At 42.4% G+C, this 229286-nt stretch overlaps 2 protein-coding genes and 1 long non-coding RNA gene across 13 annotated transcripts; 2 read left to right on the top strand and 1 right to left on the bottom strand.

Moving 5' to 3' along the window:
• The first annotated feature begins 1374 nt into the window (after positions 1–1374).
• Positions 1375–4975, top strand: TMEM151A (transmembrane protein 151A). Its single transcript, XM_039481952.1, has 2 exons — positions 1375–1431; positions 2983–4975. Exons 1-2 carry the CDS (start codon positions 1375–1377, stop codon positions 4300–4302), a joined length of 1377 nt encoding a protein of 458 aa, XP_039337886.1. The 3' UTR covers positions 4303–4975.
• Positions 4976–18239: 13264 nt separating this feature from the next.
• On the bottom strand, positions 18240–183877 carry WNK2 (WNK lysine deficient protein kinase 2). Of its 11 annotated transcripts, XM_039547227.1 has the most exons (31): positions 183361–183872; positions 181869–182633; positions 126335–126507; positions 125071–125291; positions 118627–118784; positions 103363–103451; positions 102248–102467; positions 99959–100247; positions 92560–92756; positions 89489–89641; positions 82405–82593; positions 79247–79786; positions 73198–73503; positions 69193–69242; positions 67296–67461; positions 67095–67211; positions 65121–65288; positions 64870–64915; positions 63454–63567; positions 61040–62256; positions 57020–57071; positions 51583–51635; positions 50821–51503; positions 47763–47977; positions 44323–44538; positions 43320–43418; positions 36165–36209; positions 34542–34801; positions 22524–22635; positions 21328–21360; positions 20431–20617 (listed from the first exon to the last, which is right to left on the bottom strand). In XM_039547227.1, exons 2-30 carry the CDS (start codon positions 182541–182543, stop codon positions 21335–21337), a joined length of 6849 nt encoding a protein of 2282 aa, XP_039403161.1. In that variant the 5' UTR covers positions 182544–182633; positions 183361–183872; the 3' UTR covers positions 20431–20617; positions 21328–21334. The 11 variants fall into 11 exon arrangements, with proteins under 11 accessions (XP_039403163.1, XP_039403160.1, XP_039403166.1 ...); XM_039547226.1 differs by lacking the exons at positions 20431–20617; positions 21328–21360 and adding an exon at positions 18311–18480 and having other exon boundaries at positions 183361–183870; XM_039547228.1 differs by lacking the exon at positions 21328–21360 and having other exon boundaries at positions 183361–183871.
• Positions 25218–34546, top strand: LOC120409343. The gene is made up of 4 exons (XR_005601261.1): positions 25218–25343; positions 27723–27854; positions 30691–30791; positions 33696–34546. It is a non-coding gene; the product is annotated as an uncharacterized LOC120409343 (long non-coding RNA).
• Positions 183878–229286: the final 45409 nt, after the last annotated feature.

The following is a 229286-nucleotide window of genomic DNA, read 5'->3' on the forward strand; positions in this document are numbered from 1 at the left end:
AAAGAGCAGTCGACTAAAGGGTAACGTATTCTGGGCAGGGTAAGGTTTTAAAGTACAAAAGTCTGGGTGCATGCAGAGTAAGGTAACAGAGTAAAGAAGTCTGGGTTGCTCGAGCTGATTTAATCTCAAATTGTACTGACATTACAGTATTAAGAATGGTAGTGTTGAAATAATTTAATCTCAGGTTATATCAGTGCTGCAGTATTAAAAATAGTAGTAAGTACCTGGTGCATAATATTTCTTGTACTTGTGCTTGTCTTCAGTATAATTTGCTGTTTATATTAATCCTTATTCAATGCTGGTCTTTAACTTTTCTTTTCCTATTCTGTCCTTGTTGCATTTATAGCCATAAGTCATTAAAAACCTTTCTTGAGGAATAATCAGTAGTTTTAATTTCTTTATGCGGACACCACTTAACCTCACTACATCTGTGTTGGATGGTGGGAAGTGGTGATCACCCAGGGCCCCCTTGGGGGCCCTGATGCGTGTCCCCCTCTTCCATAATTGCCACAGTGAGGCTTGGGGGTTCAGGGGGCACATGCAGGTAGGATGTGCGGGTAGCACTGGGACACAGGGGGTGCAGTGCAGGGACAGGAGGTGTGGGTCACACGGTGGGGGTGAGGAGTGAGGTTCAGGGGGCACATGCAGGTAGGATGTGCAGGTAGCACTGGGGCACAGGGCACAGGGAGTGCAGTGCAGGGACAGGAGGGGGTTAGGCGGTGGGACAGGGTGGCCCTGGGGTTGCAGGGGCCCTGGGGTGGGTGATAGCGGGGGATGAAGGTGGGGCCGACGGAGCGGGGGGATCACAGGAGCGGGGATGTCAGGAGGCATAAGGGTGCCCAGGGCACTGGTGACTGAGAGCAGGGTGTGCCTGTGTGTGTGTGTGGAGGGAGCACATGGGCTCTGGGGCACAGGGATGCAGGGTAGGGTGGGTGGCACCAGGGGATGGGGCAGAGGGAGGAAGGGGGCAGGGTTGGGAGGGGTGGTGGCACAGGAGACCCCTGGGGTGCAGGGGACAGCAGGGCCCTCGGTTGGGTGGCAGGGGAGGTGGGGGCGCTGGAGCGGCTCTGGCTGGGTGGAAGAGGTGGGGCGCCCAGGAGTAGGGGTGCGGAACCGGGGGCGAGGCTGTAGCCGGGGCGCAGTGCTGGGCAGGGGGCGCTGGGCACCGGGGCAGGAGGGAGGCTTCGGGAGGCGGCCCCGGCGCCGCGGGCAGGGCCCCGCCGGGGGAGGCGGAGCAGGCGCACGGAGCAATCGGAGCGGGGCGCAGAAGATGCACCAGGCAGGGAGGCGGCTCCGCGCTCGGGCCGGGGGGCGCTGGGTCTGACCCCGCCATGGTGCCCGCGATCCCGGCTGCCGCAGCCCCCAGCGACAGCCATGCTCGGCGAGGGGGCGCTGCCCGGCCCGCCCCGCGGGGACCCGCACCGGGAGGAGGTGAGCGCTGGGCCCGATCCTGGGCCCCCCATGCGCAAGGGGTGGGGTGCTCCCCCCCAGGGGCTGGTTGGGGGGGCGCGCTGCTCTCCCCTGTCGCGTTTGCCCCGCCCCCCCCCCCGACAGTCGGGCAGGGCGGGGGGGTTTGTGTGTGAGTTGGGGGGTGCGTGGGGGATCGGCAGTGTTGGGGGGATGGGAGGTGCGGGCTGGGGGCTAGGCGGGGCTGGGGGTACGGGGAGACAGGCGGGGTTGGGGGGTAAGGGGCGTTTGACGTGGGGGTCACGGCGATTCCCCCGCTCCGTCCCCCCGGCATTTCGGTAACTCCCGTTACAATGTGGAGGGACGACGCACCGGAATCACCGGCGCTGGATCGGGACTGGGGGGCCCCGTTGGCCCGGGGGGGGGGCTGTTTGCCGTCGCGGAGAGGCGGGTCGGGTGCCGGGCTCTGCATTGCAGCAGAGCGGCTGGGGCTGGGTGTGTGTGTGGGAGGGACCGTGAGGGGCTCGATCGGGACAAAGGCGGGGGGGGGGGGCTTGCTGGGGCTGGAATCCCCCAGGGTGGGGTGGGGAGCGCTTGTTTTCTCCGTGCCCCTCTCCCCGGTGCTGCAGGGAACACGCCTGGGGGTGGGGCCGGGGGGTATCACAGAGGCAGGCGGAGGCGTGCGGGGCAGTCCTGCTTTGGCTGGTTCTGCGCAATTTCGATCCCTGACCCTCCCCCCATCACGTCCGGGGGGGCCCACCCCTCCATTCCCAGCTCTGGGAGGTTGTGGGGTCCAGTGGCAGGGAATAGGGGCAGGGGTGTTGGCAGCCCCCTGGGTTCTGTTCTCAACTCCAGGAGAGGCCCGGGGTCTAAAGCAGGAGGCAGCAGGAACCAGGACTCCTGGGTTCTCTCCATGGGCCTGGGAGGCAGGTGGGGTCTAGGCAGTTGGAGGTGAGAAGGGGTCCAGGACTCCTGGGCTCTAGTCCCAGGTCAGGGTGGGATCTAATGGGTCATAGCAGTGGGGGCAGGAGCCAGGACTCAGGGTTCTATACCCAGCTGGGGGACAGGGGGTAAGGTCTGGTGGTTAATTTGTCCCTGAGCCTTCCCATCCCCCAGTGAGCTCATTGGTGCTGATGCATCTGCATCCCTAGCCCTGCCCCGCGTCCGGGAGTCCATTTGTTGTTGGCGCTTTGCCTGGTGCCCACGAGAGGCTGTTGAGCGGGAAGGAGGGTGGGGGCAGATTAGATACTGGCTGCAGGTACAGCTGGGACTTGTGCCGGAGGGGCCAGCTTTCCAGGCACTAGCCTGCTCACGTGCGTTCTGATTGGCTACTGCTGCCTGGCCTGGGCCAGCCATTTGATAGGGAGTTTGGAGGGCAGGGTATGGGACATGGGGCCTTTCCTCTCCGGGGGGCAGCAGCTCTGATCTGCCTCAGGGGACGGGCAGGCTTGGGAGGAAAGGAAATGGGACCTTTCCCCTTTGTGGGGCATTGGCTGTGATCCAGCCTCAGGGCAAGGGGACAGGGAAAGGGACACAGGGTCTTTCCCCACTAACTGTGTTTCTCTCTCCCTGGAGCAGCAGCGCCCCCTCAAGCAGTCGCTGAGCAGCTCTCTGTGGCGGGAGTCACACTGGCGGTGCCTACTGCTCACCTTGCTGATGTATGGTTGCTTTGGTGCTGTGGCCTGGTGCCACCTCTCCACCGTCACCCGCCTGGCCTTTGATGGGGCAGCCCGGGGAACCTCCACTATCTATCACGCCAGCCCCTGCTCAGACGGCTATCTCTACATCCCGCTGGCCTTCCTGGCCATGCTCTACCTGCTGTACCTGGTAGAGTGCTGGCATCGCTTTGCCCAGGCCCGGCGCCAGCCCCGGGCCAGCACTGCCAGCGTGCACCAGCTGGTGCAGCACATGCAGCAGGCAGCGCCTTGCGTGTGGTGGAAGGCGGTGAGCTACCACTACATCCGGCGGACGCGCCAGGTGACCCGCTATCGCAATGGCGATGCCTACACCACCACCCAGGTGTACCACGAGCGGGTCAACACCCACGTGGCTGAGAGCCACTTTGACTACACGGCCCACGGCGTGCGTGACGTCTCCAAGGAGCTGCTGGGCCTGGCTGAGCATCCGGCCACGCGCCTGCGCTTCACCAAGTGCTTCAGCTTTGCCAGCGCTCGGGCCGAGGCTGCCTACCTGGCGCAGCGGGCACGCTTCTTCGGCCAGAACGAGGGGCTGGACGACTACCTGGAGGCACGAGAGGGCATGCGGCTGCAGGATGTCAACTTCCAGGAGCAGCTGATGGTCTTCCCTGAGCCAGGGCACCCTCCCTGGTTTGCCCGGCGCTGGGCCTTCTGGGCAGCCTCGCTGGCGCTTCTGTCCTGGCCGCTGCGGGTGCTAGCTGGGTATCGCACAGCCAACGTGCACTACCACGTGGAGAAGCTCTTTGGTACTGAGGATGGGCCCGGCTCCCTGGAGCCCTCTGGCTATGGGAGCCCCATCCCACGGGTGGCCACGGTGGACATGACAGAGCTGGAGTGGCACATCTGCTCCAACCGCCAGCTGGTGCCCAGCTACTCAGAGGCGGTGCTGATGGATGCTGCATTGGCAGGCCGTGCCTACCTGCGGGGCTGGCAGCGCTGCCGTCGTACACTGAGCAGCAACTCGCTCCCCTCTTGCAGCACCCGGGCCCTCTACGCCCGCCTGCCCTTCAGCCGCAGCCGCTTCTCGCTGGGCCGGAGCATCTTCCGCAGCCTGAGCGGGGGCGGGGCAGAGAGGCAGCCCCTGGGGAATCCACCCTGCTACCACGACGCCCTCTACTTTCCGGTGATCATCATGCGCAGTGGGGAGACGTGCCCCCCACAGGGCACCCCGGGCACAGCGGCTGGGACGCCTCTCTGAACTCAGAGCACGGCCAGGAGCATGGATGGATGCCCAGAGACAGGAAAAAAACAACTAAGCTACCCCCGGGGAACAACTGAATCCCCCTCCCCTGCCGCAGGGACCCCAGTGCTTGTGGCACACAGGCCCTGGCTGAGTTAGAACAAGGGGAGCCACTTCACAGCAAAACCAGTGTGTGCTCTCAGCTCCCCAGCTGCAGATCCAGTCACCCACTAAGGGCTACGGGGTCAGGGCTGGATTCTGATCTCAGCTCCTGTGGGTGGAATTGGATTCCAGAGGTTAGACTGAGCCCAGGACTGGGATGGGGACATTGACAGACTTGTGCAAAGGTGGAGCCGAGGGCAGGGGACAGCCTTCCCCAGGTGTGCCAGATGTGCAGGAGGGGGTGGGGCTTCCCTTGGAGGTGACTGGGGCTGCCCTAAATCCCTGATAGTTGGAGGACATTGATACTGTGGGTTCGGTGCCTCACCCCTCTCTCCCCAAGGTTGGGACCCCCATGGCAGAGTGCAGCTGGGGGATAATTTAATTTCCTCTCAAACCTCCCCCCAACGTATCTATTCTGCCCTGGCACCCCTCTCTCCCTGAGGCTGTGCCAAGGGGCTGGTGGTTAAATGGTGCATGCCCGGGCAGGCCTGGCTGGAGTGAGCGTGACAGTGAATAAAGTGACACAAACCCACAGCAGAGTCTGGGTGTGTGGCTGTGCTGCCTGCTTCTGGAGGGGATGAGCCAGGCCATCTGTCTGTCCCCACTGCTGCCCCCTGTTGGAGAGGATGAGCCTGGCTCTGTGTGTGGGTGTGGTGGTGTTCCCTGCTGGAGAAGCTAAGTCCAGACCAAGGTGCGGTGGGTGTGGCTCTGGTCATGGCATGAGCTGTGCTGTGTGTGCACGCAGGTATCCCCCCGCTGCATCTCAGCACCCCCCATGCCCCACCCCAGAGGTAGCTGGCCCTCAGCACTGCCCAGGACCCTCAGAGACTCTACTGCAGACCCTAATGGGACAGGGCCCTTTAAGAGTGAGTGACCACTCATGAGCCACTCTGGCAGGAGCAGATGGGCTCAACTGCTCAAGGGCCTTGCCTCTGGGTGCTGGAGCCATGAGCTGATCCGCTCTAGGGTATGGAGCGAGCAGTACAGGGCAACCAGGGAAATGGAGCCAACGGATAGGGCAGCCCTGCTGATGCCCCTCACTGCCAGCTTGCAGTCCCTGCTATCCCAGCCCCCTGGACTCAGACTTTGGGGCCAGCACTGACTGCAAGGGGCACGTGTCCCCTACTGAGCCCCTGTCCTGCTCCCTACAGCACCCCCTAGGACGGGGTCAGCCCTCCAGGCCTGTGCCTTAAGAGTGACAGACACAGCTGCTGATGGAAGCAGTAGGGTTTATTGAGTGACTGAAGGATGCAGCTGCATCTTGAGCTTCCGCACTGAGGCCCTGGCTGAGTCAGAACAAGGGGAGCCACTTCACAGCAAAACCATGGGGCCCAGGGCCTGCTGTCCAAGTGCAGGTCAAACAGGGTGCAGGGATGGTGCAGAACAGGCAGGGTAGAGCCTGTCATCAAGCCCCAGCTGAGCCTTATCAAGGCCCAGGGCTTCCCCATCCCTGCCCAGACACTGCATGGCCCCAAGTAGCCCAGACCACTGTCCTGCTGGCTTCAGCCTCTCTGGGAACATGAACATGAGCCCCCGTAGAAGGATGGAGCACTAGAGAGAGGAAACAACTCACTCATGCCAGGGGCAAAGCCAGAAATCGAACCCAGGAGTCCTGATGCCCAGCCCCCATTCTTACCTGCTAGACCCCACTTCCCTCGGGGGCAAAAACCCAAGAGTCCGTGCTCTCAACCCCCAGAGGGGGAACAGCACCGTGTTCTCGGATGGAGGGGGTGTTTTATACCCCTAAAATCTGCAGGAGATTCACCCTGGAGTCTGATTCGTGGGGGAGCCCTGAAGAGCCCCCCTGACGTGCTCTCCCTGCCCCTGCACCTCTTATTCACCCACAAGGGGGTCTGTTCGGCCGCCTAGCCTCAGTGCTGGCGATGCCGGCGAGGGGCGGATTAGTGCCCACGGGCAGGGCTGTGTGTTTGTCCTTTGGAGAACTGGGCTGAGACCCTGCAAACGTGCCTTAGACAGGGTGGATCCAGACCAGAACTGGCATCCCCAAGAGGGGAAAGGCCCCATGTCTCATTCCCAGACCACCTGCCCCATGGCTGGATTGGAACCAGCCCCCCTAGCATGGAAAGGTTCCAAGTTAAATCTGCTTAACTGCCCTGTTGCCCCGATGCCGACCCTGGGGCTTATGTGCCGAGGCTGCAGCTCTAGCTGCTTTTTGCACAAAGCAGTGAGGTGGGGGCAGATTTACCTGGTGCATGTGTTGGGATGGGGGTTTAGAGAGTTTCTCAGCCCCCTGAGCTGTCCATCTTATCCCCAAATGCCCATGACCTGTTGGTCTTTGCTGCAAACCTGGCACCCCCAGGGCCCTGGCTCCTGGCCCTGCCACCCAAGGGGCATTATTCCTGCCCTGGCAGCTCTAGGAGCACTGTCCCGCTGCTGCCCCAGATACCCCCATTCTGGGAGCTCCTGGAGCCAGAGGAGTGCAGGGCTGTGGGCTATGCTGCTCCCCAGTGCATGCTGGGACAGGACTGCAGGGTCTATGGGCACCACCACGATGCATACCAGCACTGCTGTCTGTACCCCACCCAGCTCCCACATGAGGGCGGGAATCATCTCTCAGTCAGTCAGGGACCCCTCCTCCTGTGGCTGCTGGCTGGATCCCTCTCTGAATCACGTTCTTCCACATCACTCCGGGAATCCAGGACTCCTGCCTGCCCCCAGCCAGTTCCTGGTCTCTGCTGTTCAGTAGCTGCTGGCACGACCACTGATGGCTGCGGTAGGCTCCTTCGGCTTGCTGGGAGGGGGGACTGAACTGACCTCCACAGGGAGGGGGCATCACTTGAGCCCATGGTGGCCTGGCACTCAGCCGGGGGACGCAGGGTGGCCATGCTAGGCTGGGGTGAAGACTGCTTCTAGAGCCTAGGAGGGAAAATCATAAGTGAGCCAGAGAAATTAAAGCCCCATTAATGGCAGAGGCCATAATAGAACCCAGGCATCCGGAGCCAGCACCTGATCTTCCAGACACCCAAGAGTTCCTGTGCCACCCTCAGATCCAGGCAGCCTTTATTCCTCACGCGCCCCGGTATTGAACTCAAGTCAGATCACTCCAAAACCTCAGCTGTGTTTGGCGGAACAAGGAAACCACAGCGAGAACCATCACAGTGGGATTCAATTGGTATTTCGGCCCCCCACCAAGCCCCTGCCCTGCAGCCCAATGTCCCTTCCAAGACCCCTGTGTGTCTCAGGGACATCTTCCATCCCCCCATGCTGAAGGCTGGGGCAGGATCCCATGTCGGACCCCAAGGTGGGCTTGTCCCCTCACCTGTTCTTGGTTGAGGTGGCCTAGTCCTGCTGCTGGTGGTTCCTGAACCAGTTTCTCAAGGTGGGCGGTGAGGCCAGTGGCCTGGGGCAGGTGGCATTTGCCAGGCAGGCTGGAGTCCTGAAGCAGGTTCTGTGTCAGCTCCTGGGGACAAATGGGGATGGGTGTCAGTGCAGGAATGAGGCAGTGGGGAGTCCCCTGTGCCCCACCTTGATGAACACCCCTCCCCCCCATGCAACTCATGGTCCCCTACAGAGTATTCCCCATCCTAGGTGGGCTCATCTCCTACAGTCTATTCTCTCTCTGGCAGGGGGCGGGCAGGATCATCCCCTACTGTGATGGACAAAGCACATGTAAGTGCCTTCAGCACAGGTTTGCACTAGAAGGGCACTTGTAGTTTTACTGTTAATCAGACAAGCTTCCTTTGAACTGGGCAAGGATAGTCGAGACTAATTTGTACAGTAATTAACTTGATTCTTATTGCACTTTTCCTCTATCAGTTGCAAATAACTCGAAGGAGGAGTGGACGAGCCCACCCCCGCAAGGGAGGAACAGGCTGTAGAGAGGATGAGCCCACAGGATAAACATGCCCATTTTACAGATTGGGATCGATGTACAGAGGTGTTATGTGATCTGCCCAAGGTCACATAGTGAGTCAGTGGCAGAGTTGAGACTAAAACCCAGGTTTCCTGACTGAGGCCCTGTGTACTTAGGAGCAAAACATCATTGGGAACATGAGTGAAAATATGAATTAGGACTGACTGCGCCAATAAAACCACTAGGCCTTAACAATGGTGACAACAATGGGGCTCTCTCGCCCCCTCTCCTGGCGAGTACTCAGAGATTTGAGTCAGCTATAGTGCTTGAGCTCACTGTATTTAGATTGAGCACCAGAGGCTCATACTTCTAGAGCCAGTTCACTTGCTCTGCTGCTGTCCCCAGCCAGGGGCATCATGATACATGTGCATCAAACAGCTGGGTAAGGAATACATGTGCAAGACAAACACTGACTCCCGGCCAATACATCCTAATATGGACCAGATGCTCATGTACAACCGAAAGAAGCAGCCTCCTAGTCAGGGTGTGTGTGCGCAAAGGTAGCTTGAAGTGCTGCTGGGCTGGACTGCTTGCTCCTGGGGCTGCTTTGCACACACCTTTGGATCCAGGTGACAGAAGCCCGGCTGTCCGTTCGGGTCAAACATGGCAGAACTCCCTTAACAGCTGCCATTTTTGCATGATTTTGACCCAACATGGCAAAAGTTTCACACCCGCTATGCAAGCGTGCTAGGCCATGAAACGTGGCCTCAGCCTCGTGCCCTGGTTGAGCCTCAGAGCCAGCTGGCGAATGCTAGCCTAAGCCAGAACTCTCTGCCGCAGCCCAGCCATAGCTCTGCTTCATACCGCTGTCACGTGTTGCTTAACAGGGCTTGCCTGTATTTAGTGGCGCCTCGTCTTCCACCCTTCTCCCCTGTGGTTCTCCTGGGGAGCCCCCTTCCATCCCAGGGGTTAGGAAAATGCTGGGTTCCAGGCTCTCCCAAGCTCCTCTCATCCCAGTGCATTAGTACAACGTAAAACCCAACCTCATGGCACATGCACACGAATGAGGGCCCCAGCACTACATTCTGAGTGGGGCCTTAGGGGCCCAGTCTCTCAGGGAGCATCGTGACAACTACTTTAGAAAGAAAAGGGCCCATCCGTTCTTGGGCGTCTCACTCACTTTTAAGGCCAGGGGTTGCTCGGGCCCAGAGTAGACCAAAGCACTCAGGTACCCAGCATGCCAGGTGTAGCGCCACTCGGAGGCATGCGCCGTAGGTGTCCAGCTAGGTCTGGTAGGTGCTATCTCCACTGGGTTCTAATAATCACTGAGCCCCATGGCTGAGTGAAAGGATATTTTACTAGGGCTGGCAGGAAAGGGCAGAGGTTGCACCCCCCCTCGGCATAGAGGCTTAACCAGTTACATTTCAAAATGAGCAATAATGGGTTTTCTTTGGGACCTGGGGGCAGTCCAATTGAGAGTCAGGGCTCTTCAGGGCCGGGGCCTGGGGTTCCCTCTCCAGTTCTGTCTCTATTCAAAGAAATAGAAGCTTGTGGGTTTCCAGGCCAGTGTCTCTCATTGGGCCCCTCTGCACTGGCTCCCTGTCCAGCTGCTGCTTGCCATGCAGCCACTGGCCCTGCCTCCCACCAGATCCTATCCACTTGCTGGTTCAGGTCATTTCCCCCTACCTGTTCAGGAGACAGGGAAGTGCAGTGGAGAGGGGGCTGATGGGAGTTATGGTCCCCTACTTACCAGCTCCATCACACGTTCTTTCAAGGTGAGCGCCTTCCATATCTTCCTCAAGCAAAGGGAAGTTCTCTCACTCATGAGTGATGTTGTTTCTCCCCGTCAGCGAGGAAATAGTCATAACAAATCAGCTGGCATGTGTTACACTTTTATATTGCTATGCTGGAGGCTGGGTGAAACCTTGTCGTCACTTGTCGACAGCTGCCTTTCTAAAAAGCAATTAAGCTCCTTGTGGCAGAAGATAGCTGAACCAATAGGAGCCACTCCCCACAACACAGGTAACATGCCAGGCCAGTCAGGCGCTGAGCTAGGAGGGCAGAGAGGTTTCACGGGGGGGCTGAATGCAAACAGAGGGCTGGGTAACGTTTTGGTGAGCTGCATGTGAGAAAACAGGGACAGTGGCAACACCACAGAAACACACAGAGAAGGCAGTAGAAAGCCAAAGACAGCCAGAGATGTACTTGTCACGTGACCCTGAAAGAAAGCTGAGAGGGGGCTTTTGGGGCAGACTGCTGGCTGGAAAAACAGGCTTGCCTGACTGAGCAAGGAAACCGTTTCCTAGTTGATTCCTACTGTGTTCAGAGAACCAGCACTTTGGGTGCATTCTTTATGCATAAACAGGATTGCCCCAAAGAAATACCTTATCCAGCATCAATTTCTCCTCTTCACAGAAACAACCCACAAGGCCCTGCATGTTGGCTAACCACTTGGGTCAAAAGGGGTAACGCTTTACAACTCCTGCTGCTGAGAACTGACATGGTTGTTAAGAACATAAGAATGGCCATACTGGGTCAGAGCAATGCTGGATCTAACCCAGAAACTATGGAAAACAAAGGCCTTGGCTTGGAGGTGCTCTTGTCTCATCTCTGCTGAACAAGCAGCAAAGATTACTGTGCTCTCTGTAATTTACAGGAATGTAAAGTGGGCCCCCAGATTCCTTCCCCTGCTTCTACCCTCAAAACATGGCTTAATGTGATGGTATCTGGATTGGGTGACCAGAGAGCAAGTGTGAAAAATCAGGACAGGGGGTGGGGGGTAATAGGAGCCTATACAAGAAAAAGACCCCAAAATCGGGACTGTCTCTATAAAATCAGGACATCTGGTCACCCTATATCTGGATAGAGCCAAGCTGCAGGTCGACAGAGCATGACTAATGCCAAAGCACAGGGCAAATACATTTGTGGCATTTAGATATGGGTAGTTTACTCTGTGGAAACAGAAAGCCGTTCTTGAGAAGGCAGCGTGCCTGAGTGAAGAAGTGAAGAATCAGGAACCAGGAAGGCCCAGCTCCTCAAAGCTGCTGAAGCACCTAACTCCCCTTTTATTTCAATGAGAATTGAGTGCCGAAATACCTTTGAGGATATGGGCCAAAGTTCCTTAGTATTATCTGAGAATCTGACTCATTTTCTTGATTTTGAGCAGTTAACTTCTACATGCTTTAGTCATCTCAGTTCAAACAGGGCCTCACTGAAAAACACATGTAGTGAACAATTTCCCTGGGTTAATACATGTCAAATTACAGCACCATTAGAAAGTAGCGGTGACAGAAAGGGGAACCAGTTCAGATGGGCCCTTGGGACACGCCAGTCAATCACTGGAGTTTTCCTGTATTTTTTTCCCCCCTTGTCTCTTCTTCGTGTTTCCAAATCCACGTGGAAATCAAGGATTATTTCCTGTGAATCGATTCTGAGTCAGATGGGCAAATCTTTTAGTGGTTTTACATGTCACCTTTTTGCTGTGTGGGGGTCATTTAATTATTGATAGCGGATTGGGCAAGTGTCTTTTACACACATGCTATGTGTTTCTATGAATGAGCTATTTTAAAATTAGTTACTGTGATCTTAAAATTTCAGGGAACAATTTCTTCCCATCAGATTGTGAGGAAGCAGACTAGTTCCGACTGGTACATTAAGAAATTGTACAAAGACATCACACCACTAGGGTTTTGTCATCCTTCCAAGCTAGTTTTTGGAGTCACAGAACTATTTAGAGTTCACAAATCCCATTTCCTTGTAACAGAACCATAGAAATCAGAAATGAAACAGATCGACTGCATGCAGTCTACTTCCTTGGTAATGTAGGAGTGAACCTCAAATACTCAGGCTTACTTCCATGTTCAATTCAGCTTTTAAAACTCTCCTAGCTAACGTGACGCCTGCATTACTATGGTATGCCAGCTGTATGCCACACTGGGGGGGAGCCCTAGCCTAATAAACAAGGTTATCACAGATGCTCTATGCCATTATGCCAAAGATAATATTTTTGCTTTGGAATTTCTTTTCCACTGCTTCTCAGCTCACTCTTTCACAACATTCAAGACAATAGAATTTTCAGGCCCAATTCTCAGGTGGGTTCAAAATTCGTTAAAATCAGTTCCAGCCTCCTTAAATATCAGCAGGGCGTATTCTGAGAGGCTGCAGAACCTGTTGGTGCAGGATATTCTAGAATGGGACGGGCTTCCGCACAAAGAAATCAAGAGAGATTTCTATACACTCACTCCTCCACCGCCTCCCGCCAGCACCCACAGGAATTTGTTATTATTTTAAGAGCTGAGTGAAAGTCGGAATTTCTGACATGTCTCAGATTTGTTTTCGTCTCAGATTGGGACAAAAAGTTGAAATTTTTAATGCTTTTGAGGAACCAGCATTCTGAAAATTTTCAATTCAGAAACATCCAGTGTTTCATTACAACTTTTTTGATTGAAAAGAAACAATCTGACATTCCTAAAATGGAAATATTTAATTTTGGTTTATTGAACTGACCCAGAATGCTTAGTTTTGAATCAATTAAATATTAAATAGAATTTTTCCATAATGTCATATTGCCTTATGGGAGTTGTAGTTCAGAAGTCTCCCCCTCCACTCACTGTTACAACAAACCCCAGTATATTCATGCGAAAATGATGGGTTCCTCTTCTTGCCCATAGTCCCCTAGGTCAGCTCCAAGATCTACGGATGCAACTGACTTTTTTTAAATGGACACATTTTCAGACATATTAAAAAGGCTAACAAATGCAGGTTGCATAGTCAAATAAGCTCCAAACTTGGAAAATTAAGGCTTCAAAGCCCCATTGGATTTGCAGAGTTTTTCTATACATTTATTTTCAAAAGAATCCACCATTTCAGCCACCATAAATAGTGCAAAAACTGCATTATATTTCACATACTGAAATTATGTGTCTTGATAGTCTAGACACTGGCACACAATTTGCACAAACATTTGAGGATTACTCTGCTATCCTCGATACTTCTAAAACGGATTTGACAACCCCATTTCATGTGTGTGCGCGCCAACAACCCATGTAGTAATTGTTAAAACATCTAACTTTCCTTATAACCGCCCCCAGGAAATTCACCCCTTTCCTCAGGCAATTTCTTCTGCTGAGATTGCTAGAGTACCTGGAAACAGTCCTGGGAAGAACGGAGGAAAGAAACAGCATTTGGCCGTTCCGTTTTGGCACAATAGCCCCGATTCAGCAAAAGACTTAAGCACATGCTTATATCTCTCAGAAACTATACAAATCCAAAAAGGGTTTGAAGCCTTTATTTTGCCAAGGTTTGGGTACATTTTTTCTTTAAGTCAACATATGCACCTCCTTGCTCAAGTGCTTTGCTGAACCAGGGCCTTGTGGCAGGAGGCTCGCTTGTGGGTATTAAGGTTTTAAAATATCATCTCCTCTTAACTGTCACCAAAACTCAATTTGCTGTCAAATGAATGGATTGGTTCTTTCCCACTACAGTGCGCTACTGCCTCTCTGGAATTACACACACTGCTCTTGCTGACTGTTTCAGCAATGAACAAACCACAACATTCCAAAAAGAGATGGGCGGGAAAAGCCTTTTAAATAACAAAGTACCATTTTAAAAGATGGTAAGTATAGACCTTTCTATAAAAGTGTGTGTCCAATAGAGCCCTACACATTCCCACTTTTCCTTGTAACCTCCATTGAAATCCAAGGGTCATCCTTCCATTTGAAAGCTTCCTATGAAACACATCAGCAGTTGTATCTTTGCTTTCGATCAGTGATGGCTGCAATATTCTTGAGCCAGCTCACGTACCAATGGGGATTGGAAACCAAGGCCAGGAAAGACTGGGATGTCCTGCAAAGCAATGCAGCCAAGCATCAGCAACAAGCCACTTGGTGCATTTACATATTAAACGGCTTCCCTCTAGATCACCGTATTAGACTTAGCGATGGAGCCTTTAGGGCCTGATTTTCGCAAGTGCACATGCAATCAGACAGCATGTTTGAGCTTCCTATTAGTAGCTTACATGTGCAAACACCTTCTGTGTGCAAATTAGACATGCAGTTATGAAAGCTGGCGCTGCTGAAGCTTTTGATTTTATGATGAGTTGACAAAAGTAGATCAGGTGGGTAGATATACCGAGGAAACAATAAGTCCTTCTTTCATTATATCCCTAGATCCATCCCTCTGCTTTGCAAGGTACTGCATGAAAGGCCCGAATCAGTGCCCTGGAAGCCAATAGAAGACATTTTCCATGCAGCCAATTGACGTTAACTCTTCCCTTAAAAATCACTAATACTCTCTGCTGCTTCCGCTATCTTTAGTATAAATCTGATCATGACTGAAACAGCGACACACAGGAGGCTGTGGCTGAAGCCAAAGCAGCTCTTACCTATTATTCTTCTCCGTAGTATTTAGGTATTTACTGTACGTACTCTGAGTACATTTCCCCTTGGTCACACCCCCTCTCCCTACCCCTACCCTTCATGGTGGAACCTGGGTGTGTTTTGGCAGTTTCCTCCTCCGAACAAATCCTATTGTCCTTGTGTCCCCCCTTTTAAAGCCCACCTGTATGGAACATTCCAAATCTGCCCCTACAAGTCTTTGCCCAGAGGCAACTTGTTTTTGCTGCTAACAAGTGAGACATCTTGGTCTGACAGACAGCAGTCAATTTTGCACCCACGCTGACTAGACGACTCCGGTTGTTCAAATGCTGGATCCAAAGCAGCACAGTATTCGAGAAGAGGTTACCTGGAGAAACCACAGTTTTAGAGTTAGGAATTCCAGACCAAGAGTGCATTGGAAAGACTATATAGGCCAGATATCGAGGGGTGGTTCTCCAGGCACAGGAGGTTGCAAAGCCATTGGGGAGACCACCCATTAAAACTATAAAGAGTAAAAATACCCAGTCAGGTTACCGTGCAGTGGTGTGTTGCCATGCTCACTGGAAAGCTGAGACATGACAGGAAGATCATGTCTGTGAGATGCATACTTGTCCTGTGCGGAGTGTGCTGGCTACTGCCTCAGCTACTCAATGGAACTGCATAGGAAGAAGTTTCTTATTCGCTGTGCTTGATGGAAGTGAAGAGAAAACCAGCTAGAGGCCAAAAATCAGAAGGGAGCCATACGAATGTGTGTCAGACCCTTTAGTCTCCAATGAAACTCTTACAGAATTATTTACACCACCCACTCACATGCAAGAGAGTCAAAGCTGATTTAGCTTACATGCAGAGAAGCCAGCAGCAGGTAAGAACGCGCAATTTAGAAGCAGCCCCCGCCATCTTACAGCTTCTTGGTGTGCACCTCAGATCAGCTTTGATTCCTTTACACCTGGGCAGAATAGCTAAGTATTAGGATCACATACCCAGGCCATTTTGGAGCTACTTTTTAATTCCAGCATAGCCTACAAAGTGGTTTCTTGCGACCTTGCTTCTGTTGAGACTTTTATCCCGTATGGCTTTAATGGTTTATTGTGCCAGGGTATCTAGATCAGGTTGATTTAAATGAATGGTTTGTACCCTCTGTATCCCCAGACTGTCCCCTATTCCACAGAGATTCTTTTGCCTCCCGCAGATGTAATGCCTTGCGACTTGGATTTCAGGGATGTAATGGCTTAGAGAATGATGCAGCAAAGGATTTTATTGTTGAGAACTGAAGTTTGGAAAAGACAGGGCAGGCGAACACCATCCCACATGCCCAGATGCGACCGTGTGAGAGGAGATGACAGGGAGTGCAAGGCATGTGGAAAATTGGGACTGCATGCTTCCATGGTGTGACACATGGCCAGAAAGGGTTAAGCATCCTGCAGGATAAATGACCCAAATTCAATCTTTAGGGACATATTGGTAGATTATGTTTGTGTTTTTGTGCATTTACATATATATTGTTAGAGGTTAACAATGTAATCGAACAGTTCCTGTCTAATACTGTATTCATCTCTCCTTGAAATGTACAGAAAATCACCTGTGAATGGTGGAAAACAGGCAACCGCCTTATGTTAATCCCTGTAGCTAATTACCGGTGATGCTTAGGAAACAGTCTCCATGATTGCCTATTGTTCACCTAACGACTCTGAGCTGTCAAAAGACCACCTGGAACTGCATAAAGATGTCTTGGGTCCTGAACCTTTTTATCTCAGATCTGCTTGATGCTTCATGCAGGGGAAGCTTAAGTCATAAAACTATGATCTCCAGTCCCATCTGGATAACCCTGAATATGAATATTGGACTATAATCAATGGACTAATTCTGAAAGAACTCTTTGCAACTACAAAGCTCACCACCTCTACTATGAATCTGATCTCAGAACTGTGCTCAGGTCTGTTTGTATATTTTAACCAATACTCTCTCCCCTTTCTTTTTCAATAAATTTTAGTTTAGTTAATAAGGATTGGCTGTAAGAGGGCATTTGGATAAGATCTGACATATTCATTAACCTAAGAGGTAGTATGTCCGATCCTTTGCGATTGGTAGAACTTTCTTCTATGAATAACAAGATTTTCAGTAATCCTCCTCATATTTGACTTGGGTGTCTGGGTGGAGGCCTGAGACTGGGTTGCTTTAAGGGAACTGTGTTGTTGGCTTCTGGGTGCCCAGTAAGATAGCACAGAAGCTGTTTTGTGCTGGCTTGGTAAATCTAAGTATTGAAATATCCACCAGCTTTGGGGATTGTTTGCCCAATTCTTTGCAGTTGACCCTAACTGAGTAACTTCAGTTAGGCTCCCTGGGGCCTCAGTCACACATGGTATCAGAGAAGGGGAGGTGAAAGGTCAGGGATTCTAGTTAGAATCCGGACAGGAAGCAAGTGCATAACAGCTGGAGTGTGGGGCTCAGATATAGCGGCCATACCAGCACTCCAGCCTTTCCCAGTGAGAGAACTAGAACGTCAGCCAACTGCCAAGCACTTCAATGGCTATCTGCAATCTCATGAGATAATTGCTACAAACTCATTTCTACATCACCTCCACCCAGGGGATAGTCAGAAGCTGTCTTCAGTGACTCAAGAAAGAGAAATCACCCACCACATAATTTTAGTGTGTTCTCTGTTGAAGGCACTTTTAAAGTAGTTTATGAATTGCTCCAGTTACTGGCGCTCTCTCGGAACATTTTGAGATTTAAAAGTAGAAGAGACCTGACAACTGTATTTAACTCTGTCAAGAAAATGCAGCTAGTCTAAAAAGCCAAGTAACAAGCTTATTCTCCAGCAAAGTTCACTGTAGATTTCTCTTACTGGATTTCACCAGTTTTAAAAAAAGAATATTACCTGTATGAATTTCTCTTTGTGATGGGGAGAAATAGAAATGGAACTGGTTCTCATCCTAGTAGAATTGGAATAAATATGCCTATTTTTTTTAAACTATTCAATTAACTATTCAATTAGCTGTAGGAAGCAAAACGAATGTGAAAGTCAGGGCTAGGTGCCTCCGTGGGGGTGTGCCAGGCATTTGTTGCCCCCTGTTGGAGCCCTGCCATCTTGGCCAACCCCACCCAAAGGTGTCCTTTTGGGGAAAAGGAGCAGTGAGTTTAGACCTCCAAGAGCTGGCTAGGGAGGCCAGCCAGGATCAGCTGTGGGCAGAACTCTGGGAGAATTGGTCTTCCAGCAGACAGAAGGGCTGGGAGGAGACAGAAGCTAATCAGGGCCCACCAGGCAAGGTCAAAAGGGCTGGTGCAGCTTCCTCCAAGTCACTTGGACTAAGTGAGCAGTTCTGGGTGAAACAGGAACAGGCAGGCAACCAAAAAGTCCCCAGCCTGGTCGGGGCCTAGCTCTGAGTGCACCTTTCTGACTGAGTCAGCAAAAGGCTGCCTGTTTACACTGTGGAATGTAAAACCCAGGTGGCCTCGAGTTGAATACCAATCTGAGTGCTGTAAAGTGACAAAGAGCTAGCTTGTGAGATGCTCGGCTGGTGCAGGGGCCTCACCCCTTCTCCTCTGCAGGCTGCTCCTAAGAACTCAGATCTGAAGTCACAAGAGAAGGGAACCAAATCCTTTTCCCCCAAAATATTTTTCCTTTATTTTTGCATAACGTTTGTGTTTCCAGCTATAAATAGAAAATGCTTAGAAAGACGTTACAAAATTGTGCAGAGTGGACCAGAGCAGTACAGAACTTCTCACGTTACATCATTTCACATCCTCCTCTTTGTCCTCCGTAGCTGACGTAGGCCCTTGTGCTTGGCACTGCAGTTGAGCTGGTCCTGCGTCAATCGGTGGCAGTGGCAGTCTCATTTTCAGAATCTAAAAAACAAAACCACCACATTAGAGTACAGACCCAGCGTGTAAGGAATAAATCTTCATTAGAAGGTGCCTGTCTGCTGTGGGCATTTTAGGTACCTTATGGAAGCAGAAGTCAATCACCTAAGAGAAGAATGACAACATCCACTGTGGCATGCTGAAAGCTCTCTCAAATACCAGGATATTTTAAAGCTCCTGTATAGAGGGCTGTTCAAGCACATCTAAGCCATTCAATTGGGACCCAAGGTTCAGGGTGCAACCTTTTCCCTAACTTCTATATCACAATGGCTGGGAGCGTTCCAATCCCTCAGGAGGTGGCAATGGGGAAAACCAGAGAATGTGTCCAGAACTGGTGTGTCAGTGGATGGAAGAACACTAGATGGAGATTTCTTATTGTACTAGGGAAGTGAGGGGGAATCTGGTAAGTGCCCCATGCTAAAATGGTTGTTTGTTCTGAGTTATCACCACAGAGATCTCTGTCAGCTCAAAGCAGCATGAACCATGCCCCACATGTTATTGCAGCACAATTTGGAAATGGCGCATTTGCATTGGTGGGACTACCCATGAACAAGGGGCTTCCTGCACCTGCAGGTTTGGCAGCATCGTCTGAACTGGCCCTAAAGAAAAAACGCCAAGTCCATGGCCCCACGAAGACCTGGACTGCAGAGAAAGGGATAAACCAGGATGGCAGAACACCAGGTCTGAACAGCACCCTACAGGCCCTCCTACCTTCACCAGTGCAAGAGGGCGGGTAGGATACAATCAGTTCAGTAGGGCCCTGGAACCAAGTTCACGGAGCTTTAAAATGTCAGCTTCAAAACAAACTCAAATCATGCACCTCCAGGCGAGCACAGAGCAACACACAAGCAGAGACACCTTTTCCCCTCGTCGTGGTTCCACATATTCTGCATTCGCTACAGTCGCAGATCAGCCTTTTTTGGTAGCCCGCAGCGAGGTGCACTTAAGTCCTCCCGTCTACATCACAGAGGCAGGCACAGTGGTTATCAGAGCTGCAAGCCTGATTGATTTATACAAGGCACAAAGTTTGCCAGGCTCTTTCAGTATAAAATAAGACTGATTGCTCTCTCTAAGACTGTAGGCTCTTCAGAGCAAGGCAAAGATGAAGGAGAAGGGGGTACCATACCAGCAGAGTGATTCTATTGATGTTTGGTACAGGTCTCGTTGGTTCCCATGGTGTTTTATATTAAATCCAATCTCTCCTTTCGCCCTCCCATCACTTCAGCTGCTCTGACCTGCCTGCACATGTGTCACTAACCCACTCTGAAAGGTAGTAAAAGCTGCCTTGACTGAGATTGACAGTCATTCTTCCACCTGCTTCTGATCAACGTCAAATTCTGCCTGGACTTGGCTCCACCACAATACTTTAGAATCTGATCTCCTGGAACAGAAGAGGAGTTATTTATTGGCCTCTGCCCATGAAGCTGTTGACAAAACAAAGCTGATCAAGAAGTAGCCAATGAGATAATTTCTCACACCAGACCTCATCTACACAGCCTCCAAAATTTCACATCTAAGCTCATCAGGAGTCAGTCTCAAGAGTCTAGGCTGGGAAGTCATTTTAGCTGCCTCAGATCCATTCAGAAGCAACACCACAGAAGCCCCAGAATAGCCAAGGCCCTTGTAGTTCTCGAGAGAGCCGTACAACGGAGCACCAGAAAAATTGAGGCAAGAGATGGCAAATAACATGACTGAAGAGGTGTGTGCTGTGCCTGTACCGACTCCTTCAGCTCTGTCTCACTTCCACTGCTGCATACCCTGGGACAGTGGCCGTTACAGGCGGCAGCCAAGACCTGGGAAAGGCAGCATTTGCCCCTTGAAAGGAACGGATGGCCTGGCTGGGAGGTGGAGGCCAGCTGTCAAGTGCAGTTAGAGAACAATCTGCTTCAAAGTTTTAGGAAAACACTAAGTTTGTCACACAGTTTTCAAGCACAAAATGTTTATTTTTCTTCTTTTTAATATATACAATCTCTTGGGGGTTTTAGTGTCACTGACTCTGTCAGTATACAAGGGGTGGACTATACATCAGGCAATAGCAACAAACTAAGATCCAGTGCAAGCTGAAGGAGAAATGATGTGAGAACATTTTCCATGTTTGCTCAGGTAGCATACAGGCATGAATCTAAAGAAATAAATTAAAGATACATGTTACAGAGAACAGAAATCTCCTACTACAGTAAGTATTTTGCCCAGGCAGAAGACTCTGCATAACTGTCTATAAAATTCAATTCTAACTCAATGGATGGAATAATATATTTAAAGGGTACAAACAAAATAATTTAGACAGTTAAAATGCTCAAAGTACAACAGAACTATACAATTCACAGCTTGGCAGCACAAGACATCTCCACCCTTCAGCAGGTAATATAAAATGTCGTTGCAGTAAAGAATCTAGAGCAGTGTGCCTTCAAATCTGACCATTTAATGTTTTGCTACCAGTGCCCATAATGATTTCCCTTAGTGTGTTCTAGTAAAATGAAACTTATCAGTAAATCAGTTTTAGTGGTTACCTTGTGCCTTTTGACTGAGAGGTGAAGATGCAGATTCTATGCATAGTAATGTGGACAAAAAGCAACTATCAAACAGAAGAGGTGTCCTTGCTACCTACAGTGCAAACTTAATTAACATTGAAAAAAAAATTAAAAAATTCAAACAAACCGTGGTCAAACACCAAAACCAAAGGATTCACTGTTCACACAGGAAAAATAAGAGCTTCACATTTAATTCCCTTTCCGTGCGAGTACTGTTAGCACTTCAGTGACAACAAATACCATTCTTAACCAATACTGCTGACAGAATTGAAGGGAGAGTACATGCAAGTACTATACTTACATACTTCTTACAGTAACCTGGAGATCGGTTCTCCTATAATCAAGATTTCATTTAGATTGTTCAGTGATGAAACATGCACGGATTTGTAATTTAACTGAATTAAACAAGCCCACTGGGGGAAATAAAATGTAATCAATTTGCTGCTGAACTAAAAGAAAGCAGTATTTGCCTGCCTGCTCCCTGTAACAAAAATAAGTTGTCATCTGCAACAAATATACCAACAACGGCATAACGGAAGGAAATGCACGGCCCAAAGCGATTCCCTATACTTATGTACAACGTACCTTCATCGCTCTCGTAAATGCTTCTATTTTAAAATGCATATATTTCACTACTCATTGTACAAATGCAAATGGATTTAGATCAGCGTCTCAGTCAAACCAATCTTACCTTGCAAACTTCTGAAAAGCCTTAAAAATTTAAATTCAACCCACTAATTAAAATAAAAGCATTTACAGTAGAAAATGGAACGAAACTAATCAAGAGCATCAATTGTAAACCTTCAGTATTTTTGCAAATAAAAAAAATAAAAATTGAAACTCACAAGCAGATTGTAAATAAAATACACCTTTTAAATATTTTTACATCTCTTTCCAGCTGGGACTGAAAAGCTTAAATTCAAGGCACTGTACTCCTGCAAGGGTTAATACAATTTTGTAACCTTCAATTCAAGTATATTAACTTTAAAGATTGCAAGTGTAGAACACGGGAACACAAGAGAATAAAGTGTCTTTAGCAATGAAATTTAAGCAGATATTGCCATAACAAACAAACTTTCTTTCGTGAAAACATTTCACAGTGATTGCTTGATGCAGTGTATGGCTGTGTGTGCTATTAGGCCTGAACTGGGTGCCAGCAGTAGAACCATACCTCTTCAAACACATATGGCGTCTATAGGCTCAAAACACTCAGCATTCCAATTTTGAAATCATCATTATCTATCCAAAGGCAACAAAGCTATGTTATTTTCATGTTAGGGCCGGGTGGATTGACAGCAGGCTGCTGCAGTGACACTGGAAACATCTGCAAGCCAGTTTTGCCAAGAGCTGGAAACTGTGCAATGCTCTGAGCTCCTACAATCCCAGGTTGTGCTGTTGTGCCCGACCACTGTACTCCATAAACTGGCGTAGGGAAAACTCCTCCATATTGACAAAGAGGCATCACATAAGGTGTTACTGTGCCAGAAAGGGTAGTACCTGGCATAGGCACTGGCATGGCTGGCGAAACTCCAGGAGCTAACGCAGCTGACATAGGACAAGACACTGGAACAATGCACTTTTTCCCCACGCCTGTTCTTACTGAATTAACCTACAGAAAGACAAATAAAAAAAGCGAAGCTATTAAGCTGATCTTCTCCTCACTGACCAATGCAGCATTATATTTTCTGAACTATAAAAGTTGTGTAGAATTGGTCATTTTCAGCTCAGCGGTGGCAAGTGATTCAGCTCTTACGTTAGACTCGCTCCCTCAAGTGGCAAAGGCTTTGAATGACAGGGTGCACACCACCACACTCCACTGACCCTTTCTAACAGAACCCCCCTCTGAGCGAGACATAGATGGGAAAGGAATGCAAAGAATAACTTTGCACCAAGTTCCCTGGCCTCTCCACTATTAAACAGCTACCATTAGACTCTTCCGGGAGCCTCTGAAATAGTAAACTTTGCTCTCTCTCAGCTCGTGCAAGAACCAGGTGGATTCTATTCACCCTCCAAAGGACAGGGTCAGTTTGGGAAATAAATTAATTTTTGATGTGGGAAAAAATGCAGATGCCTGTATACATAATAGCTGTGTCAACTCCCTAGCCTAAAGGGGGCCGGCAGGCCAGGGTGTGCCACTGAACCGGGGGGAGAACTCAACACAAAGCCACAAAAGCAATTTTTTGTAAAAGCTGATCTGTAAGATCCCCCAACTCCAGCTGGCACTTATGCCTGCCCGAGGAACAAAACCGGAGCCCAATCTCATGTTAAACTTCCTCAGTTCTTTAAAATCCCAGCACAACTTTTCAAAGGAGGGGGGGTTTAGCCCTTAGCAGTTCACCCTCATTGCTCACTGAAACAACGGTATTTGGAGTTTGCATGGTGGGGTGACAGAAAGGCTGTCTTTTCTGGGAATTATAAGATTAACAATAGAGCAAATATCACAGGAATGACTATGGTGCAAGACAATCTGGTCTCCCTATGGACTCAGTTAGTTTTAATTTCATACAACTTCCTGCAGTGTTTGTGCCAAATCAGCACCTATTCCTGAAACACAAATACCGGTGTTTCTTTTAATTTGGAAATCTCAATATGGAACAGGTCAAATGGGTAAGATTGGCTCAAGTGGGGAATTTTTAAGGATAAAAAAGCAAGTATGAGTAAGATAGAAAGGTGTGTTTGGGGGTGGTGGGTTAGTTTTTTATATTTTATTTTATTTTAAAAGTATCAGTGATGTCATCGAGCGACTTTTTGCTTTTGGGGCTGGAACATCTGATTTGTAACCAGTGCAGAAATATTTAATGGCTTTTTGTTTGCTTAACTTCATCTCAAGTGAAGTTTGAGTCTGACTGTGTTATCATCAATATATTAAAATATATATGACACCTGTATGGTGGGTTTTAAAATCAGTGATGCAGCAAACTCGCCCACTAAAAATAATGGCATGAACCAGGGTTCTTTTAACCTTTTTGATTCTTTTACATTGTTAATTTTGTCAAAACTATTGGTATAATCTATAGCAGTCAAAATATAGCCAATTGAAAAGCAACAACAAAACAACATGAACTGAGAACATATCTATAGGACAGGATGATTTAAATTTTTTTTTATTTAAACCCATATTTTAAGATACTAAAAATGGTGTTTTCAAGCAAACTAGATTGTTCTAAGTAACTGACAACAGATTTACTGCGTACATGCTTCACTCCAACTTACAATTGATTATACTGCCCTAGTAAGCAATAGACTATATAACATTACTGGAAGTCACTAAATGGCACTATTGCAGAGGGTTCTGCTACCTCTGCTTACCTGAATGTATAAGAATCAGAACTTAAAGAAATGCTTATTGTCAGCTGCGATACAGTTCTTTTTAGATACTGAGAAGTATGGTTATACCTTGGTGTGTGTATGTTTCTTGCTCTCTCTCAACTACATCACTCTTGGTCACAGCTGCTTCTTATAGATTATACCCAGGGAGGTGGACATAACATTCTTGTGCCCAAAAAATAAACCCCACACATGCAGACTATGTCTTGTAAAGTCATGACAGATTCATGTTAACATTTCGAGGACTTCTCTACTACTTAGTGCAGGGGTAGGCAACCTATGGCATGTGTGCTGAAGGCGGCACTCGAGCTGATTTTCAGTGACACTCACATTGCCCGGGTCCTGGCCACCGGTCCGGGGGACTCTGCATTTTAATTTAATTTTAAATGAAGCTTCTTAAACATTTTAAAAACCTTATTTACTTTACATACAACAATAGTTCAGTTATATATTATAGACTTATAGAAAGAGACCTTCTAAAAATGTTAAAATGTATTACCGGCATGCGAAACCTTAAATTAGAGTGAATAAATTAAGACTCGGCGCACCGCTTCTGAAAGGTTGCCAACCCCTGACTTCGTGCATCCTGCCAGAAAATGACCAAATGAACACTTTATTATGGCTGCACTCCAGCTATTGCCTCTTTCTCCATGTATAGGAGGTTGACTGTCAAACTATTTTTCAGCAACCTTTTTTGTGATTCTCCAGCTGAACCTTGAAAGAATATCTTCATCGATAATCCTCAAATGTTTTCAGCAGTACTCTTGCATCTCTCAGCATCTTCTGAGTGTGATGTCACAACCCACACCCCTGCCAGGGCCTTCAGAACCATGCTGTGGAGTGGAGCAAGTGATTCTAGAATCAGTGAAGCCATGGACTTTCATTCTCTGCGCTCACTTAGTGCATAAAGTTCAAGGCAAAACCTGGCCAAATCTGAAATTCTTGTCCAAATACTGACCAGCAGCTTGAATATCTGTGTCATGAGGAAAGGTAAGGCTGTAAACAGGTCAGCTGGGTATTTCATGCAGTCTGAGGATCAGCTGGGTATTTCATTAAATCTGTCTGAGGACCAGGCAGGTATTCCCACTGATGCTATGTCTTGAGCCTCAAGTGTGCAAGGCACTGCTGGGGTTTTATCAGGTAAGCCACCCAGTGAACTGTAAACATACACCAATAGTTCCAAATAAGAGTTGGAGGACCCCATAACTTATCGTTCCAGTGTCAATTTCAGAGTTGGATTCACAGCTGAGGCTGAATTATGTCACTATTTCTCCCCTCACCTCCTGAGATGGCCAACTCCATGCTGATAGAAGCCATTTTCAAATCATTAGATACTTGCTGGACCAGATGTCCTATTCTGTTGGCTAATTTATTGTCAGCAAAGCTGGCTACATCCATTAGTGCCAGTTACTCATTTGGATGGAAGTTCTGATGCAGGCTCATTTTTACCGTGTCCTGATGACTCCTGGATATGCATTGCTCAGCAATGATGAGTGTGTGATGCTAAAACAGAAGGCACTGTGTAATTACAGGGAGTCTTTTTATTTGTAATAGCATTTCCTGATACGAGCATCTGAAACATACCTTGAAATACTTCTGGTTGGCATGGATCACATATTTTATACTGAAGTTGTCTTGGGAGGCGTAGGACTATCAGATGCTGGTGTCCTGGTGCAAATGGTACAAATACAAGAACTTTGTGTTTCATTCATTCGGTTAAGAAGTGTGAGAATGTGTGAGTGAGAACCATAACAGTCTTTGAAGAATATTTTTGAGTTTTGCCTCCTAGCTCATTGACAATGTTTCCGAAAAAGCTAGGTTCTCTGGGATGAGAAAGAAGTAGAGCTGTATCTTTACTTTCTGTCTGATTCTTATACACCGTACCATGACAAGTGGTCAGTGGTACAGAATCACATGGCTAATCCTATTCTGAACGGATTTTACATAATTCACAGTGTTTCCCTATCGGCTTCATTTTATGTTTCTTTCTGCTTTTTGTTCTAGACATTTTGATTATTAAGCTAGTCTGGGCATAACCATGCTGGATATACAAACACATAGTTCTCACAATGAATGGCTCCACCAGATGCGTTGCAAAATTGCATCTAAAGTCACATGTGATACAAATAACTTCCCTGGCAGAGAAATTTAGAAAGAAGTGAATTATGCTAAACTGAATTAAGGACACTTCAATTCCGAACAAGAATGTCCACACAGGGGTTTAATGCAGTTTAATTAATTCACTTTAAATTCACACCTTTAGTTGGCTAAGATTAATTTTCCTGAGTGGCTCATATAGACAAGCCCTTAATGAAGTTTTTAGACATGCTAAAAAGCATTTATGAATAAAATGTGATTGAGAGGGAAGGAGGTGAGCAAGTCATTTTTCTTTCTTCCTCCCTTGATAATCCTTCCCCATCACATACACTGTACTTATCTTACTTTAACCACATTCATAACTACGCAAACAATGCATAATGAAACAGAATTAACACAGACGACATGTCTATATGATACATAAAGCTACCTGACATGCAGTAGCTGAAGTGAACATAGCACAAACCTTAAGAAACCCACACGGCCAATGCAACCAAGCCGTAGAGAACAGAGGGAAAAAACTGATGCAGGCTTCCATCCAAAGTCCACCCATTCTGCTGGAACATGGCATGCCCTGGTTCTCTCAAATGGAGTAATGGAAGCTCCTCCTCTCGCCATCTTCCCCACCACTCACAACTGCAATCCACTCACAACGCTACAGCTAAACAGATCTTCCTTTCCTGGTGTGTCGGCTCTGCCAGCATCCCACTGCTCTAATCCCCTCAATCACTTCCTGTCTAGCTACACCTCAAGGCTGTGTACAGCTCCACTCCTGCCACATCTCAACCCTTCCTTCCACATACCCCCTCCCCCTTTGTGTACTACACCTTCCCAACTCTTCTGACCTTTATAAACCTCTGGTCTCTCCGGTGGTGTGGGAACTGGGGTGTTGCCACACTCCCTGGCTTGAAGTAGTAACACAAACACCAAATACATGGTTTCCATCATCAGCCCCCCCGGCCCAGAACCCCTAGGTCTCTCCCGTGGCTTTTCCACACTCCCGCTTACACCAGGAAGAACAGTCACACTCCTGAGCACCGCGGTGATCACCTCCTTCCCCTTCAGATCCTTCCTTGGCCTTTTACTGCCATCCTTCCTCTTCTCCACTGCTCTCCTCTCCTGTGCCCGGTATACTCCTAAACATTAACTTACCAAGTACATCAACACACGAACAACAGTAAAACAAACAAAATGGAGACAAGTGGCGGGAAGCAGGAAACCGTTGTCTTTTTTTCTGCCCCACCTCTTTTGCCTCTTGTCTTTTCTTGCCAGGCTAGGTCTAATGCGTCAGTCACACCTAGTGTGTGAGAGATTGGTGTATATACCCTATTTGAGAGAGATTAAGTCTGGTCAGTTCTCTCAGTGCAGCCCGAGAAGATTTTTACTTCAACCAAACTTGGTGGGGTGAGTATGATTGCGGTCATATGTAGATATACTACTAACTGTAATAATCTAGTATAACCACCACCAAACAGGATATGGCTAGTGCTGGTGGCTAAGATGAGTAGAACTGGGATGTCACTCCACACACAGACTCCTCTTTCCTCCTGTTATTAGACAAGAGATCAAAATACCAAGGGGTATGAAACAATTGAGGACTGGCATCAGATGGTCCTGTCAATGCCCACTTACTTGGCATCTAGACAAGTGAGATGTAGGGAAAGCCAGTCGGACAGACGGGGGAGGATAGTGAGTAGTGGATTCTGTTCAAGCACAGATTTAATTACAGTTCCATTATTCTTCCAAGCCAACCGATACAGAACACAGCAAAACAAATGCTGACAATCTCCCTTCCCTGTCCTTGCCCCTATGCCTACTTCAGAATTCTTGCTTCCTAGACAGTCAACTAGCTAAAACAAAGCTCAAACAGATGTAGGAAGTTTTGGTAACAGACAAGCTTTATGACACATCACATGCCAGTGACAGAAATGAGGCTGCACCTTTTATAGAGCAATCACATCACCGACATTTTTTTCTGCTCACAGCTTTCCTTTGTGGGTGTTTCTTTTATAAGCATTTAGAGCTCACGTAGTGGCAGGAAGGAAAGCCCCTAGTTAATGAATCCCTTGGTCCCCTGTCATCTTCAGGTAATACAGTTATCCAAAGAACATTCAATGGACTTTATACATAAGGCAGTTTTTACGTTACTTGCTGCATTTCCTATGTTTTTCTTACCTACAAGAGATGGTTATTTCAGTACTTGTCCAGCATGGATTAGCAGTAGTAAAAATTTTCTTATTAGATGGTTTGACATCAATACCTACTGATTATCTCCCTTTACATTTCTACATATACTGTTGAATGATCAGTTTTCATGCACATTTCCTGTCTGAAAGGGAGTAAGTCACATGAAAGCTCAGATGAAGACACTCTACCAGTGTTTGAGTGTTCCATACCACTACTGAAAACTGGAAGGTGTTTTTCTAAAAAAAAGGGTAAAGGGTAGTGACTATATTTCATAGCAGACTCAAAGTGCCAGGCAACATGGTGTGGTTTACTGTAGGAATTTTCATTTTAATAGGAACAAAACAGAAAGCTATTCCTTTTCCCCCTGGAAGGGAAAGTTAAAGTCCTCCTTTGCCAGCCCAGTCTCATGTATTGTCTACTATGCTTCCAACTATGGAGAGAGGGAAATTAAGAATGAGAAAAACACTGTACATCTGTATGCAATTTGTCAAGCACATCCACCAACATTTCAAAGAGCTGTTAGTTGACTTCCCCTTAAAAGAGCAGCTCTCGCTTTAAAAAGTTACCTGTAATATCTTGTACTCACACAGCAAACCATTTGCCTATGGCAATAAAAGGACCTTCAGGGCAACAGAAATGTTCTCTCAGGAAAAAATACAGAGTTTGCTGACCATGTTATAGGCTGAGCTCTGGCTTCATGTGTGCAACTCCTATTAACATTAATGGAGGTTCTGAACAGAAAACAGGCACAATGAAGATGTACAGATTTAGATGGAAGAGACTTTCTAGCCCATCTAGTCTATCCTCTGCCAATGCAAGTTTGTCCCAATGTTACATCATGATTGCTTTGCCCAGTTAAATAAATACTAGACTGACTCCGGTGGTAGGACTGCCACAGATGTCTTTAGAACCTAAAAATGGCCATACTGGGCCAGACCAATAGCTCATCTAGCCCAGTATCCTGTCTCTGACGGTGATCAGTGCCAGATGCTTCAGAGGGAATGAACAGGCAATAATCAAGAGATCCACCTCCTGTTGTCCAGTCTCAGCATCTGGCAGTCAGAGGGTTAGGGACACCCCTGTAATGGGGTTGTGTCTCTGACCATCTTGGCTAATAGCCACTGATGGACCTATCTTCCATAAATATATATATATTTCTTTTTTGAACCCAGTTATATTTTTGGCCTTCACATTGCCTGGCAATGAGTTCCACAGGTTGACTGTGTGTTGTGTGAAGTACTTCCTTTTGCTTGTTTTAAACATGCTGCCTATTAAGTTCATTGGGTGACCACGGGATCTTGTGTTATGTGAAGGAGTAAATAACACTTCCTTATTCATTTTTTCCACACTATTCATGATTTTATAGACCTTAATCCTATAGACCCTTAGTCATCTCTTTTCCAAGCAGAACAGTCCCAGTTTTTTTAATCTCTCCTCATATGGAAGTTGTTTCATATCCTTAATCATTTGTGTGGCCCTTCTGTTTACTGTTTATAATGTATCTTTTTTGAGATGAGATGGCCAGAATTGCATGCAGTATTCAAGGTGTGGGTGTACTATGGTTTTATATTGTAACATTTTGATATTTTCTCTTATCCGTTTCCTATTGCTTCCTAACATTCTGTTAGCGTTTTTGACTGCTGCTGCACATTGAACAGATGTTTCCAGAGAACTATCCAGTGACTCCAATATCTCTTTCTTGAGTGGTAACAGCTAATTTAGACCCCATCATTTTTATGTATAGTTGGGATTATGTTTTCCAATGTGCATTTCTTTGCATTTATCAACATTGGGCAACAAAATGGCAGATGAAATTCAATCACCCAGTTTTGTGAGATTTTTTTGTAGTTCTTCAGTCTACTATCTTGAGTAATTTTGCATCATCTGCAAACTTTGCCACCTCACTGTTTACACCTTTTTTTCAGATCATTTATGAATATGTTGAACAGTGCTGGTCCCAGTACAGATCCTTGGGGGACACCGCTACATACCTCTCTTCAATGTGAAAACTGACCATTTACTCCTACTCTTTGTTTCCTGTTTTTTTAACTAGGTCTGGATCCATGAGAGGACCTTCCCCCTTATCATATGACTGCTTAGTTTGCTTAACAGCCTTTGGTGAGGAGTCTTACCAAAGGCTTTCTGAAAGTCCAGGTACACTATATCCACTGTATCACCCTTGATCATGTGTTTGTTGACCCCCTCAAAGAATTTTAATAGATTGGTGAGACAAGATTTCCCTTTACAAATGCTGTGTTGACTTCCCTAACTAATCGTGTTCATTTATGTGTCTTATAATTCTGTTCTTCACTATAGTTTCAACCAATTTGCCTGGTAATAAAGTTACACTTACCGGCCTGTAGTTGCCAGAATTCCCTCTGGAACCTTTTTAAAAAAATTGGTATCACATTAGGTATCCTCCAGTCATCTGGTACAGAGGCTGATTTAAGTGATAGGTTACATACCACAGCTAGCAGTTCTGCAATTTCATATTTGAGTTCTTCAGAACTCTTGGGTGAATACCATCTGGTCCTGGTGACTTATTACTGTTTAATGTATCAATTTGTTCCCAAATCTCCTCTATGGACACTTCAATCTGGGACCGTTCCTCAGATTTGCCACCTAAAAAGAATGGCTCAGGGGTGGGAATCTCACTGATGTCCTCTGCATCGATGACTGATGCACAGAATTCATCTAGCTTCTCTGCAATGGCCTGGTCTTCCTTGTAGGATTTGAGTTCCAATTTTTAAAAGATGTCTTTTTGCTTCCAACAGCCTCTTTTACTCTGTTTAGCCAAGGTGGCTATTTTTTTTTTTTGGTCCTCTTTTTTTTTTCCCTGTAAGAGATTTGATTGGATCATCTAGTCAATCTCCTGTATATCACAGGCTAGGGAATTTCACCCATTTATCCATGCATTGAGCCAAATGGACTTGTGTTTGACTAAAGCAAGAAAGGCATTCAGTCTTGAACGGAGGATGTCAAGAGATGTAGAATCCACATCCGTTCCTTGGGAGTTTGTTCCAATGGTTAATAATCCTCACTCTTCAAAACATGAGCCTCCTTCTAATATGAATTTATCTGGATTGAACTCCCAGCCCGGGGTTCTTGTTATACTTTTCTCTGCTAGGTTAAAGATCCATTTAGCACTTTATATTTTCTCCCAGTGAAGGTACTTAGCCACTGGAATCAAGTCAACACTCAATCTTCGTTTTGGTAAGCTAAACAGATAGCATTTTTAAATCTCTCCCTATACAACATTTTCTCTACCAGCCCTCATAATTTTTGTGGCTCTTTTCTGCTTTCTCTCCAATTTCCCAGCATCTTTTTTAAAATACTGACAGCAGGTCTGGACACACTATTCCAGGATTAGACTCCCCAGTGCCATACACAGAAGTGTAATCAACTTCCTGCTCCCACTTACTACTGTGACATCAGTGGGCCATTTTTCCTGTTGTCCAAGTTAAGTGTTTCTTGGCTCAGCTTCAGCTCGTTTCTTCTGGTTATTCCTCTCTGATCATCATAAACCATTTTGGTCTCTCTTAATTTCAAATCCATCCAAACATCTGTAGACCCAGGGAAGATTTTAACGCCCAGCGCCACTGGAAATCTCCCCCTTAAATCACATCGGTCACCCTGGTTCGGCCAGCGAGGGCTGGAGTTCTGAGTTGTGCCTCTGCGTGGCATAGGGCAGAACCAAGGGCAAGAGTGGGTAAGGTGACTGTGAACTACCTTTGCACCCGCAGGATTCAAGGCTGCTCTAGAAGCCAGTGTGGGCTCCAGTGTAAATCAGAGTGATCAAAGGATGCTCTAGTTAATGATAGTGTCCCAGGGCTGCCTGTGGCCCACTCTGCCAGTGCAACATCCAGAAATCCCTGTAGTGCTGTGGGGACTCGCCACCTGCCCTGGCCCTGCCTCCAGCAGGGTCCCTGCCAGGCTGAGCACATAGGGCTGCTCACACTGGAGAAATAATCCTGGTCCTCAGCAGTGGAGCTTTTACAGCTCCTGTGTATCAGTACAGTGGCATATGGGGTCCTGGGTGTTTGGATTTTAACCTTTCCTTGTAAGTCGTTTCTTCTAAAAACTCAACCATCTCTGTTACTTCCTGGGACAACAACCTTACTGTAGGGTGAAATATATCCCCAGACACATTGCAGAGTATACGTGGAATATCTCCCTCCATCTCCCCTCCCCCACAAAATTCTGCCACACCCGGGATGGAATATGGGAGCTCTTAAGCACTGCATACGTCACTGAACAGTTTAGGATAGGAAATAAAGACGACTGGCTCAATGGCTATTTATAAAGGGAGTTAGGCAAAATCCACTGTCATTACCCAAACTGGAACTTGGGCAGGACACCTGGACTAACCGCTCTCACTTGTGCTGAAGTCTTAGCAAAGGCGGCTTTCCAACTGCCAACCCCGTGTCGTGGTGCGTAGGTCAGGAATGGGCAGAATGACAGCTACTGTATCCCCCAAATCACCTTCTGAAGCACCTTTGGGGATCTCCCATCCAAGAACTGACCAAGCAAAAGTACGGTTAGCTTGCAATAACTGACAGGATCTACAGACAGATATGGTATTGTTGTGAAACAATGTGCTCATTTATTACGACTCTGGGCAACAAAACTGCATCATCACTATGTAGAGAGGGGTTATCCCCCCCGTGAAGCTCTGGCCACTCAATAGAAAAGTTATGTTTTAAACAGCTTCACTGTACTGTATGTTTGTTTTCCCCATTAAATCTGCCGTCATGTTGCAGTGACACCCATTTTCACTGTGTCCCAGGAAGGGAAGTCAGCAAGCTCCTAAGCATGTGTTTGCAGCACCTAATTCAATGGGGGTGACTCTCTCACCATGACTGCAATGCTCATTTTTTTTAAATAGGGTTTTTCTAGGTGGTTTTTTTATTGTTTGTTTGCTTGGTTATTTGTTTATGTTAAAAAACGCCACGTTTCCCCATCAACGTTTAGTTATTTCGATTGGAAAAGATCATTGTACAATTGCCACAGTGTTTTTTCCACCCCCCATCATCTTTATTGCTATTTTATTTCTTCTAGACTCAATTTTCAGCCTCCTGAAAAATGAAACAAGGCAAAAAAAAGGCTGGGCAAGGAGTCATTAAGTCCAGAAGACGACACTGTCGGCCAGGAAGAATTGTGGGCTTATGTGAGGTGTAACTGGGATTCATTGTTTGTCTCTCTCCTTCATTTTTGTGCCTGCAGAGATTTAGCATAAGCTCTTATTCTCAACACTGTCAGCTCAGCCATGAAGTCAAGTGTGTGTGCGTGCACACAGATGCATGCACATCTCAGGATATTCAGCCGTGCCACTGAACAGAGGATTAGTGGGTAGGAGATGCTAGTGCTTCCACTCCTCACTGTATTCAGGGTCACCTTAGTGACGTTTTAAAAGTGTCTGTAACGTAGATGTGACTAGTACGGCACTGCTCAACCAGTAAGGGCAAGCTAACTACCCAGCTGACACCCATCGCCTCCTCAAGACAGAGTATTCACAAAGCATCTGGCAGAACAAGAGCCCGCAACATACTACCTCCAAGCCACTAGTCCAGCAACCATTCTATCTGAGGAAGATTAACATTAAAAAAGGAGAGGGATCTTAGCAAAAGTAAAACCTTGTTTAAGTCAAGCAATGTATGGATCACCAGTCAGCGTGTTGCTGTTTATCAACTATTAATTAGCAGTTCTTAATTTTAAAAATATATATTGGCCCATAGGTTGCCAAAATTAACTCCAGAAGACCTAAAACCGTAAACTATTTTAGTACTTAGTGACGTGAAATGGACATTGCAGTATATTTTAATTTATGTCCTCCTCCTCATATGAGTTCTGCAATGGCTGTCAGATACATGGCAAAATGTATGTTCTTCAAGGAGCGCCACTTACTCCACATGTCTCATTCTGTGCCTGCATGGGATTAGCCTTTGGCTCCATGTCTTGCCTTTTTTGGTTCTGCTTCAGTTGGTTTAAAGAAGGTTTTGACTGTGCCGCGCCAACAGTTTTGCTTGTCCACTGATCCACCAGTTTGTGAAGATCATCTGTGAATGTTCCTTTCTTGTTGTTACTGTTGTTCGCTTGCACCTGGACCTGCAGAGTTGGTGGTGGTAGAGGCTCAGGACACGTTACAAGACTGTTTGTAGATGATCCTAGAAAGTCACACACAAAGAAAGGTCAGCTACGTCATTGTTAGTGCACCACTTTGCTGCTTGATTTATGTTTCTCCTGCACTAGGATTCAAAAGTTGGTATTTTTTGTCCTTTAATGTCCTCACCCCTTTCTAAAAGAACATCTTTGCTTCAAAAAATGGTCGCTGTACCCACATTGATAGTTATGTTACTGTGCATCATCCATGCCCCAGCAGTACCTTTCCCCTGGACGAAGTTATTTAGTGGTGTTGATGTAACACCACTTATAAAAGTATCTCCACAGATCATTACCGCTGGAATACAATTTGATGCAGCTACTATTAGCTTCTATGAATCAGGATTTTACTAGATCAAAATGAAATGCACAGATGATATGCACTTCTGTTAATATTTATGCGAGTTCACACAAGAAAAATAAGCTTAAAAGTATAATGCAGGTTTCTAGTGTTAAGAGAGGACACTGTTGAGTTGGTGATGCTTCAAAGGCTACAGAAGCTTTCACTCTCTATTTCCCTCTCACACAGAGTTATGGAAATATTTGTCCCATGTCTGTGCTGGAGCTCCACTTCCTGGCAATTTAGTACTATGCCAAAATTAGCACCGAACGGGAAGTGACGAAAGGTGCGGATTTCAATTTCCAGGGAAAAGATTAAGTGAAACAGTTTTAACAAATACACTTGGATATATTCAAAATAAAATTTGAAGCAAAGACCATCTCTTCAAGCAAAAAGTTCAGTGAATTGGAGTGAAATTATTTATTTATAAACAACATCAACACAGAGTCTTCTTTTTCTGCTAACATGAATTTTCCAGCCAATAAAGTACATTGGGAGTAAACCTACTAATGTTCCTCTAGTCACATAAAATACCTGCATCCTCTTTTAAATGACCATGCATTCAACCTCTGGTGTGGCTTCTATGTGACTCCTGCTCTCATTCTTTTGCGAAAGGGACCAGTGAGAAGATGCGTATTTTGAGGATAAAGCTCTTCAAATAGTGTTCAATATTTCATGCATCTTAACAGGAATGAGGTCGCATCAAGCTATAGGTTCAGCCAGCAGCAAAATGGCAGTTTTATAAAAACTGTACATAGAAGGTTAGACACAAGCACTGTACTCAGTTCTCTCTCACATCACACACATAGAAAAATCACAATTATCTTGCAGCATGCATGCTTCCCAAAGCATCACAGGACATGCACTGTAACTAAAGAGATACCTGCTCACAATTCATATGCAGCCTAATTTAAAGTCAGCAAAGGCACAACAGCTGCTATTAAGTAAACAACTAGATTTTAGTCAAAAATAAATAAAACATCCCATGCTATGAAGGAAATACTGAGAAACAAAAATGGGATAGTTACTACTACTGTGATCTTTGCCTAGACATAGTCGTTTCAGGGTGGACCCTACAAGGTAGAACAATATAAAGACACACAGAGTTAGGCAAGACTAAACACAACAGGTCTGATGGACAAACTTCTGTACTTTTAGGCAGTCAAAAAGTAGTCACTATGCAAGGAGGAGCAGACAGAAAGTCAGCAGTTCAGGTGAGTAAAGGAAATCTAAATAATTGGGCAGCCCAAACCTACGTTTATGTGCAACCATACAAAAGCTTCAAAGGATATAACTGTGTGCCAAGAATAAGATTCAGTGAACTTGAAGATTTTTTTAAAAATCACCTTGGCTTCCAAATAGGGCTTTTTTTTTATTCCTACTCTATTGCTGCAGGAAATGATGTTAATTCAGTTCACGATAGGATGCCAAAAATGATTTGTAAAGCTAGTCTGGCTGCAAAGACTAACTGTAAACCAACCCCAAAAGTCTTGTTTTACCAGTCCAAAAAGATACATTGTTCTGCAGGTCTGAGGCCAATTTTTTTAACTGCTTCTGTAATAGGATGTGTGTCTAAATGCAAAATTCTCAACTAAAAAAAGCCACAAACTAGTTTCCCTTTCATGTCTTTTCAAGGTGCACAAAGACAGTCCAGACACCAACAACAGAGGTCTCATTTTCAACCATACGGTGTATTTTTCAGTATTGCCTTATTGTTACATTCTCCATCATCATTTTACAAGTTCAGCAGAATATATGCTCTTATGATGCCAGGCGTCCAGATTACCCTGTTTGAGTGTAAGGTCTTGCCAGGCAGGACGATCATTCCCTATGAGAATATCAAAATTTTCGGAAAGATATTTTGGACTTTGGTGAGAAGAAAGTCTCATGATGGTATGCCAGGGGTGCATATCTAGGCAGGGGTGTCTAGGTGCACTTCAACATATGAGCAAATCAGAGGGCACAGCAGAACCCAAGCGAGTGTGGTTCCTCTGCCTAGCAGCATGGCACCAACACACTATGGTACTATGGAAGAGAGCCAGGTTTAAGCTCAGAGGTCTTGGTTCCAAGTTTAATGGGGACTCTGAATGAGTCTTAGAAGCAGAGAGAAGGGAGACAATTCAGAGTTAGAACGAGAGGAAAAAGAAAAAAGAGAAACTGTTTTGGTGTGGGTAGGACAAGGGAAAAAGGGATCCGAAAGAGATTATTTTTATTCTCTACACACAGCTGAGTGATGCTGTTCACCCTGTAAATAAACAGAAGGACATTACTGAGGTAGTGTCATGCTTGATTTGTACGTAAGCAAATCCCAGTATTTTAGTACTCAGCTCTTTACATTTAAAAAGCAGATACAAGGACACACAATAATAACTGAAACTGAGTTTGGGTTACATTTGATTTTTTTTGTCCTTTTGCTCTTCAACACCTGCGACATACCTTACCCTGCCTTTCCCCACCCTACAGTCACAGCCCTTATTACAAATGTCTCAGTGGGACTAAAAGTAGGTTGTCATTTTGCTAACTACCTTGCAATACTGCAGAATGCACATAAGAGCATTTGGCTCCATCAGCTAATGTACACAGTGAAAAGAACTTTTGTATTAGTGCCTGGAAAATATAAAAGCAGGCAGCAGATTACTGCACACGCTCAGATCACTAAGTTTAAAAACACCCTGCAAAACAAACACACAGACTTGTGCACCGTGTCAACTAGGACCCCCTAGCTATAAGCACTTCAGCCTATGAGTGGCTAGGCAGATGCGTAGGCTCACTGAATTCAACGGTCTGATTAGTGTGTAAAGTTACTCCGCCACGTAAGGGTCTATAAGAAAGGAGACTATTAAACAAAAATATTAGGCAAGCGAATCACCAAAAATAGGGCTAACTTTTTCAAACAATACCTCTGCAGAACATTGCTTGGAAGACAGGAAATATGATCTTGACTGAGATAACACCTGAAGCAGAGCATTGAAACAGTCTGATATGTTTATTTTTAAAATACCTTCAGGTAATATCTAGAGTTGCTGAACTTAAATTCAGGCACTTTATTTAGAAAGGTAAATCCTATTTCAGATTTCAGAAGTGACAAAATAAACGCAAAGGAGTGTAGGAGATGGAAAGCTATGAACAGGATGCAACTAATTAAGATTTGAAGTCTGACCTGCCCTAGGGTGGTAACAGTAAAGTGGAAGGGAGTTCCTCAGATTTTAGATATCATCACTGAAAAATTAGGCAGCTATCATATTTTCCAGGACCCACAAAGTCTACTGTCCTATTCGTTCATCAACAGTTACCAAGAAGCTTGTAAGCTTAAAATAAATAAATAAATAAATAATAATAATAAAAAAATCAAACTTCTCAAATTTTTATAAACTGTTGGACCATTTTCCATCAGATGCTCAAGTATTTTACATTTTGGGGGGAATTCATAAACGTGCCAAATTTAAGAGCACATGCTCCAATGGCGCTTTTGAAAACCCTCCCCAAAGTCTATGGAAGATCTTTCATTGAATGTCTGATTCTCGTGGTACATAAGTAGGCTTGGCAGAATTGGATTTTTTAAAAAATAATTTTACAAATAACATCAATGGTTATTTTCAACAATTTAAAATTTTGCAGCTGTGGGAAATTACGGAGAGTCAAAAACTCAGGGGCGGCACGGTCAGACAATTATTTAATGACAGTAGATGTTGAGATTCAAAAAGTTAAAGCTTTATAACCATTAAAACATAAGTTGTCAACATCGTATGTAAAAATAAAACAAATAGCCTTAAACCAAACGCTAATCAGTTAAAAAGCAATGCTTGTCTTCCTTTGCCCATCTGTAAATTTTGATCATCATTGATGGAAATATTTTCTCATCAGTTTGCATATGTACAGTGAAAATCGACATGAACTGACATTTACCGATAAAAATGGAATCCTTCCAAGCGTATATATAACCACCAGGGGGAGCACAGGTTAACAAAAATTCTGGAACTGCTCTGACATTGATTATGCCAAAAACATCCCATTCTATTAGAAATGCAAAGAAAGATCCAACACTGAACAAAGTTAACAGATCAAAAAGCTGCCTGGGAAAGACACTGTGGAAGTGTTCAGGCTTTGGGGTCATGTAAACAGTGGAGGAGGGAGAAAAATGGGAGGAAATAATTAGCCACAATTTTCAAAAGCAGCCCTTGATTTTGGGTGCTCCCGTTGAGACACTTGGTACCGGATTTTCAGAACTGTTGAGCTCCCAGAACTGCTTCTGGCCCCAACTGAAGTTATGGATTCTCAGCATTTCTGAAAATCTGGCCCAAGTTTCCTCAGAAGTTAGAGATCCAAAAATGAAGGTACCGAAAATAAGTGGCCATTTGGCCATACTGGTCAATTGTCTTGAATTATCATTGTCTATCGTTAAATAGGAAGGACAGGGAGTTACATTCTAATTGGCCTTGATCCAGCAATTTACATTATGGAAGCAGACTGCTATGTCTGCACAGAACCCCATTAACTTCAATGGGAGCTCTGTGAGGGTACAGACCTCCACCCATATGTAAGTTGCAGGATTGGGGGCTGAATTTGTAGATCTGAAGTATAAGTAGTAACAACTCTAAGTGCTGGTCTACACTAAGGGAGGGGGGGAAATCAAAGTTACGCAACTTCAGCTATGTCGACGTACTTAGATCTACTTACCGCGGTATCTTCACTGCGGTATGTCGACGGGAGATGCTCTCCCGTCGATTCCCCTTGTGCTTCTCATTGAGGTGGAGTACCTGAGTCAAGACTAGAGTGACAGGCAGTCGATTTATTGCATCTATACTAGACATGATAAATCGACCCCCGCTGGATCGATCGCTGCCCGTTGATCTGGCCGGTAGTGTAGACAAGCCCTTAGCATAGACACAGTGGTGACAAATGCTTAGCTAATTGAATCCACAGAACAAGCCCGCGCATAAGGGCTTGTTTGTAGAAGAAAGTTGCACTGACATAATCTAAGGGCATGATCCTGCAAGGTGCTTAGAGCTCCAAACTCTTAATTAAGTCAATGGGAGGGTGTGTTCAATATTGTGCAACAAGCACTCAGAGCTTTGCAGAACAGGGCTCTCAATTAGCTGTCTGCCTGGTGAAGTAAGATGGAAATTCCTTTTGACCTTTTGTGGTTATTTTGTCTATTGGGATGGGCCAAAGTTGTTTTAAAGTGTCCTGATTATGACAGATTTTAACTAGTGCTATAAAAATATAAATTCTTAACATGTGACTTTTCTTTTTAGTATAAACAATTAAGGTATGCTATATACTGGTAGTGACACATAAATGGTTTAATAAACCACAAAGCATGAACTCAGTTAACATTAGCCTTTTGATGAAGTACAGTTGCTAAGTAGATTCCTTTCTAATGTGTAACGCTACTACTTTCTCCAGCTGAAATAATCTTTTCTTATACACAGACCATCTATGTTACTCAATTATTTAGCAATTATGAGTGAAGAGTGGGAATCTTACAAGTGTTTCATACCTAAACACTAGCAGGCAAGGGTCAATGTACCAATTTCTAACCTGGAGGGAAAATGTTGAAGAGTTAATTATGTCAGGGTACTCACAGCAGTTTCCTGACATACATGTCTGTTCTTGTCAGTAAATGCTAAAACCAAAAGGTGTGTACTAGGAAATTGGTTAAAGGGGTTATATATTTCCAGTAAAGATTGCTTCTGCATATCAATGGAATCCTGGCGTGAGTTTACTTTTGTTTAAAAAAGATGGGGTCTGAACTGTAAGATTTACACCCAAAAGCTGCAGCAAATTGTTTCCAGATTCAAAGGCCAGATTCTGATCTCACTATCCTCCCACAAGCATACAACAGAGATGCATACGTACAGCACATTTAGAATTCGGCCCAAACCTTTGTAATTTGTCTACTGGACCAACTCAAACTGAAAGGCCTGAAAGTGTCTTTTAGACCAAGAGGAGGCAGTTTCCTTGTCATGGGAATAAGGACTATATGGAGCCACTAGAGAAACGTCCTTTCCTCTCATGGATTGAGTGCAGAGCAATCTCCCCTCCTGCCGGCAGTTCAGGACTAGATCCAAATTGATCTCCCACACCATAACAACACGGTTTTCTGCTACTGCCCTGCTAGCCCCACCAGAAGAATGATTCAAAAGAAAAGAAACTGAAAAATTCAGGGCAGCAGAAAGTTTAGACAGCTTCAATTGTGGGAGTCTGTGGAGCAGCTCAAGCGAGAGATCATTTCTAAAATTTCAAAAGAAAAAGTCTGTTTTCTGAACTGGAATGGTTCTGGATGGATGTATTTGTGCTAAGTGTTTGGAACGCTGCCCTCACTCAGTACGATTCAGAGACGGGGTAGTACGGCTCATCTCAATACACTTCATACAAATGAGACACAGAAGAGACCATGTGAACTGAGAAACAGAAGGTTCATCCACCCAAGCAATTCATTATTTAGGCATTGGGAAACTTAAAATAATTAAGTACTGACGTGTTTTCTCTATCAACTTGAGCCATGGCTGCCATATGCCCAACAAAATTAAAAACAAGATTGTTTTTCTTTGGTTTAGGTAGAAAGTCTCCCCACTATTTTTGCAGCATATTGAATAGTAAACCTATGATAGAAGAATTAAACCATTTCTGGGAATTACTCGTGCAGATAAGGCTACAGTCATGTCCATTATACTACTGATGGCTGGGAAAATCAGTATACAGAGAATTCCTCAGGTTCTTAGGATAAAAGTCCCTCTAATCAGAGTATCTTGGAACATCAGTGATTGTTAAAACCTTGCATACCATAGGCTGAGAGGTAAACATCACTTTTCACCAACTTGGATGTGTAGAGTTCTGGGGATCTCAAAATAAATGAAAAAATATCTATTTGAAAAATACGGTTTACTTAGAAAATTGGAAAAATGTATTTGAGTGGTCTTGTGCCTTTGATCTGCATTACCTGGATAATGATGATCAATGTATAACTACAATGGGGAAAGTTCGATATCAATGCAAATGAACATTGAGTTGACTGAATATTTCTTGAAGAACATTAGCCTTATTAACATTATGTGTTAGTGGCCTATAGTACCTGATCAGTACAACATATCTTTATCGTACAAGCAAAATCTGTTTGTCCAAAAAGCAGCATATTTGTTTGGTGAAAAAAGATTGTATTTTAAATGAAAAAGGTCTATTAAGTTTTGCTGAACTGCCGATTACTTTAGAGACCATGCAAATAAAAGACGTGTTTCATTTGAGCTGGCGCACAGTTATTTGAAATAAAAAAAGTACTGGATCCTCACAATCCATTTGAAAGTATCATAAGAAAGTCTGATAAAGCTTTTTTACTTAATGGTGCTTTGATGAACTGCTAATTGACTTCATCTCTGAGGTCACATAAGGTCAGGAGAAAATAAACTGAGTAAAGTGCTCCAGCCAGATTAGTTTATACAAAAAGGTAAATGGAACTCTTATTTGGAGTAACCAGATCTTTCCACTACTAATGATTATATTAACAAGAGCTCACTTAAACTAATTAAAAGCTCTTAATGTGGAAAAACACACCATCGAGAAAACACACTTTGAAAGAACTAGCTGGAGCACTGTCATCTCAGCATTTCCACATGCAAGGAGCAGGGGAAAAAAAGAGTGGATATAAACAGTACTGTATATTGTTTTAATACAGCCCTTGTATGGAAGTTATACCCTTCAGTGACCTTCTAGTATTGTATCAGCTTGCTACATGCATGTCTTCGTAGTCCAAACATGTGTGAAAGAGACCATTCGTCTACAGAAGGTAGGATTTCTTTTTGTTGTCGCTGGAACTGGGACAGCAGACATGTATATTTGCCACATTGCAAATAAAAATATTACTTCAAAATAAATCACATAAAGGACAAAAGCTTTGATACGTCCAGGGTAAAATTTACCATAAGGCTATAGAATAAATGATGAGATCTTCCACACATGCTTTTGGTACCCAGGGATGAGCCAAAAGCAGTGCACAAAAGCCTTCATATGAAAAATGAAAATAAACTAAGGAGTGCCAATGATGATGACTTAAAAGAAAGAAAGAAAATATGGCGTAGAAGGAAAGGCATCCTGCCAAACATATTAGAGATATAAAGGATGAGCTTGGAAAAAGGGGGACAAAAGAAAGATGGGTTGTGATAAAATACAAAAGAACAAATACAAACAGATGGACAAAGACACAGGTCCACTGAGGAATCTGGTACGAGGTTTGCTACTAGATTTATAGGTCACTCTCTCAGACGTTTGGTGGAAAACCGTCCAGCCTGCAAATGAATATAAAGGGAAGAAAACAAAGACACTTATAAAGTACAAATAACTGTGATCAGATGTCCTATACCATCAGTCAAATCAGCTTTGTTAGTTAATCATCCACATCTCCATTTTAGCCTTGCCAAGGAGGAGTAAGTTAATTGACCATATGCAAAAGGATGCAATAACAGCAGAAGAGAATAGATATTCTGTAGATTAGTTTGGCAGGATGTGCAATGTTGAGCAAGGTATTTTAATCAGTATAACTTTCAATACATATGGCAACACATTCAGTCAAAGTCTAGGGAGCTGTGCACAGCTATAGGGCTGTCGGAACTCAGGACTGGATAATAATGCAGCCTTGACTGACACCTCTATACCTTAGACATGATGCCAAAATCATGCAAGAATTAACCCCTCTGATGCTGGTAGCTTAGCTTCCCCCACATCATTATATTTGTATTGACGCAGATGAATTAGTACTTCATAATGGGAAGCTTTGGGCCCACCAGTATCAAGGAGTTAAGAGAAAATAGTATGAACCAGGGGAAACAAAGTTAGTCTTCTGTCTATTGTCATTTTTTTCCCAGATCTCAATAAGTCAGATTCCACAAAAGGTTAAATTTGGATAAGTCACTGCTCATAAAAGAAAAGGCATATTGTTCCTTAAGAACAAGGGATTCTTCTGCAGTATTGATTTATTTTATGCTTTGGGAAGTCTCCTATTTATTTTTGCTCACCTAACCTTCTGCTATGTCTAATTTTTGAAAGGTAAGTCAGTAACTTGCATTTATAAGGCTTGCATGCCTACATTATTAGTAAAGTAAAGTTCCTCCTAAATCATTTAAATTTTAAATGGTATGTACTAATATTGGCACGTGCTGGAAGACATGCTGAACTGTAGGTACATAAAATCACCTTGGCCAGAACTTCCATGCGCATTGCCTCCTTCGGTGGCTAAGCCGGAGCAGATGTCAGAAGACAAAGAAGCCTTGACTGAGCAGGGTTGCTGTGTCTGAACTGAATTTCCAAATGTGGCTGATGTGGAGGAAGTTACTGCTGTTGCTTCAGTTGAACCAGCATGAGTTTTAGTTGTTTCTTTGGGGAGAGACTCTTTGCAGTCAGACAGATTACCTAAAGAAACAAACAAAATTGCAAATGCCACCATAAGGGAACTACTACAGAAAAATCAACCTTGTGTTAACTGGTAGTTTGCCACTGAGAGGAGCAGCAACATAAAATTCTAAAGAACTGGTAGAAACATACATCTTTATGGATAAAACTGCATCTGAAAAGAATTTACCTACCTCCCCCCCATACCTGCCCAGCATCTACAAGATGAAAAGCCAGCCCATCCAATAGGGTTAATTTTTATGCGATGTACTTAGTGCACTTTTCAGAGACGATTGTGAACTCAAGAAAAGCATTGTTCTAAAAGGTGAGAGATGCAGAAGTGCCTCAATAGGAGACGGAAGACGTTCTAGAAAGATGGCGCGGGATTAGTGAGACCCTACACTCAACTATGGAATGTGAAAGGGAGTGGACAAAAGTGGAGAACGAGTGAGTGAGAAGCAAAGGGAGATGAAAGTTACAAAGGCAGGACTGAGAAAAACTATCAGGTTTTAAAACCAGAAGAATGTTGAAATTCACTTGGGAGATGGAATGGAAGCTAGCAAAGGTGACTGAGGGTGGGAGTGATATAATCAGAGTACATCAGTAGTAATATTAGAGACCTCCTGAAGCTGCAAAAGGATTTAAGAGGGCCAAAGAAGCAGCAATTTCAATAGTCATGAAGGAGAGGGATTAAAGCACGAATAAAGGATTTATTCAAAGTCAGGGAAGCTGGTCAGCTTCCTACAGCTTAGCAGGAAAAGGGAAAATGACTAGACAGGGAGAGGCATCAGGGAAAGTGTGCAGCAGAGAAGCTTAAAGATGAGTGATAGTGGAGACAGAATTACGTGACAAGACATTTTAGGCAGAAAGAAGCTCTGACTTTCTGAAACATTCAGGTAGCGAGGAGGCGGTATGCTGATGGGAGGCGGTATGCTGATGGGAGCCAAATTAAGGGAGAGGTCAGAGTGGGCCAAGACAGAGAGAGGGGTGTTGTCTGCACAGAAGAAAGGGGAAAGGGTAGCGGCAGCCAGGAGATGGCCTACACACCAAAAACAGATGGACAGAAGGGTTAGATACCATCCCAGGGAACTCTATATTGGAAGGAAGGAGGAGGTAAGGCGTCCACCAGAAATAAGCAAAGGAGTCGCTAGAATGGGAAGGTTTAAAACAGAAGAGGAGTTTGCTGGAGACACTGACTGATATAACGTGGATTGTGGCGCGTCAGTCTTAACTCTGAATGTCCTTGCTTTTGCTATCTTAATTTAGATTCTGTTTTTTTGTAAAAGAAAAAAAAAGTCTGTAATTAAAACTGACATAATGCCATTCGCATTGGTACAGAACTGCAGTCAATGGAAAGAACATCTATAGGATTTGAAGTATGCCACTAAGAGAAGAAGAGCTCGTCTGCCATCACACACTTCAAATGAACAAAGTTCAGCAGGAATAACTCGCATTCTGCAGCGGGAGAATTGGGCACTGCCTATCTAAGTTCCCCTACTCAATTACTATTTTATTACTTTTCCAAACAGATAGTGCCAAAGCCTGACTGCTGTTGGTCATGCCATCCTGATCACAGATTTCACATCCATATTAATGAGTATTACAAAACCTCTCAACACCTATCCGAAGTGCAAGGCATCACTCACAGCTTTAAATGCTTTTTTGGCAAGTCCAATCCAATCTTATAGAGCATCTTTTACAAAAGAAAAGATCACAAAATGCTATACACTCAATGCAGACTAACAGTCTCTAAACGGTGAATACAAACCTGGATAAATTACCATAGGGAGAAAGACGGGAAAACAAATGGATTTAGGTTCTATCCTAAACTAAAACTGAATTGTGACATTGTTATTTTATTTGTCAAGCACTGACAGCGTGCTCGATACCTACTGTGATAGACCCAGGCCAGTTGGATACAACAAAGTAGTAGAAGGCAGATCTACTGGCCACTGGATTAGCAATTTTCTGTTCCCTGACTGACCAGAGCAGGGGCTGCTCCAGACTAATGAGAACACCTGACTCCAATTAACCTGCAAAGAGTCAGGTGAGGCCATTAAGGTAATGTGAACATCTGACTCTAATTAAGGCCCTATAAAAGGGCTCACTCCAGTCAGGCTGGGAAGAGCCAGGGAGAGGAAGTACAGCTGAAGGGCTGGTTAATGAAGACACCCTCAGGCCATCGGTAAGGGAGCCCTACGGTAAGGATGAAGAAGGGAGAAGCAGGAGAGCTGTGGGGAAGTGGCCCAGGGAAATGTAGCAACTCTGGCAGTGAAAGGTTGGCTGCCAACAGCTGCTACCATTAGGGTCCCTGGGCCGGAACCTGGAGTAGAGGGCGAGCCTGAGTTCTTCCCCACCCCAACCCAACCCCAACCTGCCACTACAGAAACGCCTCCTGGGAAGGGAAGTCAGGCCCTGTCAGGACAGGAGGCTAAACTGTTGTGAAATAAGCCCCCAGGGACAACAGAGACTGTGGGAGTTCTCTCACCAACCTCCTTGCTGGCTTATGATTAAAAGGGCTCAGTAGACTGTAACCCTGGCCCTAGAGAGAGAAGGGCTACGTGGAGGGTCGCAGTGAGCCACTGAGGCTAGCATAAACCACCTAGAAACGTGGGACCCACGGGGACAAGATCAGAGCTCTGCCACACTACACACAAAATACTAACTGCTTCAGAGGAATAAAATCTGCACTAGGTAGTTACGGAACAGCTCGTGAATAGGGAAAACTTTTCTTTCCAAACCTGAGTCAGAGGTCAGCTTATGCCCTGAAGCATGAGGGTTTATATCACCTCAAAATCTCTTGATTATTTTTTCTTTGTTTGTTTTCAATTCTGCCTATTTTAATGCTGGGCGTTTTTTTCTACCCATATAAATGTACAATGCTTTTTTTGGAATTCTGCGGGGGTGGTGGTGGATTATATCCAAGTAACCACACATTACCGCTATTTTGTTTTCTTCTTATCGCATTACTGCTGGCAGAATATTAATGTAACCAAGCACTAGTTAATGCAGGGAAGCCAGGGGATCAGAAAGGGCAGCTGCAGTAAGAGGAGATCACAGAAAGATCTCTTAAAAGTTGTCTGCGGTATGATGTTTCAATCACCGTAATAAATGTATTATTATTTAACCTTTCATTGCCTTCACCTGAATTCAGTATAATTACCTAGCAGGTCAAGGACAGAAAATAAAATAAAGGCACTCCTTATATTTAATGGGATACAAAGTTTTAAACCAGTGGGACCTACTTGTGTTGGAAGGTGCAATTTGGAGCTGCTGAACCAGAGGATTCAATAGTTTCCCAGCTTTTAATTTATTTTTGTTGGTTCTTCGCCGGCGGCCACTTGGTGGGGCTGAGTGCAGAAAACCCACGTTGGGTGGCAATGGTTTGCCCAGCCGGACGAACAAAGCCTCTATCTCATTCTTCTGTTGAGTCTGCAGTTCAGCAATTTCTTTCATGTGCCTAATAAAAAAATAAAATAAAATAAAAGGACCTCATGCTAGCTACTTGTCTGAGAAAATGCCAGACCCAGATTTCATTTACGGTTACAAAGAAAATCCCAACATGCTATACAGCAAGCTATTCCTCATCCAAGAGCGTGTACGTGTGTAAACACGCTACATATGAAATGATATCTAATCCTGTATACACAGACATGAAGAAAATGAGTTTCAATCCTCTGCTCTAAATTTGCTCTTCAAGTATTAGGTTATACAGAGACTCCTGTAGAAAGAGGATTTTTAGAATCCAAAGTGAACATGATTGGTTTGGAGACAAGATCTGAATTTAACTCAAATGTTTCCAGTATTTCTGTCCCTTCAAACCAGTGCCCCAAAAAAGTTCTCTAGAAGTATAGTTAATTTAACTGGGAGAAGCGCTGCAGGAAAAAAAAGCAAAAGTAAGTGTTTAAATTAACAGTGACACAAGAACCTGGATGGCCACGGTCTTTATAACGCAGGATGGATTGTATCTAAATACCCTTTGAACACACATTGACTTGTTTTCTATAACACCCTTATATTCCAAGTTAAATTCTAACTTCACAGTAAGATTGGGAACCACTGCTCCCATTTTTCCTCCCATCACATGCTTAGAGAAAAAGAATCATGAGTAAATGGACCGGTCTGAGCACTAGTCATGTGACAGAGTTTCATTTCAGGCTCACCACTTCACACCTAGGGCAGTAGTTGGGCTGTTAACATTTGACTGCTCAGGGGTCGAGTGTGAGATGAGCTGGATGTCTCCATCTAGCTCCTATTGGATAGGTATCTACTTAATGAGTCCAAAGGCAATAGTTGAATTGAAATTAAGCCTGAACTAGCCTGTAACCCCAAAGATTACCCAGGGCCGAGGCACTCTGGAAAGGGTATGTGGGGAAAGAGCTGCACTACTACTATCTATCCCATACCAGGAGAATTCATTCTTTAGGGTTTTCAATCCAGCACCTTTAGGGATTATTGCATTTACTTTTAAAAGAGAACAATGCCACTGAGAGGGAAATGGCACCCATTTTGCACAGCACAGCAGGTATGAAGCACTTCTCCACCTTGAATAAACTGAAAGGTGCTAGAAAGATGTGTTTAGTAATAACTGGCTTTCTGGAGTCTACTGCTCATGCAATCACCTCACTGAAGAGGTCATGTTATCTGTGACATGCTATCATGTTCTATAGTGTGGGCATTACTTTTGGGAGACAGCACCATGCTAAGAGATGCTAATTGTAATTTAATTTACTATTCCAGATGCATTTTGATAGCAAGAAGTACTTTATACAAGGATACATCAAACTGCTTGGATGAGGAGAGTGAATTTAGATGTAAGCTGCAAAGATGACAATTTTTTATAACCCCCTGTGCTTATGATATACACAACCCTAACACTTGGCCCCACCCCCCCACAAGCAGGTCGTCTTCTGCTTGTGTTTACATTAGAAAAATCAGGTCTTGTTTACTGTGGTTTTGATAGAGGGCCCTGCAGACCACTGTATATCTAGTAGGTTTATGACACCACAAGAGACTGTCGTCTTAGCACGTGAGTACAGGAGGGTTGGTTTTTTTTTTTGGTTACACTTGTTTAAAACTGGGTGGTCTGTTTTGTTAACACATATTTCATTAAAAAAAGCTTTTCAGGTCTTAATATTTCATAAAGCAGCAAAAAAGGATACAAAAGCCACTTTCCCCGGACCCATTTTGCAGGTGACATTCAAAGCTAGTTAGAAAAGAAAACAAGCAGAGATAATTAAGGAAAACTAAAAAAGGAGGATCTGGTTATTGGTGACTCTGACTGAAGAAGAAGGTGCCTGACAAAAAGAAAAACATTTTGCTTAGGGAGAGACCCAAATCCAAACCTGGCTACAGACACTGCCAAAATGTAGGTAAATTTGAATCCAGATCTGAACTCTGCAGCTCAGAAACACTCCTCCCTCCTCTATGACAGGATCATGAATATTTCTCTCAATTAAATCAGAAGTTGTAGTTATTATAAAAACAAACTTTTTTAGTAAATGGGCTTTAGCAACAAAAAATATCTGCTTTTCGTATGGGGAAATCTCAAAAAGGTCCAGCTAAGTAACCAGATTATTCCTGATTATCTTCTATTTGCATTGAAGTAACATCTAGAGCTCTCAGATTGGGGCCTCATTGGGCTGGGTGCTGAACAAACATAGGGACATTTCCTGCCCTGAAGTTAACTGAGTTCTTTGATTAGGAAATTGGGGCTGGACCCCTCAGTGAATTGGTTCTGTCTGGCTCAGAACACACATGTATAGGCTTTTGAGGTATTTTGGTATTTTCACGTCTAACTGGAACTAAGGCCATATCTATGGTGCTGCAGCTCTGCCGCTACAGTATAGACACTTCCTACATCATCAGCATGGGGTTTTCCATCAATGTAGTTAACTCATCTCTCCAAGAGGCAGTCGCTAGGTCAACAGAAGAATTCTTCTGCCAACCTAGCCGTGTCTACACCGGGGCTAGGCAAACCTAACTATGGTGCTCAGGGCACAACTTTTTTCACAGCCCTGACGTGTGCAGAAAGGCCAATCTATTTTTTTAAGTGTAGACCAGGCCTAAGAAATGCAAAGGTGAATAAAAAGAAATGAATGATTAAGAAACGTTTGGGTTCTGTAACTGCCACCGTGTGATTTGGGTTCAGTATGAATTTTGCAGGAAGGGGTGGTATTTTTTCCTGAATGAATTTACTCATTGGATGCTGTACACACACAGCTGTTTACTATGTGTGGAGATGATTTTTAGGTAGTCTAAACACATGTCAAGTATCCAGAATTGTTTTAAAATCCAACATACTTTTCTCTCAGGTTCTGCAGTTCTTTCTTCATATCTGCATCTTCAAATTCCGAGTCATTGTCGCTGCTCATGTAGGATGACTGCGAGTGGAAGGATGTTATATTGATAGTGGGGATTTTTGTTCCCTGACCATTAGGCGAATCAGGGCCTGGTGAACTAGTCTTTCCAGATCTTTGCAGAAGAGAAGCTGGCTTTTTTGTGATGTCATTGGCTGCAGTACTGCTCTGCGGGGACAGCTGAGCAGCAACAGACTTCCTTTGGAGAGACTCATCACCAGAATCACTGGAACCATGGTCAGAAAGGACATCAAGAAAAGATGCCGTTTGCACTCGCCGTACTGATGTTTTCAGGTCTGGGCTTGAGGGAAGCTCATCCAAATAAACATCTGGTGGAGCAGAGTACCTTAAGCAATGTGGCGATGTTAAAGTTAATTCATCGTGGGTACTGATCACTGAAAACCTGCCAATAGTTTTGGCTGGTGTAGTATTATCATGCACTTCAGACTGTTTTCCATAGGAACCAGGGTCTACAAAGTCATTCCTTTGAAGGTTATTTATCTCCCTATCTATTGTAGAAGTCTGTATTAAGTTCTCTGTAAGTGCAGATGAAATTTTGATCTTTGCCTCCTTATTCCTTTTAGAAGTTTCCATTTGTTCAGGTACGGTTGATGATGCAGGAGCAACCTGGAAAAAGAATGAGGGAGATTAATTTTGAGTGTAAGTGTAGCAGACAGGCATACAACTATTTATAGTTTCACATTACCTGAAGACCTTTTGTTGTAACAGCAGAAGTCGAAGAAATGTTTGCAGCTGAACCTGTTTCATAAATTGGAAAAAAAAATTACTGATTACATGTCTGGATGGAAAGGTTTTAGCCTAAAAAAGGGAAAGCAACACTAGGTTCAATATCCATTGTTAAATAAACTTTGCATTGGAACAATGCATAAGTCAACAGCAAATCTATATAATTTAGACCATAATTAGGATATCAAACGCAAGATTTACTAAAGATATTTTAAAAGCCATACTGCAGGTACTATAAAATATCCCTTAGTAGAAATTCAGACTCAATGGAATGATCTGGGCAGTCCAGATAAGGATAGGTCTGAAAAAGTTCTGAAGACAAAAATCGGATGGAGATTTAATTGTGTACTGTATGCAGAGCTCAAGTTACAAAGGTACTTTTGAGGTCTGCAACAGAGAAATAGATGTCTGAACATGTCATTGAGCAGTGTGCATAAGGCAAGCAGGATTGGACCATAACCGGAGAGTCTTTTTTCATATCCTTCACTCGGATCAAATTTGAACAACATGTTGAAGGTGGTAACTACAGACTCAAATAATGGTCATTTGGACCACAATAGCACTATATGAGAAGAAAAATATTTTCCTGATGACATACAAAAGAGAATTTAACCTCCAGGCCATTATGCTTTTTCAAAGTTAAACCAATGAATGGAAATCTTTCAAGAATGCAGAGTGAACATAAGGTAAGAATGTCATTTCGCAGTTCTGAAATCATGAAATATATGCATCTCTTTATGGCATATTGAAATTCATATTAACACCTAGGGCAAAATTCCCCTCTCCTCCTGGTTTTAGACTGGGGCAACTCCAGTGACTTGAATTAAATTTCCAATGATTGACAGCATTCTAAGAATAGCATCAGGCCTCCTTAATATTTAAGTTAGGAAGGGATACTTACCCTACAGTGATGGGGGGTTCTTTGAGATGCGTTAGTCAGGGTAAATCCACTGAAGGTGCACACATGCCTCCTGCATGTGAAATTGAAGTTTTTTTTTGTTAAAAATGGCAGTGTCTGTCAGGGCCATGCATGTGCCCTGTGCCTCCTTGTGCAAGGGCATAGACCCTTCCTCAGCTCCCTCACAATTCAAGGGCTGTGTTACCACGAGGACTCTGAAAAACTAAGATGAAGGCTGCATTGTGGGAGTCACAGATCCATAGTGACAACATTTCAAGGAACCATGGCTACTGTAAGGTAAGTAACCAGTCTTTCTTTGCGTACGTCAGTGTGGAACCCTCTGTGGGCCACTGGTGAGCAGAATCCCCCCGGACTGTGGGAACAAGGAATTATAGCTGCATCAGTCAAACAGCAATTGAAGAAGAACATCAGACTCGCCTGGCACCTGAAGGGTAAATGTTTCACAAGAGTCAGTGGGTTACTCCATGTTGAATGATCTCAGAGGCTGGAACATTCCTGAAGTGGATGGAAGATGCTGCTTGTGTGCCAATGGAGAGGCTCACCAGCCAACTGAGGGCATTTGGAGATGTTCGTGGTGAGATGGTTTGCTATTTCAATGGGCTGGATATAGTTACAAAGAGGCAGTGACACTGCCTAAAGAGCTTGGTCTTGTTAAAGTAACAGAACAAAGCTCTAGACACATCTAAAGCATGCAGCTTCTTTCTCCAGCCAGCAAGGTGATTCATTGGTTTAGGTGGAATTTGGAAACCACCTTAGGGATGAACATGCAGTGTGGTCTCAATATCACCTTGTTCCTGTGGAAGGATGTGTAAAGAGCTACAAGGGCATGGAGCTCACTAACGGTCTGTGCCAAGGTGGTAGCAACCAGAAAATCCATCTTGATGGTAAGGAGGTGTACTGAACAGGCTGACAGTGGTTCAAAAGGAGGCTCTGTGAGTGTTAGGAGGACAGTGTTGAGGTACCACATGGGAGTCGGGTCACTAACCAAAGGGCAAATATGAAGAAATTTTGATATCATTAGATGAGAGAAGACAGAGTATGATTGTACTGGAGCATGGCACACTTACATTGCCACAAGGCAGACCTGGAGAGAGCTAAATGCCAATCCAGCCTGTTTCAGCTACAGCATATAGTCTAGGCTCTTTGGTATCAGAATGTCTACCGGTTCTAGATCTCACTGGGCTACCTGTATTGAGAACCTCTTCCTTTCTGAAGGGGAGATCATCCGAGTGGATGACTTCCTGCTCTGTATAAGAATTTCCTGAATCTGTAGGGAGCAGTCTCTGTCAGCAGTGTTCAGCCAGCCAACCCCCAAGCTGTCAGGTGCAACAACCAGGCACAGTATCTGAGCTTGGCTCTGAAATACTACATCTGCGCAGATTGGGAGGTGTATAGGAGACTGCCTGGATATCTGCAATAGGTCTGACAGCCAAACTCTCTCTGCCAGGAAAGGACTAATAGTGTGATTATAGACTCATCTTGCCTGATCTAGGAATCGATGGAAAGGCATATAGCAGTGCTCGAGACCAATGGAGGAGAAAGGCATCTGGTAACAAGCCCAGGTTCATGCACTCTCTGAAACAGACGTTTGAACATTTGGTGTGGTCCTCTGTGGCAAACAAGTCCATTATGTGAGTTCCCCATTGACTGAATATGATGGACTTCCAGAGTGAAAACTCATGTCTGGTTATCGGGTGTTGGCTCAAGAAGTCTGACAGGTTGTTGCTGACCCCTGGTAGGTGAAGTTCCTACACGGTTATCCCTGAGAGGTGGGAGGGTCCCAGAGCTCAGGCTGTGGCCTGAGCCTCTACATAGCAATTCAACAGCCCCTTAGCCAGGGCCCCTTAGCCCCAGTCAACTGGTATTAGCCATTGTGGGTGTTTAATTGCAGTGTAGACATACCTAAGGAGTCCTAGTTGAAAGAACAGGGACAGGATGTATTCTAAGGCTGTTACAGTCTCCTATCAGTGAGTTATCCAGGTATGAGTAATTGTGGATTCCATGCCTCCATAAATGCACTGCCACTACTGCTAGGCATCTTGGTGCTGTGGAGAGTCCGAAGGACAGAACATTGCATTGTTAATAGTTGGGCCCCAGTGCGAATCTTAGGTACTTTTTGTAGGCTGGACAAATAGCTACATCTCTACCCCGATATAACGCTGTCCTCAGGAGCCAAAAAATCTTACCCACATTATAGGTGAAACCGCTTTCTATCGAACTTGCTTTGATCGGCCAGCCCCGCCTCTCTAGAGCACTGCTTTACCGCGTTATATCTGAATTCGTGTTATATCGGGTCACATCATATCGGGGCAGAGGTGTATATGGAAGTACATATCCTGCAAGTCAAAAGCCAAGAACCAGAATTGTACTTGGAGAAATGGCGTATGTATTAAATGAGTCTCTTCAGGTCTAGGATAGGATGAAGGCACCATTTCTTTTTCAGAATGAGAAAATACCAGGATTACAGCAATGCTATATTCATGAACATGCAGACTTCAGCATTAAAGAAACCCCAACTAGTTCAGAATGCTGAAGCACCTCTTACCTCAGCAACACAGGCTACCACGACCATGTCAAAGGACTCTCCACTGACCGCAGGGGAGAGGATTCTCTGCTTGAAGATAGGGAAAATGTATGTCCCAGTGATAGTGAGAAGGAATATGCCTCCTCCAGATGTGGTGCTGAGGAATATGGGTTCTCTCAGTATCAGGATCTATTCTGGTACCATAAGGTGCTTCAGCACCAAAGAGTCTTGGCTTTGCCAGAGATGCCTCCTCTGAAGTAGGGGTCAACACTGAGAGGTGCATCACTGGAGCTGGGTGCCGGAGGACTCCATGTCATAGGCTGCTCTGTATCACCAGCTCTCAACAACAAGCAGAAGCTTTACATGGTCTGTCCTTGTGGGAGGACACTGAGTTCTGCTTGGAGTTACCCCTCTTGGTTCTGGAGGTGTTGGTATTGGTGCCAGGTCTTTTCTCTGCACTGTCTTCTCCACAGCGGTCTTTGGTGTGACAAGTCTGCTAGACAGGGTGCTGGATGACACTGGCTCGTTGCTAGCCCAACTCTGGAGCTGGTCTCCTCAGGTTCTGAGGAGACCCTCATGGACTGCTCCAGGAGATGAAGCTTAAACCTGATGTCTCATGACTTACGCATCCTAGTGGAGGATGCAAGGCACACTGAACATCTGCTCAGTATAGTGAACTCACCTGAACAGCAGGCACACCAGCTGTGTCCATCTTTCAAGGTAATTAGTCCAACAGGGCTTGGAGCCTGTAGGTTTTGAGGCCACCATGTCAAACAGCTCTGTTTGCGTGTTCTTGCAAGGGGACTGTACAGGAGGAATCTAACTAACTGTCAGTGCTCAGTCCAGACAGGTTGATATATATCATAGAATATCAGGGTTGGAAGGAACCTCAGGAAGTCACCTAGTCCAACCCCCTGCTCAAGGCAGTTGTATGTCAGAGTCAGAAGAGTTGTGAAGATCTGTGGTAAGTTTTTGTAGAAAATGTAGCCAAAGCCAAGAATTGGTGGGGTCAAACACTTCACTGGTTCCATGTTGCTGCCACGGGTGGTAAGAAGGTACTGAGGGAGGGTTGTGGTCACCCCACCCTTTACACCCTCATAGAGGAGCATGAGAAAGCACAGGGTGCATATGTGGCCCCAAAGGACACTAACTAAAAAATCCTCTAGTCTCACATGCATGAGGAACATGTGCACCTACAGGGGAATCCACACTGACACATACTTGAAGAACTGTGTGTTACTCTAACAGCAGCAGGAAATGTGGAACTGAGCTAAAAATCTCCAGAATGCTCCATCCTTAAAGGGGACAAAATCTTCCTGGACAGGTAAATCAGATTAGTTACACATTCTGAACAATTTTAGTATGGACTGCTGTGAAAAGTGCCATGGAATCTATCAACAGCTTAGTTGGAATGGAGTATGCCTGCCTTGATAGGCCTTCACAGTCATCCTCAATGATTCCTCGAGAACCCTATGGACCGACTCTTCTCTGCAGAGCCCACCCAAAATCCTGCTATCTTTAAGAACTCCATCCAGTGGGATAAAGGAGATCTGGCTGGCTTTCTGCTCAGCCTGTGAACTGCGAACTTCAAAACACTGTGGGAAAAGTACAGCTTCTCACAGGAAGGCCTCTGTACATCACCCGCTTGGAAAGACCTGCATTGCTTATTTACAGTATTATGTTTAATTCTGTCCATGAGACTGTTTGCTTTTTGTAAGTTTGACAAAAGTGGTGGCAAAACCAGGTTTACTTTTTGTTTTGTGACAGCACCCAGCAGCCCAAGCCAGGTTCAGGTCCCCATTGTGCTGGATGTGGTTGTGAAGGTTTCCCAAGGAGAGTTAGTAAAAAGCGTGCGTGAGCAAAGATGCACACAGGATAGTAAAGAAATAGCATTGATGTTAACAATTCAAACTAGCTGTCACCGGTAACTACCTTTTCTGCTCATTTACCCACCTCTCACTTCTGAGGAGCTGACACCAATGCTAGTCGTTTCGGACTTTTCCAACTTTAAGCAAAAGGAAACAAAATATAAAAGTGAATTTCAGTTTAACCACCCACCAAACAGGGATATACAGTCTCTGGAACTTGCTTCATATTTACAGCATATCTTAGCACAGAGTCATTTGATATAGGAATAAGTATTTTACATTCCTAGCGAAATTTGCCACCCATCTTCTTTTTCAGCCACACCTGGGAGGGTGATCGAGGAGGAAGAAGGTTTTAGGAGAAGACTGCAACATATACTAGTATGGAACATTTGTAAATATGCACCAAGTTCAGCTATTCAAGTACACACTTATGAATGAGTATCTTGTGCTTTTTCAACCAGATTACATCCTAATATATATGAAATTTCTATGAAAAGTTAAGTAAATTACAATACAAATGTGTTATGTATCTTTTATTCTATGGCACACAATCTAATTGGGAGCACTCAATACTGTAACGTCATTTATAATCCTTTCTATAGCGAATGAGCCTTCAGTACTTTAGAAAACTGGTTTAGTAACATACACAGCATACAAGGAAACACTTTCATCAGTTGCTTAACTGCTGCCACCTCTCTGTTGAAACGTGGCATGGTTTTAATACTTTGTACAGTGAATCCAATTGAAACTACATGGGGGGCAGCTTTATATTTGGTTGGGGGGATATAACTAACTCCAGAGTACTGCTTTCCAGCTAGGTTAAACATCTCTGACCTAGGAGAAAGTGCTAGGGAATTGGTAGTGATTCTAGAGCAGTGTTTTTCAACCTTTTTTCATTTGCGGACCCCTAAAAAATTTCAAATGGAGCTGCGGACCCCTTTGGAAATCTTAGCCATAGTCTGCGGACCCCAGGTTGAAAACCACTGTCCTAGAGAGTTCATGGCCTCAGCGTCTCATCTGAATGAATGCATCTCATTTTGCTCAGGGTCCTTTGTCGGGACACTGAATCATTAATAATTCAGACTGCCTATGGAAGGAATCATCAGCACCTTGCAGCACTGAGGCTTTTCCACAGCAGTCTGCCAACAAAGTGGTGACATAGCCTTCTCCTGCTGAGCTTATGAAAGGAGGCAAGATCCCATCTGGAAGAGGTATAAGCTTTATGCTATAGAGTATCCAGCACTAGCTGGAGTGTTTGAGCAAAGTAAATGCCCACAATATGTTTAAATAGGGTTTTAAATTAAGACTGGTTTAAGAAGGTAGCTACGATGCTCTGCACAAATGTCCCCACTTTGAATGAAAGTTGCACAACTGGCAGGCAAGCAAGCATACAAATCTTGTGTTCTGTGCCCTGGAGGCAACTCACTTTTAAAGTGATGGGACTATAGACCATGTCTAGGACCCAAAGTACTTTAGCAGTCTGCTAGAAATCATGGAATTAGTCACTGGGGCATAATGGAAGACAAGAAAAGACGTTTATCCTAGCTAGTAGCATGATAATGAATACTAAGCACATTTATATTTATGGGACACAATAACTTACCTGACTTTAGTTAAGTTATACATAGCTTTTCGGTTCCAGTTCACCTATTAAACTGACATTTCTGTTACAATCATATTGCTAGTATCTACATTCGCTGAAAAAGAAGTGTGCAGAAGTGATGGAGGGCAGGTAGTCAATTTAAATAAATACTTGCAAAATGATCTTGACAAATTGGAGAATTGGTCTGAATTCGACATGATCAAATTCAGTACAGACAAGTGCAAAGTACTGCATTGTGAATTGGATTTTTCCTTCCCAACTACAAAATGGGGAAGAACTGTTGAGGTGGCACTAAAGAATCTGGGGGTTATCGTGGGCCAAAAAATTGAATATGAGTCAGCAATGTGATGCAGCTTCATAAAAGGCTAATAAGATTTGGGGCTGTACTAACAGGAGAGTCGTATGTAAGGGTATGGCTACACTTGCAGCTGTACAGCGCTGGGAGTTAAACCTGTCTTCGTACAGCTGAGTAGGGAAAGCGCTGCAGTCTGTCCACACTGATAGCTACCAGCGCACTGTCGTGGCCACATTTGCAGCGGCACTGGGAGCGGTGCATTATGGACAGCTATCCCAGCGTTCAAGTGGCTGCAACGTGCTTTTCAAAAGGGAGGAGTGGGGTGGAGTGTGACAGGGAGCGTGGGGGAGAGAGAGAGTGGATTTTTGGAGCCGACACTGTGTCAGCAGCTGCCTTGCAAGTTCCGACCCCCTCCCCTCCCTCTCTCACTCACTGAAAGCAAACAGCAAACAGATAAGCAGCTGCTCCGAAACGGACCCCCCCCCCCGCCTGCCACGCTGCTTCTCTCCTCAAGCAAACACTAGCTGTGGGCGTTCCAAAGGGAGCCCCCTGCCTCTGCTCATTCACAGCAAACAGTGGCTGTGTTTGTTTTTTTGATAAGCAGCTCCGGAGCCCTGAGTTCACAACAAAACAAAGAGAGGCATCACAACAAAACAGAGTAATCTTCACTTAAAAGGATTATGGGAAGCTTCCAGAGGTCAGTCACAGCGTACTAAGATTATTCCCTGTTTACACTGGTGCCCCAGCGCTGAAGCAGCAGCGCTATTCTCTTTATTCCTCTTGTGGAGGTGTAGTACAAGCAGCGCTGTAGCCACGGAGATACAGCGCTGTATGTGCCTTGCCAGTGTGGACAGGGAGTGAGTTACAGCGCTATAAAGCCACTAACAGCGCTGTAACTCTCAAGTGTAGCCAAGGCCTAAGACACAGGAGGTAACTGTCCCTCTCTATTTGGCACTGGTGAGGCCCCGCCAGGAGCACTGTGTCCAATTCTGGGCACCACAATTTAGGAAGGATGTGGACAAATGGAAAAGAGTTCAGAGGAGATCAACAAAAATGACAAAAGGTTTAGCAAACCTGTCCTATGAGGAAAAGTTGAAAAAACTGGGCACGTTTAGTCTTGAGAAAAGAAGACTGCAGGGCAACCTAATAGTCTTCTAATATGCTACAGGCAGTTATAAATTGTTCTCCATGTCCACTGAAGGTAGGACAAGTAGTAATGGGTTTAATCTGCAGCAAGGGAGATCTAGGTTAGATATTAGGAAAAACTTGCTAACTATAAGGTAGTTAAGCTCTGGAACAGGCTTCCAAGGGAGGTTGTGGCATTCCCATCATTGGAAACTTTTAAAAACAAGTTGGACAAACCCCTGTCAGGGATGGCCTAGGTTTACTTGGGGCTGGTCCACACTAAAAAGCAGGGTCGAACTAGGGTACGCAAATTCAGCTACGTGAATAGCGTAGCTGAATTCGAAGTACCCTAGTTCGAACTACTCACCCGTCCAGACGCCGCGGAATCGAAGTCCGCGGCTCCAAGGTCGACTCCACCACCGCCGTTTGCAGTGGTGGAGTACCGGAGTCGACCGCGGCGCTTCCGGAGTTCGAACTATCGCGTCCAGATTAGACGCGATAGTTCGAACTCCGAGAAGTCGAACTCACCGCGTTGACCCGGCTGGTAAGTGTAGACTAGCCCTTGGTCCTACCACAGTGCAGACGGCTGGGCTTGATTTCTTGAGGTCCCTTCCAGCCTGACATTTCTATGATTCTATGCATGAATTAGGAACAGAGAATAATATACAGAGGCCAAATAGGCAGACATCACCCTCTTTCCCCTATCAAGGCTTAGATAAATGCTCAAAAAGGAGTAACCTAAGTTATCAACATCACTATGAATATATTTAACATTCTTAACCCACCATGACTTATCACCTTTCTCAGCTCTCTCACTTTAGAAACAGGATGTAAAAAAAGAGAGAAGGAAAAGACTGAACTGAAGAATTATACCAATTTTTGAACCCAAGAGCAAAGTTTAGTTTTTTCTAATGAATGGCTAGTGAAACACTTGTGTGAGTCAGAATACATGTGACAAATTGAAAATAAAAGCAGTGCTGCACTATGGAAAGCAGTAAACAGAGAACCCAGACAGAAAGTAAGCTACCAGGGCAACAAGCAATATAGAAATGCTTATAGATAGAAGTATCTGCATATCCTACCATTGGCTCTTGGATTCTGAACTCTGTTCTGCTGTGGCCAGTGGCTGTAGCATCGTTCAGCATGGCAGATGTTTCCATGGCTGCTGGATTTATGGGTATAAAAGGCACAGTCATAGCCTGACTAGCCAATACAGGGTAAGGTGGCATTGCAGAAGGTACAAGTGACACACATTGATCCTGAGCAGCATTAGCTTCCTGGCAGGTGTCGGGGACATTAAGGCCTGGTTCTCTTAAATCCAATACAAGTGTGGGAATTAGTTCTTCATTCAAAGGCGGTAAGCTAGCCAACTCGCTCTCACCCTGCTCTAAGGGTACAAAGCTGTCTGGTGTCCCTGCTGATGCAGCAGACGTAGGAACACACTCTTGGTACAGTAAATTGCGCAACTTTTCATCAAGGCTTTTTATTGTGTCGTCAGCAAAATCAACTCTGGGTGGCCCTTCTCCATCTGACTCTACTGCACAAGGTGGCTGCAGCGGACCGACACCAAGGCCAGCGCAGGTGACAGGCTGGGACTGGGTCAGCATTGTATGTTGCTGGGACACAGCTACCGGTAGCTGGGGAGGACTTTGAAGCTGAGAGCCTGTCAGACTTAGAGGATCAGACACAACACCCCCAGGAAGCAGCTGGTTGACAAAGGAATGCTGCATTACACCAGGCTGACTGGCCTCTGACACCTGGGGGATCTGTGGCGCAGGCTGGAGTTCCAAGACGACGACATCAGAGAGAACAGGAACGGGACAGAATTCAGCTCCTTGTGCAGGAACTGTTAGAATCGAGCTGGGTGGCCTGACAGTACAGCATGAGATCTCCAGATCGGGAACACAAGCGTCTTCATCCATCTCCTGCAGCGTTTGCAGGGAGGATTTTGGAGCAAGCTGAGCATCAGAAGGCCCCTCTAGTGAAGCTGCATTGTGGGCAGAAGCATCAGGCTGACTGGGCATTACCAGGTGTAGTGGAGGATATTCTGGTTGACCTACATTAGCAACCAACTGTTCTGGGACATATGGAGCAGTTCCCGGTAGTGGTGCAGCTAAAATTTCTGCCTTGGTCTGTAAAACAGCTGAAGACACTGCAGCAGGAACTTGTGCCAAAGGAGCAGGTGTTCCACAGTGGCTGTCGAATACACTTGTTTGACTAGGAAGCTGGTGACAAAAGAAGACACTAGGTGTGTCTGTCACTGCAGAGCCCATTTGCTGATCATCGGACTGTTCTGGATCTATAAGGAGTAAAAACACCAGTTTCACCTTTTACAGGCTATACAAAGTGAACCATATAAAGTAACCGCAAAATTTCTTAGTCAAGTTTAAATACAGCAGGCCCTGGACTGCTAAATGTTTTCTGTTAGAAAACTACTAACCCAATATTCAAATAAAGATCTCAAATTGCAGACTACAGAAAATATTTCTGTAAAAAGGATGCAGCCTATGATAAACAGCTATGAATAGAACTTAAATTACATGCCGAACTTTTATCAGAGTTTAAGAACACTGGGACTTTCCTCTAAATAATCAAAAGACTGTCTATCTTTTAGTTTAAAACTATAAGCTCACATAAAACGTGTGATCCTACAGAAAAACTCTTCATGCTGGATATGATATATCCATTTTGAATGGGTATTGTGTATTGCACTCCATTGGCTATTAATAGCAATAATACACTATTTATGAACTACCTTGTTTCAGTAGCATGGTGAATTGAAGTTACTAAAAAGGTCCATATCCTACATGACTTTTTAGACTGCAAATTATGCGGCTGATACTGCAGGCTCATTTTTCACTTGTACAAAGTTCTTAAAGTTCAAGCACCTTTTGGGGCAAGGCTCCCATGCTATTCTGGACTGCAGTGGTGCTCCCCAACTTGCTCCCCCCAAAATCCATGGCTGATGAACAACTGAGGTAAGTGTTGCCCTAAGCTGAGGAAGACACACTCTTGAATGATCCCCTCTTTGTCTGTGGCAAAGATCAAAACCAGAAGCAAGCATCATTTTTGCTGATTATTTTGGCGCCATGTGTAATTTATGAATAACTTTTAGAAGAAGAAACTTATTGTAGGCATTTGTTTGGCCACACAGCTTTGCTAACAACTAAAATCAAGCCACTGTACTTCCTCTGGTTACGCACACACAGGCGTTGTGGACTGCAGCAGTTTGAGGTGCAGGGAAGTAATTCAAGGAGAACTAACAGTGCCAGTGTTAGCATTTTTGGCATCCTTTACTGTCAGCTTGTGAAGCAACAACTAACACAATACTTTTCATCCTCTGCCTCCCACCATTTTGCAGCTAAAAGAAAACAATCATGATGAAAGCATGGAAGGATATAGGAAGAACTGACAGAGCTGCCTCTAAGAAGACAAGGTTGATGGTCCACACCCCCTGTTCCCTGAGATAAATGAAAGCTTTAAAGTTCATAAATACCTGGACCTTCTGCCTGTTTACTCTGAGGAACTGCTGGGGAGAATTCTGGTACCTCCTCAGTAGGGTTTTCCACAACAGGGCATATAATAAACCACCTTTTTCCAGTATGTAAAACTAATTGTGAAGAGCAAAATAAAGGGTTAACATTGTATTTATTTTGGAGCTATACAGTACTTTAAGAAGCTGATAGGATCCAAATCACACTTATTCTTGACGTGAAACTCCAACATTTTAGAAAGAGACACGAGTCTCTACAGTATTCATGGAGATTAAAAATAATGGCTCTTACTGGACTCCCATAGCAAAAAAGTGATCTTCTTGGGATGGAAAGAGTCCTCTGCCTTTCAAGTGACTGTACTAGAGTGGGACTCAAAGCCAGATCCAAAGCTCACTGAAGTTGCTGGAACGACTCTCTTTGATTTAAATTATGTTTGGCTTAGGCTTAAAGTGAACTAATTGTACTGTAAAGAAGGTTTTTGTAATAAAGTAAGTTGCATAAAACAGTTTTTCTATCTATTTTCCTACATAGATGGTGTTGTTTTACTTCTGCTCTCCTACATTCATCTTCAACTTTTACTCCCTCATTTACATGTATCAAATTACAGAGTTGTCAAAATTCTATTTACAAACCAATAAACGCACACAGTAAACTTTAAGAGTGGCCAGCAAGTGTGAACTACCCAAGAGGAGCCAGGCAGACTGCATACACCATTGTTTGGGAGGGACACCATTGTTTTCAGTCACCGAAGCATGTCATGTGGCCCCAAAGAGGTTTTACACACACATAAAAACTCAGAGAAGTGCCTGGCAAATAGAGGTGTGTGCAACACATGACCAAATGCAGATTGGAAATGAGGTTTAAATAGGATATGGTTTTATTCCCTTCTCCAGTTTATAGAGGGAATGAAAGCTGACACTGATACCTTCCCTTTCTCTGGGAAAAAAGATAATATACCAAACATATCCAAAAGAATAAGACTTCTCACTGGTAAGATAGAGTTGGCTGAAACTTCCTGGTTGCCAAATTCAATTGCATCTGCAAACATTAAGGCTGGAAGAGCCAATCTCTGTTAAACTTCCTTTTGCAAGCGTAGTTATTATTGAGTACATTTATGAAAGCCTCGTCTCTTCCTGCTCAACCCCACTTCCAGTTTAGACAGTGGGGATCATCGTCAGTTTGTAAAATTTGTACATTCCTGATGCACCCAAACGCTGGTTTAATCTATTTTAGCCTTGGCACTTCAAGGCTGCTAGTGGCAACTGTGTTTTTTTTACCAGGCCTATATTTTCAGGACATATTCCAGTCACCTGTGACCGGTGGAGTTATTTGAGACTGCTAAACTTCTGGACAGTCTAATATTTCCTATACATTGCCTGATAGTTCGCGATTCAATTTGTATTCAAAAGCACTTTTACCATTCTGCTGATACATGGGTGTCTTCACTTGAGATTGCCGATTCTCCTGTTTAAAACAAAAAAATATGTTTTTAATCAAGCACTAATGCAGGGACATTTTTCTAAGGAATGTTTATGTTGCAAATCTTAGTTGAGCAGAGGCTGTAAAACAAACTTAAAATACAGTAACTAGATTAAGAAAAAAAAATCAGATTTGATATCAAGAAACCCCCATTTTTTAAAAAAAAGGACCCGACACACAAGATTCTTACTTCATTCATTTCTAGTCTAGAGGCATCTTGCTGGGGACTTGTTCCCTGATCAGAACTTCGTTCTCCTTCTGTATCTTCACTGAGCATATCTTCTGCTTTATCTATAATATCTTTCATTTGTTCAATGAATGTCTCTTTCTCAGTCTGCAATATGAATTCCTTCTCTACCTGTAAAGAGCACATTAAGATAAACCACTAATGGCTGTAGGTCAGTACTCATTGTATGGACTTAACTAGCTGGAAGTTTGCATCTGTGTACGGAGAGCACGTGTATCATTCTCCATGGGAACTAGACCCTAAAGAGACAGTATTCTTATTTGGCTGAATCCCCCCCTCACAAAAAATTAGTCATTCTCTGGGCCTGGTGGGTTTGATACAAGTGATCACCTTGCTTGTGTGTGTAACACGCATCATCTTGTTTCTCATCCCTCCCCAGAGAAAGACTTTGTTACAGTAAATAGACATAAAAAAGCCGCCCAGAGCCCCACACCTACAAAACACAGAGCTTGGCTTGCAGGTGTGCTTAATGCCCAAAGCTCCCATGGATTTCATTTGGGACTCTGGAAGCTCAGCCCTCTCTGAAAAATCAGGCTCACTGCACCTGAGATCACCTTCCTCTCAGTGGCCCAGGGACTGGGCGGGTAGGTTTGGTTGCAAAATTTTGTTGCAAGCTGTTAGGAACCCAGTGCAGGTAATTGCTCAACAGGGGTCTGGTCCCTTGATAAGCCAGAACTGGAAGAGGATTAGGAGAAAGCATCTCCTAAAAAAGCCGGGGCTCCTAATCTTTGGTACAGCAAGGGGACAACCCTCTTCCCCACACCCTTAATCCTCCTACAATGAGAGGGCGCTGGGGTTCCAGCAGTGGTTCCGGGACAGGTGAACAAGGGGAGGGGCTGATCTCAGCCCCCCCACCCCCGCAGGTGACCTGGATTAAAGTAGGAAGGAGATCCTGCGCTGGACGAGTTATTGTCTGATAGTTCCCAGATGTGTTACTAAGGAAAGTTGTGACCTGTATAAATTGCATTTCTGGGGTCTTGTCCTTCTTCCTGTGGTGTCCTGGCCAATCAAGGTCATGCTTACTTTTCAGATGCTAAGCAGGGCTGGTGGCACCACCCGTTAAGGTTGCCTGACACTTCCTTTATAAGACCCTGCTTTGAGAGTGTTTATAGCTTTTCCAAACTAACTAACTGATTGGGCTGAATTTTCCAAGCTGGGTGTCTTTTGGAAAATTTTAGCCAAAATGGTCAATGGTTTCTGGACAAGGAGACTGGGATTTGGATGAGGAGCCAGGTTTGGAGAATGGCCAGGATTGGGACAAGGTCAGATTGGAGAGGATTCAAGGCAGAAAAGTCTGTGCCCATTAGAGCACACTCCCTTTGAGAGTCTGGACTAGAACCCAAGATTCCTGAGTCCCAGCCTTCTTCTGCTGCTAGCAAATATCTGTGAAACCCACAGGCAAAATGTCTCTCTCATACCTCTCTAGTGCTGAGCCACAGAGAGGGATGACGATCTACTACTGCTATCAGTTACTCTAGTAGCTCAAGTGGCAAAGGTCTGTGTGGTTGATCTAAAGGTGTAAACCCTACTGAAGACCCATGTGGGTGTCAATATGATGCTATGTGACAGAACTGGTTTTTTTCAGTTTGCACTTTTTAAAACCTAGGAAATTACACAAACTATATTAAAAGAACGTTATCAAAGTTGCAAAGTCAAAGCCTCAGCAGTTAGGAAATGCCAGAATTAAGGCTGCCTGTGCCACATGCATAATGCATTAGGACACAGGCTTTAATTACATGATCTCATATTTTTTTCATAGCAATCTTAATTTTGGCATTCCTGAGCTTTAGAATGCTTGACTTTGCAACCTCAATAATGTTCTTTTAACACATTGTGTATGTGTGTAATATACATATAGTTTATGCAACTCAAAATTTTAAGTGTCTTTTGAAAGTTCCTTCGCAAATAAGGTCTTACCATGTAAGTAGCAATTTCTTCTGGCGCATCACCATCTAAATCAAATTTAAAAGTCACCATTTTGTGATTGTGTGTTTCCAGCTGACATTCCACCATCTTATCCCCTGTGTTACACACCTATAAGAAAAGAGTAACATTGATCATTATTTCTGGCATGTCCAAGAACAGAAGTTCAGCCCAGGACAAAGAGGTTGTACTTGCATTTAGAATGGTCAGCTTTGGTCTGCTCGACTTCTCCTGGCGTGATCGAATGCGTGTAGATTTCTTATGTTTCTTTGAAGGCTTCCCTTCTTGCTTTCCACTTCCAACCACTCCTTCAAAGCTGTCACTCATCTCTTTACCTGAAGCAACATCGGGACTCATGTAGCTTTATAACAGGGAAGGAAAAAATACCCACATGGGATGTGGATGTGGAAAGAGGAGAAGAAAAACAGTGACTACAGGAAAACAGGGGATCTGCTTTGTAGTACACTTTTGAGAGCAGCATGGATGGCCCCAATTCAGCACAGTCCTTAAGCATGTGCATAAGACAACACATGATGTCCCTTGCACAATGAAATCAGGGCCTTAATTTCTACTGAGAATAGCCCCTTTTCTTCAGGGGCCCTTATAGTCTGTCTTTGAACTGCAAGGGTCCCCCAAACTTATTTTCTTACCCTTCTTCAGGTTCTACTCTCTAGTGGCGAAGGTACACGTGTGGCCTTCTCTAGAAACCATCACCTTATGTCAGTCAAAGATGCAGGGAAAGGGTCACACAGGAGAGTGACATGAGATACAGAATACAACTTCTGCAGCTGCAGGGCATTTTACTACCAGGCACTTGTTCTTAGTCTGTGAAGGTACAACAAAATTCTAATGTGGAGAGAGGACCTGAGGGTATTGCCCTTGGATGTGTTCTGATGCAAGCAGCTTTTAATGTTGCCATGGCTAGGAAAATTAGTTTTTCAAGTATCATAGCTAACGAGGCAAAACAAAATTCGAGAGAGATTAATCACAAAATATTTGGCGCCCTTTCCTATAAGAGACTGTAGAATAGCATACTCACTAGGGATGAGTGAACTCACTTTGCCTAATTCAATCATACCCAAGAATTATAGGTCTGAAAGTTACTGGAGCCTGGAAAAGGTAAATTCCACCTTCCATGAAACACAGAAAAGAATGGATAGCACCATAAAAACACCAGACACAGAGTTAGTGTCCTGAAGCCTTAAAAACGCTACTTTTCCTGCATGAAGGGACGAATGAGTTTATTTTCCTTCCCTAGGGCCTTCATGGTTTTTCCAATGGCATTTAGGGTAAAGCAGAAAACTTCTTGCAAGTCAGATGCAGTGTTATACCTCTCAGCCTGTATCTACTTGTGTCAACCAACAAACGTCATCCCCACTAGTTTGGGTCCTCCCTTAGGCTCACAGACATAAAAGATTGGATATTAAAACATTAATTAAGGCAGTCAGCCAAACAGCAGTAGTATTATGGTAGTACCTTAAGGCTCTAACCTGGATTGTGCTAACCATGCTAAAGACAGAGCTGGCCTGGTCTATACATTAAATGGATAGAATTTTTGCCATACTGGTATAGGTAAAGCAGGACAGCCCACCCCCTAGCATGAACGCAGTTATATCAGTATAGAGGAGCCTGACACTGGTATTAGCTCTTGCTGGGTGGAAACGGGAATAACCTCTAGAGGTGTAAGGCACCTTTATACTAGTATAGCTGCACCCACACTAGGGATTGTGCCACTTTACCTATTTTGATAGAGAAAAAAAAAATCACACATCTAACCAAAATCGTTAAGGAGCACCTCAGTTGTGCGTAGACCAGGCCTAAGACAGAGCCCCTGATTCAAGGAACTTATGGTCTGTTCAGATAAGATAGACCAACCCAAATAGCTAAACTTCATGTATGTAACTTGTTACTTTCCCCAGACCTATCACTTACTACCTCCAATCTGTCCATGTGCTACCAACCTAACACTCCCACCCTACATCCTGCCCCAGCCCATTATAGAGGCAGAGCTTCAGGCTCAGGCTTGTGAAGGGAGGGAAAGAAAAAGTGTCCAGAAATAAAAAAATTCACAGTAGAGAGATTGTAAGGATACCTTTCACAGCTCAGTGTTAGTGTCTGCTGGTTTTCCTGTATTGCATGCTCCTAAAATATAAAACAAAGTAATTCAAATAGAGACATCAGACAGCTAATATATTGTATTTGCATATGAAGAAACAGGACATTATGTAGATCAAGATTTTTGGTAGAGCAGTTTTGGGGGCATTTAGAAGGATATTTTCTGAAAATAAGATTTTAATCCCACACCATTTTGTTTAACTCATTCTCCGAACTTGGAATGCCACTAAATTGTTCTTTTCTATCTACAGTTGCTTTTGTCGTCAGCATTTCTTTTGAAACACAAGCCAACATGGCTGTTTGTACACAAGTCCTGATATTAAAGCCCACTTTTGGAATCGAGTTAGTTAATAATTTAGTTCTCCCATTGCTCACTCGGCAGCAGAAGAGCAGAAAACAGAGAAGATCTTACATAAATCAGCAGTTTAAGAAGAGCTCACGGCATAGAACAGTGTTAGTAAATTTGGAATCCATATGTCATTACCTACCTGATATTATTTAATGGATCCAAAATTTGACCTAACCGGGTTATTGTTTTGCAGTATCCTACAGTAAAGAAATGCATACAGCAGCAACATGTAATATTTCCAGTATGTTTTGCTTATTCTTGAAAAGTGCATGATGAATTTGGAATAAAGGAGAAAAGAAATACTGACATACTGGGCTGCCTACCACCCTCTTCTGCCTTCTCCACAACGGACAGATATTCCTTTAAAAACAGTTTCCCACTGTTGCTATCACTGCTTCAGCTCCACAGTGGCAGTGCTAGTAAAGACACCATGCCACCTGTCACCAAGGCTCTATGTATGATGTGCTATAGGCCTATTCTGAGCAGAGTTAGAGGAGATGATGCTTAAAGCACCAATGGTTGCTGGAGCCTTCTGGCACTCCCACCAATGGAGATAAACTGGTGGTAGCAACAGCAAGACATTTTAACCAAAAATCCCAGTGTAGCCACATGTTCAGGAATCAAGTCAAACCAGATGATCCAGTTGTCCCTTTTGGGTTTAAACTCTATGATTCTAAGGGTATGTACACACAGACAGTAAGCCTGGATCTGTGGAACCCAGGCTTGCAGACTTGGTGTTTCCAAGTCTGTGTTGAGCATCCACAGTGCATTGAAAACCTGGTTTATAATTGCTGGACCTGGGCCTCATAGTCGGGTTAACACATCCATATGGCACTATGCAGACTTTCTGACTTGGGTCTGCGACCACAGTGCAAAATGATAGGGCTTGGACTCAAGTCACAGCAGGACTTGGGCTCTGATCCACCTCCTTCACAGGGTCCTATGATCCAGGTCATGAGTGCTTGCTGACCTGAGTCAGATTGATGTGTGTGTGGACAGAATGGGGCTTGGGCTCAGAGCAGACATATCCAAGTTCCCTGAATCCTTTATGACTGCCCTCTAATGGAAAGAGAATCTGCAGAGCGAAGTTAAAATCCGTAAGCCTCTAAAGGATACGAAGCTCATGTTGGCTATTGCTCATGGGTCTATACGCCAGTTGTGCCAAACCTGACTGCTTTCTCAACAAAATGAATGAACAATGAGATCACGGACACAACGTATTTAGATTTTAGTAATGCACCCGATCAAGTGTTTTACAAAAATCTTACTTGCCTGATCAAATCAAAATGGCCAGGGATCTGAGTGCTGTCACACAGATTCAAACAAAAGATAACGCCAGAGGGAAGTGTTATAGCAAAATGATAATGAAATGAATTGTTTTGAATTACAATATGTGAGTCTGATATGAAACTCTCCTTCCAAAGGGTTATACTAAGAAACCCGTCACAAATGTATTTCACAGCATCTGACATCAGCACAGTCATCAAGGGGTACTTGGATCAATTTGACCCTTATGTGGATGGGGACACTCAAACAATCCAGCTCCAGTGGACAATGGTTATAGTTCAACCTAGATGAGGAGTTCCTTTGTCTTGCAGAGCAGATGGACAACAAGGGCTAGCACACAGGCTCATGGAACAACCCTGTGCCCTGCATGGAGAAAAGTGGAGCCATGTGATAAGGGCAGGTATGGCTTTAGGATGGGGATTTCCCAGTTGAGAGTACAGGGCAGGGAGGGTTCAAGCAAATCTGGGGTCCTTTACAGTCACTCAATTGGGTCTCCAAGCCTCAAGAATCAATGTGCAAATCTTTCCTCCAAACCGATCTTCTCTGTCATGTGGGGAACGGAAGGCCAAGGGAGCTGATCCCATGAAGTGAGAATGGGAACAGGGAGTTTATCCAGAGCTGCTGTGTGTAGATGGAGTTGGGGGAATAGTGGATGGGGGTTTCCAAGGACATGATAAAAAAGTGAAGAGATATCCTTGTGCCTCAGGGCCTCTAGTTGCCATTTCAGTTCTCTCAGAGAAGCTTGTACTTCACATCATGTTACACTACAGCAATACACATCACAGCCATATTTCATAGCTCCAAGAGTGGTATAGGACCCCCCAACAAAGACTGCAGGTGTAGCAGCACTGTCTATACTGGTTCTGGGTGTATGCAGGACCCAGAGTGGGCAGGAGGAGAAACACCCAGAATCTGGGAGGTGTTGGATACAGCTGGGATTTTAGATGGGCTTTTTGCAGGTGAAATTCCATGTGCACAGATTTGCTGATTTTGCGCCAATGTTTGAGATCCAGGACTTGTATGAAAGCACTGGGTTGGAGAAAATACCACAAGTTGCTAATTTCTCTAACAAGAAACACATACACTTCAAATCCTTAAGGTCTTCCACTGCTTGAAGGGAAAATGGAAATTTATCAAAAATGGGCGGTGGTCTCCAAGGGGGTGCCATAAAGTTTGGCTGTACATTCAGTCTTATTTAAGATCTGCACTGATGATCTGGAAAAGGGGCTTAACTGTACCTTAATGAAATTCTCAGACTGTTCAGTGCCCAACTGGGAAGAAGCTGCAAATACCAGTGAGGATAGAAATACCAATTGGCAGCTAAAGAGTTTAGAAGCATGGGCAGAGAGAGAGATTGAGCCTGGAAAGATAAAAGCTATTGCTTCAGGGGAAGAGATACACCAAACCAGAAATGCTCCATGCAGGAGAGAAACCTGGAAAGCAATGGTGCTGAGGGAGATTTCAGGTTGGGAGTGGACAGTAAGTCAGACATTGGTTTGCAATCTGATATAACAGCCAAAAGGCCAATGCAACTTTGCTTTGCATATGAATCTGCATTACAACACTGAAGGGAGGGCAATATACCTCTATAAAACTGTGTCAAACCTCAAAGTTAAATAACTGAGTGAGGTCATTCAAAGAAAAGCCAAAATAGTGATTAGCAGGCAGGAAAAAGTAATTGTGTTACAAAGAAAGACCAAAAGAGCAAAATATAACTTGGCTACATGACTGCTAAGAAGGGACATAGTAATATTTACCAATTTTTGAAGAATCTAAACCATCAGGAATGGAGTGAAATTCAGGGCAGTACAGAAAGATATACTAAAAAGTAACAGGATGGGGAAAAAAAGATTTAGGCTGAACATAATGAAGAACTTTTAGACAGTGAGATATTAGACTATGGAATAGTTTCTCAAGGCAAATTGTGGAAGCCCCATTAACGAGACATTTAAAACAAGACTGGACAACACACTGGATGGAGCTGTATGGAACACTCCTGAGCTAGCCCTGGGGCGATGACCTAATGATCTATAAGTGTAATATCCATACAAATTCTACGCTACCTTTGCATTCCCGTTAAACTGAGGATGAAGGGAGTACTTGAGAGTTGAGTTGTCCAGGTGGCTTATTAGTGCAATAAATGACTTTAAGGAGACATTTCCCAGGTTAACAAGTATAGCATATAATCTCCCGCTACATATGAAATAGTTGCTAAGATGATGGTTCAGCCAATAAAATATAACCTAAGATAAGTGGCTCCATAGAATGGCTCTTGTGAAACAATTTTATATCTATAAAGGAGATTAGTGACAAGCGTGGTAAATCATTTAGGAAAAAATGTTCTACCTCTTGAGTTGACTCTGTAACCGACTGGATAGCAGAACATGGAGCCTGCTTCCCCAGAGGCTGGGAAAGATCTGGTTGAAGCTGCAGAAGACCAGTAGGCTGAAGAGGCAGACAATGATCTATCGGCACTGTTGCACTAGCTGCAGCAAGGTTGCCATGAAGTTGTGAAAGACTTTCTGGCCCAAGGCATGGAGGCAATATTTCAGGTTGCAACTGCAAAGGTGGTGGCATAACTATCGAAGGCTGCATTGGTATTACAGGCATCTGGGCTCCAATTTCCAAACCATATTGAGGATGTCCAATGATCTGTTGTAATACAATAGAGACCTATTAAAAAACCCTTTGTTTAGAGTGTTCATGACTCATTCAAGTCAAGGTGCAAAAGTTGTTTTTGCTAATTAAACAAACCTTTATAAACCTACGCTGAGAACATATCTGTATGTTTTTTGTTTACGGGACATGAAAAGAAGAGAGCCATAAAGACTTGCTTTCAAAATAATCAGAGTTAAAATAAAATGAGAGGCTGCTACTTATATAATTTCTGAAGGGAGGGATAGGATAGCTCAGTGTTTTGAGCATTGGCCTGCTAAACCCAGAGTTGAGAGTTCAATCCTTGAGGGGACCATTTAGGGATCTGGGGCAAAAATCGGTACTTGGTCCTGCTAGTGAAGGCAGGGGACTGGACTTGATGACCTTTCAAGGTCCCTTCCAGTTCTATGAGATACGTATCTCTCCATATATTAACAAAAAGCATGCATGCCTGAGCATTTATATACTACATGGGCGATTACTACTTTCTTAACGATATTTGTCAGAATCATGCAAAACTAAGCTGGATCCTGCTTAGAATTTCAAAACTCTGCTTATATCCCATTTCCTTGAACACTTGGCTCTTTTTCCATAAGCTTAGAGTGTGTATGTGGAGAAAAAGATGACAATACTTAACAGAGTAAACAATATTCAAGTTGGCAGGGTCTGATGACATTCATCCGAGGGTACTTAAAGAACTAGCTGAAGCAACCTCAGAACCGTTAACAATAATCTTAGAGAACACCTGGAGGATGGGGGATGTCCCAGAAGACTAGAGAAGGGCAAACATACTACCTGTTTTAAAAAGGGGAACAAAGAGGACCGGGGGAATTATAGACAGTCAGTCTAACTTCAATACCTGGAAAGATACTGGAACAAATGATTAAACAATCAATTTATAAGCATGTGGAGAGTAACTGGATTTTAAGGACTAGCCAGCATATATTTGTCAAAAACAAATCATGCTAAAGAACCTAATTTCCTTCTTTAATAGGGTTACTGGCCCAGTGGATGGGGTGTGGGGGGGGAGCTGTACACATGATTTATCTTGATTTTAGTAAAGCTTTTGTCACAGTCCCAGTGACATTCTCATAAGCAAACTAAGGAAATGTGGTCTAGATGAGATGACTAGAAGGTGACTGCACAACTAGTTGTAAGACCATACTCAGAGTAGCAATCAATGGTTCGCTGTCAAACTGGGAGAGCGTATCTAGTGCGGTCCTGCAGGGGTCAGTCCTGGGTCTGATACTATTCAATATTTTCATTAATGCCTTGGATCACTTGATAATTGCCCCGTTCTGTTCATTCACCTCCGCTCCTCGTTTTGGATAGGTCCTGGGCATGCAGCAAGAAGGGCTGAAACCATTGGGACCTGCTGTGGGCGGAACGGTTTGGTTTTTGCTGCTGGTGTATAAATCCCCAGAGATTTAAGGGTCACCCTGGAATCTTTAATCTGTCTTATTCGAAAAACGTGAGGGGCCTTCAAATGGGAGGTCTCAAACGGTTTGTTGCACCTCTGGGGGAAGACTTGATGACTGCAGCCAAGATGAATGCCACATAGTGATGGCGGAAGCCATAGCTTGAGCTGCAGAGCCCGCTGCATCCAGGCTCACTTGCAATGCTGTTTTGGTGAGGGATTTGCCCTCCATCATAGCAGCGAACTCCTGCTTTGACCAATCAGGAAGCTTGTCTTTGAACTTCAGGATATTATCCACTAGGCTGAAACTGTAGCGACCCAGCAGAGCCTGCTGGTTCACAACCCCAAGGTGTAACCCTACTGTGGAATGAGGCTTCCTGCCAAACAGGTGTAGCTTTTTTGCTTCTCTTCCTTTCGGGGTAGAAGCCTGGTGTCCTCATCTCTCTCTTTTGTCGACAGCAGCGACTCCCAGGGAGCCTGGAAGAAGGTGGCTATAGAAGTGCTCAAATCCCTGTGATGGCACATAGTATCTTCGGTCCTCCCTTTTAGCAGTGGGAGGCAGGAAAGACGGGGTTTGCCATAAAACCTTGATAGGTTCCAGGATAGTCTCTTTAATACGGAGAGCTACCCTAGAGGGTACTGAAGAGGCTAAAATGCCCACCAGCCCGTGTGACCTTTCCTGTACCTCTTCTGGTTGGATATCCAGAGCTGCAGCCTCACCAAGTCTTGATGAGCTCTGAAATCATCTGGGTGGGGTGGGGAGAGGTAGACTCAGTCACTACTGCCTCCTTAGGCAGTGAAGAAGAGGCTAAAGGTTGTTGAGGAGGCCCCGCCTCTAATTCCTCCACAGGAGAGTCCTGATCATGTAGTTCCCCCTACACGATACCAGTCCCGGTCCCAGGGGAGGAAGACATTGACCTTGCTGCAGATGCTCCCAATGCCTAGCCAATGTAGAAGGGCGAGAAGAGAGGCTCTAGAATGTGAAGGGAAGCCCCAAGGAGTCCAAAAGAGCAGCTGATATGGAAATGGGACCCAGATATGTGCAGGCCATTGGTCTTTAGGGTGCTGAGGCTGTGGCTAGTACCCACGGTGGACAGGCATCTCACCTCAGTCTGACGGGAAGTCTGCTTCCTCAGACCATGGTGGAGCTGACCCGGTTGCGACCAGGAAGACCAGCTCAGAGTCTGGAGATGGGGGAACTGGCGAGATCATCACTGGTTTCCTTCTAGATAGAACTCTATGGAGAGAGTAGCTGAAGGACTATAGAAGTCACCTGTGCTCTGGGGCTGGAGCTGTGACCATGCACTTCCAATCCCCATACTAGGTGAGATTCCGAACTAGCAGGGGAAGCTGGCACTGACAGGTTAAGCATCTCTGTGGTTGTCTTGAAGCCTTGGGTGTAGATGGAACCAGAAAGGGCTCCTGCCTGCAGTACTGAAAGGTGCACCAGTCCTTCAGGATCAGTTTCAATGGACCCTTCCTGGGAGCTCCACAGGTTGACCATGCAGTGTTTGAAGTATAACTTCCTTTTTGTTTGTTTTAAATCTGCTGCCTATTGATTGCATCAGGTGACCCTTAGTTCTTGGACAGGGTAAACAACACTTCCTATTCACTTTTTCCACCCCATTCATGAATTTATTGATCTCTATCATTCCCCCCTTCGTTATCTCTTTTCTAATCTGAACAGTTCCCATCTGTTTAATCTCTCCACATATGGAAGCTGTTCCATACCCCCTAATCATTTTTATTACCCACCCCGTAACTTTCCCAAATCTAACATTTTTTTTTTAGATGGGGTGACCAGAGCTTCACACAACATTCAAATTGTGGGCATACCATGATTTATATAGTGGCATTATGATTTTTTTTGTTTTATTACCTATCCCTTAGCTAACGATTCCTAGCATTTTGTTTGCTTTTTTGACTGCCGTTGCACACTGAACATTTTTTTCCCCAGAGAAATATCCATGACTCTTTTTTGAGTGGTAACAGTCAATCTAATTTAATTTGCAGACAGAAATGAAGGCACGGCATCCTTATCTCATGAAACATGGTTACAGAGGAGTCTATCATGGAGGTTATCTGGATAACAGTTTGGTGTGCGTTGCTGGAAGGGAGTAGAATGTTGCTTTAGTGCAGAGATAGTCACTTAAAAACGTACAGTAAATTATAGCAGAATAATTTTCAAATCATATGTTTGACCCAGGAGATAGCGAGCAAGCAAATATTAGCCATCAACATCAGTGAGACAGTGACCCTATTGTATGCTTAGTTATTCATAGAAATACCTCTCCCTTAAAAACACTTTAAAGACAGAACAATGTGTTTCTGAATATTCTATTGCCTAGGTTTAGTCTTCCATTTCATTTCAATTAGCTATTATTTGTCCTAATGAACAATTTCAGGACTCTACCACAGATGTGTCAGATAAATGATGCCTTTGTGTCACAAGCGGGAATATCAATTCAAGGTTTTTGCCATGCATACTATGCATAGAGGGCCAGATTCAACACTCTTTGAAGCCAATGGAAATATTACCATTTATTAGTTCAACAGAAATTGTATCAGGCCCAAAATGAGCTAGAATTCTTCACAAACAATATTTTGGTACCAAATATATGGCTGAAGACTGAAATTTAGATATGATGTAGTAAATTGGAGATACCATGGTACAGTAGATTGAAATGGGATATTATGAATTTCAATCCACATGCAAACAGATGTAATCCACATGCAAACAGATGTAATAGAACACTTTCTTGTCCAACCTTCATTTTTGAAGTAAGCCATTCTTAACAGATTTGACCCTTCCTATTATCTCCTTGGGTCCTGCTGTATTATGTTGTCATATTATAAAGGTGACAACAGTATCATTTGCAGATTCGTTAGTAACTCATGAACCACTTATCTTGCAAATGGTGCTAATATTAGAAGCCATATTTTATGCTTCATTGGTTTTAACAAAAAAGGACCTGCAGCTGGTATTTATTTCTTTTTTGTAGATATCCTCCAACCAGCCTTCCAGAAGTATTCTCCAACAATCCTTTCCCTTCAATTTAAACACACACTGTTTATAAACAGTTCTACATCAATAGAACTGACACAGTATATGCATATTCCGACATGCGTACATATCGACAGTTCACACAGGATCATGCATGTACAGTACTATAGATATTAAAATCAGTGGTACGGTATCCCTTTATATCTGACTGTTATGGACTGCTTTTCTCCCTTGTAACTGAAATCTGGATGGTCATCCTTTTGGTGTGGCCATTTTGCCTTCTAGCTGGGACAAGGAGAGAAGGAACAGGGTGCTCAAGAAGTGATCCTAATCCTTCCTTCTACAAACCCGTTAGACAATTATATAAGTACACGACACTGGGTCAAGACTTTGAGCAACAAATTCAACTGCTTAATCCTAGTTCAACCAATAGCTACCTCATACTTAGGGCCCCACCAAGTTCATGGCCATGCAAAACACATCATGGACTCTGAAATCTATACCCTATACTATTCAGATTTCTCGGAGGGGGAGGGGCAGCATTTCTCAAATCGGGGGCCCTGACCCAAAAGGGAGTTGCGGGGGGGGGGGGTGTCACAAGGTTATTTTAGGGGGGTTGTGGTATTTCCACCCTTACTTCTGTGCTGACTTAAGAGCTGGGCCGCCAGAGAGGTGCAGCTGTTAGCCGGGCGCCTAGCTCTGAAGGCAGTGCCCCACTAGCAGCAGCAGCAGTGCAGAAGTAAGGGTAGCAGTACTGCAAGCCCCCCCCCCCCATAACCCTGCAATCTCCCCCCCACTCCTTTTTAGGTTAGGACCCCATCAATTACAACACTGTGAAATTTCAGATTTAAATAGATGAAATCATGAAATCTATGATTTTTAAACACCTATGACCATCAAATTGACCAAAGTATCAGAGGGGTAGCCGTGTTAGTCTGGATCTGTAAAAGCAGCAAAGAATCCTGTGGCACCTTATAGACTAACAGACGTTTTGCAGCATGAGCTTTTGTGGGTGAATACCCACTTTGTCAGATCTTGCATCCGACGAAGTGGGTATTCACCCACGAAAGCTCATGCTGTAAAACGTCTGTTAGTCTATAAGGTGCCACAGGATTCTTTGCTGCTTTTACAAATTGACCAAAGTGGACCGTGAATTTGGTAGGGCCCTACTAATACTGCATTACTGGGCAGACATCAATATGCACAAGTAAAACATCTGAAGTGCAAGGAACAAAAACCTCAGCTGCATGTTTATAATGGAACAAGGTATAAGTTCTACTACCTTTAGTACTGATACAGTCCAACATCAAAAGGATTACCTGGTTACCAACTCCAGATGCAGACATAGTCTGTTCTGAAGGATGAATTATGCTTGGCTGCAGTGACTGAGGAAGTGGAGGCAGCTGCTGCTGCGAAACTGCTTGCATGTTCTGAGTGTGATGGGGTGAGGGAGCATCACTCTGAATTATCTGCTGGAAGGTAGGCTGGTACATCTGTTGCTGGGAGAGATGGGATATTGCGTGATGTGTTGGCAAAGCCGACACTCCCGGTGGAGCCACAGCAAGTAATGGTATCGTAGCAGCCGACATATTTGGCACTATTGTTTGGCAGGGCAAGACCAAAGAAGCCACGGTAGTGTGAGGAAGGTTGACTGCCTGCATGGATAGGGCAGGGGGATTGGATGCCAGAGGCAGAGCAGGGTTCATGGGAAGGCTTGGTATAATCACAGTTGGAGTGAAATACTGGGAAGGAGCGGGTATGGGGGGCGCATTTGCAGCAGGTAAGTCAGAGAGGCTTGGAGGAAGATTATCAAGTCCTGCCAGAGGAGTAACTGCAGGAATGACAGGAAGCTGAGGAATCTGAAAAAAATATAATATCACATAAATTGCAAATGTTTTCATTGATGGTACAAATTAGTTTCACCTGCCATCTATTAACTTATTGGTGCCATGCTAATTATGTCCATTTATTAGTCACTTCCTTCCATGTCCAAGGTTTTATAAATAGCAACACTTGGATAAATTGATTTATTGAATACAAAAGGAGAATTTTAAAGTTTCTGGCCACTTTTAAGGCCAAAGAATTCACAACGGTTTCCAAAACTATTTAGCAGCCATATAGCAACCTAATAATAAAAAAATAATCATTACTTTGATTTTGAAACAAATTAAAAATCATACTAGGTAGAGGCTTCAAAAAGTCATCGCTGTGCATGCCAAATGAGTTGAGACAATTTTAATAATTCATACCGCAAACATGCAGGATAGAAAAAAATTGGCGGAACAGTTTTTAGACACACAAACTCCCAGTGATATGATAGACCATAACTACCCTGTTCTGTCAGTCTGCAGTTTAACATTTCCCTCGAATGCCGAAAACAGAACATGCCTCGAGGCCTTCTGACATGCCAACAGGGATCTTATATACTAAGGCCCTGCTCCTGCAAATATGGAAATATGTGACCAGTCCCCCTTTTCCCAGGCATATGTACAACTCTATGCACAAGTATTTGTAAGCTCAGGGCCTACATTTAAAATTCCTGTAATCTCAGTTTCCTTTTTAACACATGCACAAAGGAATTGCAGGGTAAGTTCTCATGAAGTCAGTGGCAGTGTTGACTGAAAAAGTGGATCACAATACACACTTTTACTAAAGAACATTTTATCTTGCATAAAAATCCAAAAGAAAAAGTGTAAAAACTGGATACTTCGGTAATTTTATAGATAACCTGATACATTATTTTAGCATGGCTAACAAGTAGCAGGAATATATTGCGTTTAAGTCACTAGACTTTTTTTTTTTTTTTTTTTTTTTTTAAAACAGTAAATGCACTTTTAATCTTCAGAGGAAATTTAGGCAGATACTTGGCTTTTGGAAGTGAAAGGATTTTATTTTGAGGTTGGACAATTTTTTAGAAGCAGATGTTGAGAATTTTCTTCACTGACTCCCACTATCTGCTTTGGTACAGACTTCAGAAGAGGAATACATTACAGAAGCAGCTTGCTCTTTTCCCCTTCGTTTAAGCTGCTTCACATCTTAAAAACCCTCACCAGCCAATCTACCAAATAGCGCTAATAAGAGCATTACTACTACAGGCCAAAGAAAAGGTTCCATCTCTGCTACTGCTAATGGAAAGGGGCCAGAGATCTGGAAAGGGAGATGGGCGGGGGAAGGCATTGGGGTGGAAGGTGAAGATAAGAGCACAAGAACATTAAAGTGAGCAACTGCTCATGCTCTTAAGCCTGGGATGGGAAGAGGGTCTACCATGAAGGGGGAAAAAAATGTAGAATTACAGTTATTGCACTTCAGTGACTAGCATTAACAGGATTAACTAGGCAAAACCCAGGATTATTCACACAGGATTTTTTTTTAGCTCACCAAAACCAAAAATTAATTAAAACAATCTAGAGAGCATTTAACAGTTACATTCTTATGAACTAAAATACACTGGTGTGCATTCCCAGCAGCCCAGTGAAAACTTCAGGGCACATGACACGGTGTGGACTGCACCCTCAGCAAGTTTGCAGATGACACTAAACTGGAGGGTAGATATGCTGGAGGGTAGGGATAGGCTACAGAGGGACCTAGACAAATTAGAGGATTGGGCCAAAAGATATCTGATGAGGTTCAACAACGACAAGTGCAGAGTCCTGCACTTAGAACGGATGAATCCCATGCACTGCTACAGACTAGGGACCAAATGGCTAGGCAGCAGTTCTGCAGAAAAGGACCTATAGAAGATACGAGTCAACAGTGTGCCCTTGTTGCCAAGAAGGCTAACAGCATTTTGGGCTGTATAAGTAGGGGCATTGCCAGCAGATCGAGGGATGTGATAATTCCCCTCTCTTCGACATTGGTGAGGCCTCATCTGGAGTACTGTGTCCAGTTTGGGGCCCCACACTACAAGAAGGATGTGGAAAAATTGGAAAGAGAGTCCAGTGGAGGGCAACAAAAATGATTAGGGGGATGGAGCACATGACTTATGAGGAGAGGCTGAGGGAACTGGGATTGTTTAGGCTGCAAAAGAGAAGAATGATGGGGGATTTGATAGCTACTTTCAACTACTTGAAAGGGGGGATCCAAAGAGGATGGATCTAGACTGTTCTCAGTGGTAGCAGATCACAGAACAAGGAGAAATGGTCTCAAGCTGCAGTGGGGGAGGGTTTAGGTTGGATATTAGGACAAACTTTTTCACTAGGAGGGTGGTGAAGCACTGGAATGGGTTACCTAGGGAGGTGGTGGAATCTCCTTCCTTAGAGGTTTTTAAGGTCAGGCTTGACAAAGCCCTGGCTGGGATGATTTAGTTGGGGATTGGTCCTGCTTTGAGCAGGGGGTTGGACTAGATGACTTCCTGAGGTCCCTTCCAACCCTGATAGTCTATGATTCTATGACATTGATCATGGGCCAGAAAATGTTACTTGAATGGACGTGCCTTTAAAATGATTTAAAACACCACTGAATTCTCAGAACACTTTACCTGGGAGGGTGGGACATGAGGAAGTTGCTGCACAGTGGAAATCTGTAGTGGTGTTAGCTGTGTACTGGTAGCTGCCACCTGAGAAGTCTGGGTTTGATATTGGGGCAGCAGATGGGCAGCGGGCTGCAATGGACAAACTGGCTGGCTGGCTAGAACCTGCTGCAGAGGAGCTTGCTGTGGTATGGGTTGCTGATAGAGAATAAAAGAAATTGCATATTAAGAAAGAATCAGTTCACTGGACACCAGTCTTGTTTTCTTCCCAATTAAAGCTGCATGCTCAAAACAGAACTGTCACTCATATTGAGCAGCATTGGTAAAAAAAGACTGACACTTCCAGTTCAAACATTGTACAAGAGCCTAGACTGAAGTCTTATTTAAATAAAACCTACATTACCACAAAAGGCAGATTCGAGCTGTTTGGAGAGGATATTTTTAATGAATCATGCAGGCTCTTTAAAGCTTGGCAAAGGACAAAAGAACCTCTATTTTCTAGCCAGCCCTGCAAAATCTTCCAACTATGGACCCCAAATATTGCTATATGTAGAGCAAGCCAAGGCAATATTGTCATTCAAAAATTCCCTCTATAAAAGAGCCTAGACACTCAAATGTACTGCAAATTTATAATGCGTCTCTCTGGCCAATCAAGGAATATACCATTCTTACTGCAATAAAGCTACAAAAGCTAGATTCTAAGAGTATTTCCTTCTATCCTGGCAGATCTGAGTGTAAGCAAAGGCTAAGGAACTGACAGCATAAGAAACTCATGTCTTAGGCTGATCACCCCATAACTCTTTAATATCTGAAAGTGAACTACAAAGCAAAGGCAACCCTCTCCCCCACGTTTATGATTTTTGTGATATATAAAGACACTTCTCAGAATTGAACAGTGATGTCAAAAGAGTATGTGACCAGAGCTGGCTCTCTCACTGCTTCCAAATGAAGTGAATGGGATTCCAATTAATTATAAGTGAATATTCAGCATCCCTTCTCTGTTGGTCAGGAGGTGGGATAGCAAAAAGCTCACAAACTCAGGTAACATCACGATTCACATTCTCCAGTAACCTTGCCAAGAGAGGAAAGTAAAGACCTGACTTCTTATATAAAAAGCAGCACTTTAAAAGACCCTTTGAGAATGTTTTAAATAATCATTGAAGGGCAAAAGAAAGTTTTTTTGTTTTGTAATCCTGTTCTAAACATGCAGGGAAGCTTTTACCGAGTGACAACTCATCTTTATGAATGATCTCAACTCTCGCCTGCAGGGATCACACTCTAGAGTTGAAAGTTTAGTTGTGACAAGAGTTTTCTTTGGATAGAGGAAATAGACAATTACACCATCTTCCCATATGAAATGCCTCTTGCCCCCACCTTTTTTGGCTGTAATTTTCACTATAGCATATCCAAAAAAAATGACAGTTTCTAAATTATAACCTAATTCTGTAAACATTCAAGTATAAGACAATAATTTAACAGCAAAATGTGACTAAACGTTGAGCCTCTTTCAGTTTAGCTGAACTCTGCCCAGTTCCTTTCATTACGTTTTACACAGTTACCATTTTGTTCAATTGGAGAGCAGCTCGTGAGCAAACAGACTGGCACAAATCTAACATTACTGCACCCTTCCCAGTAGGTAATTTTGGATCTCGCAAGAGATTCTATAGCAACAGCCCCAAGAACCAAGCTCTGGGTTCGCAGGCACAGGGGAGGCACAGCTACATTGGCCTGCCATACTACTGAAAATTTGATTCGAATGAGATAACTGTTCCATGGCTGACTTAATAAGCACGTTTTCACCTCTACCCATCTGTCCTGCTTCAGGGGTCTCAGTGAATTTAAGAGGTAATATGCTTGATGTTAAAACCGTAAAGATAAAAATAGGGAAATGTAAGTATTGCTTTTCATCTTTGCTGCTTCTGAGGAATGACAGCTCTACACTGTTTGATCTTGTGTGTTTTCAGTGACAGAATGCTTCAACAAGAACTTTTATTTCCCTTTTTAAAATATATAAACACAAGAACAGGGATGAAATGGATTAAGGAATCAAGTGGGCTTGCCCATCTAGAAACAATTAAGACTGAAGCAGCTTGGTGGCTTCCAAACACGGTGAACAGATGTGTGTTTGGCTACTTGCATCTGGTAGCACGTCTCAAAGTAACAAGTAGGGTTGTCAAGCAATTAAAAAAAATTAATTGCAATTAATCACACTGTTACACAACAACAGAATACCATTTATTTAAATATTTTTGGATGTTTTCTACATTTTCAAATATACTGATTAGGTCTGTTGATTAATCACAGTTAACTCAGATGATTAACTCAAAAAATTAATTGCGATTAATCGCAGTTAAACAATAGAATACCAATTGAAATTTTTAAAATATTTTGGATGTTTTTCTATATTTTCAAATATATTGATTTCAATTACAACACAGAATACAAAGTCGACAGTGCTCGCTTTATATTATTTTTGATAACAAATATTTGCACTGTAAAAATTATAAACAAAAGGAGTAGTATTTTTCAATTCACCTCATACAAGTATTGAGTACAATCTTTATCATGGAAGTGCAACTTACAAATTTGTTACATAACTGCACACAAAAAGAAAACTAAGTAAAACTTTAGCGCCTACAAGTTAACTCAGTCCTACTTCTTGTTCAGCCAATCGCTAAGAGAAACTAGTTTGTTTACATTTACGGGAGATAATGCTGCCAGCTTCTTATTTACGTCACCTGAAAGTGAGAACAGGCGTTCGCATGGCACTGTTGTAGCTGACGTTGCAAGATATTTACGTGCCAAATGCACTAAAAGATTCATATGCCTCTTCATGCTTTGGCCATCGTTCCAAAGGACATGCTTCCATGCTGATGGTGCTCATTAAAAAGATAATGCAGTAATTAAATTTGTGACTGAACTCTTGGGGTGGGGGGCGGGGGAATTGTATGTCTCCTGCTCTATTTTACATGCATTCTACCATGTATTTCATGTTATAGCAGTCCCGGATGATGACCCAGCACATGTTCATTTTAAGAACACTTTCACTGCAAATTTGACAAAATGCAAAGAAGATACCAATATGAAATTTCTAAAGATAGCTACAGCACTTGACCCAAGGTTTAAGAATCTGAAGTGCCTTCTTCAGGGACGAGGTGTGGAGCATGCTTTCAGAAGTCCTAAAAGAGCAACACTTCGATGCGGAAACTATGGAACCTGAACCACCAAAAGAGAAAGTCAACCTTCTGCTGGTGGCATCCGACTTCAGATAATGAAAATGAACATGCATCGGTCCACACTGCTTTGGATTGTTATGGAGCAGAACCCATCATCAGCATGGACGCATGTCCTCTGGAATGGTGGTTGACGCATAAAGAGACATATGAAGCTTCAGTGCATCTTGTGCGTAAATATCTTGCAACGCTGGCTACAAAAGTGCCATAAGAATGCCTGTTCTCACTTTCAGGTGACATTGTAAACAAGAAGCAGGTAGCGTTACCTCCTGCAAATGTAAACAAACTTGTTTGAGCGATTGGCTGAACAAGTAGGAGGACTTAGTGGACTTGCAGGCTCTAAAATTTTAGATTGTTTTATTTTTGAATGCAGTTTTTTTTGTATATAAGTCTACATTTGTAAGTTCACCTTCCATGATAAAGAGATTGCACTACAGTACTTGTATTAGTTGAATTGAAAAATACTATTTCTTTTGCTTTTTTACAGTGCAAATATTTGTAGTAAAAAAATCAATATAAATTGAGCACTATACACTTTGTATTCTGTTGTATTTGAAATCAATATATTTGAAAATGTAGAAAGCATCAAAATATTTAAATAAATGGTATTCATTATTGTTTAATCTCGTGATTAATTGCGTGACTTAAAAAATTAATCACGATTACTTTTTTTAATCGCTTGACAGCCTTAATATTGATTTCATGTATTCATGTCTATTCATGTACCTGTAGCAGTTGCTCTGAAATAGACAAGATGAGTGCTTTTCAATCTGGTCTAAATGACTTTGAGGCACACGTCCCATTGACTTTCGATGAGACTTGCTCTCTCAAGTGACTTAGGTGCTTTTGAAAATTCCACTCAAATAGCTTTTAGCACTCTAACCCTAAACATGACAGGTATCTCATTTAGCGTGCAGCTTGCTGGCAATGTAGGTCCTGATTCAGCAAAGAACGTAAGCCCATGTAAAACATATGCTTAATTGCTTTAATGATTTGCAGGCTTAAAGAGCAAGTCTTGGGTCTACTGTCATACATTTGGAACCATTATTCACATCACTTATCTAATTCATATTATGAACTGTATAGAAGGCTATTGAACAGAGGGAATCAGGACAAAGACACTTAAGTGTTCCTATAATTGGTAAATTGCAATTACATAATGCTAAACAGCCATTAAACTGAATCCTCCATCTGCCTGGTGAGAAGGTCTAGTGTTTCTACAGCGAAAGCTACAAACCATCTACCTCACCTTCACATGGCACTGCTTAGCCGAGCTAGGTTTCTGAGTTTCAAAAATAGGTTTTTACAAGTGTAACTTTGACCTGGAATTGCATTATTTGGTCCAAATCCAGGCCTGGAGCAGTTCATTTGAGTGAACAAATGTCCCTGCCATGGATTTTACCCTATACATCTAGAGTACATGCTACAATAGTATGTTGTACCCTAAAATAATATGCAAAATGAATTGCTGATGCACCTACAGACATGAAGAGAAGTAAATTGTGTTTGATTAATCAGAAAAACAAATATTGACTATGTTTTAGTCTCATGCTCCACCTGTGACACTAGTATTTCAAACAACAGCCATACCTCCATGAGAGGAGGAGAAAGAGAAGGCAAAGGAGCTAGGAAGTGAAAAAAAGACCCTAATCCAGAAGAGTAAAAGCAGCATTTGGCACATGCAAAAATCTGCAAATTTTGATGTGTCAGCAGAAAGCCCATGAGGCCAATATAGTTTCCTGCAATTGGAGCTTGTCCTAATTCTGTCCAAGAGGCAGTAACATTTCTGGCTGAATGAGAGAACATGAGACTATTTTGCCCATTAGAAAAATGGGGATATGAGACAATAGTTCAAGACATCATAGGTTTTAAACAGGCAGATCAAATTATGCTGTTTCTATGAGAGTGCTTTCGGAAAGAAGAGAATACTTCACCCAATAACACAACTTGAGCTATTCCAGCACTGAATATTACTAAGACTAAAGAGATTTTGAAATTCATCTTGATAGCTCTAAGTTCAAGAGAAAAATAAGCATCCATCTATGCCAACTATGCTAGTGTTAGAAATATGGCATATTTTGACAGCCTAAATGGTGGGAGGGAGCTGGTGAGACAAAAAGACATCTGTTAGTAAGGCAGTACATTCCTCTGCCCTGTGCACAGAGAGCATAAACACTCCTCAGCCCATTTAAACCATAGCTTGCGTTCACAGAAGCTGAGTTTTTGGTAGAAACACAGAATCAGGACAGGTCTTTATGACATTTGTGTTGGCCTGAGATAAATTTTTTACTACCAGTTAGTACAGGATTGTTGTCCAAGTAATGAAGCATTGAGACTCTCTCAACTTTCCAGCATACAATAGATGCTTTGTAAATACCTTTACTATGCATGAGATTTCAGAGAATTATCTGAGCATCCTAGACAGACATTGGAGGAATCAGCATTTTGGAGACTGTCTAGAGACAGCCAGATTCTTCCTTTAGAAGAGTGTTACTTGGTGGATCAAGAACACACTGTACTATGTTTTTAAAAAACTATATATTATTCCTAAATTCAAAGTGGGCCTCTGACCCTCATGCTCCCTTGGAAAAAATGCTCTAAAATCCTCCTGAGGATCTGAGCGCAGTTTAGAATAGACAAAAGTTTGTTTTCCCGACATTAATTTATTAGCGAGTCATGCACATCTCAAGTGCTAACAATAAAATGAAAACAAGAAAACAAAAGTCGTTCACTCACTTAGCTTTTTTCAAACTTATGCTTTGCTCAGACCTGCATCCCCCTGTAGGTGTCAGAGCAGGGATCAGAACACCTAGCAGGTTAATAAGTGGTGGTAGAGAAACTGTACAACAGGCTATTGCAGGGCCTCAAACTATAGGGCTAGGACTCTCTGACTGAGTCAAGCTATTTTTATTTATTTATTTATTTGCTGTTTTGAAAATCAAATAATACAAATGGCTTTCTGGGCTTTCCCTTGGGTTTCCTGCGTGCCTACTTCATCTCCAGTTCGACTCTCCCACAGCGACCCAGGCTGCAGAGGCTGAGCAGAGTTTCCCCATAAGCAACCCTTCCAGATTACAGGGGCCTGCTGGGATGCTGACACAGATTGTCTCTCTTCCTCTGCCCAACAACCCTTCTGCTAGTGCTCAGCCAGCCCAGAGCTGCCTGGGAGGAGAGAACAGGGGAGATGGATAGCAACCACCAATTGCCTCAGAGCCTCCTGGTAAGGAGGTGAAGAGGACAAGGACTCTAAGCCCGGCACCTGGGAACAAGCTCATCTACCTCAATGAACTATATTCACAAAAAGGCAGTTATAATTGTAGATGTTTTCTACAGTATTTCATTAATGTGAATGTTGTCTCTAGCACATGTGAAAGTGGGGCTTGGGATCATTTGCTCTGAGCAACATGGGGTTGAAATGATGAAAAGGTTGAGAGTCACCAGCATCAAGGAAGAGTGATCAGCTTTTCTATTTAGCAAGCCAAACTACCGTGTGATTGAAGAGCAAATATTAAACTGGGATTCTCTCCATTACTCTGGATAAAGAGTTTATGTCCAAGTTCTGTCTACTCTGAAAAGCATCCAACCACTAAGTCACTGATGAGCCAGGGAAAGAAAGTGGAAACACTGGTGTATAATATTCATAAATGTAACTTCTTTCCGAATATTATGACGTGATCAAAAGCAAGGTTTCAAAACTAACTAATGCATTTAAAGGGTGGTTTAACAGGTTCTCAGTACAGTAGTTCTATTCAATAAGCAGACCTGATCTCTTAGAAGTCCTCGAACTGACATCGGACAGTGGTTTTGCTTTACAAGAAAAGAGAAGAGAAGAGATGGGGTCAGATAGTTTAGCTTCTCACCTGCTGGCTGGCTAAAACAGGCTGAGATTGCCCCATCTGCGATGAAGCAACTGTGATTGGCTGTATGACTGGGAACGTCATTGCTGGCTCTTGGTAATGTTGCGGTCGCTGAGAGAGAACAGCAGGTGGAGCCTGAGCCACTGTTAGTCCAGGCTGGAGGAGAGGAAAATAAAATTACTTTAAAAGAAACATCAGTAAAAAGTCGTCTACCACTGATTTTTAAGAACATGCTTGATACTAAATATTCAATGCAAAACAAGGAAAGAGAAATGAAAAACACAAGGAAAGGAAGGTAACATCTCCAGGAAGAGAGCTCTCCCAGGGGAGATAAAAAAACAAACAAACTGTATTGCATTTCTCTTTATTGGACATGGACCATATAAGCTCCATCCTCTGTCACTGAATTGCTCTCTCTCTCTTCCTCCCCCCACCCTCTCTCACACATACAAAATATATTAAAAAACAACAATTAGCTGGGTAAACTCCAGTTGATAACTTAAAACCAAACAACTTCTATTGCCAGGTGATTTACTTAAATTGGAGGCCAGGAGATTGATACAGGATTTAAAAAAACAACAACCCAGCAACAGAGAATGGAAGTAAAATAAAATAAGGTTCTTAATAAGCAAAGTCTCAAACTCCTGTTCAAGAAAAAGGATAGGTACGTAGATTAAAGAAATAGACTTAAAACCCTATTTACCTACAAGGAACACCAATTACTCCTCTTACTGTATGATGCTATACTACTGCAGTAATATATTTAGTAATTTCCTACTTAAATACGTCAGGAAGTATTCATTGCTTAAAAATCAACTGTTCTTTTTAAGCTTAAAAGGTAATAATTGGAGATATACCAATCTCCTAGAACTGGAAGGGACCTTGAAAGGTCATTGAGTCCAGCCCCCTGCCTTCACTAGCAAGCAGGACCAATTTTTGCCCCAGATCCCTAAGTGGCCCCTCAAGGATTGAACTCACAACCCTGGGCTTAGCAGGCCAATGCTCAAACCACTGAGCTATCCCTCCCCCTTGCAACAGTTTATACCTATGTTAATTTTTTACAGCATTTTCATCTAAGTTGACATGAAATATCGAGGAAAAAAATATTGCTTATGACAAAATACAAAACCAAGTGAAATACTTTCTGCTGTTTTACCCTTCACAGCCCCCAATCAAAAAAAAAAACAAACCAAAAAAACCAGATCACATTTAAGTCCAGTTACTGAGACCGTACCAATGAAACCAATAAAAAGAGTGCATCTGCTCTAAGGCACTATGCTGCACTGCTCAATTTTATGTCTTCTGCAGAAGAGGTATTACTTCACTCAATCATAGTTATTTCTTCATGTGAAAAATACAGGAGAAAGGATGCAACCAACACCACTACATTCAAAGGGCAGATGGTTTCAACAACTGAGGGAATTTGTTACAGAGACCCAAGTTAAACAGGATGGTGATTCAAGCCATTCACAGGATCATTCAAATTAAATACACTTTACATTCTGTCGCAGGCATTTTGGAAAACAAGGGGGAAACAGGGTAAGTGTGGCATTTCTGAAGCATCTGGGGAAATTTTGGATCAAAAAGGAGACACTTGTCATTCTTGGATTTGGTTTTTCGTTCTTCTAAACCAACTAGGGATGAAACAAGGGATTCAACCTACCACATCACTGGTGGTCTTTTTACTAGCTAGGCTGTTTCTACTGCTCTGCACAGATGGAGTCACTGGATTGGTCTTCTCTGTTAGTGATGCTTTGCCAGCGCAAACTTTATAGAAGGGCGGAGGTCGTCCAGGCATGTTGGCTTCCTCATAATTGAAGGACTGAGAATGCAGGACTTTTTCTGTGACTCTTGCAGTTCTCACAGGAGTAGAGCTGGTCTTTTGGCTAATTATGTGCTGCAGAGATTCATGTAATAAAGGCAGGCCTGAACTTCTGCCGCAAGGCCTGTTCACTTGAGGAAGAGGTAGGGATACTGAGGTTTTCTTTAGTTTGTTACAGAGGCAGCGAGGAGTATCTGTAGCACATGTAAGGGGCCCTGACTTTTTTGGATCTTCTCCAGAATGAAGCAGATGGGCAAAGCATGCCTGACAACTGTGTCTAATGATCATTAAATCAGTGGTACTTGCAGAGATCTCTAATGCCACTAACTGTGATTTACCTGCTTCCTCTTCTCTATTCGGTGATATTTTTGTGTTTTCCTCTATTAGTTCTGTTGGAAGGGAGGATGTAACATTTGGAGTCAAAGCCACTACTGAATCGCTATGGCGACGATAATTGCTGTGAGTGCTGTGAATCATGGGTAACAAGTATTGGCTAACTGTGTGTGCCACTGGAATTTCTGAAGGACACACTAGGCCTACACTGATTCTTTCATTGGAGAGATCAGAAGGTTTATGTTTGATTGCACACAATTCTTGCAATGACGAGTCTATTAATTCTTGCTGGCCAAGGTCATTGTAACATGAACACAAGAATAAGTGTGAATATCTGTCTGGGTTACCAGTGTTGGGTTTTGGAGCCTCAATAACAGAAGTGCTTCTTCGCCTCTGTGCAACATAAAGTCTAAGCAAAGAGCTAGAAAGGCATTCAATAGACGCTTGACCTTTAGCACAACAGGAAGAAACATCGGACTCAAGAGGCTCTTGAACAAATGAAGGAACAATATGTAGCTATATTAATAAAAAACAAAAAACAAAAACAAAAAATAATTCTCAAATGAATAGGCTCATGAGGTTAAGTCTAATCACGGCAAAGCTATTAAAAACAACTCAGTGAAATGAAAAAGATGAATGCTCACTTTATGGTGTTTAATTTAAAGTACTATAGCAAGCAGTAAAGCATTTCTTTGAGCACAGGAAGTACAATTATAAGTGTTCTTTTTTTTTACAGTAAAACATGTTTTTGGGCGAAAGTATGAATACACGTATTAAATAAATCAGTATTGGTACAAATTGGGCAGAGAAGGAAAAGGGTGAGCTGTGGGATCTACGCTCACTGAAGGCAGAATATAAGGTGAGTCATTAAACATGGTCTAGTATATTCAACACTGTTGGAAAAAAATGAGAGACTTACTACTGAAGGCTGCTGGTAGTGCCCCAGCTGCTGAAGGCTTTGGGGCAAAGCCTGGCTCTCACTTAGAGGTGGACTGTAAACCCGTTGAATAGCAGGAGGTATTGAATCAGGCAGAGATGAGTAGATGACACTTTGCTGGCTGCTCTGGGAGTCTGAATAAACTGTGGACCCCTGACCGCTGTCAAATGTGCTGTCAGCTGAAAGAACAATCTTTTTTATTAAGAGCTTAACAAATCAAACAAAACGTTCAAGTAGTGACTTAAAGAGGAGGCCTATGTGGGGTCTATGCAATTGGCATTTTTACTACCCTAGCTATTTCTATCATATACATAAGTTACATAATACAAATGCTATTTTCTGTGACTGGTTCATCATTCCTCCCTGAAGCCAGAAATGAAGAGAGTCTCCTATGGATTTTGTGCAGAGCTAGGCACATTGATATTCCCTTTAGAGGTCACAACATTGATGTTAAGAATTGCAGACCTTCTATGGATTTTATAGCATGAAAGAACAGTGAGCTGACTGTGACTTCAATGGGAGATGAGGGACCTCAGCCGCCCGCAGGATGAATTCCTTTGGAGATATAGTGGTTTAATGATTATTTTAATTCCCTTTTGGGCAGTAGTGTTGCAAATTTCAATTTCAAATAAGTTATGAAACATTCCATTATTTACTATGTGTTAGCCAATATAAAATTTATTATCAGCTTCACTATGTAGTTCCACCTTAGTTGAGGAATACTAACAAAGCAAGAAAAAAACAACAACGGGAAAACGTACAATGGAGAAACTAGGAAAACAAATCATGGCTTTTTGACTGCTGTATATTAATTGGTGCAAGACAGTGAGTAAAATGGTAGGCATACCTAAAAAACTGCTCTAAATTAACAACTTGATTTTGACCTGCCCTGCAATTTTAGGCATTGCTTGCCATTGAAGCATGTAAAGCTACACAAAAACAGATCCACTGAAATGACAACTAAATTCTAAGCAATTTTAATACATCTTACTCTTTCCTGGTTTTGTTATTACGAACAGAAAGCCTTAACATACCTGGACTCAACACCATAATAACTGGATGAAATGAAACTGCTTTATATAAGCAGTCATCTTGATCCAAGTTTTTAATGATTAGGAGCACAATTCACCGCTTTGTCAGTGCTCATAACACAGAGAGTTAGCCTGATTAATCTGAAAAACTGCACAACTCTGGGAACTGGGCAAGAGCGACATCTTTGTCAAACGGAAATAAGGCTTATAATGGCATTGTTAAATATTAAAGGCTTGAAAAAAAAGGCCAGTGAAATATATCTGCACCGTTAACTAGCTTCTCTTTCTATAGCTGTTGTTTTTACCCTTGAAATAACCAAGGCAGCAGTAGTAAAGTTAAAATACTTTGTCAAAACAGGGAGGAGTTAACAAACTGGACTAAAAGTGAATTGTAGCAGACTTGAGCCATAATTGATAAAAGGATTTTAAATTAAAAGGAGTATGATTTTACCATATCTTTATCTAAACCCCTCCATCTTCCCCATCCCCCCACAGGGCTTGCTCTACAGAGCTTTGAATAAAATGGGACCCAGATGTGAGCCCCACTCAGTTTTCAGAAACTAACCTTCCGATTATGTTTTGAAAAAAAACTAAACCCCACCTCTAATTTTCCACATTGCCAGTTTAAAAATCAGATGCTGCCTATTATAACAATGTAGGTGTTTTTATAGAAAACGGAGTTTCATCTTATTATAAATAATTATTCAAGACCACAAAGGAAGACAGAGTGTAAGTGAACAGAGCTACAGCAGAAGCTGAGAGTCAAACCTAGATTTTCTTGGCACACCATGTTGCACATAGATATTAAATTATTAATATCATCTCTGCATCCTCTCTCAAGACCACATGAAGAGATAGGAAAGTGATTTATAGCGCTTTTAGACTCAATAGCACTAAAGAAGCATCCAAAGACATGGGATATGGAATTGCCACAGTAAAGCAAGAAATAAATTACAAGTAGGAACCAGGAAGCAAATTGGGTATTTAATATATATATTTACACCCAGTAACTTGCCAGCTCAAAGGTCACAGAAAGGCACAATTAATCTCTGTTAGCTATTATTTTTAACTAACTTAGTGTCTTTTATAAAAGGTTCCTCAAAGGAGTCAGCTTATATGAGTTAAGTATGTAGTCAGAAAAAAAATATAAGATCAGACCAAAGCATCATCTTCTAAAAATTTTGAAAGTACTATAAACATTCTGTAAAGTTTTGAAAATATTGTAACAGGAAGACAATTTTATACCTTCTGAAAGTTTGCTGTTTTGTGCTGAGCTTGTTGAATTATTATGTTCAATACTCAAAAGCTAACTCAAGCACAATGTGTGGACTATAAAATGGGTAAGGATTTTGTATACTTATTTATAAAATACCCAAATGTCTCTGTGCTCCAAATAATATCTATTTAAATCAAATAATGTCTATAATAAAATTCCAAAGCAACAAAAAGATAGCATTGGCTTAACAGTTTAGTAGGAAAATCTGTACATCAGTTTGTCTAAGGGTTTACCTTGGGATATACCCTTGTCTAAACCAAGGGATAATGCACCGTACGGGGATGTGATTTTTCAAGCACATTAATGTCTCATGCATTAATTGGTCTGTATAAACCCTGCTGCTGTACACTAAAGATTTTGAATAATACTACATTAAAGTGGGCTATGGAACCATTAGCATGCACCAGCAGGGTCTACGTGGACCAATTTATGCACAATTCATTAGTGTACTTTAGAAATCACACCCCCCACATAGCACATTGCTGTTCGGCGTAGAGAAGCCCTTAGTAAAACAGGCTAGAACAGGGTTGCCACAAACTTTTTCTGAGCTTCCAGTCTAAAATATTTTGCAATATCAACCTGAAGACCACTAATATTTAAAAGTACACCAACAAAATTGTAAATACACTCACAATTCAGTGGGATGGGGGAGCCTGTCTTGCTGAAAAAATTATTCTGAAGGTTGATCTGGGGTGGGGAAAGGGGGACATGGTCTTAAATTATTTTTGATCACTACGAGACTGTAATTCCCCCCCCCCCCCAAATCACTGAAAAGAAACCTGAGGCTCAGAAATAGGAAAATTAAAATGGGATGAAGAACTCCCAAGGCTCTGCAACTGAAGCTGGGTACCTTCTCATTCAGAAACACCCCAAAACCAGCTGAGTTTCTATTAGAGAAAATCAGTTGCATGGACTTGTAACATGTCTCACAATTTTGCCTTGCAATGGACCAGTGAGTGCTGTTGAGCCAACAGTATCTTGATTGAAAGGGTTACTGGTTCACCTTTCCCCCCTATAACCAGGGTCAGCACGTAAAACAGTAATACAGCTGGGTCTGAAGTTTCTTCAGACGCTGACATTATGAACTCCTGAGAGTTCCCAGCTGGCTCCTCAGATTCTAAAATCTAAAACAAAGAGAAGATAGCATCTCCTTTCCATCCGGAAGACCATTTGCCAAGTTTTCTGATGAACGCTTCCACACTGATCTGCATGGACAGGACATTCATATTCCACCCTTTGGGAAGAGTTCAGCTTGTCTTAGTGTCCAAATGTCAGCAAGGGAGTCTCAGTGTGCCTCCCACGACAAGTTATTAGAAGAGTCAGCAAGGGAAATCCTGCACTTCTGCTCTTCATTAGAAGAACTGAGTTAGCATCTCACCATGAAAGCCACTTGCATACTGAGTTTAAAGAAGGCAGGTGAAGGAAACCTGTGTCATCACAGAGCAATGCAAGAAGTCAAGAATTCTTTGGATGGCATTTAAAATGAACTTCACAACGTAACGGCATCATGAAGCACCTGGCATAGATCTTCAGGCATTTTCTTAGTAGCAAGAACTTGCCTGGGTATGAAACAGTTGGGCCATGAGGTTTTAGATGTAATGTTCAGGATCCATGTGACCAAGCCACTACCTTAAGCTGTCATTTCCTTGGCACCTTCCATGACAACTGCAATACACTACTCCCACTAAATGTGGAAATCTTTGACTGCTTCCTGAAGTGTCCAGTATTGGCTCTCTTTTGTTGTACATCCTGGCACAGCTTTACAAAAGAACAAGCCTTCAGACACATCACACATGAACTGCTAGAAACCACCACACCTTTGTTTTCAGAACAGTTGCTCCTGGACAAACTCATCTGTGTCACTACTGGAGCGAGAAGCAGTGACAACAGACAAGCCACCCTGTTCAGTTTGGTAGCTGAATCAAGCCCTGCAACTTTCGAAATCACATCAGTTGCACAGGGAAAAAAAACAACCTTCTGCAATGTTATACAATTTTCACTGCCAGGCCATTCTTGTCAATGCCAAATAAGACGCCTGAAGAGCATTTGTGCTGACACTGCCAGTTTGAGTAATCAAGTCTCATTGCTTGTTTCAAGACATGACATTGACTCCAGAAATAAAAGCCTCAGGTTCATCTTTCAGTAACTGATGTTTGGCATCTAAAAGTGTCCCGACGTCAGCCAGCGCTTCAGGACATGCTTCCTGACATGCTTTCAAGTCACACCATGTCACAGGGCAGAAGTGAACTGCAAAGACTCAAAGAAGTGGGCAATAATGTCACGAGAGGCTCAAGCAGTGGCTTCATGCCATAGTAAATACAGCCAACAGCTAACATCTTGAGCGTTCAAATTCAATGACTTTTTTCATGACGTTTTGCTTGGATATTTTCATTTCATGTGGTACATAATTAAAAAAGAAAGAGCGTGCTTTTCTGCATGAAGTTAAATTCAGGCACATACAAAGGTACAGATTCAATGCTATTTTGTTAACAGAGTCTCTAACAGCCGGATGCACATTCTCATGTTCTGCAGTAGTCTATAGTAAGCTACTATCTGGGTATTTCAGGTTACAACAATGTGGTGGCCATAAAGGAACAAATAATTAAAGGGTTTATGTTGTGTATCTGTTTTTATATCTTTTTAGCTGAACTGAATTCCCCCCCCCAATATCCTCCTCCTCCACATTTTCTGCATGATCTCCTGCAAAACCCTGGATATCCTATGCAACCCAGAGATTGTGAAACCTTGAACTACAAAAATGCAGAAGTGATGTAGAAAATGATTACATCTCTAGTAAAGTTAAAGTGTATCAAAGAAGAGGGCTCAACAAGACTAGAAAATCCTCCAATTACCCTATAAAAATAATTTGCCATTAATGCAGCTGTATTGTATTATCCTTTTGTTGATAAAGTTATAGCAAGTATTGCATCTTCCTGGTTTTGTGTTTTTTCCCTTAAGGATAACCATGAAACTGGCTACAGGACTAGATAAAAAATTCAGTATAATGGAAAAAATGCAGTTACTACAAAAAATTCATTTTATCTATATCTGTAGCTAGAGATATCTATATCTATATCTATATATCTATATTGTTTTGGACTAGGGTTGTCAGGCATCTGGTTTTTTTTTACCAGAACGCCTGGTCGAAAATGGACCCTGTGGCTCCGGTCAGTGCTGCTGACTGGGCTGCTAAAAGTCTGGTTGGCAGCACAGCGGGGCTATGGCAGGCTCCCTGCCTGCCCTGGCTCTGTGTGCCTCCCAGAAGTGGCCAGCACATCCGGCTCCTAGGCACAGGGGCAGCTAGGTGGGCTGCCCCACCCCGAGTGACAGTTCGATCCCACTGGCCAGGAACTGTGGCCAATGGGAGCTGTGGGGGTGGCGCCTGCAGGTGAGGGCAGTGCACAGAGCCCCCTGGCCTCTCCGCCTAAGAGCCGGACGTGCTGGCCGCTTTTGGGAGCCACCTGCGATAAGTGCTGCCTGGAGCCTTCACCCCCTCCCCTCCAACACCCCAACACCCTGCCCCAGCCCTGAGCCCCCTCCCGCACCTCAAACCCCTCATCCCCAGCCCCACCCCAGAGCCTGCACCTCCAGCCAGAGTCCTCACCCTCTCCCACACTCCAACCGTCTGCCCCCATCCGGAGTCCCCTCCTGCACCTCAGCCCCCTCATCCCTGCTCCCTCCGGCACCTCAAATCCTTTATTCCTGGCCGCACCCCACAACCCGCACCTCCAGACAGAGCCCTCACCCCCTTCCACATCCCAACCCCCTGTCCCAGCCCGATGAAAATGAGTGAGTGAGTGAAGGTGGTGGAGAACGAGTGACCAATGGAGGGGGGATGAGGGGGGTGAGGTGGGGCAAGGGTGTTCAGTTTTCTGAAATCAGAAAGTTGGCAACCCTGTTTCGGACAAGTGTATGCTATCAAGTAAGAAGTTTCATAATGTATATGTTAGCCCTGTTTTCGGAAAATATAACAAAGTGAAAAAGGAGCATTTGTATTATTCTGAGTATATTAAAGGACTATTGTACCTTTATCACAAATTGCAAACTCTTGTACATTATTTTACCCTGGTCCTCTCAACAGGGGCACAGTTGTAGGGGTTGCAAGAAGGGCTAGCTCATCTGACAACATGTATCAGCCAACCCCACTCAGCTCTGTAGTAGGACAAGGGACTGGTTAAAGCCAGAGGACCCCAATAGAATATTTAATTGGCTCTCCTTAAAGACCAGCCATGAAAGCGTAACTCACACTTGCTCTCTCTTTAGGGATAAGTGTCACTCCCTCCTACACACTTCATACCACCATGTCATGTGTGAGAGAGCACTTCTAATAGCTTCACGTTTGTTTTTAAAAGTTAAACTTTACAGTTAATTTTAAAAGTGGTATTGAAGATTAGATCATGCCGACTTTATCATGCCACAGAGAAAGGGGAACATTAAAACTATTCTGAACAAACATCATTTTTGGATTCACATCTAATAGGCAATGTGACTTAGACAGCGTTCAGATATTCTTTTCCATAACTGAGGTATTGGCCTCTTTTTGCAGACCTCATACAAACTTATAAGAATTCTCTTTTTGAACCTTCTAGGACTCTTTAATACCTCCAACACTGATTTCGTTGGGATTTCTAAAAATTAAAAAGCAAAACAAAAACACACTCGACCCAGCCCCCTCTCCAAAAATAATATTAATTTCCTTCTTGTGAATCAATATGGAAAGTTTTATTTTTAATATTGGATTTTTAAAAAATGTATTTTAATGCAGTTAAAAGTACTTTCAATTTTCATGCTATTTTATTCACTAATTTATCATACCTTAATCTTTCATGTTTACTCACCCTGTATCTGTAACATTAGTCAATGACTGATAAATAATGTAGATTCTGTAGAAGTTCTCTCTCTTGAATTCAGAATACCTCTAGTATTTAGAATTTAGACTTTCCTCTAGTGGGCAAAACTGTATGCAACACTCTGAATGTATAGCTCAGAGCACTGATAGTTGTGGATTTCATCCATTTTATGCCAGGAGAATCAAAACTGCTCACACAAGATGCAATGCAAATATAAGACTTACATGCAACAGATGTAACGCTGGTGGGGAGGTTATGCTGAAATAGATGCTGGTCAGCTTCTGGCTCCTCGAGCTCTGACAGAGTTTGTTGACCAGTGTGTGAAAGGTACGTTACTTGAACCTGTTGTGCTTGCGGCACCTTCAGTTTCTCCAAACATTCAGAAACTTGATGGTCCTCTGATTGTATCATAGGCCAAATTCTCTCTCTTCTCCATTGTATTAATGCTACTCTGTCTCGTATTGACTTTGCAACTATCTTGACATCACTTTCATGAAAAAATCCAGAGTCAACCTGCGGGGAAGGCATATAAACTTATCAAGTGCATGTACATGTGCATTTTAATTGGCATCTCTTCATAGCAAAGAAAGGATGGGTTTGAAACAACATGAACCGTGCAGCTATTCCTTCCAGAATCAGGAACTGAACACAGTTTTGAGTTAAACATCTGGCACTGAAGTATTTAAAAATAATAATTGCTTGCCCTGTACTTCTAGGAAGGACCTACGACCATTGCAAGAACTTTCTAAGCACTCTTCTCAGGTGCAGGGGCGCTTACCCTCAGGAAGGCACCCTGGACATATTCCTTTTCCCTCCCACCCAACCACAAGACCGTTGGCAGTTTACTTTTTTGCTGCTTGTTTGAAAAAAAGGCACAACACAGCATGGAGGATAGCTGAAGACAGGTGCCGTGTAAGGCTAGGCACTTGCAGACATTCTGATGGACTCCCAGCCCATAAATTGATGTCCCTGGACTAGGGATGTAGAAAGTGCTTCTTGTCTTATGGTGAAAATAGGAGCTTCTGGGAGCTAGTTAACAACGTACTCAGGTGATGAGTCACATAAGCTCACAGAGCCTTCTATGGCAAAAAGTAAAGTCGATTCTTCTATTCAAGTCCAGACGGGAAGGGAACTAAAAATCTGTCATGTTAACAAGTTCTAAAATTATATTCATTCCTACTTCACACTTTCATCTAAAGAATGCTAAACTTATAATAATGGCACGATTTTTTTCAGTATCACCATTTGTGAAATTTAACCACAGGTTGTCAGCCCACTTGTAAATGTGCCTTCTTTCAGATCTTTCCTTCTTTGCCTACACGGATACTTTAAATGGGTTTGTTACTTAACTTCATGAGTTTTGAAACCTCTTAACTATCATCAGATTTCATATGCCAACACTATCTTCTCCACAAGCATCTACAGCAACACACATTGGCAAAGCATAGGGTTTCCGCATTTGCCAACAATTTAGAATGGTCAAAAAAGCCACTTACTTCAGGAATACATGTTCCTTTTTAAAAAAACGGCTTAGGAGTAGATACTGTTTATATAAATCTGTTAATTGTTTTGAATAGAACACATTTTTATAGCATCTGGAAGAGGTAAAGATATTATAGCAATTTGGATGTGATCCTTTTGGGGTAAGTCTGTCTAAACAAAACCAAACCAAACCACCTTCCCTCTTAAAAGAAATTTAGCATAGATAGTACAAGTAAGTTGCAGAAGTTTAAATGTCAACAATTTTCATAAATGTTTAAATATGGTTACAAAAACATGGTAACTATCACACTGCAAATTTTAATAAGGTGAGTTGTGTCACAATATATTGCATGAAACATTATATATCAATTTCATGTTAGAGTTAGGAAGATAGAGTGACATTAGAAGATAAAATTTTTCTAAAACAAAGACCAGAAAACATCTTACAAAAGAAGATATAAAAATTAAGTTAGATATATCCTGCACTATTAAAAAACCCTCTTCCATCACTCTTTATACTATACTTTGATATCAGCTACCTGCTTAATTTTATCAGCACAATGGCTCTTTATAGACCATTTTTCTTATCTAAATTCTTCCTAATTTTTCAACGTGAGAAGAACTTTTTGAAAAGATGGAAAAAGTGTTCGTGAAAAGCATAATGAAAGATGTTTTTCAATTTTTCTTTGCAATTTTGAACTCTTCCAAACAACTCCACTTGTAGTCTGAAATTATCCTTGATTTAAGCAAGTCTCCAATCATCTCTGAAGACATAAAACAGATAGAGATGGGTTACATAGTTTTCTTTCGTCTGTTCCTGAAATTAAACATGTTTTGCCAGATTATTAGTTTTTCCTCTTTTACTACTTGTGTTTTCTTCCAGCATTCATTCTAAAACTAATGTCATCCTATTTAAACTAGATAGCCTGACCCTTCTGAGTGGAATTTACTTTACCAGATTTGTTCCTGCTGTCCTTTGAGATTTATGTACTACTTATATACATATTTTTGTCAGGAGAAGTTTATTTTACCATTTCTTGTGCAACATCATCAGGAGTTTCCTTCTCCAGATCAAAAGTAAACTCAATGGCTCCATTATCTTTGGGTTTTCCTTTCAGTTTCTTAGGATCTTCTACCCAGAGTCTTAAGGCAATAGAGGATTTCCTACCATGGTCTTCTTCTGCAAGTTCCACTCTTACCCCAGTATCTTCAGCAAAAAAGGCATGGCTTAATAAGTCTTTAATTTCATATCTGGAACAGAAGATGTCCAAAAATAATATCAAATACTGCATAATTTAAACACTTGCAATTAAGTATTTATTAACATAAATAGAAAGGCCCTCTAAAGGCAAGGCTAACAACCACAGCATGCTTTGCATTCAGCCATAAGAAATGTGTATTCTTAGTAGATATAAGTAGTATGTCTAGTATTTTTAGGAATCCTTGGGAATTAGACATTTGATATTTGGCAGAGCTTCAGCATTATTCATTTATGCACCAAGTGCTCCATAGTGCAGTGGGAAACAGAAATGCAGTCCCTTCCCAAGACTGCTTACAAATCTGAGATTCAATACGACACAGGTGAGAGGGGGCCCCTCATCAAGGAGACAGTTCTGGGCTACAGGATTCAGATTATAAGGCCAGAAGGGACCACTGATCACCTAGTCTGACCTGCAACTGGACTCTGAAACTAGACAAATTCAAATAAGGCGTGGTGTTTTTTTGTTTTTTTTAAACAGAGAGTCTAAATAATCTCTGGAACAATTTATCAAGGTGTGGGGTGGATTCACCATCACATGAAGCATTTAAAGCAACACTGGATGTCTTTTTTAGAAAGACATCCTTTAGTTTCACCATAAATTATTGCGCTCATTCCAGGAATTGCTGATGAAATTTTATGGAATGTGTTAGGCTGGAGGTCAGACAAGATCAGAATGGTCATTTTTGACCTTAATCTATAAAGGGGAGGGAAGGTTGGGTTTATTTTATTATCTTGATCTTTACTGGTGGTGGAAGTCGTTCTTTATGCTTCATATGGTGTACAGCATTGTGTACTTTCTTCTATATAATGAACACCCAGAGAAGCTTTAATAAATCTAAACATAAAAATAATTTTTCATACAAAACTTGGCCATTTGAAACAAACCTTTCTTCTTTATTTTTGCAAATACACTCTCCAATTATCTCCTTAATTTCAGGATCAGTAACTTTCTCAAAACTTGCTGGCTTGACACCCTAAAAAGGGGGAAAAAGTAATTAGCTCAATAGAAAATTGCAGTAAGTCAATAGGAATGTTAATTGTGTAAAAATTGTACTAAAACCCAAGATAACCACTTGTTTAGGTTTTAAGTATTAATTTGGAACGGAAATAAGAAATTCAACAACTTCCAAAATTAAGTATCACTGTGCTTTGGAACAAGCTGATTAGTTTGTGTGTGTGTCACTCTGCAATTCATCATGCAAATCTCCCTTGTCTTTATTACCAACACTTGGCAGCCTTGCTTTTTTACCCTGGATGGACTCTGCAGCCAACATTTAAGGAATGACAGTGTTTCAATTCTCAGTTTTTTCCTTGAGATGATTTGGTTTTAATGCAAGTTTTTAAAAGGGGGTTTTCATTAACTCTTTAAACACTAAATGGATACAAAATAGTCATTTTTTTTCAAGTGGTCATTTGCAAGATGAGTCACAACATGTGTTTTCTCACATAGGTACAACATTGCAGCAGCAAACATGAAACAGCAACACAATATTCTGAAAGCTATTCTCCATGTAATCTTTCAGATTGCGGAGGGGGGTGGACGGTTAGCTGGAAAAAAAAATAAAAAAGGGAGGGCAGCAGAATGAGAATCTGCTCAAACAGCTCCAAATTGTTCACACATTTCCCAGCTGTTGAGGAAATCCAGTGCCCTGTAGAAACTCAGTGGAGATATTCGGGAAAAAGGGTGTAATCTCAATTGTAACCTGATGCAGGACAAACTTCATTAGCTTCAAACATTTTACATTCCTTCCAGGAATGCCTTTCGCTCTTATGGATATAGAATATCTGAGCAGAAACAACTGCCTTCATGAAAAAACATCTGTGGACAAGTTAGGAGAAAAAGTGCTAATGTAATCCCTGCCTCTAAGAGGGCAGTAAAAGCTGAGATGCAGGCTGCTACACACAAAGAGCTCTAAAAACTGGAGAGAGATAATAGAGAGGTTTAACAGTGAGTTGTGGCAGGAAGACAGCATGGTGAAAAAAATACCAGGGCAGTCATCAAAGATCACCTCCATCTGCTTGCTGATAACACAGGTACCTGTCTCTAGTCAAGCAACACTCTTTACGGGATGCACATTTCATAAGACTTTTATATCTTCCTGCATATAGAGATTCTGCTTGTATGAGAAAATTCTAAGTCACAAGCTACAGTGCTTTGTATGCTCTCGTGTCTTTCCTTGCTGTCCCAAGTGGGAACAAGATAATTAGAAGAAAAACTGGACACGTGATATGTAACACAGAGCAATGCATTTCCAGTACCTGCGTAGACAGGCATTTCTGATATAGAGAAGAGACTACAGTAAGGTAAGAAAAATTACACTGCTCTACAGCCAAAATGCTTCTGAAATAAATGTAGTCAAACTTTACTAATTCTGGGTCACTGAGAACGAAAATGATGCTTAAAATTGTTGATTGGCTCTAGTTTTCAAGTTATGCTATTGGGTCAGTATATACGACCCTTGACTTGGGAATGGCGGAGGATAAGTGAGTTATAAAGGGAAGGGATCTCAATTTAAACCAGAAATGACTAAAATACATCTTTGACTGGATCTATGAATAAATCTATGACTGGGTTTGGACAGTACTTGCTTTTTAGGCAAAACAATGAATGATGCAATCTGAAGCTGGTATTGCATCATACATGATATGAATTGCATCATGTTATTCCTAGAAGTAATGGATGATGCAATCATAACGAAGTTTACATCACTCTGCTGAACAAATTGCCCTATATCAGCTCTAGAAATCATACAGTGTCATGCTCTCTTATTTGTCAGTGTTTGATTTTGCAAAGGGACACATTTCTGTTTAGCCAAAGTGAGCAGAGATGCCTCGTACTTGTGTGAACAGTGCAGATAACTTCTGCTATGTTTGTGGTGAAGTGACTTTTGCATCACAAAAGCACAGTATAACCACTATGGTTAAGAAAGCCTATAACCTTTATTTTGGCTGCAAAATTGGAGATCAGGACAAGAGGTGGGCCCCACACATATGCTGCAACACTTGTGCAACAAATCTTCACCAGTGGTTGAACAGGAAAAGGAAATCTATGCCTTTAGCAGTGCCAATGATTTGGAGAGAGCCAAGAGATCATACCAGCAATTGTTACTTCTGCATGGTGCCTCCAGTTGGGAAAGGTGTGTCAAAGAAGAAAAAGTGGACTGTGCATTATCCAAACATTCCATCAGCTATACGCCCAGTACCCCACGGAGAAGGACTGCCGGTTCCTGATGCGCCAGAATCATTCTCACTTGAGTCAGACGAGGAAGAGGAAGAGGATGAAACTTCTGGTCCTGAACCATCAATGTCACAGGACCCACATTTTCTCCCATCCTCCTCCTCTAAACCACACCTCATAACACAAGGTGAACTGAATGACCTTGTCAGAGATTTGGAACTACCCAAGAGTAAGGCAGAGCTGTTGGGCTCCATACTACAGCAGTGGAATCTCCTGGCAGGTGATGTTAGGGTTTCCATGTTCCGTGACCGTCAAAAGGATCTTGTCCCATTCTTCTTCATGGAAGGTGATCTTGTAGCCTGCAACAACATCGATGGTGTGATGGCAGCCCTCAACATCGTTCACGATCCAGATGAGTGGAGACTGTTCATCGAAGACGAGTCTTAAAGCTGTTTTACTGCATAATGGCAATGTTTTGCCATCAATTCCAGTTGGTCATGCAGTCCATATGAAGGAAACCTATCACAACATGAAACAACTTTTGAGGTGCATAAACTACAACCAACATCAGTGGCAGCTTTGTGGCGATTTGAAGGTTGTTGCTTTCTTGCTTGGTCTGCAGACTGGATACACAAAGTACTGCTGTTTTCTCTACGAATGGGATAGTCGTGCAAGAGATTCCCACTACATCAAGAAAGATTGGCCACTCCGACAGTCATTGGAGCCTGGGAGGAAAAGTGTTCAGCATCCACCACTTGTTGAATCAAGGAAGATTTTGTTACCACCCTTACACATCAAGCTGGGTCTGATGAAGAACTTTGTCAAGGCCACTGACAAAACACAAGCAGCTTTCAAGTACCTCCGTGGAAAATTTCCAAGGTTAAGTGAAGCTAAGATAAAGCAAGGTGTCTTTGTTGGTCCTCAGATTCATGAACTTCTTCGAGATGATGCATTTGACCATGCACTGCGTGGCAAGGAAAAGACGGCATGGAAAGCCTTCCAGTTAAGTGGCAATAAATTTTCTCGGAAACAACAAGGCAGACAACTATAGGTTGTTGGTGGAAAACCTCCTCAAGGCATACAAAAGCCTTGGTTGCAACATGTCACTAAAGATACATTTTTTGCACTCTCATCTAGATTTTTTTCCACCGAACTGCGGAGCAGTGAGCGAAGAGCACGACAAGCGATTTCACCAGGACATTGCAACAATGGAGAAACGCTATCAGGGCAAATGGAGCCCATCGATGCTTGCAGACTATTGCTGGACAGTGACAAGAGATACTCCATTTAATGAATACAAGAGACAAGCCAAGAAGCGCCAAGTAGACACTGAATAGGACTAAACTATGTACATAATAGTTTTTTGCCTTTTGTTTCATAATAAATTTTAGTTATATAACCCTTTTGCTGATTTTTAAAGTGTTACATAAACAGGACAGGTGAAATATTATCATGTAAAGCAACCATAAACACATGAAAAGACCTAGGTTTACAATTTATGATTAAAACTCTACTATCTACACAATATACATAGACATAAAATGTAAAAACTTAAATATCTTAGAAACAGTAGCCAATCAGTTGTTTTAATTGTCATATTTGAATTCAGCACATCAAAATACATAATAAATACCACATTTTATCTCTGAAGCAGACGACTTCTCAAAAATTGTAGACCAGTGTTATGTTTTAATTGTTTATGAGACTCGTTTCTAACGATCCAGTAAAAAACAGCCCATCCTTCTAATGTCCTTGTCAAATCAATAAAAATAATAATAATAATAGCAGATATACCAATCTCCTAGAACTGGAAGGGACCTTGAAAGGTCATTGAGTCCAGCCCCCTGCCTTCACTAGCAGGACCAATTTTTGCCCCAGATCCCTAAGTGGCCCCCTCAAGGATTGAACTCACAACCCTGGGTTTAGCAGGCCAATGCTCAAACCACTGAGCTATCCCTCTCCCAAACAGAATGTACTAACAGGCCCTTGGGATTTATGACACTGCCCACTTGTCCCCATGCAGCACAATTAAAAGCTTTCCTATAATCACTATTTCAAGTGCAAGATGTGAGAAGTGTGGTAGAAGAACAGTTATAAGAAGTCTACAGTTCTAGACAAAAAGTTCTATTTACCCCTTCCACTTAGACTCAGTGTACACAAAAAAGCCTGCCAATGAAATATATACATAAAAGGTGTCTGCTGAATAAAATTGGGCCAAAGGAGATTTCAGGAAAGCAAGTTTTCTGCATTTAGGCCCCCCTTCAGTAAGGTACTCAAGGTCGTGAGTACTCCCAATGAAGTCAATGGGAGAACTCGTGTCCTTACATATCTTACCATTTACCTAAAAGACAGCATCTCATGAAGCCCAAAATTCAGTGGAGTTGAGCATCTAACCCCCTTCAGCTTCTTTTAAAATCTCATTCTAAAAGAGAAATAATACTGTGCTAGACAAGAAAAACAGTACATTGGACTTCAGGCTCTGTCCAAGGCTATGCTGCCTTTGAGATTAGCAGTACAGCTCTTCAGAAAAGTTCTGCACTTAAACCCCGATACAGCAAAGCAAGCAAGCAAACATGCACAACTTCAATAGGACGTAAGTATTTTTAAATATGTTGCTGAATTGAGGCCTTCAATAAATGGACTGATAGAATTTCAGTGGGAGCTGGGCATCTAACTCCCTTAAACGCCTGTGAAAATCCCAGCCTTAGACTTCATTTTGAAGTTATATTAAAGGTCTGACAGCATGTCAGCCTTAAATTCAGGTTGTGACTTGCCTTTGTTCTCAGCCTGGCTACTTCACTTTCAACTTCAGCTCAAAAGATTCAGACATGTAATTTATGAATTTTGAGAAATCATGGAGTGGACATACAATGAGACCGAGCCTCCCAGAGCTTTGCCCAGACAGAAAGGAGAAAGAATTTTCTATTCAGGTGAAAGGAAAACATTCTAGAGGCAACCATAAGACAAAAATAGAATAGACTGGATGAATGCAGCTCTTTGATTAATCACATCTGAATTTTAATTATTAGACTAGGAATCCTTTTTTTTTTTTTGCATAATAAAAGCAAGTGCCAAAATGATATGCAGTATTTGATCTGATCAAGGGTCAAAGTTGACTTAAAAACAAACAAACAAAAAAACTACTGAATCTCTGCCAGACTCTCCCTGGAAGGAGCTCCAACTGGGCAATAAAAGAAACTTTGAAGTAATCGAATTTTTTTTTTAGTATTAATCCTCTGTGCCCGAAAATCCTTATATTAAGCAATCATCAGCTCTTGTGTTAAGTACACGTCAGTATCTAGACTTTCTTGTGAGGATAACCTTGACAACCAGTGTAAAATGACTAAGAGATTGTCAACTTTTGATATCTACCTCCCTACCCCCACCTTTGTGTGTCACATATTCATGGTCTTGCCCGAGGGCTGGCTTTTGAAAACTGAACACTATGATAAATAGGGCTATTGGTTTTTAGAAAAACCCCAGACCAATTTGGAGCTGAGAGGTGGTTCTAGCCACACTACCATGATGGGCAGCTATAAGCTCCCTTCCAGACAGCTGCCTGCAACTGTACCAACTTCCTGGATCAGTAATCATTGGCTACAGGAGTAGCAGCTTAACAACACGAGACACAGTTTATTATAGTAGATACAGCACAGAGGCTGAAGATACTTGACTTCAGTATAATAATCAGGGGATGGGGAGGAGGAAGGAAGAAACTTAACAGCCTATGTCAGGGGTCGGCAACCTTTCGGAAGTGATGTGCTGAGTCTTCATTTATTCACTCTAATTTAAGGTTCTGCGTGCCAGTAATACATTTTAACGTTTTTAGAAGGTCTCTTTCTATAAGTCTATAATATATAACTAAACTATTGTTGTATGTAAAGTAAATTTTAAGGTTTTTAAAATGTTTAAGAAGCTTCATTTAAAACTAAATTAAAATGCAGAGCCCCCCGGACCAGTGGCCAGGACCTGGGCAGCGTGAGTACCACTGAAAATCAGCTTGCGTGTCGCCTTCGGTGCCCGTGCCATAGGTTGCCTACCCGTGGCCTATGTCTATGCATCTTAAAATGTGTCAATACTAAAGATAGGAATGATTTAATATGCTGCAAGCGAACAAAGATTAGGTTGAATATCTGGGAAGACATTTGGCAAGTCAGTCAATAACTGTTAGCAATTCTTGCAATTTTACTGTATGCTTCATGACACTGGTTGCTCTTAAAGCTCCAGCTCCTGTTTTTTTTAAAAAAAATCTCAGCTTTCCATTAAAAAAAAAAAAGGAAGAAAGTTTCTAGGCTTCATGGTTATTGGACAAATTCTTGAAAATGTTTCCCCGGTGTGTCCTAAAACTTCAAAAACCAGAAGACAAATAAAATGAATCCAGTAGTATATATTTGTATATAATATTTCATTTAATTATTTTGGGGGCCTGACTCCATTTTTGAACTCTTTGGGTTGGCAATACTGTAATGGGGTATTCAATAGGCTTCCAAATGAAATGGTAGAATTATTGGAACAATAAAAACTAGATTGAGCAATACACTGGAAAGTTCACTGTAGGGAAAAATTTTGCATTGGGAAGATGATGGGCTGGAAGATCTAATATATACTCTTTATTTCTACAACTCTGCGACAACTGGTCTGAGGACTGTTGGAACCAGTGATCTAGAGATTGAGAGAGACATTGTTCAACTTGATGTCTAGTTAATTTTTAAAATAAATGAGTTTAAAAGTATCTACCTCTAACTCCTTCTGCCAATTGTGTGGTTACACCATAACTTCAGGAGTGTTTCCTCTCCCCTCTACGGGGGTGTGGGAGACCAAACAGAGGAAAATAGCTGACTATACAAGGGAAGAGAGAAACTGGCTAAAGGAAAGTGCTGCTAAATACACCAAATGAATTTTTAAAAGGTATTTTAATCTTAGTTACAGTAATGTCCAATGTCACTTTCAACAATAAAAGGTAAAAAACAGAGAAAAAGTTTTGTTCAAAGTTGACTGTGTTCCTTTAAAATGTCTCTTCTATTACAAAATCCTCAAAACATAGAGCTACGTGCCAAATATCTTTAAGTGTTGTGGCTTCTGAATGGTCTTAACTATCTATGGGAGAAACACTAGAATAGTGTCTCATTACAATATGCTGCTATCTGACCTAGACGATATTCAACTAGTATTTCATAATGTGAAGCACCCTGAAGTAGCATTTTGTTTATGTTCTCTGCTAATGAGAAGAGACTTGTACTGGGAAGAGAATATTAAATCACCACCACCCGCATGGCGTGTCAGTGCAAGTTCCAGCTGAACGAGGAGAAGCGCTAGAACAACTCTTGTAGCTATTTGTCAAATGTGCCCCCTTGACCAGACACATGTCAAGGTCGGGGCCTTGAATAACAGTGTGGGACCCCCAAACAGCTCTCTGTGACAGTGTACCCCATAAGGCTTTATGGGGGGGTGCTTGTAACTGTATGTATGATATAACTGGAATAGGGTTTTGCTACATATGCCATGTAACACATTTATGTAAAGGTTACGATCTACTGGTTATGTTCATCCTAGTTGTATGCAGGTACCATTTGTGTATTCAAAGTTATGAACATTGGCTGTATACTTGCTTGATTTCTAAGTAGCCTTAGTTAGAACATTTGGTCACTTCTCAGGGAAGGAATGTGCAAGTTAAGCGCTCAATCCGGAAGCACTTAACAGACAAAAGAGCTTGGAACGTTCCAATTCACATAAGAAGTCTTCCTGGAAACATACAAGATACCATCTGGACAATGGCTTCTGCTTGTAAAGACTGTGAGTCATGCATGGACATGTGACTTGCCCAGGTGACTCCAGAACTCCATCTTGGAGCTGGACTTTGCATAGGAGTGAGGAAGGGGGTCTCCACCCACAAGAGAAAGTCTATTTAAACCCGTGGGAGACCCCTCCATTTTGTCTTCAACTGGCTAAAGAGGGAGCCTCTCCACCCCCCAGGATACTTGGAAGAAACTGGAACAAAGGGGTGTGAGTGATTGCTGGACCCAGGCTAAAAGGAGATTAGTCTGTAAAAGGGAGCATTCTGGAACTGGTGAGGAACTTATCTGTATTCAGTTTGATTAGACATAGATTTGCGCATTTTATTTTATTTTGCTTGGTGACTTACTTTGTTCTGTCTGTTACTACTTGGAACCACTTAAATCCTACTTTCTGTATTAATTAACTCAGAGTCTGTATTAATACCTGGGGGAGCAAACAACTGTGCATCTCTCTCTATCAGTGTTATAGAGGGTGAACAATTTATGAGTTTACCCTGTATAAGCTCTATACAGGGGAAAACGGCTTTATTTGGGTTTAGACCCCATTGGGAGTTGGGCATCTGAGTGTTAAAGACAGGAACACTTCTGTGAGCTGTTTTCAGGTAAACCTGCAGCTTTGGGGCAAGTAATTCAGACCCTGGGTCTGTGCTGGAGCAGACGGCAGTGTCTGGCTCAGCAAGAGAGGGAGCTGGAGTCCTGAGCTGGCAGGGAAGACAGGAGCAGAGGTAGTCTTGGCACATCAGTTGGCAGCTCCCAGGGGGGTTTCTGTGATCCAATCCGTTACACTCTCAACCTGTGTGCTGTCCCTTTGGCAGCAAAGCCAAAAGAGGGGGAAGAGGGGCAGGGATGGAAGTTGGCCGGTTTACTGTGGCTCAGTGAGGCAGTACTTTTTTGTGGCATATGCCCACTCAAGCTCCAGAATCTAAACTTTTGTTATACCAAACTTAATTCTCCAGCTCTTAAGACTGATAAGAAATCCTTCAGTGTGTGAACAGAGGTCAAACTGAGTATCTTCAGCCAACCTGACAACTCATAGCTGAACTACCATACATCTCAACAGGGTATAAACTCCAATATCCACTATGGGTGTGGGCTGACCAAAGTGCACAAAGGGAGAAGAGGGGTATAGTCATATTATGAAGATCTGCACAATCTGCAAGTGGCATTTCATTTTAATTTTTCAGGTGAGACAGACCATTTCTTCTTCCCCCCACCACAATTGCACCCCTGGCCAGAAGGAAAGAAAAATTGCTGCCTAATCTCCCCCACCAAAAGTTTGGACCCTCAAACTATAGAATTGGCCAAAGCAGAGGATGAGATTTGTGATCTTAGTAAGGGAACTTGTGTTTAGATAAATCTTTTCATTGCAATTTCATAGTGGAAAGCAATGTGACACAGACCGTTACACATTTTCAACTACTGTAGTTCGCTAAAGGCCATTAGCAATTTCCATCCTGATTATACTTGTCAGAAAGAACGAGTAATCAAAATCATAACATGTTGCAGCTTAATGCTTTCTGGAGAACTCATGTGCACCTATCAATTAAATGAAAAGAAACGGACAGTTGAGACAACTTTGAACATACTACCCAAGGAGCCTTTCATTAATTGGTGTCGCTTCCCCAAGAGCAATACTTTGCTTACATATCCAGTGGTTGCGCTGCCACAAGAATATTCTTGTTTCTTTTTATAGTCCCAGATTATCTCATAAGTGTCTTGACATGAACTAAACACGTAGGAAATGTAAACCACATCACAGCACATCTCACTTTAACCTGGTTTTCCTGAATGCATGAGCTTTTTACATTTATGCAACTTGTCTTACATTTGGACATCATTTGGATGGAGCAGAGCAGGGCAGGGCTAGTCACCTAAATAATAAATCTGCTACTTTAAGGAAAGTTTCATTTGACAGAAGGCCCCAGTTGACCAATTGAGAGTTTTGACCTTACAACTTCATTAATTGCAAAAGAGTGGCTCCTGAGGTTGCTGAATTACTCTCAATGTTCTTTGGAGTCATGCCCACTCCCCTGCAAACATCTGCTGGGTTAGACCCAGAGTATATGACAAAACAAATAACAAGGAGCAGCTCTGTGACTGATTTAGTTCAATACTGCTGTCAAACCAGCATTTTAAAAAGGGAGCAGCAGCAACTTCCCAAATGCTATATGTTAGTTCCCCTCGCACATGGGAGGAGATCCCCAGACACATCTGCAAAGCCACCTCGTTGTCCCACTGCAAATCTCTCCATCATGATGCCTACAACAATCTTGACACTGGATAGGCAGCTGGTGTGATGAGACCACTGCCCATCAGACTGCTCACAGAACAGTCAGTGTTGTCTCATTGTTTCCTTCTGCTCCCGTCTCTCTATACTGGTCATCTCTTGTTTGTAAGCTCTTTTGGGCAGAGTCTGTTTGTACAATACCTAACAGAAGGGGGTCCTGGTCCATGCCTGGGGCTCCTAGGCACTACTGCAATAGCAATAAATAAGTAAACGAGTAATAGCTCAATGCCAAGTCAAGATGTCTCCAGCTGTTTTTTAAAACAATCCCTTTTCCACACAAGAGCATTACCCATTTACAAGCAAATGCATGCTGCCTTAGTGCTACGATTTATGCAAAAGCTCACACTAACATACACTTGGAGCAGGAAAAAGCAGCCACTAGATGCTGGGTTTTCATGTCATTGTCATTTAGGTAGAACCTGACTTGAAATCTCTTCCACAAGTGCAGCATCTCAAAAAGAAGTTTGGATACTGATTAAAACTACAATACATTGATGAAACCACAACCAGTCAGCAAGCAGGTGGGCTCCCAAGACAGGGAAATTGCTCTAAATGGTCTCCCTGAAGATTTGCTGATTAGCAAATATACAAAAACCTAAGACCATTTTCCCATGCTGAAAAAAATTAAATTAAATTAAGGACTTGAATGCAGTAATTGGGGTGTGCTCTAGTGGTTCTTTCCCTGCCAGCCAGCCCTTACCTAAACTTCACTTTTGCTTACATCTCCTTAATAGGGAAATATTCTCAAACTCCCTCATTGGTGAGAAGCTCCACAGTGGAGACACTAATGGACCCTCCCATGCGTAGGAAAGAGGTTATGTGTTGGTGGACTGAGAATCACTAATTCTCTTTGGTCCAAGATAATTTAACTTCATATTTTTTGGTACTTTGCAAAAGCCATTAACTTTGCAGGGGGGTTGGGGAAAGGATGAAGGAATGCTCCTGGATAGAACTGGAGAAGTTGTGGGTGGGGAAAAACAGAGAAATAAAGGGCTTCTTCATCATGTATTGGCTGGCTGTGGAAAATTCTCTCCATTTCATTATTTAATGCTGACGGCTGGCAGAGATTATTTGTATATTAGTATTTACTGTTAGTGGGTGGTGGAGAAGTTTTATTGTTATCAGGGTACACTTGGAGCTTCTGTGCAGCTTTTAAAAATGGTTAAATTTAAATAATTAGAAATAATTAAAAACATGTCTTATAATATGCAGGGTTTGCAGCACAGTGCAATGCCTGGTGCAGTTTTAAAAAAGCAGCAATCTTCCTAATATTTTTGTTTGCTTGTATACTACTATTCTATTGTTTCATTTCACTCCCCCCGCCCATGTCTTCTAGTATACAGTTACAGTCAAACCTGTAGGGTTTTTTTTGAGTCGAGATCTCTGCTAATGGCCCTGTTATTAAAATTAGTAGATTGTTTCTTAAATGAGGTGCAAATCTTGTTATGTACCCATTTTCATGTTCTTTTCCTAGGCTGAAGTGTGCCTGCTTTTTCCCTCTTAAGAGTTAAATTTTTATCTAACAAAATATTTAGACAAAGATTGTGGACAGAACCTATAGTTTCATCCATGTTTAACATTCTTTGATTTTTTCGACCAGATCAATTGAGTTTCTGTAGATCTATGAAAGAGAAGGCATTTGGGGAAGTAAGTAATCAATCACATTTCATAACAGGGCTACATATAATTAATGTTAAATATAAAGCCTCCTCACATCTAGTTCTGCTCTTATTTTTGCTTCTTTTACTATAGGAGTCACTTGAAACACTGCTGTTCACGTTCTTATTTGACATCAAAAGGTCCATCTCATTTATCACTGTATAAAAGCCATCTGTCTTTTCTGCGTCTTTCCAAGGAAACACTGCAGCAAAGTTTTAAGTATACAGACTAGAGAGCTCCTCATTATAGACAGCAGCATGAAACCTGAACAGCTGCCTTTGTCAACAAAAGCAGACCCAGTTCCTCCACCTCTGAAAGAGAGAGTTAGGTTTTTTTTACCTCCTGGATAGGGATATTTCCTAATGATGTTCTCAGCTGCTAAACTTCACAAGGCCTTATGACTACACACAAGAAAAATGAGAAATTTTTAAAGCGCCTCCTCACATTCTTCAAACACAGGTGTTTAGATTTGAAGAAGAAAATACGCTGGACTCCAATGAAAGGTGTTTGTGCCTGCACACCCATGCACATTTCAGGCACTGAAGATTCAATCCCCAAGCCAGACTCTAAGAGATCTAAAAATGGCTTCTTGTCTCTAAAAAGAGACAAATTTTACACTCGGGAAGGAATCACTCTATTGAAACAACAGTCTACTTTAAGAAATGTACAACCGATGCCAGACAAATCAAAGTTAAACCTAAACCATATCAGCCTGAAAGTCTGTACCTTTTCTACAATCTTTTTCTTGGTTTAGAAAGCTGCTTTTGGTATTTTGTTTATTGTGGGTTAGTGGTGGCATAATTAAAGAGTTTGGGAATAAACAAACAAAAACACCTTTCACTCTGCAGAGCAATGGAAGTGCTATCCCAATACAGAGGGTATGTTCTGCACTATTAATCTCATGTTGGCACATTACATGTTGCAAGCAAAGGCTGTCTGCACAAGGTAATGTGCTTTGTCTCCCAACAGAAAGAGGTGCTTTCATTTTGATACTGAGGAAAAAAAATACGATTTGCCCAGATGTTGGGTACTGTCTGAGAATCATATCCAGGGCCAACTGAAGCCTGCACTTTATTTTACTTGGCCCCCCCAAAATAAAAACCAGGTAGGGAATATGGTGCTGGCGCACTAAAATCCCACCTTTCCGGCAGGGTGAACTGCATGGAGTTACAGAGTTCCTGCAAAAGGAAACACCCTCTTCATGCAGAACAGATGAAATGTCAAGACTGTGGGGGTGAAATCATGGCCCCCATTGAAGAGAATGACAAAATTCCCAATCAGGACAAATTTCATCCCAGGATTTTAAGCAGTGAGAACATAGGTTCAATCATAAACTCATCTCGGTTTCAAAGCACAACAGTTGACAATTCTGCTAACGTGCAGATCTAAGAAGGTCTCTGATATACATGAACAATCTATTTAATGAGATTTATAACACGACTTGTCTGTTTCAGCAGTCTCTTGCAAAAGCTGGGTTACTTCAGTTTGCATAAACCAAATGCAAATACAGGAAAAACATTAAACTCATTAAGACTCATAAAAGGGAAAGGATGTGAACAAAGTGACTTCCACAGAGGGATGTTTTAAAATTATAGGTTTGTGATCTTTAGGCTCCTGCCTCTAAAGCCAATAAGGAATCTATTCAATCCCAATTGATTCAGGAACTGAAGTTTGTCTGCTGTGAATTCTGCAGTGCACCAGTAAAACAAATATTTGGATTGGACCTACAAGGGAAGAGCAGCAAGTCAGATATTTTATCACAAAATATGCTCCTCTGTCTACATCAGAATTACTTGGCAGAATGATTAAACACAAAGAAAATCTGACTATGGGGAAAAAAACACAAGCTATGCATGAAAAATGAGATTACAGCATCAGAACTAAGGCCATCAGAAATATGCTGACCACAAAATCATTTTAATGTTCGCTGCAATAAGATGTGTTTTATATTTCCCCCTATTTCTTTTTGCATCGTGCATCATTAAACTGAACCAAGTCCAGAATTCACTCTACTATTTTCATTAGCCCTCGCCTCCTTGTTTATACTCAGCACTCTGATTACCAGCATATTCAGGCTTTGGATCCCCAGTGCAAAGTCTGAGAATTTAACTTTGTCACTATAGACAGGATCACAGACATGTTTCTAGTCTTTCCGTTGTTCTTTGGGTTGTGGCAAGAAGCCTAAAAAGAGTCATCATGAGAGTCCTTGGGGGGAAAAGGTTATAAATGGAAGAGTGCCATTTTATTCTCTAGATTAACTCAGATGCTAAGGCTGTACAGATAGGGGCATGGGCTAGTAGTAGTCTAATTTCACAACGAACTTTCAACCTACTCTGTAAAAGCCTAGGAAAGAGAAAATAACTCAAGAAATCATAGTGCACTATTATTCTGGACAACATGCTCACATCTCTGCACATGAAGGACAAACACTGGATGATTAAAGAAAATGGAATTGCACCATGGGTCAGTTGGGTGAAGAAGCTTAGATAGGGGAAAGGGCCTTAATTGCAAAAATATAGTAATCTAGGGCTGCATAATCCTCTAAAAACAAAAGAGTGAAAAGAGGAAAGTTTCAGAAAATAATTTAACAGTTTTGCATGCCAACAGTTCCTGCCACTATGAGCAACAATAAAATGTGTTATTTCAGCAGCATCTTACACACTCTTAACAGAGAAGAGCTCAACATACTGTTTTGCTGTTTGTGTTTAACATCTGGTTGAGGAGGAGAGAAATATGAATAAGGAATTAAAAACAGTGTCATCAACGGGTTACTCTCCTATGCACTATGTTACACAATTCTGAACTGTGGGAAGCCCGGCTGAACTGGGAGACTCCCATTTGCAAAAAGAACAGCGCTCCCCACTCTCATCTACTTTGACTTCTGTAGATAAAAATCAATAATAAAAACACCCAAGACCACAGAGAGATTATTAAAATTTGCCTTATGCAGCTATAATAAAACCGAATGCCAGATAGTAGTAATGCAACTGTGGAATTTTAGACATCCCAAATAAACCTGAAAGCATCTTCTATCTCCCCAAAGAGGCGAAAGGAGACATGTAATTTCTACCCTATTAGTATCCCACCACAACATACATACCAATTCAGAGTCCAAAACAGCATACTGTTTAAAAGGTTAAGACAGTACTTCAACTGGCTTCAGATTATAAAGACCCATGCTAAAAAAAATCTGAAGAAAAATGTAAGTACACCTATTGAAGCTCACTTACACAGGTTACTTTCCGGTAAATCTGAGCAGCATTCTGACATTCTGAGTAGGGGTATTCTGAGGTAGCCATTTCCAACATGCACATTCCAAAAGCATATACGTCAACTGATTCATCATAGTGTTCTTCGTACATTTCTGGGGCCATAAATTCTGGAGTACCTAGACACAAAGGGGAAGAATTTAAGTCAGACACAAACAGAAAATATGTTTCACTGCAGTTTTTTCCTGATCTATAGAAACATACCCATTTCAGCTGTGTCTGTAAATGCAAGATTATTTTAAAACGAGATTAACTCCCCCTCAAACAAAAAAACAACCCCACATACAACTGCCCCTACCCTCACCAGTAATGTTGTGAGAAATGCAGGTGTGTGTAAGAATTCCAGAAGTGAATAGCAAATCCTGAAGTGAAACACTGTGACGTTGCTCCATAATGTTTTATGGAAATATGCTTATAAGTGTAAATATAGTGTAACTGGAATATGCTTTATGGAAAAGATCTTTTGTAAGGTATCAATACAAAGCTTCTGACCTACTGAGTGTGTTCATCCCATTTGTTTGCATGTATTATTTCTATGTCTGAAGTTAGGAGAATAAGATATAAACTTGTATTACTGATGTAAACATATTAAGTGGAAGCCATTGAGGGTGCTTCAGAATCAATGACCCGTAAATGGCTCTGTTTACTTGCAAAGCTTCCTGGGTTCATGTGGGCCAGCCCTAGAAGAATGGAGATTAGGAGTCTCACATGTCACCTGATACTGGAATCCATCTTAAATCTGGTACTTTTCCATTTAGAAGGAGGGGTGGGGACCAAGAGAGACAAAAGATTCCCACCTTGTGCCAAAGCTATAAAAGGGGGTGAAGCAGGACAAAGGGGCCCCCATCATGAGAAAGCCCCTGCTTTTCACCTAAGATGCCTGCTGGAACTAATAAGGACTGTACTGGGGAAAGGATTGGGCCCAGACTAGGAAGGAGTCTAGTCTGTGAAAGAAGCTTATTGGAACATCTCTTAGGGTGAGATTTACCTGTAATCAGTTTCTTAATGTATTAGGCTTAGCCTTGAGTGTTTTTGTTTTATTTTGCTTGGTAACTTACTTTGTTCTGCCTGTTATTACTTGAAACCATTTAAATCCTACTTTTTATACTTAATAAAAATCACTTTTATTAGTAAACCCAGAGTAAGTGATTAATACCTGGAGGAGCAAACAGCTGTGCATCTCTCTCTATCAATGTTATAGAGGGCAGACAATTTATGAGTTTAGCCTGTATAAGCTTTATACAAAGTAAACCAGATTTATTTGGGGTTTGGATCCCATTGGGAGCTGGATGTCTGGGTGCTGGAGACAGGTGACCTGCTGAGCGGTTTTTGGTTAAAGTCTGCAGCTTTGGGGGCGTGGACCAGACCTGGGTCTGTGTTGCAGCAGGCTAGCATGTCTGGCTCAGCAAGACAGGGTTCTGGAGTCCCAAGCTGGCAGGGAAAATGGGCTTGGAGGTTAGCTCAGCACATCAGGTGACTGTCCCAAGGGGGTCTCTGTGACCAAGCCAGTCACAAACACAGTATAGGGCTTGGAAATAAACTGAAGGTTTCATAATGATGGAGAGAGAAGGAAAAGGGATAGAGAAAGACACAAGAAACTTCACGTTTGGTTTAGACGATTTACAGATTGTTTCCAGCAATACAAGTGGTAATTACTTAGCAAGTTGCACTTTTGGTGGGATGTGTGGTAGTCCAAGTTCTTATATGAAGGCATGCATGAAGAACACTAGCATTAAGACTGATTTTACCATCACTGAAGTGAGTAGAAACCAACAGAACTACTCAGAGTAAGGTCCTTCTCAGTGGGGGCTAGGGTGACAGAAATTGGACACACTGTGATAAACCTGAAATAAAACTCCATTTTTACTCCATCATAACTGGAACTAGCAACTCATTACAAATTGCTACCTAGAATCCCTTCAAAAGTTCCCTTTTCTATACAGCAAATCAAGAACAAATAGAAATAGTAATGACATCACTGCTAACTGAGTAACTCCTACGCTGAACGCCAAGACTCGGAAATCAGTCACAACAGTTGTTTAACTCTGGTCAAAGAGTCTCTGAAAAACAATTACTTTGAACAGTGAGGTCTACAGAGCTGAACCTTTAGCACTGGTGGTTGCTTCAAACAATTTATTCAAGGAACTGGATCTAGTCATGGAATGGTTTATGCTTGGATGGTGGGAGTCTATACCTAAAATATCATGTTCTTATCAAATGAATGCCAGGAAAGATGCAAGAGGAGTGAATAAGGCAGTACTTAAGCTGAAAATGAATTATCTAGATCTCATCACAGATCTTGAAGGAAGAAAGAGTATTTTCCACCAGCTAGGATATCAATCAGAGGGTGCAAAAAGGGACATTTGTTTTCTCTAGCTACATTAACCTGAAAGTAATTATTTTGGTTTCTGAAGGACTCCTAGGGCCCATGCCATTCCCTAGTCTTCAAAAAAGCATGGACTATGGGTTAGTAACCAAACTCACTTCCTTCCTGGGATTTGGCTTTATTGGCATTTCAGGCCAGGTCTACGTTTGAAACTTTTGCCAGTACAGTAACTCCTCGCTTAACCTTGTAGTTATGTTCTTAAAAAAATGCGACTTTAAGCGAAACAATGTTAAGCGAATCCAATTTTCCCCATAAGAATTGATGTAAATGGGGGTGGGTGGTGGGGTAGGTTCCATGGAAATGTTTTTCACCAGACATAAAACTATATATATAACTATATATATATATATATATATATAAAACTATATATATATATATATATATATAAAACTATATATATATATATATATAAAACTATATATATATATATATATAAAACTATATATATATATATATATAAAACTATATATATATATATATATAAAACTATATATATATATATATATAAAACTATATATATATATATATATAAAACTATATATATATATATAAAACTATATATATATATATAAAACTATATACACACACACACAGTTATATACATACATACATACGCAGTGTAAGTTTTAAACAAACAATTTAATATTGTACACAGCAGTCATTGCTGTGTACACCTTGGTTGAGGTGGTGAACCTTGGTTGAGGTGGTGAAGTTAGAGGGTGGGATATTTCCCAGGGAATGCCTTACTGCTAAATGATGAACTAGCATTCAGCTGAGCCCTCAAGGGTTAACACTTTGTTAATGTAGCCTCACATTCTACAAGGCAGCATGAATGGAGGGAGGGGAGACAGCATGGCAGACAGAGACAGAGACACACACCCTGTGTGTGGGAGAGAGAGAGAGAGAGAGAGAGAGAGAGAGAGATGCGCATTGCCTCTTTAAGTGTGCTGACCCCACTCTAAGTACATTGCCTTTAAAAAGATCAGGAAGTTGAGACAGCAGCTGCTGCCAGCAAGCTCTCTCCCTCCTGAGCCCTGTCCTCACCCTGCTCTATATGGAGAAGAGGTAAGTGGGGGGCAGGAGTAGGGGGGAGGGGGACACCCTGACATTAGCCCCCCTCTTCTCCCCTCTCCTGCACAGCAAGCAGGAGGCTCCTGGGTGCAGCTCCAAGGCAGAGGGGGGAGGGACAGCTGAACAGCCGGCAATTGGTAGCCAGCTGGGTGGCTGCCACACAGGGAACTTAGGGGAGTGAGGAGCTGATGGGGGGCTGCCGGTCCACACTGGTTCCAAGCCCCCCACCAGCTAGCTGCAATGGGCTGCTCTTTCTGCAAGCAGGCAGCTGCCAAACAACGTTATAAGGGAGCACTGCACAACTTCAAACAAGCATATTCCCTAATTGATCAGCAACGAAACAACGTTAACCGGGACGACTTTAAGCGAGGAGTTATTGTATAGCAATGTTGGTTAGGAGTATGATTTTTTTTTTTTTTTTAAAACATTTCTATACTGGTAGAAAGCTGAGGGTAGACACAGTCATACAACCATAAAAGCGCTTTTGCTGGGGAACAGGTATCAACTGTATCAGTAAAAGCACTTTTCTGCATCTGCACTAGGAGGGTTTACCAGGATATCTATACCCACAAACCTTTTCTGGTACAGACCTGGCCTAAGACACAAAATAAACCTCAGCCTAATCTTCTCTCAGGTTTAATACTCCTAGGGCCTCTCTTGGGCCCTCCTCTGTTCTTGTTGCTACTGCCTCAAAGACACTCCCTTTATATCCTAGTTGGACCCACCTGTCAGCAAGACTCAGCTGTAATTACCCTGAATCTTGATATAGAGTTTTAACACCTTGGCTTAGGGTGACTTGACGGAAGAGTGCTGCATTCTGATACTGGGCCTTTATCTGCCACCTGTGACAGAACCTTACATTGCAACTACGAAATGGTTCATGGCTGTGTCAGATGTGGACTATGCTCTACAGACCCGCTACATTGTTCTAGGCTGAATGGGATTCAGTGGCAAAGAGAAACTGGTGAATTATGCAGGATTTAAAATAACTTGGTCACCAACCTGAGGAGGGAGCAATCTAAAAAGCAGGAGATACTATAGCAGCATTCCAAGCATATTGTCCAAGGGGCAAGAATCTCATTTGGTCTGTGTATGAATTCATTTTTAACAAATTAGATTCAAAAAGATTTTCTGTATGCTTAATAGTCCTTAAAAACAGGAATAACTATGGGCTCAGTATTCATTCACAGAATCACTGATCTGCCCAATGCAACTCAATCCATCGCTCTTTTTTGTAAGCACTTTTCTGAAGAGATTTACAAAAGGTAGCCAAGTTAATAAAGGGGTTTTCTCAACTTCCATTAAGTCTTGCCTACTCTAGGATTTTTCCCAACAGTTTCCCTCCATCACTAGAGCAGATAAGTTGCCAACAGCCTCCAGTATTTTTGCTAACGTCTTGTCTAGATCCACTCTGAGCAGGTTTGATAGCTCAGTGGTTTAAAAAAAAAAAAAAAAAAAAAAAAAAAAAAAAAAGGCCTCGACTACACTACTGGTATTAGTGGTGATAGTGAGAATGGAAAATTTTTGAATGGAAAACTTGCCTCCTAGAGTGGACAGAACCTTCAAATATCAAATTCCAGGGCCAGATCCTCAGCTGGTGTAAATCAGCATGGGTTCATTAAAATCAATGGAGCTAGACAGATTTACATGAGCTGAGGAGCTGGCCACAAAATTTCAGCCACCTTAATCTCAATGATATCAGTCTAACACCTATATGCTGGTGTTACCAAAATATACCAGTATAAATAAAGGTATTCTTTTATTAAGCTTTAGGATGCAAAAGAATTACTTAAGCAATTACTTTTCAAAAGAGCATACTGTTTTGCTGACTGGGGAATAGGTGTTACCAGGATTAGTTTGCTATGATAAGATATTATCCACTCCTCCAGAAGCCTAAAAGCTTCTTTATGAATAGAAATTGAATTTTAGAGTATTTAAATACTGTAGCTGGAACATGAGCATTGCCATGATAACTTCCCTCATCTTTGCTACTTCATTTTCAATCACAATGTTCTAAAACTTTCACCTAGAAAGCTGAAATTTTCATGGTCTTAAGTCTCTGAAGGGTAAATTTGCTCGGGAAGTTTGAGTGAAAGGGGTTGAGCTGATTTAGAATTGAGGAAAAGGGGCATCACACATACTCTTTCTCCACTCAAAGAAGTGTTGCAACAACTTCATCGGTGCCAAAGTGGCTGGGGCTAAAAAGTTAACATTTGGAAGGGAAATACTGCCCTTAGGCCACGATTCAGGAAAGCATTAAAGCATGTGCTGAAATTCCACTGAAAATGGAGATAAAAATTGCTATCTGGCCTAGGAGTGCTTCCTTGAATTGGGGCTTTCCTGAGGAGAAGGCCTTCGAATGTTCTGGTGAAAACTGGTTTGATTTTAAAGTGTTATTAGGTTTCAGTAAAATAGCAGTCCCGGGACACAGCGTACTTGGAGTATGTGGGGGGGCTTTGGTGTTTTTTTTTTTTTTTTTTAAGACACATACCCACTCTAAAGTGAAAGACAGCTGCAGTGCAAGGGTGCTGCTAATGCAGGCCCACAGCAAATCAGTATGTCTCTGAAGGCAAAAATAAATGCTGAACTAGTGACTCATTTTTTTAGGATAAGAAATGAAAAGGACATACGGAATTAAGGTTTAGTCAAACATTACCTATACTGAGAATATGGTGAGATCATTTAAGAAGAAATTTAAGAAGAAATAGGCCTCAACTGTTTTGATTTAGAAGAGAATTTACAATGCCATGGTAACATTTTCTAGATAGGACCACAGACTGAGGTTTTCCTAATCAGTATAGCGGATTTAGCCACACACAGCCACCTTCATTTCTGCAGCCAGACTACAAGGGTATAAACACTAAAATGAAACAAACAATGCTATTTTAGAACACAGCTCACCACCAAAGCAGGACAAGAAGGGAAACAATGCAGAACAGAATGATTACCTATTACACTTTTGGCAAATGAAGCTCTTTTGAGGGTTGCCAGACCTAAGTCTCCTATTTTCACAGATCCAGTCGGTCCCGTAATAAAAATATTGTCACATTTTAGGTCTCTGTGAATGATTGGTGGAGTTCTCGTGTGCAAGAACAGTAGACCTTTCAGGATTTGTCGGCACCAGCTACGAAGAACTTTTGGTTTCATCACTTTAAATCTTTTCAGATACCTGCCGCAAAAACACACAGAGAGCAATAAGCATAAAGAAAAAAAAAAGTTATTTAAAATTCTAAAAGTTTTACAATGGGCAAAACTATGACCTTGTTTTGAATACCCCTCCCCCCCATATCACAAGCAGCTCAGAAACAGCATCATGGTGAAAGTAAATTGTGCTCTCTAAAGAAAGCACTGAGACATTTCTTTTTGGGGGGGGATGAAGTTAATTATTGTATCATGCTTCCCTGGTACAAATACCACCAATATTCAGACGTATGGAAGTTTAATAGTAAAGCAATTAATTTTATGCAGAGACCTATGCTAGAACATAAATGTTTTATGTATTCAGATTAGCACAATATGGAAGTCTTTTGATCTCTGTACTGCAGACCTGCATTTATACCATTAGCCTAACACACACATCTTGACTATAGATATGGAGGGTATGTTTTGGAGGAACTCAAAACCTGCTTCTTGCACTTGCAGAGTGGCACGTTGGAGATGTGCAGTGATGTGTATTACTCCCATCGGGGACGAAAATCTGTTCCGAAGTTTGTGCCAACTGCTTTATAACCAACTGAACAAGTGTCAGTACCATAAGCTATTAATTAGTGCTGTTTAGGAGATAACCTGGAGCAGCTCTTGCATCAAAAAAAATGAACCCCTCCAGCTAAAGAACTATTTTATTGCAGTTTTGTAATGCAAACCACAACTACCAACCCCCACTCCAAAAAAATAAACCAAAACAAGCAAACAAAACCACTACCAACAACAACCTGACAAATTCAGACAGAGCTTCATGTGCAGAATAGAAAACAAAGGCGAGAACTGCTGATCGTTACATAATTGAAACAGTAGCTCGGGGGAAAAGCAAAAGGTGCTGAAATTCTGCTTTCAAATCAACAGAGTTCGAACATGGGGACAAATGACTAAAGGGAGAGAACAGATCATTTTTTTGGTCCTGAGATGCCTTTTTTCCCCAGAGTCTATAACTAGTATTTTTCTAAGAATTTCTGCAGCTATTCTGAGATGCGTCACCAGGAGCACAGTACTTACGTTTTTAGCGTTCCAGAGGTCATCAATTCAGTAACCAGCACTATACATTTTTTTCCTTTTACACAGGACTCCCAGAAGTCGTAAAATCTAACAATGTTTGGATGCTGAAGACCTTTCAACATTTCTGCTTCCTCCTTAAATCTCTGTCTCTCTACTTTTGTCAATTTTCTGTCCTGTAATCCAAAATAAGCGTTATTAGTATTGAATAAAACTTTTTTTAAAACTGTCTGTAAGTCATTTACTATGGTTTTGACTGTACTAGTTTTCTTTTACAATTGGGTCAAGCATAATTATTATAAAAACTGCTTATATAAAAATGAGTAATGTGGAGGAACAAGAACTTCACAGGGGCACTCGCCTCAAATTTAGTTCTTGTCATCATTCAGTTGTGTCTCTGAGCTGAGCTGAAGGACAAGTAGCCCTCTATCCAAGAAGTGTCTGTACTATGCAACATAAGAGCCTTTGATTTCCATTTTCACCTTTTGAGGCATCAATAAAATCCCACAACTGAACCATGTCAATGGTTTGGTGCACTCACATATATCTAAACTATTTCATTAGATTTAGTTTTGAACCATGTTTGGTCTTGAAAGTAGTTAACTGGAAAGACTGAAAAAACAAACACAGGGCCTGATTTTCAGGTGTGCTGAGTACCCCACAATGCCTGTGGACATCATTTACAATTGAGGATGCTCAACACTTTAACAGATCAGGCCTGTAAGCTGCAGTTACTGAATAAAGGGTAAGCTCCTCCTTATGTGGATGGCCTTTTACATTGCTATGGAAACAATCTAGACTATGCCACCTCAAAAAAGAATGTGCCAATTTTTCTGCTCGTTTACAATTCTGCCTGCTCTTCCAAGCTATTTTACACTAAATTCGACCCCCAAAAAAGATTTAAAAATTGACGGTGCGCCTTTGTCTTCTCTAGGATGTAAAAAGGCATCCTGAAAATGTTTGTCTGCTTTTAAGATCAGAAATATCAGGAATGACAAATTTCATCTTCCTGGTTTTCCTGGAGAATCTTTGTAAGGTCTCAGGGATATTTAAACGCTTGCATCTTAATTGAAAAGACAAAAGGTGTTTAATCATTAGCAAATGTGTAGACCCTGAAGATAGACAGGTGCAAGAGTTTAAAGGAATGACTTAAAATCTTTTCCTTTCAACTATCCCCCTCTTGGAATGGTGTCAATCCACTAGTTCTTCAGTCAACCTTCCAGCTTCCACAGAGTATAAGTATAATGAAAAAAGGTTTTAAAGAAAAATCTGTTGGGGAAAAATACACTCCTGCAGCCTTAGAGGCAGATGGGCTTTGGCTGGATTGGCAGGGGAAGATGGCTGTGGCTCCTTTAGGGATACCCATCTCCCCCCCACCTCCCATTGCAGGAGTCCAGCTCCCTCATGAGTCTTGGGATATGGATAGCTGAGGGGGAGGGCGGGGGGAGAAGAGAAGAGGGGAGGGAAGGGAAGAGGAGAAGCATCATTCTATCTGATTGGCCAGTTGGTGGAGGGAACCCATTGGCACCCATGGGTCAGTCACAGAAGCCCTTAAAAATCCCTCAAGCCTTCTTCATAAATCATAGAAAAGCCGCAAGCATAAATAAATATTTACTCTCATTAGGAGCATCCATTTAATACTGTATGATAACCTGTGATCAATCTCTCCCCCATGGACAGTAAAGCAGATTAAGATCACTCCAGTCCACTGCCCTAAAAATAAAGCTCCTTAGCTCTTTAAAAGGCAGAGCTGTTTCTTACTGACCAAACTCAGAGCTAACAAATCACTTGGAACACACGCATTTATCAGGTCCAAAATTAGTTCATTTTTCAAACTCAGACATTTTACTTTTCTCAGCTGCCTTAGAGGGATGTAGATAATAATAACCACTTAGCAAATTAAATTGTCACTTGGCTTATTTTTAAACTGAGACTCTGAAGGAGATAATGCTATTGCCATATTGATACGGCCTCCCTGCATCTGCAGTGAAAAGAATTCCACACGGTAATAAGAATTCTCATGGCTGGAGACAAACTGGCTTATATTGGTAGAGATTTTTCAGAAAATCCAGGCCAAAACTTGCTACATGTTTTAACTCATACTTATCGCCTTAGAGGGAAGAAAGTCTACCCTCGAGAGGGGTGGGGGGGTGGGGGGAGGAGGCGATATTTAAGTTTTCCAAGGATTGCTAGATGTGCCAGCTTTGCTGCTCAGCAGCAGCTTTCAGTTCTCTCTACATTTTACTGAGCAGCATCAATGTTACTACTCATACTAAGGTTGCCCAGGGCAACAGCAACAATCTTCTCCATCTAAGCAGCTGCTTGCCTTGCTGGGGGCAGATCCCTTATTACGAGGCAAGGCTTGCAGCAATACACTCACAGCCGTTCTACCAGTCACAGGTGGACATCTACCGCAGTAACTACAATTGGCAGGAACGAGGCACCACTGCTGCTGTTCTCTATCAGACCACTTTTAAGAAAGCTAAAAAATGGTGCCCAATGAGCCTGCACTGAGGAGTCTGACAACTGCTTCAACCCCATCGGTCCTTCCCCTACTGCTGAGTTTCCTTTTAATTTAAGCCCTGTAGAATAAATCAGACACACTCCAATTAAAGAGGAGAGAGAGAAATTTCCTGTGAGAGTTGGGAAAAGCATACGGGGGAGGGGGGGAGTCAAGGCAGGAGCAGGAAAGAGGACAACAATAAAGTGGGCAATTTTACAAAACGTTCTAAATTTTAAAAAAGTATATCACAGTGCTCTTTGATTCTAACTTTTAGGTTTCTGAGCATCTAGGGGAATTTTCCATTCCTAGTTCATGAGTAACTTTAAAGGTGTTAAGCGAACATACAATAGGCAAATTATATTCTATAGCCCTGGCTGCAGATTATGTGCCCAAGTGCACTGGGACTGAAGACTCAAAAGTATCCAGGAATGGATGATGACAAAAAAAAACAACACACACACACACATTTTGGATTGGACAACAGAACCTGACACCTCCTCCTCCCCCTTCAAACCATCTTCATATTTCATACCCACTTCTTTAGAGAACATCTTTTTAAATCAAAAGAATACCTATAAATAAGTTCTAAAGAGCAGCAACACAGTTTCTGCTGCTTACAGCATGAGCATCAGCCTCAGCCAGTGCCAATTGCCAATACTTGAATGATGAGCATAGGGATAAGTAAAGTACGTTCCAGGTCTGGGTCAACCAGTCCCACTGTGAAAATTTCAAGAGAGTCAAACTGATATTGTGTACAGTCTTATAAGAGTGTATAACCAAGCTGCTCAAATTCCATCGGGTTCAACCTGACCCACAAATTATTGGCCAAAGCATAGGCTCTTTTTAAGAGGGCTTAAAAATTAATCTGTTTTCTGCTTTGAGGTAGGAAAAAACCTATTCTGGTTGCTGCTTTAACTATACAACTTACTCAACGTTCATTTGGAAACCGAAAATCTTTACTAAGGTTTTAAGCACATATTCTCAGACTGTGTAATGCACACAAGGCAAAGGTTTAAGATGACGATAAAGTCATATGTTAGGTGACACCAGAGCAAACCAATTCCACAAAATAAGTGTTTGGAAATCACAAAAGCTAACGGAACCCTGGAATATCATGCCTAAGGTATCTCAAGTTGGGTGCCCAAAATCAGGGGGAATTTATGACAGTTTGGGTGTAAAGTAACTAAGCCAGGGTTAGCCAATGAGTTTGTTATAGTCTATTTCTACCTAGAAGCCTCACATTTAATGACTATGCAACACTTCCTCACCGACTGCAATCCTGTCTTTAGGGGAACCCTCTGCCCAGCGCACAGCCCAAGTTGGTGGGCAGAATGCTGAGCAGATAGGCAAGGGGATAATCCTTCTCCTCAAATCACGTATCAGCCCCGGAATCACTCTGCAGTCACTACTTCAGCCCAATAGCAGCAATGGCTTCAGCAGGCCCATACGAAGTGCCCCTTTACCCGCAAGGTACGGATCAGTCTCACCCTTCCTCTGCCCCTGGACACCACTGCACAGGGAGTGCATGACCATCCCATACTACCAGACTCTCATTGTACCCCAGTTCATCTTCCAAAGGGATCCTCTGCAGACACAACTGGATGTGCCCCTCCATTTCCCCTTTGCTTCATTTTATTCAAATTCCTTCTCCTCCTCCTCACTTCTTTAGCATCAGCTGCCACAATCACTGTACTGACAAGGCACTGTGCTATGGAGAGACAAGCAGCTGTCTGCCAGTCCGCGCTTACCAAACAAAATAGAAGAGTCATTCCGATTTAACATACAAGCTCACTGCTTAGTCTATTTTCACTTTATTGGTTTTATCCTATAGATTTGCACTGTGAGTTTCCACAAAATCGTGAGACTCAAAAATACTTTGAAAAAGTGTTAACAGTGTGAATTGGGAGACACTGATATGATTTTGCAGATGACTACACACTTCGTCTCCTTATAAGGTGTCTGAGCTTCTTGGCTCCTTTGAATCTCACTTTACTGGGACAGAAAGTCTTGGCTCTGCAGGACAGATGTTTAAAATAATTGAAAGCCTCTCAACACTCCTGCATAGCACCAATGTTTCTAAAATAAACGTAACCATCAAAAGTTCAAAGCTATTGCATAATGTAAACCTTGGTTCAACATTTCTAGACAAAATTTAAACAGAACCAATAAAGCAAAATGATGTAAGAGCTGCTCACTGTAGATTTGTTTTAAAAAGGACTTGGCTAGCTTCTTCTCTTTCATAGGCTATAAAGAACGCCTTAAAGAGAGGCATTTCACCCATATTTACCAGCAGATTATTTTAAATGGTAAACTTAAAATGATTCACAGTAGAAGTTGTTTACGTGATCAGAGCTCCAGTATCATAGCAAGAGCAGACATAAGACAAATTATCTGTTTTCTGAAGAGCATTACGTTTTCCTGCACATATAAGACATCTCTGTTTTAAAATAAATCCTAAATGCACCATCTTGAAACAAGTTTGCTGTGTTTTAATATATTCACCATGACTCCAAGACCACAACTGGTAATTGCAGTGAAGATACTCAGCCTTATAAAACACAAGGCAAAAGCAAATTTATACTTTTAGCAGACATGTTGATGGAAACAAATACAAAATTCTATTGTACAGGATGATTTAAGACATCTTTGCAAGTGATGTCACAATAATCCATAACCATCTACCCTACCCTGTGTTTACAATTTGTATTAATTTTAAATTATACATTTTTATTATTACTCTAGTTTGCTGCTGCTAAGTATTTATGGAGTGCCACTACAGCAGTAAACCATGACACGGTGTGCATAGTAGGCTATTAGAATCTCTCAGGTGCAGTGTCTACAATCAATCTCTTAGCCATGATACAAGAGCCTACACAATCTAGTGTGGTTAATTGCTATTAGAGTATGCTCATAAATTTTACATTTCTTTTAAGCAAACGGTTTTGCAGTTATGCAATGTATCCTTCCACTATGAAAGAGAGTTCCTAGCAGGCAGAAAATAAAAACTAGAAAGGAAAAGTTATAAATACCCTTGTCCCTATTCATTTTCCCATTTCTCTTTTTTCCCCTCTTCCCTTTAATTCTGAATATACCAAATGCATTTACATTGGAAAGGTATACAACTGAACAAGTGATAGTTATTTACATTTCTGATAAAATACCCAAATTATTATTTTATTTCTCATGTTGCACTTGCCAGAGTACGTGCTGTTTCAGAGTACGTTATCAGGGAGTTAGACAAAATGATGTTTGAGGTAGGAAACAAAATTAAATTGCATTTCCTGTTTGTAAATTGGATTTGTGAAAGTCAGTCACTCATCTGGAACACATAAGTTACTCTCTCCTCCTCCCAGACAATCATGCTGGCTAATCTAATAACTTTCACACCAATCAGGCTCCCTGTTTGCCAACATAATGTTCACCGTCACTAAATTTCCTAGTGCTGAACACTGGCTATGGTTGGAATTAGTACCAAAACCCCATTAATAAAATTAAAGGACACGCTGAGCCTTATATATTAGATTTCTCAGAATGACACCCCAATTAACAGTAGGAAACCTGTTTTGCTAACATCTCCTCCATCTGGAGCACATAAGCTCTGACGAAAGTCCTCACACGTCATACAGGAACAGGAGAGCGCTTTATTCTGAGCCTTTGGAAAATTTCCAAAGATTATCCAACAGTGAAATTGAGTTCCTATCTGTATCTGTCTAATACTTATCCTAGAAAATGAATATGATCATAAGAATTATGTATATATTAAAGCACTTTATAAACAAGAGGCATATATATTTTACAGGTGGAAGTGGGAAAAAGAAAGCACTAGAAGTGACTAAGAAGAGATCACTGTCACTGTGAGACATTGACAGAATAAAAAAAGAGGTCTCTCTCCAATTCCTACTCCAAACTCTTATCCAGGTGGGGATGGACTGAACAAAAAACAAAAAAAAAAAAAAAAACAAAATAAAATATTTACTTTAGTTCAGTTTAATTTTAAATAATATATGTATCCATTTAAGAACTACCATGTATCATATTATCAAACATACAGTAATTATAATAGTTGTGTTTCAAAGTAGAAAGATGTGGTGTTTCAGCACAAGAACCTGGAGATGCACTGAAATACTCCTGCACAATGTATTCTGAGTGAAATTTTAATTAAAAACAGCTACTATGACAACTTGAAGAGTTGTGCTAACTTAGGACAAACTAAAGACAACCTTAACTCCTGGAGAACTCAGGCTGTGCAGCAGATGCTGTGTAATAAAAAATTTACTAAAAAAGTCTAAGAAAAAAACTAAAACAGAACGTTCAAAGTATTCTTCTAAAGTCTTCAGTCTTAAGATGTCCATTTTTATTTCATCAAGTAGTAAAGTACCATCAATTTGTATGACATCTAAGCATTTGGCAGCTGTGTCATGCCTGCTTGTATAGTAGGAAAGACTCCTTTAGACAGACTTAGCCCTAGTGACCTGGATCAGTACTGACCCTGAAAAGCTCTGTGAAAATCTTTGACTATATTTCAATATTTATATATATAAATCAATAATAAATATACCTCATACTATAGGCCTACAGTAAGAGATAGGATCCAAATAAGATAACAGAGGTTTTTAAAGATAAACAAGGTCAGGGCAGGCAGGGGCAGGGAGGGTAGTAGGCAGGGCAGGTTATATATCTAATATGACAGAAGCAACAGAAGTGCCTTTAGCCTTGATATGCCCAAATGCCCTTCTGTTCTGTTGTGTCTAACCTGCTAACCACTAGACCTCCTAGACCATGCCCAAAGACAAGAAGAGAGAATCAAGAATCCCATCATTGTCTCTCATCATCACGCACTCACACATCCTTTGTCACTGGCCTTTAAGTAGTTCAGCTACAGCAGAATCTAGAATAACAATACTGGTTGATTACTAGAAGAGCTAGAAACTGGTTGATTCTAGAGCTGAAATGAAAAACTGAAGTTCACTTTTGTTTTAAATTTTATACCTAATTTTATTTTTTTTTGGAAAAAAATATCAGTTTGTTTTTTTTTTTCACATGTTCAAAATTTGTTTCCTGTTTTTGCCTCAAACATATGCAGTGGCAAGCATAGGAAATGCTTCAGTGGCTGCCTCATGTTCTCATTCTTTGGCCAGACTGATTACCCATGCAGCTTGGTCAGAAGGGAGACTGCAGTACATCAAGGGAGATATAAACCAGCCAAGGAGCCCAGCCCACAGGAGAGAACTGGGGCATAAAGCACCCAAACTACAACTCCCATGAGGTACTGCTGCATCCTAGCTAGATACAATTTAATGTTGAACTATCTCAAAACAAAGTGTTTCAGTTCAGTTCAACAAAAGCAAGATTTTTCAGTGAGGTTGAATAAACTGAAACTAAAAATTTTTGTTTTTTTTTTGACAAAAAAAAAAAAAAAAAAAAAAAAAAAAAAATAAAAAATTTCAATTTTCAAATTTTTCCAAAAAAAATCCAAACTAGCCATATATTGCATATATCTCAAATGGGTGTCTCTGTGTGCTCTGCTGCAGGCAGGGGGGTAACCTGCTAAACTAACTATCTACATGGTGCCCCCCCCCCCCCCTAATTAAAAGGCGAAGTGAGTCTCTAAAAAGTTCTAAGTGACATCCATCGGCGTGGGTATTCACCCACAAAAGCTTATGCTCCAATACGTCTGTTAGTCTGTAAGGTGCCACAGGACTCTGTCACTTTTTACAGATCCAGACTAACATGGCTACACCTCTGATAAGTGACTTAGGTATTTTAAATTTTTTTTTACCCCATATATTTACACATGGAAATGTAAAGTACTTGACTTGACTTCTGTAATTTTATAAGATTCCCCTTCTTTAGTGGGAGGACCCAGGAATTATAATTACTTACATGATTTTATATTGAAAAACATTTAAAAGTGAATTTGGATGTAATTAAATTTTATTCTTGTTTGTATTTAAGGGTATGTCTATACTGCCCATGTTACAGCATGGCCACAGCAGCGCTGTGATGTAGACACATGTTATCGCCAGGGAGAGTTCTCCCGGCGATTAAAAAAAACCCCAAACACCCCAAATGAGTGGTGGTAGCTTTATTACCGGAGATAAAGCACTGTCTATACTGGTGCTTTTCAGTGCTAAAGCTTTTGTCGCTTAGGGGTGTGTGAAAACACACCCCTGAACGACTGAAGTTTTAGCGCTGAAAGTGGCATTGTAGACACAGCCTTAGTTAATGGGAGCTTTTCATTTAAAAGGGCAAAGCACTTTATTGCAAAGCGTGTAAAGAGATTTTACCTGTTTGTCCAGAGAGAGGAAAACTCTGACTGTACATTTTAAGAATGTCAGACAACTGTCCTCCTTCTTGAAGGAGGAGACATTACCATTCGGGGAGACTGGAAGCTTCAGGGTATTGCTAATGAACTATGGACCTTTCATCTGGAACAAGTTTTAATCCAGTTTAATTCAGTAGGTATTAAAAGTTGTTCCCTTTTAATGGATGTTTGGTAGGCCTCTGCACAGTACCACATTATGAACTCACCACCATTCTTTGAAGAAATTGACAGTGTCAGCAGAGGCCAAAAACTGAACGAGCATCAGTGGCTGAACCATTTCTCCAGCTCCTAGAGCAGGAGTAGGCAACCTATGGCACAGGTGCCGAAGGCGGCACGCAAGCTGATTTTCAGTGGCACTCACACTGCCCAGGTCCTGGCCACTGGTCTGGGGGCTCTGCATTTTAATTTAATTTTAAAGGAAGCTTCTTAAAAACCTTATTTACTTTACATACAACAATAGTTTAGTTATATATTATAGACTTGCAGAAAGAGATCTTCTAAAAAGGTTAAAATGTATTACTGGCACGCAAAACCTTAAAGTAGAGTGAATAAATGAAGATTTGGCACACTACTTCTGAAAGGTTGTCGATCCCTGTCCTAGAGGAAGCCTCCCACTGTCAACTGGTCACAGTAGAAGCATATTAGTAAGGCAATGTACATGAGAAGTTTGCTTTGCTGCTCCTCTGCAGAACAGAGGCTTCATTCACCAAGACTGTCAGGTGAACCAAAGTAAAAGCTAACTGCTATGTGATGAAATACTGTACTGTTACACTGATGATTCACTTTCTCCTCCCCAATAAATATGTTACCAGTTTCAGAAAGGCTTTCAAAATAACTAACAAATTGGAAAGATCTATTAGTAATCTAGTGCACACCTGTATGGAGCAGCTGTGATGGTTATGTAACAGTGTGGAAGCTGATCACCCTTGACATAGCAATTCTGGGCTCTGAATGCTAATCAGAAGGGAGAGCTGCCAGCTGCAGCTAGGAGCAGGCTTTGGGTTGTGTGCTCTTAGGTGGATGTAAAGTTACAAATAAAGGAATTTGTTTAACAGAAGCTCCCTTTGTGTTAGGATGGAGAACACCGCTATACCTACCCTGCCAGTTAGAACCATTCCGTGTTCTCTAGTGCTCTGTTCAGTCTAGTTTTAAAATGTTTCTAGGAATAAATTCTCCCATTTTCTCCCAGCAATAACAGCTTCACAATCTTCCATCAAATATCAGGAAAAAGTTAAAAAAGTTAAACCTAACTTCTCCTTTTCAAAGTTGATTTTAGTTTGTAAACAACGAGGGAGAAGTATTTGTAAACTTGCACCCTATTCCTCAGTAAGCAATGCCTAGGAGAGAGGATACAAATTTACAAATACTTCTCCCCAGATACAGTGCACACATTGTTACGTGAATCTTTTCTGAGTCAGTTCCTCCAACCCATTTATCATTGTGGTGGTTCTTCTCTAGTTAGCAACTAAAAACATTAACTGTCAACTTAAAGTCCAAAAACTGGAATTACTTACTACCAACCTCTTTATTTACTTTTTCTTTGTTATTGTACGATCACTTTTCTTATCACTCAAAAGGGATTTAAAAATAAAAGTTAATAAATATCAGGAAATTTTACAGGAAAAAAAATGGCACATCCTTAAGATTTCAAAGTCAAGAGACACCACTATGAAAAGAGAAACACCAATAATCCACTATCAGTTTCTCACATTTCATACTGACTTGAAAAACATATTTTGTTCACAATGAGTCCCCATCCTCCTCCAACTGGAATCCATAAGATTTTTTTTCCAATAACATCACTGTGGGCAAGAGAAGGAGAAAGAGCAGACCCAGTATTATGGCAACTAGGACTGAAGTGACAGAGACATATTGTATATAGAGATGTTTTCAGGATGTGAATATTAATCTAAGCAAAACCATACAGCGTTCCTATGTAAAAAACTGTGTGTTGTTTAACGCAATCATCTTTAAACGAGTTGCAAGTAGCATCTAGATTACTTGCTGAAATTCCTAGTGCAGCAGAGTAAATTCCACACAAATTATTACATTTAGATGGAATACCAGAAATAGTTACCTTTAGACCCCCTCCCTACCCCACACACATTTTTCAAAGAAAAACACCATTTTCAGTCTGCAATAGCTAATACTCCCTGACACAATATATCGCCAATCTTCAAGCATTTGCATCTCAATGAAGCTAAAAAATTAAAATTAGAAATGTTTTGGGGGTTGAAATGCACACGGTATTTTCTGCCATTTACCTGTGAAATGCAGTGTCTGTTAAAGTTTACAGAACCGTTTGTACCACTTTTTCAGGTTAGAGATCACTTATCTGTTTGATAAAATATTAAGAACACTTTGCATGTATTACAAAAGGCATCTTTATCTGGGCACAAGCCATAACATCTCCATAACAAACTCCCATGATTCCTAGAGGCAATAAGGAATCCCGGACCAGAGTAATGGCCAATTCTAATTCTATTTCCAGCTTCAAAAGTCTTTAAAGCAACAGATGCAGATTTTAAGACCTAGTGTGTCACGCCTTAACACTCCAAAGCACTCAGCAGGTCAGCTTCTAATTCTTACCAGTGTAGCTAGAATGGATTCTTAATTGGATGCTATGCTAAATTACATGTCACACTCACCATGAAATGATCACTGGGACGGATTACAAACTGTGGGAGGGGGACAGAGTGCCCCTAAAGGCAGGATGTTGCACTGCAGCTGGCTCCTCCTCCGCCAGCCACACCAGGAAGGAGGAAAGAGGAGAGTTTTGAACACTACTACTATCCAAAGCAGATTTGGGATTGGAGTAAGAGACTGTGGTTCCCAACTAGGCTGAAAGGTTTCTTGTGGGGCAGAGTAATAGAGGAGGAGGGTGGCCTCTGCTTTCACCCACACTTCAGCATCGTTTGTACCACTACGCAACTCCAACACAGCCAGTTATGATCACGGAGGATTAATCTGTTCTTCCTGTCTGAGAGTTTCCCTCCTCACACCAAACGCATCTCTAAACTGGCTTATTTTAAAGTTGCAGAGCCCCTCGTGTGTCTGCCCCCCTTCTGTTTGAATGTGTACGATATTATTTACTGAACAAATTATGGAGAATAAAATCATGTACTACTATCTCATTGCAGTCCAAGAACCACAGATTGAGAAGCGCCGCTTCATAGTACTTGGAGATGAAGTAAACATTCTGCTACTCAGCCTTATGTTAAACATAACATTTATACAATGAGGTTCACCAACTAAAATAAACACTGTCCAAAGAATGAGCAAAATAAATTAAGCTTCTTAATTTAGATTTGTCCCTGGACAAATTTAGTTTGGCTGCACCTTCTGCATCATATAATCCAGTCTCTCTAACAAGGTCAGCATTACACAGGTAATAGTCTTACATAAAGAAACTGCTCCTGGACACGATCTCATTCTAGATTCACACACGCGTTTATGTAATATCAATAATCCGTGGTGGGTTTCCCTTCAGACTTATCAATTGTGCTGTGGACACTGACTTGAGACCTCTCTTTCACGGATGAAGTCTGCTGCTTTGTGGACAGTATTCCACCATAATGGAGAGGCAAAGTGACAAGTGGTAGCCACATGCCACCATGATAAGGAGGATCATTCTTGAAGATGTGAGTTTTATGGCGCACATCTCTTTTGGAAATGGACATGGGTTTTTCTCACGATAAAGTATCAGGGTAGACACTCTGCCCTTTGACCCATTACCCAGAGAGTTCAACAAATGCAGGTTTTATGAACAAAGATACTTTTATACTAGATCTAATATCAATCAGTAAGTGTTCAAGCATTGTTTACCCCATGCTACTAAGTCACATACTTTCTGTATTATGCATTAACAGTGCATGTCGTTCTACTAATGGGATAAAGTGTGAAATCAGAAGTTTTTTATTCCCTCATAGAATCCTATAATTTGAAATACATCTTAAGTATTTTGAATATTTAGTGGTCTATTTTCTTCCCAGAGTCATAAAAATAATAGAAGTTAGAGATGGATAAAACCTATTATCCAGTCTGTCTCCTTGCAAATGCAGAATTCTCCCAATAGCACTTTGATATTTAAAACTGGTGATACAAAGTGATAAGGGCTACCAGAACTTCACTTGGGGAGTCTATGCCATAGGAATAGTTGTTCTCACCAGTAAATGAATTATATCCAAAAATTTACACTAACTCCACAATAAGCCTGCATATTTACAGTCACAAAGAGTCAGGAAATAGAAAAAGTTTCCACCAGTAATGTTAACTCTGCTGCATTGCACATCTCCCATGATTTGATAAGTGCTTTGGCTGACACTACTAACAATATTGAAGTTCTGTCAACTTAAATTTGGCCCCTATCTAAATTTTAAGAATAATAAAGTTAAAAACCTGAAACCAATGGCAATGTTTGCACAATTTTAAAACTCCAATGAAAACAGTGAATCAATGCACAAACATTTCATTGCAGTATTTAGAGCCCAAATACTGTAGCACTAAAAACTTGAAAAACTTTGTTTTCATTAACCAGCTTGAGAAAAATGCAAAGTAAAAAACAAAGAATGGCAAGTAAATTGGATTTTAAAAAGTTTTCACTTTTAATTATTTAAATTATAGTATTATTAATCTGTTATTAGTAATTTGGGGTAAGTAGATACAACAAATGATTACTTTGAGAGCAACCACTCAACCAAAAAAGCCAGAAACAGGAAAATACATTGACACGTGCAACATGGCATAAACAACATTGTTGGAACATACACTTTTGCATTTTCCACCTGCAATTTCAACTTTTCACCTCAATGTTGTATTGAAATAGCTGGGAATTGATATGGAGGGTTTTCATTTGTTCAGTAGTAAGTTTATGCTTCATGAAAGTCAAGGCTGAAATGTCCCATTTAGGTTTTGAAGTTTCAACCTTTGTTGCCACCATTTGTTTAGCTGGAAAACTTTCTGCAAGGCTAGGATACCAGGGTAGCAGAATACAGTCTTTAAGTATGTTTAAGTTACAAAGTTCTACAGTATCTGCAGAGACTCTAAAATGTTCAATAGTACAAAGTGCATAGTCATAAGAACTCCTGCTATAACCAGATGGCTCCTCAGTTGGAAGCAACAGAGGAGAGCGACCTCTGTGTGTTAGTCGATCACAGTATGACTGAGTCAAAAGAGGCAAATGCAGTCCTAGAATGTATCCTAGGAGGCATTTCCAGAAGGAGGGCAAAAGTTGAATGTCATTGTCCCAGGCACTGGTAAGCGCTCATCTGGAACACTGGGTACAATTCTGGTCACCCATGTTCAAGAATGATGAATTCAGACTGGAACAGGTACAGAGAAGAGTTACTTGGATGGTCAGAGGAATGGGGGGCCTATTTTATGAGACGAGGCTAGAAGAGCTTGGCTCATTTAGCCTAACATGATGAAGGCTGTGAAGGGATATGATGGCTCTCTATAAAAACATCTGGGAGGGTAAATACCAGGGAGGTGAAGAGCTATTTAAGCTAAAGGGTAATGCTGGCACAAGAACAAATGGGTAAACTGGCTATGAACAAATTCAGGCTGGAAATCAGAAGAAGGTTTCTAACCATCAGAGGAATGAGGTTCTGGAACAGCCTCTCAGTAGGAGTTGTGGGGGCAAACGATTAGTTTTAAGAGAGCCCTGGACCAATTTATGGGATTATATAATGGGGTTACTTGTGATGGCGAGGGGCACAGGTCAGCAGCCCTGGGGATGCCTTCTGGTTCATGTCTGATGTTCTCATGTGTCAGGACTTCAGCCAGTTACCTACAGGGATCAGGAAGGGATTATTTCCCCCCATGTATTCTGGGTCTTTTTGGGGGGCGAGGCGGAGTTGTCTCCTTTCTCTGAATCATCAGAGATGGCCAGAGCTTGAGATGGGACGGTAGCAGGGTCTAAACGATCACTGTATGTGAGGTTGGGAAGGAATTTCCCACCAGGTCAGATTTGTTTGCCTCCTGCAGCATGTGGGTATGGGTCACTTACTGGGATCATCTGGGTATTTCTCTGAACCATTTCCCTGCCCTTGGAGGGGCCTCGGGCACTGGTGCATCTCAGTCCCTCCTACTGTCCGCCTCTGGCACATAACAGTTAAATCTTCTGTGGGCTGTAATACTTTGGTTTAATTTTGGTTGATGGGTTTAGTGTGATTGTGCTGGGTCACGTTGGTGGCCGGAGGTCAGACTAGATGATCTGGTGGCTCCTTCTGGCATTAAACTCTGTGCCTCTGGGCTGTGATCCATTATCTTTTGGATCAGACTTTCTCCAGGCACTAACATGTTTTAATTTTGTTTGGGGTTTTGGGAGCTCTGGGCAGGGGGTGGAGGTGGAAGAGAATGAGAACTTTTGTTTGTTTGCAGGTATATATGCCTCCTGCTAAATGTCCCAAGATCAGATAGCTTAATCCCTACACTAAAGCTTGTTGGTGTGCCCATGTACAGATAACATATAGTGAAGTCAAAGGGTGGAGTTTAGTTGGCGCTCTCGCTCTTAAAAGATGCCCACTGAGTGTACAGAGAGATGAATTTTTAATTGCATACTATTTTAAACATGTTCCCCCAAACCAGGCAAGCTCTGATCCTTCCTCCTTATTGAGGAAATAAAATAGTCAGCTTTGTCTCTATTTTAATGCCAATATAATGAACTTCATGAATTTCAGCTCCTAGAAGTCAGATGGTTTCAGAAGATAAATGTGAAAAAGGGGATTATAATAGAAAATGTTTGGTAACCTTGATTATAGCAGGTTCTAGCAATCAACATCTTCAGAGTGCTCTGCAAATTGTTGTTCTTATGTAATAAAGAGCACGGCACCTAACATTCATTCCACTACTTCCCCACAAGATGCCTCTGACGTGTCACATAAACTCAAGGCTAAAAGCCATCTCTCACTTGATCTTGTCTATTTAATGTAGTACAATGCTTGAAAACATTAAAATACCCAAAGCACAGTAAGGTTTAACTCAGGACAGTGGATAGCATATCAGGAGAGGAGCAGGCCAAATAATGGATTTTTTGGTTCCCTGGCAATTTTGAAGAGTAAAATAAACTCATTTTGTGTCAAACAAAAAGATTCATTTTGATTTTGTCCGTTTTTAAACATGTTTGAAATTGTTTTAAAACAATGAGGAAATTTTGAATAAATTTTTTTTCTAACAAAACCCCCCCAAAAACAAAGTCTTACTCCAAAACTACCAAAACAAAATGTTTTGACTTTCTGAATCCCCTCGTCCCCCAACAATTCAGGAAAATCAACATGAATTTTCAAAACTTTTCAGTGTTGCCAAATCTGTATTTTTTGCCAGAAAAAACTCTTGGATGAAAAATGTCACCCAGCTATCATCAGAAGTTCTGGTAATTATAGAAGAAGCTGGTTGTGACCCCAACATTTAGATTTAAAAGTTATCCACAAGAAAATACTTTTGTGACCTGTCTTTGAGAATCTCCAATTATTTTCCACTATTTGGACCAGGCCTTTGAAATTCAGCAGCAGAAAGCCCAGGGGACAGAGAAGTACCTTTTCATTGCCACCAGGAAATTCTGCTAAGGTTTGAGGGTTATCAACTCTCATTTGCACTTGTCTGGAAAAAAAGTTGGCAACATGCCAAAAGAGGTGCGGGATGGGTGGTGGAATTTACAAATAGACCCAGGAACATTCAACATATTTGCCAAAAAGGCTAATGCAGTATGTTGATTTGCATTTTAAATATTCCCTGAATTTTTTTTGCAACCTAAACATTGCAGCCACATGCTTGAGACTGAACAAGAAGAATCAGAACATGGAAGTGACTAATTATGCTCACTCTCCACCTTCAGTGAAATACAAAAAAATTAAGTGTAATACATGATAAAAGCTACAGTAAAAATGGATCATTTTTGAAGGATTTTTAAAAATCTCAAGCACTCGCAATAGCACAGATAAGGAATTTTGTTTAATTAAAAATCAGTGACTCTTAACAAGTTTCACTCCTTAAAGACAGCATTTTAAGTCCTGAGTAATTAATTTAATACAAGGTTATGCATTCAGTGAATACAAAGATCCAGTTAGTTCCATATTCATGCACATTAAACAGTGTTATTCATTATACTGCAGATTATATTAAAATGTTAAACACTTAATGGAGAAACTAATAAAGAGCGACTGCTTTCCTACTTGTCCAGTGAAGATATCATTTATTTAAATGTTAGCCTTGCTATCTGACAATAAACAAAACATAAAATAAAACAAAACAAACCATTAAAAACTGTTCTGAAAAATCCTGCTAGAGGATAGGTTAAGTTAGTAGGAGGAAATCAGTGGTTTATACACAAATTTAGAAGTGTGTTATTTCCAGAGTTATTCAGGTAATTTGTTCTTTTTTATTCAAGTGGACAGATCAACATGTCCTTCTACATTTGCAAAATGCCTGCCTCTCTGAAGTCCCTATACCTTGCCCAGCATGAAAGTTGTTTTGGAGTATGAAATGACTTAATTACTAGTGATGGAGAACTAGTAATTCAAGAAAAGCATTTTATAATCAACAGTGGTAACTGATGTTCAATGTAAAGAATGCACATCCTGTAAATAAGTTTTCCCTGTTCCCTAAGATTAGTGACAGGTGAGTGCAGTAAAATATTGTATGGGCTTCACTGGCCAAACAACTCATTTCATTGTGGGGAAAAGTTACTTGTGTAGAAAAGTTAAACAACAAACCTCTATAGAGCAGATTAAAAGGACTGAAGTATACAGCATTTCTGTAAAACAGCCCGTATTTATTTCCAATAATTGTCCTTGCCCTGGAACATCTAAAGTATCTCTTTGGGTTTATGCACGCAGAAGGCTGTAGGAGATTGTTGTTCAAATTAAATGGAAGGGCCAGATCCATTTGTCCCTTCAACCCACCCAGTCGCCACATTTGTCATTTCGATTCCTTACCCCAGTGGGTAGTAGTCTCAGAATGATCCCACTTCCAACATACTCAGCTACACACAGTTCACTAAGGGCTTGTCTACACTGTAGCACTTAGCAAAGATGTTACCCATGCCAACAGGAGAGCTTCTCTCATTGGCATAGATACTCCACCTCCCCGAGAGGCAGTAGCTATGGTGAAGGGAGAAGCCCGCCTGTCGACATAGCGCTGTCTACACCAGGAGTTCATTCGGTATAACTGTCACACCTGCGTGTGGCTTTTCCACACCCCTGAGCGATGTAGTTATACTGACATACATTTGTAGTGTAGACCAGTGCTAAGTTTTGCAGTCTTTGCATGTGTCTTTATGACTCATAAGAACGCCGTCTTTAATATTTTGATCTCTTTATGTACAATGTTAAGAAAATTTAAACTATATTTAACTTATATTTAAACTTAAAATTTAAACTTCTATTTAAATTAAGTGCATTTCTGTTTCAAAACACTGCATAGCTTCAAACATACCTCCAACACACACTGAGTTAATGCAAGACAAAGCAATACAGATTTAGACATGATAAATGAACTTGAACAAATAGCTTAATTTAGCTAATAGCTGCTGTGACCAGAAATTTCTTGCCACCTTTAGCTGGACAAATGACTATGCCCATTCCTCTCCAATGCAGACCTACTGATAGTGATTCATGCATCTTTCACTTAGAGACTAAACTACTGCAAGGTGCTTTTCCTGGAGGTGGCCAAGAAAGACCACCCAGAAACTGCCACATGCAGCTACCTGCTGTCTAAGGGTCCTAACTGGCACAAACCATACCACTTGAAAGAGTTCAATAAGTGCTCATCGAATGTTGGGCCTATTTGAGGTCCTTGTCCTCATCTCGGAAGCCCTATATGGAGCTCACTTATCCAATGGTTAAAGTAGATTGAAACAGATGCTGCACTAGCCAAAGAGAAGGAATGCTGCTTCCCTAAGAGTTAGAGCCCACTTCCCCCAAACTGCTTTTAGAAGACTTCCATGCTCCTCCTTCCTTTAATCCCTGCATCCAAGTTACCACATTTCTTTCTTCTCCACAGCCTGATGTTACACTCAGTGGAGACTATTCACAACCTGTCCCTTCCTGCGCACATGCTTTGTTCAGTGTTGGTGTCTGTGGGCAGCTGGTACAGCCCTCTAAGTTTAGCTCTTTGAACTGCCTTTCAGGACACTTGTCTCTGAATATCAGGTGATCCTGGCTGTGTCTCCTAAATATATTTCAAGGGCCCTCCGGATCTCTCCCAATCCCACTGACTGACACTACCTCCAACTTCTGAGTTTGAAAAACCACTGAACTTTTATTTAACCAGATGAAACAGAAACAGCAGCAGCTTTCATTAACCCTTCTACTTCTCACTGCCAGATGGCCTAACCTTATAAGAGCCCAGCTGTGCTTCCCTTTCTGATCACAATCTCCCTCCCTGACCCTCTCTACATTCCTGCTCCCAGCCAACGGTGCGTTGAATTCAACCTCGCAAAATTCCAAATGAACAGCTTGGTTACAGCTTCCATCCAGGAGTTGAAACCTCTGTCTCTGTGTTTGCACCCAGCAGTAGATGGTCTTTTGGTCTTCATCCAACAACTGATCCTGCCATACAATTTTGCTTAACAACGTGTCCTAAAACATCTCATATCACACAATGTCAAGCCAACACAGTCCATTTTCCACAGGGATGCTCTGGAATACAGAGCCAAGGATCTTGAGTTTGCAACAGTCAGATTACAGGGCATTCTTGGTAGAAAAGACACTGGAGATTAAGCCAAATCCATGAATCTCTCTCCATTTATCAAGCAAGTTGCATCCAATAGTGCACACATTTCCCCAAACCATCGTGTCCTACTTAGCAGACACTGCTCTCCAGGAAGTCTCAAAGCCATTTATATAATGAAAAGATGCTTTAAAGGATAAGGACAGACACTTTCCAGTGTCTGCAAGGCTAAACTAGTTCAAAATGCTCCAATACGTCTGTTAGTCTATAAGGTGCCACAGGACTCTTTGCTGCTAGTTCAAAATTGGAGCTCAGTTTACAGTTTAATGCTCATTTGGCAACTACCTGCATGTGCTACTCTGCCAGTTACAGTTAAACTAAATTTCCTAACTTCCAAATTTTGGCAAGAGATCAATAATTGTTGTATAAAATTTCCCCTCTGACAAATAAGTCCCACAAGCTGAATCATTTGCCCATGGGCCCTGCTATTTCTCTATCTCTTTCAAATCAGTCAACCCCAAACAAGCAACTACATAATGAATTTGGGAAAGACGCAGTGATAAATAGCAAAGACAAAGCCTGAAATTATCTTAAGAGCTTGTACAAGAGAGCAGGGCTACACAGCGTGTTAAAATCAAAAGCACCATTCTGATTCACAATGGATTATACACATTTCTAAAGCCGTATCAGTCCACACTGTAGAAGTCAGACACATCAATTGCCCCTCTGAAAGGGAGAACACTTTGACAGCCCAGCCAGCTTCTATTTTTCAGCTCACTCCAGTGCATGTTGGGGAGTTACAATAAATAAGCAAGTTCAACAGTAATATTGCCATTGTTTTAAAAAGAAGGGAAGAGTCAGAACATTGCTAAAAATCTCCATTCAGTTAACAGTTTACACTGAAACTGTTTATACTAGGGTCCTAGCACGGATTTTAATCTTGTTTACGTTGGAGCCAATGCAGACATTTCTATGAGAAGGCTTTAATATAAATACTCTGTGGTGCAGTAGGGATTTTTTAAAGCCATCTTTCACCTAAGGATCACAAAGCGCTTTAGAGATGTTAATTACCGGTATGTTTTAATGTAAGGGAGGTGACCTCATTTTGCAGATGGGGAACCTAATACAGTGAAAGCTTAGTGGTGTTCTAGAGGACAGTGAGCCTGGAATAATACTGGGAATAGAACCCAGGAGCTCGGAACCCCACCTCTGGCTGTAAACAACAAGACGATGCTTCTGACCCTATTTTGTTAGTACGCCAAGTAGCACCAGATCCGATATATCCATATTTGGATTGTTTAATTCCACCTGCCTTTATGTATGATGGGACAATGCAGATAATGTTGACACTGAATTACTCTCCAGAAAAGCACCAGTGGAAATGATTTCTGCATTTGCTAAATACTATTCTCTTACAACATGAGAAGCACAAAACCCTCATTTTCGGTTCAGGAAACACGGTAAGGTTCAGTGGTTTAACTTTGTCCTACTTTGACAAGAAAGCATATTGAAAATAATGCCTTGGGGATTGGTGATATTTTCCTAAACAGATGTTCTTGGCCTAGGAAACATTTAAGAGGAAAGCAGGTGTGACAAAGACATTCCATGTGCTGGTGCACATATGCACTCTTAACCATAGCAAGATCATCATTTCTATTTATTCTCATGCTATATCAACTTTTTATGGAGATCAGTAGCAATTTTGGAAGAGAGAAATATAGTTAGAGAGCTCTGACAGCAAGCCCTTCTGTATGGGAGGATGGTCAACGCATGATCATTTTGTATCCTTACAGAAACATTTTGTGGTTTTAAAATAATGCCCAATAAAAACACCGATAACCTAGGAAGGAACAAGGAAGATCATATAAAGCAAGGGTAGGCAACCTATGGCACGGGTGCCGAAGGCGGCACGCAAGCTGATTTTCAGTGGCACTCACACTGCCCGGGTCCTGGCCACCGGTCCAGGGGGCTCTGCATTTTAATTTAATTTTAAATGAAGCTTCTTAAACATTTTTAAAACCTTATTTACTTTACATACAATAATAGTTTAGTTATATATTATAGACTTATAGAAAGATCTTCTAAAAATGTTAAAATGTATTACCGGCATGCGAAACTTTAAATTAGAGTGAATAAATGAAGACTCAGCACACCACTTCCGAAAGGTTGCCGACCCCTGATATAAAGTGTTCATCCTTTATATAAACTACAATTCCATCAATACATGGACGGTTCAGAAAGCAGTTTAGAACTAAAGTTACCACTTTAATAATCAGATTCCTTCCTCTTTTACTGTTACTATGGCAACTCTTAACCATCTTGAAGTTAATATGCAACTATGTCTGCTGGTCTACATACCGTACTTGGATATGTACTCAGTGAAGCAATCAACAAGTCATGAGGAACCTACACTTTCAGGACCAGTTAAATCTTAATGTAAATAAAAAATAAACTCCAGTATTTTACCCCACCTATCCAAAGCTATTCTATACTTCCCAACATAATTTCAGCATTTCATGTTGCAGCTAGCTTTGTCTGTCTTGTACACTTCCATATCCTAGCTCCCCAAACACCTTGCACTCTGGCTGATGATGTCTACATCAGATGCAAGTTTTCAGGTAAGGCTGAGAGTAACATATCCCATCCTCAACACAGTTGGCGCTTTTAAAACCAAATACTTCTATATACACATTAGGATGATACACAGGCCTGGTCTATGCTAACGAGGTAAGTCAATGTAAGGTACGGTAATTAAGTTACGTAAGATACATAGCTTAAGTCGATGTAGCTTAGACAGACTTACAATGGTGTATACATTGCGCACTATGTCAACAGGAGACGCTCTCTCATCAACTTATCGAGTCTTCACCAGACCCGCTAAATCAATGCCCGCTGCATTGATCGCAGCGCCACTGATTTAGCCCACAGTAAAGACAAGCCCTGAGAAAAGGTTCACTCATTTGGAAGTGACTTGATGGGTGGTACCATTACCCTGTGGCACTGCTACCTCTGACACACTTAGCATAGAGTTGACATTTCTACTGAAGTCTTGGAAACTAAGGTTTAAAGTTTCTTAGTTATTTCAAAGTTTGCCACAGAAGTTGTCAACTTGGATTATAGGCTATAAAAATAATTCAGATTCTCTTAATTGAAAGAGTAAGACTGCAGGAAGATCTAACAGAAAATGTTTATCACCAGTTTCACAGTCAAAATTGGGGCTGGGTCAACTAAAGGATGATAGACCAAAATCCGTATTCTACATATGATCCACAACACTAACAACACGGGCCAGAAGGAGCACAGGCACTGATATGCTCTTTGCACAGGTACAGCATATACTCCCGACACCCAGATCCTGCTCTGCTCATATTCCCGCTGCTTTCTTATCAGAAATTTTGAGTTCACAGGCTTCAATAGCTCAATTGTTGAAGAGCCCTATTCCAGTGCTGCATGTCCTTCTGAGCAAGGCGCATGGTCTCTATGCTTCCACATCACACAGCGTTTTGCATGGAAACTGAACATACAAATTCTTAGTCCTTGTTAGAAAGGTGACCATCGAGTTATGTCGACTAATCCTTGCGCCAAAGTTAAATATTTTACTAATGTCAATCACACTGACTAGTTTTCCAAGGCTGACTGGAACTCCAGCTTCCTGCCAATTGCCTGACAGAAGTCATAAGGCAAATTTACTTCACCAAGTCAGTGACAGAAACTCTTAACCCAGGGGTCGGCAACCTTTCGGAAGTGGTGTGCCGAGTCTTCATTTATTCACTCTAATTTAAAGTTTCACGTGCCGGTAATATATTTTAACTTTTTTAGAAGATCTCTATAAGTCTATAATATATAACCAAAATATTATTGTATGTAAAGTAAATAAGATTTAAAAAATGTTTAAGAAGCTTCATTTAAAACTAAATTAAAATGCAGAGCCCCCTGGACCAGTGGCCAGGACCCGGGCAGTGTGAGTGCCACTGAAAATCAGCTCGCGTGCCGCCTTCGGCACCCGTGCCATAGGTTGCCTACCCCTGTCTTAACCTGACTGGCTTCAATTCACTGGGTATAAGCAAAGGGAGAGTTTTTCATTTTCCTTTTAAACAGGAAGTGTTATTTAGAAAATTGAAAGCCTTTAAGAAAAAAACAGCTTCACTCTTAATTTTGACAAGCATGTTGGATCCCCACCCACTCACCCAGCTGCAAACCAGACGTACATTCTGCAGCAGTCTCCCATCACGTGCCCTCGATTTTTACAGTGTGCCACACAAGTTCTGTAGCATCTTTGAGACGTTTCAAAAAAGAGTCAGTCGCCAAATAAAATAAGATTGTACCAACTGTCAGCATAAAGTTTGTAGTTTTGGAAATGAGGCTTCTGGCTCTCAGAACAGGGCAACCAGGAGCCTAGATTTTAGCAGTGGGGGAATTCGCATGTCATCTTTCCCTAGCTCTTGTGGGAAGAAGTGGCGTGAACATTTAGCCACATTAGCTGGCTGTTTTATAATCATTTTAACATATCAACTGATGTTAAATTTGAAAGCTAGATACAATTTTAAATGGTCAAGTAATCCTTTGTAGTCACTGGGACAGCTCAAATCTCTGAGCTATTGTTTTAGGCCACCAGGAAGATGATATTGCATATGTTCAGATTCTGAAGTTTATTTTAGAAACCACACAGGCTACAAATGCAGCTACTATATAAATTCTGTGACTAATAAATAGTATGATGCTAGCGTATAAAGAGAAAATAAATAGCAGCAGCACTGTCACGTCACTAAGGACAAAAAAAAAAACGACCATAAAGTTTTCAAAAAGGACTATTACTAATGGCACTGAACATTTAATACAGCATTTCTAAGTAGTCATATTTTAATAACTCCATTATTCGATGGCAAATGCTGTGGGGTGTACTAAAGATCAGCAATGGGTCATTATCCTTTATATTCAGATTCTGTAACTGCGCCTCTGCATTCTGAGCAGCATCTCCATTGTCAGCATCAAGCATGTTTTCCAAACATGCACTTTACTGCCACTTTCGGGGGGGTGGGGGGGAACGACACATTAGGTATACCTTTTGTGAACCATTGTCTTGATTCTAATACAGCGAGAGGCCTTGTTTTCGAAATGCACCAAATGTGAATCCTCACACTCACTGAAATGAGACCGTGTCAAAAGAAACAACCCTCGTATAAAAACAAGCCAGCTCCTAACAGCAGTCTAAACTGTGAAAGGATTGGGCAAAGTCAATGGTATTGATTGGCTTGTCTAGTACTTCAGTACACCATTCACTGCAATGATTTGTTTGTTACTATCCACTATGTGGAAGAGCTAGGTGGTAGAAACTAGCATGCTTCCCATTACAGTGCTTTTCTGACTGCTTCCTGATTCCAAAGATTAAAAACATTTCCTTTCCATTTTAATAAAAGCCTGTTTTAAAATTACTGATAATGTAGCATGTAACACTGCAAGTTTCAGCTCCATTTCTGTATCCCCTCCCCCACAATATAAACAGTGGCACTCTAAATATTAAATGACAAAATAACGTCACTGCTTTATATCCTAGTCAACAGTAAACACAACATGGGCACATGAGCATGTATAGATACAGGTCTCTGCCAAGTTCCACTTAACAGTTCTCAGGAATATTTCTATAAATTCACATTAGGAATTCATGAACTACTGTCATTGAACAGCTTTTTTTCCTGGAGGCATGGAAAGTAATATCCCATATGCCAGAGACTTCATTCATTATTTTGACTCAGTGTCACAATTTTTTCTTTCTTCTGGAGATCAGATTCATATCTGTGATTGCTTTAATTATTTGATTGTATTACATTTATACCAAATGGAAAAAATGGACTTTGAAGCTTTTTATATACTCTATGAAGCTGTATTCTATTAAATATATCATACAGCACAGCTTAGCTATTCACTACAGAAAACAAGTGTTTGCATTGCGTGTGCAACCTTGTTTTAGTTGCTTATCAGTATTCGAGCTGTGTTACAGTTAGTTTGGAAACACTTTTTCTAAATTATTTTAGACTTAAAGTTTTCCTCTAGGAGACAGGTTAAAATATTTCTAGCATCATACACAAAGCCACAATAAAGTCAATGATCTGTCAAAATAGTGGCACATACAGGAGCTCTTCAGGGGCTGAAGAGCTGCCGAGCTGCCTACAACCACAGCTGTTCGGATCCCTACCCAACATCTAAGGGCACTGACCAACATGAAACAAGTAGCAGAGAAATAATAGATGGTGATGACAAAGGTTCTCAAAACACAACGCCAGTAAATGGTGGAACAATATAAAAACATGCACAAAAAAAAATCTGTTTTTTCCTACAGATAAAAAGTGTGGGAGCACAACATGTGACTGCTTCCTCTGACTACAGCGAGAACAATATGGGCCAATGCTATGCAGCATTCCCACACAGCCACTTCAATAGCCCTCATTCCTGGTCTATAGTATTCCCTGTTTTTGCCGGTCCTGGCTTTTAGAAACCAAGGTGATGGGCTCTTTCAGGATACAGTACACCTGAAATGAAGTTTTTAAAAGTCTTGGTGATTGGGAACTAGGCCAGGGAGTCAGAGAATGGCATTCTAATAACCTTTCTGAGATTCTCTTACTTTGAAAGTTCATGCAGTTGGAACGTTTTTTTTCCTCCTAACAGAAAATTAAAGCTTTCCATGCGTAGGATTGATTGCAATCTGTCTGGATGGTGCCAATGCAGCAACAGGGGAGACAAGGCCTTGTCGTATGGATCCAAACACACCATACTGACTGCACTGTGGCTTTGCAGCTTTATAAGCCCTAAGACAGTGAATGAAAATCTGCACTAGGTCCTTCCTGAAGCTTTTAAAGTAACGAAATTCATAAGTAACCATCCAGTAAAGTCTTTTCTTTTTGCATTACTCTATGTTTACATGGGGGCCTTTTCATCAGCAACCCCGCTTTTACACTGAATCAAAGTGGATCCTAAGCTACTTAAGAGCAGAAGTGCAGGTTTCCCTGAATGATCCACAATCCCTTCTCGCTAACTCTTAGCCTGCCTTGCTCCATCTTTGGGAACAGAACATGAATGCATTCATCACAAAATGTAGACACTTCCAATTCCAACCATAAACATCAAATGATTTCCTTTTGTTTCAGACATCAACAAGGCAACTATGAAATCAGCTGTGGCACCATTTTCCTGATGACCCACAGAGGACAAAGGCAGATAACCAACTCCTACACCCAAGGTACTGATTAGGCCATTGCAAGACAGAGACACAGTCCCACCCAAGACAAGATTTTGGAAGTGACACTCTCACTAGGAATTCAGCAGATATTGACCACCCCTGAAAGACAGACACTCAGCCAATGCACTGAGGACAAGAACTCGTATTTGAACCCTCGTATCTCTGCTAGTTAGGTTCCTCTCAATGGCCATGATTGACTACAAACCTTCCCGTCTCTTCTCAACTGAAATATATTTAAGATTATTTCCCCATTCCAGCCTCACGTGGAACATCTTTCATCAGCAAGATTGGCTCATGCATCACAGAGGAACAAAGTGTTATTGTAAGCGCTTTATCTCATTTATTATAGTGAAACTTTGCTCTGAGACTTCATAATGAGTTTTTCCTGGGATAACTAAAGTCATAAAGCTTGTACCACACACAATTAAGGTCAAAGATCTTTGTGAAAACATTTTAATCTGAAAGTGTTCACCAGCGCCACAGATGTGGGAAACCTTGCTATTCAGAGTACCAGGAACCCACTTAACAGAATAACAAACCCATACCTACAAGGTAGAAGTCTGTAGAAGACTGTAAATTAATTAGATAAAACAGAAATAGAAGAAAATTAAGAACTTTGTAAAAAGACCCATCTTGGAGAACATGCAGTTTAAAGATAAACAGATGTTGACTCAGTTAATTAACCCAGTCTCACACCACATGCACATGAAACCCTGAAAATGTCCTACTTTATCTTTTAATATATCTACTACACAAACTGAATCCATGTTTCAGATCTAACAGAGATTGTCTGGGCAATCCATTCAGTGGATTCATCAGACTATGGAATACATCCGTCAACATCAATTTGCCCCTGAATAAAAGTGAACCCAGACCTTAACAAGAACTTTGGGACAAGAAATCAAGGCAAGGAAGCAGCTTCTACCGTACCATATTCTGCTATTAGTCTAAAACAGTAGGAAATATGAGCACGTGTTGCATTAATAATAATAATAAGTGGCAGGATTTAATCAATCCTTTAATTGCTAGGAGATCAGTAGATTATAGCAATTATTGTTTGGATGCCAAGAAATACCTATCTTGTCATTCTCCACCAGAAGAGAGAGATTACATTTCAGAAACCCACCACTTTTTATTCAAAGGGTCACATGTTCATTTAAAGGCTATTGTATTAGATAAAAGAAAACAGGACGCAGCTAATAATTTGCTGTTTATTATAGTTTTTATGTGTTGGCCACAGTTCAAAACAAATAGGAATTAAAGACTGCATCTGTTTGATTGGTCTCCAAAATTAAAAGCTTTACAATAACCTTTCCTTCCCTATAGGTTTTTTAGGTCTGCTAACTACATTAGGCAAGATCTCAGACATCTTGAACAATACCCTGATGAAAGATAGTTTCAAATATAATGACCAGAGTAGGATGTGCACACTTCCAAATTTATAGGGCATAGATCTTAATTCTGGTTTTAATTGCATCTGTGCTATAGGTTTCTGTACTATATTTCTGTAGACCTCAGAACTAGTTTCCAAGGGGATTTGCACATGTTTGAGCCCCATGCATTCCTGACATGCAAACCACAAAAGGTTATTCTTTGACATTTGTACTGCGGCAGAACCCACAGGCCTCAAGCAGGTCAGGGCCCCATTGTGCTTGGCACAAACATAGCACATGACCACTCATGTCTCAAAGAGCTTACATCACAAAAAGGCGAGATAGCAGATGGATGAAAACAAACAAGCAGAAAGTAGGGTAATAAAATAATAGGATGTTTTCACATACAGGCAACATTTACTTTGATGTTTACCCCTCATAACTGGAAGCTCTCTGAAAGGATCCTGGGATGAGGCTTTTGTTGCATTTTTTAAGTACTTTCTGGTTTTGACCAAGTATGCCATGAGAACAGACTGCACAATTTGATACTTTTGAATGAAGGCAGAAAGGGCAGAGGTAAGAGAGGAAAAATGAAAGTAAAAAAAATACTATTTGATTTGGAAGAAAGGACTAGTGTCAATTCTTTCATTTCAAATGCATTTACTCATTGCTGGAGTAAGAGAAACCCTAGCTGTCCTGGACACAGGAATTTAAGGGGAGAGCAAACCCTGCCATCTCCCTACATAACAACATGGGAAAGCTTTGCTAGAGATCAAGCCACTATCACCATAAGTACTCTGTGTGCGAAGAGCAAATCCCCACCCCACATATATACACATTAGAATGGTATTAAGACTGCATTTAAAGTTCTGGTGTTCTATATAAACAGCGGACTGCAGACTAACTGTAGCCCCTACTACAGCAGATGCATATTCTATTCAGAAAAACAGCACACTGCACTATATACCAGTTCTGACATTCTCCTTCCACACCCTATCCATTTGATTCAGTTCAGAAACTTCTTCTCATCTCTTCAAGCTCTTATAGACTCATAGACTTTAAGGTCAGAAGGGACCACTATGATCATCTAGTCTGACCTCCTGCACAGTGCAGGCCACAGAATCTCACCCATCCACTCCTGTAACAAACCCCTAACCTATGTCTGAGTTACTGAAGTCCTCAAATTGTGGTTTGAAGACCTCAAGCTGCAGAGAATCCTGCAGCAAGTGACCCGTGTCCCATGCTGCAGAGGAAGGCGGAAAACCTCCAGGGCCTCTGCCAATCTGCCCTGGAGGAAAATTCCTTCCCGACCCCAAATATGGCCATCAGTTAAACCCTGAACATGTGAGCAAGACTCCAGCCAGCACCCAGGAAAGAATTCTCTGTAGTAACTCAGATCCCACCCCATATTATTTCACTTTCCTCCCCTTCTATACATTTATTTAAAGAACCACCTCCCAGTTAGGCAACATTTAATACAGTTATAATCTAATATGATCTATAATCTAAAATATAGTATACCTTGAGTTACAAGCGGCGCGCTTAGGGTTTGAACAAACCTGAACACAAAGGAAAAATTTAACCTACACAACTAAAGTTTCATATTTTTTAATTTTTTTTTTTTTTTGCTTCAAAACCATAATGTTTTCAACACAAAATGATAAATCAGCCCAGGATTGTTTAAAACACCCACAAGGCTTAGTGAATCTTTCAGCAAAGTGGGCTGAATTGGGAGCTTGCAATACACCATGAAAATCAGAGTTTCATGCATTTTGGTGCTTTGTTTTGAATATTTTACTCAGCTCCACTAAGCATGAGCCAGAACTAGTTCAAATATACAAGTAAGTAATCAGAGCCTCTTCCCAAAGCACATGATAACTACTTCACCTTCTACTTCAGAAATGTGGCATGTTAGTAACAGGTTTGTTATGTATCCCACTGTACCTATTGGGTTCTGGGAAGTGGGTGGGCAAAAGCTCACCCACTGCTGAAGGACACCTCCCCCTCCCCCCCCCCAGCCTAAGGGGAGGATCTACAGGACCTGGAAACCAACTGATTTGGGGGGACAACTAATGAAATAACAGGGACAGGAGTGCAGTCAAAAGAAGGGAGCCTGACGGGGACACCGAGCAGAGAACCCCAGACAGTGCCCACTGCTCCTCAAAGGCGTCAAGGGAGCCAGTGGACCCCACCCAGAGGAACTCTGCCTGGATACATGAACGGACAGAGGATCGGAAACAGGCCTCGCAGTCACAGGAGTCTCCATCGGCCAGCCTCCTCTCCCTGGTTTTATATATAGCCATTTTAGCCAGGGCTAGGAGGAGGTTGACCAGGAGGTCCCGTGACTTTGTGGGGCCACGGATAGGGAGTGCATAGAGAAGGAGGTGAGGGGAAAGTGCAGCCAGAAACATAACAGAATATTCATGAGGAGCTGGTACAGGGGCTGCAACCTGGCGCACTCCAAGTAAATGTGCGCCAGAGTCTCCCTCACGCCGCAGAAGGGGCAGGTGTCCGGGACAGGGGTAAACCTTGTCAAATACATGCCCATGCTCATGGCCCCGTGAAGGAGCCGCCAGCTGATCCCCGGCGGGCCTCAGGACCAGGGTGGAGGATAGGCTGGCCCACCGGGGCTCCTAACCCTCTAGAGGTGGCAGGAGGTCCTGCCACTTTGTGTCAGGGTGGGATGCGAGGGTGAGGAAGTGAAGGGTGTGGAGCACGAGCATGTATAGATGCTTCCGTTGCGCGGTCTGGAAGCGGACCGGCTGCAAGTCGTGCAGCCGGCTCACAGAGAAGGGGCGGGGGGGGGGGGCGGTTGGGTCCACGGGGCAGGGGCCTACTGAAAAGGTCCGGAGGGCCTATGTATCCCGCTGTAGTGGGATGGTCGCCCCGCTCTCGCCTTAAAGGGCTTAGAACAGCCCAGGAGAGGGCTGTGATTGGGGAAGCAGCCTCAGCTGGGGCCACACCCCCAAACAGAACACAGCTGACCCAATAAAAGGGCTGTGAGCCAGGTACTCTGAGACACACTCTCTCTCCCTTTAGAGGGAGAAGGGTTTGGCTGCTGGGGAGTGTACCTGGATACCTACGGTGGAGCAGGGCTGGGGGAAGGCATGAGGAGCTGGGGAGCTCTGGCCTGGAAACCCCTCAGGCTGCCAGCCTAGCGAAAGGCCAAAGGGTACTGTGGTTGCAGAGGGCAGCCAACGGGTAGGCAGAGGCAGCAGGTCCAAACCTTCTTTGCCAGTGATGAGTGGGGCAGAGTGCAGTATGATTGCCGGTGAATAAGGGCTAGATGGGGCCTGGCAGTAGCCAAGACTGAGGCAAGGTGAGGCTAGGGGGTTGGGGGTTCCTCAGGGAGGGGAGACCCACTGAGACTGGGGGGGTACTACAAGGGGCAGAACCCCAGTGGAAAGGGGCACCAGGGTCTGGGAGGGACACGGGGGCCCAACAAGGCGAGACAGGGGCCTACAGAAGGCGCTCTAAGGCTGTAAAAAAGCTAACTCCCAGGACAACAGCAGGAGGCACCGCAGCAGTGAGTCTCACATCGTTTCACCCGCGAACATCTAAACTAATTATTCTGCATGCAGCTTCATTCAAGTTAGGCTCCTTTCTTAAGAATCCTAAGAAATATGCTGAAAGAGTGTGACATTCAAACTTGCCAATAACGTATGGCAGCAAAAATGTAAGAATGGCCATATTGGGTCAGACCAATGGTCAATCTAGCCCAGTATCTTGTCTCCAACAGTGGCCATTCCTTCTTAAGCATTTAGGGTTGAATAAAACAGACAACTATTGAGTGATCCATCCCGTTGTCTACTCCCAGCTTTTGGCAGTCACAGGCTAGCGACAGAGCATGTGGGTTGCCTCCCTGACCATCTTGGCTAGTAGCCATTGATAGATAAATTCATGGAGGATAGGTCCACTTCTTTTTTGAACCCTGTTATAGTACTGGCCTTCACAACATGCCCTGGCAACAAGTTCCACAAGTTGACTGTGTGTTGTGTGAAGAAGTACTTCCTTTTGTTTTAAACCTGCTGCCTATTAATTTAATTGGGTGACCCTTCTTCTTGCATTATGAGAAGTAATACTACTTTTTTCACTTTCTCCACACCAGTCATGATTTTATAGACCTCTATCATATCCCCTCCGAGTTGTCTCTTTTCCAAGCTGAGCAAGCCATGTCTTTTTAATCTCTCCTTATATGGAAGCTGTTCCACACCCTTAATCATTTTTGTTGCACTTCTCTGTACCTTTTCCAGTTCTAATGTATCTTTTTTTGAGATGGCGTGACCAGAACTGCATGTAGTATTCAAAATGTGGGCATATCATGGATTTATATAGTGCTATTATGATATTTTCTTCCTTATTATCTATCCCTTTCCTAATGGTTCCTAACATTGTTAGCTCTTTTGTCTGCAAAAACAAGCAAAAAAAACCAACAAAAAAACCCATCCCACAATCAGGCTATTAGCAATGGTAAAAGCAGCAAAGAGTCTTGTGGCACCTTATAGACTAACAGACGTTTGGGAGCATGAGCTTTCGTGGGTGAATACCCACTTCGTCAGATGCATGTCAGGATCCACCCCGGCCCCACCTTCAGCTCCTCCAGGCGGCCTGAGTGTGCCAGCACCACAGCCACCAGCGAGGGGGGATGGGGCAGCCAGGGGGACCCAGCGCCCGGACACCCCCTCATCAGCGACCCGCCACCGTGCGGCACAAAGGGAAACTGAGTCCACCCGCCCCTTGCTCCGGGACTCCAATTCCCACGAACGTGACTGAGGCGGCCAGGGCGGGACTACAACTCCCAGAGTGCACCACGTAGGGCGGGCCTACGAGCTGCGATGTGCATCCAACGAAGTGGGTATTCACCCACGAAAGCTCATGCTCCCAAACGTCTGTTAGTCTATAAGGTGCCACAAGACTCTTTGCTGCTTTTACAGATCCAGACTAACACGGCTACCCCTCTGATACTTAGCAATGGTACTTTCATCTCCACCGCTGCTGAAAGGAGAGTGCTCTACCACTGCATGTCATCAGTTCTGATCTGTTAAGTGTGCTGCATTTCATCCAGATAATTAGCAATGTATCACTCTTCCATTCACTTCCCTTTCCAAAGTAGGAAATTTTATTGTTATACCATAAGTGACAACAGTGATTGACAACCTCTCTGAGGATACATGTTAAACATCTTCTAGATAGTGAGCATCAGATACAAGTTTTGTTCTAACCAGGCTTTTGCATGTGTAAGGGGACTGTTGTCCCCTTACTAAAACTTAGTGGGTTTTTTGGTTGGCCAGCTCCCAGTACCAAAAGAAAGGGGAAGGGTCGATGGGAAATCAGGACCCTGAGACTGACAGTCCCCAGGAACAATGGGGAGAAGCCAATGGTCCAGGTCAGTCTGACAGGCTAATGAGGGAGTCAGGAGGCCAGGGGGGTCCCGTCGTGTGAGCTGAAATTGCCTGGAATGAGTGGGCCGAGCTAAGGAGAGAGCAGGGGCTCGAGCTGAGCCAGGCCACAGCAACAAAAGCCAGAGAAGCAGCCCAGGGAGCAGGTCAGTGCTGGGAGCACAGCCACAGAAGCAGCCCTGTGCTGGGAGGAGAACTGCAGCAACCAGAGCCAGAGGGGCCAGAGAAGCAGCCCAGAGAGCTGAGCTGGAGGCAGAGCACCAGCAGTGCTGAGGCAGAGTGGAACTGGGGCTGGAGCCATCTTGAGTGGGGTGTGGTGAGCAGCTGGGGAGAGCGAGGGGGACCCTGGGCAGCAGGCCCAGCACAGGGAGAAGCCCCCAGCCAAGATGCCTTGCACAGGGCCGGTGCAAGGATGTTTCGCACCCTTCCCCCTCCCCGAGCCCTGCGGCAGCTCCCTGCCCCCTCCCCTCCATGACAAGATTAGGGGTCGAGCCCCCCAGGAATCCTGGGCCCAGCCTTGTTGGGATTACCACACAGGAGAGTGGAAGGGAAGTCCTCAGACAGGCCTCTGGGTACAGGAAATAGGGGCGAGGAGTCGGATCCTTTCACTAGCCCACTTCACCGGGATAGTGCATAAGCCAGGAAAGTTCCCCACAATAGCGGGACCATTCCCTTGCTTACACATGGAAAGACTTCAAGAAGCTCTTCTATTGTTCCACTATCAGTTTTCCTTTCTGATGAACCATGAATACTACTACTACCACCACCACCTGTATAATTCTCTAAATTAATATCAAATAGTCATATCTGAATTCTGGACTTCTAGCAAGAATTTACTGAACAACTCTTCTGCTCTGGATTTACTCCTAAAAAAAGTGTAGGTTTGGCTATTCTGATCATTGGACCAACCCAACCCCACTGAAGGCCGTGGAAAGACTTTTATGGATTTCAAGTAGCATTGGATCAACACCCGCCCCTGGTGTATTTTTCCATGTCTCATATTAAAGCGCAGTTAAAATTGAATATTTTTTTACTGTGTTTTCTTATGAATCAGGTTCAAAGTGATTTTTTTTCCTTACAACATTTTTCAAGACCTACTCTTAGAAAACTGATGCTAGTATGAATTTCTTTTGAAAAACAACGAAATACTAGAGGTGAAATCCTAACTCCAGTTAAGGCAATGAGAGTTTTGACAGTCTTCAGGGGAGCCTGGTTTCACTGCAGACACCCACAAATGATAAGAACTGCCATGAAGCAATAGCTGAGCATCAACACAATCTTTTATAAACACTCAAGGGAAAGGGTAGAAATTAACTGCCAAGTGCACGATCTTCAAAACCTATTGCTTCCAAGAGTGGCTCTTTATCCATCACTTTGCAAAAGTCATTTTAAAGCTTCATATTGCTTTTTGAGTCTTGTTTAAAGCTAACCTTTCTCCCTACACCCTTGGAAGGGGGCCCCCCTGAGAATTCACAACTGAAACTGGAAAGCTCTTTGTATTAACTATGCTGTGTTGCCTCATTAGAAATTATATATTCTGAACTGCTTCCATTATATGAATGCCATGTATTCAGTTTAATTTTGAAATATCTATAAACTTAATATAGCTTTTAACAAAGAAATACTCATTTGCTAGAAGTAAACCCACTCCAGGAATTTTAATTGGTTGAATTATATTTTACCAGCATAGATGTTTTAGTCTTCCTATTTTAGTTACTTCATCCATTAAAAAAAGATTCTAATGAATACTAGTATCAGAGCTGTATTTACCTGCAAGCAAGCCTAGAAGGTCAATGGGCTTCTTGCAGTAGCAAGTGTTGCTATAATAATGAAAATGTGGCATAAAAAAAGGGAGAGAACCACAATTTTGAAATCAAAGCATATTCATCAATTTCTGTACATTCTATTCAGCCTACAGAGTCATGCTTAAAATTTCAATCTGCAAGATTTAATGCTATATAAATGAAACCACGCAATATGGGCAATGTTCTTTAAACTAAGACATCAAAGTATGTTTTGAAAGAAAAAGCCAATAATTCTACATTACTCTGTAAACACCTCAGCTTATACTTATATACCTGTACATCCAAGATAAACAGGGTCAACGTAACCCGCCACCTTACTGCAGTAAGGAGATTTTAGAAAAAGCAACTATAAATAGCATTTACAGTGTTCTGTACATTGTGTGTGTTTACTTTGTATATTTGACAGGCATCTATGGTCATTTTCACCATTTCCCCTCTACAGCCAGTTTCCGCTCTTATTTGTTTGGGTCTTTTATCCAGCATAGTGGAGAAAACTAAAATAAAATAGGAAACTTTTTTTAAAAGCCACAAAAGATGGTCTGGTGATTCTGGACAGGCCTAGTATCAGAAGGGACATTTTAGTCATTTTGGAAAAGTGACCATTTTAAATTGACTGAGTCCCTTTCAAATAAAACAAGTCTTGGAAGAAAAAAAACATATCCAGTATACCCTTCAACAAATGCCTACCTCTAGATGCCACTGATAGACACTAGATCTTGAAATATACTAAATACTGCATGGTATTTGATCTGTTCATGTGAGTGAAGTCAGCCTAATGCAGGTAGAGTTTGAGCCAAAAATATCCAGGTTAATGTGGAAGGGTGGCCCTGTGATTAAGGCCCCGGTCTAGTACTACGGACTTCTAGGTTCAATTGCTGGTCATACCTATGACTACCTGTGTGGCCTTGGGCAAGTCGCTCGCTGTTCCTCAGTCCCCCATCTGTACGGAGAGGGAGTATGATCATCCCTTCTCCCAGCCTTTGTCTGTCTTGTCTATTTAGCTTATAAGCGCCTCAAGGCAGGGACTGTTTCTGTGTTGGTTGGTTGGTTGGTTGTTTTACAGTGCCCTGCACAACAGGCCCCAAGCTTGGATTCTAGGCACCACTGTATTACAAGTAATGGACAGGAGTAAGAATGTTAAAAGGATCCATATCAACATACTTGGTTACACTCTACACTAGGTAGACTTTGTACCAGTGCTTCCGTTTTGCACTTTGTACAGCCATTTTATAATATAAAGCTAAATGTGTTCTGATTTATCTCATGTAGGTTATATCTATTTCTGATCTTGGCCTTAGAAATTACCTAAGCATAGATCCAAGAGAAAGATGAACTAAGTAGAAATATCAGAGGGGTAGCCGTGTTAGTCTGGATCTGTAAAAGCAGCAAAGAGTCTTGTGGCACCTTATAGACTAACAGACGTTTGGGAGCATGAGCTTTCATGGGTGAACACCCACTTCGTCGGATGCATGTAGTGGAAATTTCCAGGGACAGGTATATATAAGCAAGCAAGAAGCAGGCTAGAGATAACGAGGCTAGTTCAATCAGGGAGGCACTCTTCTAGCAGCTGAGGTGTGAAAGTTATATATACCTGTCCCTGGAAAGTTTTCACACCTCAGCTGCTAGAAGTGGGCCTCATCCTCCCTGATTGATTCACCCACGAAAGCTCATGCTTCAAAACGTCTGTTAGTCTATAAGGTGCCACAAGACTCTTTGCTGCTTAAGTAGAAATAGTCACAGTTTATCCAAGTGAGGTAGCCAGATATCTGTAAAAACATTTTGATTTCTGTTTAACACAGCCCTTTTCCCTCTAAAACACACAATTATATGCACAAGAAATTTTTACAGTGGAGGATCTGGCTCTCAATAGATTAGCAATGGGCTGTACAACAGTCTCACCTCTAGATAACTAATTCAGTAGCTTTCTGGCCCATGAATTGGTGGGCTATATATTAAGTGCACCTATGTCCATGCTACTTTTAACTTGGTGTGGTCACATCAAGTCACGGAGGAAGCCTATTAGGGGGAGTTATTGAGAGAGACGTGCTCCCAGTGCTGTACCGGATCTGTAGCTAACAGACTTCAGTCTCCAATCCTTGGCGTCAACAGCCTCCAATGACTAAATTCACTTAGAGAAAGAGACAAACTAAGGGCTTGGCTACACTTACGAGTTACAGCGCAGTAAAGGAGCGCTGGGTGCCCTAGCTCACTACCTGTCCACACTAGCAAGGCACATAGAGTGCTTTGACTCTGCAGTTACAGTGCTGCTGGTACTCCACCTCGGCAACTGGAATAACATTTGCTGTGCCCCGGCTGGAGCGCCGCAGCACCAGTGTGAACAAGGTGTTGCATTACTGTGCTCTGATGAGCCTCCAGAAACGTCCCATAATCTCCACTCTTGTCATTGTTTTGACTCACTGTAGGAATGCAGATATGCCCTTTGAAAGCTCCATTTCTGACAGCTGGGAATGCTGTGTGTGCGCGTGTGAGGGGGGGGGGAGGGGAGGTCTGCTGCTGTCTGAACTTACAAGACAGCACACTGACATGCTCTCAGCCCCCCAAAACCCCACACTCTCTCCCTCCACATACACACAACACACTCCCTGTCACACTCCACCCCCTCCCCCATTTGAAAAGCACGTTGCAGTCACTTGCATGCTGGGATAGCTGCCCATAATACACCGCTCCCAATGCCGCTGCAAGTGCCGCAAATGTGGCCACGCCAGTGCGCAAGCAGCTGTCATTGTGGACAGACTGCAGTGCATTCCCTACTACGCTCTCCGAAGGTGGGTTTAACTTACAGCGCTCTGTAGCCATGCCCTTAGGGTCACTTGTCACACTTGGCATTTTATCCATTGTCAAACCAAACTTTTAAAGGCTTTTTGTTTTGGTTTGGGTTTTTTTTGCTTGTTTTATTAAATGTACATACATGTACGCCATATGACTTCTGTGGGGCCTAATTAAATAGGAACAGGAGTTAAGATTGATGATGAGGAAAAGCAGAGCTCTCTCCCATTGCAAACAACAACTAGTTTAATGGAAATAATGTACTGGCTTTGTTTCCTTCCCCTAAGTGGACGTTTCATGATCATTACATCACAAAGAAAGTTTCACCAGATGAACTTCCAGTTTCTGTCCTGCAAATCTGCAGAAAACCATGAAAGGATTAATACTACTACTTTAAGCAAGCTAATCTGAAGGCACAAAAAATTAAACTTCACATTTACTAAAAGACTAATACCAGTGAGAACATGCATATGCTACAATAGTGGAAATAAGTGAGGTAAAATTAGTTCATAAAAAAAAATTCAGCCTGTGCATTACTGAATTATGAACCACAACATCTGAAGATTTCAGTGACTAAGCAAACATTAAGCAGTCAAACATAACAAGCATTATCCATGATTCTTAATTACTGAAATCTAACTGTCGCTGAACAACAATATGCCATGAAACACCTTTCCCCCCCCCTCATACCACCAAATTACATTTTGTTTACCCCTAATTCCCTGCACATTCCAGCCCTAATCGTAGGTTAACTTTGGCATCATAGATATTCAAACTATTAGGCTGCGTGATAGAGACTGAAATCTTATATCTACAAAGTGGCATCATAAAATTGATTAAATGAAACAAGTTAAGTGTCTTAGCTGAAGATGTAGTGGGGAGACAGTGCTTTGAATCTGACTTGTTTCGGCCAGAGATCAAGGCCAACTCGAGGCTGTTCTTATGAGATTTCAGTCCAAAACCCTCATGAATTCCATGCCACACTCTCTGCACAAGAATACAGTCCCCTTTCAGTTTTGGCTAAGGCCTGGACCCAAAACCAGAGAAGCTGCTGGAATCCAAATCTTAACCTTCTCCCCTCCCACCCTCAAAATTCAAAGGATCTTGGATTCAAGGTTCTGGTTTTGGCTCATCCCTGGTCCTACCCTCCAGATTGCTGGAGACACTTGACTATGATTTTCTTTGAGTCAGTAAAAGCTAAGATAGCAGCTTCTAGAATAAGAGCTTGTTTGTCAATCTGACCAGCTAACGGAGAATTTCTTTAATTGGCTCTGCTGTGTCTAGTTCAGAATCTGTGTGGAGTCTTTGAACTAGAGCTGTTGGCACAGAGGCTGAGCATTCTTGGCTTCATGCTCTGCCACCTGTTCAATCTTTATATACAGGAGCCAAGAAACCAGTCTTTTTTATTTATTCTCTGATTTAGCCTGGTCCTGGGCTGGTGTAGATCAGGCCTAGCCATCAGGCAGCCTCCCTCATGTTCTCCATACACATCCTGTACCAACTTGATCCTGGCAGAGCAAAGAAACAGGACTTATGGGGAAGGGACTCTCTTTTTATCATCTTTGTACAGTGCTTAGCACAAAAGAATGCTGATGCATGACTGGAACTTCTAGGCAGGAAGGGCTGGAGGGGAGGGGCTCGCACGGGGGGGGGCGGGGCCCTCAGGCTGGTCCCATGCGGTGTCTCATTTTCCCTTAAGGAAAACATGGTCACCTTAAAGTTACATGAAGCAATATCTTGTTGGATTAGTTTATTAAATTATAGAGAGAATCTTATCAAAAAGGAATTTTTAAAAACCTACAGACAGGCAAGTGACAAATATAAGAGACTGTTAGGAAAGTAGTGGTGTAGCAGTCCACACTGTTCTTGCAGAAATTCTAAGATATTTAAATGTATTTATTTTTGTGCATGCTATTAGATAGTGAGGTATACGTCTGTGTTGGTTGAAATAAAAAACTATTTCTTTAATAATATCAAAGCCCATTAACGATTATGGAGGGGGTGTAAATTTTTTTTTTTTAATTACGCCTCCCTGTTAATTATTGAATTCCCGCACTCTTTATGGAGTCACCATGGAACCCTTTCAGAGTCTGTAACAAACCCATCTCTGCACCACCAAAGCCATGCTCCTCTCCAGGCCTGTGTGCAAAGACATTTGTGCTCCACCACCATCCATCTCACAGGGATTTCATTGCCAGGCTAGCAAGCTGTGTAGTTGCTGTGGTGCTCAGTGGATGTGGCACTAACGCTCCTCACTCAAAAACTTAAATCTGGTCACAAGTCATTTACCAGCATCCCCCATACCAGGAGAGTCTTTCCCTCTTACTCATCTTTCGTTGTGCCTCCTGCCTACAAGTTATCTTTTAATATGAAGGCTGGTATTTTTATAAAGCGAGTTGCTGTTCAATAACTTAACCTTGGTGGAGGGGAATGTGGGTGGGTTACCGAGTTGAATAGCAATGAATGCACAGTCCCAGTCTTGCAACGGTCAGATGTTTATGCACAGGTGTAAGATCATTGATGTCAATAGATTATTCACATGTGCTACGGGAAGCAGTGGCTTAAGTGTCTAAGACTGAGGACAAAGATTAGAAGAAATATTCTCTTAAACCAGCTGAAGAAAAGCATGGGTGAGAATGGAAACTTGATACTACATCAGAGTAGATTCCCCCTCGTTGCCCCACGATTCCTCTGCAAAAGATGTGACTAAGAAAACTAAAGGACACGTTAGTCAATGATTCCTTACAACTTTCCAGCGTGCAGGTCATTCAATGGCAGATGAGCCCAACTATTTCTGTAATTTATGTAAAAATATGAATTCAGAGTTAGAAGGTTTCAGTTTTTAAAGCAAAAATGCACACCTCATTTAGGCAAGTTGACGGCCAACAGATGGCCACTTGAGGTTTTTATTTTAATACAGATGTTTAAATAGTTTAATCCATCTCAGGCCAAATGTTATCAGCATTATTGTGAAATCTTCCACTCCATGCCCCCTCTCTGTGCTCTATGGCCAGAGTTATTTTTTTCTTTTATTGGTGGGATGCACGAACTGCTGCTCAGTATGATTTTGTAGTCTATTTGTTCACAGAGCTGTGTGATGGAGCAGTCAGGGAACGGAAGACTAGGGGACTGGTCTTTTAAAGGATTCAATGGATACAATTTCTGTTAAAAATTCTCTCGAGTCCTAAAAGAGAGACTGGAAAAAAAACAACTCAACTGCTGGATACATTAACAGGATTGTTTTCTCCTATCATTCTAATGGCCCTTCTTTGGAAAGAGAGACGAAGGTAATTCTATCTGCAGATAACGTTTGCCGAGTGTCTTGACCCAGGAAGAGAGCAGTATTTACAGCTCAATATGGGACCATTTTAGATCAGTGGATGGAGGGACCCAATTGGCCAGAAACTATCAAGGGGGCAGATAAAAGGACTACAAGCCTGCTCCAGCACTGAGTTACTCACTCCAGTTTAGGAACCCAGTCTAAATCAGAAGGCTCCTAAAGGCTGAAGCAGACAAATTCCAGTTTGGGAGTTTTGTATAACTCAGCATCATTTCAACCTGGGAGTGTCAGGATAGCTCAGAAATTCACTGTAACTTTGAAGTTTTGTACTGCTTAGAAGCTTGGCTTAGCCTGGGAGTTTAGTCCAGTTCAGGAGCTTGGGTACAAACCAGAGAGCTAGATTTCAGTGAGAGCCCTCTCTTGTCTGAAGGAGGGGGATTTAGAAAGGTGCATTTCTTTCCCGTGAAGTTGATATTGGAATTTTATAAGTCAAATTAACATGCTTCCCCTGAGATCTTAGGCTAAACATCTTTTTTAAAAAATGGACGGTTTTGCTTTTCGCCCTCCCTTCACTGCATGTTTAAGTTTCTAACCTACAGCTCTTATGCTATGACTAGCCATGAGCGCAACTTGCCAGGAATATTTTTTAAATCTTACCACATCCATGAAAGACGGTGCATGGAGTTATTGTGCATATTACACACTGGAAGGGGGTAGGGAGGAAGAGAGTGTTTGGATATCAAAAGGGACATAACAAAGAAGGCAGAACAGAGAATGAAGATCCAAGACCACTACCAGGCTACAAATGTGCAGTTCAGCTAGCTGTTGCCAGCTCATTTTAGTCCTCCCAACACACTCTAGTTTGTATCATACCTAGTATTATACTGAGACAAATGATCACATCCATAAAAGCAAAGGAGTAGTGGTTGGTATGTTTAATGCATATTTTTACATATATTCTTAATTTCCCAAAAGAAATATGGAAAAAACATTAATGTAATTGTGTAGAATTGCTTTGTTTACCAGAAAGATGCATGCTCTTGTCCTCCATTAGAAGTCAAGGGCAGTATAGGCTTTTATAGCGATTGATTGAGAGAAAAGCAAGTCTGTTTTACTGATGCAACACTTGCTTTGTCTGCAATGCAATTTCCAAGACAAAAAGAAGCATTGTTATGAAATGGAAGAAAAGCATGTTCAAATTCACGCAAAATGACAATTTTCCTTAATTCAGTAATGAAGAGGAAAAACAATGCAAACAAACATTTGGAATCAACATATTTTTACAAGATCTAGACATTACCAAATATTTCAACAAGGTATAAACCAGTATAGTTCTGCAGCACAATATAGTATGTCAACTCTGACTTTCATGTTTTTCTCCTACACCGTTCTATTTTAATAGACAAAATTGATTCAGCTTAGCAGACCCAGTTCAGCTGTATTAACTCCATCAAGTGCAGAGGTCAACTCTAAATGCTGCTTTGATTGAAAGATTTAAACAAATTGGAAAAGCCTTGCTAAAAGTTGCTTCATATGTCAAAATATCATAATTATAAGCCCCAAAGCATATGCCAGAAGAGCAAGGAATACATCCATTTCAAGGACACACTATAGCAACACTCATTTCACATTTTTTATGGAAATAAAGATTTAGTTCTCTGCATTTCTGAAATGGCAAACTGGCATTTGTTCCTTTTATTAAAGCTCTGTTTCATAAAGTACAAGTAAGCTGTTGCTTTTGGCTAAAGCAAAAAAATGCCTCAACTGTCCTTGCATCATTACTACATGATGAATTCTAATGTATTTGAGATGCACAAAAACCGGTGATCAGCAGCCAGTGACAGAAACTGCTTACATTGAGGAATCACATCGTGCCAAGGCCATCAGTATACGAAGAGGTAATGAAAAGTCAAAATACAACCAAAAAAAACCATTGTGTTTTGATATCTGTATACTATGTGTATTTTTAGTACAACAGATTAAAGTTTACTTGTATGTTTCTAGTAAAATCCATGAAGGTTAAAATTATTCAGAGTAAAGAAGGAACTAGTTCAAACCAATTGGTTTCCAGAACAGTTTGAACTAAAGCTGTTTTTCAGAATTCAAAGTATAGGATTAAAGATGAGTTAGCAGAAATTGTGTTAACTGTACATCTATTAACTGATTTAAGGTGTTGCAAGAAGAATACAGTTTAACACAGGGATGCCCCATTTCCTTTTGGCATCTTATTTGAGCATTTTCTTACAGTAAAATGCTCAGAGCTAGACCTGTTAAGGAATTAGTTTATCTTGCTCAAAAGAAAAGTAAACTAACTCTGGCAGCCTGTTTGTTTTTCTTAAAAAGTCACAAGAGACTAAGGATCAAATACCTTTAAGAATGTATAATTTTCCATTTAAAAACAAATTTGGACATGGATCAAACTAAGTTTACAAAAAGTAGACAAAAATATGTTATTTGAGTCCATTTCTCTCTTATCCAGCTTCCCCGAGTTCCTGAATAAGTATTTTGTATCCCTCTATAGCACAAACAGCTGAAGAACAGATGGCATTAGGACTTCAGTTACTCTCTCCTTGGTAGCCTAATCCGTAACACGTGTCTCCCCACAACAATGGCTGTCAAAGGAGTCTTCCATTATTCCTATGAATAACCAGGATGCAAGAGGTACATTACGATGTACAGTTCAGCACGCAATCATTAATTGTAAGTCATGTCACCATGTATACACCATTTGTATTTTAAATCTGAACATATATACATGCAAACTATTTTTACATGGCAAGCACAGTTTATGAGGGCACAATTCCATTGACTTCAGAGTTGTGCTTATTTGGAGCAAGTCAAATGACTGCTAGAGACCTCAATAGCCATTTAAAAAAGTCTGTAGTCCAAGTTCTTGATGAGTCAGACTTCAAAACATAGACTAATCCCTGGGGAGGCTTGTTAGTGGCTGTTTTTCTACAAAAGACAAATGCAGGAAGCAACAAAGTTCCCACAGCTTATGAGTGGAAGCAACAAGCCGCCTTAGGCTCCTGGAGAATGGTACAGGAGCTTCTCCTCCAACCCCTCCCTCCCCCCCGCCGAGCACTTCTGTGATGCTTCCTCGGGGGTACCCAGGATAGCGAAGAACCATGTTACCATCTGCCCTTAGTGTGAGGAAGCCTTGTCTGTGCCTACCTAGGGTCAGGTCTCCAATGCTATTGGCCACAGGCAACACAAGCTCTAGGCCTCACCAGGCCTGCTCTCTCTACAAGTTAGCAATAGGCACATTCCAGTCCTCGAGCTCTCCGAGTGTCTTCTCCCTGGAAGGTCCAGCCCCTGTTCCACTGAGCACTAGCAGTGCTCACAGATCTGCTGCTCCCAAAGAAGCAATATAGCCCAGCTTACCAGTTCCACCTCAAATCACCACTCTGCTTGACACACAGCACTTAGATATGTTTACAGTGAAAACAAGTGAAAGTTTATATAATAATGTATAGAGATTCCAGTAACAGCAAGCACAAGTATTGGAAACAAATGGTTACAAATAAAAGTAAAATCATAACACATTCTAGAACCTAGGCTTACTTAACTAGTTACTTTCCTGTCTTACAGAGCAATGCTCACCCAAAGTCCTTCCAGCCAGACTTGGCTGTGATCTTCCATTCATCAGACAACTCATGCCTCCCATGAGAAAAATCTTGTGTCTGTTTGCACCCTCCGATATATCAGACTCATTCTTTGATCTTAGTCATAAGCATAACACCCCCCGCTAGTTGTTTTTTCCTGTCTATTCCTTTCTTGTAGATTTTTGCAATCTCCTAATCAGCATCTGGCTCAGTATACAAATATGCCTAGTGTGAGAGACACAATGCACAACACACACAAACAAGAGAGAGAAGCCTCTCCTGCCTGCTGTCTGAAAGGAGACTGTCCAAGGTGTGTCATTGCCTGGTGAACTGCCTCACCTTGAAGGCAACAATTTCCAGTATAGAGACACAACTCCTTAATCTTATCCGTACATGCTTTTGCAGTGATTATGACCACTACTGGGCGAATGGCTCTCAATAGAGACCTCACATGCCACCCGTTAGTGAATGTGATTATGCATATATCTGACCCAGGGGATCCCTGTAAAACACCAAGCAGCCCCTCTGCCAGTTGGCACCAAGAGGTCGCTGGGTCACAGCTACTGAAGGGTCATGAGGCTTGGACTTCTTCCATGATGCAAACCAAAAGAGGCTCACAGGAAGTGGGGAAGGAAGACCCCGTGATCCCTTCCAAGCTTTATGCTTTTGCCAATTTTCTCTCTCTAAGCACATCTTGAGGTCTGCAGGAAGAAATGATCTGCAAGAGCACAACCCAGGACCATCAGCAGGCCTTCCCCCACTTCCTGTGGGTTTACAGATTGGTAGGAGAAAATTCCCTCAAGCCCCCAAAAAACTCATATGCCCCTTTCCTGAGACTCAGCACCCCTGAACTCCCACAAGCCTTAAAGTCTGTTAATCACCATTAACCTATTTTGGTTCAGAGACCTGACTAGACTGAAAGTGGTACACAGGCCTATTTTATTCAGACTGCAGGGAGTCAGTTTCTCACGACTAGAAGACTGGGTCCCACCCCCTACCTCCAAAAATCCTAATGCTTCATGGGACTGTCTGCTTCTCCTCCCAAGAGTTACATGAGAGTTTAGCTTTGAGAGGCCCCAGGAGAGCTTCACAGTGCTCACCTGGGGGTGCAGGGAAGGACATTGCTATCTACGATACTCATATGGCTCCCCATTAGGGTAGTATCTGAGTTCCTCACAATCTTTAATATATTTATCCTAAACACCACCCCTGTAAGGTTGGGAAGTGCTATTATCCCCATTTCAGAGAGGGAGACTGAGGCACATGAACTAAGCAACATGCCCAAGGTCATAGAGGAAGGCTATGGTGGAGCTGAGACTTGAACCTAAGTCTCAAGCTAGTGCCTTAACCACTGGCCTCATCCTTCAAGGTGAGGCCGGACAAGCCTTTTATGGTTTGCAGGAGTGGACACTGAAGAATCTATACTCCTTGGTAACCCCAAAGTAGGCTTAAGGACAATGTGGATACAAATTTTTAAATCAGATTTTTTTAAAATAAACCTTTTAAATACTAAATTTGAATGGACAACCTAGGTTAAAGCCCATATTTATTATAAAATAATTTACATTAAATACAAAAAAAAAATATTAAGTAGTACATACCTGCTACCAAGTTTTGAAGAAAGTCAAACCACTGAACTGGGGGAAGTCATTGGCTAATGAACTGGAATCAGAGCTTACTGAAATACTAAACCAGCTTTTGACAGCAGTAGCCTCGTCTGCAGGTGCAGAGAGAATATGCATTCCAGTCTATTCAACTAGTTCCAGTTCAAAGACTAGTTCATTCTAAGCTAAGAAACCGAGTGGGATTTGAAAAAGCAGGAAATCTTATTTTCCTCTTCCAACATACTAATCAAATATAGGTGGCAAGGGGATGAGATCTACTAGTTCTAAAGCCTTGAAAGACATGATCACAAATAATCAGTTCAATTAACTAACTACCAATAATAGAATAGAAGCAATACTTCCATTGCTTAATATATGTTTTAAAAGCAAAACATGTTTTGAGAAAATGTGCTGGATACATAATTTTTAAAAAATGCGGGTTTTGTGCTTTGTTAATTGAATTTCCATCCAATAGGGCTTGACACAAATCACAGGTAAAAAATTAATCTAGTGAATAAAAAAAAAATGCATCATTCACAATTTTCTACCATAACAAAACCAAAAAATTAAATTAAGAGTCTGAATGAAATGTAAAAATGTATATATATTAGGCATAATCCTGGCTAGCAAAAGGAAACATCACTTTAGTGCAAAGTGATGTTTAGTTATAAATCAACACAATTTAATGGTTACCAATCACTGAGAATCAACCTCTTTCAGAAAATAAAGTACATATGCAAAACACAATTAAAATTTATTTTTTTTAAAACCAAGGTTTCTTGCTTGCTCCTTTACATCATGATTTAAATTGCTTTGTCATCACCCCACCGTGCCCAAGGAGCAACAGGTTCATTTCGCCCCATAACCCAGTCTCTGAGAGGTGGGTAGCAGCAGCAAGAGTGGAGAGGATGTCCTACCTCTAACTCTGGAGGCCTCCAACCCATGTTGCAGCCATGTTTTGGCCAGACTTTGGTAGAGGCCCCCAGACATTAGGAGGTAGATAGGATGGAAGTCTCACACATACCTGTTTAACCCTAGTATTCTTACAGAGCTGTATGCACTCCAAGCAGTGATGGGTCTACAACTCTAGCTTCACTTTTACCTCCAAACTAGTATCTTGTTTTCCATTTAATAACTAACTCCGCATTCCTGGATGGACACTTGAGTATTCTCCACACACCAATGGACTGAACTACTCACATTTCAGAGCACTGAAGCTCTCTCCTTCAGCAGGGCTGCCCAGCATCACATCCCGCCTGACAGTCAAGCATTTGGCAGCTATGTCTATACTCCCACAGCCCAGCTCAGATGTCACCCATCTGCATTTCCCTGCAGTTCTGCTTTTTTGGATGCTAGAAGCTACTGGCACCTACCGAGCAGGCAACCAGGCAGCCTGCTCCCGCTGGTGCCAGGAAGGAGTAGTCCAGAGATGCCAATGGCAGCTGGAGAGAAAGGGGTTGGTGCCTGGAGAAGACGGTGACACCCTCTGCCCCTCTCCCAATACCAGCCCCAAGTTGCCACCCACTGATCCCTGTGAAGGCAGCTACACCAGGCTTTCCCCACCCACAACCCCTGAGTGAGCAGTCAACTGCACCCCAGGAGCTCTACCATTCCCTCCAGTAGCACCCAGGACCCACCAGATCATCCCAGAGTCCCTGCATTTACTGCCCCCTCCACCCAATGCAGCAGCTTCACCCAGTCTCAGAGCTCCCTAACCTCCAGTTGTTCCAGTAGCTACTCATCCAGTTACACCCCAGACTGACCCTCTCACCCCCTTTAAATAGCTATCCTAGCCCAAACTACAAAGTTTCGTTCCCATGTCCCATCCTCACTGCTGCTCGAGGAAGAGCATATTGACATAAGCTTAAGGTCATATGCAGATTTGCAAATATGCAAATTAGCACATTAAATATTTGCATAAAAGTTTACATGGAGTAGAACAAGCCTTGCAGCTATGCTTTAGACTTAAAAATGTTTCTCTACCAACTATGGACAAGACATGAGCAAAGGGGGCAGAGTTCACTGCAGACAAAATTGTAGTAATTTTCACCCATTTTCCTCTTATCCATATTTCACCAGACTAAATCTCAGATACATCCACACTGTATAGTTTTACTAGACAAATATATAGCTGTATGTAGTGGTGTTGTAATCACATCAGTCCCCGGATATTAGAGAGACAAGGAAGGCAAGAGACGAGATTTCGAGCTACACAGAGCTCTTCCTCAGGTCTGGGAAAGGTACTCAGTGTTACAGCTCAATACAATACAAGGTTGAACAGATAGTTTAGAATAAAAGTAGCTAGTACATATCCTAAGGGACCACACAAAGTGAAGTGGCCCGTTTATACCCTTCTGGTCGTAAGATAAAAAGGGGGGTTAGTGGGCTACAGATTGTTGTAATCAGCCATAAATCCAGGGTCTCTATTAAGCCCACAAATTTTAGTGTCTAGCAAAGTTATGAATTTAAGTTTCCAGCTCACTCTCTCTATATCTAGCTGTTTAAAATATATAAAATTCTTTTTGCACTTGAAAAAAAACAAGTCAAATTTAATTAAATTCTAAGTAAGTATCTGAGATTTGGCTCAGCTCTACTTGCTATGGGTTTAAATTTAAATGCTTTTCAAATCCAGCAATGACAATCTAATTTATTGGTATTTTAGGGCCACATTTTACCTAGCTTTCTAATGGCACTGACAGCTATGCCAGCATGTGAACACTTTATGCTGTACAGCTTTGAGTGTTGTTTTCATATTAAATAAAATTTAGACTTATTTCTTTCAAAAATGAAGTTCCATTAAATTAACAATCAGAACTTAATAGAAACCACCATTTCAAGAGTTATCTTGAAGTTCAGATAAAGCTAGTCTGGTTGAAAGTCACTAATGTTATTGAGAAAGTCTGTATTAAGACTTAGAAACGCAAGATGCAGGTTACCCTACCGTCCACTAAGAACATTTTCTAAACTAGTTCTGCTAATTAAGACTATGAAGTCATTTTAACTGATAATTAATAGTGTATTAGCCTATTAAGTATCTACAGCCTTTTCCTCGAGTCAATAAATGAAATAGTTGTCAGCCTTTATGAGCTGTACAAACACCAAGCTAATGCAACAATGAAAAACTATTCTATTCAGAACAGACAGTTGCACTTCAACCACCTTTCAGATAATGTAACAGTTTGAGTTATATCTGTGGCTGCTCGTTAATTGGAGATATCATAAACACACCTTCAATGATATACAAACACGAATTACCTTGCAGCTATTAAAGTCGCCCATTCAGTGACCTCCTCCCTTGAATAAGGCTCCTCACAAACACAAGATTCCACCCACATGATCACCTTGCAGGATCAAGGCCTTCGTTAGCATTTGGAAGACTAATTAGAACACTGACATTTCGTTGCATGTATTGAACTTTTTTCCTCTTACATTTTAATAATTCAAGAGTGGTCCCATTTAGCATCATGCTGAATATTTTCTACTGCTCAGCATTAAATGTAAACCCTATGTCTTCCTTTCACTAAAAAGTAAGAAGCTGGTATTAATACATGATTGTTGTAGGTGATTTGTTCCATTTAAGTAATTTTCAGTTTCCAAATTGTAAGATGAGCTTTAATCACCCTTGGAAACAAAGATTAGCAAATGCACATGGATCCAGAGTTAATGCTTTGAATTAATATCTTAAACCTAATCTCATGTGTAACAGTAGAATATTGAAAAAACCCACAATATTAAAATCAGTTAGTCATCAGCTAACCTGGCACGAGCTTCTTATGCAAAGAATACATCAAAGGAGTACAAATGTATAAAGAAAATCAACATTGCTGGTGCTTATAGTTCTTTAATTCAGACTAATACCCTAAAAGAAAAAAGTCATGGCAACATGAATCACCTGAGCTGTGTTTCTAATCAAGTCAATTATTTCAGTAAGGCATGTATCAACCTTTAGAATATATCCAATGCAGTCCAAACACATTGGTGGGCATCTGACTAGTCCAAACAAAACAAACAAACAAAACCAACTGGTGAAATATTTTAAAGCACTAGTTTATTAGAACAGTGACATAAAAGAATAAGACTTCATGCTCACAAATAGGCTTAGCCTTTGATAGATCCTAATGCCTAATTACACAAAGCAGTGTACTTATCTGAACTATTTCTGCTCAGAAAATGCAACAACACAATTAAATGAGAAAGAATTACTTTTTAGCATTTAAATGTAAGTTATTCCAGGCTGAACAGCTACAGAAAAAAGAAAAATGAAATTAAAACACACAGCAACTATCAAAGAAGAAAGTAATTTTTAAATGCACTTATGATAATTAGGCCAACTCTTAAAGCAGCTTAATGGCTGCGAATCTCTTCTCTGTGTTGGGGGTGGAGGTTTAATGATTGAACCCTCTTCTCCCACTCCCTTCTGAATTAATTTCTGTACATCTGTCTAGTCAGTTTAGATTGTAAACTCTTTGGGGCTGGTACATTCTTTTATCTTGTTTAATATGCTTTGTAAACAACCATGTGCTTTGTATATCAGGCCAAACAAACATACAATGTTTGTTCTAGAAAATTCCAGCCAATCAAGATGTTCAACTTGCAATTAATTTACCTTTTCCCCCCACAAGAGGTATTACCATGTAGTAAAGTGAGTGATCACAACATTTAAGTAGGCTTGCTACAGATGGCACCATGATGCAACCAAAATGGTAGGTTTTGACACCTACAGTAGGGCATTATTGCTGGAATATTTGGTAGTCAACTGACATCTGACCAGCTTGCCAAGCCTGTTAGTGGACTTTTTGATACAGGTACAGGAGATCTTCAAAATGTAATTAAGAGGGGGGAGTCAAAATGTAAGATTTTGGCCTTGGACAACCATTTTAAGTGGGAGGGAGGGTGCTTTAATAATCTTCACTGGTGATAAGGAGCCACTTCTCGGATCCTTTCATCTTTGAAAGAAGGACAAGCAAAAGATGTCCTCTTTCCCTACTCATTTTGCAACAGTGGCACAACTAACAAAAAAGCTCTAAATAGAAACCTCAGTGATCAGAATCAAAATAGGAACTGAAGAGCTCTAGTAAGGACTACTCAGTGATGTAGTTCTGTACACGGTCTCCCCCAGAATTTTTCTACAGTCCCAAAAAGGGGCTTATATTTTCAAGCTCGTCGGCACGCATCTATCCAAAAAGAATGTTTAACCTGCATATTGGCAAACTGTAACATTCCTTGCTCATGGACTGAGATTCTAGTTAGAAGGCACAGCATTTTGAAATATGGCTATTCTGAATTCTCAGTATACAGCTGCAATGTGCCACCATTTAACAAAAACAAGAACCGGAACCCTTTCAAACTTCAGCAAGCACACAAATACCATTGCCAATACTTAAGTTCCAGGCTAGATTCAACATAGTAAAGAAGTCTATTTTCTAAGATTTGGCTAAAATCTTAATATCTTGCTCAGACAAACTGAAACCCTAGTTTCAATTCAACTTTTAACCTGACTCTATCCAGGATTCCAATTCTGCATCTTTAGCCCATCTCTTCAATCATAGTTACACTACAAAATAAAATATATAATTCTTTGGAGTTAAAGGTTAGTTGAAATCAGCTTCTTGAAGAAACATTTCCAGTGGTGTAGTATTGAGAAATCTCAAAAATGGCTTGCAAAGATTTCATCTAGATTAAAAAAAAATAAAAAAAACCATGATTGGACTGAAAAAAAGCGGAACAAGGACAAAGGAGTGATGGCTGCTTGGAAACTCAATCCCTGAGAAGATAAATTGAAATATATTAGGGGTACATGCTTAGAAAAATCAAGTTAGACATTAAGAGTATCATTTACTGCATCACTTTGCCAAAGTAGAACTTTTCTCTTTCCTACTTTATCTTCGTTGAAAGGTAATCAAGTTACATATAGCAGAGGTGTTCCATTGGCTCTCATTCTCTAAGCTTCATGTATAATTGTGATATGATCATACCTTTAAAAACCTCCCGGTATTTATGATTTTGACTGTATGTATTGTAACCAAGATTGAAGAAGCACGACTGATCAGCATGGAAATGTAGGTAAGTATACGTGTGCACTTCCCCTAAAAGAAATCTACAGATGTAACATTCAAAATTCAGCAATGAAAATATCAAGATAGACATTTTATGTTTCAACTGTAGAGTAATGATGGTTTTGTATGAGTCCTTTGCCGCTTGCAACTGACCATGTTTCTATAGAGAAGTAAAAACAGAACCAAGTATAATTGACAAGGTACACGTAGAAATGTTCAAAATGTTGTAAATAAGCATGATTACTTAGAATGTCGGCCTTAGACAAACTGCATGTAACTCAGGATTATAAAAGTAATACATAACTCCATCAATGTATAATGCTAGCTATTTGCTTCTCTTGCAAATAAAGGCCGAGAACATAGGCCTGACACTAAAAAAATATATCTAACGAAACCCTGCAGTCACCACTCAGTTACACTTCATTAATCCAAAACAAGTTTCAAAAGTAACTTGAAAAGCTGACATACCATCTCCTGGAAGCTCACTCTTCTCCAACATTACCGTCACATCTATACAACTAATTGACACTGATTTGTTAGAAGTGGCAACCAGAAATACCCTGATGAATTCTTATCACTTTTCCTGTATTTGTCTAGTCCAAAAATTAGACCTCTCAATTATAGAAAGAAGTCTGTGGAAAATGGTGAAACAATGTTTAGTGGCTCCATCAGGTTTGAAAGGAGCAGTACCTCTGGTTTATAATGGAAGGCAAAGTAATGATTACAAATCATTCTTCCATAAAAGACATTTTGAGCTATACGGGTAATCTGGTTTTTAACCCTCTTAACACCTTCTCCACAAAGGAGCACATTCAAGATCTCCTACCCAAATAAAATGAGGGGTAAAAACAGACTAGTGAAATTTCAGTGTAGCTTACTGTACCCAATTGTAAAGATTCATGGAGGATTTAGACTACCAGAAGATTACAATTTGTAAAGTATCTATTTTCAGACATAATGATCTTTCTAAGCAGCTATGGATAGTCAACCAATTATTGATTTAAATATTACTCTAATAAAAGCAGAGTTAAAGCAAAGTTGACAGTAAAATGAATTCCAAACTGCTGTGACTATTCTGTTGTGACAGAATTTGCACAACATGGGCCACAATAAGATTGTCAGATGATATTGGCCTTTCATTATATCCAAACATTCACTTAAAGAGAACATGTAGAAAATATTTTTAAATGAATCTTTAGTTATTAGAATAAAAACTTACACACCCTAATATTTTGTACCCTCCAACCTAACCCAAACTGGAATGACAAAGCCGGCTTGGGATGATGATTTCTCTTTTCCTCCCAGCAGCATGCAGCTTGACAAATTCTCCAATTGTCAATTATGCAGCTTCTCCCCTGTTTCTCGTACAGTCTCCCACATGCTACTGGGACCTTTTCTATCTTGCCTTTTTTCCTACTTCTCTTGCTGCAATATACCACAATACTGGATCTGCAGCCCTTTAAAAAACCCAGCAATACAAGTAAAGCAAGTTGCTTTTATTTCACTGGCTCTTAACAGGAGAAATTCAAATGAAAAATCGAGATAAGTATTCCCTACACTTTTAATTAGACAATATGGGGTTGCAATGGATTACAAGATACCATACAATAAAATCACCGAAAGTGGCAAGGCTGTATGTCCACTTGTCCGCCTATCACAGGCGACAAAGGAGAGTTTACATTGATTTTCAGAATCAGGGCTTCCATTCTTTCCTTTACTAACTGTACAGACACTATGATAGCAGGAGGATTGATCCTGTATTCAGTGGGAGTTTTGGGTGCACAAGGAATGCAGGATTAGTGCCATGGCTCAATTTGAGGTGCAGATGTCAGTGCCCCAACAAAATCTATATAACACAACCTAGTTTAAGAGGTAGTCTAGAAAGAAGGTCTTACTAAAAGAAAAAAACCTAAGGACCAAAAAAGTCACAACAGCTTAGGTCTCATGTCAATGTATGTTAATAACCTAGGTGGAGTCTGGAAACTGATACCAAAACTTCATAAAAAAAACCGAGGTACATCATGTTGCAATTTATATAACCCACATTGTCTGTGGTGCATATAAATTTGTATGAAAAATATAAAGAATTACAGGAATAGTTAAAAGCATGTAGTGTCCATGCCCAGAAACTGAAGAGTCTCAGGACTTTAATTAGTTGTATTAATGTACTATTTCACCCTACAGGGCTCAAAGGCTTTAAAAAAAAAGAGAGATACACTAGAGGGGGAAAAAAGCTTCAGTTGCATTTATTCTAAAAGACATCTGAATCCACAAATGTTTGACTTTGCTGAAAGACTAATTCAGATATGGCCAAAAATATATAAGCCATGTTTGATTAGAAAATGCTTCCCAAGTTTCAATTCAGAATGAGTTTGTGACAGCTTAATAACCCCTTCAAAATAGGAGGTTTCAGTGGGAAGAGACCCTAGACCTCCAACCCCTGTGTTTAGATTTGTAAAGGAAGTAAATCTATTTTCTGCAATTGTATTTTAAGATCTTTTATGTATTTTTTAAGTTACAGCTAGACTCCTGCTAAATCAAGTTACAGATGTCTCAAGTGTCAGTTTGAGTGACATAAAACTACCCCCTGAAGCCTCTTATGACAATCTCTGGACAGTCAAGGGAAGAACTCCTGACCTTCTCATCAGTCACATCCTTAGCCCATTACATTGCCAGAAATTTCAGTGATCAAGCCCAGTGCTCAGGGGATTAAGGCAGGAGCCTACATAAAGTGGCAGATTCTGAGCCAATGAAAACCTCCTGCTATAGTTAGACGCAGGAGGATCAGCAATGGGGACTCTAAAGGCTGCGTTTGCAGGTCTGTAGATGGCACAGGCTGTGTCCTTAGTTGTCAGGACGGCTCAGAGCAGGGAGGTGGCCAGCACCAGCCCAGCTTACCTGAAGTTCACACCAAGCGACCTCCACCCAGGTCTCCGTATCCAGCCCCTTGTAGACCGTTTTGAAGGACCCCCTGCCCAGCTCGATGTCAAACTTCAGGAACCGGCCATCGGGCGAGGTGGAGACGGCTTTCATGTCGGCCTCCTCCTCCTCGGGCTCCTCCTTCTTGGACTTGCTCTGGTCTTTGTCCGACGGCTCTTTCCTCTCCGCATCCCTGCCCGGCTCCTTCTGCTCCTCGGCCGCGGCCGGCACTCCGGGGGCGGCCCCCTTGGGCTCGCCCGCGGGCTGGGCCGCAGGGGGCTCAAGCTCGGCCTCCCCGTGCCGCTCCTTGGCCCTCTCCGCAATGATCCGCCTGGTTTTGGAGAGCAGGACGATCCTGCGCGGCTCAGCCTCGGAGAGCTCGAGAGGCGGCTCCTCCTGGTCCGAGTCCACCACGCTCCTCCGCAGGAACCGCAGGTGGCCGGCTCTGGGCTCCCTGGCGCCGGGCCCGCGGGGAGGGAGGCCAGGGGCCGGGCCCCTCTCCGGCACCGCAGCGGTCTCCATGCCCGCCCCGCTCCGGCTGCCGAGCCCACCGACGGCCGCGCTCCCGTCCGCTGGCGGGGGCCGGGCAGCAGCTGGAGACGCGCCGCCTCCCCCCCGCGGAGGTGCCGAGCTGGCAGCGCACCCAGTTTCCATTAGCGCCGAGGTTCCGGCTCCTGCCGCCGCTGTCCCCGGAGCGGGGGAGTCACCATGGTCCGTCCGCGTGCGGGGCCCCGGCCCGGTCACCTGCGGGGCAGAGCGCAGCGCACTGACGCACCAGCGCGCGGCCACCAGCGTCCCGAGCCCACGCCGCGAGCGCCGGCTCTGGGGAAACCCGCTCACCCCACGCGCGCGCCCCCCTTCTCCCGCTACCCCCTTCCACCCCCAGCCTGCAGCCCCGCCCTCCCAGCCGGCTGGTCCCTTTCCCCAGCCACGCGGCCCCTCCTCCTCCTCACCTAGGTCTCCACGCGCACTGCACCCCCCCCACACACCACGCAGCTCCCCTCCGCGGACTTGCCCCCTTTCCCTCCCGCCCGTCCGCCCGCGGTGGCTCACTCATCAGCGATGCTGCAGGCAGAGAGCGCCTCGCCGCAAAGCCATATTGGGACTCCACAGAGCTAGAGGGTGACGGGCTGGAGCAGAGGCCAATACCGCCGAACCAGCCCACGAGAGTCTCGCCAGCCCTGCCCACAGAGGCCGCGACTGCCGCAGCAGTCGGGGCGCGGGGGTTCGTGCCGTTAATCCTGCGCCTTGGCTGGGGGGGGGGCGCATGCATGGCACAAGCACCGCATCTGCAGCGGGGAGGGGGGGCATTAACCAGGAGGCGGCGGCGGCTGCCTGCAAGCTGGGTCCGCACGTTCCCAGCGTGCCGAATGCGCCAGCCGAGTGCAGGTGCCCCAGCTGCACAATGGAGCGGCTGCCTCACCTGCGGGGCGGGCCCAAGCCCCCCATCGCTGCCCAGCCGGCTACTCACCTGCCAACGGGGAGCCGCCCCTCCTCGCAGCCATGGAAAGGGACCGGGCGCGCCCGGCCGCAGGGCTCCGGCTCCAGTAGCCTAGCACCGCCACCGCCGCCGCCCCCTCTTCGCAGCCCGGGCGCTGCAGCCCTCACCTCCCTGCAGCCGCTGCCTCGAGCCTCCACCTGCCCAGCGCAGCCTGGGGCCGGCTGCCCCTGATCCCAGCTAACAATCCCCGTGGGGGGGGAAGGTTACAGAGCCGCCCTAGCAGCCTACGCCCCCTCTACTCCTAAGCGGCTGCAGCAGCAGGCGGCCGCCCCTAGCCCAGCCACCCGGCGCTTTTGTCAATGGGCCTCGCTCTCGGCTGAGCAGCCCGAGCCCCGGGCGCCTCCGCCAGCCAATGAGGAGGGCCGGGGGCGTGGGTCGCCGGCTAGACCCGCCTCGGGGAACAATGGGCGGGCGCGCGTGTGTCTGCCCGGTCCCAGCCGGCTTCACCCCCGGCTCCTGGGGCGGCCGCGAGCAGCACGTGTCCAGCCGCCCGGGGAGAAGCGACGCCCAGGGAAGCTGCGGCCCTGCCGGGTGCCCTTGTCCTGAGCGTGGGGGAGCGAACGTCGGGCGTTGAGGGGCAGGGAGGATCAGTTTGGGGGTGTGGCGGCGGGGATGCGGGGGACGCTGAGGAGCAGGTGCGGGGCATAAAGGAATAGGTCGGAGGTAAGGGATGGAGGATTAACTTCGGGGGTGCCCAAGGGGGCGGGGGAGCAGAGGGAAGAGGGGAGCAGGCTCGAAGGAGCAGATGGAGAAGCCCATCAAAGCATATTCAAGGAAGCATCCTACTCCTAGAGGTAGTTGGGACTTGCTGCAGCGTGTGCACAGCATGATGCTCCCAACCACCCACTAGCCGCCTCTAGGGACAATGAATTTTTTCTCTCCTGGCTGAGCCTGTTAGATGTAAGTCTCAAACCACTTGCAGCTTCCCCTCGCTCCTAAAAAACCCAACCAACCACCAAAGAATCGGCTCGTGAACTGCTGTGCCCCCTATGAAATAATCAGCATAATGGAAATAAAAGAGGCTGTAGTGCCGGGGAGGGTGGAAGAACCGATGAGCACTTTTGTTACATTGCACTGCAGTGTGTGGATGACGGTAGAATTACAAACACCTGCTGCCCAGAGTGGTGGCTTCCCCCTCTCGCTGGAAGAGTAGCAATTATTTTTATTTAGATGAAGTAGAGATGAGGCCCCCAGTCACTAGACTAGGACTCCACGGCGGCAGGTCTGTATAAACATGAAGAAAGGGGCCCTATATCCACAGCCAGACTTTGGGTATGGGATGGCAAATCGTAGCAACTGTTCCAGGCCCCGTGCTTCAGCGTGTATTGTGCAGGGGGTGCTAGGCCAGCTCGGGGAGAGTAGAGATAGAGGTGCCTGGGGGGCCAGGCCAGACCAGGGGGATGGGGTTAGGGGGCCAGGCCGTCCCAGGTGGCTAGTAGGGGACCCGAGGCCAGCAGCAATGGTCAGGCCCGCACTCAGCGACAGGAAGCGTGTGTTGTATTTCTTTTGGGGGCTCAGGCTCAGCCTCCAGCAGTAACCCAGCCCGCCCACAGCCACATCAGCCACCTCCTGCCGCCAGCACACACCAGCGCCTGGCTCACCCCATCCATTGCCCTTCCGCCCCAGACCCCTCCCCTTTCTGGGACCCCCTAACACAGGGGACCCCCTTGCCCCTAGGACAGGTGCCACCCTGTGACTCTGCATTGTCTCTCACCCCCCAGCACTAGTGTCCCCTCCCCACACCAGATTTCACCTGTATAAAAAATGTTAAGGGGGGGCCATAGAGGCTGATTCGTCCCAGGCCCTGCACGCTGGTGTATAATTGAGACACAGAAGAGAGACCATAACACCCCTCCAGGTCTATTTACCATTATTTGAGCTGCATCAAGTCTAAAAAAGAATTAGGAATAAAATGAGAGTTCATGGAAGGGATAGATAATGGGATAGAGAGTCTTTCTGCTCAAAGCTGCTACTTTGAATTTCCCCACGTCAAAAATGATTGAAATCTCTACGTGCTGTTGGCAAGTCAGAAGCAACTGTAAACTAAGTTGGTGTTCTCAGTCCTCATGAATAATGTCCACATCACATAACTAGGTCACTACTCCTGACAGTGGTAGTGGCAGGAGGGATACAAAGCCCTGAACAAGAGCTGAAGTCTAAACTCCTCTCCCCTCTGGCAGAGGTCCCTTTAAGTCAGGTTTGAGACACAAACACAGCCAATAGCAAAGCTTGCATGAGCAGTAGCTGTGGTGGTGCTGTTCTGTAAGTAAATAAAAGGGTTTCAGGCTCCAGCATTGTCAAGCTTTCAGATCACACTAACACACAAAGCAATTAAGTTAAAAAAAACTAAGAAGAAAGAAGGTTCAGCAATAAGTCTCCTGCGGGTGTTATTTCAGAATATGAAGAACCTGGTTACCTAGGAAATCACAGATAATTAAAGGACAGTCAAACATTATACAAAATGTAATATTTTATAAGAACACAGATGGTATTTAAATGATGTAAGAATGGTGGTGCTTTCATTTTAAGAAATATCCTTTATGTCTTTGATAATTATAATTTCAGTGTTAATTGGTGCATTGTAATTTTTTACTGAAGTGCTCAGACTTATTACTTATAATTATATTTGAATGATTTAAAACTGTGTTACAACTGGAAGTTTGCAAATGTATATAATAAAAGGAAAAAATACTGGTAATTCTGTATGTCACAATCTCTTCTCTATGGACAGAAGATTACAGAACAGACAGTATTATAATGCTACCACTAGAGAAGCAAAGAGTGTGAAAAGATTTGAAACTCTATTGCTGGTATTAGAAGATTGACCAAGAACAATCTCTCCAGCTAGAGAAATATAGAAAGAAACAGCCTACAAGAAAATAAAATAAGCAGCAGCACACAGAGGATGGTAGGATGTAGGGTAGAAGAGCGAGTGAGACAAACACCGATAAGTAAATTTTCTCTTGTTGTTCATACTTTTTTCTTTTCTCCTACAACAGTGGATTAAAAGGACAGACAGTTTATTAGCAAAGAGTAATCCTGGGAGGCAAAACTGCCAAATTCTGCTGCTGACAAGAACCTGCAGCCAAAGAAGGCACCCTGAGAAGCAGAGAGGCCCAGCTGATAGTGACAAAAAAGAGTGAAGAGATGATCATAGTCACTGCTTTACACACCTTGGAAATTAGTGCCTTAGCATGCGGTCTATAAAGGGGCAGCTTCTCTAGCCAAATAGGATCTGACAGGCTACCAGACTGATCAAACCCTGTGAGAATGCAGACTCAGACCCACCTAGCAACAGCAGCTTGTTCTTATAACCCTCAAAGCAAGGAAACAGTTGCCTTAATTTTTTGAAGTTCTGAGAACAGGGACGATAAAACTTGAGAACCTGCTTACATCCACCAAATGCAGCCTCTTGGCATTGTGTGGTGGGGAAAATACCAGATTTGGATAGAGAAAGGGAGTGCTAAGACTAAATTGTTCAGGCGAAATTGACTATCCACTTGGGAACAAGTTCTGGAGAAAGCCAAAACAACAAAAAATGCCCTTCTATAAAAAGAGAATAAGGGAGAGAGATTATGAGAATTTGATTTACTCACTCGTTCGGCTTAGGTCACTGCAATAAGTATGGCCATCTTAAAGGAAAGAAGTCTACCAGAAAGGCTCAAATTAGGGATACATCAGTAACTGGGAGAGGAGGATCAAGTCCTGCTGAGGGATGAATCACTCATCTTTGAGACCCTTCTTGAACAGGGACAAAGAAATGCAAAGCATACTAGGCTGAGCAAGATAAGACAGTAATACTCCTGGTGCCACACCAGACCATGAAGATCTTCCAGATCTGAGAGTAAATGTAAGATGTAGAAGGACTTTCCATTGCTCCCCAGACAGTCTGGAACTTCAGTGGAGAAATCCTCATTAAAGGAACTGCTCTGTTCAATTTGCAGGAGCCAAGTGAATAGGAAGGTGGTTGCAGAACACATGAGAGATACCACGACTTATTCCCCCCCCACCCACTATAAAAGAAGCAGCCTGTCCCAAGGAAGCTGAAGGAGAGCATAGTTGAAGGAGTGCTGTAGAGCCAAACAATGAACATGATCATATACTGAATATCTGCACACTCTACAATGAGTGAGATCTCATATTGCCAACTCACCTGGACAGAGCTCGCCTTGTAAGACGGAGTTTGGAAGAGTACCACCACCTTTCTTTCTGCCAAATCTGCTCCTTGATTAAGTTATCCTATAACTGATAGCTAGGTTTAAAGTTTCTATTTAGTTATTTATCTGCCTTGATTTCCAGTTGAAAGACTTTGTGGTCCCGATCCTGCAGTTGAACCCAAATGGGTTACCAAACTGACTTCAGTAGGGCTATATGTGGACATAAGCATCTGCCTGTTTGGTTCCAGCTGCAGGAGCAGGGCCTGTATTCCTAGCAAAATCCAGAAATAAGTTACACATGCATTTTGGCATATGCACTGTTGTTATCCTGGGACTGACACAGCTATATTACGGAGACAAAATGGGTGAGATAATATCTTTTATTGGACCAATTTCTGTCTAATAAGCTCAAAACCTTGTTTCTCTTCCCAACAGAAGTTGGCCCACCTCACCTCACCGCCTTGTCTCTCTCATCACTTTGGTACAGGATAAAATGGCTTGAAAGAATACCTCCCATTTCAACCCCCATGCAACTATGATCATTTATTATCACATTTTTAACATCATATTAACATTTTTAAAGTTCCGGGTTAAAAAAAACAAACAAACATCTGTTTAAAAAAAGTTCCTCTTTTTCTTTTGCAGTCTATTATAACCCTACACAGCTATGCTAAATAATACAATTGAACTCAATGGCAAAATTCACATGCGGACAAGTATATGACCCTTCTTTATGTTACCTGAGACTCTCAGAATATGTTCCTATTGTTTTGAGCAGGGAAATAGCCTCTTCTATTTTAGACCATGGAATTATACTTTATCACCAAGCCCATCAGCCTTAAAGAAATGAGGTTCATTGTGGAACAAAAATGACAGGTTTGTCTAGGAATATAATAGCACTAGCCATCATTCTTCATTGCCTGTGATAGGTGTAGAAAATGAGGCATAATTTCTACTACACTTCTACCCCAATATAACACGGTCCTTGGGAGCCAAAAAATCTCACTGCCTTATAGGTGAGACCGCGTTATATCGGGTTTGGTCCAGTACGCCATGCCGGACTGGACTGGCTTCCCCGGCTGTGATTTAAAGGGCCCGGTGCTCCAGCTGCTGCGGGAAGCCCTGGGCCCTATAAATCACCTCCCAAGCTCTGGCAGCGGGGCTTGGGTGGTGAATTAAAGGGCCCGGGGCTCCACACGAATTCGGATATAACGCAGTAAAGCAGTGGGGCTCGGGTGGCGCTTTACAGGGCCTGGGGCTCCCCGCCGCTTTACCGCGTTATATCTGAATTCGTGTTATATCGGGTCGCGTTCTATCGGGGTAGAGGTGTATGTGTAATTAAAAACTAGCAATAGCTTATATTTTCTCCACACAATATTGCTTATAGTATTTAGTCTATTGATATTGTATTTTCTTAGGATTTACAGAGGAAATGAGACTGTATAAACTTGTTCTACAAAAACATTTCTTTACCACTATAAATATTCATATGAGTAAACTCCATTGTTTTAGGAAGAAAAAGGAAGCAGGGGTGTGCTATACAGAGAGTATCTATTAGGGTACAGTGACTGTAAACATGCCATTATGATCTATGGTCGTAACTTTCAGGCACTTCCGCAACAATATGTGGTTAACTAAACACAACACGCATTCACAGGCAAACAATGAAGTAAAAACATACCGTGGCACAAACTGAAAACAAAAACAAATGAAATGTAAGCACTACCCTTTTTGAAGATCTAGACTCATAATTAAAGTTTCATCTTTAACTCTTCTGTTTGTGCTGAGGATACGCACAGTAGCATCACTTCCTGACACAGAGACCTCACACCCCAGAAACTCATTGAGATACTGAGCCAAGTTAAGCATTCAGAAACAAAGTAAAAATGGAGTTTCAGCATCCCCATGATGATTGAAGTATGTGGCCTTTGTCTTTTCAATGCTGAATGCAGCTGTGGCGTGGTAAAATCCCAGTTTATCACAGTCTGTCACTTCATCTTATCTCCATAGAACGCTCTTCTGCCATGCAGTTTTACCACTGTGAATCTGAATTTGTGGAAGACAATTATGTAGCATATCACCTAGATGAAAGAGTTCTATCACTGCAAGAAATGAGAGAGAAACTTGAATTATACAAGACAGTTAATGTGCACATATCAACATTTATGTGCAGTATTTATATTTCTACAAACCACTGCTTCATATGATTATATACGTGTCTCTAATGACTCCCTCTCACGTATGTCAGAAGAAGAAAGTATCAAATGCCATAGTAATGCTTCTGGACAAGTGATGAATGCTTTATTTTTTTCTCGCAATAATTTCAAGTATGAAAAGACTGGGAATTGATGCCAGTGTGTTGCAGATACCGGTAGCCAGCTCTGGATATTCTTTAAAATATGTAACATCCATTTTTAGCATGTGGCAAACACACATTGTCATGTAAAAGTATCTCATTTACTTCCAGTATCATAAGTTCCATGGTAGGAAGGGACTAAAAATTATTTGGGAAACATTTAATTGAAAAAGAAATTGCAAAGCTTCTGCTTCCGCTTTCTAAGAAGGAGCCTGATAAGTCCTTGACCCTGCCATGAGCTGTATGTGGGAGAGTTACCTGCACCCACACACAACTGCTTGCAGAATGTTTTCCAGTTTGTTTCCCCTCTACCTCCATTTGACTATTGGGACAGAGAGCTGCACATAGAAACCCCTCTTTCTCTAGGAATGTGCCGAGAAGACATAGGTGCAGATGGCATACTGCATCAGGAATGAGTTTAGAGGATCATCACTACTGGCCATCGATTATCAATGAGACATTAATGTACCACAAAGGACCTGCAGACTGGGGGAGACCAAGTTTTGGGGGTCAAGCCTCTTTAGATCAGTTAGAACTCAGCTGATGTTCATTTGTTTATTGATTTAGCACAAATAAAAAGTGTTAGGTAGGCATTAGAAACCAGAAATTAATGAGCGCTACAGAGCTCAGGAGTTAATGAGATCTGTAGAGCAATTAGTCTGCATTACACAACAAGGTGTAGAGCAGGGGTGGCCAACCTGGGGCTCCGGAGCCACATGCGGCTCTTCAGAAGTTAATATGCGGCTCCTTGTATAGGCACCGACTCCGGGGCTGGAGCTACAGGTGCCAACTTTCCAATGTGCTGGGGGGTGCTCACTGCTCAACCTCTGGCTCTTCCACAGGCCCTGCCTCCACTCCACCCCTTCCCCTGAGCCTGCCATGCCCTCGCTCTTCTCCTCCCCCCTGGAGCCTCCTGCACATCACAAAACAGCTGATCAGGAGGTGTGAGGAGGGAGTGGGAGGTGCTGATTAGCGGGGCTGCCGGTGGATGGGAGGTGCTGGGAGTGGGGGTGGGGGAGCTGACGAGGGGCTGCTGACATATTACTGTGGCTCTTTGGCAATGTACATTGACAAATTCTGGCTCCTTCTCAGGCTTAGGTTGGCCACCCCTGCTGTAGAGGGTATGCAGGGTCAGAACAGTATACAAGGCTTGATCTTAGAAAAAGGCTCTGAGTTCAAGTTTCCCAGATGAAAATGTATCTAGCCTAGGACCTGATTCACCTGTCTTTGAAGTGACTTGCTATTGATTTCAATGGCAGCAGGATCAGGATTTGATTGTCAAATAAATGAGGCGCTTGAGTCTAGCTGTTCATTATTTAATTATTTGGTTTGGGGTGGGGAGGAGAAAGCTTTACTTAGAGGAAAAACAGCATAACAAATCCCTCACAAAGTTTGAGTAATATAGAGCAAAATCTATAATACAGGATTCAACAGAAGAAAAAAGTTCTTCCTTGCTAAAATTAATTCCAATCTGCAGGATGAAACATAATACTTTGGACTGCTATAACACCTCCCATCTGACGAGCTGACAAATATTAAGATATTAATCTGAAAACATCACTTATTTAAAAAATGAGCACATACTGTTTATTTCTTTACTTTCCGAGGGAGGGATTATGTTAATATTTGGGATTTGACATCTTCTTCATCAGGCCTAGTTTCAAGTAAACTCTTGTTTTTGAATCTTTGATGTGTCTTTTCCTTAGTTCTCACGTTAAGGTAACATGCCAGCTTTGTTTCTTTGTTCTCAGGTTACAGGGACAATCTATCATTTTACAAGTAGAATCCATATACCGGTTTGAAAAAGAACATTCATCGGAGCCTAAATCACTAAACTCCACCAAGTGGCAGAGTAGAGAATGTGTAACTTGGAGAAACAAGAAGCCGGTGCTTTAGAAGGACTTCATGAGTGGCTCTTTGTGCTCTTTGCGCTAGGCTAACACAATGAAGCATGTGTGTCCGCTTGGTTTATTAACCAAATGATTTCCCCGCCCCCACCCATACCTCTTGAGCATGGAATGATGAATAATGATGGGTGAGTAATGTCAGGAAACAGAGGACAAAGGCCCTGCAATAACATTTGAGTATGCAATATGTTAAGCCCCGATCTTTCAAAGATGAATAACTTTACTCATGAGATTAGCCCCTTTGCCTATGATGCTAACTGTGGGGGCGAACTTACTCACACACATTGTTTCCAGCTTTAGAGCGTGCATTTAGGCCAACCAAGGCCATCTTATTATTTATTTGCATTGTGGTGGTGCTACAATGCAAATAAATAATAAGATGGCCTTGTTTGGCCTAAATGCACGCTCTAAAGCTGGAAACAACGTGTGTGAGTAAGTTCGCCCCCACAGTTAGCATCATAAGCCCTAGTCATGGACCACGACCCCATTGTGCTAGGTACTGTACACACAGAACAAGAAGATGGTCTCTGCCCCAAAGATCTTGCAGTCAAAGGCTCTGTCTACACCAGGAGCTGGGGTGTGATTCCCCTGCTTGTGTACACGTACTTGTGCCAGTTCTCAATGAGCTAGCCCGAGTATAAATAGCCGTGCAGCCTTGGTAGCACAGGGAGCGGCAACGGAGGAACGGCTGAGGCACGCCAAGAACAATCCTGCCTGAAACTGGTGGATATGTACTCTGCACAGCTCAGCCTTGCTTCCACTGCCACTACCTGTGCTGCCATAGCTACAGTGATATTTATACTTGCACTAGCTTGATGAGAGTAGGGGAATATCACCCAGCACATAGAGCACACGTAGCCTAAGTAATTAGGAATCTAAATTGTATTCTGAATACAGGAAAAGTAGATCACATGCAAATAGATTACACATGTAGAGTGCTTTGCCCTGGACATTTTTTTTTCCTTACTGAACTTACAAACAACAGTATTTTTAGGCCCCATTATTTAAAGAGCTTCACAAATCCCAGTGAATACAAGTTTTTCCTTTACAATGAAGGCAGTTTAAATGTAATTATTCCCCTTCAGCGTTTGTTTCATGCCAGCCAGAGACGAACACAAAACAAATGAAATTATTCATTCTAGTCTTACCAGCTAACATGAGTAACGTGCAGAAAACAAACGAATGGTGAGAAGCAAAGTTAGAATTGTCAAACTTTCAGGGTTAGTAGTCTGAAGAAGTGGTTATAAGTAAACAGACAAGAATTTAAAGATACTTAGCAGAGGGCCAAATATTTAGGTTTAATTTTAAATGATATTAGCAGAACTGTTTAAACGAAAAGTGAGAGAGAGAGAGAGAAAATCTGAATTTTGGTGCAGATAGTTTATTTGGATTTCACATTCCCCTACAGTATTTGCTACTTAGACACTGCAGCATCTGACTAATCAAGAAACAGAAAGTATAAGTGACTGGTAATTATAAACAAAAGGGAAAGTGATTAATCTATTCCCATTGTCCAAGTGGAGTATAAAAAGTTTAATTTTACAAGTTTCAGATTCAATCATCTAAAAGAATATTTTAATTTTTTTTGTTCTGTGTTTGTACAATGCATAACACAATGGGATCCTGGTTCATGAGTGGGGCTCCTATATAAATTAGTAATAATCATAATCATTCATTGCTTGTAAAGCACTTTGAAGCAGAAGAGTTTATAAATGCTTGCTATCATCAGTCTGGCAGCATCCCTTTACAAAACATGACATTCATGTTGATAGTTTCTCTCTTAAATACAAGGTCGACCTAATTTTTAGTGGGTGTATTTTCCAAATAAAAGGTAAGGAGTTTGTGAGACCCTGTATCAAGGTCACATGAAAAGCAACTGTCACAGCAGTTTTCAAAAGAGACTTACACAGATAGTTTATAAACCACAATAAAATAATAATAATTAAATAAAAAGGAAGTGCCAGAACTTCGGCAGTGGAAATTAACTTCAGAGGCCCTCAGACCTAATTTTTGTTCCATAGATTTTAGGTTTTCAAAATTAAATCAAATGTAAAATGAAAGGACAACAGTGAGTAAAAAATAGATTCATCAATAGATTCTAGTTTATGTGGTGCCTTTCAAAGAACAGTCATCACACAAGCATCCACATAGCATCCTTCTCTTTAGCTGTTGCCATGTGATCGTTATTTAGTGGACAGGCTGCTTCTCAGTGGACCATGCTTATGATGCACAGCAATGAACACCTATCATCTCAACTGGCAAAAATTGTCAGTTAGCAGACACACCAAGGTCTGACTGTGCATAAATCCAAACTACACCTCTACCCCAATATAATGCCCAGGGCGGCTCCAGGCCCCAGCACGCCAAGCGCGTGCTTGGGGCGGCAAGCCGCGGGGGGCACTCTGTCGGCGCCGTGAGGGCAGCAGGCAGGCTGCAATCGGTGGTTTGCCTGCTTAGGGTCCGCTGGTCCCACGGCTTCGGAGGACCTCCTGCAGGCAAACCGCCGGAAGCAGCCTGCCTGCCGTGCTTGGGGTGGCAAAATCCCTAGAGCCACCCCTGATAATGCCACCTGATATAACACGAATTTGGATATAACGTGGTAAAGCAGCACTCTGGGGGGGTGGGGGGGGAGGGGAGGGGCTGCGAGCTCCGGCGGATCAAAGCAAGTTCAATATAACGCGGTTTCACCTATAATGCGGTAAGATTTTTTGGCTCCGGAGGACAGCGTTATATCGGGGTAGAAGGTGCATCTTCTCAATATCTACTGCTTTCCTTAGATCAGATTTGAAGCAAATTGGTAGGACAGCATAGAAGCGTCTGGACTGCTGCCGCCATACTTGGTATAAATGGACTTCTGTTGCTCAGGCCCGCCAATCTAGCACTTATCACAAACACTAAATTTACTAAACAAAAGCCCCAAAGTCATGATTTATCTTTAACAAGAATTACTTGCTCCAATAGCCAGGTCTGGATGGTCAATAAGATCATGAATGTGCAACGACTTAGGGCTTGTCTACACTCTGCATTAGTCCGCTCTTAGATAAGTGTAAATTCTAGTGTGCACTAGCATGTGCTATAATGGGCCTGTGTGGACCCTGCTGGCACACGCTAAAAGTTCCCTAGCGTACATTAGCATAGTACTGTTTGAAACAAGACTACATTAATGCGCACTAGCAACCTTTTAGCTGGGGGGAGGGGAATGCGGTGGGGGAGGATTGAGGGAGCTCCACCCCTATGTAAATTCACATGCAGCTGGGGGATGGGGAGAGGTGAGAGCAGGAACCTGGAGTGGCTGGGACCGCCCCTCTGAGGCCTGGGATCAGACCCTGGAACAGGAGTGGGTTGCAGGGGCTGGAAAGGGCTTGGGAGCAGCTGGTCCCTGATGTGCAGGAGGCGCTGGGAGGGAGAGGGAGGATGGGGGTGCTCAGGGGAGAGGGCAGAAAGAGGTGGGGAAGAGGAGGGGCAGAGGTAAAGCAGGGGCAGGAAGAGGTAGGGTGGGACCTGGGGCCAAGCAGGGGGTCTTGAGAGTCCATGGCAAAATTGGGTTACTAAAGTTTGAGAACCACTGCTCTAAGTATTTGTGTTAGCCACTGTGCTTTTTCCCTATTTGACAGTCAAATATTACATTTTTAGGAAATCTGTCATTAAAATGTGTAAAATAGCTGAATAATTTGAATTATTCCCATTTACAAGAAGGAATCACAAATTTTAAAAAAATCCATCAGGAGGTCACTGTGGCCCAGGGGATTCAGGGGGCCTGAGGCAAAGCGGGGAAGTGGCAGTGCTTGTACTCACCCGGCAGCGGTCCAGGTCGTCAGCGGCATTTTGGCGGCGAGGGGCCCTTCAGTCGCTCCGCGTCGTCAGCAACACTGAAGGGCCCCCCGCCGCCGAAATGCCGCCGAAGACCCGGACTGCCGCCGGGCCAGGGCTCGCGGGGCCCCTGTGGGGCCCGGGGCAAATTGCCCCTCTTGCCCCCCCCCTCCGGGTGGCCCCGCTGTGGCCATAATGTAAATGTTTTAGGAGTCACCTGTTCTGCATAAATGGCCTTACTCAGCATTTCCTGCACATTCTGTTCCCACCTGATTGTTAGTCAGGCCCTCCAAAGATCTTACCAAGGTTGTCTGGCAAAAAACAGAGGAGTGAAGACCTGGGAACAGATTCTCAGCTGATGTCAATTGTCATCTCTCTCCATTGGAGCTTAGAATCTGCCCTCTAGTTTTTGGACTGTCTTAAGAAGCAAGGAGAACCGTCCCTCCCCCTCCCAGTTTAAAACTCTGAAGTGTTCTTTGTGTGGTTTTGCTTCGCAGATCACTTTTAAGCTGGTGTAATCAGTCACCAGTGATCCTGGGGTAGTAGATGTTTAACACCCCAGAAAGAAATTTCTTGGAATGGTCTTTGCCCTACTGCTGAGTAGAACTTTGAAATTTTTGAAATAGAGACAATTTCTGGGAAAAATCTATCCCAGGGTATAATATGGAACTAGAACTAGTTAAATACTAGTTATTACACATTGCATCATACTGAATCTTTTAATGGACATCACTATTTGTTAATAGTTTATCAGATGATTATTTGTTTTGAGTACTCCACCAGGACTATGCTGAACCATAGTACAAGAAAATTTTAGAAGTTGTGAGGATGTGTAGATAGACCCAGAGATCTAGTTAATAAAGCTTCAAGTGCTTTAAAACATGAAGGCAAGGCTGACAGTAACTTGAGACACACCTTGCTTTACAATTAAAAACAAAACAAAAATCAGTTCTTTATTAGGGATAACTAGGTGACGGCAACAAAATAGGAGATGCAATTCAATGTTGATAAAGGCAAAGTATTGCGCATTGAAAAACAATCCCAATTATACATACAAAATGATGGGATCCAAGTTACCCGTTATCACTCAGGAAAGATCTTGGAGTCACTGTGGATAGTTCTCTGAAAATCTATAAAATCATGACTGGTGTGGAAAAAGTGAATAAGGAAGTGTTATTTACTCCTTCTCATAACACAAGAACCAGCGGTCACACAATGAAGTTAAGGGGCAGCAGGTTTAAAACAAACAAAAGAAAGAAAGGAAGTACTTCTTCACACAACACACAGTCAACCTGTGGAACTTGTTGCCAGGGGATGTTGTGAAGGCCAAAAGTTTAACAGGGTTCAAAACAGATTTAGATAAGTTCATGGAGGATAGGTCCATCGATGGCTATCAGCCAAGATGGTCAGGGATGCAATCCCATGCTCTGGGTGCCCCTAGCCTCTGTTTGTCAGAAGCTGGAAGTGAACGACAAGGATGGATCACTTGATCATTTGCCTGTTCTGTTCATTCCCTCTGAAGCATCTGGCATTGGTCACTGTTGTAAGACAGGATACTGGGCTAGATAGACCATTGGTCTGACCCAGTATGGCCCTTCCTATGTTCTTGCCAATATCATCAATCATATAAGAGATATACTATTACATGCCACATAAGAGGTTTTGAATTATGAATTTAGCATGGCATTTTTTCAGCAAATGGAAGTCAGATCCATTATTAGCATGAGCAGGCCGTCTGTCCCAGATGGCCCTCTGTACAGGCTATATAATGCTCCTCCATCCTTATAACAGAGCTCATGAATTCCACATTAGACAACAGCATCTTTAATTTTAAAATGTTCATAGATCCATAGAGTTTAAGGCCAAAAGAGATCATGCAGTCTGATCTCCTGTATAAAACAGGCCATTATGTTTCACTCTGTTACCCATGAATTGAGCACAGTAACTTGTGAATAACTAATGCATTTTCCAGAAAGGCATCCAGTCCTGATCCAAAAACATCAAGAAAAGAAGAATCCCGCCACTTCCTATGATAGTTTCTGTCAATGGTTAATTAGCCTCACTGTTCAAAAAAAATTGTCCCTTATTTCTAATTTGAATTTGTCTGGCTAACTTGTCTAATCTATTTGTGGGTCTCCCCACTGCAGAATGTTTATGTAAGTGCATTGTGAAATACCAGGCCATCTCTCCCCACCAAGGGCTGACTTAATACTCCACGAAACCCTGTTCATCAGGACATGTAACTTTTGAAGAATTGGGTAAAATCAGCTGGCAAAGATTGGCTATTTCAGAGCAAGGATGCACGCGTGAGTATTTCTACCTTCCACTTCCAGCTGATGGCATATCACATGGCAATCCCCAGATTGCCTTTCAAAATGAAAGGAGCCCACCCCTATTGGTTTGTTCTCCTTAACCCCTGGGGACAGGACAAGAAGTCTTAATTCCAGCAGGGGAGATTTAGGCTAGACATGAGAAAAAAAATACTCCCTAACTGTAAGGTAGTTAAGCACTGGAATAAATTGCCTAGGGAGGTTGTGGAGTCTCCATCATTGGAGATTTTTAAGAGCAGGTTACACAAACACTTGTTGGGATGGTCTAGATAATATTTAATTGGCCTCAATGCAAGGGAATGGACTAGATGACCTGTTGAGGTCTCTTCCAGTTCTGTGATTCATATGTTGATAAACCACATCAAAACTGTGATGAAGCAAAGTGAAACCCATAACAAAAGTGGAAATGTTATAGTCAGATTTTAATCTTTGCACAGAACAATTCAGGGTTTTCTTCCTCTGCTATTTCGTCTAAATAAGTACCAGGAATGACATTAAAACAACTTCCTCAGCACAGAAAAAAAGCCACCCCACCATTGCAGTGTTTCCAAATAAGAGGCTCAAAGATGAATGCCTTTTAATACAAAAGTTTCCTAGCAACGTGTGTCTCTTAGCTAGAATTTATTCCAAAAATGGCAATGCTCTCAGAATTGTAACTGTAACTTAGTGTTTAAACCACAATGGCTATGCTGTATTACTCTGTTTTTGCCTTCACATCCCACAGTCTGACATAAAGCATCAGTCTCCTTTTCCCAGTCTCAGCTTTGCATTCTCTCTCATTTTAGTCCTATGCACAGAGCCCTCTTCCCGCCCTTATCTACCAGTGTCTTTTCTGTCTTCCTTCAAATCCCTGTAGACATCCCTTCCTCTCTCTCATTAATAATCCCCATAGCATCCTGGACTGTTGTCCTGTGGCTTGTTTTATTTAGATTATAAATTCTTCAGAGCATGGGCCATGTTTTATCTGGGTTCATGAAGTGATGTGCCAATTAACAGTGCTACAATAGTAACACAGTAATCTGAGTCTGCAGGATGATCTTGTCCAATGTGCTTTGTGCCCAACAGGGGTTTCTTATGCAACAAGAACAATAACTTGCACTCAGAGGAATAAGAGCAGCAAAAGCTTTGTCAAGCCATTTTCCTCGTGGCCTCAGGGTAGAACAAAAGGAAACAGAAGGGATTGGCAGAGTTTCTTGAAGCACAAATACTTATTACACAACAATGAAGCATCAGAGGAATTGGTTGCAATATTAAGGATACCCAGAGGGCAAACACAGCCTAGGAGTGACAGCCACACACCCAGTTCCCCTTCCCTTCTACCCCAATTGGAGCAAACATGTACAGGAGCATCATGTTGTATAATAATGTGCACCCAGATCTACAGTTACTAGCCCTTAACTCTCTTGAAAAGGGAGAGGACTGGACAAGGCAACTTCAGGAGTTCTTTAACTTTTTTAGGCAATGATCTTAATAGCCTCTCTCGTCTCATGGACCACCTTCTCTTACATTTGCAAGTACACAGACCACTTCCACTCCTATAGCAATTGTTTACAAGGAAAAGCAGTATTAGGAAACCATGCAGTGTATTTTTTAAAGCGTCTTTTAATACCATTTAGCAGCTGGAAGCAAGGAGGAAAGCCAAAACCATGTGGCCCACCAGTTCTTTATGGACCACCTGCAAGTGCTCCAATGACCACAACCAGAGCTACTAGGATAGTTTATTTTATGTCACATGCAATAAAATACAATGGTAATTGCAAAGCAATAATTAAGATGTGGAATCCATGGGTCACAGTAATCAAAATTATGCCTCACACAGCAAATGCTGTCAGGAGTGAGGGCCTGCAGCTGATCTTGGGACCTCCTTGTTCAGTCTCCAGGCAGACTAATGAGCCAAGATGGTCTACAGCAGAACTGTCTAGTGGAAGGGAGCCAGCAGGCGTATTCATAAGCCCAGCAGCGCTAGCAGGTTGCTGGTGGTTCAACGCTTATGTCTGCCGCTGTAATTGCTCTGTGCCTGCCTGGTGCCCAACCTTGTTCTAGTCCTGCTCTGACCACTAGGGATGACTGCCCGCACCCCAGTCCTGACAGCCATAACCTGACCGACTGTGCATAGTGTGTAGTAGTGTTGTAATATGTATGTGCTTTAACAGATTGTACAGAGTATGGTGGTATATGGCTGAGTTTAGAGTAATTGTAAGAGCATCACCTTGGTTTCTTAACTTTTTGGCTTTATAAACTCAGCTGCAACAACGTACTTTTCCCACTTTTAATTTCTTTATTTAAATAAAGTGCACATTTAGACATGTGTTCATTAGCGCACGTGCTCATACGTACACACACACACACACTCTAAGCTACATGCTCCAGAATCCACTAAGCCCTGCAGAAAATGTAAAATTGGAAATCACAGAAGCCTCGGGCTCAGTGCAAAGGCCACCAAAATAACCTGGGCACCCTCTAATAAAATCTCAAAGGTAGGAGACCTTACTAGGGACAGAATAGTAATTGGAAGGTCCCAATGCATTAGGAAATACAGATATAAAACAAATGAAAAAATGCAACCTTTACTGTCGTACCATAAAGCTTTAGCCTGCTTTCATGGTAATGGGCTCTATTACCTAGTAATGTTGTTCTTACTTGCAGCATATGAAATACCTCTATTTCATGTAGTGAAAGATGTCACACGGAGGAGTCAAAATTGCTCAAGAAAAAAAAAGAAAATGCTTTGAGACGATGCATAAACCCACTCAAATGATTTTGAGAACTCGAAGTCCTAAGTGATAGAGGCAATTTGTTCAGTTTGCTATATAATGGCACTGCAATATCTTTATCTCTGATTGCGAGATGTATGAAGTATTAATAACTTTGGAAAAGGGTTTCCTTCATCTTCACTGCTAGTGAAAAAGAGATATCTATGGATTCCCCTACCCCCACCCCGAATTTACAAAATCACCTATTGGGTAGTAGATTTCTAGATGCCTGCCAGCTCCAGTACAGAAACTGATAATTGACTATAAAAATAATGAAAGAGCCATTCCAGTAATACTTGCAAGACTATGGATTTTGTCAGCCTGTGGTGTACATAGCTACAACTCCATGGTTGTACACCTTTAAATGTAGAAATTATGTTTATCTGGTAGAGAGCAGGAGTGCGAGAAGAATAATGGAGATTTTATATTTGTTCTTTTTCTTGTTTCCTTTAATCTGAGGCTATGTCTACACTACCACTGGATCGATGTTCCAGTGATCAATGCACCGGGGATCGATTCGGTGTAAACACTGCAGTAAGTCAACCTAAGATGCATCATTCACCTAGCTGGAGTTGCGTAACTTACGTTGACTTACTTTGGTAACGTAGTGTCATCTGACCTGAGGGTGGATGCTTTGCTCTGTGTATGGAAAGTAAAATTTGCAGGGAAAAAATCTATAACCTGTGGCAATGAGAACTGTAGCATACAGGACTATAGTTTAAACCATGTATTTATCTGGATTACAGGGTATCCTGTTCACAATGGCATCATCCTCTACACGTACCTCATACCACACCTTCTGTGCTCCTTATTTAGCACACCTGCCTCACTAAGCCACATGCCTGCAACAGCTTTAACTCCAGCCATCTGTCTCCAATGCAGTAACATTTGCCCCTTTACCTTACACTCCATGGGCTCACTGCCCTTCAACAAAGACAACCAGAAAGTGAATGATACCAGTTACACCACCATTCCGTTTTGATACCTAGCTTTATCCAAGAATTAATCCAAACCCTGTAGCTACTAGAGGGATGAAAGCTGTGCAGCATTTTACAGGCAAACGTGAAATATTCTTGAACAAAATAGTTGAAGATGCGAGTCTAGAGACATTCTGAGTTAGTGAAGAGGATCTGTGTGTGTTACAGTACAATCTGGTTAACAAATAGACTATTCAATGCTTACTTTATAAGATTCAATAATCTGACATTCCTTTAGATGTCCCAGTCTGCTGTGTAGTGATAGACAGAAGGCTATGTTGAACATGCTTGTTGTAGGTAGATGTAAAAGGTTTACATTTCTGAATATTAAGTTATACTTTAACTGTTTAGACTACTAAGATCTAGCCAGCGAGGTATGTGTGTCTATATATTTAAATACCTGTCCAGGGCTGGGCAAGATGCTGCAGGAAAACTACTAGTTCTACCACAGAGTTGGGGTTTTAGTCAGTTTTTCTTATTTTCACTTTGGAGAGTAAAAATGTAGGATTTAGATAATTTGGTCACTGTGCAAATTTGAAACTCTCTTCCATAGCGTGCTTTAATTTAGCATTAGCAATTCATCAGATCAGTCAAAAAATGAGAAATCCAGCCAGAAGGCCTGGAATCAATTATTTCTATTTACTCCACAAACTGTAGTTATAGACGTGATGCAGTCTTGGAACAGTTGATTTGGTAAGTTCATGGTTATAGTCTTGCGGGATGGAGACTGCTAGAGAATGGAAGGGTTGGTGGGATTTTGAACCACCATGGCCTAGCTGGACATAGTGATAAGGTTCCTAAAGCATGGTTGACTTCCTCAGAGTCCAGTGATATATATTGTGTGTTTCCTGTTGCTTGTAAAAATTCCAACAAACAAAAACCACAGCCCCTTACACACACACACACACTCTCTCTCTCTTTTAGTTTGGACTCAGATACTGAGGCAATAGGCGTCTTAGCTAGATCTTATTTCCACTTGCAATTTTCACCCTGCATTATACATTAGATCAAACACGCCTAGGATTAGAAATACAGAAGGATCTAAATCAGAGGTTCTCAAACTGTGGTCTGTGGACCACCAGTGGTCCATGAGCTCCATTCAGGTGGCCCATGGATAGTTGCCTCTAAGGTGTCTGCCTGGGCATCTGCACATGAAAGAATGAAGGGCCACACACCTAATTAGTGGAGCCGCACAGGCGTGGCTCCACTAATTAGGTGCCTGGCCCCTAAGAAGATGCACATGTAAGGTGAGGTGGTGGCCGGGGGGAATAGGTGGTAGGGGGCGGTGGGGGTGGGGAATTTGGGACGTGAAGGGTTGCGGTAGCCAGAGAAAGAGGTGACTTTCCCCAGCTCCAGGGCTGTGGATGCCAGGAAGAGACCCCACTCCTTCCCAGCCCCAGCTCGGGGGCTGCTGCAGCAGAGAAGAGAGGGCACATCCATCGCATTAAAAAGGTAAAACTAGTGATATTAAAATATGGGTTGTATGCTTTTATCTGTAGAACAAAAAATGTTAATTATTATTGCTTGTTTTTTAAATATAGCGCTTTTATCCAAAGCACTTTATAATAGTTAGCTAACGGTACAAACAACATTTGGAAAGATCATTAAAGTGGTCTGCAGAGACCCTCAGCAATTTTCAAGTGGTCTGCGGGAAAAAAAAGGTTGAGAACCACTGATCTAAATCATTCTGTATCTGAATGCCGTTGTTTAAAATGGAGTGCTCCTCCCAAGTTAGTTCCCATTACAAATTTAGCAGTTACTTTCAACACCATCTTCCATGTTGTCTATATACATAATATTAAAAATCTTGCCAAAAGTGAATCCTGCATGTTCTCTGTCTAGCTGGATATTTTCTACATTTTCAAAGATATTGATTTCAATTAAAACACAGAATACAAAGTGTACAGTACTCACTTTATATCATTTTTATTACAAATATTTGCACTGTAAAAAACAAAACAAATAGCATTTTTCAATTCCCCTCATACAAGTACTCTAGTGTAATCCCTTTATCAAAGTTGAACTTACAAATGTAGAATTATGTACAAAAAATATCTGCACTCAAAAATAAAACAATGTAAAACTTTTGAGCCTACAAGTCCACTGAGTCCTTCTTCTTGTTCAGCCAATCGCTCAAACAAGTTTGTTTACATTTGCAGGAAATAATGCTGCCCTCTTATTTACAATGTCACCTACAGGCATTCACATGGCACTGTTGTAGCCAGCATCGCAAGATATTTATATATCAGATGGACTAAAGATTCATATGTTCCTTCATGCTTCAACCATCATTCCAGAGGACATGTGCCCATGCCAATGACGGATTCTGTTCAACAACAATCCAAAGCGGTGCAGACTGATGCACTTTCATTTTCATTATTTGAGTCAGATTCCACTAGCGGAAGGTTGCTTTTCTTTTTTGGTGATTCGTGTTCTGTAGTTTGCGCATCAGAATGTTGCTCTTTTAAGAGTTCTGAAAGCATTCGCCAAACTCCGTCCCTCTCAGATTTTGGAAGGCACTTCAGATTCTTAAACCTTGGGTTGAGTGCTGTAGCTATCTTTAGAAATCTCACATTGGTATCTTCTTTGTGTTTTGTCAAATCTGCAGTGAAAGTGAACAACATGTGTTGGGTCATTATCCGAGACTGCTATAACATGAAATATATGGCTGAATGCGGGTAAAACAGAGCAGGAAACAGGGAATTCTCTCCCAAGGAGTTCAGTCACAAATTTAATTAACACATTTTTTTTTAAATGAGCTTCATCAGCATGGAAGCATGTCTTCTGGAATGATGATTGAAGTATGAAGGGGCATATGAATGTTTAGGATATCTGGCAAGTAAATACCTGGCAATGCCGGCTACAAAAGTGCCATGTGAATGCCTGTTCTTACTTTCAGGTTACACTGTAAATAAGAAGCGGGCAGCATTATCTCCCATAAATGTAAACAAACTTGTTCATCTGAGCAATTGGCTGAATAAGAAATAGAACTGAGTGGACTTGTAGGCTCTAAAGTTTTAGATTGTTTTGTTTTGAGTGCAGTTATGTAACAAACAAAAAATCTACATTTGTAAGTTGTACTTTCATGATAAAAGGATTGTACTACAGTACTTATATAAGGTGAATTGAAAAACAAAACAAAATAAATTGTATCTTTTTTTACAGTGCAAATATCTGTAATAAAAATAGTAATAGAAAGTGAGCACTGTACACTTTGTATTCTGTGTTGTAATTGAAATAAATATAGTTGAAAATGTAGAAAAACTTCCACAAATATTTAATAAATTTCTATTGGTATTCTATTGTTTAATAGTGTGATTAAAAGTGCGATATATCACGATTAATTTTTTTAATCATGATTAATTTTTTTTGACTTAACCACGTGAGTTAACTGCAGTTAATCAACAGTCCTAGTGACTAACTTACACATTTAACTATAAGGGTCACATTTTCAGGCCCAGCCCATGATTTTGCATGCCCATTTGTGTGCTATTGACTGGACCATTGATTTTGCATGCACTGACAACTATTTCAGTACAAAAACTGGGCAGACAGCTATCCAGTCAGTCACATGTCTGCTTTTTCAGGTGCAGTCACACTTACATATGCAAGGGCATACATACAAAAATTGCAGGCCAATGTGAGGCTGGCTGAAAATTTTCCCGTACAGTGCCATGCTGTCAGTTTACTAAAAGCAGTTCATACAGCAAATGATGAATCACTCATGACCATCTTAAAGAGACAAGGTGGGAGAGGGAATATCTTTTATTGGACCAACTTCTGCTGGTGACAGAGCCAAGCTTTTGAGCCACACAGAGCTTTTCTTCAGCTCTAGGAAAGGTACTCAGAGAGTCACAACTAAATGCAAGGGGGAACAGCTTGTTTGGCATAAATAGTATTCCAAGGGAACATTCAAGGCAGAGTGGCCTGTTAACACGAATCACTCTGCTTGGAGTACCTTTCCCAGACCTGAAGAAGAGCTCTGTGTGGCTCAAAAGCATCTCTCTCTCATCAACAGAAGTTGGTCCAATAAAAGATATTATTTCACCCACCTTGTCTCACTAATATCCTGGGACTGACACAGATACAACTACACTGCATACCCATCTTGGCAGTTACACTTCTAGGAATAAATCAGTAATGGAGAATATTTTATTGAACAACTATCGTCTTTCAGATATTCCTTCATGTAGGTAATAATCCAAAGCCTATTGAAGGTCAATGAGAGTAATTCCATAATAAGAACACAAGAATGGTCATATGAGGTCAGATCAAAGGTCCATCTAGCCCAGTATCCTGTCTTCTGATCAGGGCCGCCAGGGGGGAGGGAGGAGGGGGCGCGGGAAGTGAGGCAATTTGGCCCAGGCCACGGGCCCTGCGAGCCCTGGCCCAGTGGCGGTCCGGGTCTTCAGCAGCATTTTGGCGGCGGGAGGCCCTTCAGTGCTGCCGAAGACCTGGACCGCCACCAGGTGAGTACAAGCGCCACAGCTCCCCAACTTTGCCCCAGGCCCCCTGAATCCTCTGGGCGGCCCTGCTTCCGATTATGGTAGGACATAATGTTCCCAATCAGAATCGGGACCCCAATGTGCCAGATACTATACAAACCCAGTTAAAAGATGATTGCAATCCCAAAGAGAGGCGAGTTCTAAAAAGTATTAGCATTTTTTACTCTCATCATCCGATGCACAAGTTCGCTCTCATATTAGGTTACTCCAAATATAGTGTCCACATTTGTCAGCTACAAGTTTCCTGTCATGTGTGCCATATAAAAAGAAAGTGTTACTTCCCTCATTCTGTTGAAAGCTCCACGGAAGACTGGTAGCAAAACTGAATTCTATTCTAATCTGTATAAGTTTTTGTACCTCCTCCTTCACGAAGGTGTGTGAGTACATGCACCATCTTATTTCATAGAAGCTGGGAGATTTGAAATGCCTCTTCAGAACCCCCTGGCTGTTTTCATTCATGCGAATTAAAGTTCTACTCTACTTCCATGCAGGGCCGGCTCCAGGCACCAGCACAGCAAGCAGGTGCTTGGGGCGGCCAACGGAAAGGGGCAGCACATCCAGCTCTTCAGCGGTGGGTCCCTCAGTTCCTCTCGGAGGGAAGGACCTGCCGCCAAATTGCTGCCAAAGGATGAAGCAGCGGCGGTAGAGCTCCCACTGAAGTGCCACCGATTGCAGCTATTTTTTTTTTTATTCGCCACTCTGGGCGGCAAAAATGCTGGAGCCGGCCCTGCCTCCATAACCTGGCCATCAGTTGTGCTTTGAGTTATTACCCAACCGCTTCTACCATTTAGCCATTAAATAATCATCATAAAAGGTCAGAACTTTCAGCAGCACATAGCAGACAATCATGGCTTGAGTGGCCAGCTGAGAATTCCCCTTGAATAGGGGAATCTTTCAGTTCCATAGAGCCAGTGTAGCTGGTCCTATGCCATTTCTCCTCTGTGTGGCAGTGATCTCTGGCTACCTACCAACCCTCGGGGGCTGCTGCAGATTGGGATAATTTATAGCAACCTCGATGTTACTCTAAATTGCAATGAGGGCTAAACCGACCACTGATCTGCTCTAACATTAGGAGGGGCATAAAGCAACCCTTCCTCCTCCCCACTAGGTCCTCTACCAAATACAGTTTAGACAGATCCAAGGATCGGGCATAAGATGTCATAGTTTCTTTGTACCTTTCTGGGTTCAGTTTTACTGGTCAGGGAGCTAAACTCAGATCTAGACTCCATAATTCTACCCTTCTCTCATATAAAGAGCGCATGGAACCTACATGTCTTGTGCTTCTTCCTTCTCCAGCTGTGCTTTCCAGAAACTATTTTTTTTTCATATGTTTGAAATCAATGGAGTTTGCCTGTATAAGGACCATAATTTTTTGCTTCTTATTAAGCCTTATGGTTAAGGTTTATTTTCCTTATTAAGCATACTCTGTAAGAAGCTGTCTAAGATGAGGTGAATCTGCAGCCATAATTTCCAATTTCCTGCTATATTGTTTTCTGCTCTCATTACACATTAATAGGACAATGGCAAAACTCCCATTGACTTCAGTGTGAGTAGGACTGAACCCTATCTTGCAGCAAGGCTGCCATATCAAAATTGTAGAGCTTAATGAATCCACTGCATTATAGCTGTTTAAGAAACTGTTTTCATCATTTCAGTGTCTGCATTTTCATTAGTTGTCCATGTGGTTATTCCTTCCCTACAGAGCAAAATCCTCTAAATAACAGAAAGACTAGGCAGTCACTCAAATGACAGAATACTGAAAAGGTCATAAGTAGTACACAATGCCAGTATAACAGAATGAATATATTAGAAAATGAAATTCCAATAACAGATTCCAGACACAAAGATAATATCAGCATAAAAAGTAGCACAGAATGATTTAAGTTGTATAGCAATGAATTTGACAGGAATGGGAACAGTAGAAGGTTAAGTCAGCATTAAGACCATGGTGTTAGATTCTTTGGTTGAGGAAGGCTAGATTCTGCATACAATATCTTTTTATTGTTCTTTGGATGTTTTAATGACCCTTCATTACACAATTAATTAGATTTAGAACTAACACCATTGTTCAGAATCTGACCCTCTATACTTATGTGTCAGACAAGATGATCACAATGGTCCCTCCTGGCCTTAGAATTTATGAGTGTCTCCAGGGGCGGCTCTAGGAATTGCACCGCCCCAAGCAGGGCGGCACGCCTGCGGATGCTCCACCGAAGCCACGGGACCAGCGGACCCTCAGCAGGCATGTCTGCGGCAGGTCCACCGGAGCCGCCTGCCGCCCTCCTGCAGCACGCTGCCCCAAGCACGTGCTTGGCGCGCTGGGGTCTGGAGTGTCTCTAATGCCCCTTTCTTCTATCAAAGACAGGAAAAGTCCAGACTGTAGAAAACCAAAATATCTGGACCCACTGAAATATGAAAATATGCCAAGAGGCCAATCTCCACATTGGTGTAAAAAAATAAAATCAATAGATATTAATCCTGGGTGGAACCCCAGGGAGAAAGGGAAACATCTAATTGTATATTGGATGATAGATCAATGACTTGCGAGTTCGTCATCCTGGGACAAGCCAAGCTGCTGAGTCATTGATTATTTCAAATGCTGTTACACAGTATTTGATCATTCGCCGACTAGAAGAGTGGCTGCCTTCCCAAATGAGTCAGATTCAAAGATCTCTCCCTTCTCTGTCAAATGCACCCACGCAGCTACCCACCCCCTGGCCAAAAAACAAAAGTCATGGAGCTTACCTTTGACAAACTGTCATGAAAAGAACTTGAACAGAATGCCTGATAAGGCTCTTAAGCATCCAAGTAGTCCCTACTCACATGATGAAAGTTAAGTGTGGGCATGTTTGTGGGATCAGGATCTAAGACTGTCATCCCCCTTCAATGCTACTATAATCGAAATATCATTATGCTGGTCAATAGGATCATACCCCTGTGTACTAAAGCAACATGGGTCTCCCCCTAGGCCTAGGGGATTTAAAGGTTATTCCATGCATTTTTAGTATAATACCCACTATTTAGTGTAGATCCCCCAACTAGAGTTATGACAATTTACACCAGCTGAGGATCTGCCCTTTTGACTGGATAATGAACTGGCCATCAAAGACAAAGCTTACTGGAATGGAAAGGGGCGGGCGGGGGCAGGACTGTAATGGAACAGAGTTTAATATAACACAAAATTCTAGAGAGAAACTGGGAAAATGTGCAGAAACCTGTTAAGATGATTGAAAATTCACAAGAGGCTGGTGGATTTCAGTGCATGGAAGTGTATATAGAAGTAACCTGCAAGAATGAACGGGCAGCACAGTGGGGTAAAATCTGTTGACAGCACAAAACTAATGGGATGGTCAATATAAACAGGAAGATGATAAACTTCAGAATAGTTTGAGTACAACATAAGCACATAAGTGGCTCGATCAATTCACTATGGAGAAATAATTTGTTGTTGAGCTAGGTATTAACACACACACACAGTGTCACAGGAACTAAAATATAGGATAAAAGGGCCAGAGGAGTCTATGACACAATTCTAAAACCTTTGACATGATAAACTGCAGTAAACAAAAAGAAAAGATTTCCATGAGACTGGTCTAGCAGGAACAAATATAACACTATAGTTAATTATTCTAATATTGCATTAGAAGTTGGCAAAGCTACCCGTGGAAAATTTAGCACAGTTCCAGTCACCTTATTGTTACATATTATTTGCATTTCGGTAGTGCCTAGAGGCTCAAACTAATAGATCAAGGCCCTATTGTGCTCAGTGCTGTATAAATATATCAGGGATAATCCATGTCCTAAAGATCTTAAAATCTAAATAGACACGAGAGAGAGAGAGAGAGAGATGAAGTGACTTGTTCAAGGTTACACAGGGAGCCTGAGAATCTGTGGCAGAGCTGGGAATTGAGCCCAGATCACCTGAGTTACAGCCTCATCACAAGACTCTTCCCTCAGCACCTGGTAAAAGATATTGAAATGTAGAGAAGACATTAGTGTAGGACTCATGATAGTTATTCAGAACACTCAAAGAAACTAAGGCTTGATGTTATTAGCACTGATGACTGAGTATCTTTATCATACAAGTACTACCACTGAAGACAATGAAGTCTCTGCATCCGTAAAATTACTCGTGTGCATAGGAATGTGTCAGACTCTAGGTCTGTGTTCTTTGGAAAGGAGGAGATTCAGGTCTTGATCCTGTAAACACCTGATATGCCTAGCTTGTATATAGTGCTTTTCATCAGTAGATCAAAGCTCTGTACAAAGGAGAAAGCATTATCCCCAGTTTACAGATGGGGAAACCGAGGCACAGAGCAGTGAAGTTGCTTGCCCAAGATCACTCAGCAGGTCAGTGGCAGAGCTGCAGACAGAACCCAAGACTCCTGCGTGCCAGCCCAATGCTTTATCCACTAGGCCACATGTCAGAGAAACCAGAGAGTGGACCTCTCTGGGTTATAGAACATTTTAGAGAGAACAGACAATAGAATGGGGGTTGAGCTAGCGTCAGATACAAGAACATGGGGACATAAAATGACACAAAGGACGGCCCATACATGGAGGAGAATTTCTTCACACATGTAGAGTGGTTCCCTAAAGGCAAGAACAATCAAACCAAAGGCTAGTTCCTGATCCTGAGGATTAATAACAAACTGAGGATGTAAAAGTCAGAAAAGCAGCTGGGCCTCCAAGGGCCACAAACCTCAGTCGTCCATCTGTCTCCAGAAATTGCTCAGCACTACGGCCATTGCTGATACTAGGAGCTGAGCATTTAACAAAAACAAAACAAAAAAAAAACCCTCCCTGCTTTTCCCAGTGGGTAATGCAATTTCACAATTTCAACAGCTAGCCACTGGGAATTTCAGAGCAAAGGCACAATCCTGTGAGGTGCTGAGTTCCTTCTGTGAGGAAACAGGAGCTCAGCAGCTCACAGAACTGGGCCCTTACTGCCCCACATATTAGCCAGTCTGTTTAAAATCATACCATTTAAAAAACTTTATCATATATTTTATAACTATGAAAAGCACCAATATAATCGGCAGGTATAAATACAGTAAGCTTGTCATCTGTCTGAATGGAAGAAGATATTGTGGGGAACAATTGTTAATTTAAAGGACAGGCTGGATTTAAATGAGATTTCTGACTTCCTTCTGACCTTCAATTTTCTCTCTCTCTTTTAATAGATGGGCTATTTATGAAGCTTTATAGTTTGATATCTACAGGAAGCAGATTAATTAATGCTTCTACTATTCCAGTTTCTGGATGGGTTTAAATCAACTTATTTTTCACTTTATAAATGATCCACTTTGGGTTTTTTTTTTGAAGTGGAACTTTTTTTTCTTGAATACTGCAGTAAATAAGGCCTTACTGCAGCAAAACTGAAGCTCTCATTAGAAGGAAGGTAGTTAAGGCACAGAGCAATCATAAGTCAATACAGTTTCAGATTGGAGAGAACTGAAGGGGTTTATAATTAAAATTTTGGCAGCTTCTGATAACAGGGCACATCACTTTAATTCGTCCATTTCCTAAGATGGTTGCACAGACTTTTAAAATAATATTTTTTGTACAAGAGTTCCAAACAGTATTGCTGTGTGACTTTAACCTTCATCACAGGGTCTCGCATAACATGTCTGCTAGGAATTTAAACCAAGAAGCTGTTGTAAAATATTCAATATTTGTATTTTATAGCAAAACCCATTTCTCCTCTTTGGGTGTTAGCTACAATGTGGTCTTTCCTCGCTCTAATTTGCAGTGCACTACTTCTCTGTGTAGGGCAGTAATATAATATCACGGAAGTGACTCCTGTAAACTTTGTTTTAAGCATTGATATTTTCTAAAATGAGGAGCTTGTTATACTAATTCTAATAATAAAAGTCAGCTTACGCACGATACTTAAACGGTCATGTTAGAATGGATGTTCACAAGATTGAACATACCTGGTAGAAACCACAAGGGAACAAAAATATATCTTCACGTCCTTCAGTGAACTCAGACAGCATCTTTTATCTCTTTGGCCACTAAAGGTCGCTCTTCCTGCTGACTGAACTACAGCAGTCTGAACGAGAGAGCCCAGCCCAAGCTCTGCTATCCGTTACACAGATAAATTCAGAATAACACAACTGCAGTGAAAATAAAATAATTACCCAAAAAATCTTGGATATTTAAATCTCTGGCCATATAAGTAAGGAAATGTACCTATATCTACACACACACACACACACACACACACAATTGTTACCTCTGGTCTTATTAGTTATATGACATTTATATAAATGTCACATGTATATTTTATATTACACACATGCATAAAGACTTTTTATATTTTTGCACTATACACATATATATATATATATAGGTGATCACCACATAATAAATTCCAGAGCCATGTGATAAATTTCTTTGACAACTTTACCTGCCCCTCTGCCCACTAATTCATTTACTCGAGAAGTTATTCTAACATACCTACACTGCTGAGCAGTTTCAGACAGCTGGCATGGTTTTTGGATCAGTCTGACAGAGTAATATTTTCCCCTTTTCTGCAAAATGTGGAATTCCCTCTTCCCCCACTGCCCTGGCTTAAATATGGGCAAGATTTAATTACAGCTTTTCTATACATAAAAGTGATAGTACTACTTTAGAATCTGTTGGGCCAGAAATGGGTGCTTGATGGCACTGGAAAGTGAGGAGCCTCGGCTTCCCAATGGGAAAGTCAATACTTGCTTCTGGCTTTGATGATGTACTTTAAAAACACTGATGTTTTTCACATATAGATAAGTTATTTGGGGCCATTTTTAGTGTCTGGCTCTGAATCCTGTACATCACGACTCATAACTAAGGCACTTGCTTCCAATAAAAAGCCAACATAATTTTTAAAACTCTTAATATAAAAGACATTTTGAAAACCACGACAGACTTTAAGGCCAGAAGGGCCCATCATGCTCATCTAATCTGACCTCCTGCAAATCGCAGGCTGCAGAACCTTGCCAACCCACTTCAGCAATAGGCTCCTCACCTCTGGCTGAGTTACTGACATCCTCAAAGCTTGATTTAGAGACTTCTTGTAGAGCGAATTCACCATTTACTTTAGTTCAAGCCAGCAAGTGACCCATGCACCATGTTGCAGAGAAAGGCAAAAAAACCTCTCATTTTCTCTGCCAATCTGACCTGGGGGAAAACTGTTTCCTGACCTCAAACATGGCAATCAATTAGACCCTGAGTATGTGGGCGAGACCCACCAGCCAGACATCTGAGACACAGTTCTCTGTAGTAGCTCACAGGCCCTCCCTGTCTTGTATCCACCCAGAGCTGGCGCTAGACATACGCAGACTAAGCAATTGCTTATGGCTCCGAGCAGCTCAAGGGGCCCCCTATTAATTATTATTACATGCTGGGGGGGGCAAAATATTCCTGCTTAGGCCCACCAGTGGGCTAGTACCACCATCTCTGGGCACTGGTGATGTACCAAGATATAACAGTATCCACTGAACATGGGGGTCATGTGATTCGATCCTGCTAGGTGTTCCCATCTAGGGAAACCCTCTAGGGAGTTTTCCCAGGGTAAAAGGAGTATGTTGCTAGAGCATCCCTATTTCTCAGACATCTCTGGTTGCAGGAACAGCCCTGTTGACAATCGTCCCCAGGGCTGCTTCTTGTGCACACTGAAGGGATAGTACTTTTTCGCTCCATAGACTGGCATGAAAGGGAATAGGGTTAGGTCATATTTCTCTTCCTCCTTTCAGGTCCATTGCCTGCCAGTAGGATTAGGGAGCAAGCAGTCCCTGCTCACAGGGGATGAAACCCTGTCCCTACTGAAATCAATGGGAGTACTGCCATTAACTTCAACGAGGTCAGAAGTTTATCCCCAGGCCACTCTCTGGGCTTGTCTACACTACCGCTTAAGTCAATATAACTTACTCACTCAGGGGTGTGAAAGTAATTATGTCCATGGGAGAGTGCTCATGCTTAACTTTAAGGACTAGGAGTTAATTGCATATTACAAGTTCCATACAATTCTAAATCTTACCAAATAGAAACATGCATTACGTGCAGTCTCAGTGAGGCTTTTATGTAAAGGATACTGTATTGTTTCCACAGTGGAGCAATAGCATAACTGGGGAGGCAAACAGCTTTTTCAAGTATGTGACTGTTAAATATCTCCTGTAATATCCACAATAGTTCTGTTTGCTTTTCTACGGTAAGTTTAGCCACTGACAGGCTGGGAAAGAAAAGTATTTTACCACTTGAATAATGCCTCCCCACAGAGCGAAATTATAAGTGTAAGAGCTGTTACTGAAGTGGAGGGGGCCTTTTAAGTTTGTCCACCATGTTCTGCCTCACAGAATTGAATATCCCCTTGTTCTCTTATTGTGAGACAGGGTCAAGAGAACTGCAAGATGTACCTTCTCCAGACCATTCATTATTTTCAATCCCTCCACCATGTCCCCTCTTATTCATCTCCTCTGTTAACTAAACTCTCATAAGATTTTCAGTATTTTTTCAAATGCAACTCTTTCCATGCCACATGGCTCACCTCGGGGCCCCCTCCTCCCACCCTTATTCCTACTGTGTCCTTTTACAACTAGAATCAACATTGAGTTCCAAGGGAGGCATAATATTTTCAGTATTATTTCCCATCCCATTCTTTAAGCAGCCTAACATTTTGTTTGCTCTTCTGACTGCAGCTGCGCATTAAACAGAGGGTTTCTGTTCATTTAAATGATCACAAGGACACTCACGTCTTTTCCCGTCATAGTTACAGTTGAGTTAGAAGTCACAGCATTTATGTGCAGGTCAAGTTATTCCCTCCACTGTGCAATATTTTGCATTTGTCAACAGTGAACTTCAGCTGCCGTCATGCACCCCTTTCATTGTTAGATTAGCCAACACTACAGACGGCTGAAAGATACTTCAGAGGTACTCAGGTAACTGTGTCATCCTCATGTTTTGCTACCTCACTGTTCACCTTTCTTTTGTAGATCATTAACACATATGTTAAACATTGGTTCTAGCTTGGAACATTAGAGTACTCTGCTATTAACCTTTTGCCATATTGGCACTTTATCCTGTTCATTGTTTTCTGCCTGTTGGCCAATCCATGACACACTCTACCTGTCACCTTATGACTATCTTTAACAGCTTCTTGGGAGGCCCTTTGAAAAAGGCTTTATCAGCGGATGAACTACAGAGTATCCCCACAGATATGTGCTCTGTGTCTGATAATATATTTTAGAAATCTAGAAATAAGTGTGTTATTTATCTCCAAACGGAAGCTTCCTTTTAAGTACCACAAGATAAATAAAGTAGAAGTTTCTGTTCCTTCTTTGGATGTTTCTATAGAGTTTATTTTGTTCCATTCATGAAGTTAATTAGTAACCAGTCTCAAATGGAAGCTTATAGATTTAAGCCTGGTCTACACTAGGCGTTTAAATCGGTTTTAGGAGCGTAAAACCGATTTAACGCCACAACCGTCCACACTAGGAGGCACCTTATATCGATTTTAATGGCTCTTTAAACCGGTTTCTGTACTCCTCCCTAACAAGAGGAGTAGTGCTAGTATCGGTATTACCATATCGGATTAGGGTTAGTCTGGCCGCTGATCGACGGTATTGGCCTCCGGGCGGTATCCCACAGTGCACCACTGACCGCTCTGGACAGCAATCTGAACTCGGATGCAGTGGCCAGGTAGACAGGAAAAGCCCCGCGAACTTTTGAATATTTCCTGTTTGCCCAGCATGGAGCTCCGATCAGCACGTGTGGCGATGCAGTTAAAAATCAAAATAAAGAAAGAGCTCCCGCATGGACCATGCGGACGTGATCACAGTAAGGGCAGGCAAATCTGTTCTATCAGCGCTCCGTTACAGAAGACGAAATTCAAAATCATTTTTTTAAAATCTCCAGACAGACGCCATAGCAGGGGCTCAGCGCACTGCTGTGTGACAAGCGTAACGGAAAGCCAAAGAATCAAATGGACGCTCATGGACTGGAGGACTCAAGCTATCCCACAGTTCCTGCAGTCTCCGAAAAGCATTTGCATTCTTGGCTGAGCTCCAAATGCTTCTAGGGTCAAACACCGTGTCCGCGGTGGGTCAGGGCATAGCTCGGCAATCTACGCACCCCCCCCCACCCCCAGAAGTGAAAGGGAAAACAATCCTCTCTTGACTCTTTTACATGTCACCCTATCTTTACTGAATGCTACAGATAGACACGATGCTGCAGCACTCAACACCAACATCCTCGCTCCCCCCCCTGCCATGGGTGGCTGATGGTACAATAAGACTGATACCCATCCTCGTCATCAGTCTATTGGCACATGGGGCAGTGCAAAAGGGCTGGTAACCATGCCGACTAGCATCAGTGAGGTCAATCAAGGGCGCCTGACCCTAATTTTTCCTTGTAGATGGTGCAGTATGGCTGGTAACCATCCTCATCATAGCAACAGGGGGCTGAGCTCCATCAGCCCCCACCCTTCATGTGTAAAGAAAAGATTCAATTGCCCCTGGACTAGCAGAGGGATGCTGGGCTCCTCTTCTCCACACTCCTTACTGTCCTGTCTGGACTATCATAGCAGCTGGAAGCTGCCTTCCACTCATTTCTCACTAACAAGTCACTGTGTCTTATTCCTGCATTCTTTATTAATTCATCACACAAGTGGGGGTGCAATGCTATGGTAGCCCAGGAAGGCTGGGGGAAGAATGGAATCAACAGGTGGGGTTGTTGCAGGAGCACCCCCTGTGAATAGCATACAGCTCATAATTTCTGTGGGATCTGACACAGAGCAGCTGTGCTCTCTGGCTGTATGATACAGTGGTTCTCTAGTACACTTGCCCATATTCTAGGCAGGACTGATTCTATTTTTAGATACCAAAAAGGAGGGATTGACTCAGGGAGTCATTCCCAATTTTGGCTTTTGCGCCCCTGGCTGATTGGCCAGGGGCACTTATGACAGCAGCAAATGGCACAGTGCAAAAGGACTGGTAACCATGACCATCTTATTACCAATTTATGGTATGGTAGATGGTGCAGTATGGCTAGTAACCATCTCTGCTATCATGCAAAAGCAAAAGCATGCTTCTGTGTAGCGCTGCTGAATCGCCTCTGTGAGCGGCATCTATTACACATACGGTGACAGTCACAAAAGGCAAAACAGGCTCAATGATTGCCATGCTATGGCATCTGCCAGGGCAATCCAGGGAAAAAAGCCGCGAAATGCTTGTCTGTCGTTGCTTTCCCAGAGGAAGGAGTGACTGACGACATTTACCCAGAACCACCCGCGACAATGATTTTTGCCCCATCAGGCACTGGGATCTCAACCCGGAAGTTCCAAGGGGCGGGGGAGGCTGCGGGAACTATGGGTTAGCTACGGAATAGCTACCCACAGTGCAACGCTCCAGAAATCGACACTAGCCTCGAACCGTGGACGCACACCACCGATTTAATGTGTTTAGTGTGGCCGCGCGCACTCGATTTTATAAAATCTGTTTTACAAAACCGGTTTATGCAAATTCGGAATAGTCCCGTAGTGTAGACGTACCCTTAGAATACACTATCTTTTCTATATAGAGTGTTCAGATTCTCATGAAGGCATTTAAAGCCAGGTAGAGATAGGTGAAGTAACAAACAGAAATACCAAACTACCACAGCAAAAAACCAGTACAGTTTTTAACCAATTAGAAGCTAGAACTCACTGGAAATCTAGTAAGGGCTTGTTTTCAGGAAGCTTCTGCCTGATTTCTAGACCAAGGATTTTTGTAGAAGGACTCAAATATTTGATGTTTAGCTGTTGCTAATTGTGATCTAAGTAGAAGTAAATGAGGTTGCAGTAAAATGGTTCAGAACAGAGCAGGCTAAAGCGGATCTACAATACAGTAGGAGTAGTTTAGCCTCCCAATTAATTGGGTATTTTTAGATGCACAGCGTATTTGAAAAAGACAGACCTCTTAAGCCACTAGATACCATTGTGACACTACCTCCAAACAGCACCCTGGAACCCCCATATTCACCATTGTGATGTGATTATGAGGTGTTTTGTACAAAGTATGCCTTGTGAGGTATCATTTAAGTAGTCTTGATTTGCTGAACATTAATATCCTGTTGAATTGAGCCTGGTAATAAGCCACGTTGTTTTAGCATCAGGCAGTTTGTTTAAAATCGGTGCCCTTTAAAATTAGTTGCAAAATTTGCTATCATGAAATGAGAGTTTGGAAAATGCAAGGTGCCTGTATAAAGCAATACATAACCATGCACAGTTTCTTCACCTGTGGACTGGCTTTGGCTCTCTCTCCATTTATTTACACTCATTACACAACTACAGTGAGATTGGGTCTTTGTAAAGCACAATCTGACCCTTAACCATTAACCTGGAGTCTGTCAAATCCACGACACTCAAATAAATGCTATTCACTGCTTCATAAAATAATTAGGAACTGTCAATTAAAGGAAGATGATAGGTGGCAGGGGCTTATGTTGACTCCCTTCATTCACATGTGTTGGAATTCTGCATGGAAACACTGATTCCCGCTGGCTCTCTCAGGCAGGTATGGCTAGTTCTCTCCAGACTGGATTATGGGAGGTGGGAGTGGCTCCAGGAAGAGGAAACTGGGAATTAGGATAGAGAAATCATGCCTAGCCCAGGGGAAGAAAGCTTGGGCTGAGCTTGATGTTTTGTTAGGTCAGTTATCAGTAAATGTACCATAAGAAAGGGGATACATTTTGGAGCCTACCGCAGAGCGTGCACTCTCTCTGCTGGAGCTGGGTAAGAACATTGCCTGGTCACAGGACAATTTATAATACATGTCACTAATGTAAACAAAGTTAATGGTGCACCACATTCTTCTGACGCTCTCCAGTTGACTGTACATTGTCACTATGGCCTACATTATTGGCTGCCAATTTGTCTCCCCTTGTTTTTGCAATAAAACAAAAACATTCTTCCTTCACATGCCAACCTCAGTGGAGAATCAATGGGCCATATGCATAGATGAGTCATTGACATAAATTATATCTGAGGGGTAAAACAGGCCTTCTTAGGAGGGTTCCTGGTAGCTGTGTTTCCTGCTACCAGTAGATGCTCTCAGAGGATAGATGGAAGAAATTTGCACACCCATTAAATAATACATTGGGGCAAGTTACAGGAAGATAGCCTATGTTCTCCGCTTACACCCCAGGAGTGAAATGACATCAGTGACAAATTGATCCCACAGCCCTTCATGTGTGCTGGGCTGCTTACAGTGGTTCTGAATTCAGCCCCAACCATTTTATTCACAAATGAGAGAAAGAGAGAGAGAGACACTGACTCTCCAATTACTAAAATGTAAGGATAAAAGAAGTGTAACAATGCTGGTTGCTCAGTTTTACGGCTCTCAGGAAGAAAGCTGGAAGAGCTTTTTTATTGCTCTTGTGACCATTAATGCTGTGCCAAGCATTGTGTCTCTAACCAACTAACTGCTGAAAAAAAAATAATTTTAAATATACTTGCCTTTTGCATTATTAAAGAGTCTAGGTTGGCATGTCTGAGACAGGCAGAGCAAAACTATCTCGATTAACAAGCTAGTGAGGATTGTTTTATTACATTGATAAAAGGATAGCAGAGAGAGTCTGTCTATTTTTGTTTCATTATTTTCCACTGTTTTAAAAACAAAAATGGGACACCCTGTAGAGAATATTGTGGATTGTATGAAGCTTCTTCTAGACGGTATGACATTTCCAAGGTACTCCTATTGAGTCAAGAGATGGGCTCTGGATGGAAACTCTATTGCTTGTGGTATCCTTATTAACTAAAAACCGCATTGGCAAAAAAAGTCACTGGGCTAAATTTACCCCAGTAGGAACAGAGGTGGTGTAAACGGCACATCTCTACCACAGCAGATCATCCTTTGGGGCTTCCTAGTGGGGGGAAGAACAATTGTGAGTTCCAGGCAGGACTCCAGAGCAACCTCTCCAGAAGAGCTGTTGAATCAGGACATCCTGTACTCATGTTGGCCACTACTCATCCTTGGGCAGAACTGGCCAACCCGTCCTAGCTTGGTCTGTGAATGCCTCAGAAGGAGGAAGGATATGGACACACTCTGCCATGGCAATCTCCCTTCCTGTAGCTTCAAATCCTAAGAGTTGTCCCCTGGGGCTAAACAGGCGGAAGCTGGATAATGAGGAATTAATTTAGGCCTATATATTTTCCAGCAGACTGATAAATGAAAACATCTCTGGCATCAGCCATACTATTCAGTCATTTCTAAGTTTAGCTGCAAAGAAAAAAATTAGAACATACTGTCAGTGTTCTAATACAACATGTCAGCCACGTAGCTTCTAAGGGTAAGCTGGGTTCCCCCTAAAATAAGGAAAGTGTACTGACAACAGACATTGATCTGAACCAGGGCCAAGCTGCTAGTTTGATGACCTGTGTGAAATGGGCAGCTGGCCTCAGTTCAATTCCTAGTGGACTTGCATCCAAGTCACAAGAACCATCGCCACAGTGGGCACTAATTGGAATCTTTGTTAATAGTCCCCATCCAGAGAGGCCAAAGACTGAATAGCCTGAACTCTCTTCTCCCAATCCTGACAGAGTTTAATTTGCACACACAGGCCGAGTGGCATGGGGAAGTTTGTACTCTAGTTGGCCTTCCCATGCATGTTGTGGAGAAAGCGTTGTCAATTTGGTATCTTACATGGAGCATTAACTTAAGAGAAGAAAGAAAAGTAGATAAAACAGATTAACCGACTCTAAACCTAATGCATCAAAGATCCAGTTCTGTCTGATTTTGCTCCAGAAAATCCTTTGTTAGATAATTAGACCTTAAATGGAAACTCATGTTTTCATAAGTTGGGGGTCTCTTATTATGCTAATTCTCTGAACCTTGAGAGGCCATACAGAGAAAACACAGTCTGGAGCTTCATGAGCAGAGCATTCCTTTGCATTAGCATCAATTATCTCATTTTGCCGCTGACAGATTCTTGCATCATGAACAAACAGACATATAAGCTAAGAGGGTTTTGGTAGATAAACGTGTTCTGATTGTGGTTCATGGCAAAAAGAAAGAAAAAGCTTTTTCCCCTCACGGATGCATCATAACTAAACCTGGTTCACTCAAGCCAGAACATATATGAACAAGAAACTACAGCAGTAGCACAACAGTGGACACTTCACAGGTTATATTTTCCATGAAAATACAGGAACTTAATCACATTCATTGGAACCTCAAAACAATCTTTCCATAAGGGTTTCATTCAGTTTAGGGCAAATTTAACTTAGTCTAACTTTGATTTTTTTAATTGAATAACTTTCCTATGTTTTCAGCTGAAACACGTAGCCAGTTCTGTAGGGAGCTGCTGCAATTAAAGGCACAAGTGTTTAAAAGTCTGTTTTTAAATTGATTTCAACGGATCCAGTTTTAAGACTTATGTAAATACTCTTAAGTCATCAATACAAAATCAGATTTAAGTAGACTTACACGTCTCCACACAAGATTTAACTAGATAGATTTAAAACTAATTTAACAAGCTGGTTCAACTTCCATGTTGACTAGTCCCTGTCAAACCCAAGACTTCTCAGTCATGGAATCATGGTACTCCATAGTTCCACATAGTTACTATTAGGCCCTGCAAAATCACATTTATTTTCACTTGTTCCTGGGATGTACTTATATGACTTGTCGGAAAAAACATTTTATTTGAGGTCTCTCACAAATATAAAGCTGGATTTTTATCTTAGTTAAGTCACTGAAGCTTTCTAAAGCGCCATTTCCAGCCTCCACACAGTCTTTGCGTGAACATGGCCAGTGGATGCATTAGGCACAGAGCTGGGCGAATAGTGGATTCGTTTTCCCACTAAAATTCGTTGGGATTTGAACATAAATTCCCTTCACCCACGTTACCTGCTGTCATCACTCACATAGCTGAGTTACAAATGCTCTTAAAATGTGAATTTAAGCTCTTCTGCACACAAATAATTCTAGAAAGTTAATTTAAAATTGCTTTCCTTGCTCATTCACACCAGTAACCCAATTATAAAAACAAGTTACGTTTATTCACTCAGGGAGCAGAAATGATACCACGTGATTTATGGTTTGTGACCAATCCCAATCACACAGCAGATCAAATTCTGAACAGACACAGAGCTCACATGAGATCTTGGATTTGTTCAAAATTATTCAATTAAAAAAATCACTCTTCAAACATTCTACAAATAGAAACTGAGTCTGTATTTCTATTAAGCTATGAATTATGCATTCAGCTCTTCATAGACCCATGCCAGCTATCTGGGCACTGCATTCACATGCACACATCCTGGCAGCTTCAGTATTATTAAAATGCATTCATCTGTGGAGGGTCCTGAACACCATGTAGCTCCACAAAACCTACTGGCAGCCCTGGGCCAGGAGCCCATTTGCTGTTACTTCACACCTGCAGACATCAGAGCCATTTTGATCTTTTTAGTAGGGAACAATTCAGGCACAACCTGCTGTACTTTGTGCACAGAGAGAACAGAAGGAGGCTCATTCCTTTATCCTTCTACTTTCAGGTTAGAATGCTTTTTCACTGCAGAAAATAATGCATATGCTTATTTTATTCAAATTAAACTAACTTTCTGGGGGAGTCTGGCAGGAAGCCATGTTTCTCAGCTGCTCATGGAATTTGTGTGTGTTTGTTTGCTTTTAGTTTAAATTGCCTGTGGAAACAAAGGCAGCAATGCCTGCCAGTGATCAGAGGTTAAACTTAGAGGATAAGAGCCTCACTCCAACAATGGCACCTTTTAGGCAAATACAAGAGGAGGCATACAATACCTGTGGCATCAGCTAGTTCCTTTCAGCTACACTTTGAAGATGCCCTATAATTTCAATCCTAGGAAAATACCATAAATTATTCTCTTATGGACACATTGTAAGAGACAACACTGTAATGAATTTAAAAATTGCTTCCCTTAGTCATCGGCTTAAAATAAAAATTTAAAAGAGGTGGGCAAAATAGTAAGAGAACACTGTGAAAGCCAAGGGAGAACATAATTACAGACCATCTTTCACAGAAATGTGAGTCACTGGAAGAAATTAAAAAAAAAATAAAAAAAATGTATATTTCGGGCCCTACCAATTTCATGGCTGTGAAAAATGCATCACGGACAGTGAAATCTGGTCTCCCTCTGTTAAATCTGGTCATTTGTGTGCTTTTACCCTATACTATACAGAGTTCACGGGGGAGACAACTGTTTCTCAAACTGGGGGTCCCAACCCAAAAGGAGGCTGGGGCGTGTCACATGGTTATTGTACCGGGCTCACGGTATTGCTACCCTTACTTCTGCGCTGCCTTCAGAGCTGGCTCACTGGAGAGCAGTGGCTGCAAGCCAAGGGCCCAGCTCTGAAGGCAGCAGCACAGAAGTAAGGATGGCAATACTGTGACCCCCTTACAATAACCTTGACCCCCCCTTGGCCCCCTTTTGGTTCAGGACCCCTACAGTTACAACACAGTGAAATTTCAGATTTAAATATCTGAAATCATGACATTTACGATTTTTAAAATCCTATGACCGTGAAATTGACCAAAATGGACCATGAATTTGGTAGGGCCCTACCTGTATTTGTTTAGATGCTCAGCTGGTAAAGAAGGGAAAGACCCCAAACCATTTGCAGCTAGTCTGCTCCAAGGACCTCATGTTTTTATACCCCAAAAATACAAATAAAGGCTCAGATCCTCAGTTGGTGCAATGCACTATGTGGAGGAGGTTTGGAATTACTTTAAATCACAGTTGCAGAAGCTATCTGAAGCCTGCATCCCAAGCAAGGGGAAAAATTCATAGGGGAAGGTCACAGATCAAACATCTCAAACAGGTTAAGAAAAAGCAGAAAGCCTATAAGGAATAAAAAATGGGAAGGATCAGCAAGGAAAGCTACCTCGCAGAGGTCACAGTGTAGGAAAAAGTGACAATTGGCAAAAGCCAGTGGACTTGGACCTTGCAAAGGACGTTAAAACCAATAGTAGAAGGTTCAATAGCCATATAAAGAAGAAAACAAGGAAAAAAAGTGGTATCACTAAGCACTGAGGATCGGTGGAGATCAACGAATCTAGGTACGGCTCAACACCTAAATGAACACTTAGCGTCAGTTTTTAATAAAGGCAATGAGGAGCTTAGGGGTAGTGGTAATATGGCTAATGGAAAGGAAGGTAAGGAAGTAGAAGATATCACATCTGAGTGGAGGTCAAAATCAAGCAGCTTAATGGAACCAAACTGGGGGGGCAGGAGCTGGATAATCTCCATCCAAAAATATTAAAGGAACTGAACATGAAATTGCAAACCCAATAGCAAGGATTTTTAATCGTAAACTTGGAGGGTCACACCCCATGACTGGAGAATGGCTAATATAGTACCTATTTTTAAGAAAGGGGAAAAGGTGATCCAGAAAACTACAGGCCTGTTTGACTGCAATTGTATGCAAGGTCTTGGAACAAATTTTGAAAGAGAAAAGTAGTTAAGGACAGAGAGGTAAATGGCAGTTGGAATAAAATACAACATGGTTTTACAAAAAGGTAGATCATACCAGACCAACCTGATCTCTTTCTTTCAGAAGATAACCCATTTTTTCTACTATGGAAATGCAGTCAATCTAAAGCTACCTGGATTTCATTAAGGCATTTGATTCTGTTCCACATGGGAAGTTATTAGTTAAACTGGAGAAGATAGGGATTAATACAAGAATTGAAAGGTGCATAAAGAACTGGTTAAATGGGAGACTGCATTGGGTCATACTGAAAGGTGACCTCTCAGGCTGAAGGGAGGTTACTAGTGGAGTTCCTCAGTGATCAATTTTATTTAACATTTTCATTCATGACCTTGGCGCAAGAAGTGGGAATGTACTAATAAAATTTTTGGATGACACAAAGTTGGGAGGTATTGCCAATATGGAGGACTACTGGAATATCCTATGAGATCTGGAGGACCTTGAAAACTGTAGTAATAGAAATGGGATGAAATTTAATATTGCAAAGTGAAAGGTCACACTAACAACAAGAATTTTTGCTGTAAGCATATCAATTGGAAGTAACAGAGGAAGAAAAAGACCTGGGTATGTTGGTTGATATCTGGATAACTATGAGCCACCAATGTGATGCCACTGTGAAAAAAAAAGAAGACTAATGCAATCCTAGGATGCATCAGGCAAGGTATTTCCAGCAGAGATAGAAAAGTGTTATTGCCATTGTACAATGGTGAAACCTCAACTGGAATACTGTGTGCAATTCTTGTGTCCCATGTTTAAGAAAGATGAATTCAAACTGGAACAGGTGCAGAGAAGGGCTACTAGGATGATCAGAGGAATGGAAAACCTACCTTATGAGAGGAGACTCAAGGATCTTGGCTTGTTTAGCCTAACCAAATGAAGGCTGAGGGGAGATTTGAATATCCCTCTGATATATTTAGAGACAGCAAATGCCAGGGAGGGAGAGTTATTTAAGTTAAACACCAATGTTGACACAAGAACAAGTAGGTATAAACTGGCCATCACCAAGTTTAGGTTTGAAATTAGACAAAGGTTTCTAACCATCAGAACAATGAAGCTCTGGAACAGCCTTCCACGAGGATTAGTAGGGGATAAAAAACCTAACTTGTTTTAAAACTGTGCTTCATAAGTTTATGGAGGGGATGGTATGATGAGATGAGCCACATGACATTGTAGGCAATCTGTGACTGCTAGGAGCAAATATTCCCAATGGCCGTGAGGGGACACGAGGTGAGGAGGGATGAGTTATTACAGAGAATTCTTTCCCAGGTGTCTGTCTGATGGGTCTTGCTCACATGCTCAGGGTCTAACTGAACACCATTTTTGTGGTTGGGAAAGAATCCCCCCCCCCCCACCAAGTCAGATTGACACAGATCCTGGGGAGGGTTTTTTTGCCTTCCTCTGCAATGTGGGACACAGGTCACTTGCTGGTTTAAAGCAGAGTAAATGGTGGATTATCTGTAACTTGAAGTCTTTAAATCATGTTTTGAGAACTTCAGTAACACAGCCAGAGGTTATGGGTCTATTACAGGAGTGGGTGGGTGAAGTCCTGTGGCCGGTGATGTGTCAGACTAGATGATCACAATGGTTCCTCCTGATCTTAAAGTCTATGAGTCTAGGAGGTGGCCCAAAGTACTGTAATACTTGCTTAAGGAATCACAGGGATTTATTTGAACAGCCCAAGTGCCAACTCCAGTACACACAGGCAGGATTGAACTTGTGGCTAACCCCCCAGGTCAGATCAACTACTTAACATTAAGATAAGGATATAGCACCATCTACTGATGGAGGTGCTGTGTACACTAAACATTACAGTATATAAACTGGGATCATCAAACTGGGGGTCACAGATTACCACCTTGGGGTCGCAAACTGTTAGCCCCATGCCTGGCAGGGCTGACACTGGTGTCAGCCCTGCCAGGCACGGGGTCACACGCAGAGGCTTGCTGTGTGAAAGGGGTCATCAATACAAAAAGTTTGGGAATCACTGGTATGTAGTATTATGACTAAAGGCCACCTGTGAATCCAACAGGTGGTGTGGAAGATGCATACTTTGGACACAAGGCAAAGGTTCAGAAAAGGGCAACAAAAATTATTAGGGGTATGGAATGGCTACTGTATTAGGAGAGATTAATAAGATTGGAACTTTTCAGCTTGGAAAAGAGATGACTAAGGGGGGATATGATTGAGGTCTATAAAATCATGACTGGTGTGGAGAAAGTAAATAAGGAAGTGTTGTTTACTACTTCTCATAACACAAGAACTAGGGGTCACCAAATAAAATTAATAGGCACCAGGTTTAAAACAAACAAAAGGAAGTATTTCTTCACACAACGCACAGTCAACCTGTGGAACTCCTTGCCAGAGGATGTTGTGAAGACCAAGATTATAACGGTTCAAAAAAGAACTAGATAAATTAATGGAGGATAGGTCCATCAATGGCTATTAGCCGGGATGGGCAGGGGATGGTGTCCCTAGCCTCTGTTTGCCAGAAGCTGGGAATGGGCGGCAGGGGATGGAAGACTTCATTCCCTCTGGGGCACCTGGCATTGGCCATTGTTGGAAGCCAGGATACTGGGCTAGATGGACCTTTGGTCTGACCCAGTATGGCCATTCTTATGGCTTAGATCAGTGGTTCTCAACCTGCATCCCGTGGGCTGCTTTCTGCCTGATCAGTACAGAGCTGCGGCCCATGTGACATCCTCAGGGCCATAGAGGTAGCACTGGATGCAGCCCACAATTTTAAATAGGGCACCAAACAGGGCAGCCTATCAACAACGTGGTACCCCAGCAACTCTAGCCAAATTGTTCATGTGAGACAGCAGTCAGTGGGGGTTGTGCAATAAGAGTAGTATTAAATAGGGAAAAAGTAACATTTAATGCTGTACACTCAAGTCCAACACACAGCTGAATGCATGCAACTACGGCAAATAACTTTGGCATGAGATGTATCCATTAAGCAAAGAGTACAAAGCAGCAAATAATATCATCTCAGGCATGCATAAAAATAGTACATACAGAAAAACCAACAGCACGGTGTAGATTCTTTGCCCAGCTCCCCAGGCTCATCAGAGACTACTTACGTTTATTAATATATTGGGAAGGTGGAGGTCAAGATGGCTAACGAATACAGATCATGGCAGTACTAAACAGGTGTTTGAAGGTTATGCCTCCCACCACTCGAAGTGATGGCTGATGTCCCTTCACAGCAGAGTATGAAACCCTGATGCTGCACCAGGGCTGCCTGGGGGGGGGGGGGCGGCAAGTGGGGCAATTTGCCCCAGGCCCACGAGAATATAGTATTCTATAGTATTGCAACTTTTTTTATGGAAGAGGCCCCCAAAATTGCTTTGCCCCAGGCCCCCTGAATCCTCTGGGCAGCCCTGATGCTGCACAGTTATCTGGTGCAGCATATTACTGTGTCTCACTGGTGGAACAACTCAGGAGACTGGATCAACTTAAATCTGGAATGTGAACAATGAATGGAAAACAGAGCAAGCCTCAAAGGAAGAGACTTGTAACAGAGAAAGAAGTCAAATGTGAAATGCATAATCCATAATAAGTACTGGGGCACTGTCTTGATCCCTAACTCGAAGGTGAATAGATTACTTACAAATGCATCATCATCATCCATCCGCCAAAAACTACAGAGGATCTCCTAGCACCACTGCTAACAGCTGCATTTGGTGGTGGAAAAATAAGCCTTTCATTGCTGCCTCAGGCAGCTCTAATTTACTAACCTCGCTTCTGGAGGAAGAGATTCACACTGATCAGACCTTCTTTTCAAAATGCCGCACCAACTGGGTCTTCTAACATGCACAAGAGATGGACAACACATGCATCGTTTTCTGTCCCTCCTCAATATTCTCACTGTGGCAGCATGGTGATGAAATAGGTTTCCTGGGATTTTACTTTTTTTCTACCTGCTATGGCATCACATGCCCACATTTTGATAAACACTACACATAACAGCTGCCAGTGAATATAAATGCTGTGGCATCAAACCAGGGCAGTCGAATTTAATTCCACACTGCAGGGAGAGAGGCAGATGCTCAGCTGGTGTAAGATGTTATAGCTCCATTGACTTCAAGGGAGTTGTGTTTACACCAGCTGAGAATTTGCCCTTGTCCTTTACACACTGGGAGTAGAGTAGACTAATGGTGGTACAGAACTTTATTTCTGAAGAGTCATTTCCTAGCAGGAAGACAGCGTATAACTAAGCACATTAAAATGTATGAACTATTTGGGTTTTTAAAATAACCTATAGCACAGAAAAATATGGTGCCAGTGGAATTTTCTTTCCTTGCTATTTACTGGAAAATTCTCATGGCTGAATTGGTTGACAGAGCAGCAGGATAGAATATGGGTTCCTAATTACTGGAAATCTTTTTCTTAAAAAAAAAAAAAAAAAGTTGTTAGATGGAAAAAACCTTTGCTTTTAAGAAGAGTTATTTCTTTAGCAGTTGCCAAACCATTCCTTGCCCTCCACCCACACAGAATCTTATGTCACATCTGCTTTTGCCAATGTCAATTTTTTTACTGTACCTTTAAGAGACCAAGGCAATATCAAAACAAGTTCTCCACCCCATCTCTATTTATTTGGACAGTAACTTTTTCTTTTA

The sequence above is a fragment of the Mauremys reevesii genome, linkage group 7, assembly GCF_016161935.1.
Source record: "Mauremys reevesii isolate NIE-2019 linkage group 7, ASM1616193v1, whole genome shotgun sequence".
Classification (NCBI taxonomy): domain Eukaryota; kingdom Metazoa; phylum Chordata; order Testudines; family Geoemydidae; genus Mauremys; species Mauremys reevesii.

Coding starts and splice junctions, on each gene's coding strand:
- WNK2 (XM_039547224.1), bottom strand. CDS start 182,543: ATGGAAACTGGGTGCGCTGCCAGCTCGGCACCTCCGCGGGGGGGAGGC. Junction 125,292..126,334: donor ACCTCTGGAACGCTAAAAAC/GTAAGTACTGTG, acceptor TTTTTGCGGCAG/GTATCTGAAAAGATTTAAAG. Junction 47,978..50,820: donor CTGCAGAACCTGAGAGAAAA/GTATGTTGGATT, acceptor TTTTTTTATTAG/GCACATGAAAGAAATTGCTG.
- TMEM151A (XM_039481952.1), top strand. CDS start 1,375: ATGCTCGGCGAGGGGGCGCTGCCCGGCCCGCCCCGCGGGGACCCGCAC. Junction 1,432..2,982: donor GGGACCCGCACCGGGAGGAG/GTGAGCGCTGGG, acceptor CTCTCCCTGGAG/CAGCAGCGCCCCCTCAAGCA.